Source organism: Carcharodon carcharias, chromosome 1 (assembly GCF_017639515.1).
Source record: "Carcharodon carcharias isolate sCarCar2 chromosome 1, sCarCar2.pri, whole genome shotgun sequence".
In the NCBI taxonomy this organism is placed as follows: Eukaryota; Metazoa; Chordata; class Chondrichthyes; order Lamniformes; family Lamnidae; genus Carcharodon; species Carcharodon carcharias.
This window is the reverse complement of record NC_054467.1, coordinates 214,487,228-214,719,997: the sequence shown is the minus strand read 5'-3', so window position 1 is coordinate 214,719,997 and position 232,770 is coordinate 214,487,228. Positions and strand designations below refer to the sequence as shown.

At 41.6% G+C, this 232,770-nt stretch overlaps 1 protein-coding gene across 4 annotated transcripts; it reads right to left on the bottom strand.

Moving 5' to 3' along the window:
- Nucleotides 1-12,953: 12,953 nt before the first annotated feature.
- Nucleotides 12,954-175,761, bottom strand: atp8b1 (ATPase phospholipid transporting 8B1). Of its 4 annotated transcripts, none has more exons than XM_041212843.1 (28): nucleotides 175,514-175,761; nucleotides 96,814-97,008; nucleotides 88,331-88,422; nucleotides 88,034-88,147; nucleotides 87,202-87,300; nucleotides 75,557-75,618; nucleotides 74,361-74,433; nucleotides 74,200-74,270; nucleotides 72,691-72,773; nucleotides 69,819-69,977; nucleotides 67,699-67,787; nucleotides 67,403-67,599; nucleotides 66,624-66,832; nucleotides 64,548-64,591; nucleotides 54,961-55,117; nucleotides 52,850-53,038; nucleotides 49,367-49,479; nucleotides 46,513-46,677; nucleotides 45,287-45,398; nucleotides 43,334-43,409; nucleotides 36,200-36,323; nucleotides 34,502-34,784; nucleotides 31,310-31,533; nucleotides 28,191-28,274; nucleotides 25,501-25,746; nucleotides 23,697-23,835; nucleotides 21,612-21,742; nucleotides 12,954-14,459 (listed from the first exon to the last, which is right to left on the bottom strand). In XM_041212843.1, exons 1-28 carry the CDS (start codon nucleotides 175,701-175,703, stop codon nucleotides 14,232-14,234), a joined length of 3,948 nt encoding a protein of 1,315 aa, XP_041068777.1. In that variant the 5' UTR covers nucleotides 175,704-175,761; the 3' UTR covers nucleotides 12,954-14,231. The 4 variants fall into 4 exon arrangements, with proteins under 4 accessions (XP_041068777.1, XP_041070313.1, XP_041071177.1 ...); XM_041214379.1 differs by lacking the exon at nucleotides 175,514-175,761 and adding an exon at nucleotides 172,275-172,335; XM_041215243.1 differs by lacking the exon at nucleotides 175,514-175,761 and adding an exon at nucleotides 144,894-144,945.
- Between the last annotated feature and the right edge of the window lie 57,009 nt (nucleotides 175,762-232,770).

The window sequence follows — 232,770 nt, the reverse complement described above, 5'->3', positions numbered from 1 at the left end:
AAGCAAGCCCAGTCTGACCAACCTTTCCTCATAAAACAACCCACTCATTCCAGGTATCAATCTAATATACCTCCATTGAACCACCTCTAATGCATTTACATCCTTCCTTAAATAAGGAAACCAAAACTGCACACAATATTCAAGGTCTTGTCTCACCAATGCCCTGTATAACTGACGAATAACATCCTTATTTTTATGTTGAATCCCTCTCGTGATAAAGGGCAGCATTTCATTAGCCTTCTCAACTACATGCTGTACCTGCATTCTAACATTTTGTGACTCATGTACTAGATCACCTAAATCCCTTGCACCTCAAAATTATGCAGCCATTCTCCATTTAAGTAATACTCTGCTTTTTGTTCTTCCTACCAAAGTGAACAACTTGACATTTTCACACATTAAACTTCATTTGCCAGATCTTTGCCCATTCACTCAACCTATTTAGATTCCTTTTACAACCACCTTGTGTCCTCTTTGCGTGTTTGTCCTAGATCAAACTGGCATCCAGGAGCTCCCACGTGTTGCAGCTGTGATATATCACCTGTCCTGACATCCTTAATTAGCTATTTAATTATTTTATTCAATTATATATTTTACTTGTGTTTTTATATATTTTATTAACCTTACCACCAGTTGCTAGACTATTTTGAACCTTAGGAATAGAATAAACCTTAGTCACTTACCAGATACTCACCAAATAACTGGCTTCTTCTCCTGTAGCAAAGTATGACCACTTCCTGAAGGCTGAGAAAGTTAAGAAAGCAGAAAGCAAAAGAGCACCTCTTTCCCTTCCTTCCCTAACTCCATTAATTACCCAACTTCCAGCACTATTCTAAGTCACACTTCCTCCAGTAAATCTTACCTAAAGCTCCTCCTTCTCCCTAGGCACCAAATTCCCACATTAAGCCCAATTCCTAAATACACTCACTCATCTCTGTCTCACTGAGTCCGCAGTCTCCCCTCACTGATCACGTGCCTCTTACATTTGTGATAGTTAGATTGGTGAGAGCAATGTCAAGCAGGTTTTTTCCTCTTGTTGGTTCTCTCACCACCTGCCACAGGCCCAGTCTGGCAGATATGTCCTTCAGGACTCAGACAGTTTGGTCAGTAATGTTACTGAGCCACTTTTCTTGATGGGCATTAACACTACAGTCATTCACAAACTGTAGATCGTGTATATCCATAGAGGTCAATTTAGTTTTGGCACGGATGCAACTGAGGTTAAAGAATTTTCTATCTAGACAGATGGAAACACCAAAAGGCAGCTGATCTTTGGTGCAGTTAATAGCCACTGTCAGGTGGATTGTAAATAGCCTGGGGGCTGTCACACAGACTTGTTTGACCCCAGTCCGGGGTTATGAAGGAGTCTTTTTCAGATCTCTCACTGAACACAGTTGCATTCATAACATTACAAAGCAACTGGAGGATTGTGATGAAGTTCCTTGGGCATCCAAAATCACACAGACTTGCGATTTACTGAATAAAATGCTCTTGGTCAGGTCAAAGACTTCCTGGTGTTATTCTTGACATTTTTATTGGATAAGTCTGGCAACAAAGACCATGTTTGAAGTTCCTGTGGAAGGTCTAAAGCCACACTGCATCTCTGGGAGGATTTCCTCAGTCAAAGTAAGTGGGCAAGTCAGGAGAATGCTGTTAGCATTTCCCCTGCTGTAGACAAGCAGGAGATTCCTCAAAAGTTTCCACAGCATGATTTATTTTACTTCATGAATATAGTTATAATTCAATTCAGTTCATTTTCACTTTACTATCCATTCAGAAACACATTTCAGGCAACATTGCTCGTTTGTTAAAAAAAAATGTATAAATGAGTAACAACAAAAGAAAATTACCCCATCACAGAGATATAACTTTAATTAAGTATGTATTAAAAAAACTTTTCCAATGCATTAAAATAATCAGTGTTCTATCCTAAGTGCATATCTTTGCCAAGACATCAAACCCCTGTTAAATGTTCATACAGAGAAGGGCACAAACAAATTCAGCAACTGATTTGTCCTGCATCTGAAGGATTGTTGCCTTTTCCCTGTACGCCAACAGAGTAAGACTGAGAAAAAATGTGATTCTCATTGTTCTTGACACTTTTTACTTTCTTCAAAATTCTTAAGAGAGCAGCTGTCATCAAGAAAGATCTGCTCATCAAATACCGTTCCTGCCTAGTTCAGTAATCTCTGTCTCCTTAAAGAGTCTGCTTTCTTAAGCCAACCATGCCAGATGAGACATTCAAAAAGGATAGCAGCACTCACCACTACAGCTGTATAGAAACGTTCCATGATTGCAGAACTTATTTGAAAAGATTTCAATTGTTCAAGGTAGTATAATTGTGTATATCCATAATTATAACACTCCTGAGGTCAAGGGTGGGGTCAGGGGCACAGGGTTTGGTGGGAGTTATTTTTCCTCCCAAATCTGTATGATGAATGCATGGAGTATTGAGGTGCCAACTTTGATGACCTTAGCCAGAATACCATTTTGGCCACAGGCTTTGCTGTTTTCATCTGTTTGTTGCTTGTTGCAGGCCCCCCATCGATGGTGGTTCACCCAGGTATTCTATCACAGGATACTGAGTGATAGCCTGTGCAGGATTAGCTGCTGCTACAGATTCATTTTTGCTCAAAGTGTTGTTACCAACATTGACGTATGGTATTGTCATCCTGAAGAGGAGAAACACCACCTTATGGAAGAAGGGGATTTTTTTCGAAACATGGCCCGGTGGCTTCAAAAGAGCTTTGTATGTTATGATGATTAACATATTGTTGGATCCCTCGGGCCTTTTTCTCCCGCATGTCCTTCATCATCAGGATTTGTGATTGGGCATAGGCCTTGAGCTGTTGGGATGCCACCTTCTTGAGTTACGACTTTGGGTTGTTCTGACAGGCAATAAAAGCTGTTTGTTTTTATCCCAGAAGGTCACATCTTTGAGCACCATTTTTCTTGAATTAGTTCCAGTGACAATGGTGCTCGAACCCAAAGGTCCAGCACAGGAGTCTGGTACAGCTGAATTTATTTATTCTCACTGTTCTGGAATGGAGTTGAATGCATGAAGATTTTCCAGATTTGTTGCGAGCTGCACTTGGAATTCCTCTCTGCAGTCGGGCTGCTTTCAGGCTGAGACTTTGATCTTCTTCCTCTTGGACTTTTGGGCCTTAGTGTGTGGTGGATATTCATCACCAATCAAACAAGTCAATAATCTGTCCAGCAGGCATCAGTCCCCTACATGGATCAAGTGATACAGACATCACTTAGATCTTTTACCTTAACTATGATCCAGGAGATGTTGAAGTTCTGATCTTACAAGTGGGTTTTTATTTTCCCTTCTGGTGGAAGAGCAACTCCATCCTGACTATATACCACTATGCTGTCTCCTTGGCATCTGGGCGATGCGCTATATTATGAGTACAACTATGCCAGACTGTTACTTGACTTGTCTGTTAGACAGGTCTTCAAATTTTGTCACAAGCCTCCAGATGTGAGCAAGCAGGACTTTGCAGTTGTCATTTCCAGTTCCAGGTTGTCTGCCTAGTTTTATCCCTCTTGGACTTTTCTGTCACGGTTTATACAACAGAGTGGCTTGCTTGGCCATGTCAAAGGGAGGTTAAGAGTCAGTCACATTGACATGAGTCTCAAGGCACGTGTAGACTGGACCCAGTAAGGACAGCTGATTTCCTTCCCTAGAGGACATTCTTGAACTGGCTCAAAGGGCAGAGTGGCCTGCTCCTGCTCCTAATTTGTATGCTTGAACGAGATGTGTTTTTACAATGACGATCATCATTGGAGACTAGCTCTTTAATCCAGAGTTATTAATTAATTGAATTTAAATTCTACCATCTGCTGTGATGGGATCGGAATTTGGGTCTCCAAAGTATGAGCCTGTGCCTCTGGATTATTAATCCAGTATCATTAGCAATATGCCACCATTTCCTTAATGCCCTGCAATGTATATCTATGAAGTGGTGGATGAAAACAATGTAACGCAAGCATTCTGGAATGGAAAGGAGCACAACTAGCCCTCAGGCGGGGATGCCACCCTCTGCACCACAAGGTTTCCTGTCAGCTACCTTATTATCCAAAAATCTGTTGATCTCTGTCTATAATGTACTCAACAGCTTAGCATCTACAACTCTCCCAAAAGATTTGTGGATGCTTACCCCATATGGAAATTAAGAGAACTTGAATGTTCCACAGAAAACTGCATGTTTAAACTTCATAAGAACATAAGAGATAGGAGCAGGGGTAGGCCATTTGGCTCCTCAAGCCTGCCCTGCCATTCAATAAGATCATGGCTGATCTGCCCCAGGCCTTAACTGTTCTTTTGTGCCAGCTCCTCATAACCCTCAACTCCCCGATATTTTAAAAATCTAGCTATATCCTCTTTAAATACTTTCACTGATCCAGCCTCCACAACTCTCTGAGATAGAGAATTCCAGACATTCACTACCCTCTGAGAGAAGAAATTCCTTCACATCTCAGTTTTAAATGAGTGCCTCCTTATTCTGTAACTATGTCCCCTAGTCCATGATTCCCCCATTAGTGGAAACATCTTCTTAACATCTCCCCTGTCAAGCCCCCTCAGAATCTAATAAAGTCCTAACCTGTTTAGCTGTTCTTGATAAGTCAATCCCTTCATCCTAGGAATTAGCCCAGTGAATTTTTTTTGAAATGCCTCCAACGCCAGTATATCCTTTCTTAAATACAGGGACCAAAACGGTTCATGGTACTCCAGGTGCGGACTCACCATCACCCTGTACAGTTGTAACATGACTTCCCTATTTTTAAACTCCAACCCACTTGTAATACAGGCCAAAATTCCATTTGCCTTCTTAATTACTTGCTGCACCTGCATGCTAACATTTTGTGTTTCATGCAAAAGAACACCCAGATCCCTCGGTGCTGCATTTTTTTGGAGTCTCTCTTCATTAAAATAATAGTTTGTCTTTTGATTTTTCCTACCAAAGTGCATGAGCTCACACTTTACTACATTAAACTCCATCTGCCAAATTCTTGCCCGCTCACTCAGCCTGTCTATATCGCCTTGCAGATTCCTTAAGTCCTCAAAACATGCCCTCCCACCTATTTTTGTATCGTCAGCAAATTACATTCTGCCCCCTCCTCCAAGTCATTAATATAGATAGTAAATAATTGAGGCACTAGGACTGATCCTTGTGGCACTTCACTAGTTATGTCTGTCCAACCTGAAAAAGACCCATTAATCCCAATTCTGTCTTCTGTGTGTTAACCAATCCCCAACCCATGCTAATACATTACCCCCAATACCGTGAGCTCCTATCTTGTGCAATAATTGTTTGTGTGGCACCTTATTGAATGCCTTCTGGAAATCTAAATACACTACATCTACTGGTTCCCCTTTATCAATCCTGCTTGTTATAGCCTCAAAGAACACTAGCAAATTTGTCAAACATGATTTCCCTTTCACAAAGCCATGTTGACACTGTTTGATTGCATTAAGCTTTTCTAAATGTCCTACTATTTCTTCCTCAATAATGGACTCTAGCATATTCCCAATGACACGTGTTAGGCTGACTGGCCTACGGCTTCCTGCTTTTTGTCTCCCTCCCTTCTTGAATAGGGGTGTCACATTAGCAGTTTTCCAATCTGCTGGGACCCTTCTGGAATCCAGTGAGTTCTGGGAATATTTTGACCAATGCCTCCACTACATCTGCAGCCACTTCCTTTAAACCCTTGAATGCAGACCATCAGATCCTGGCGACTTGTCTGCCTTTAATCCCATTAGTTTCTCAAATACTTTGTCCCTTGTGATCGAGACTGTTACAAGATCTTTCCTTCCATTAGCTCCTTGCTTATCTGATATCTTTGAAATATTTATAGTGTCATCCACCATGAAGACCGATGTAAAATATTGGTTTAAAATATCTGCCATTTCCCTGTTCCCTATTATCAATTCTCCAGTCGCATCCTCCAAGGGTCCCACTCCCACTTTAGCCACTCTCTTTCTTTTCATATGCCTGTAGAAGCTCTTGCTGTTTGTTTTTATATTTTTTGCCAATTTACTTTCATAATCAATTTTCTCCCCTTTTATTAACTTTTTAGTCATCCACTGCTGGTTCTTAAAAAATTCCCAATCCTCTGGCCCACCACTAGTTTTCGCAGCTTTGTATAACTTAGATTTTGAGTGGATACTCTCCGTGACCATCTTTGTTAACCACAGGTGGGTCATCCTTTTCATCGAGTCCTTCTTTTTGACCAGGATAAATTTTTGCTGAGCATTATGAAATATCTGCTTAAATGTCTGCCACTGCTCATCCACTGACCATCCCCTTGGTCTATTTTCCAAGCCTGCTTTAGACAACTCTTTCTTCATACCTCTGTAACTGCCCTTATTTAAGTTGAGGACACTGGTTTGAGATCAGAGTTGCTCGTCCTCAAATTGAATTTGAAATTCTACTATGCTGTGATCGCTACCTCCAAGAAGATCCTTAACTATGAGATCTATTAATCCTATCTCATTACACATTACTGGATCTAAAATAGCCTGTTCCTGGATAGGTTCTGCAACGTATTGCTCTAAGAAACAATCCCCGATGCACTGTACAAATTTGTCTTCTATGTTACCCCTGCCAATCTGATTTGTCCAGTTAATATGCAGATTAAAAACACCCATGACAATTGTAGCGCCCTTTTTACATGCCTCCATTATTTCCTGATTTATACTTTGTCCTACAATGAGGCAACTCTTTGGGGGCCAATAGACAACTCCCACCTGTGACTTCTTCCCCTTGCTATTCCTTATTTCCACCCAAACTGATTCCACATCATAATCTATTTCACCCATATCACTAATCACCACCGTACTGATAGCTTCCTTTATTAACAAAGCTACCCCACCTTTTTGCCTATTTTTCTGGAATGTTGAATACCCTCGGATATTGAGTTCCGAGTCTTGGTCACCCTGCAATCAAGTCTCTGTAAGCCTTAAAAGAACAGTATTTCAATTTTACTACAGAGTACTGGTTCATAGTAAGGGGAAGAATCATTTTAGGATAGTGTTAGAAAGGTGAGTAAGCAAAGCATCATACACTGGAAATACCCAAATGGAAAAGACTGCATTCAGTGTGGTCTAAGTGCTTTGATGTAGAAGGGTGGCAACAAGAGTCCACTTGATTTTTATGAATGACCCAAACATGATTGAAGTAGAATTAACTAAACTGAAAATATTTTGCAATCTAGCCTGAGTTACAACATAAATAGGGTGAAGTAAGTGGTACTTGGTCAAGTACATAAGCCAGTGTAAAAAGACCATAAGACGTAGGAGCAGAAGTAGGCCATTCAGCCCATCGAGTCTGCTCTACCATTCAATGAGATCATAGCTGATCTGATAATCCTCAATTCCACTTTGCTACCTTTTCCCCATAACCCTTGATTCCCTTACTGATTAAAAACCTATCTGTCTATCTCAGCCCTGAATATACTTAATGACCCAGCCTCTACAGCCCTCTGCAGTATAGAATACCACAGATTCACGACCCTGAGAGAATTAACTTGTCATCTCTGTCTTAAATGGGCGACCCCTTACTCTGAGATTATGCCCCCTGGTCCTAAAGTCTCCCACAAGGGGAAACAACCTCTCAGCATCTACCCTGTCAAGCAGATCAACCTCATGAACTTTCTCTGGACTGCCTCCAATGCCGGTATATCTTTCCTTAAATAATGGGACCAAAACTGTTCACAGTATTCTAGGTGTGGTCTAACTAGTGCCTTGTATGGTTTTAGCAATACTTCCCTGTTGTTATACTCCATTCCCTTTGAAATAATTGCCAACATTTCGTTTGCCTTACCTATTACCTGATGAACTTGTATGCTAGCTTTTTGAGATTCATGCATGAGGACCCCCAAATCTCTGTGCTGCAACTTTCTGCAGTCTTTCAACATTTAAATAATATTCAGTTCCACTATTCTTCCTGCCAAAGTGCATAACGTCACATTTTCCCACATTATATTCCATCTGCCAAGTTTTGGTCCATTCACTTAACCTGTCTATATCCCTCTGTAGACACCTTGTGTCATCCTCACCACTTCACTATTTATATTATAAAATAAGGTGCTACATAATTACATCTATATTTCTCTCCTTTTTTACCCCAGTAGTTGTTTCTTAGTATATGCAATGGGTGATTGAACTACACAATAAAATTTAGTAAGATGCATAATATTTATCCTTTTTATAGTTTAAAAAGAAATTTGAGATGTATGCTGCAGGAGCCAAACTCATTGCGGCAGCCAAAAGTGGCTCCGGCCTATACACTCTAGGGGTCATTGGCTAATTTTGCACTCTCAACAGGAACGCTGACTCAGCAGTTCATATTAGAAATTCTCTTCTGTGCTGCACATTATTTTCTGCCATTCTTTTTACGTGATAAGAAAACAGTGCACCTCCTTCCTCAAATATTGATAGAAATGGTACAATTTAACTGCCCACAGCCACCCAACATATATTACAAATTGAACAAGCAATGCAAGGTTGGAGGGTATGGGGAGAAATCGGGAGCAGGCTATTGAATTGGATGATCAGCTGTGATCATAATGAATGGTGGAGCAGGCTCAAAGGGCCGAATGGCCTACTCCTGCTCCTAGTTTCTATGAATCTATGAATCTTGCCTTCCCATATTTGTGTCTTCCGCAAACTTGGCAATAGTACATTCACTTCCCTCATCCAAGTCATTAATATATATTGTAAACAATTGTGGCCCTAGCACTGATGCCTGTGGCAATCCACTAGTTAAAGGTTGCCATCCTTATCCCAACTCTCTGTCTTCTATTAGTTAGCCAATGCGCTATCCATGCTAAGATACGACCCCCAACACCATGGGCTCTTATCTTATGAAGTAGTCTTATGTGCAGTACATTATTGAATGCCTTTTGGAAATCCAAATATATTACATCTGCTGGTTCCCCTTTGTCCATCCTGCTTGTTACCTCCTCAAAGAATTCTAATCAATTTGTAAGGCATGATTGCCCCTTCATGAATCTATGCTGACTCTGCTTGATTATATTATGTATTTCTAAATGCTCTGCTAATACATCCTTCAGAATAGACTTTAACATTTTTCCACTGACAGATGTTAAGCTAACTAGCCAATAGTTACTGGTTTTTTGTCTCCCTTCCTTTTTGAATAAGGGTGTTACATTGGCAGCTTTCAATCCTCTGGGACTTTTCCAGAATTGGAGGAAAATTAGCAGGGCATCCACTCTCTCTGTAGCTACTTGCTTTAATATCCTGTGATGCAACCCATTAGGTCCAGAGGATTTATCGGCCTTTAGCTCTATTAGTTTCCTTAGTACCTTTTCTCCAGTGATATTTATTATATTTATTTCATCCCCTACTTTTACCCTTTGATTTAGTATTTTTGGAATGCTATTAAGTGTCTTCTACTGTGAAGACTGATACAAAGTATTTTTTCAACTCCTCTGTCATTTCCTGGTTCCCTATTATTATTTCCACAGCCTCATTCTCTAAGGGGCCTATGTTTACATTGGCCTTTCTCTTTCTATTTATATATTTAATGAAGCTCTTACTCTCCGTTTTTATTTTACTTGCTAGTTTATCCACAAAAGTTTATTTTCTCCCTCTTAATTATTTTTTGGTCATCTTTTGTTGGTTTTTCCCAATCCTCTGGCTTCCCACTAATGTTTGCCACATTGTATGTTTTTTCTTTCAACTTGACACTATCCTCAACTTCCTTGGTTAACCATGGTTGGTTTAACCCCTTCCTAGAATCCTTCTTCCTCACTGGGATATATCTTGTGAATCATGAACTATTTTCTTAAACATCTGCCATCGTTCATCAACCGTCTTTTCTGCCAAACTCCTTTCCCAGTCCACTCCAGCCAATTCTGTCCTCATTCCTTTGTAATTACCTTTATTTAAGTTTAACACAGTTGTTTCCAACCCAAGTTTCTCACTCTCAAAATGAATACTAAATTCTATCATGCTATGATCACTGTTTCCTCAGGGGTCTTTTACTCTGAGATCATTTATTAAATCTGCCTCACTACACATTACAAGATCCAAAATAGCCTGATCCCTGGTTGGATCCACAAGATATTCTTCTCGGAAACTGTCCCAAATACACAATGAATTCTTGCTCATGGCTACATCTGCCAATTTAACCTTCTAGTAGATTGGGAAAATCAAAGTATCCCATGATTTACATGACCTCGTTATCTTGTTTTATTCTCTACCCTACAGCATAGTGACTGTTAGGGGGGGCCTAGAGACTACTCCCACCCGTGTTGTCTTCCCCTTGTTATTTCTCACCTCCACCCTATGGATTCTACATCTTCCAATCCAAGATCATTTCTTGCTATCGTACTTATTTCATCTGGTACTAACAAAGCTACCCCACCACCCTTTCCTTCCTGCTTGCCCTTTCGAAGTCACTTGCCCCTGAATATTTAGCTCCCAGTTTTAATCTCCTTGGAACCATGTCTCCGTAATGGCTAAGATCATACCCACTAATCTCTATTTGCTCTAAATCATTTATTTTGTTCGAATATTACATGCATTTAAGTAAGGAGCTATTAATTTTGCCTTTTTACCATTTTCCCCTCTTTGACCCTATTTGCTGCTTTTTTTATTGTTTGTACATTATCCCTTCCTATCACCCTCTGGATATCAACACCTAAATAGATGCCCTACAATGCTGACATACTCTTTGGCTTCGTAAGCCTACGTATCCCTTCTCCAGAACCCTCCACCCCCTCTATTTAGTTTAAAGCCCTCTCTGCAGCCCTAGTTATTAAATTCACCAGGACACTGGTCCCAGCATGGTTCAAGTGAAGCCCATCCCACCAGGGCAGCTCCCTTCTACCCAAGTACTGATGTCAGTGCCCTGTGAACTGAAACCCATTCCTCCCACACCAATCTTTGAGCCTCATATTTAACTCTAACTTTTTTTACCCATGGCTCAAGTAGTAATCCTGAAATTATTACTTTGGAGGTTCTGCTTTTTAATTTAGCTCCTAACTGTTCAAATTCTTTCAGGTGAACCTCCTTTCTAGTCCTAGCAATGTCGTTGGTTCCAATGTGAACGACAACAACTAGATCCCTCCCCTCCCACGACAAGTTCCTCTCCAGCTCTGAGGAGATGTCCTTAATCCTGGCACCGGGCAGGCAACACAGCCTATGCTCATAGCTGCAGAGAACAGGATCTACCCCCCTAATTATACAGTCCCCTACCACTACTACATTCCTATTTCCTCCCCCAACTTGAATGACTCCCTGTACAATGGAACCATGGTCAGTTCGCTCATCCTCCCTGTGTTCCCACCGTCGTCCACAGCTTGTAAGAACCTGGTAGCTGTTAGGCAATTATAGGGGAAATTATCCAACAACTGCATGCACTCAGTCCTAGGTTAAACTGAGTTTCCTTATATGCTCCTAACACAAAAGGCCTAGCTGAGTCACTTAGTGAGGACCCAGTTTCAGCTGCTCCTTAATTAAGCTGCTCTTACACTGGAACCCTTGATAAAACCTTACTTAAGGCTGGCGACTACAGAAATTAAATTGTAGATTTCAGTTTAATGCCAACTACAAACTAAATTAGGTTTGTACAAGATAAAAATTTAGACTTTCTTACCCAACAACTGCATGCACTCTGTCCTAGCACTAAAGAACTAATAAAATTCTTTCAGCTTTCTTTTTTTGATCTGCTCATGGCTATTTTCTATTTACACCATCCGCTAACACCATAACATTACTGGAAAAGAAGAACATAAGAAATAAGAGTAACTCAAGCTTATTGGAGCCTGCTCTTCCATTCAGTAACATGGCTGACCTTCGACCTCAACTCCACCTTCCGCACCTAACCCCATAATCCCTCAGGTTCCTCCTCCTTCTTAAATCTCTGCCCGAAGGCAGGTCTGACCCATAGCTCCATGGTCCCCACCATGGGTAGGGCAAGGAAGCAGGTCCTCAAAGCACCTTAGCTGGAATGGGGATTGAACCCTGTGCCATTAGCACCAATCTGATCCAGACCAATCATCTAGCTACCTGGACCCTCAGGGAATCCTACTTGGTATGGTAACATACACTTTTAAATGGCTGTTGTAACCTGGAGCTATGGATAGTGATGGAATTTTTCCTGCTCTTACTGCCTGACACTGCCGTATATTGGAACAATTTACAATTTGATACTCAACCTGTTTAGACATGTTGTGAACGCACCTTCCTTGGGCTTCAAGTTCTGAAGTGCAACTTGAAGCCAGACCTCTGGCTCTCAGACAGGGGCACCATCCATTGTGCCACAAGATTTTCTGTTGAGTTCCTTATTATCCAAAAATCTGTTGATCTCTGTCTTTAATATACTCAACAACTTAGCATCCACAACTCTCCCAAAAGATTTGCAACCCTTGGAGTGAGGAAATTTCTCCTCATTCCAATCCTAAGTGGCTGACCCCTTATTCCCGGACCATAAGCCCTAGTACTGGACTCTCCATCCAAGGGAAACATCCTTCAATTGTCTACCTTATTAAGTCCCTAAATAATTTTATATATGTTTTAATAAGAGCGTCTCTCATTCTTCTAAACTCTGAGGAGTATATATCTGGTCCACTCAGTCTCTCCTCATAGAACAGTGGAAAACTCATATGCTTTAAATGGGGTTCCAATGAATTTATGATGCTGGAGTTAGAAGGAGCTCCAAGAAAACATAGGATATACAGCATTCGACCCAACTAGTCCATGCGAGCGTTTATGTTCCACTCTAGCCTCCTCCAATCTTTTCCTATCCAAATCTCCCATCATAACCATCTATTCTCTCATAGGCTTGTCGATTTTCACCTTAAATGCATCTATTCTATTCATTGCAACTGCTTCCTATGGTAGCAAGTTCCATATTCTTACCACTGAGTGAAGAGTTGGTGAAAACACCTGACTTTTGGAAAGAAAAACAACACTGAATTCTTAAAGGCTTTATTTTAGGTCATTCATTAATTTGTATTAATGTACTACAATTTTGCTGTTCTATTATGAGTGCCTCTGAAAAATAGAGGCAGTACATGTGATATAAACAGCTGTTATCACAAGAGATATCTTGCTAAAACTGTGCATTGCCTGACTTACCTCAGGTTACCCCACATCTGGTGGAAGAGATTCCTATAACCTTTTTGAGTCCCAGAGACTTACAAAAGACAACAAGGTGGAGAAGGCATGAGTTTCTAAAATCCAAGCATTAGACAGCACCAGTGTACTTTCCACTTGGTCTCATGACCCTGCAATTTCCCTGGATGTGAAAATCTCTAACAGCAGCAGTATGTTCAAGCCTTGTGGCACACGTTTGCTTTTCATGGATTGAGCTGACATTACAAAAGATTTACACTGCTGGAATAATTAGCCAGAAATCCATAAATTTTATTATTTTATAATCATCCTCATTTAGCACAGAAAAAATTCCTAAAATATATATATATATCTATCTATATACACATATTCCTTAATTTATGACGAGGCAGCAATAATAATCTGGTTAAAAAGTTAGAGGAAAATTTAGACTAAATTTCTAACGACTTTTGAAAAAATATATTTAAGAACTTCAGATCTGAACATAAAAATGGCAGTGCAGATTTTCAATGTTGCTTTTTGGAATGTATATTAGAGTGTCATGGTACGATCGTGGGGATAAAATGGAATTCATGCTTTCACATTTTGTAAAACACCAAATAAAGGGTGAAAGGTTTAATATTTGCAAATGGTAATAAAATTTATGTAAATCTGCATCTATGTAAACATTAAAAACACATCATCTGCTCACGTACTCACTGCAAGTCAATAAAACAAAATTCAATTTTTTTATTGCTGTTCTGTGTGGGTGGGGGCAGGTGGGTGGTGGTGGGGGCAGGGGGGAACCTCCTCAATGCAGATCCTTAAAATGGTGCCCATATTGCAGCATAGCAACTGATGAGCAGTGCTGGGACAGCAGGTCATCCCAACTTCAGGTTTAAATATACTTGTGTCTGGCCCCTGCAAATCAGATGGTCTTTGTCTTAGTTATGTGCAAATTGGAAGGATTCCAAATCTCGCAGTGTACAGATGTGAAAGTCTAACGTTAAACACGTTGCAATCTTCCTCCAAGATATCCTGAGAATTATATATTTTTTAAAAAATCAATACTTTCCCATCTGTACAGTTGTTGTTGAATACAAAAAAAGTCTTTGCAGGCAACAGTACATTGATGATTTCAGCTTGCATTTGCACCTGCTGTTTCATATGTTCTACTGCTGACACCTGGTTCAGAGTGTGGGCCTTTCTTTCGGATGCTACGGCCCGAAGAAATTAGGTCAGCATAGCCTTGTTGATGTGAGAATGCATAGCCTGATCGACGGTTAGATGCATTCCGCTGGAAAGACCTAGATCTACTTGGTTTGGGCAAAAGTTCGATCTCATATTTTTTGCGGTTCATTTGAATCTGTCATTAAAAACAAAAGAAAATTTGTTTAATGCATTGCAACCCATTAATTGAAGGGCTTGCTAAAACATTCAGGTCTAACAAAGCTAAGACGACCTACATCAAACATTTGCAAAAGCTCATTGCTGTTTATGTTGCACTTGGTGCAGAGGCAAAGTTTGTTTCATTGCTGGTTTGTCCTTTAACTGAGGTTTACACCAAAAGCTTATATTTATATAGACCCTAAGTATAATAAAACATCCCAAAGAGCTTCAGAGGAGCATTATAAAACAAGACACCAAGCCATGTAGGATCACTGAATCGTTACAGCACAGAAGGAGGCCATTTGGCCCATTGTGTCTGTGCTGGCTCTCCGAAAGGCAATTTACCTAGTGCCACTCCCCAGCCTTCACCCCATAGACCTGCCATTCTTCCTTTTCAGACAATAATCCAATTTCCTCTTAAAACCACCACACTCTCAGGCAGTCCAACCTAGATTCCAACCATTTGTTGCATGAAAAAGTTTTTCCTCTTGTCATAATTGCTTCTTCTACCAATTACCCTAAAACCTGTGTCCTTTTGTTCTCATTCCTCCAGCAATGGGAATGGTTTCTCCCTATCTACTCTGTGATTTTGAATATCTCTATCAAATCTCCTCTCAACCTTATTCATGAAGAAAAGTCCCATCTTCTCCAATCTATCTTCATAACTCAAGTTCCTAATCAGTGGAGCCATTCTTGTGAATCTTTCCTGCACTCTCTTTAATGCCTTCACATCTTTCTTAAGTGTGGGGCCCAGAACTGAACACAATACTCCAGTTGAGGCTGAACCAATGTTTCAAACAAGTTTAACATAACTTCCTGGATCTATACTCCTATTAATGAAACCTAGGATGCTGTGTGCTTTATTAACCACTCTCTCAGCCTGTCTTGCACATTCAACAACTTAAGCACATATACACCCAGTTCTCTCTGCTCTTGTACCCACCTTAGAATTATATCCTTCATTTTAATTGTCTCTCAGTGTTCTTCCTAATAAAATGAATCACTTCACTGCATTAAATTTCTTCTGATACTTGTCCACCTATTCCAGCAACCTATGCCCTACACAAGAACGCAGGAACATAAGAAATACAAGGAATAGCCATTTGGCTGCTCGAGATAATGGTTGATCTGATTGTAGCCTTAACTTCACTTTCCTGCCTGTCCCCTATAACCCTCAAATCCCTTGTCACTAAAAAAATCTGTCCAACTCAGCCTTGAATATATTCAATGACCCAGCCGCCACTGCTCGCTGGGGGAGGGAATTCCAAACAGTAACAAACCTCAAAAGAAATTCCTCCTCATCTCTATCTTAAATGGGAAGCCCTTATTTTAAAACTGTGCCTCCTAGTTTTAGATTCCCCACAAGGGGAAACATCTTTTCAGCATCGACCTTGTCAAGTCCCCTCATGATCTTGTGTCAATAAGATCACCTTTAACTTGTCTAATCTCCAACAAGCCCAACATGCTCAACCTTGTCTCAGAAGGTAACTCCTTTATCCCAGTAATCAGCCTGGTGAATCTTCTTTGAACTGCCTCCAATGCAAGTACATCTGTCCTTAAATTAAGCAACCAAAACTGTACACAGTTCTCTTGGTGTGGTCTTACCAATGCCCTGTACAGTTGTAGCAAGACTTCCCCACTTTTATACCCCATCCCCCTAGCAAAAGGCAGCCAACATTCTGTTTGCTTTCTTAATTACTTGCTGTATCTGTAATTCATGTACAAGGACACCCAGGTCCCTCTGTACTGTAGCAATTTGCAGTGTCTGGAGAGACAGGGGATATTAGGCCAGATGACCAAAAGCTTGGTCAAAGAGATAAGGTTTATGGAGCATCTCAAAAGGAGGAAAGCCAGGTAGGGAGGTATAGGGAGGGTATTGCAGAGCTGAAGTCCTAGGCAACAGAAGGACATGGGTACTAATGGTGGACCAATTAAAATCATGGATGCAAAAGAAGTGAGAGTATAGATATCTGAACGTTGTAGAGTTGTAGGAGATTACAGAGATAGCGAGGGGCATGGAGGGATCTGAAAACAAGAATGAGAGTTTTAATGATGTTGTTTGGGCAGGAACCAAAGTAGGTCAGTGATAACAAGGGGTGATAAGGGAATGGGACCTGGTGAGAGTTGAGACAAAGGCAGAAGAGTTTTGGATAAACTCAAATTTACAGAGGATAGAATGTGGGAGGACCAGCCAGGAGAGTATTTCAATAGTCAAGTCTAGATGTAGCAAGGCCATGAATTAGGATTTCAACTGCAGTAGAACTGGGAAAGGAGTGAAGTTAGGCAATGTTACAAAGGTAGAAATAGGTGGTCTTATGAGACATGAATATGGGGTTGGAGGCACATCTCTGGGTCAACTGCGATACCAAGGTTGCCATCAGACTGACAATCTCAGACTGTTCCCAGGGTGAGGGATGGAGTCAGTAGCTAGGGAATGGAATTTGGACTGGGGACCAAAAACAATGGCTTTAGTCTGGGGGAAATTTCTGCTTATCCATGACCAGACATCAGATTAGGAGTCTGATTTGGGGATGCAAGAGGGATGGTGAAGAGGTAGAGCTGGGTCATATCAGTGTACATGTGGAAATTAATGCTATGCTTCAGGATGATGTCATTGAGGGGCAGCAAGCAGATGAGAATTAGGAGGGGGCGGGCCCAAGAATAAATCCTTGGCGGGTACCAGGAGTAACATTGTAGGAGCAGGAAGAGAAGCAATTACAGATGATTCTCTGGCTATGATGATTCGATAGATAAAAATGGAACCCGGTGAGAGCAGTCCCATCCAGCTGGACAGCAGTGGAGAGGCAATGGAAGAGGATGATGTGGCCAATTATTTCAAAGGCTGCAGGCAGACAGAGAAGGACGAGGATCCAAAGTTTAGTTTTGTCACAGTCACACAGGATGTCATTTATGACTTTGTTAAGAGTCATTTTGGTACTGTGACAGGTGCAGAAACCTAACTGGAGGGTTTCAAACATAGAGTTCAAGGAAAGATGGAAAGAGATTTGGGAGGTGGCAACACATTCAAGGACTTTGAAGAGGAAGAGGAAATGGAGGTTGGAGATGGGACAGTAGTTTTCAAGAATAGTAGGGTCAAAGGATGGTTTTTTTGAAGAGAGGTATGATGAAGGCAGGTTTAAAGGAGAGAGGGATCAACAAGTGGAGAGACAGAACTGTTTACAATGTCAGCGAACATGGGGACTAGGATGGGAAATTGGGTAATCAGCTGTTAAGTAGGAATAGGATCGAGGGAACAGGAGGTGGAGCTCAAGGACAAGATGAGCTCAGAGGGGACATGATGCAAGATAGGAGAAAAACTAGAGAAGGATGCAATTTCATGACTCAGGCTGTGGGGACGGATGTTTGGCAGGTGGCCTCATAGAAGGAGGGGCGAGGCTCAGTCAGCTGATCGGATGTACTCTTAGTGACAAAGTAGTCCATGAGCTCCTTGTGCTTCTTGTTGGATAGTGGAGGGGACAGGGGAGAAGGGTTTAAGAATACAGTTTGCAGTCGAGAAAATGAATTAGGAGTTATCTTTATCATTACCAGGATCATCTTGGAATACAAGTGGCCCAGCCAGGTCTGGCAGTGGATGACTAAATCAGCTCTCCACTATATCCTTTCAAGTCTGCATCCTTTTGACTTAAGGGAGAGGAAATGAAGGCCGTACCAGGGGATCAGCCAGAGTGAGAGAGAGAGAGAGTGAGAGAGAGAGAGAGAGAGAGAGAGAGAGAGAGAGAGAGAGTGAGAGAGAGAGAGAGAGAGAGAGAGTGAGAGAGAGGGGGAAGTGTCTTATTGGAGACAAGGACAAATGTGGAAGTGAGTGTACATTTGAGCAAATCAATAGCTGCAGAAAAGTTGTGGCAAATGGAGGGCTAAATGCTGGACAGAGGCTTTGAAAATGCATTTCTAAGTGAAACAGGGAATAGCTTTTTCCAGGAATGGATATAGGAAGAGGTAGGGATGGGAAAGGAAGAGGGGTGTGGGTGGAGGGTGATGCAAGGAAGTGATCAGAGATGGCCTTATCTGTAATTGATATGCTAAGACTAGCAAGACCACTTGATATTGGGACATCATAATATTCAATGCTATGGCCAAGTGCTGGTAAATGGATTAGGTAGGTAGGTCAGGTGCTTCTCACTTGTCAGTGCAGACTCGATGGGCCGAAGGGTGATATGCCCAAGGTCAAAGGGGTGGCCGTTGCAGTGTACTGAAAATTGCATTGTGCATTTTGTCCACTTAAGGTTACCATACCCAAATAGCTGCGGAAGGATTCTAGGACTTGAATAAAGAGATCCATGTTTTAACACCATGTGAGGTTCTGATTCTGAATGCTTTTGACTGAATCTTACTGCTTCTTATCAAAAACTTCACAGGCGTGAAGATGGGTTGGTGAGTTTGCATGGAGGATACTTGAGGACAAGAAGGCAGTGAAATCAAAGGAGAGGACACACAATCAGTTGAGATGGAGGCTGAGAAGTTGTTTGGTGCAGAGGCTGAAGGAAGAAAGCAGTGAAGATATCTTGGCAATCTTGATTATGTCAAAATACTGTTTAAATTTGTCCTTTGCTTGTGCAGAGGCAATCAATAGAGCAGTTGTCTTTCAATTAGCTGTGCTAACATTTTCATCATAAAATCTGGAGGACCATAGTTAAGAAAAAAGGATTCACCAAGCGGTGCACATTTTAAATCTGGTTATCCTTTTTTTCCATCATCAAAAAAAAAGACAGCTTCTTCAGCACCAGAATATTTGTCACACCCTCACTCCTCAACTTCTGGAAATTCAGGCAACATTCTTCATATTTCAACCTCTTCAGTTTTAGTCAGTTTTCATCCTTCCCTCTCCTCCTTAGCTCAATAATTCCCCCTTAACCTCACTTTTCATTGACACTCCATCCTTCCTTCCATGTCCTAGTATCTTGATCACTAACCACATTTGTTTTTATTACTCTCACTGTGGCAAATGCCTGCCTTATTAAAAGAGGTAGAATTGATCCTATAGAGTGAGGACATAATTAAACAGAATTTGACAGAATTCAGATTAGATAGTTTTTTTGATTTCCTGCCTTTGGTCCATCTGAAAGTAGTCCATATTAACTAACGTTAGAAATAATGGATAGTTCACATTTCCAATGTACTCTGCCAACAGGTAAGGTTCCTAGCTAGGAGCACAGACTCATTAATTTATCTTTACAGCATTTTTATCTAAACTGAATGGTAGGCCTGCATATTCCTTTAGCATAGGTAATGTATGCAGAGGAAATGGGATAGAGAAGACAGAAAATAGCCCAGGAAATTTTGCTTTTCCTCCTCTCCCACCCATCCTGTTATCAACAATCTCAGCTATCAATCCTTTAGCAACAAGTTAACAGGGGTAGGTCATTCAGCCTCTCAAGTCTGTTCTAATATTCAATTAGATCATGGCTGATTTGTTATCATTTATGCACCTTGGCTTCATATCCCTCAATATCCTTGATGAGCATAAATCTAAATCTTTGAATTTTTCAGTTGACCAAGCAATCACATTGTTTTTGGGGAACAGCGTTTCAAACTTTCACAACTCTCTGTGTAGGAGTGCTTCCTGATATCATTACAGAACTGTCTAGTTTGGTTATGTTGCCTTGTTCTGCATTCCCCATCAGCAGCAACTGTTTCCATCTACTTACAGTATCAAATGCTTCAATCATCTTAAATGCTCCAATTACATCATCCCTTAATCTTTACTCAAGGGAATACAATCCTAGTCTATGTATGCTGTTATCATGATTAATCATTTAGTCCCCTTGTGAACATGTATTGAATCTCTTCTAAGGCCAGTACCTCCTTCTGGCAATACTCCAGATATGGTCTAACCAGAACTTCATAAAACTGTAGCATAACTCCAACCCCTTTGTTCTCCTGCTTGCTCGAGAGAAAGACCAACATTGACTGTTCTATTGCCTTTAAACGATGGCAGGGACCAGGACACTGTGCCTTTCTCAGTACCGCTGACCGAAGACAAGAACAGATGAGTGGTATTACTGATTGTGCCGTAAGCGCAAGGTAGTGCATGGAGAAGTCCTAACTACCTCTTGGAAATACTCAAGTAGGTAGCCTCTAGTTGAACTCTTCCCAAATCATTTAAGGCAGAGGCATCTTCAGGGTTTCAACCTCCTTTATATTCAGTCATTCCCTGCTCTGGCTCTGCTGAACTGCCACTTAATAAGCAACTCGTCTTGTATTTTTAAATGAAGCCCAACCTAGGAAAATGTGACAGGCTTGTGGAAATCCTGAACAAATCACCTCCAGTCAAAAGCCACCCTGGAGAAAATTCCAGCTCTTCAATTAGGCTCAAGGAACTAAATCGCCTCCTTGTATTCTTATGCTGCTGATGGGGAATGCAGAAAAAGGCAACATAACCAAACTAGACAGTTCTGTAATGATGTCAGGAAGCACTCCTACACACAGGGTTGTGAAAGTTCGAAACTCTGTTCCCCAAAAACAATGTGATTGCTTGGTCAACTGAAAAATTCAAAGATTTAGATTTATGCTCGTCAAGGATATTGAGGGATATGAAGCCAAGGCGCATAAATGATAACAAATCAGCCATGATCTAATTGAATATTAGAACAGACCTTTTCTGAAGACAAATGGCATTAAAATTATGAGGGGCCGAGATGGGTTTAGACAGGAAAGACCCGTTTCCTCTAGCTAAGGGGTCAATTACAAGAGGGCATTGATTTAAGGTGGTTGGTAGAAGGATTAGAGGGGTCTTGAAGAAAGACTTTTTCACCCAGAGGGTGGTGGGCATCTAGAATTCACTGCCTAAGCTGCTGGTTGAGGCTGAAACGTCCAACTCATTTAAAAAGGTACCGGGATCTGTATCTGAAATGCTGTAACTTGCTAGGCTACGGACCAGATGCTGGAAAGTGGGATTAAAAATGAGCGGCTAGTTTCTATTTTACTCTTTCTTTTGGCCGGCGCAGACCTGATAGGCTGAATGGCCTCTTCCTGCACTGTAATCTTTCTATAGTTCTGGAAAAAAAACTGAACAACCAAAATGTTACTTTCTGAAAATGGATTGAAACAGTTTTTTCTGAAATTGAGTGATGGTAAATGTAAAAATTTTGACAACCAGTTTGTTACTTACTTTGTCAGTCTCCGATGGGCTGATTACCTGAATCAGGAAACGGACTGCAACAACAGGGAGGAGACTGATTGCCACAGTTAATATGATGGTCAGCCATAGGTATGGCTGTCGAAGAGTATTGGGAGCAGCACCTACGTGAAGAATACAATTGAGATTACTACAGAGTTAAAGTCTAAAGCTAAAGTTGAATTTAAAATCACATTTCTCAGGCTCATTGCATCAAATGTCAATGAGTTAGGTGTAAAAATCTTTATACCTCACCAATTAATGCAATATATTATGGAAGAGGAGGCATGCTGCCCAAAGAGCCCATCTTCATCACATACAATCTACCATGGACTATGACTGATGATCCTCTACCCTTAAATTTGGCATCAGCCTCAACTTATAAGTGACCTAGCACCTCTGAGTCAAAAGATGGTGGGTCAGGCTGGCCCACCTGCTCTCTCCAGCAGGGGTAAAAAGACCTCAATCTATTTGAAGAGGAGAATTTTTCTTGGTTTCCTGGCCAATATTCATTCAACAATCAAAACTAGTAAAACAGGTTATCTGGTTACTTATCTCATTAAATTTGTAGGGCCTTGTTGTACATCATTTGGCTTCCACATTTCCCTCCATTCCACAGTGATTTCACTTCAAAAGTGATTTGGGATATAATTGTGAAAAGTGCTATGTAACTTCAAGTTCTTTCTTTTCTTCTCATAACATTGTAGAACATGGGACAGCACCACAACTTAGGCAATAATCACGGCTCATGAGGAAGATGGCACATTACTGCAGATGCCAATTGTACTGTACCATCAGTACCAATCCAAAATGCTACCCATTACACATATACAGGCATACATACTGTACTTTACAATGGCACAGTTCAACTATTTTTAGATTTTCATGTACCCCTGACCTTTGCAATGACAAACCTATTAGCATCCTTGCATACTGAATTAAAAATACTTCTTGCCAATTATTTTTGCCACAAGATCCTAACAGAAACTGCCTTTTAAAACAGTTTAAGGCAGTTACTGAGATATGATAGTTAGCTTCAGTGCTCCTGAGCTAGGGATGATGGTGGTAGGTGTGAAATCCTCCAAGGATCCTATTCTCAATTGCTGCATTCATTTTGACAGGGTAGATTTTGGCTATTATGGCATTAGAAGGCAAAAATCTCGAGTACATTGAATGTTACGGCAAACAGCAATAATGATAATTTCAGCAAAGACACTAGCACCAAAAAAGCCATAGGGAGTAGGGTGTACTCAACAAGGACCATATGAGAAAACATTTTCAGGAGAGGAAAGGGAAAATATAAAACAAACACTCATCTACAGAGAAAATATATTTCAATTCTCACTTGGCTTTCTCGGTAGGCAGATGTGCAAAGCAGAATAATCGGGGTGGGGAGGTGGGACAGTGCCATGGGTCAGTACCTGCTTGGCCCTACGTGAACAAATTTCTCCCCACAATGTCTTGTTGGGAATTTATGTACAGTAGAATTATTGTGTCAAACAATTTAAATTTTGGTGGATTTAATGTACAGCAATACCACGGATGTCAGTGCTGTGGAATGGGTGCATTACCATATCCACCAATTGTCAGCATCAGGGAACGGACTAATTACTGAATAAAACAAACTTCAACTGATCCACAGTGCATTTTATCTACATTTTCATAAAAAGCATCCACACTTCTGCATTCAGCATGACTCTCATTTTCCATGCTAATTACCCACATCACTGGTCTTGGCATTAATAGGCAAAAATTGACAAAAAGTGCAAAGTGATAGGCTGAGCCTTAGAAGTCATTTAAAACTGAATTGAGACGATCCAAACTAATTTCTTCTCACCATCTCTGATGTTAATTTAAGAAGAGACTTTTTTGGATGATAAATGAAAGAACTGTGCTTTAATTTATTGAATCTCACTAACTCCTGTAGATATTGGTTTTTAAACATTCCAGCTCAAGCAACAAATTTAAATGATGAATTTTTTTCTTTAAACAAGGAGGTGCTTGGGAGTATAAGTAACATGGACTACTGGACCAAATAGCCTATTTTCTGTGCTGTAAATGCTTTGTAACGTGACTGACCAGTAAAGGTAAAAACCGATGGAAATAAGATATGGATTCCTGCACTGTGAAGGTCGAACGTGATGGCAAAATATAAAACGATACTTCCGAAGACTGAAAAGGCATTGATAAATGTCCAGTAAGAGGTGTCCAGAGCAATCTGCAAGAAACAAATTAAAATTTGTGAGCAAATATGATTTATAAATACGTTTATATCACGTTCCTGCAACATGTAAAATGTAGCGAATGCTCAGCTTTACATTATGTAATTATGTCATTTATACATTTTGTTTTGTGGATGTTACAAATGAAAACAATACATCACTGAAGAGATGAACATTTGACAGTGACATTGCCCAATCACTCTGCAATTTATGCACCGATTTAGATTCTAGTTAATTTTGCATCAACTGAATGTAATATTGCTTACCGTGCAGAAAACAATGACCTGAAATTTGAGGTAGAGTAATGATGAGGTTATCAGCAATTGCTGTTATTAAAGAGTAAATTGGACAGCAACCCCCCTGGCTGCTGCACGTGCGCAATTTAACATGGCAATCAAGAGGTTGCTGTTTGAGTTGCCCTGCTCAGCCCGAGGCTGCGCTACACTGGTATCTTGCCCCAAGAAATGCTGGGAATGGTGTAATGTTGCAGTTCTCTTCAGACTGGAGGGCGAGTGGATTCCCAGCGGTTATAGTACTAGGACCACTCCTTTTGTTTATCTATATTAATGACTTTGACTTGGGTTACAAAGCACATTTTCAAAAATTGCAGATGACACAAAACTTGAAGTATTGTGAATCGGGAGTAAGATAATGATAGAATTCAAGAGTGTCAGCCTTGATTTTTGTACTAAAGACCTGGAGTGCGACTTGAACCTGGAATGCATGAGTCATGGGCGAAAGTGCTACCAGCTTAGCCACAGCTCACACTCCAGGACAATTTACAAGAATGGATCCAGGAATAAGGGACTTCCAGTTACCTGGACAGAGTTAAGAAGAGAAGGTGGAAAGGAGATTTGATAGAGGTTTTCAAAATCATGAATGGTTCAGACAGTAGATAGAAATTGTTCCCATTGGCAGAAAAGTTGAGAACCAGAAGGTATCAAATAGAGGTGAATGGCAAAGTAACCAATGCAGGATTATGGATAAGGGCAGGTGAGTGGGGCTAGCCAAGTTGCTCCTGCAGAAAGCCAATATAGACACATTGGGCTGAATGGCCTCCTTCTGTGCCGTAACCATTGTAAGATTCTATTATCCATTAAAAATTAGAGCTTGTCCATTCAATTGTAACAGTGTAATAAGTCTTAAGTATTGCCAACCCAGTTCTCCTAAACTGACAAATTTAGCATTTACAAATCTAGATTCTAATTTGTTCGGATTTTAATTAGTGTTGGAGATTTTTAATTTAAATGAATCTTGTAAACTTTGTTGGAATTTGAAATGGAGGGGAAAATGGGATTGAACAGGATAAAATATTTCCCCATTATATTTTATGCCTTGGGTATAAAGGAAAGTATCTCATATGCCTTCTCACCCACCTATCCTGTTACTTTCAGGAATCTGTGGACATGCACTGTAAGGCCCCTGTGTTCTGCTATGCTTCCCAGTATTCTGCCATTTATTGTGCATTTGTATACCTAGATTGCCCTACCCAGATGCATTACCTCTCACTCTCTGGATGTCACCAGACTCCAATACACTGTTGACAAGAATAGCCAACTTGTTCGTTGTAGTGGAGGGCAGTTGCATATGTGAAATCTGAATGAGGAGTCCCCATCTTTGGGGGAGGAGAAAAAGGAGTAATCCACAAAACTTCTACTTACCTGGAAATTGACAGTTATGATGAGAGATGAGGCTGTTGTGACTGCAAATGACTGGTAATCTGTTGGTGCCTCACCATCCTGACCCATTGTTTGAAGGAATGCTCCATAAGGTATGAAGAAAATGATCATGGACACAATAATGCCATGAAACAAGCTGAGAAAGAACTTCTTGAAATTGAAGTAAGAATCTTTCTGCCCAGGTGTATAAAGCGCTGGAAACCTAAGACTCAACTTGTCGGTGACATCCTAAGGATGAGGGGAAGGGAGAAAGAAATTGAAAAAAAAGGGTAAACTGTGTAACATTACAAGAACATGACAGATGTGGTCCATTTTAATCACACATATTTGGCTTGGATGGGATTTGAGTTTAATTTGTATAATGCTTTGCTTCATAGAACTAATGTCTACATCAGCACAATAAATAAAACAATTTATATTTATATAGCACCTTTAACATAATGAAGTATCCCAAGGTACTTCACAGGAGCACTATAAGACAAAATATGACACCAAGCCACATAAGGAGATATCAGGTCAGATGACCAAAAGCTTGGTCATAGAGGTAGGTTCTAAGGTGCCTCTTAAAGGAAGAAAGTGAGGTAGAGAGTCAGAGGTGCAGGGTAATTCCAGAGCTTAGAGCCTAGGCAACCGAAGGCAAAACCACCAAAGGAGGAGTGATTAAAATCTGGGATACACAGGAGGCTAGAATTAGAGGAACACAGGTATCTCAGAGGGTTAGAGTCAGTCATTATGGCGCAGGAGACCATTCAGCCCATCAAGTCCATGCCCATTCTCTGCAGAGTCAGTTTCATTCCCCTGCTCTATCCTGTAACCTTGCAAGTTCATTTCCCTCATCTAATTTCCTTAGAAATCATTGATCATTTCCACTTCCACCACCATTGTAGGCAGTAAGTTCCAGGTCACTACCACTTACTGTGTCAAAAATTTCTTCCTTTTTCCCCCTGTATCTTTTGCCCAAAATCTTAAATCTTTGAACCTTTGTCCTTGTAACATCAGGAAATGGGAACAGTTTTTCTTTGTCTATTTTATCTAAGTCTGTCATAATCTTGTACACCTCTATCAAATTTCTCCGCAAATTCCTCGCCCCAAGGAGAACAACTCCAGCTTCACTGACTTAAGGAGATATTTGCCATAGAGGGAGTGCAACAAAGGTTCACCAGCCTAATCCCCAGCTGAGATGGTGGGATTGTTTTATGGAGGAGAGATTGAGGAAACTGGGCCTGTATGGTCTAGAGTTTCGAAAAATGATCTAATTGAAACTTACAAAATTCTTACAGGGCGTGACAGGGTGGATGTAGAGAGGATGTTTCCCCTGGCTGGTGAGTCTAGAACCGGGGATGTAATCTCAGAATAAGGGGTAGGCCATTTAAGGCTGAGATGAGAAGGAATTTCTTCGCTTTTTGGGTGACGAATCTCTGGAATTCTCAAGAGGGCTGTGGAAAGTCATTCATTGAGCATGTTCAAGACAGAAATCGGTAGATCCTGGATACTTATGACATGAAGGGAAATGGGGATAACGGGGAAAAATGGCATAGAGGTAGATGATCAGGCATGATCTGTTTGAATGGTGGAACAGGCCTGATGGCCAAATGACCTACTCCTGCGATAAAAACAAAAAACTGCGGATGCTGGAAATCCAAAACAAAAACAGAATTACCTGGAAAAACTCAGCAGGTCTGGTAGCATCGATGGAGAAGAAAAGAATTGACGTTTCGAGTCCTCATGACCCTTCCACAGAACTGTTCTGTGGAAGGGTCATGAGGACTCAAAACGTCAACTGTTTTCTTCTCCACCGATGCTACCAGACCTGCTGGGTTTTTCCAGGTAATTCTGGTTTTGTTTTGGACCTACTCCTGCTCCTATTTCCAATGTTCCTATGACCTAAATTTTAGCTGGAACTGCTTATCCCTGGAGCCATTCTGGTTAGCTTCCTCTGCACCCTCTCAAGGGCCCTTATGTCCTCCTCAAGTGCAGTCAAACAGGACAAAATTTCTCATGTTTTGTTGTGGGGCTGGAGAAGATTATAGAGATAGGGAGGGCAAGCCCATGGGGGGATTTGAAAATAAGGATGAGAACTTTAATGTCAAGACATTGGCTCCCAGTCAATGTAGGTCAGCAAGCACAGGGGTGACAGGAGAAAGGGACTTACTGCGAATTAAGACATGGGCAGCAGAGTTTTGGATGAATTCAAGTTTTTGGACAATCGAGTGCGAGACACCAGCCAGGAGTACATTGGAAAGAGATAACAAAGGCATGCATAAGGGTTTCTGCAGCAGATGAGCTGAGACAAGGGCAAAGTTACAAAGATGGAAGTAAGCATTCTAATTTATGGCATGATTATGAGGTCAGAAGCTCATCTTGGATTCAAATGTGACACAAAGGTTCAGACAGACTAGCTTAATCTCGAACTGCTGCCAGGAAGAGAGATGGAGTCAGCGGCAAAGGAATGGAGCTTGGAACAAGTACTGAAATCAATGGTTTCAGTCTTTCCAATATTTAATTGTAGGAAATTTTTGCTCACCCAGGACTGGACTTTAGATAAGCAGTCTGATCATTTTGCAACAGTGGAGGAGGTAAGAGAAATGATGGCGAGGTCAAACTGGGTATCATCAGCACACACACAAATACACACAAAGTATACTGACGTTGAATGTATGAATGGAATATACCTGATCAAGCACCCCAACAACCAATACTGGGAGACTACTGTACAGAACATTGTACAGTGTAATAAACCAATTCTCAAATGCAGTCTGTGCACAAGGAGAAACAGAAAACATTAGATTTCTATAACTCTCCAAATCATAATTATTCCTGAAACATTGGAATGCATATTTATCAGTGTAAAAACAAACTTATTTAAATCACAAAAATGAGTGCTACTCAACACTAATGCAATAAACGTTGAAAAAATTGAAATGTGATTAAAAAGGTAGACAAGAATAGTAATCCTACCAAACATGACCTTAAGCTAGACCCTGATTACCATGCCCTTTGAACTATTAACTTTAACTCAATTATTAACAATTAACTCAATGCTTGAATATGTCTTAGCTCCTCCTCAATTCGCCACACCTCCATCACTCACCTCCTATGGGCTCTCTTAATCAGGACCCTTGCATGTGTTCCATCACACCCTCAAGCACTTAGCACTGCTGCATGCCTCACACCCAAGTCTCTCAGATTGCACACACTGTCAGCTATTCAACCTTGACAGTCATATTAGCCAGGCAGATTGCACAACACTCACTGACACATTTTCCTCCCTTCCAGGGTGGGAAATGCTCATAACCAGTGACAACAGGAGCTAATTGGACAGGGACAGATGCACCTTTATGTCCTGGCACTTGCAGAGGAAATGCTGTTGGCCATTATTGAGATGACTATTGCTGAAGCTATGGCCGACAGAGGGTTTAAGTCATTACAGAGGATATTCTCATACTTAAATAGCTTCACATCCCCTCCCCCACGTCACACCATCTGCAGCTTGTAAGGAGTGTAAGTATGAACCTCTTACTTGCTAACCCGTCTCCTCCCCTCACCGCATTACCCTTGGTGCCTTTTTCTTTCCAGGTACTCAATAAGTCCAACTTCGCAAGCAGCAGAGAACAGTGCAAAGGGGACGACGATGAAGACGCATCATCACTCAATTTCACATGTGCAGCCACCAGATCAGATACTGACGTTGCATGTAATTTAGAGGTTGGATTTACAGATGAAGGTATGATGGAACACATGCAAGACTCCTTATTAAGAAAGACCTTAGGAGATGAATGATGGAGGTGTGGTGAATTGAGCAGGGGCTGAGGCTTGTGCAAAATATAGCATTTAAAGATGTATTTACTGTCCTTGATCACTCTTGTGAAGACCAGGGAATTTCTTGTGACACTATATCTAGCTCCACAGGCTTGACTGCTGGCATTGACATCTATGGTTATCCAAGCATATCCGGAGGGCCTTCTCCAGACACAGGGTCATCTCCCCTACTTTCCAACTCCTTTACCAAGACCTCCAGTGCAACAACTGCAAACAGGAAACAGTGCAACCTTCACTGCCTTCAAACCTAAGCCGAAAATCACTCATGCTCACATTTCTGCTCTCAGCCTGCTGCAATGTTCCAGTGAAACCCAGTGGGAGGAACAGCACCTCACATTCCCATTAGGCATTTTACAGCCTTCTGGACTCAACATTGAGTTCAACAACTTCAGATCATGAACTCTGTTCTCCATATTGATATTTTTTCCCCTAACCCCCCCACCACCGCAGGGCTAGTCCATAACTTGTTCTTCTGTTTCCCTTTCAGAAAGCACTGACCTATGTTCTGTTATTAACACATTCTGCTATCTGACCTATCTGCCACTATTAACACCTGCCTTAGTCTTTAACACTATTACCACTCTCTTTGTCCTATGTCCATGACATCTTTGTCAAATCTCTCCTGAGCTCCCACCTATCCCTGACCTTCTATTTTGCTCCACCTGCTCCTCTCCAACAGTATAAAACCCATCACCTTTCTACCTGTCTTCAGCTCTGAAGAAGAGTTGGACTCGAAACGTCAACTCTGTTTATCTCTCCACAAACATTGCCAGATCTGAGCTTTTCCAGCATTTTAAAAATTCATTTATGGGATGTAGGCATAACTGGCTAGGCTGGCATTTATTGCCCATCCCTAATTGCCCTTGAGAAAGTGGTGGAGAGTTGCTTTCTTGAACTGCTGCAGTCCACGTGGTGTAGGTACATTCAGAGTGCTGTTAGGGAGGGAACTCCAAGATTTTGACTCAGCAACAGTGAAGGAGCAGCGATATATTTCCAAGTCAGGATGCTGGGTAGCTTGGAGGAGAACTTCCAAGCAGTGGTGTTCCAATGTATCTGCTGCCCTTGTCCTTCTAGATGGTAGCGGTCCTGGGTTTGGAAGGTGCTGCCTAAGGAGGCTTGGTGAATTTCTGTTTTTATTTCAGATTTGCAGCATCCATAGTGTTTTGCTTTTATTACCTTTTAAAAAGGTGCCGACTAGCTTTAAGCACTGCAGTTTAGATTTAACTGGTGTTAGCCATTCATGATATTGGCTCTGTGCTCAGGCGTCCAGCCAATCTACAGGGCTGTTAGTGCTGGTTGGATGTTAAAATAAATTTACAACAGCAGGTAGCAAGAAGTTGGGGTGCTGAATTTGTTGCAATCAGTTGGCATGGTTCAATCATGATTCGCAATCTCCTGGCTGTTTTCAGAGGCCACTACATTTAGCCCCCTCCTTAATGATCAAGATATCTTCCCCACAAGTACGGTACGACAAAAATGTACAGTGACTTTACACAATATGCATATGTAAAACTTGAAAATTCAGTTTAAAATTAGAAAATGCAAAATGGAATTGCAGAATAGTTTAGACATATGAAAACAAAGAATCACTTGAGCCCCTGGAAAAAATGTAGCCATGTCTTACAGAATAGTAATAGTAACTTCAACTGGAATCCTCTCCCTTACTATTAATGGCATGCAAATAATTAGCCAATTAAGGTAGTAACAAAGATAATTGAAGGAGTAAATAAAGACGAAGACCCTGATACCATTCCTTCCATCTGTAGCCATGATGGAATTATTTTCCTACTTTCAAGAGCTTACGCAAGTTTTTCTCCTCTATCATACTTTTTTCCACCCATTCCATCCTTTCTCTCTTTCCCAATTGGTGAACTGTGATTGTTTTTCCACACTCTAAAGCAATGTGCTAGAGGTTGTTGCTGCCATTAATCATTTTACTCATAACTGTGGCAGATTAAATAATTGCTTTTACCTGTGCAGAATATCCATTGAAAAAGGAGTACCAAAAGTGAACTAGTGTAAAGGCAAAGTTTTTGTAGAAAAAGTAGGTTAAAAACTTGCACATCCGGATGTACGACCATCTCCCATGGACCAGGATCAGTCGCTTCAAAAACCGAAACTGCCCAAAAGCATAGTCACTCGACATGACAGCCTGCATGCCTTCCTGGCCGCTGATCCCTACGCCAATATGCGCAGCTGTAGCATGGGACAAAAAACATCAACACCTTCAAATAAGTTAAACACTGCATTTCTCCAAAACAGATCAAGGAACCCAACTATCACATGTTACAGTCTTTTAATAGTGTATTGATAGCTGTAGGACCTAGTCCAGTTACATATTGTTTTAAATTGAGAAACCTAGCTGAAAAGGCCAAGGTCTCCAGAAATTAACATTGAAGAGGGAAGCAGTTTAAATTAGATAAAGTTGATTTTGTGCTGATGGGAACTGAGCTGATTTCAAAGTCTTCTTAAATTTATTAGAACTACAACTTTCATACAATTCTCAGCAATTTAGAAGCATACTTTGGTGTTGTTCTGCAGTAAAGCCCTGACCCAATGTTTTTCAGTTAAGAAAAAAGCAAACCAACCTACTTTCTCCTGAAGTATTTAAACAGATCATATTAAGAGTAGTACCAATAATTATCATCATGCACTACACAATATGTAAAGCAACTGGGATATCATGTTTTTAAACCAAACTCATGCTATTTTAAAACAGTTATAAAAGAAAGCATTAGGTAGCCTGTTCCTTATCATTCCTTAATCATTCCTTAAATGGAGTTTGTACCAAGTCGATTAAAGTACTGCGCAGCCAAAATTAAGAGAGCAAGTGAGTCTGAAAGGCATAGAAATTATAGGCCAGTTAAGGGACAAGGGAGTTTGGCAAGGTTGGATGGTATTTATTTTAATGCCAGGAGTCTGACGAATAAGGCAGATGAGTTGAGGACACATATTAAAATATGGAAGTATGATGTCATTGCTGTCACAGAGACATGGTTGAGAGAGGGGCAGGATTGGCAGCTCAATATTCCATTGATCAAGGAATCAATTACAGTAGTAACGAGGGATGAGATCGGAGAAAACTCCTCAAATGAAGCCATATGGGTAGAACTTAAAAACAAAAAAGGAGCAATCACATTGCTAGGAGTGTACTATAGGCTTCCAAGCAGTCAGAGAAAAATAGAAGAGCAGGTATGTAGGCAAATTTCAGTGAAGTGTAAAAATAATAGATTTGTAAAAGTGGGGGATTTCAACTTCCCTAACATTAACTGGGTTAATCATAATGTGATAGGTTTAGAGGGAGTGGAATTCTTAAAATGCATCCAAGAGAGCTTTTTAAGCCAATACATAGAAGGTCCTACAAGAGAGGGGGCGTTCCTGGACTTAATTTTAGAGAATGAAGCCGGGCAAGTGGTAGAGGTATCAGTGGGGGAGCATTTTGCAGGTAGTGATCATAACTCCGTTAGATTCAAGGTTGTTATGGTAAAGGACAAGGAAGGGCCAGAAATCAGAGTTCTAAATTGGGGGAAGGCAAATTTTAATAAGATCAGATATGATTTGGCCAGAGTGGACTGGGAGCAGCTACTTTTAGGCAAATGTGCATCAGAGCACTGCGACTCATTCAAGAAGGAAATAGGGAGAGTACAGGGCCAACATATTCCAGTAAAGATAAAGGGTGGGACCAACAAATCCAGGGAACCCTGGATGTGGAGGGATATACAGGATTAGATAAAGAGAAAAAGGGAGGCATATGGCAGATAGCGAGGGCTCAAAACTGCAGAAGCCCTAGGTGAGTATAGAATGTGATGGGGGGAAACTTAAAATGGAAATTAGGAGAGCAAAAAGGGGGCATGAAAAAACATTGGCAGGTAAAATAATGGAAAATCCAAAGTTATTTAACAAGTACATCGAGAGTAAGAGGATAACTAGGGAAAGAGTAGGGCCCATTAAGGACCATAGTGGTAATGTGTGTATGTAGAGCTGGAAGAGGTAGGTAGGGCTCTAAATGAATACTCTGTCAGTCTTCACGATTTAGACTTGAATGTAGGAGGGTTGATCAGTAAGTTTGCAGCTGACACAAAAATTGGTGGGGTGGTAAATAGTGAGGAGGATAGCCTTAGATTACAGGAAGATATAGGCGGGCTGGTCAGATGACCTGATCAGTAGCAAATGGAATTTAATCTGGATAAGTGTGAGGTGATGCACTTGTTCAAGACAAACAAAGCAGGGAATACACAATGAATGGTAGGACCCTGGGAAGTACCGAGGATCAGAGGAACCTTGGTGTGCATTTCCATCGGTCCCTTAAGATAGCGGGACAGGTAGATAAGGTGGTTAAGAAGGCATATGGGATACTTGCCTTTATTAGCCAAGACATAGAATATAAGAGGAGAGAAGTTATGCTGGAGCTGTATAAAACACTGGTTAGGCCACAGCTAGAGTATCGCATGCAGTTCTGGAATCCGCATTTTAGGAAGGATGTGATTGCACTAGAGAGAGTGCAGAGGAGATTTACCAGGACATTTCCTGGACTGGAGAGTTTTAGTTATGAGGAGAGATTGGATAGACTGGGGTTATGTTTCTTGGAGCAGAGGAGATTGAGGGGGGACACCATTGAGGTGTATAAAATTATGAGGGGCATAGATAGGGTATTCAGGAAGGAACTTTTCCCTTTGGTGGAGGGATCAATTACCAGGGGGCATAGATTTAAGGGAAGGGGAAGGAGGTTTGGAAGGGATATGAGGAAGAATTTTTTCACCCAGAGGGTGGTGGGAATCTGGAACTCACTGCCTGAAAGGGTGGTAGAGGCAGAAACCCTCAACATTTAAGAAGTATTTGGACATGCACTTGCGATGCCATGCCATACAAGACTATGGGCCTAGTGCTGGAAAACGGGATTAGAATAGTTAGGTACTTGTTTGACCTGCACAGACTTGATGGGCCGTAGGGCCTTTTTCTGTTCTGTAGACCTCTATGACTATGACCCTATTGGCTCAAAATTGAATCAATAGCATACAGGCTCCACTTTAGTTCTCCCCTTGCTAAAATTCCACGTAACACGAGGGATGGGCCCTGCTTTCTTGTTTAGGACCTTTCAAATTGAAACCAAAAGGAAAACAGCCCTGCAAGAGATATTCAAACTACCAGCCCTCGCTCCACTTACTTTTAATCATGTTAACATCATTAGCGCCATCTCCAATTGCCAGGGTAATAGCTTTCTTGTATTTTTTCACCAGGCTCACTACCATGGCTTTCTGTTTGGGAGTGACACGACAGCAGACTACGGCAGTGCACTGGCAGGCTAAATCCACAAAGTCTTTCTGTCGCTTTTCTTTAGCGGCTTCATCTTTCTGATCCTTTTCCATTTGCATCCTCTTCTCATCCTCTGTTTTTGGCCGCCTGAACCATTTTTTTTTCCTTCTTTTCTTCTCTCTGAGTATTTCATTCTAGAAAACAAGTGTACCATGGGATCATAAGGAATGGAATGGGCCCCTCAAGGAGGTCATGGCTGATCTGTGGCCAAACTCCACAATCCAACTTTGCCTCTTTTATTATATCTTAGGTTAACAAAAATTGACTAATCTCAATTGACCATCATCAATTGCAGTTTGCAGAAGAGACTTCTGAAAGTTCCGAGAAGTGTTTCCTAACTTGACTCTCAAAAGGCTTGATTCAATCCTTTGGGTTAAGTCCCCAAGTGCTGGACTCCTCAAGTCCCCAAGTGCTGGACTCCTCAATCAGTGAAAATAGCTTCTCTCGAGCTACCTTGGCCACTCTACTTAATAGCTTAAAACTTCAATCAAATTATCCTATAACCTTCTGAATTCCAGTAACTAAAACCCTAGTTTGTGTGATCCCACTTCATAATTTAATCTTTTTGCTAAGTCTGCACTGCAATCCCTCCAAGGCCAACATATCCCCAAGCAGTGGTGCTCAGAACTGCTCACAGAATGCCAAGTGTAGTCTAGCCAGTGTTTTGTGAAGCTGTAGCACAATTTCCAGACCCTTGTAGTCTAATCTTCCATTTATAAAGCCCAAGAAAATGAATACTGTGCTTAGAGATTTTGATAAAAGGGAATTGAGGCTTTGCTGAAAAAGAGGCTAAGGGCTGCATTTGTCCTTCCTTATCCTTGACACAATGGATGATTATGGTCAGAGGAATAGAAATTGGATTGTAAGGGTAGGAGTCACCAATATATTTCCAACATGAGATGTGGTATCTTCGGAAACATAAATCTACAGAAACTGGTGCTTCATGTGGAGACGGTTTTATTCTTTCACGGCACAGGAGCTGAGGTGTCAAGATAGTCTGTTAGACGAAAGAGACAACCTTTTTGAAATTAGTTCAGGGCCAATCCCACCTGCCAGCATCAAGTCACCTAAGGAAAATATGCTGGGTAAATTTACCAAGCTGGATCTAAAAACCAACACCTCTCAGACTCCATTAATGATTTAATTTAGTTTGCTCCAGGGAAGAAAGTGGTGTTACAAGGGAAGAGTTGGTGTTTTCCTGGAAAACCCCTCACATGTTTGGTGGTAACACAACGGGTATAATTTTAACAGAATGTGCTGAGTGGGAAACTGATGGGATCATTTTGAATGCTGGGTTTACACCCTCTTTATATTATTCTCTCTTGATTTCAATTGAAAATAAAATTAGATAGGGTATAAAACAGAATTGCACCTGATCTAATGAGCTCCCTGATCGGTGGGTTGTTAGCATTGCACCACCCTTTCCCCCCGACCCCTACTACGCCTGCCTGGATTGGAATTCAGCTCAGATTTACACTGCCTACTGTTTACTGTTGTAGATTGTTAATATTTCATACATCTTCAAACCGAGACGATGTTTATTACATACCAGCCAGGAACCGGTGATGACCATTGCGGGTTTTTCATCACTATTGAAGATATTGTTTTTGGAAGTGTTAGCTTTTCCTGCTGCCATGTTTGTCCTGTTACTTTGCATGGTGTTTAGTATGCCACTGAAAGATCAATTTAACAAATCTTACTGAATTGGACAATTCTGATATTAATAGTGTCATGAATACTGAACTTTACAAGACAGTTATGTTTTGAAATGTACCTTTAACTCAAAGTGAAACAGATAATTCTGGACAAACATCTGCTCAGAGTCATGCCCATGTGTGATGACTGCCATGGGAATAAACTCAAACAAACAGAAACCCATTGAACTATTGGGTGCTGGTTTTAACACCTTCACAAAGTATCGCACAAAAGGACAGCTGCTGTTTTGAGAGGGGGAGACAACGAAGCTATTGCAGTAGGGAAGCAGATGGATTGTTTTTCTGTTACTGACCAAGCAGGATGCTGGTGTGAGTTTGGTTTCTGTCAGAATGAAACGGAACAGAACAGATGTGGCTCTCAGAGATTTAAGTAATGGAAAGTCACCAAGGTGTGCCTTGTTGGGGATAATCGGATCCGCAAAACTCAAACAGTGAGTGGAAAAATTGTCGAAGGGCACTAAAAGTTTCGACTTGGTGTGGCTGGAAGAAGAGAATCTGCCGAAGAACTGGGAGTAACTGTGGGACAGTTCCTGTAATAATACATATCTTCCTGAAGTACGGCACATAGCGAAAGGGTTTCATAAGACGTTTTGGTTGCGTAAGTTAGCTAATGCAAAACTTAGCTTTTTCGTTAGTTTGATGTATTAATTGTCTGTCAATTAACATTCAATTTATGTTGATTTTAGTTTGTTTGTTACAGTAAAAGTCTTTAAAAAAAATGGAAATCTTGTCCCTCTGTTCTTTCCATTGGTTGCTGGTAAATTCATCCCTTTTCAGAAGAGATAACAAATTGGGGGTTCTTGGGCAATCAAACCCGGAGGCTGTAAAGTGGGTTCACTGGAATTTTCCAGAGGTTAAACAAACATGATTTCACATAAATTTTTGCTGTATTCAGTGAAAAGTCAACATGACTACTTTCAATGCTCAGGCATTTTGCTAGGAGAAAATGTGTCTATTAATGCCTCAGAACAGTTAATAAAGTTTAATTTGAAGGCTGCGGCAGAGGAATTATGGGTCAACTTGAAATCCTGTGTTAAAAAAGCAGAGTTTGTTGAGTGCTCAGCACTTGAACCTCAAAGAGGAAATGGGTGATCTCGATAGCACTAAAGTTGAGTTAGCTATACTTCAATAACAAATGAAACAGCTTGAATTCGAGAAAGAGAAAAGAAACAACTTGAATTAGAATTCCAAAGAGCAAGAGAAAGAGATAAGTTAGAAAGAGAAAGGGAAAAAGAAAAAAAAATTGATTTTAAAGAGAAATGAGAAAATTTGAACTAGACATAGAAAGGCTTAGGTTACGGGAACATGGGGTGGTGGAGTTATCCTCAAGTTTTAACTCCTTACCAAATCCAAACCAGGGGTGTTTGTTTAATGCTTAAATTCAGTGAGGAAGGAGTTGAAATGTATTTTGTGTCATTTGAGAGAATTGCCACAAAAGCGCAGTGGCCAAAAGTAAATTGGGTTATTTTAATGCAAAGTGTATCTGCACGGAAAGCTTTGGAGGTGTATTCATCTCTTTCAGATGAACGGTCTGGTGACTATGATACAGCAAAAACTGTTGCTCTCGACACTTGGGTTAGTGCCAGAGGCTTACAGACAGAAATTTAGAGAAGAAACATTTCTAGTCAGACTTTTGTGGAATTTGCTTGAGAAAAGGAGGTGGTGTTTGATCGGTGGTATCATTTGATAAAGGTCGAACAAGACTTTGAAAATCTTACAGAGATGATTCTGATGGTGCTCCGAAAGGAATGGGGTCTCACCTGGAAGTCCCTAATATTTCTAAGATAAGGATGGCTGTAGTAATGGCAGACGACTGACAAGCTGTCTCGCAAGCATAGTAGTGACAGACCATTGTTTGGAAGCTCGAGAGAAATGGGAGAGCAAAGAAATCTGATTATAGTGGGGAAATTGGCCCAAGCGAAGAAACAGTCATGCCTCAGGAGTAGTAAGAGAGAATCTGGAAGATAAATTTGATTCAGGAGAATTGAAATGTTGTCCTATTTGTAAAAAAGGTTGAATGTTAGAAATTAAAAAGCAAGACTGTAGCATTTCTAAGATGCCACAGTGCTCCTCCAGAAAATACCGTCCCAGTGAATAAAACTTCTAACAAGTCAACTAAATTGGATCAGGATGCAGGAAATAATGGAAGTTTTCTGTTTAAATGTGAAGTGTTCTCATTCTTGGAAAAACTCAGCAGGTCTGGCAGCATCGGCGGAGAAGAAAAGAGTTGACGTTTCGAGTCCTCATGACCCTTCGACAGAACTTGCGTTCGAGTCCAAGAAAGAGTTGACATATTCATATTTCAACTCTTTCTTGGACTCGAACGCAAGTTCTGTTGAAGGGGTCATGAGGACTCGAAACGTCAACTCTTTTCTTCTCCGCCGATGCTGCCAGACCTGCTGAGTTTTTCCAGGTAATTCTGTTTTTTTTTTGGATTTCCAGCATCCGCAGTTTTTTTGTTTTTGTTCTCATTCTTGTCTGGTGAAACAAGATATATCCATTCTCTTATATGGAGTTAACTTAAAATGTGGCTTAATTACTGGTCCTGTAATTGTGGGTGTTAGTGTTAGAGTTAGTGCCAGTTGGAAACAAGTTAAAGCCATTTGAATTAAAAATGCAAGAAACGCATGAGCAAGGTGTGACAATGCAGAAAGAAACAGTACTCAAAATTCATGACAAAATAAAGGAAAGGAATGCTTTGGAGAGTAGGAAAAGCCAAATCCAGTGCTGACACGATAGAGCTGTGAGGAAGGACACATGTTCTTGATAGAAAATTGAAACTTCAAAATGATGAAGCAATTGCTTTTGCTAGTGAGCAATTAGACTAAGCACAAAAACAGTGGAAGGGTGTAAAGCAAAAAAAAATTAAGAAAACAAAAAAAAGTATCAAGTTTTCTTAGCTGAACATCAAAACACCATTAAAAGTTTTTAAAGCAGCTAAAGAGGACTTCACTTGACAGAAATTGAACTGTTTGCACAAAAGGAGGTAGTATTATCCTGCATCTTCTGAAAAGGAAAACTGAAAGGTTAGATCATGAACTTCAGTGTTAAGGTGATCCTGAATTTAAACAGGTAGAAGTGAATTCAATTGTTATGAACGACAAATTGGATATCTGCTTGATTGAAACTTTTTCCCAAGACTTGGACATTAAAAAACAAGCAGATACAGAAGAAAATGGAGGTCAAGAGTCAAAAACCGATTAGAGTGGTTCAGAGTCTGTTTTAGAAAGTGAACACAATCCAGTACAGATTTTAAAAAAGCAACAAGAATGCAAAACCTTTGGATAATCTTTTAATCAAAGAAAGGGAAAAGCCATACAGACTACTCAAAATGAAAATGGAGATCTTTTGTGGTGATTGACAGAAAATGAATCAACCAGTAGTAAAATAAACTTGCATTGACAAGTTCGGACCCTTAGGACTTTAAATCTTAATTGTCACATGTGATTGGCTGTTATGGGTTAAGTCTTATGATGTTGGCAAGATGGAATGTTTAATGATGAAATGTGAAGAGAGGGAAAATGTACTGTGTACAATAAGTTAAGTTGTTAAAGTGCTTAAAATGTTGAAATTTGTTGCATTTTATTAGTGTCCTGGGGGGAAAAAATTACCACAGTAATGTTTTTCCATTTTTTGGTGGGGGGTGGGGGCAGGGTGCAGGTGTCATTCTGTGGCGAAGAACTCATCTCCTGACTTGCCAAAGCCTGTCCATCATCTAGAAGACACAAGTCAGGGGTCAGATGGGATACTCTCCACTTGCCTGGATGTGTGCAGCTCCAATAACACCAAATAAGCTAAACACTATCCAGGATAAAGTAGCACACTTGATTGGTACCCCATCCACAACATTAAACATGCACACCCTTCACCACTGTGTGCCAGTAGCAGCAGTGTTCATCATCTACAAGATGTACTGCAGCAACTCACCAAGGGTCCTTCACCAACACCTTCCATCTAAAAGAACTAGGGCAGTAGACACATGGGAACACCACCACCTGCAAATTCCCCTCCAACTCACGTAACATCCTGACTTGGAATTATATTGTTGGTGGGTCAAAATGTTGGAGCTCCCTCTCTAAAGGACATAGTTGCTAGACTAGGTCTGCGGCAGGTGGCGAGGGAACCAACAAGAGGGAAAAACATACTTGACCTCATTCTCACCAACCTGCCTGCCTCAGATACATCCCTCCATGACAGTATCGGTAGCAGTGATCGCTGCACAGTCATTGTGGGGACAAAGTCCTGCCTCCACATTGAGGATATCTTCCATTGTGTTGTGTGGCACTACAACCACGATAAATGGGATAGATTTTGAACAGATCTAGCAACTCAAAACTGGGCATCAATGAAATACTTTGGGCCATCACCAGCAGGAGAAATGTACTCGAACACAATCTGTAAACTCATGGCCCAGAATATCCCCCACTCTACCATGAACATCAAGCCAGGGGGTTAACCCTGGTTCAATGAAGAGTGCAGGAGGGCATGCCATGAGTTAGGCCAGGCATAGTTATTGAGGTGTCAACCTGGTGACACTATAACAAAGGACTACTTGCATGCCAAACAGCATAAGCAGCAAGTGATAGACAGAGCTTAGTGATCCTACAACCAATGGATCAGACCTAAGCTCTGCAGTTCTGCCACATTCAGTCATGAATGATGTTGGACAATTAAACAATTCACTGGAGGAAGAGGCTCCACAAATATACCCATCCTCAATGATGGAGGGGCCCAGCACATCAGTGCAAAAGATAAGGCTGAAGCATTTGCAACAATCTTCAGCCTGAACAGCCAAGCGGATGAGCCATCTTGGCCTCCTCCGGTGGTCCCTAGCCTCACAGATGCCAGTCTTCAGCCAATTCGATTCACTCCACATGACATCAAGAAATGGCTGAAGGCACTTGATACTGCAAAGGCTATGGGCCCTGATAACATTCTGGCAATAGTACTGAGGACTTGTGCTCCAGAACTTGCTGTGCCCTTAGCCAAGCTGTTCCAATACAGTTACAACACTGGCATCTACCCGGCTATGTGGAAAATTGCTCAGGTATGTCCTGTACACAAAAAGAGGGAAAAGTCCAACCTGGCCAACTGCTGTCTCATCAGCCTACTCTCGATCACCAGTGAAGTAATGGAAGGTGTCATCAACAGTGCTATCAAGTGGCACTTGCTTAGAAATATCCTGCTCATTGATGCCCAGTTTGGGTTCTGCCAGGGCCACATGGCTCCTGACCTCATTATAACCCTGGTTCAAACATGAGTCTGAACTCCTGAGGTGAGGAGAGAGTGACTGCCATGACATCAAATCTGCATTTGACCGAGTGTGGCATCAAGGAGCGCTAGAAAAAATTGAGTCACTGGGAATCAGGGGAAAAAAATCTCCACTGGTTGGAGTCATACCTAGCATAAAGGAAGGTGGTTGTGGTTGTTGGAGGTCAGTCATCTCAGCTCTAGAACATCACTGCAGGAGTTCCTCAGGGTAGTGTCCTCTGCCCAACCATCTTCAGCTGCTTCGTCAATGACCTTCCTTCCATCATAAGGTCAGAAGTGGGGATGTTTGCTGATGATTGCTCAATGTTCAACACCATTTGCGATTCATCAGATACTGAAGCAGTCCATGTCCAAAAGCAGTAAGATCTGGAAAATATCCAGGCTTGGGCTGACCAGGGGCAAGTAACATTCCTGCCAGACAAATGCCAGGCAATGACCATCTCCAACAAGAGAGAGTCTAACCATTGTCCATTGACGTTCAATGGGATTACCATCACTGAATCCCCCACAATCAACATCCTGGGGATTACCATTGACCAGAAACTGAACTGGACTAATATGGTGGCTACAAGAGCAGGTCAGAAGCTAGAGATCCTGTGACGAGTAACTCACCTCCTGACTCCCAAAGCCTGTCCACCACCTACAAGACCCAAGTTAGGAGCGTGATGGAATACTTCCCACTTGCCTGGATGAGTGCAGCTCCCAAAACACTCAAGAAGCTTGACACCATTCAGGACAAAACAGCCTGCTTGATTGGCACCACATCCACAACTATTCACTCCCTCCACCACTGAAGCACAGGAGTAGCAGTGTTTACCATCTACAAAATGCACTGCAGGAATTCACCAAGGCTCCTTAGACAGCACCTTTCAAACCCATGACCACTAGCATCTAGAAGGACAATGGCAGCAGATAGATGGGTATACTGATACCTAGAAGCCCCCTCCAAATCAGTGACCATCCTGACTTGGAAATATATCACTGTTCCTTCACTGTTGCTGGGTCAAAATCCTGGAACTCTCGTCCTAACAGCACTGCAGGTGTACCTACACCACATGGACTGCAGCAGTTCAAGAAGGCAGCTCACCATCACCTAGGGTGGGCAATAAATGCTGGCCCAGCCAGCAAAGCTAACAAGCCATGAATGAATGAAAAATAGAAAAATTCAGATTCTCTTGGCTTCAATGTAACAAGGTATAGAAATAATATTTTCCATATCTTTAATATATAAAAACTAAGGTGCCAGCTCTTTGGCCACTCATAAGAAAATTACAGGTTAATGCCCCATTCCAGTCAATTGAACAAGTAACCTAGGTTGAGAACTCCGTGCGGCACTGAAGGAGTGCAGCATTAATGCCTCCTCCCCTGTGCCCCCAAAAAGAGAGACATAAATCAAGGCTCCTTCAACTTTTGAGGGTGAATGCAAAAATCTGATGGAATGATTAGAAGAATATTATGACTAATATTTATTCCTTAAGCAACACTTTCTTTACAAAATAAAAATGATAGTCATTTATCTTATTATGTTTAGTGGAACCTTGCTTTGTGCAAATTGGTTTCTGCGTTTTCGACATTATAACTGTGTTTACGCTTCAAATGTACTTTATTGGCTGTAAAACGCTTTGGGGATCCTGAGATAGTTGAAGATGCACTAGAGCTGCAAGTTTATTGTGTAATAAAGAATTAAAAATACTCACTTGATTTGCTCTCCATCATAAATAGTCATTTCATTAGTTAGTAAATTGCAGGAAAACCCAATGTTTTCAGCAGTTTCTAGTTGAAGAGAAAACACCTTTTATTAGATTAAAAATGTATATAAACATGAACATTAGAAGAAATTTTTTTTTTAGGGATGCTCATCAAGGAGAACAATGACAACTTATGCAACATGGAACAATTCCTATATTTGCTGTCTGTTGTCGCTTGCAAATTTTGAATGCAGATTCAAAATTAATGCAGATCAGAGGAGAGCAACCATTCCCCAGTAAAAACAGAAAATGTTGGAAAAACTCAGCAGAGTTAATGCTTCACGTTGTGAAACTCTAAAGGAGAGTCATACAGACTCGAAACATTAACTTGGTTTCTGTCTCCACAGATGCTGTCAGACCTTCTGAGTTTTTCCAGCATTTTCTGCTTTTATTTCAGATTTCCAGCATCCACAGTATTTTGCTTCTGACCATTCCCCAATCCTGCCCTCAAAAGGTACATTTTAAAAATCCCAATCATGAAGAATCATTACAGCCCATTAGATCACTGCAAAGGTTATTACTTTAGCTGCCTTTGGACCCTTTGCCAGCCAGACTAAAACATTTTTAATTAAGAGCCCAAAGAAAGCCAACAGACAAAAACAAGTTTTTGGTGCTTTCAGTCAATGTTGAATTTAGCTCAGAGTCCAGAGAGAGGTTGAAAGGAATGTTCATCCCACTATACAATTCCCAGAAATAGGCAAGAAGTTCATGATTTGATTGACCAAAAATCATAATTCATAAACCTTTAAAACATTAGCACAGATTAGGAAGACCATTCACTTACTTTTGTTCACCAATCCATATCAACACTAAAACCGGCCCATTATAGTTTCTAATAATTGCAACACCTAATTGGTTCTTAAACTATTCACAGCATTACATGTTTGCCATAGTTTAGGCCTCTCATTTAATAAATCAGAAGCTTTTTCTGAAAGGCCTTTTTTGGTTCACAATGAAAAATCTCATCTGGCAAGAATTCAGGATGTAAATTGCTGAATCTTGGTAATTTGATACCAGCAACTGTCCTAAATTTAGTAATAATGCTGGCTCCTAGCTAGTCAGGCATAAACAAACCACCTTGCATGCCTGTTACCCTTGGGTACAAATCATCACTCCATCGTTTTACTTGGGAACTGATTAAAAACTTCGCTGCATCAATGCAGTAATGAAGATTACTTCTCATTCACAAACATTTGTTTAAGTAAAATTTATGAAAAGATTTTTGGTCTCAGGGAATCAAGGGACCTGGGGAGAGGGCAGCAAACTGGAGTTGAACCCAAGATTGGCCATGATCGTATTGAATGGCAGAGCAGGCTCAATGGGTCATAAGGTCTACTCCTGCTCCTTTTTCTTGTGTTTTTATGTTTTCAACTGGCTTGTAGAAATCCGTCAATTTTTTGGTAGAAGAATATATTTTAGAACATTACCTGTTCTCAAATTGACTATTTCAACTAACTACTGTTAGCATCAAGGACTCCCATGTTACATCTGACGTAAAGTAAAACTTTCTTTACTCAACTTTGACTAGATGCCTCAGCCCACCTCATAAGAACATCTATTTAGCATAGTGATTAATTTCCATTACCCAGCAATCCTGTGACCTCTCTGAATGGGAATTGCCAGCCTGGTGTTAATTATTGCCAAGATACTATGGAACTGGGACGAAACTGGCCAAAAAAGAAAAATCAAACCTTCCAAGTCAGCAGAGGGAGAATATTTGTATTCACTCAATCTTGGCGAATTTGAACCCAGGTCCCAAAGGTTAAACTTTACATCTAAGTCACTTCATCACCAAATCCCCTCCAAACTCTTAAATTTTAAGAACTGATCTTGAGGGTTCCAATGAATGGTTGTTGAAATCACAGTTATCTATATAAAAATGTATTTTTAATGATTAGTTACCTTTTTTGTCCCCTGTTAAAACCCAGATTTTAATATCTCCTCTTTTAAGGGTTTCAATTGTATCTGAAACACCATCCTGCAGTTTATCCTCTATAGCAGTTGCTCCTAGAAGCTGGAATAGATTGCAAGTATGAATGTCATATTGGAAAAGTAGTAAGCAAAAAAAGATAAAGACCCTTAAATTGTACAACCAGGTAACAGCATACAAGTGCTTCAGATATAGTATGACATAGTTAACAGTCCATTTGACTGAAATGGTCTGCACCTGTCTTCAATCTCCATGAGGTCCCTCCCATGCTACTTTATCACACTCTATGAGCATACGCTTCTATTCCTTTCTCTCTCATGTACCTATGCTAGTTGCTTCAAGTACAACTTCCACACTCTATCCACACTCTGCGTTAAGAAGCTTCTCCTGATTTTATTGGATTTATTAGTGACCATCTCATGATTGATGTACTTAAAAAAATTCTAAGCACTTCCCTTTCAATTGACGTGTTCATCCACAAGAAACAAGGAGGATAACAAATGGCTTGCAAGCGAGTAAACACACCACGAAAGGAGGAAATTGAAATTCATAGGGTGTAAAAAGGAAGCTGTTTAACCCTCCACCCCTCATTTCCTGAATGAAGAAACTCAAACAGAGATAAAAGTACTGACAGCACACCACTGCCACTGAGATCTGCTGACTGATGATATGAATGAGAAATTAACCCACAATCTACTGACCTCATCCTTTCGAGTCAGGGAGAGTATGTTCTACACAAAGCTACATTTTTGAACCTGAGCAGCAGGATGCCATCTACTTTTCTCATCGGCAGTGCCTTATATACATCATTCTTAGGGCCAATATGATCAAAAAAACCCAAAACTAAAATATTTGATCCAACCCCATAACAGCTATAAATAAACATTTGTAAAGTTTGACCAAAACAATATGAAAGTGCAAAAATTCTTTATCACACTTAAGATTATAGGTTAATTCCACAAAATATTCTCTGTAGCCTATTTCAACTTAAAGAATTTTAAGTACTGAATACTTCAAGAGCACGAGAATAAAGTTTAAAAAGAAAGACTTGATGCAGCAAAGCTGACCTCCTATAGAACTATGAAACATACCAAGCCAGATAGAATAATCAGTTTGAATGACAGGACAATCAAAGCTTTACAGACCAAAGGCTGTTGAATAGATAAAAGGATGATTTTTTTTTAAAAACTGTACATACCAACAAATTCTTTTCAATTTCTTCACTGACAGCACTAACTGCTTCCTCACGGTTGCTTGTGGCAATGTTGGCTGCTTTATATTTTTTATTCCACTCTGCAAACTCTGCTTCATTAATGTCCTTGTGTGACAGACACAAAGTTCTGAGCGTTTCATCTGCAAATTCCTGTGAAATACAAATAGGTCTTCATTTCTTGTCCATACTGTTTTATTTTAAACTCCAGTGCTCCTTTCTTCAAGTGGAACAAAAGGGCAAGAAAATTCATGAACTTCCACAAAATTGTTTCGATATGAGCAGATAGGAGACAGGCTGTCCCTTTCCAAGTATGCTTTGGTCTCAAGATTGAGTGTCTGCTTTAACCCAGTACTAGCTCACCCGTCTGGGTCAGGAGAATGCTTTCACTACCCACAGTCTAGGCATGCAAAAGCATAACTCAAGGGATGTAACAATGTAAAAGATTCTGCTAAATCAATTGGATATCATTATACATGCGTTGTCTGGAAGGCAAACTGATGAACACTTTAGTTAAGGCAAGACCACCTAAATCCTGAAGCTGCTTCATCTTGGTGTATGTACATTGTAGCAAATCTCACTGTAATGAAAGTTACGTATCTCTTAACAAATAATAAAACTATGCACACTGGCTTTTTTAAGTGGGCTGAGAAATATTGATCTTTCTTGAACAGTCATTTTGTCTATAACCTGACCAGCTATCCATATTCTTCTTCCTAATCCTCACAGCAAGTGGATGGTTCAACCGCCAACAGAATAGAATGGCAGTTAACAAAAAATAGCTGGAGTAGAGATAGCAGAAAAAACTTGTCATAATCTTCCAATCTTCCCTAGATATGGGGGGGATGCCAGAGAATTGGTGAGTGGCAAATACGATAACCTTATTCAAGAAAGAGTCTGAGGTAATACTTAGTAATACAGCCTGGTCAGGTTTAACATCACTGGTGGGCAAGGTTTTAGAAACAATAATCAGGGGAAACAAAAAAAAATCAACAGACACTTGGAAACTTTTGAATTAATTATAGCGAGCCAGCACAGATTTGGAAAAGGCAGATCGTGCTTGGCTAATCTAATTGATTTTTTGTGTTGAAGCAACAGAGAAGGTTGATGAAGAATATGCAATGGATGTTGTCAAATGCTTTTATAAAATCCATAAAGACAAAGTATCACAGAAGAGGCCAGTTAACAAAATTGAGGATCATGGAACAGGAAGGTCAGTGTCAGCTTGGATAAAATATTAACTTAAGAACAGAAAACAGTGAATTGTGGTAAATGGTTGTTTTTCAGACTGCAGGGTGATAGACAGTATGTTCCCAAATTGTCAGTTCTGGGCCCACTGCTTTTTTTTTGATTCAGTACAAATGGCTTGGATATTGGAATACATTGCAAAATTTCAAAATTTACCCGTGATACCAAACTTGAGTGTGGATGATATTACTTGACTGCAACACGACACATATAGACTAGCAGAATGGGTATACAAGTGGCAGATGGAATTTAATACAGGAAGCGTGAGATGATGCATTTCGAAAGAAGAGGTAAGGGAGAGGGAATATAGATTTAATGCCACAGTTGTAAAGAGTGTGCAGGATCATAGGGACCTGGGGGTTCATGTGCATATACCTTTAAAGCTTGCCACCTGGCATGTTGAGAGAGAATAATTAGCAAAGCATATGGGACCTTGGGCTTCCTAAATAGAGGTATTGAGTACAAGAGCCGGGAAGTTATGCTGAACCTTTTTTAAAATTCTGGTAAGGCTCCAATTGGAGTATTGCATCCAGTTCTGGTCACCCAACTTTAGGAAGGATGCAAAGGTCCTTGCGAAGGTGCACAGATTATTTACCAGAATGGTTCCAGGATTTGAGCTGCAATATTAGATTAGAGAAGCTGGGGCAAAAAAGATCGAGGTGAGATTTTATAGAGGTGTACCAAATTATGACAAGTGTAGATACAATAGACAAAGAAAAATTGCTTCTTTTAGCTCCTAATGGCTCAAGGACAAGGGGACTCATGTATAAGGTTTTGCACAAGAAATAGTCAGGGAGGGGGAGATGAGAAATTATGAGAAATTACTTATCTTTTTAAACGCATTGCATGGTAATAATCATTTGCCACCTGCAAGGGTGGTGGAAATGGAAACAATGATTTTGAAAGGAAATTGGATGATCACTTGAAGGAAATAAACTTGCAGGGCTATAAGTATAGAGCGGGAGGAATGGGCCTGATCAGATTGCTATGTCGACAGGCCGTATTGGCTCAGTGGGCCACATGGCCTCTTGCACCCTAATGACGCTGAGCTCCTTTGTCTTGGGAGGAATCGGTCGGCAGAGCTGCTAATTCATGCTCCCATGTCAGTGGAGGGATCACAATGTCTGAACAGTACCATTCAAGCGTGACTTTAGTTCTGTCTAAGTTCAAGTCAGAATGCCTACTCTATGCATTTGAAAGGGGGTGCTGAATCCTCTATGATCCAATCTTATCAGTGACAGGTTCAATGACTGTTCATTAACCCTTTGGGTGAAGTAATAAACAGACTCATCACCTTTTTGTCTCGACAGCTCCAGCGTGCAACCGTAAGACTGATTTTAAAACCATTGTGAAATTACAAACCAAAAGTATGCTGCAAAATACACTATATCCAGACCCCTTCCATTGAAAAAAATCAAAAATCCTAAAACAATGAAAAACAATCACTATCATTTCAAAAATTATGAGACAGCCTTGGAACTTCAAGCTAATAACAGTTCATCAGGAAGAAAAAAATCAGGGCTGTATTAATGATCAATAGAATAGAAATACATACAACAAAAAGAATAGGAACAGTGGCAAGTGTCTCCCTCACCTTTAAAGCTTCTTCAGTAGACTCGCGATTTGGACTATTGGGATCTAGTCTCTCATATATCACTGTATCAGCACCTTTACAATAGAGTTTGATTTTACCCTCTGGTGTTCTCACTGAAAACACATGAAAATAATGGTAACAGTTTGTAACTCTTTCATAAGCAAAGCCACAATTTGACCAAGCGTTTAAGTTACAATGCTGTTATACAACCAATTGAACATAATTGACCAACTTTTCAATATGAAAAGGTATACCTATGGCTTACTTGTGCTTTCTATCTGAAAGAGGTGTTAGATATCCCATTTTTGCTTTTCTCTCCATTTACAAGTATTGAAAAACTTGTGTAGAACTCACTTCTTGCAGATGTACACTTCTTGTAATACTTTCCCCAATCATACTTTGTTAATACACTTCACTGTATAAAAAAACATGCACATCCCCCAAACTACAATGAGCAAAAAAGCAGTTCTGCCAGTAGAATATTAAAATACCTGCACATAGTATGCATTTACTACAAGTATCATATTTACATTTATCATATCACATTTCAGATGTCACAGTTTAGAATACCTAACTGATTGGAAACATTACTACAGCAGATCTGCTAGTATGATTTAAAAAGTTGAGAGAAAAACAGTCCATCACTCTTGAAATCCTTCTGCTTCATAGAAGAAAATATGGCTTCTTATTGGAAGACTTCCTCAGTACACTAAATGCTGCAAAAAAACTGTTCTTCCCGAATAGGTTTTCGATTGTTACACACCAGAGATGGGGGCAGGATTTAATGCCCCTCTGCCACCCCTTCCCCTGGTGGCGAGTTTCGAGGTGGGGATATTTCATTGGTCAGGAGGGTGCAGGATGGGGGCCCCATCACCACCCAGTTAAGTCCAGGGAGAGAAGGCTTGTGGACTACCTTCATTCCCAGACACTAACTAATGCCCATTTAAGGACCTCATACTGCTGTCGTGGGTGAGAGAGTCGCTCATTCAAAGGCACACAGTGCCTGATTGAGGGACCCGGCATCTAGCCAGTGAACCCCACCCTGCAACCCCCATCCCACCTTCACTCATTTGTGTGGCCTCAGTATAGGTAAGTCCTTGTTGAATAATTTTAATTTATTATGTTCAATTATCAAGCAATCTGAGTGTAATAATCAATTAACTCAATATGGTATCATGCTATATGAGTCCCTCTCTTTAGGTGCATTCATACTTGACACGTGATGTAGTGCCATATTGCCAACGGTCAAAGTAGGGTTACCTTTTATGGTTTTATCACAGGACAAATGTTGAAGAGAATCATTGTTATATTTTATGTCTTGATTAGAGGATACATGTGAAGTCTCTTGTCATTTAATTGTGAAAGCAAATGCTGCAGAAATTAGGATTTAGGAAGGGGTTTGACATTTTTGCTGCATTCCTCTCAAAAGTAAAATAGCTTTAGGTCTCAAACTACAGATTTATGTCTTAAACTGTATTCGCTTTTTAACTTAAAGTGCCTTAAAGAGAAAGTCGCTTTCCTTCTATGTATAAAGCAGATTTTGTGCATTACTCTGGTTTTTATTATCAGTTTCTATAATAGTATTGTAGTTCTGTAGCTTTTGTGACTTTTATTTCTTATGAACATGTAATGTATTAATAGAACATGGTAATTGTAATGTGTCTATTTCTTCCTGAACTTTAGCATACTATTCATCTTTATGTATTGACTTTATATGTACTATAGTAATTTTGAAATTGCTGTATTAGTTGCACCTTGTACTTTTAATTATTTGCCTTTAAGTAACTTGCTTCAGGTGTCAGCAGTCAGTAAGAAGTTACATATAGGCATTTTGAACACTTAAGATGTATCAGTTAGGTCTTTTGGGACATGAGCCCTAAAGGAAATCAATCATAAGTGACACTACACATCCTCATCTAAAATAAATACCTTATGTTGCCTTGTTATCTTATTGGAAACACTATAAACTTAATAAAATAACAGGGAAAAGCTATAAAAAGATGTTCCTACATTTGACATTTTCAGAACTAGTTAAGAGTTGATGGAAAGTGACATCAGGAAGATGATCATCACCCTTAAGTGACCAATCAACTTTCCTAACTCATTCTGACAATTGTAATTGACTTGAATATTACAATTGAGATAAGTGTGAATCCCAGATCTTACATCAGTCCCTTGTTGATCTTGGGCCTCTGGTGGGTGCATTGCCAGCAGTTGCCACCACTCCTGGTGGTGCTGATGGGCAATGGTGAGCTGCCAGCCTCTGGTTGGCTGACAGCTCTGGGGATTTCCCCACTGGGGTCCAAAACCCAGGGAAGGCCTGAAGCTGGCCAGTTGTGCCTGATGGGCAGGCTTTCTGCATAAGAAAGGCTGGGGCTCCTGCTGGTTTTCCAGTTGGCAGGTGAGACCCCCTTCGCCAACATGAAATTCCACCCAGTTTTTTCCACTAGATTGACCAATTTTCAGGAAACATTTCAGGATCAAATAAGAAAAGCTACTGGGCAACCCACAGAACCAAACAATATTCAAAACATTTTTAAAGTCCTTCCATGGTTCTTTCCTCAGTCAGCCAATGTCTCTGCAGCTTGTTGCTCAAGCTCCTTCTGATGCATCCTTTATCCACCAACTTGATTTTATCAACTCCCTCAGGTGACTCCACCTGAACACTGGAGTTCTCAGCCTTAATGCTCCATATCTCACCCACCTTCCTGCAAGTGCCCAGTTTCAACTCGCACTCTGCCAACCTGTCTCCAATATTGATAAAGAGGATATATTAGAAAGACTGCCTTTAGGTAAAAGTTGATAAGTCACCAGGTGATGAGATGCATCCAAGGATACGGAGAGGAGGAAGGAAGGAAATTATCAAGGCACTGGACATAATCTTCCACCCCTTCTTAAATATGGGGGTTACAGTGACAGATGACTGGAGAACTGCAAATATTACACCGTTGTTCAAAACAAAAATACATGAATAAACCAAGAAACTATACAGCAATTAGTTTAACCTGGGTGGTGGGAAAATTTTTAGAACCAAAAATCCAAGAAAAAATTAACAAGTTACTTGGACCAAGGTAGATTAATTCAGAGAAAACCAGCACAGACTTGTTAAAGACAAACCACATTTAATCTTGTTGATTGAATTTTCTGAAGAGGTAGGGAGGGTTGATATGGTGTACACAAACAGCAAGAGTAAACAGCTGAATATTGCTGAAAAGAGTTGTTTGCAGAGAACAAGTCGCTGTGTGTGAATGCATGTCACCTTTAACAAGTATAAATGAGCCATATTATGAGCTTGACTGGTTATCTTAAATCGGTTGTCAGTGTCACTATTAGCACACTCAGGATTGTTCAGTCAATGCTATTGTGAGATCTGGTGATAGGACATGTTGTTTGAAGCAGAATTTGTAGCTGAACACAGTTTTCACATCAAGGACATAGGTGAACAGACTACGTAGCTTGAAAATGGCAAATGTTCTTACTTACAAATGATGGACATTCGTTTCCTGTCGCTGTTGAAGTCTAACATGGCAAGCACTTCATATGTCCTTTTTACGGCAAGTTCACTTATTGTAATGGCATTTTGCGTACGTGAAAGAAAGACAAACCCAAAATTTCTGGCTGCAGTAACGAGGGCCCCTTCATCTGGAGAGGCTGCTTGATATACAATTTGCCCTGTTCACAGGTGCAAAAGAAAATGTGATCCAAGTGCAGTACAAAGTTTGCAACAGCAAGTTTAAAAATCAATTTCCTCCGAGTTCTCCACTGAAGATCAAAAGTAAGCAATGTTTGTTAAAGTTGCCATCACTGCTCCAATAGCTGACAGGAAACCTAACCAAAAGCTGGATAGGTCCGAATGCTAATCTTCTTTCCCACGATGTTTCCATGAGGTATCTTTACCCATCAACATCATAAAATTGAACATCGTGTTGAGAAAACCTAAAGAAGATAAGGTACTATCTCTGACACTCCTCGCTCCAGTCACTCCCAAATTATCTGAAATTTACTTGTTCTCAAATGTGAAATTTCGCTTAATATTAATGGATCTTAATATAGTTTTGCTGGTTACTATAACACATGGATCAGATATTTTGGAGGCCCAGGATACTTCTTGTGAGGGCTTAATATGACAACATAGAACATCAAAAATATCTTCAGAATCCCATTTACAATGATATATTTCATAGGTCTTTCAATACAGTGCTGCAGACCCCTTCTCCCCACCCACTAATTGAAAAGCTGACTGTTAGAGATTACAGGTCAAATCTTGAATTGTATCTGGAGATCTGTCATAGGCTCCAAAATTCTGTAAGGGTCAATGAGAAACTCTGTGAACCCAATGAGGTGTGTTCCCCTCACCACCAACACCCCCCACCTAAGGATGATATTTAGTAGTTGGCAGGTCCTTTGGGGGAACCTAATATGCTCTACTGTCCCAGCATTTTAGTACCAAAATTTAGTAGCAGCATTACAGAAAACTCCAAATTGCTGGAAAATGCTTAAAAAATTCAACGACAGAAGGAAAAAAAAAGACATTTCAGGGACCATAATCATACCAGGAAACACATTTGGTACCAGAAATTGCACCGTCTTGAGAAATTTCTAAAATCTCCAATGCAAAAACGTACTTGTGTGTACTTCAGGTTTTCCCACCCCCACCACCATAATAACATTGGCACAATTGTGCAGATGAACTTATAATAAGCATATAGCTTAATGTACTACCATTGTGCCTACTCCTGATCATATGTCAGAGGTGAGGCCAGTGGATTTGTTTCCACAGATGTCAACTGAATTGATGCTAGCATATTAACATAAATCCTGAAATTCAATTTAATAAACTTACTGACTTGCATTATTATTCAAAGGCAGTTTTTCCAGTTATATAGATTCTTCACTATTTTGAAATGGTTTGCAATTGGCATTGAATGATTCATGAAACTAAGGCCCCAGCTTGCCTGTTCTGGTGCTTGGAGAAGATGTTTAAGAAGCTGTGGCATGAATTAAAAATCAGGAAACCCTTTTTCCCGTCTAGTTCTGGCCAACATTCATCCCTCAAGCAAAACCAATCATCTTAAACATTTTAACTGGCGATGGCTATTTGTTTGATCTTACTTTGGTGTAATGAAATGTGGCAGCTTGCACAGTCACCACATTTCAAAGTAATTTATTTTGTATGAAGCACTTTGAAGCATTAGGAGAAAAAATAAGACTCTATAGGGGTCAATGTATGATTTGACCAGCGCCACTCCAAAGCAGGATGTCACACTCAGGTACCACAGGTCAAAGCATTGGGTTCACAAAGTTGTAACTCCATCTTCAGCCTACCAGCATGGAATCATGGCTTCCCCAATGTCAGTCTGGATTATGGAATCCCTAGTTACATCTTTCTTCCAAGAGCATAAGCATGGCAATATAACAGTTAAACAGGGGTAGCTGCAATTATCTTAATTCAGCAACAAGGACCCAGTGATGAAAAGATCAGCCACAACAATCAAAAGATACTATCAGTGCTTGTTGTCACAGTACCATGTGTTTGTACAACACTAACTTTGTAACATCATTCAAAATGCGGCACATCATTGTTCTTGACTTACCATCATTATCTTCCACCATCACAGTGTGACAGAGTGCAAGAAGTTTAAAGAATTCCTCTGCTACTGGATCTTTTCCTGAACGGATGATTTGAGGCAAGTAATGATCATAAAATTTGAGGTTTCCATCAGCATAGTTGTTCCAGCTGAAGTCCACAAGCTGCAGAATAAAACATATTTGCTATATGAAATTTTACAAACTTTTAAATTTTCAAGAATAAGCTGCAGACAATGGTTATTGCAATGCCTAAGTGGTGAAGATTACAGCTCATCGAGGACTGGATGTCGCTCAAGCTGTGTGACAAAACAGAAATGGTAGAGGGGCTATTAGAGATGTTGGAGAGTTAGAACTTGCATATTACAAAGGATTTATGGTACAGAAATATGCCATTCAGCCCAACCATTTCATGCCAGTGTTTATGCTCCATTTGAGCCTTCTACCATCTTTCCTCATTTAAATCTACCATCATAACCGTGAATTCCTTTCTCCCATAATGCTTCTCCAGCTTCCCCTTAAATGCATCTATACTATTCGCTTCAACCACTCCTCGTGCTAGTGAGTTCCACATTCTCACCACTCTGTGGGTACAGAAACTTCTTCTGAATTCCCCATTTGATTTCTTCTTGATTATCTTTTATTGATGGTCTCTAGTTATGCTTTTCCCCAGAAGAGGAAACATTCTCTCTATATCCACTCAATCAAAACCTTTCATAATTGTAAAGACTTCTAATTGGTCAACACTCAGCTTCAAGAGAAAAGAGACCCAAGTCTGTCAATCCTTTCCAGATACATATACCAACACATTTCTGATATTTTTGTAAATCTCCTCTGTGCCCTCCCCAGTGCCTCTATATCCTTTTCATAATATAGTAACCAGAACTGCATGGAGTAGCCCAAGTGTGGTTTAACCAAGGTTCAATACAAGTTTAGCATAAGTTCCCTATTGTTCACATCTTTCCCCCTAGATAGAAATAAAATCTACTACTTGGTTTGCTTTTTTTATGGCCTTGCTAATCTGTCGCACGTTTAGTGATGGAGGTATTTGTACTCAGATTCCTTTATTCCTCTGGACTTGCATCTTCCAAGTAATAAGTGACTTCTCTATTCTTCCTACTTAAAATGTACTACTTCACATTTATCTGTTGAGCATTATCTGCCAATTAACCATTCTGCAATGTTCTTCTGTAATTTGTTGCAGCCCTCCTCAGTTTTGATTATCCTCTCCCCAGTTTGGTGTCATCTGCAAATTTAGAAATTGTGTTTTGATGCCAAGGTTCAAATCATTTATGTAAATTGTGAGCAGCAGTGATCTCAGCATTGACACTTGTGGAACATCACTCCCCACCTTTTGTCACTCTGAACAACTACCCTTTAGTCCCACTCTCTGCTTTCTGCCTTGAAGCCAGCTAGGAAACCATTCTGCCCCTTGTCCCTGGCTCCACATTCTCTGACCTTATTCATTTGTTTATTATGGGGCATCTTATTGAAGGCCTTTTGAAAATCCAGATAAAACGCATCTACTGCATCACCATCATCAACTCTTACCTCCTCAAAAAATTTAGTAAGGCTGGTCAAGTAGGGATTTCCTTTTTGAAATCCATGCTGATCATTCATTATTAAAACTCTCATTTCTAGATGTTCTTCTTCAGTAAGAATTCCATTACTTTTCCTACCACTGACATTAAGCTGACTGGTCTATAATTCCCTAGATATTTTGTCACCTTTCTTAAAATATAGGAATTACATTAGCTAAACTTTCTATTTTGATTTATGTGCCTATCAATGTTTCATTATTTTGTTTTATGTTCCTTAATAATTTAATTTCATAGTTCCTATTTGCCTTCCTGATTGTACTACTTTAAAACTTTTCTCCCAATCTCTTCGTACTCTTTATCATGCACTCTTCTTGCTGTCTATGTAGTAGGGGGTCAGTATGTGGAACCTATGAACATAATGAACAAAGAGGAGTAGGTCATTTGGCCCCCTCCAGCCTGCTCCACCATTTAATAAGATCATGGCTGATCTGACAGTAACCTCAAATCTGCATCCTGCCTACCCCTGATAATCTATCACCCCTGTTGCTTACCAAGAATCTATCCAACTCTGCCTTAAAAATATTCAAAGACTCTGCTTCCACCACCTTTTCAGGAAGAGAATTCCAAAGACTCATGACCCTCTGACTGAGAACATTTCACCTCATCACTGTTTTAAATGGGCAACCCCTTATTTTTGAACAGTGACCCCCAGTCCTAGATTCTCCCACAAGGGGAAACATCCTCTCGACATCCATCATGTCAAGACCCCTCAGTCTCTTAAATGTTTCAATCAAGTCGTCTCTTACTCTTTTAAACTCCAGCGGATACAAGCCTAGCATGTCCAACCTTTCTTCACAAGAAAATCCACCCATTCCAGGTATTAGTCAGGTATATCTTCTGTGAACTGCTTCCAATGCATTTACATCCTTCCTTAGATAAGGTGACCAATACTGTACACAGTACTCCAGATGTCATCTTACTGCTCTGTATAACTCAAGCATAACCTCCCTAACTTCTGTATTCAGTTCCCCTCGCAATAAATGATACCATTCTATTAAGCTTTCCTAATTACTTGCTGTACTTGCATCTAGCTTTTTGCGATTCATCCACTAAGATACTCAGATCCCTCTGCATCTCAGAGCTCAGCAATCTCTCAACATTTAGGTAATATATTTTGCTTTTATTCTTCCTGCCAAAATAAATAATTTCACATTTTCCCACATTGTACTCAATTTGCTAGACCTTTGCCCACTCACTTAACCTATCTATATCTTTTTGTAGCCTCCTTATGTCCTCTTCACAAATTACTTTTCTACCTATCTTTGTATCATCAGCAAATTTGACAACAGCCATCCATCCCTTCATCCAAGTCATTTACATAAAATGGTAAACAGTGGAGGTCCCAGCACTGATCCCTGTGGCACAAAGGCTGAAGCACTTGCTACAATCTTCAGCCAGATGTGCTGGGTGGATGATCCATCTTGGCCTCCTCTGGAGGCCCCCAGCATCACAGATGCCAGTCTTCAGCCAATTTGATCCACCCCACGTGATATTAAGAAATGGCTGAAGGCACTGGATACTGAAAAGGCAATGGGCCCTGACAATATTCTGGCAATAGTACTGAAGACTTGTGCTCAAAAACTTGCTGTACCCCTAGCTAAGCTGTTCCAATACAGTTACAACACTGGCATCTGCCCAGCTTTATGGAAAATTGCCCAGGTATGTCCTGTACACAAAAGGCAGGACAAATCCAACCCGACCAATTAGCGCCCATCAGTCCACTCCCCATCATCAGTGAAGTAATGGAAGGGGTCATCAACAGTGCTATCAAGCGGCACATGCTTAGCAATAGCCTGCTCACTGACGCCCAGTTTGGGTTTTGCCAGGGCCACCCAGCTCCTAATCTCATTACAGCCTTGCTTCAAACATGGACAAAAGAGCTGAACACCAAAGATGAAGTAAAAGTGACTGCCCTTGACATCAAGGAAGCATTTGACAGAGTGTGGCATCAAGGAGCCATAAACTGGAGTCAATGGGAATCAGGGGGAAAAATCTCCGCTGGTTGCAGTCATACCTAGCACAAAGGAAGATGGTTGTGGTTGTTGGAAGTCAGTCATCTCAGCTCCAGGACATCACCGCATGAGTTCCTCGGGGTAGTATCCTTGGCCCAACCATCTTCAGCTGCTTCATCAACGACCTTCCTTCCATCATAAAGTTAGAAGTGGAGATATTCGCTGATGATTGCACAATGTTCAGCACCATTTGCAACTCCTCAGATACTGAAGCAGTCCATGTCCAATTGCAGCAAGATCTGGACAATATCCAGGCTTGGGCTGACAAGTGGCAAATAACATTCGCTCCACACAACAGCCAGGCAATGATCATCTCCAACAAGAGAGAATCCAACCATCACCCCTTAATGTTCAATGGCATTACCATTACTGAATCCCCAACAATCAACATCCTGGGGATTACCATGGACCAGAAACTGAACTGGATTAGCCATATAAATCCTGACTCCCCAAAGCCTGTCCACCATCTCCAAGGCACAAGTCAGGAGTGTGATGGAATACTCCCCACTTGACTGGATGAGTGCAGCTCCTACAACACTCAAGAAGCTTGATTCCATTCAGGACAAAGCAGCCTGCTTGATTGGCACATCCACAAACACTCCCTCCACCACCAATGCACAGTAGCAGCAGTGTGTACCATCTACAAGCTGCACTGCAGGGATTCACCAAGGCTCCTGAGACAACACCTTCCAAACCCACAACCACTACCATCTAGAAGGACAAGGGTAGCAGATAGATGGGAACACTACCACCTGGAAATTCTCCTCCAAGTCACTCACCACCCTGACTTGGAAATATATTGCCGTTCCTTCACTGTTGCTGGGTCAAAATCCTGCAAATCCCTTCCTAATGGCACTGTGGGTGTACCTGCACCACATGGACTGCAGCTGTTTAAGAAGGCAGTTCACCATCACCTTCTCAAAGGCAACTAGGGAGGGGCAATAAATATTGGCCCAGCTAGCAAAGCCCACATCCCATGAATGAATAATGAAAAAGACACTATTTGTCACATCTTGCCAACCTGAAGATGACCCATTTATGTCTACTCTCTGCTTCCTGTTAGCCAGCCAATCTTCTATCCATGCCAATATGTTACCTCCTATATCATGAGCTTTTATTTTCCGCAGTAACCTTGATTTGGCACCTTATCATATGCATTCTGAAAATCTAAGTACAGTATATTTACTGGTTTCCCTTTATCCGCAGCACATGTTACTTCCTCAAAGAACTCTAATAAGTTGGTTAAACATGATCTCCCTTTCTCAAAACCCTGTTGACTGTGCCTGATTATGTTTTTTTTTTTAAAAAGTGCCCTGCTATAACATCTTTAATAATAGCTTCTAACATTTTCCCTATGACAGATGTCAAGCTAACTGACCTGTAGTTTCCTGCTTTCTTCCTTCTTGAATAATGGAGTTATATTTGCTATCTTCCAATCTAATGAGAACTTCCCTGAGTCTAGGGAATTTCAGAATATTAAAACCAAAGCATCAACTATCCGACTAGCCACTTCTTTTAAGACCTTAGGATGAAGTCCATCAGGACCCGGGCTTTTGTCAACCTACAGCTCCAACAATTTACTCAGTACCACTTCTCTGGTGATTGTAATTTTCCTGAGTTTGTCCCTCCCTTCCATTTCTTGATTTATAGCTGCTTCCGGCATATTACTTGTATCCTCTATAGTGAAGACTGAGCAAAATACCTATTCAATTCATCTGTCATTTCCTTGTTTTCCAGTATCAATTGTCCAAGACTATATTTTAGTCATCCTTTGCTGTTCCTTATATTCTGTACAATCTTCTGGCCTTCCACCTACCTTTACACAATTATATGCTTTTTCTTTAAGTGTGATACTATCTTTAACCTTCTTAGTTAACCATGGATGGTGTATCCATTCCTTGGACTTTTTCTTACTCATTGGAATCTATCTATCTATCCAGTGAATTCTGAAATATCCTGTTAAATGTTTGCCACTTCATCTCTATTGACCTATCTCTTAACCTAATTTTCCAATTCACTTAAGCCAGATCTGCTTACATGCCCTCATAATTGCGCTTACTTAAAGTTTAAAAACACAGTCTTAGACCCACTCCTCTCTCCTTCAAACGGAATGTAAAATTCAATCATTTATGGTTCATGGTACCTAGGGACGCCTTCACAATGAGATCATTAATTAATCCCATCAATGCCAAGACTGGTATATCCTGCTCTCTGGTAGGCTCCAGAACATGCTGTTCTAAGAAACTGTCCTGATCTTCTGAACTCCTCATCTAAGGCTACCTTTGCCCACCTGACTTTTCCAGTCTATGTGTAGATTAAAATCTCTGATGATTATCTCTGTGCCTTTCTGACAAGCTCCGATTATTTTTTTCCTTTATGCTTAACCCTACCACGTGGTTACTATTATGATGCCAATGTATTTAATTAACATGACCAATGGACACCATGCAATGAAAAGAGGAAGGAACTAAGATTAGACCCTTAGAGAATTCCAAAGGTAACAACACACAGGCATTACTGAAGATGTCCTGACTACAAATGGTTAAGTAAGAGTGAAACTAAGTGAGGCAAGTTTCACTGAGCTGGACAATGCAGCTAAACATTGGAGCAGAGGTTTTTGGAGGTAAATGGGTGTGTTCAACTATATCAAAGGTTGTAGGGAGGGAAAGGAGGGATATAGTGTACCATGTCACTAAGGGTATCAAAGTGGCTTCAATTAAGGCTATGGGCAGTGGTAGATAACCGATAGGACATGATCAATGGAACTGCAGCAAAGATGAGCAAGAATTAGAAAACCACACATTCAAGAACATTGGAGAGGAACGGAGAGTGAGGCCACCTTGATGGAAAAGACAAGAATAATTGACACTGTGTACTCGAAACAGGAAAGTCTTACATTGCCCTATTTCTGATAAGCAGAAAAATTCAGGTGATAAATCTGCTTTACTAAGGAAACTCAACTCTTGTCCCTTGTCCCTGACCCAACTCCCTGAATAATCATCGCCTTTCATTCTAGCCATGAGGAAACAAAAGGACTTCGAAAATCAAGGGATAATAAATCATAACTCTTCTCCACCAGAAGAAGAAAACATGCATCCAACAAAGCATGTGTAATATCTGAACTGTTTCACCATAAAGTATGTTGGCACATCCACATTCATGGAACTAAAAAATACAAATTAATCTGATTCTGAAATCCCATAGAAGAGCAAGTCCTGATTTAAGATGCCCCATTTTAAGTCATTCTGTTTTAATGTAATTCAGGTAATAGTGCTCATATTCGCAGTTACCATCAGGACTTTTGTTTTAGCGCTGTTTCATGATGAGTCTCACATATGGTCTTGTGACGTGATTGGCACCATTTTGGAGCAGCCACTCCCACTCACTGATCCTCCTGCCAAATCACTTGGTTGTTGCCAACCTTCCCTCTCGCCACCTCTCCAGTTTGCGGCTTACCTCTGCATTCCGAAGCTGCTATTCCTGTCTCTCCCTGCTCATCTAGCGAGCCCTTGCACAAAGCAGGGGAGAGGGAAGTATTGAACAGGAGGGTTGGCGATAGGAAGTGGCAGCGAGCACAACTAACGGTGAGCTGGAGGGTGGGGGAGCAGGAGGGGCAGTGAGCCAGAGGCAAGTGGAAAGAGGCAGCTTATTTCTTTCCTATTTTAAAACTTATCTTATTTTAAAAGCTATTTCATTTATGAATAAAGGAATGCAGCAAAGTATTCAAACTTACTAAGTATAATGTTTTAATTCCTTTCTGATGCGAAAGATCCTACAGAACCTAACAACAGCTTTTACATTGGTTATAATCAGAAAATATGATATGCTTAATATTGTTTCATTTAAAGTTGAACTTTTATGGAACAAATTTAAAACTTTAAGCAAGAGCTTATCTGTAAATCTTTTACCAGGTTCTCCCTAACAAAGAACAAACCCTAAAGCCAAAAGTATAGGCTCCTTGACCACCAACACTTCCAATTTGAAATTCTGATCCCACTGTCAAAATCCCTCTATGACATACCCGCTTTGTATCACTGAAAGGTCCTCCAGTCAGACAACTGTCTGAAAACACTGCATTCCTATAACTCAGGCCTTTTGCACATCCCCCACTGCCTTCATTTCACCATTGGTGGCTATGCCCAAACTCTGGGAACTCTCCTTCTAAAATCTCTTCAACCTTCTGTTTGTCTCTACTTGTGGAGAAAGAAAGGGTCAGGTTTATGATCCTAGAGATCATAACAATCAACTGCTGATACAAGTCTCTCACACTGAACCTCAGTTTACACTCAATGCTTAGCTATTTAATTTGACGAAGGGATCATGCTTGGATAAATTCCCCTACATTTGATGTGCTAAATCGGAATTATATGAGGCACAAAAGATTGCTCACCCACAATTCATTCCATCCCCATTTTATAACCTCCATTTCTCTCACATCAGATGGTGGGCGGAGCAGAGGAAGATCTTACATTTTATCCACCCTCCCTCTGGTAAGAATTGCAAGGCCAATGCCTGGTGCACTCATGTTCCTCCTCCACTCCCTTACATACATTATGCTATAGCCTACTTGTCTACAAATCCATTAATAGGTGCATCTATATAGCACCTTCAATACAGAAATAGGCACGGTGGATTGTGGCAAGGTCAGGGGTGGGGAGGTGTTGGGTGGTGTCGGTGGAAGGAAACCATCTAATTTTTCTATAATTTAGAGATAAATAAGTTCAATGAATATTCTTTTTATCCTGGTCCTACAAAGCAGTCCCTTGTATCAATGCATCCTAAAACATATTAAACTTGTTAAGCAGAGGTAGGATGAATGGGCTGCTCTCAACTTATGGATCATGTCCAAGGTAGAAATTCACCTACATGATATTTGAGTATCGCAGAGTGTTATGACAGATGCAGTTGGTAGTGGAATTATTTAAAAATCCCAGAGGGAAAGTTTAAACAACTGTCATAACCTATAATTTTAAATGTTTGAGATGCGACTCTAAATTCAGGAATCAGACCACCATTTCTTGAGGCTTTACATTAAACTAATTGAAACAGTTTATTAATTTACACAGGTTAAAATATATGGCTGCAAATTATCATAACTTTTAACAAATTCCCAAACTAATCTCCATTAAGGCAACAGCAGCCCATAGACCAAACCAAACACCAGGCAAAGCATTTTCACCTTACAAATTCAAAAATGAGGTTCTTTTCACTGTGGAGCCAGTTGGAGGCTTACAGCTGCCTTTTGATCTGACACTGACACCCAACAATTACCGAAGTTACACCTACCACCACTGATTGAATTCAAATTCTCATTATCTCAGCAGTCTCTTTGAACTTTACCTTTTAATAATGAAACCCCATTCATTGGACCAATTTTATTAGTAATAAACATATTGCTTGGTAGCTGCTAGAAAGGTGCTAAGTTTTCACCCCACTTCTTGAATGCTCTATTCAAAAAAATGCTAATGCACACTACCTCCCTTACATATCAAAACTAGTACATGTCAAAGCATCCAGACTAGCTGGCTTTAATCTAATTAAGACACACCAGCAGACTAAACCTCTATTTTAAAAGAAAAATATTTTCCAAAATATTATATACATTAATAGCTTCATGACACTGAGAAAAAAAAAACATGTTGTTGAAGCTTTTCATCTTGCGTTTAAGAATTTTTACTTATTTACATGATACTTATAATGAAGTTATGAATCTATTCAAAATGCTTTACCATTGCAAAAAATGACAAATATTTCATGAGTACATTAATTATTAACAAAGTTCAGTGGGATATTTCTGGTCTACAGCTGCTTGCTATTATCTAACATCTTGCAGAATTACATGCCATCCCAAAAACTGAAAACAAATTTCAATGCAGAATGCAGCAGCAGAACTCTGCATGCTTCAAATGTTTGTAGCATGATTTCAGCATCTTCACCGTCAAGTAACCGACTTATTAAAATTAAGCAACCAGTTAGTTTTACCTCTACTTTGTCAGTCTTGTCTCCAGCAACATTGCACAATTCACCTGGAGAAGAAACAGAAATTTATACTGAGAACCTGGGAGGAACTATCAGTGGCAGTCTGTACACTGTTACTAGTTACTGGACTGGTAATCTAGAGGCCTAGGGCTAATGTCCTGGAGACATTTCCAACATTTTACTTTTATCCAATGTTCTGGGGACACTGGTTCAAATCCCACCACAGCAGCTGGTGGAATTTAAATTCAATTAATTAATAAATCCGTGATTGAAATCTAGTCTCTGTAATGGTTACCATGAAATCATCGATAGTTTGTAAAAACTCATCTGATTCACTAATTTCCTATAGAGAAGGAAATCTGCCATCCTTACCTGGATGACATAAAGATTGGCCAGGTGGTTAACAGTGAGGTTGAGTGTCTTGGGCTACAGGAAGATATAGATGGGATGGTCAAATGGGCAGATAAGTGGCAGATGGAATTTAACACTGAAAAGTGTGACTTTGGAAGCACTTTGGAAGGAGTAATTTGACAAGTAAGTATTCCGTGAACAGCATGACAATAAGAAGCTCTGATGAACAAAGGGACCTTGGCATGTGTGTCCATAGATCTCTGAAGGCGGAGGGGCATGTTAGTGGGGTGGTGAAAAAGGCATATAGGACACTTGCCTTTATCAATCAAGGCATAGATTACATAAGTAGGGAGGTCATCTTGGAGTTGTATAGAACCTTGGTGAGGCCACAGCTGGAGTACTGTGTGCAGTTCTGGTCGCCACATTATAGGAAGGATGTGATTGCACTGGAGAGGGTGCAGAGGAGATTCACCAGGATGTTGCCTGGGATGAAATATTTAAGTTATGAAGAGAGGTTGGATAGACTTGGGTTGTTTCCATTGGAGCAGAGAAGACTGAGGGGCAACCTGATCAAGGTGTACAAGATTATGAGGGGCACGGACAGGGTGGATAGGGAGCAGTTGTTCCCCTTAGTTGAAGGGTCAGTCAGTGTGTTGTCAGACCCTTGCAGACAACAGTTCCCAAATATTTGTCTTTGTGGACTCTGCATACCAGGGAGCCTCAAGGGTCATGAGTAAGCTTTCAAGCAATTGGGCAGCAAGCTAGCTTGAGGCATGTCCATACAGCGTACTTGGTAAACTGGAGTTACTGAGAGTTACCCCATTTACTGCTTGGATCGACTTCTTGGGTCATCTTTTTAAAAACAAAGGTACATCAGTCATCTTGGAATTATAAAAAAACATTATTTAAACTTTCATTTTTACTGTGACAACACCCTTGGTTCAGTGTTCCTTAACAGAGTTTCTATTTGCACTTCCACTTTTCTACTACCAACACACTAGAACCACAGAAATTGCATTATGCATCAATTACATTACACAACTGGTATAACATGGCTCGAAAGCTTACTCATGACCCATGAGGCTCCCTGGTATGCACAGCCCACAAAGACAAATATTTGAGAACTGTTCTCTGCAAGGGTTTGACAACACACTGTTCATCGTTCACTTGGAATATTGTGTTCAGTTTAGAACATGGTGAGAAACTAACTCAAGTTAACTGAGCCACTTCATTTTTATCACAGTATTAAATCGCATGATGTCCATCCCCTGCAGTCGTGCTGCAATATAAATGCAATAATAGCCCAAGAGAAAAACAGTAGCATTTTAAAAATATTTATCCATTTATGGATATCACTGGAAACACCAGCAATTATTGCCCATCCTGAATTACTCATCTCTAACTGCCCTCGAGAAGGTGGTGAGAATCCCTCTTGAATGACTGTGGTCCATGTGGTATAGGTACACACACACTGCTTTTGTTTTGGGAGTTTCAGGATTTTGACCTAGTGATGAAGGAACAATGACACATTTCCAATGCAGGATGGTGTGTGACTTGGAAGAGCAACTTACAGGTGGCAATGTTCCCATGCATCTGCTGCTCTTGTTCTTTTAGGCTGTAGAGGTTGCAGGTTTGGAAAGTGCAGTTGGAGAAGTCTTGGTATATTTAGGGAGATTAGAAGTGAACAGGTTTATAATCTATTTTTATATCACAAGGAATGAAGCATACCATATGTAGTGCCACTGATACTACACTTCTTAAATGCCATGATGTTCTGTGTAAGAGTTCCTGTCTTATCAGAGAAGATGTACTCTATCTGCCCAAGCTGCTCAGTCAGTGTAGTTGTCCGTGCTTTGGCTGGAGTATCCTTTTCAGCGTAATACATCTGGAGATCCCAGTTAATGAAGTAGCTTTGACCCATGCGAATCACTTCAACACTAAGGAAGAGATTACAAACAATTTTATTGTTTACTTACACATTCATAAACAGCACAAGCAGCAGGTGAGGCCTGTTATGGCTTCACATGTAATCCACTCATTCTTTTTCCATAAATTAAAATGTATTCTAAGTTTGATCATTTTTTTTTCCTTTTCAACACACCAGGTTTCTACAAGCTGTTCGCAGAAAGGGAGTTGACAATTCAAACTTAGGTCCCCTTGGAATTATTAATAACAACAGAAGAGGCACAGTGGGACTTGAACTCCCGTCAGTCGATCATTCGTCTGGGCTTTTGGATTCCTAGCCCAGTAACATAACCATTATACTACCATTCCCAATTTGTTACTGCCAGGGAATAAGGAGAAAATGGCCACTGAAATAACCTAGCTAGCCACTCACTTAAGGGCAATTAAGGACGGGCAATAAATGCTGGCCTTGCCAGCAACACCCACATCCCCCACATGATTTAAAAAAAACAAGTTCATGCGCTCAACTTGGTGCATTACAGGGGATGTTTTCCTTTCGTGCAGGCACACAAATTCAAGATAATAGAATGAGGCACATTTACCTTACATAAAGTGAAATAGGTACCAGGGTGTTCATAACAATGATATAACCCCAGAAGGTGATAAAACCTCTGTATGAAGGAGACGTGTCCTCGCCATCATAAAGATACCAGGACCGGGTGGCATTGCCAATTTCACTTTCCCAGAATGTGTGTCCAATAGCAAGGCCAGTTGACAGAAGAATGAGGAACAGAAAGATCTGGAAAGTAGTAAAACTGCATATGTAGATCACTTATTCTACTAAAACAAGCAAAGTGTTACTGCATAATTGCACATTAGGAGAAGGTTTCTGTTTTACCAAATAAACTATGTAATTCATCAGCTGGTCAATTTTGGTCCTTTTGAAGTTAGTTTTTCCTCCATTCCTCATGATTTTGGTATCAGCTCCTGTAAGACAGAATATATAGTGCAACAGGGTTACATTTATTTTGGAGGAGGCTATTATTCTAATGGTTCTTTCTACCTAAGCAACTTTACTAATCATGTTATCTGAGACTGTAATTCTGTAAGTTAGTTTTTTGGTATTTAAGATGGTACTTTCCTTGCACATCAGGGCATAATGAAGGAATAGGCTCAAATAGTGTAGCAAACAACTGCTTTTTAAGACTTCAAATCCTAGGTGACACATTTTCAGGTTGCCAATTGCCAAATTAAAAAATAGGTATTTCTGAAAAGTTTACCCTTTTCTTAAGCTCATGAAATATTTATGAAACAGTTTTTTAAAAACCCAGACACGGTCAGAAGAAGTGGAATAATATCAATCCTTATCAGGCTACCTTCTGTCATAAAAAGCTGATTATAGCCACAAATTACTTACAGGCATATTGAACTTTTTAAGAAAGAGACCTGTGTGTTTTTAAAGAAATATAAGCAAGAACACTGAGCAAAAGATGACTGATAATGTAAAGTGACCACTTCCTGGAAAAATTCATAAGTGAATTAGACTGACAGGCCTCTATAGAGAACATCGAATGTCATACCTGAAAAGGTGTCATGGCTTTCAAGCAGAGATATTTAAAAGGGTCATAGGAAAGATGCAAAAGACTGAACTTAAATCTCCTGTAATTGCAGAGACAAGACTGATTACCACATCCCTGTAGTCACCTAAAATTCATCTCCTGTTAATTCATATCTCAGGATGTGTAAAATGGTCAGAGATCAAAGAAAATAAACTCTGGGCACAAGACATGGCTTTTTCCCCTTACAGGAATACACAGGGGGAAATGGGTTAAAAAGCTAACTGCAGAGCAGTGCACACTGTGTGCTCGTGTGCTAATATGTGGTGTACGTGACAGCAAGACCAACCACACACCCCTGCAGTTGCAGGCGAAGTCTCTCTCTCTCTCTGTGCTGGAGGCAAGGCTCAGGGGAAGCCACAATCAAAAAGGAGATAGGACTGCTTCTTCAGCTATCCAAACCCATTGCCCGCGTCAGCTCTACTGGAATCACCCAACTTAACGGCCGCAACATTTTATCATCTCGGCCTCACGCCAAAGACTGATTCGCCCTCAAGGAGGGATGTAGTTGGATTGGAGTTGGTTCAGAGGAGGTTCACTAGATTGATTCCAGAGATGCGGGGCTCGTCTTATGAGGAGAGATTGAGCAGTTTAGGCCTGTACTCGCTAGAGTTTAGATGGATGAGAGGAGATCTGAGGTATATAAGATGCTAAAGGGGATAGACAAAGTAGATGTGGCGTGGATGTTTCCCCTTGTGGGACATTCTAGAAAGAGAGGCCATAGTTTTAGGCTAAGGGGTGGTGGATTTAAATGAGAGATGAGGAGGAATTACTTTTCGCAAAGGGTCGTGAATCTGTGGAATTCACTACCTCAGAGTGTAGTGGATGCTGGGACGCTGAATAATTTTGAGGAAACAGACAGATTTTTAATTAGTAACGGGTTGAAAGGTTACAGGGAGAGGGTGGGAAATCGGAGTTGAGGCTGAAATAATATCAGCCATGATCGTATTGAATGGCGGGGCAGGCTCGAGGGGCTGAAATGCCTAGTCCTGCTCCTAGTTCTTATGTATATCTTTTTAACTTTTATTTAGACTTAGCTTCTCATTTTTGATTGTGTCTATTTGTGTTATTATTTTTCTTTGGGTTTTTACTAAGTATTAAACTTATTCTTTCTTGGATTCGAGAAAGCCTGGTTAAATTGGCTCTTCCTTAAAAGGAAAATAAATAATTTGGACTGGGAAAAGGTATCCATGGGAAAGGGGATCCCTTTTAAATTAACCTTGTTGCAACCAACCGAGGGGGTTGAATAAAGAAGGGGAGCCAGATCATTCCTCCTCACCTGGGAGCATAACAAAATTGGGGTCCCATTCAGGAAGTAAACAAATTGGGGGACCTCGCCCAGGGACTTTTCAAATCATCGTGGTAATCCCCAGGATGTGGAGTAATAAACATGGTTAAATACCTGCAAATATCACGATTCCATGCGTTGTCTCCGTGTTACGGACTGTGCAACCACGCAGTAAGATCGAGTTCGCATCTAGAGGATAACTCTGGTTCCTCCAGTATAAGGTTCCTGTAAATTTGTCCAGTCGATTGTTTGGCTCTTCACAGCCTATTAAACCTAGAGCAAATAAAGTTGCTTGTCTTTGGTCTAATGGAGTACTAAGTATCCTCCAAAAAAATACACTGACAAAAATTACTTACTTTACAAAACGTGTAACACTAGTTAAAAAACTATGCAAGCATGGAATCACAGCTGCTCAGATGGTGAATCACGTTGGAGAGCAGATACATTCTGTCATTACAGAAGGCTAAGTAGAAGTCAGCACTGCCGAAACACCATGGCTGATCTGAATGGGTGAGCCGCGATCTCAATTTGTTGCCAAAACTAAAGAGCAATGCTGATGTCATGGGCATTAGTGGCCTGAGTTTATGTTTGCTTGCAAAGTTGGTCTCCAGGGGCCCTTTCAGAAACACATCTCATAATACACAACTAGGTGACTCCTCTGCAAGACATTGCTAACTTTGAAGGCAAGGTTACATTCACATTGATCTTACTGCAGTATCTGGGCCAATGGCGAAGCTATCAGCACTCTTATTATTGAACAAATCGGACAGCAAATGCTGGCGTCTGCACGTGCATAGTTAATCATGAAAATCTGGAAGCAGAGTTGCCTTGCCGTTACATAAGCTGCAGTACATTGCGACCTCACCTATAGAATATAAAAATATAGGGATGAGGTTTCGCCAAAAGTGTAAAGGCTGCTTGGCCTTTTTCGCCTGCCGCCAACCAATGGTTGGATGGGCAGTGAAAAATTCCAAACAATTAATTGATTAAGGACCTTAATAGGCCGCTTAATGCTCGAGGGGCCTGCTGCTGACTCCTGTGTGTGCCCACCAACCGAAATATGACGTGAATGCGTGATGACGTCAGGACGCTCACCCGACATCATCACACGTTACTTTATGCTCGAGCGTGATGGGCGCATGCCTGCAAGTCAAGTGCAAAATTCTGGCCATAGGTTCTTTCATGGGATGTGGGTGTCGCTGGCAAGTTATTGCCCCTCCCTATTTGCCCTTGGGAAAGTAATGAGGAACCACCTTCTTAAACTGCTACAGTCTATCTGCTGCTGGGAGGGGAGTGCTAGGATTTTGATTCTGCGACAGTGAAGGAACAGTGATATAGTTCCAAGTCTTAGTAGTGTGTGGCTCAGAGGGGAAGTTGCAGCTAAAGATGTTTCTATGCATTTCTTGCCCTTGCCCTCCTAGGTGTTAAAGGTCACTGGTTTGGAAGGCACTGTCAAAGTTCCGTGAGGTGCTGCAGTTCATCTTGCAGATGGTACACACTGCTGCCACTGTGCATCGATGGAGGGAGCATGTGCTTATGGTGGTGGATGAGCGCTGATCAAGCAGGCTGTTTTGTTCTGGACAGTGTCAAGCTTCTCGAGTGTTGTTGGAGCTGCACTCATCCAGGCAAGTGGAGAGTATTCCATCACACTCCTGACTTGTGCCTTGTGGACAGGCTTTGGGGAGACAGGAGGTGAGTTGCTTGCCGCAGGATTCTTAGCCTCTGACCTTGTAGTGTTTATATGGCTAGTCCAGCTCAGTTTCTGGTCAATGGTAATCCCCAGGATGTTGATTGTGGGGGATTCCGTGATGGTAAAGCCATTGAATATCAAGGGGAGATGGCTGGACTCTCTTTTGCTGGAGATGGTCAGTGCTGGCACTTGTGTGGTGCGAATGTTACTTTCCATTTATCATCCAAAGCTTGAATGCTGTCCAAGTCTTGCTACACATTGGCACAGGCTGCTCCAGTATATGAGGAGCTGTGAATGGCACTGAATACTGTGCGATTGCACAGCAAATATTCCGACTCCTGATCTTATAATGGAGGGGGCATCATTGATGAAGCAGCTGAAGAAGATGGGGCCTGAGGAACTCCCACAGCACTGTCCTGGGACTGAGCTGATTGGTTTCCAACCACCTCAACCATCTTTGTGCTGGGTATGACTCTAACCAATTGAGACTTTTCCCTCTGATTCCCCTTGATTCCAATTTTGTCAAGGATCCTTGATGTCACACTCGGTCAAATGCTGCCTTGATGTCAAGGGCAGTGGGTCCCACCTCCCCATGAGTTCAGCTCCTTTGTCCATGTTTGAACCAAGGCTGTAAACCAAGGCTGTAATGAGGTCAGGAGCTGAATGGTCCTGGCAGAACCCAAACTGAGCATCATCTGAAAAGAATGTGAAGCTATAGTACTTCCCACTGAACATGCCAGAAAAAAAAATTACAGCTGGTACATTCAGGTGTAAGTGAATTTTCAAAAGTGCGAAAACTGTCAAGCAACCTCCCAGACAGTAAAAATGCTCTTTTTAAAAGTAGAAGTCTCATTGCTGAAGAAATTATGGCTGGAAATTTTAAAAAACTACTTCATCTTTGCCTTTTACTTTTCCCTTAATCACACCTTTCTTTCTCTCACTTCATTTCAGTTTCTGTACATGAATTAAATATTCTAAATGATGCTTCCTGGTTTAAATTCTGTGTGTCTCATTGAGAATTTTTCAATTTTGCTTGGCGAAACTTACTGTTGTTTGTCCTGTTCACACATGCCATATATCCCGTGGAGAGTGCTGTGTTGAATTAGTTCTCTAGCAACTACAAGTTGCCACTCAAAAGTCTGTGGGCAGTTGTAAGCATAATGAATGGGGAGCACCATTCTTTTCCACTGACTGCAAAACCTGGGTCATTGCTTGAAAATGGATTTGTTGACAGGAACACTAAATTTTGAACTGTGCGTTCAACCACTGTGACTACATTCATGTGTACACACTCACCATCAAAAGATTCTAGATTCTTTTCTTTCTTAAGCAGTCTGTCTGTAACTTCCAATGACATTTTAAACTTCAGGTTAGTTTCACTGAAAGCATAATGAAATAAGATCCATTAACAGAACAGAGTCATTGTAAATAATTAAATCGTGTGTTAATTTTCTATTTTGCTAGAATAGAAAAGCAATATTAAATTGGCAATCTATCACAGTAAGGATGTCCTTCTCAGGTAAATGTAAAATGTTTATCTGTGGCCTGATTAATATTTATTTTTAAAAAGCACACACTGATTAACAGCTGCATTTGTATAAAAGCAGATGCCTTCTTGGATCATTCTGCAAGTATCCAACATACATGGAGTGACAACCCCAAGGACTAGCTTAAGAAAATTCAACAAGATGCCAGGTAGCTTTCAGGAGCAGTAGAGTCCCTCATCTCATGGGTAGGAACCATACCTACAGTCTGGATCACTGAAAGCATACACAAGCTAAAGAGAATCAAAAAAAAGCTTCAAAATGTATACATAGTCTCTACTGATTGCAACCAAATTCAATTTAGCCAATCTAATTGCTAAGTTGAAGGTTACTACTTGTAAGAATATATTTAAGATTGCAACAAAATTTGATTTGTCCTCTCACTAGAGACAGGTCATCTGTTTCTGTAATCCAGATGCAAAAGTCAAAAATAATGGTTGAAACTACAGAAATTTTTAATTCACTCAGTCTGCTGCTTTCTGCCAGATAATATATTGGCCAGCATGGGACTCACATGTACAGACATTTGGATCCCCTGCAAGAAATGTCAGCTTTCCACCTGTGCACAAAATGCTCCAATTCTTTCCATGCGCACTAATACACAAATTCAAGGCATCTGCATTAACATTGAGGGGACATCTGGAGTTACTTGAGAAAGGTGTTACAGGAAGTGATCATTTCTATCAGCAAACATCGTCAGGACTCGGGGAAACACAGACTGTAAGTTTGTATGAAACAAAGGCCCTGCCTACATGTGCAAAAGGAATGGTAAAGACTACATGGCACTATTGAGAAGGGAAACAGGGAAATCTTCGGGATTCTTGACTAATAGCCCTTGCTCAACCAACTTCATTCATCTCACTGCTGTTTCTGGATCTTGTTTTTTTTTTTAAAATGTCTCTCTTATCGTGGCCATTTCAGAGAGAACTATATTAAGAAAGATTTTTAAAAAATAAACCTGCAATTACAGTAGAACCTCAATCCACTGAAACCAGTTATGGCTTTATGGCTGAAAAGCATTTATTAATCGAAAAAAATGGCGATTGGCAAAAAAAAGTGAAATGAGCAGCCCAAGTCAGCATCAAAAAGTAAAAATTAGACAATTATGGTACCTATGAAGCACTATATTCAATATGCCACTCATTGATTGCATTATGAGCTAACTACAATGCGGTGCGTACAGGAGAAGAAGATGCCTAGACTTTACCAAGAGGATTATCCACCACTGAATTAAAGGCTGGTTGCAAATCTAAGTTCTTACCCATCAAGTTCAGCCGTTTCCACATAACAAAGACTGTTTGGCTCTGAACTGGACAGCAGTAGTATATCAGCCTAAATAATTAGAAAAAAAAATATATATATATATAATCCAACATGACAGAAGCATTCCTAACATTATTTTGTCCAAAAGATGAAACTTACTGGAATAAAATCATCTCTCTGCAAGCGTACAATATCTCCAACTTCTATGTTTCTCCATTTTTCTGGTTTAAACCTATTAAATGTAGAAATATCTCTCATTTACTGTTTTGGTAATCCAGTAACAGATATAATTGACTGCTAAAACAGTGAACTAAAATAAGTTCCAACTCTAAATTTGTTTTACAGAAAGTACCCATGGGTTGGCTTGTTCCAGGTGCCAACTTTTAAGAGAAGATCTACAACTCTGCATTGCCGTAAACTGAAAAGTTGATTGCTCTTTTTTGTATTCATTTTGCAGCATGAAAATCTTTACATTTTTGCTATAGTGATGTTCTTTTTTGGCAGTTGCTGTTCTATTCCAGGAGCCAGTTGGTGATGGGTAGAACTGGAGCCAATCTTTGCATAATTATATGTATTTACAGGAGCTACACATTACAGGCATACACCCCTAACCCCATACATCTGGGACTCCAGTGAATGCCAAGTCAATGCTCATCACCCATGTACAATTAAAGACAATTAATAGTCAATTAATTGTTGCTATTCCAATTTTAAAGAATTTTCTCAGGCACAGACATATGAGCACTCTAAGGTGAATGTAATCCAGGCACACATTCTATCCTAGAAGTGCATTCCTCAATTAGTTTTTGCAGTATTTCTTGGGTTATAAAATGCATGCATTGTCAGGAGTTTCTTCAGAATGGAATTTTGATTGGACATTAAACGAAGTTCCTGTTCAAACGTCTAAATGTAAAGTTTTCTGCAAGGCTGTGAAATATCCCTGCATAATCAAAGCCAAATTGAAGGCCAAGAAAGATCAGGTTTATTTCTTTCAAAAAAACTATTGGAAATAAAGTAACAAATATAAACTTTATTTTAACAGCAGCTTTCAGTTTCCTGCCAGAGGCAAAAGGCAACACAAGTGGAAGGCTTACAGCTCCCACTCCGACAGCAGAGGGCAGCAAATTAATTTAATCATTTTCAGATTTGGTAAAAATTCAAAGGAGAATATCTGGACCATAGGGTGAAGCTTGCCTTATCGTCTGTAATAAGCGCAAAGAAAATTTCTGCCCATGTTAGACTCCAACAGTCTAATTTCTTGGAATGTTTCAAACTCACATATTTGAGAAAGGGCAAGAACAGGATACAGCTTACATTTAGAACACAACAAATAGGTTTTAAAAAATCCAAGATACCTGCCACCCTGCAGAACTTCACATTTCCGATTATTGACAATTCTGTCCATCTTGTGTCTTGCCTATGATACACAAGGCGAATAAACAAAATTATTCAGTGTAGTGTGTAGCACCTTTTTCAATCACAAATTTCTTGTGTCCTTTGTACTCTAGGAAGTGTATACTTCTGTACTATTTATACATGGTGCTATGCATTCTTGTTATGTTAATGGTTAATTCAACATGTATGCTTTGGACATATGGCCTCTGTGTCTTTGGTCACATCAAAGTCACACTGCAACATGAAGGACTTTTGGCCTGTGTGACTCGAGTCAAATCTAAGTTGCACTATAGCAGGAAGTGATGGTTTTGTGACGAGCAAAAGGCAGGGAAGGATAGATATCCAAACTTTGTTACCAGCTGTGATCAAAGGATATGCTTTAAAATATATGGATCAATGGACTTTGGAGCTATAACTAAATGGGTGTAAGGGTTACTAAGTCTGGTAAATGGTTATACCAGGAAAAAGTTAACGATGGACTGTTTAGGTTTTGAGCATACCCTATTCACAGGTCCATGACTATTGACAAATGGAATAGTAAGATCAAAAATACAACAGCAATATTAGAATGCAGCACAAGCCCTGGCTGCAGGAGATAAATACGGACAGCAGAAACAGGATCAGTGTGCAGATTTGAAGACATAGGGAGAGAAAGAGGAAGAAGTCACAAGCCATCTGTTGCCACTAGAGTCAGTGAAAACCAGAACAATCTGAACTAGATATCAATTGCCTTCTTTTAAGTATAACTTCTGTTGCTCAATGAATGACCCTGATGTCTCTGCATTATGTTTCCTCATCCAAAATTTATTTTAAGAACATAAGAAATAGGAACAGGAGTAGACCATTTGGCCCCTCGAGCCTGCTCCGCCATTCGATTAGATCATGGTTGATCTTCTTGCATTTCGGTTTCCACATTCCCATCTAACCCCGATGACCTTTGATTCCCTTGCCTAACAAAAATCTATCCACCTCTGCCTTAGAAATATTCAATGACCCCGTCTCCACCACCTTCTGAGGCAGAGAGTTCCAAAGTCGCAAAACCCTCTGAGAGAGAAAATTCTCTTCATCTCTGTCCTAAAAGGGCAACCCCTAATTTTAAAACAGTGCCCCCCAGTTCTGGATTCACCCATGAGAGGAAACATCCTTTCAACATCCAACTTGTCAAGGCCATCCAGGATCTTGAATACTTCAATCAGATCACCCTGCACTCTGCTAAACTCCAGTGGAAAGAAGCCCAGTCTGTCCAACCTTTTCTCGTAAGACAACCCACTCATATGAACTGCCTCCAATGCATTTACTTCCTTCCTTAAATAAGGAAGGATTTTCTGTTCACCTCTTCTGTTCAACCTCTTAAAGTACCCGGCAATAGAAATGCCTCACAGTAAGTTTGGCAACAGCAGTAAGTAAGGCACTGCCTGGCATCAAATTGATCAGGGGTTTGATTACTGGTTCGTCTTAAATTAGAAAGGCAGACAAAGGGCACTACAACTAGCCCAGGAAGCCTTGGCCACTTTCTCAACCTGCCCTGGCACCTTCAGTGATTTGTGCACATACAGCCTCAGTTCCTCTGCTCCTGTGCCCCTTTTAGTATTGTACTCTTTGTCACCTCTCCTCATTTTTCCCACCAAAATTAATCACTTCACACTTCTCAGCACTAAATTTCATTTGCCACTAGTCTGCCCATTCCACCAGCCTGTTGATGTCCTTTTGAAGCTTATCACCATCCTTCTCACAGTTCACATTACTTCCAAGTTTGTTTCATGTGCAACTTTTTGAATGGTGTCCTGCACACCCAATAGTGATGAAATATATTAAAGTCCATTTAGGATAATATTGTACAATTATGTTCATTTTACCCTGAAATCTACAAAGAACTGGCTTTAATCATAGGACTATTTCATTTAGAGCAATCTCTCCAAGGGATCTTTGACCGTGATCTCACCCATCTTCCTCATTTCCAACTCAAACTTAACCCAACTGTGCACAAAATGCAAAATGTTCTGATCTAGGCCAAACTTAGCCTCAAGCCTGAAGTTGCCAAAATCTGGTTGAAGGTATTCCTCAGTTTCAGCACGTGATCCTCAAACTGTCCTGCTCTTTTACTACCTCCAACATTTTTCTTTACAGCTAAAGAAGCAGTTCAAAAAAATGTAAAAAAAAAATTTTCAGAATGCTTAATGATTTTTCTCCTGAATTAGTTGCAGGAATATTCAGATCAATTTTTAATTCCTGGAGATTTCAGAACATCCTGGAGGGTTAGCAGCCTTATCGAAACACACATTCATTCCATCAACAAGACCTACTTTCATCTCCACTACATTTCCCATTTCCTTCTCCATCTCAACCTTATCTTCACTCACAATGAAACTCATAATCAATGACCTCATTTTGCAGGTTCTATTTTCTCCCCACCCCAACAACTTATTTGCTGACTTTCGAAGTTCTATCCTCAAACTCCAGTTCATCCAGAACTCTATGGCTTGTACTCTACCACAAGGTCTATTCACTTCTTTGCTTGCCAGCTCATAGACTTCCACTTTTCCCTTCCTCACCAGGGGCAACAAACTCAAATCCTCATCCACTTCTTTAAATCTCTCAATAATCTCACTTTTATTTGAAGGTGGGAATCACTAATTCTACTTAAGGATCCTTTGGGATTGGCCAGAGTCCAAGGAACTCTGGATATCCACAAGACAATCCGCAAGCTCATTCCTTTAAAACCCTGGGTTCTAAGTTGCCGAAGCCATGAGACTTACCCATTACCCACCTTAAGCTTCAAAAAAAACCACAATATTCCAGATTTGGAAATTGAAAACTTGTTTTTTTTTTTTTACAGTCAACGTTCACTTTCAAATTGTTCTCACAAATTTACCATTTGCTCTTCCTCTCATCTCTACTTAAACCATAGATCACAGACCCCAATTCTCATGTTCATGTAAATTACAAACAATGTATTAGCAACACCAGAACACATTTAATGGAGTTATTTAGATGGAAACATCAGGTTCCAAATGTATCGATGATACCCAACTCTAACTCAGCAGCACCTTTCTCCAAAGCTTCATTTTCTGTGATTGACCACAGTGTTTGTCAGCCATTTTGGTTGGGTCTTCCCAATATTTATTATGTATTGGGAAGAATGAAGCTATTGTCTTTGGTTCCTGTTACAAACACAGTTTCCTATCCACCAACTAGCCCTCTTTCTGGCAAATGCCCGAGACTGAACCAACCCATTCAAAACTTTGGTGTCATATTTGATCCTGAGATGAGCTTCCGACCAGATCATGTACCTCCATCTCCATAGCATCAGCTGACTCCTAGCCTGCCCGAGCTCATGTAATGCTGAAATCCTCATTCATGCCCATGTTACATTTAGACTTGACTATTTCATTGGTCTCCTGGCCAGCCTCTGATATGCCGTCCTACAAAATTTAAGATTAAACTCAACTGCCTGCACCTTAACCCACGCCAAATTCCATTCATCCATCACCCTCCTCTTCTGGACCAACACTGGTTTGCAGTCTGGTAATGCCACAGTTTTAAAATTCTCATCCACATTTTCAAATCCCTCCATGGTCTCATGCCTCCCTAGTTCTGTCACATCACATTATATGATGAGAGGTATAAATAAGATAGAAGCAATCCAAAGACTTCTTGTCTTTGAAGGCAATTCTGCACAAAATACACCAGTGTCACATCCTGGATTGAGGATTTGGAATGGGAATCACGACAGCAAAGGAGTGGGAAAAAAAGATCCGACTGACCATGTTCTATAAAATATCGAGTGGATTGGTGGGAATTGACAGAAATAAATAACTGCCTCCTTCCAGCAATGACAAAACACAAGACAGCCATCCACACAAACTATAAAGATCATTTGGTTCCAAGACAGCGTATCAATAGTCTTTCTTCCCAAGGACAACGGAACAAGCTGACAAAAGAAACAGTCACAGTCCCATCACTTGAAATCTTCAAGACCCATCATTAGATTATTTCCATGTATAAATTTTCATTATTGGATGATGATCTCGGCAGCTCATGCCTGGTTTAGCTAGTGCCACCCATATAAATGTTGGCGGAATATGGATGTGTGTGTGATGCCGACACAAATAAAGCAGAAGCAGGAGGAGGAGGAGGATCAGCATTTCCAGGCAAGCTTTACCATGATCATGTTATTCAATGGGGAAGGTAGCATAGTGGTATTGCCACTGGACTAGTAAACGAGCGACCCAGGATAATGCTCTGGGGATTCTGATTTGAATCCCACAGAGCAGAAGGCTGAATTTGAATTCAATAAAAATCTAGAATTAAAAGTCCAATGATGACCACGAAATCATTGTAGACTGTTGTAAAAACCCATCTGGTCCACTAGTGCCCTTTAGGGAAGGAAATCTGCCATCCTTACCTGACCTGGCCTACATGCCACTCCAGACCCACAGCAATGTGGTTGATATTTAAATGCCTTCTGAAAAGGCCTAGCAAACGACTCAGTTGTATCAAACCTCTGCAAAGTCTAAAAGGAATGAAACCGGACAGACCACCTGGCATTGACGTAGGCACCAGAAATGACAATGGCAAACTCAACCCTGACGACCCTGCAAAGTCCTTTGGGGACTTGTGCCAAAATTGGGAAAGCTGTCTCACAAACTGGTCAAGCAATAGTCTTATATGGTCATCCTCACAGAATCATACCTTACAGATAATGTCCCAGACACCACTATCACCATTCCTAGGACAGGCCCAGCAAAGGTGGTGACAGAGTCAAGAGGGAGTTGCCCTGGGAATCCTCAACATTGATTCCAAACCCAATGAAGCCTCATGGCATCAAGTCAAACATGGGCAAGGAAACCTCCTGCTGATTACCATTTACCTCCTCTCTCTCAACTAAGGAATCAGTGCTCCTCCATGTTGAACACCACTTGGAGGAAGCACTGAGGGTGGCAAGGGTGCAGAAGGTACTCTGGGCAGGAGCCTTCAATGCCCATCATGAAGAATGGGTCAGTAATTCCAATAAAGACCGAGCTGACCAAGTCCTAAAGGACATAGCTGCCATACTGAGTCTGCAGCAGATGGTGAGGGAACAAAACATACTTGCCCTCATCCTCACCAACCTGCCTGCTGCAGATGCATCTGTCCATGACAGTATTGGTAGGAGCAATCACTGCACAGTCCTTGTGGAGACAAAGCCCTGTTGGTGCAGGCTCGATGGGCTGAAGAGTGTCTTCTACACTCTGAGATTCTGTAATTTCATTTTCATACTGATGATACTCTCCATCACACTGTGTGTGTGTGTGTGTGTGTGTGTGTATGTGTGGGGGGTTTGTGGGGGGGGGGCACTATCACATACTAAATGGTAGCAACTCCTCAAAACTGGGCATCCATGAAGCATTGTGCCCCATCCACAGCAACAGAATTGTACTCAACCACAATCTGTAACCTCATGGCCCAGCATATCCCCTGATCTATCATTACCACCAAGTCAGGCAATCAACACTGGCTCAATGAAGAGTGCAGGAGGGCATGCCAGGAGCAGCACCATACACATGTAAAAATGTTGTCAACCTGGTGAAGTGACAACACAGCAGTATTTGCGTGCCAAACAGCACAATCAGTAAGTGATAGACAGGGCTAAGCAATCCCACAACCAACAGCAACATGGTTGACTCTTAAAATGCCCTCTGAACAAGGGCAGTTAGGGATAGGCAATAAGTGCTGGCCGAGCCAGAGATGCCCACATCTCATAAACAAATTTTAAAAATACTCACTGGAGGAGGTGGCTCCACAAATATCCCCATCCTCAATGATGGGGGAGCCCAGCACATCAGTGCAAAAGATAAGGCTGAAGCATTTGCTATAACCTTCAGACAGAAGTGCCAAGTGGATGATCCATCTTGGCCTCCTCCTAGGGTCCACAGAGTCACAGGTGCCAGCCTTCAGCCAGTTTGATTCACTCCACGTGATATCAAGAAATGGCTGAAAGCATTGGATAGCACAAAGGCTATGGGCCCTGACAATATTCCAGCAAAAATACCAATGACTTGTACTACAGAACATAGCACACCCCCAGACAAGATGTTCCAGTACAGCGACAACGTTGACATATACCTGGCAATGCGGTGAATTGCCCAGGTATGCCCTGTACACAAAAAGCAGGATAAATTCAACCCGGCCAATTACCATCGCAGCAGTCTACTCTGGATGATCATTAAGTGATGGGAGGTATTATCAACAGTGTTATCAAGCTGCATTTGCTCAGCAATAACATTACAGCCTTGGTTCAAACATGGACAAAAGAGCTGAACTCCAGAGGTGAGACGAACAGTCCCTTGACGTTAAGGCAGCATTTGACCAAGTGTGGCATCAAGGAGACCTAGCAAAACTGGAGTCAATGGGAATCAGAGGAAAACTCTCCACTGGTTGGAGTCATTCCTAGCACAAAGGAAGATTTTTGTGGTTGTTATAGGTCAATTACCTCAGTCTCAGGACATCACTGCAGAGGTTCATCAGGATAGTGTCCTAGGCCCAATCATCTTCAGATGCTTCATAAATGACCTCCCTTCCATCATATGGTCAGAAGTGGAGATGTTAGCTCTTGATCACACAATGTTCAGCACCATTCGCAACTCCTCAGATACTGAAGCAGTCCATGTCCAAATGCAGCAAGACCTGGACAATATCCAGACTTGGGCTGACAAGTGGCAACTAACATTCGTGCCACACAAGTATTAGGCAATGACCATCTGCAACTAGAGAGAATCAAAACCATCGCCCCTTGATGTTCAATGGCATTACCATCACTGAATCCCCACTAACATCCCGGGGGCTACCATTGACCAGAAACTGAACTGGACTAAAAACAAAAAACTGCGGTTGCTGGAAATACAAAACAAAAACAGAATTACCTGGAAAAACTCAGCAGGTCTGGCAGCATCGGTGGACAAGAAAAGAATTGACGTTTCAAGTCCTCATGACCCTTCACCAGAACTAGGTGAATCCAAGGAAGGGGTGAAATATAAGCTGGTTTAAGGTGTGTGTGTGCGTGTGCGTGTGCGTGTGCGTGGTGGGGGGAGAGAAGTGGAGGGGGGGTTGTGGTTGTAAAGACAAGCAAGCAGTGATAGAAGCAGATCATCAAAAGATGTCACAGACAACAGAACAAAAGAACACATTAGGTGTTGAAGTTGGTGATATTATCTAAACAAATGTGTTAATTAAGAATGGATGGTAGGGCACTCAAGGTACAGCTCTAGTGGGGGTGGGGGGAGCATAAAAGATTTAAAAATATTTTAAAATAATGGAAATAGGTGAGAAAAGAAAAATCTATATAATTTATTGGAAAAAACAAAAGGAAGGGGGAAGAAACAGAAAGGGGGTGGGGATGGAGGAGGGAGCTCAAGACCTAAAGTTGTTGAATTCAATATTCAGTCCGGAAGGCTGTAAAGTGCCTAGTCGGAAGATGAGGTATTGTTCCTCCAGTTTGCGTTGGGCTTCACTGGAACAATGCAGCAAGTCAAGGACAGACATGTGGGCAACAGAGCAGGGTGGAGTGTTGAAATGGCAAGCGACAGGGAGGTTTGGGTCATTCTTGCGGACAGACCGCAGGTGTTTTGCAAAGCGGTCGCCCAGTTTATATTTGGTCTCTCCAATGTAGAGGAGACTACATTGGGAGCAACGAATGCAGTAGACTAAGTTGGGGGAAATGCAAGTGAAATGCTGCTTCACTTGAAAAGAGTGTTTGGGCCCTTGGACGGTGAGGAGAGAGGAAGTGAAGAGGCAGGTGTTACATCTTTTGCGTGGGCATGGGGTGGTGGCATAGGTGGGGGTTGAGGAGTAGGGGGTGATGGAGGAGTGGACCAGGGTGTCTCGGAGGGAACGATCCCTACCGAATGCTGATGGGGGTGGGGGGGGGGGTGAAGGGAAGATGTGTTTGGTGGTGGCATCATGTTGGAGTTGGCAGAAATGGCGGAGGATGATCTTTTGAATGCGGAGGCTGGTGGGGTGATAAGTGAGGACAAGGGGGACCCTATCATGTTTCTGGGAGGGAGGAGAAGGCGTGAGGGTGAATGCACGGGAGATGGGCCGGACACGGTTGAGGGCCCTGTCAACGACCGTGGGTGGAAAACCTCGGTTAAGGAAGAAGGAGGACATGTCAGAGGAACCGTTTTTGAAGGTAGCATCATCAGGACAGATGCGACGGAGGCGAAGGAACTGAGAGAATGGGATGGAGTCCTTACAGGAAGCGGGGTGTGGGGAGCTGTAGTCGAGGTAGCTGTGGGAGTCGGTAGGCTTGTAATGGATATCGGTGGACAGTCTATCACCAGAGATTGAGACAGAGAGGTCAAGGAAGGGAAGGGAAGTGTCAGAGATGGACCATGTGAAAATGATGGAGGGGTGGAGTTTGGAAACAAAATTAATAAATTTTTCGAAGTCCCGATGAGAGCATGAAGCAGCACCGAATTAATCATCGATGTACCGGAGAAAGATTTGTGGAAGGGGGCCGGAGTAGGACTGGAACAAGGAATGTTCCACATACCCCATAAAGATACAGGCATAGCTGGGGCCCATGTGGGTACCCATAGCCACACCTTTTATTTGGAAGAAGTGAGAGGAGTTGAAGGAGAAATTGTTCAGTGTGAGAACAAGTTCAGCCAGACGGAGGAGAGTAGTGGTGGATGGGGATTGTTCGAGCCTCTGTTCAAGGAAGAAGCTGAGGGCTCTCAGACCATCCTGGTGGGCGATGGAGGTGTAGAGGGATTGGACGTCCTTGGTGAAGAGGAAGCGGTTGGGGCCAGGGAACTGGAAATTGTTGATGTGACGTAAGGTGTCAGAGGAATCACATATGTAGGTGGGAAGGGACTGGCCAAGGGGAGAAGGGAGTCAAGATAATGAGAAATGAGTTCTGTGGGGCAGGAGCAAGCTGACACGATCGGTCTACCAGGACAGTTCTGTTTGTGGATTTTGGGTAGGAGGTAGAAGCGGGCCGTCCGAGGCTGGGCGACTATCAGGTTGGAAGCTGTGGGAGGAAGATCCCCAGAGGAGATGAGGTCAGTGACAGTCCTGGAAACAATGGCTTGATGTTCAGTGGTGGGGTCATGATCCAGGGGGAGGTAGGAGGAAGTGTCTGTGAGTTGACGCTCAGCCTCCGCGAGATAGAGGTCAGTGCGCCAGACAACAACAGCACCATCCTTGTCAGTGGGTTTGATGACAATGTCAGGGTTGGACCTGAGAGAATGGAGTGCAGTAAGTTCAGAGAGAGAGAGATTAGAATGGGTGAGAGGAGCAGAGAAATTGAGACGACTAATGTCGCGCCGACAGTTCTCAATGAAAAGATCAAGAGAAGGTAAGAATCCAGAGGGAGGGGTCCAGGTGGAGGGAGAATATTGGAGGTGGGTGAAAGGATCTGTTCAACAGGGAGAGGACTCCTGCCCAAAGAAGTGAGCCCGGAGACGAAGACGGCGGAAGAAGAGTTCAGCATCACGCCGAGCCCGAAATTCATTGAGGTGAGGGCGTAAGTCTTTTGCTGAGCGCTGAACGTTCAGCATCGGAGAAGGGAAGGTCAGGGGCTATAGTGAATACACGGCTGGGGCTGGGATTGGAAGATGGGGTGGGGATGGAGGGACAGGCAGGGGTGGAGGGTCCTAGATGGGTGTTGGTGTTGATGAGTTGTTGGAGCTTGCGTTCCTTAGCACTTAAGAGAAAGAGAAAAAGTTTCTTGTTGAGGCGTCGGATGAGACAAAGAATAAAATGAAACTGGGGGCACGCGCAGCTTTGAAAAAGGGTACGGCGGTGCTGCTGGAGGGAGAGGTCGAGTGTGTTCATATGGCGGTGCATGGCACTGAGTGTGGATCTCAGAATGTGACGGGAACAGCAGTCCGAGAAACGTTTTATGTCCCGGAGATACCTGTAATCCTGGGTGGGTTCGAAACATGAGGGGTGGAATTTCAGTTGAAATCCATGTGGGGTATTTCGGAGACGGAGACAGTTACTGAGAAAGGAGATATGGCTGTGAAAGCGGGTTTTAGTAAACACCTTGTCAAATACCAGGAGAGAAATGGAAAGCAATGAAGGTGAGCAAGGCAAAAGAGAGATACGGAAATCTTGTCGCAGAGACGAACAGAACTTCTTCAAGGAAGGCATTTCTTGAAGAGCAGTGGCAGTCAATTAAACACAGAGATAAAAACAAAAAACTGCAGATGCTGGAAATACAAAACAAAAACAGAATTACCTGGAAAAACTCAGCAGGTCTGGCAGCATCGGCAGAGAAGAAAAGAGTTGATGTTTCAAGTCCTCATGACCCTTCAACAGAATTAGGTGAATCCAAGGAAGGGGTGAAATATAAGCTGGTTTAAGGGGTGTGTGTGTGTGTGTGTGTGTGTGTGTGTGTGTGTGTGTGTGTGTGTGTGTGGGGGGGGGGGTTGGGTGGTGGGGTGGAGAGAATTGGAGGGGGTTAGTGTGGTTGTAGGGACAAGCAAGTAGTGATAGAAGCAGATCATCAAAAGATGTCACAGACAACAGAACAAAAGAACACATAGGTGTTGACGTTGGTGATATTATCTGAACTGAACTGGACTAGCCATACAAATACTGTGGCTACAAGAGCAGGTCAGAGGCTAAGAACCCTGAAGTGAGTAACTCACCTCCTGACTCCCCAAAGCCTGTCCACAATGCACAAGTCACAAAGTGTGATGGAATACTCCCCACTTGCCTAGATGAGTGCAGCTCCCACAACACTCAAGAAGCTTGACACCATCCAGGACAAAGCAACCCACTTGATTGGCACCACATCCACAAACGTTCACACCCTCCATCACCTACGTACAGTTGCAGCTGCGTGTACCACCTACAAGATGCACTGCAGGAATTCACCAAGGTTCCTTCGACAGCACCTTCCAAACCCACAGCCATGACCATCTAGAAGGACAAGGGCAGCAGGTATATGGGAACACCACCACCTGGAAGTTCCCCTCCAAGTCACTTACTTGGAAATATATCACCGTTCCCTCACTGTCGCTGAGTCAAAATGCTAGAACTCCCTTCCTAACAGCACTGTCGGTGTACCTACTCCACATGGACTACAACAGTTCAAGGAGGCAGCTCACCACCACCATCTCATGGGCAATAAGTGCTGGCCCAACCAGTGATGCCAATATCCCATGAATGAATGAAAACAAGTCCCATGCAGTTACTCTGGAATTAGGAACTGTTGATCAATAACAGAATTTGATGCAAAATGCAGTAGTTGTGTTCATAGCCAGTTAATTTTTATCACTTGGAATTGTTAAAAAAATTGATGCAAATTCACTTCTGCTTTGCCGCAGTTGTTAAAATTACCACACGCATACATTATAGATGATGCATGGTTGAAACCCATGACTATTTAATTGATGCCAAGGCACTGCTGCTGTATGGTCACCTATAACAAACTTTGACAGGCAGATGGCGCCAGTTCTCTATTCACCTTTCATCGAAAATCTTTCACTCCTCCCAATTTGAATAGCCTCTCCAACTTGCAGAACATGCAGAGATAGTTTTGCTGTTCAAGCAGTAAGCAGGAGGTTCAACGTTATTAGAATGTGTGGTTAGATAAAGAAACAAAATAAATGCTTACAATATCGTCAATAAGGTCCTTCACTGCTGTTATTCCCAGCACCACCACCAAAGGCACCAATGTGGTGTACCAAGACAAGGTTGAGATCTGAGGAATGGCCTAAAGAGAAAACGAAAAAAAAATTCTTATGGAAGCTTAAACCTCATTATCAGATGATAAAATCATTAAGATTCAAGGCGTTCTTTGATTTTTTTTTATCATTGTTATATCACACAGGTGCATACACACATGGCTGCTAAATTTTCCACTTGTGCATCACTGGACCAATATGCCTTTAAAACAACCCAAGTCAGATTTCTCTTCCCCCAGATCAAAATACTCAACCTCAAGGAAGCAATCAAATGAGCTATGTGCAGTTTCCAACAAGTCCAAAGGAAAGTAAAACTGCAAACACTGGGAACCTGAAATATCAAAAAACAAATTCCTGAAAATAAACAGCACCTCAATTCAGTGCCTATGAATTTCGCTTTCGCTTTCAGATACTTGCGGACATGCTTGCTTATATATATTTTTATTTCAGAATAATTAAATTTATTGACCGCAACAATTTCTGGAGCAGTTGAGAATATTTCACCATCAGGTAAAAAAAAGTCCACATTGTTGGAAATGCCTTTCCACAAAGCAGAAGGAAATGTGGAATGAAAAAAATTTAAGCATTGTCAGTCTTGGCCAGTGAACAGAAAATTAATCTTTAAATGAAGCAGTGATTTTTGTATAGTGATAAATGCAATAAATTTAGTTTATATTTTAAAAAGATAGCACTGAGAGGAGAAGAGGTCATGTAGAAAATTTAGGTTTACAACACTGAGTATATATTTTTTAAACCACCTACTTGAAGAATGAGAAGGATCAAAAAGTAAGCGTTGGCTGCCCTTTTAAATTGCTCCATCAGGTTACGTGGCAAAAAGGTTAAAACGTTGTATTTGTACGTCCGGATAGCATTCCCCTGAGAATAAAATTGAAACATTGTTATAAATCGGAAAATGCTTCAATGCAACCAGGCCTTAAATTCCGTGCTCAGACATCGCTATCATTGTGCATTCTGTCAACTAAGATTTTGAGATTTAAGGTGTTGCAAAAGTTGTTAGGCAGACGATTTACAAAAGCTACCCATGATGAGTCTACTTACAGAGTATTTGCGTGTTTTAAAGCAACTATACTTCGTGACAGTGAACTGATTGTTAAAGTTTCTGTCATTTGCTTTGACCTTCCATGTGAATTCTGAAATATAAAGCACAGTGAAGAGAGTTCAAAAATGTTCAAAGTTAAGAGTGAAAACAAAGACATTGAATTAAGACTGCTGTCAACCTTTCTTTAAAAAAATAAACCCTTTGGTTATTCAGAGACACCAGTTTGCAGTTTAATTTTCTTCTTGGGAGAAAATTTTTACTTTTGCAGAGGCAAGATCTTCTAGGATAGTAACTCTCCAAAACGGTGTTGTCTCCCAACTTTAGCCTCTTGTGCATACTGAGGCAATCTGTGGTTTCAAGAGCGTTTGTTTTTTGAGACAGGCCCTAACTGAAATAGAAGCTCAAGGTCCCAGGTTTCTGGAAGAGGGTGGTAATTGGATTTCTTGGCTATGACATCAGACTTCTGGCCAAGGTTGCGACGGAAACCGAAGCTAATTGGGAAGAATAAAAAGGAAAGAGGTCAGGTTTCAGCCTGTGGCTGGAACAGAGACAGGTACTCTTTGTGATCAGTGTTTCTCCCAGGGCTCAGAATAAGGTGGAAGCTCTGAAAAGTTGAGTGGGCAGTCCAGGCATGGTGAGGTATTGGTTTTTACCAGGGCTGACCATATCAAGTACCGGGGTGGTATTGGGTGGTCAGAAAAGGTCTCTGAGAAGCTACGCCTTCAGGATTGTCGTAAACTGAGTGAAGGAGGTTTGGCAGAAGTGCACCCTTTTGGTGATCATCTTTTCGGTGGAACCTGGATGGAGTAGAGCTATTGCGAGAGGCTACCTGATGATGAAATCCTGTGTGACAAAGAGTAGTGGATCTCTCCTGCAGGAAAATAGGGTTGTGAAAGAATTTAGAACCGCACGTGGTGTCACTTATACGCTAAGAATGCAAGCTGAGAAATCCGAAAGATTCATCTATCTTGTTAAAAAGTATAATTTATGGTTTCCATTGAATATGAGTTGCCATTAGATCACAATGGAGAGAGATGACCTTAGCTCTGGAGATCAAGGTGTAGAATTGGTTCAGGTAGAGATGAGAAATAGTAAAGGTAAGAAGTCACTTGTGGGAATGCTTTATTGTCCCCTAACTGCACTGCAGGATGGGCATACATGAAGAAATAACAGGCTCTTATGAGAAAGTTACAGCGATAATCATGGGTGATTTTCATCTACATATAGATTTGACTAATCAGATTGGCAAAGGTAGCCTGGATGATGAGTTCATAGTATTTTTGGGACATTTTCTTGGAGCAGCATTTTTGAGCACCATCCAAAGAGCAGGCTATACTAGATCTGGCAATGTATAATGAGACAGGATTAATTAATAACCTTTCATTTAAGGCATCCCCTAGCTAGCAGTGATCATATCATCATTGAATTTCACATTCAGTTTGAGGGAGAGAACAGTGGATCTTCAACAAGTGTTTTAAACTTTAATAAGGGCAATTATGAGGGCATGAAGTGAGCAAGGAAATTAGATTAAGGGATTGGTCAGTAAAGATGCAGTGGTAGACATTTAAGGAGATATTTCAGAATACTCCGTGAAGATACATTCCAGTGAGAAAGAAAGACTCTGAGGGGAGGACGCACATCTCCGGCTAACTAAGGAAGTTAAAGATAGTATCAAATTGAAAGAAAAGGCGTATAATTCCACAAAGAGGAATGACAGGTCAGAAGATCGGACAGAATGTAAACAGCAGCAAAAAATGACTGAAAGATTAATAAGGGGAGGGAAATTAGAGCACAAAAGTAACCTAGCTAGGAATATAAAAAAAAATATTAAAAGTTTCTACAGGTATTTAAAAAGAAAGCAGTAAAGTGAATGTTGGTCCTTTAGTGAGAGAGAATGGGAAATTAATAATGGAAAATAAGGAAATGGTGGATGAACTGAACAGATATTTTGCATCTGTCTTCATTGTACAGGGTACGAATAACATCCCAGAAGTAACTGTAAATCAGGTGGTGAAAGTGAGAGATGATCTTAAGGCAATCACAATTACCAGCGAAAAGGTACTAAGATAATTATTAGAACTAAAAGCTGACAAGTCCCCAGGCCCTGGTGGACTTCATCCTGCTGTTAAAATAATCGGCTGCTGTGATAGAAGATGCTTTGGCCTTAATTTGCCAAAATTCCCTAGATTCTGTGACGACTCAAGACTCAGACGTCTCTGACAGCACAGAAGGAGGCCACTCGGCCTATCGTCTCCATGCCTGTCAACAAAGATCTGACTACACTAATCCCATTTCCAGCTCTGGAGCTTTGGCAATGCAAGTGAATATCTAAATACTTGAATGCTACGAGAGTTTCTGACTCAAGCACCCTTTCAGGCAGTGAGTTCCAAACTCCCACCACCCTCTGGCTGAAAACTTTTCTCCTCAACTCCCCTCTTAGCTTTCGGCCTCTTACCTTAAATCTATGCCCCCTGGTTATTGACCCCTCTACTAATGGAAAAAGTGCCTTCCTATCCATCTTATCTATGCCCTTCATAATCTTATACACCTCTATCAGGTCCCCTCTCAACCTTTGCTGCTCCAAGGAAAACAACACCAGCCTATCCAATCTTTCCTCATAGCTCAGACCCTCCAGCCCAGGCAACATCCTGGTAAATCTCCTCTGCACCCTCTCCAATGCAATCACGTCCTTCTTATAATGCGGTTACTAGAATTGCATGTAGTCCTCCAGTTGTGGCCTAACCAATGTTTTATACAGTTCCAGCATAACCTTGCTGTTTTTGTTTTCTATGCCTTGGCCAATAAAGGCTAGTATCCCATATGCCTTCTTAACTGCCTTATCTACCTGCCGTGCTACCTTCAGGGATCTATGATCCCATCAGGGATTTTTGATCCCATCAGATTGGAAAATAGTGAATGCGACTCCACTGTTCAAGAAAGGAGGGAGACAGAAGCAGGAAACTACAGACCACTGAGCTTAACATCAGTCAGAGGGAAAATGCTGGAATCTACAAACGTACAAATCTATTATTGAGGAGGTTATAGCAGGGCACTTAGAAAATGTCAATACAATCTGGTAGGGAGACAGTAACTTGGTTTTGTGAAAGGGAAACCTTGTTAGACTAACTTATTGGAGTTCTTTCACAGGATCTTAATGGCACAGGAGGCCATTCGGCCCATTATGTCTACACCGGCTCTCAAAATGAGCATTATGACCTCGTGCCACTGCCCTGTCTTTTCCCGGTACCCCTGCACATTGTTTCTATTCAAATAATCATCTAATGCCCTCTTGAATGCCTGGATTGAAACTGCCTCCACCACACTTCCAGGCAGTGCATTCCAGACCTGAACCACTCATATGAAAATGTTTTTTCTCACGTCACATTTGCTTCTTTTGCAAATCACTTTAAATCTGTGCCCCCTCATTCTTGATCCTTTTATGAGTGGGAACAGCTTCTCCCTATCTACTCTGTCCAGCCCCCTCATGATTTTGAACATCTCTTTCAAATCTCCTCTTATCCTTCTTCTCTCAAAGGAGACCAGTCCCAACCTCTCCAATCTATTTTCGTAACTGAAGTTTCTCATCCCTGGAACTTGAAGAAAATACAAGCAACGTGGATAAAGAGGAACCTGTGGATATGCTGCACTTAGTGCCATCAAAGGTTACTATGCAAAATAAGAGCTCCTAGGGTAGGGGGTAACATATTAGCATGGATAGAGGATTGATTAGCTAATGGGCATAAATGGGTCTTTTTCAGGTTTTGAGTCTGCAAAGGGGTATGGATAGGATAAAGGATTGGGCAAAATAATTGGCAGATGGAGTATAATGTGGCAATATGTGAACTTGTCCACTTTGACAGGAAGAATAGAAAAGCAATATATTATTTAAATGGAGAGAGATTGCAGGACTCAGAGGTACAGAGGGATTTGGGTGTCCTGGTACATGAATCAGGAAACTTTAGGATGCAGATGCAGCAAGTGATTCGAAAGCAAATGGGGTGTTGTTGTTTATTGCAATGGAAATGGAACGTACAAGTAGGGAAGTTTTGCTACCATTGTAGAGGGCATTGCTGAGACCACATCTAGAGTACTGTGTGCAGTTTTGGTGTCCTTATTTAAGAAAGAATATAATTGCATTAGAAGCAGTTCAGAGAAGGTTCACTTAACTGATATCTGGGATAGGAAAGGTTATCTTATGAGGAAAGGTTGAACAGGCTAGGTTTAGAAGAATAAGAGGTGATTTTATTGAAATATATTAAGATCCTGAGGGGACTTAACAGGGTGGATGCTGAAAGGATGTTTCACCTGTGGGAAAGACTAGAACCAGGGAATACAGATTAAAAACAAGGGGTCTTCCATTTAAGGCTGAGGTGAGAAGAAATTTTCTCTGAGGGTCATGAATCTTTGGATCTCTCTTCCCCAGACAGCGGTGCAGGCAGGGTCATTCAATATTTTTAAGGCAGAGGTAGATTCAGGGTTGGTAGAATAAAGTTATGGCCACAATCAGATCAGCCATGATCTTACTGAATGGTGGAGCAGGCTTGAGGAGCTGAATGGCCTATTCCTGCTCTTAATTTGTGAGCTCATAAGAAGATGAGCTTCAAGAGGATGTGTGACATCTAAAAAGGACAGGAAGCTAGGAAAAGGTGGAGATGTTGCTCTGTTAATTAATGATGGTATTAGTGCATTAGAGAGGGATGACCTAGGTTCAGTAAATTAGGATGCTAAAGCAGTTTGGGTTGAGATGAGAAATGATAAAGGCAAAAAGATACTTGTGGGAATGGTGTCCAGGCCCCCTAATTGTAACTACACAGTAGGACAGAGTATAAAGGAAGACATAATGGGAGCTGGTCAGAAAGGTACAGCTATAATAATGGGAGATTTTAATCCACAGAAAGACTGGAAAAATCAGAAGGATAAAAGGTAGTGTAGATGAGGAGTTCACAGAATGTTTTTGGGGTAGGTTCTTGGAACAGCACCTTCTGGAGCCAACCAGAGAGCAGGCTATACTTGACCTGGTACTGTGCAACTAGATGGGATTAATTGCTAACCTCAGTGAAGGCACCCCTAGGCAGATAACATCCCAGAAATAGCTGCAAATCAGGAAATGGAAGGAAGGAAAATTACAATCACAAGGGAAGTGGTATTGACCAAATTGTAGGAGCTGCGGGCTGACAAAACTCCAGGTCTGGATGGACTTCATCTGAAGATTTTGAAAGAAGTGGCTAGTGAGATAGTTGATGCATTTGTTTTAGTTTTCCAAAATTCCCGAGATTTAAGCAAGGTTCTATTAGATTTGAAATAGCAAATATCACTCCTTATTCCAAAAATAGCAGGACAGAGAAAGTAAGAAACTACAGGTCAGTAAGCTTAACATTTGACAAAGAGAAAATGGTGTTATAACAGGGTACTTAAAAATTTAAGGCAATTAAGCAGAATCAACATGGTGTTGTGAAAGGGAAATCATGTTTAATCAAGTTATTGGAGCCCTTTGAAAGAGTCGCATGTACTGTATTTAGAATTCCAGAAGGCATTAGTAAGTGCCACATCATAGGTTATTGCGGAAAATAAGATAAAATTAGGTGGTAACATATTGGCATGGATAGAAGATTGGCTGGTTAACAGGAAACACAGAGAGTAGCCATAAATGGGTCTTTTTCTTATTGGCAGGATGTGGCAAGTGATGTGCCACAGGGATCAGTGCTGGACCTCAATTTTTTACAATTTATATAAATGATTTGGATGAAGGGCCCGAAGGTATGGTTGCTAAATTTGATGATGACACTGAGATAAGTAGGAAAGTAAGTTGCGAAGAGGATGTAAGGAGGCTACAAAGTGGCATTGATAGGTTAAGAGAGTGGGCAAAGATCTGGCAAATGGAATATATTAGGGGCAAATGTGAAATTGTCCATTTTGGCAAGAAGAATAAAAAAGAAACGTTATCTAAATGGTGAGAGATTGCAGAGCTCAGATTCAGAAGGACCTAGGTGTCTTTGTGCATGAATTGCAAAAGGCTAGTATGCAGGTACAGCAAGTAATTAGAAAAGCTAACAGAATGTTATCGTTTACTGTGAGGGGAATTGAATATAAAAATAGCTTCAGTTGTACAGGACACTGTTGAGACCACATCTGAAGTACTGTGTAACAGTCCTGGCCTTCTTATTTAAGGCAAGGTGTAAATGATTAGAAGCAGTTTAGGAGAAGGTTTACTATACTAATACCAGGAATTGGCTGGTTGTCTCTTGAGGAAAGGTTGGATAGGTTAGGCTTGTATTCACTGGATTTTAGAAGAGTAAGGTGACTTGAACGAAACCTTTAAAAATCCTGAGGGGTTTTGACTGAATGGTTGTGCAGAAAATGTGGGAGAATCTACAACTAAGGTCATGGCTTGGAAAATAAGGGGTCACTCATTTGAGAGAGGGGAGGAGAATTTTTTTCTCTTAGGGTCATGAGTCTTGGAACACTCTTCCTCAAAAGGCAGTGGAAACAGGTGTTATGGCACAGTCAATAGTAAATGCTGAGTTGCTCAAATCCCAAAGGGAAACTTGAAACAACTGCCACAACTTTTTGCAATTTGTATATATTTCGAGATACAGCCTTTGAATTCAGTAGTAAAAAGACCAAGTCTTATAGGTTTCCTACAAAACTAAATTAAACCTTTATTAATAGAAGAAATGATTTTAAGTACCTACATAGATATACAAATTACCATTATGATAACTTCTAAATCCCCTAGTTAATCTAATCCCCAGTTACACTTTCGTGTAATGTATGGCAACAGTTAAGATGCCTAGATTTCAAAAGACCCAAGCAAAGTAACACAGAATATCCTGAAACACTCAAATTCAAAGTAAGTTTTCTTAATTTCAGTTCTTTGTAGACTGCAGCTTGAGGCTTAGATGCTTAGAATACATACCCTTACACACAGCCTTCTCTCCTTTATACATATTTTATCCTTTGAATGCAAATTCCCATTGTTTCACTGTCTTTGGACTTTACTTCTCTAATAATAAAAATCTCTCATAGTACCAATTTTATCAGTAATCTTTGAGAAACAATAAACACACAGTTTCTTAACTTCTCCTGGCTATGTAAAACATTTTACCCCTCCTTTGAATTCAAGCTAGTCTGATTTATTTAAAAATGCAAATGTTCCCTTTACACCTATGTTTACCTACTTAATATTTCAAACCTAGCTTATCTTGTGCTACATCAGAGCCTTCAGACCAGCTGCCTTTAATTCAATTAAGTCATATACACACATCATTATTATTCTATTTTTCAATAAATTCCAATAACATTACGAAAATTATAATATCTTCCTTACAAAGGGCCTTTGAATGTTTTAAGGCAGAGCTTTAGGCAGGGAATGCCAGAGCTTAGCCAGAAGTTTGTTCCAAATACTGTGTAGTTCCAAGCTTATGGGGGCGGGCAGGGGGAGTAAGTGCCCGGGAAGGACACTCTGGACATTTTAAAAGCAATAGGCTTCAAGCTGCTTTTATCCCATTTTCTATAGTTGAACTTTAATTTTAGGCATTAAAGTTATGTTCGAAAAACATGAAGCATGAACTAGATATTCCCAGTTTTCAGATTTTCAGTGTTTACAATATCTCCCCTTATCAGTTTATTTGTGATGCAGACTGCTTTTAAGCTTTTGTCTGCCTGTGGAAATTGATTGAAAGTTCTTTCGAAAGTTTGGTACAATACATTATAGAATCTTTGATGTCAACTTAAGATGTTATTTACTGAAAATGTTATCGTAGTTGGATGGGCAAGATGTCCCTTCCAGAAATTCATGCTGGCTGCCATTTACTGGATTACTTTGAATAAATTTGCCCTTTATTTCTTCCTGATGATCAGTTCTAATACATTGCAAGACTAATGGGGTTGTAATTACCACCATTTGCAGTTCTAATTTCATTTTTTAGAAAATCAATACCACATTGGCTCATTTCCAATTTGGTGGGGAATGTCCTGTGTTCAGCAGTTTCTTCATAATGACCCTCTGCAATTTTATGAGCTTCATCCCTTTTGTAACCATGCAACCCCAAGCTACATGCTTCTTGTCCTGAGATTCAGTGTTTGTTAGCCCTTTCAGCCAGAGGGATCTTTACACTACGTACTTCTAGCCAGCCTCGTTCATTGGAAGGCTCATTATTGCACCAACGAGACTACAATTTACTTCCTGGTAACTTCTGTAGATATTCAATTTTTTGCTTTCTAGCCTTGCCACCCGTAATATTAACATTTCCAAGTGCCTAAACAGCCTCAAGTTGCCATTTCTACTGCTTCCAGCTTTCATATTTATGCAGCTTCATAGTCTTAAAACATGGATTTTATCTTTCAATCCTTTATTCACTTGATCCATCTTGTACAGATACAAATAATCTTATTCCTTGTTAGTCTCCCTTCCTTATTTTTCCTTTGTACAAAACATGTCAATTTAATTCATAGTCTAAAATAACTGATAATTGAGCTTTACCACTTTTTGGTTGCCATCCCTCCTCCATCTGTTGGTTGATGCGGTTTTGCTCTGCATCTTCCAATCTTTCAGTAGAACTATCCAATTCGTTATCAGTCTCGTCATCACTATATGGCACCACATCGTCACATCCTCTGCCATCATCATCATCACCAAGGCTGGAGACTCTGTCAGTACTCATCACCTTAGCTGTCCCTGAAAGAGAGAGAAAGGGGCTGAAGTCAAAATCAGAGGAACCGAGCAACAATTTCTAACAGGAGGTGATAAAAGAAATTTTTTTAAAAATCACAAAATCATTGAGATACCGTTGACCTCCTGTAAAGAATCAGCTGTTTTCCATTTTTGAAGTTAATATATTTCCTTTGCCCTCTCCTCTGACTTCATGGACCTCCTGTCCTCCTTCCTGTAATGTGGTGACCAGAACTGTACACAAAATTCCAGTTGTGGCCTAACCAGTATTTTATACAGTTCCATCATGCTTTTGTATGCTATACCTCGCCCAATAAAGGAAAGCATTCCCTATGCTTTCTTTACCACTTTATTCACTTGTTCTGCCACCTTCAGGGACCTGTGGAGATGCACTCCAAGGTCTCTCACTTCCTCAACTCCTCTCAAAATCCTCCCATTTATTGAGTATTCCATTGCTTTGTTTGCCCTCCCCAATTGCATTACCTCACACTTAGCTGGCTTGAATTCTATTTGCCACTTGTCCACCCACTCAACCAAACTATTGATATCATTATGGAGACAACAGCTATCCTCTTCACAAATTAACTACACAGCCAATTTTTATGTCATTTGCAAATTTCTCAATCACAGGCCTCCCACATTTAAGTCTAAATCATTAATATATACAACAACAGCAAAGGCTCCAACAGTGAGCCCTGTGGAACACCACTGAAAACAGTTTACCATTCGCAGTAACATCCATCGACCATTATCCTTTGTTTCCTTTCACTGAGCAAATTTGGATCCAACCTGCCATCTTCCACCGTATCCCACGGAATCTCACTTTTCTGACCAGCCTGCCATGGGGAACCTTGTCAAATGCCTTACTAAAATCCATGTAGACGACATCTGCTGTGTTACCCTCATCAATCCTCCTTGTTACTTCCTCAAAAAAAATGCTATTTAAGACACGTCTTCCCCTAACAAAACCATGCTGATTATCAGTCCGTGCCTTTCTTAGTGATGTTTTATCCGGTCTCAGAATTGATTCTAATAATTTTCCCACCACCAAAGTCAGACTGATGGCCTACAATTATTTGGCCTATCCTTCGCACCCTTTTAAATATTGATACAAAGGTCACAGATCTTCAATCCTCTGGTACCTCGCTTGTATCTAGTAGGATTGAAAAATGATCCTCAAAGCATCCGTTATTTCCTCCCTGGCTTCCTTTAGCAACCTGGGATACAATCCATCTGGCTGTGGTGATTTATCCACCTTCAAGGATGTCAGTTCCTCCAGTACTACATCTCTCATTATGCTTATTGTATCGAATATTACACACTCTTCCTCTTTAACTAGAATGCTGCATCATCCCTCCCCTTAGTGAAGGCAAAGTACTCATTGAGAACCCTTTTTTTGTATCCTCTTTGCTTTCCTAATTTCCTTTTTATTTCACCCCTGTACTTTTTATACTCCTCTAGGCTTCCTACAGTATTAAGCTTTTTGTGACTATCATAAGCTTTTTTTTTCCTGCTTTATCCTTTTGCTTTCCCTTATGCTTCTAGATAACCAGGAGACGCTAGGTTTGGCAGTACCGCCCTTTTTCTTTGTGGGGACATGTCTACACTGTGTCACTTTCGAATGCCTTTCGCTAACTTGGCACCGTTCTCCCTTGTAGTAGCTGCATCCAGCCCAATTTCGCGAGCTCACTTCTCAACTTTGTAAATTTGTCTTCCCCGCAATTTAGAACTTTTACCCCTGTTCCGCCTTCGTCCTTTTCCATAATGATGCTAACTTTATGGACACTGTCTCCAAAATAGGCACCCACTGCTACTTCATCCACTTGCCCAGCTTCATTTCCTGAGACTAAATTGTGACCCTCTCATTGGGTTTATTACATGCTGGTTAAAAATGTTCTCTTGAACGCAGTTTAACAAGTTTGTGCCCTCTAAGCCTTTCACACTGTTCGTATCCCAATTAATATTAGGCTAATTGAAATCCCCAACCATTGTTGCCCTATTGTTTTTGCACTCCGAAATTTGCCTACATACTTGCTCTTCTAACTCTCTTGCACCATTTGGGGGTCTACAATACACTCCTTGCAATGTGAATGCCCCTTTTTAAATTTCTGAGCTCAACCCATATAGTTTAATTTGATGCTTCATTTAGTATACCATCGCTCCTCACAGCTTTAATTGATTTTTTAACCAATAATGCTACACCACCCACCGTTTTTATCCCCGTCTCTATCCGGCCTGAAAACTCTGTATCCAGAGATGTTGAGCTGCCATTTTTGCCCCTCTTTAAGCCAAGTTCTGTTAAAGCGATGATATCATGCTGCCATGTCTTTATCTGTGCCTTTAGTTCAATGGCTTTATTTACTATACTCCTTGTATTTACATACACTCCTTTTAACACTGCCAAATTCCTTTTAACAGTACACTTTTTAACCTGTGCTTCTGTCTTTCAGTCACTAATTTTCCACCTTCCTTTCCCTGCTCTGAATTTGCCCTCAGGTTCCCAGTCCCCTTGTGGTCTCTCTACATAAATACATTCCATCACTGACAAAATCCATCTCCAAATACTTCCTTATATCACCCAAAACCTCCTGATCACTCAAACACCAACCCCACCCCCATAATCCCACAAAACCCAGCTCCTTCTGTACTCATCAGTGGAAAAAACCTCTTCCCAAGTCACTCAAAATGTAGTTGAAATCCCAACTACCTCACCTTGGGCCACTTATCACTGCAACTACATGTGCAGCTATCCACATGGTTAACCGTTGCTCACAGTTGCCTTGGAGGATGCCCTAATCTTCAGCAAAACCATCGTTCTCTCCAGATAAAAGCAAAATACTGCAGATTCTGGAAATCTGAAACAAAACCAGAAAATGCTGCAAACGCTTAGCAGGTTTGACAGCATCTGTGGAGACAGAAACAGAGTTAATGTTTCAAGTCTGTATGAAGAAGAGTCATATAGACTCGAAACGTTAAACTCTGTTTCTCTCTCCACAGATGCTGTCAGACCTGCTGAGTTTTTCCAGCATTTTCTGGTTTTGTTTCATTTTTCTCTTCAGTTCTGATCAATCCATTTGTTTATGATCCGCTTCTGCACCCCAGTTAGAGTCACAGACTCAAGCATACAGATACAATTGATATAGATATCTGTCATCAGACTGCCAGCGCCACACAAGTGCTTTCGGGTCTTGTGGTATTCTGACTGAACTGCCCAATATTCCAGAATAATGCTGGAGAGCACATGCAACCCTTCAGCTTTGTTTCTCCACTGAAACTCTTTTCCCTGCTCTCTCCACCATCACTCACAGCAGGTTTGAAGAGCTCACAGACTGCTTTATCACTACGAATGAGACCATGCATGTATCTGCCTCCAATTCCCATTTCTATCAAACCAGAGACACCTCCTCAACTAATATTAAATTAGGAGCAGAGGAGTAGGCCATTCACCCCACTGAGCCTGCTCCGCCATTCAATATGATCATGGCTTTGTTATCTAGTTTCCCTCATAACTCTCAACATGGCTTCTCCCATCTCCTGTATTCAGAAACCCACCTTCTTCCCCATGTTCACATCCTATCCTGCTTATTCATCACCCCTGTTGCTGATGGCTTACAATCTCTCTACTCATTAAATTTAAAATTTCTTTCATGGCCTTACCCCTGCCCATCTGTGCCTCCTCCTGCAACCCTCTGAAAATCTGCATTTCTCCAACTTTGGTATGCAGTACACTCCAACTTCCCTTCACCATATCAGCAGCTAAGCCTTCAATACGTATGCCCCTCGGTCTGGAATTTGCTCCCTAAATCTCTGCCTCTCCATCTTGCTCTTCTATTTCAGAGAATCTCCTTGAAACCCACCGCTTTCACAAAACTGTTCATTATGCTTAATATTTCTTTTAACATGACATACATTTATGTCTGATTAAGCTTTTATGTCAATGGAGGTTGCTTTTGCTTCTGCAATGTCTCACCATCACAACACCAATAGTGACTACTCCTAAAAAGCAATTCACGTGTCTGGGAATGCCCAGACAACAAGGTAGATATCAAAGCAATCTCTAATATTCCTTTTATAAGCCCCTCAGGACTCAGTGAATAACCCCGCAGAGCTACAGCATCCAGAAATCCAGCTGCATACCCAAGGACGTCAATAAAAAGAATATTGAAATCATTAAAATTGACTTCATGGAGGGAAAAAGAAAAAAATTGAGGCTCTTACTGAAAGCACAGGAATGCTTAGAGATTGAAGTCATTAATTCTTAGAAACATGCAAGAATTAATAATACATGTACAGTTGGAAGTAATTGAATACTCGATTACTTGGCCCTTGTACAGCAAAGGTCAAAAAAGCTATGACAGTCTTCCCTGTGTGAAACTAATTTGTGTTTCTGGAGGACTTAAACCAGGTAACCAACATATAATATAGCTTTAAGTAGATTAGGGGAGCCAAAAGCAGTGATCAGAGCACCTGGCATTATGGCACAGATGATATTTGAGTATCAGACTAGTAACTAAGGTGTGACGGTCTGGCACATTCACTGTCTCTATTTAGCAGGGTAAAGAACCCTGCAAAATCAAAGAGTACAACGTAAAGTACTGGGCACTACTGATTTAAATGGGCCAGGCCACAAGAGTGAATTGTACTATTGGTATCTGTTATGAGATGTGTCGGACATGCTTCTTAGATAGACTGTAGACATACTCTGGTCTCTGCTGAACATTTGTTTATTGCTAATAGTTCTAAACAGGTAATGAAGCAAGCATGTAGCTCTTAGGTATTATTCCATTCTCTCTCTCTCTCTCTCGAGTCTAACACATGACTGGATAGTGTTAGTGGTGCATCATCTATGGCATACATGAGCATATCCCATCTGTTAACTCTTTATACTACACCTCCAAGTATGCTATCTAATTTTTAACAATAATATGAAAATATGTCTTCAACTATTTACATCGCATTTCTGTAACTCCCTTTTTACAACTACATATTCTAGTCAGTTCCAACTCTTCCTCTCCTCAAGTTGCACTGCTGGTGGATTCAATCTCCCATGTTATTCTCAGCCCTTAAGGAAGACACCTTAGAGACATGAGAGCTTTCTTCTGCATCCGGTAGGATATTATCTGCAGAATAGGACAATACTTCAACAGCATAGCTGTCATTGTTTCTGGGATGCAAAGAGTAAGCTGCAGGATGACTGAACTGCAAGGACAACAGAGACTTTTCAATGAAAGACTGCTGCAAAAGAGAAGACTGAGGAGAATCAGCCTTTGGATTCTCTGGGTTTAGAAGAGAACTCAGGACACTGACGAACTTGTTGCTCCCTTGAAGGGCTCTGGGAAGAAGCTCCAGAAGGGGAACGATCTTCAACTTCAGGAAAGACTGTCACAGCTATATTGTGCACTGCTGTATCAAAGATTGAAAAGGGATTGAAGATCTAAGATTGCAACGAACTTAGGCGATGAAGAAAAAAATGACCAACTTCCTTTAAGACTGTCAGGAAAAGAGATGATTTCCCAGTGATATTTCAGGAGGACTGTCTACTTTCTGTAGGTAATTAAAGAGACCCACACTTCTCTCTGTATGAGGTTGCTCCACTATGGGCAAAGGGACAACTTGCGAAGAACACAGAGACAAGACAGCCTCATCTTTCCTATGGAGACAAATTTCTTGTCAACAGGCACTTCAGGGATAAGATTGCTGTGCAGGATTCTGCAGCCTTAAAAGTGGTAATGATTCTGCCATAGCTTCCATGCTGACTTCTAGCTCTGAATAGAAGATGACTTTCAGCTGGTACTGGTGTATGGGTGGCAACTGACTCACACTTGCAAGGTACCACGATCCTCCGTGGATTCTGACCTGGGCTCAGGCAAAGCATCCTCTGTGGACTATTCTTCATGAGCAGCAGGTGAAAAAGTAGACAGTGCCTCCGTAGATGCAGTGGAACGGAGATCTGAATATTGCTCAAATTGAAAGCAAAGTTGACTCTTTGAAAAGAGCAACAGAGACTTCATATGGTGCATCCATCAGTAGGAAAGATGAATTATTCTCTAGGACCTCAACATCCATGAGATCACTCAGTACTGAAAGGAAACAAGATGTTCAGCTTCCCAAAGTGGAATACTGGCTAAAAAAAAAAAACCTCATGGCCTGATGCTGCAATTCTCCATACAGACAGGATGTCTTGGGTTTGTATACACTTTGTTGGTCTCGGCCACAGTGATTTACTTTGGTTGGATGTGTTATCGGGGTTGGTGGGCGGGGAGGTGGAGGCGTGCATGTGCAGTGGTGGTAATGGTCATTACTACTCTGGACCTGAAAAAATAGAAGCCAGAATTCCCATACTGAATTGCTGTTCAGTGGCTTGTGTCGGAAAGTTTACCAGTGGTAACCAGTTTTGGCTCAGCCATGTTGCCAGACACATGAGAGAAGAAATGTCACTTAGCCAAAAGAATATCCATATCCATGATATTATTCTACAGTCACTGACAATGCCAGGATCGAGTTTGGTGGGGGGGGGGGGGTGGTAAAAACAACTTTGAAAACTAGACTATGATGTTAAAAACAATACTGACAAGAATGGTGAAACTTTAAAAAAAAATTATGCTGGGTTTACATCATATGAGTTAAGTGATTGTCATTCCACAAATAGTTCGACCAGTTGTGTTTTCATCTACAACAAGCATACAGCATCTAACCCATTATGTCAATTGATCCTTGCAGCTGTAATATGAGTTGATGACTATTTACTTAGTCGGCGCTTAATTTGATTATGTCTATGAATTATAATTGCTTTAAGTGGATTGCCTTAATAATTAGCTTTTGAAGTGGCTAATTAAACATGAGCCTCAAGTATGACAGTTATTTGCTTTGTATATTGGAATGGATTCTAGGACTAGAAATAGAAAATGGCATCAATTATTTACACTAATGTTCAGCACCTATATATTAAAACACAATTGAAACATGTTTCTATTTGGCATGTGTCGATGACAATATGATACTAAAGTATAAAGTTACAATTGTTGAAGTACTTGGGAAGGACTAATGAAGGGCTTCTTGCAATACCAGAACTTACAATGCCATGATCATTCTTAGTGCAAATGCAGTGCACTGAACATGGAGAACTAAGTCAGGAAGGTTCATGTCCAAGTGCTCAGCTATTAAATCTTTTATAATGGACTCTAGGATTTTCCCCAATACTGACGTCAGGCTGACTGGTCTATAATTCCCTGTTTTCTCTCTACTTACCTTTTTAAATAGTGGGGTTACATTAGCTACCCTTCAATCTGTAGGAACTGTTCCAGAGTCTATAGAATCTCGGAAGATACCACCAATGCATCCACTATTTCTAGGACCACTTCCTTAAGTACTCTAGGATGTAGATTATCAGACCCTGGGGGTTTATCAGCCTTCAATCCCATCAGTTTCCCCAACACCATTTCCCTACTAATACTGATTTCTTTCAGTTCCTCCCTCTCACTAAACCCTGTGTTCCCCAACATTTCTGGTATGCTATTTGTGTCCTCCTTTATGAAGGCAGAACCAAAGTATGTATTTAGTTGGTCAGCCATTTCTTTGTTCCCCATATATAAATTCCCCCATTTCTGACTGTAAGGGGCCTAACATTTGTTTTCACCAATCCTTTTCTCTTCACATACGTATAGAAACTTTTCCTAATTCCTACTCTCACCAAATTCCCATTGTTAAGTCTTCACTCAATTTTGTATCTTATTCAGCCAGTTATGCAAGTTTATTCACCTAGTTTATGGTCAATCAAAAGTCAACAGGTAACTTTTCAATTCATTTTGAAGTGAGAGAACTAGAGGAGGACAGGCTTGCAAAGGTTAATTACCCTGTAGCAACTTCATGACCACATGCAAAGAAGCCTCCACATCAATACAAAATTTGGAACAGTCTGCACACCAACCAAATGATAATCTTTCCCATCCAGGATACTGAGGGTGTTAACTGTGGGACTATACAAAACGATGTGCAAACCATCAGTGGTACCCAAGGTCACGGGAAAACCAAAGAACCCTTTAATCCTGGATGGCCTGAATTTGCTGTTGTCTTTTACTGATGCCAAATTGTGTGAATTGCTCCAGCTATGTGACAATGCATGCCATGGACCACTGGGTAGTATTACAAAGGTCACCAATGACGGCTGTAACTACATTTCAGGCAAAGTTAAATGCATCCAGGCAGATGATTTTGGGTACAGGTCTTCATGTAGCACCTGCCAGAGCATCCCTATTATGACTTTGGTGAAGTCCACACTTTAACACCAAGATCCTCACTAAGGCCTGTAAATATTTTTTGGGTTGGGGGAATAGTGGGAAGTAATATCTTGTTGAGCAATGCCTCCTCCAAAGTCACTTGACTTTACTTCATCAGATCTTGCTGCTCTGCCTTCATTGTAAGACAACAACAAAAACTTGCATAAGATAAAAACAAAATACTGCATATGCTGGAAATCTGAGACAAGAACAGAAAATGCTGGAAAATCTCAGCAGGTCTGGCAGCATCTGTGAAGAAGAAGCAGGGTTAACGTTTCAAGACTGTGTGGCTCTTCAGAGCTGCATTTTGTAGAACAATGTCTCGAGGCACTTCACAGAAGTGTTATTAAAAGAAACAAATCATCATTGACGAAAATAAAGTCAAATTTCTTCATTTAGTAGTAAATTTCAGTTTGGGAGTTTTCCAGCTGATCTTTCTCAGGTTCCATCAAACCTCTCCTCCTCCTTGCACTCCACCCAGGGAAGCAGTAGCACCTTGCAGCACACTCATCAGTGATTTCCAATCGTAGTTCAATGGTTTCTGGCTTCCCAAAAAGCATTACTCCATGAAGTTTCTTTTTGATATCGTTCAGCTTGAACACATACTTGAGATTGGACCAACAAAACTATCCTCCAACTGAAATTCTTGCATAGTTTGTGCCTTCCTTGCACATGTGATACTTCATGTTTTTCACAATTTAATTTTCTGGCCCTATTGCTTTTAGCTAACTGACTTGGCATATTTCTCATACTAAATTTATGCTAAATAATTGATACATATATCTAAATTTCTTACAGCTGGTGGTGATGCGTCAGTATACTGCACTGGAACAAAGGTTTTCAGGCTGATTGGGATAACATGGGCAGCATTTGTCCAGCTTGCATCATTGAAAGTCTCAATGCATCTGGCAGCATCTCCTCCTGCTGCAGCAAGATTTCAAAGTGCTTTTTCTTTATCTAGGTTATCTAGGGAGTGAACCAGAAAAATTTTCGAAATTGAAGTTTCATATTTAAATAGGCACCCCCAGTTAAATGTATGTATTGAGAGTGGAAGATAAAGGAATGATTTCAAAGCTAGAATTTTTTTTTTTTTGCTTATTCACCGTTTATAATACCACAGAGCCTCCTCCCAATTTGCAGTATCCGCAATGGTGCTAAACCTCAGGACCTACCTCTCCAGTGGTGTTAAGTGGCAGTAAATAGTTTGATATATCTTACATACCAGCTTGCTGGAACAGCTTGGCTAGGGGCGCGGCAAGTTCTGGAGCACAAGTCTTCAGTACTCTTGCCGGAAAATTGTCAGGGCCTTTGCATTATCCAGTGCCTTCAGCCCTTTCTTGATATCACATGGAGTGAATCGAATTGGCTGAAGACTGGCAGCTGTGATGCTAGGGACCTCCGGAGGAGGCTGAGATGGATCATTCACTCAGCACTTCTGGCTGAAGATTGTAGCAAATGGTTTAGCCTTATCTTTTGCACTGATGTACTGGGTTCCCCCTACCAGAGGATGGGGATATTTGTGGAGCCTCCTCCTCCAGTGAGTTGTTTAGTTGTCCACCACCATTCACGACTGGATGAGGCAGGACTGCAGAGCTTATAACTGATCTATTGGTTGTGGGATCACTTAGCTCTGCCTATCATTTGCTGCTTATGCTGTTTGGCACGCAAGTACTCCTGTGTTATAGCTTCACCATGCTGATACTTCATTTTTTGTTATAGCTTCACCATGCTGATACTTCATTTTTAGGTATGCCTGGTGCTGCTCATGGCATGCCCTCCTACACTCTTCATTGTACCAGGGTTGATCCCTGGCTTGATGGTAATGGTAGAGTGGGGCATATGCCAGGCCATGAGGTTGCAGATTGTGTTCAAGTACAATTCTGCCTCTGATGGCCCACAGTGCCTCATGGATACCCAGTCTTGAATTGCTAGATCTGTTCAAAATCTATCCCATTTAGCACGGTAGTAGTGCCACACAACATGATGGAGGGTATCCTCAATGTGAAGGCAGGACCTTGTCTCCAGAATGACTATGTAGTGGTCACAGATGCATCTGTGACAGGTAGGTTGGTGAGGATGAGGTCAAGTACGTTTTTTTCCTCATGTTGGTTCCCTCACAACTTGCCGCAGATCCAGTCTAGCAGCTATGTCCTTTAGGACTCAGCCACCTCGGTCAATACTGGTGCTACTGAGCCACTCTTGATGATGGACATTGAAGTCCTGCACCCAGAGTACATTCTGCACCCTTATCACCCTCAGTGCTTCCTCCAAGTGGTGTTCAACATGGAGGAGCACTGATTCTTCAGCTGAGGGAGGGCGGTACATGGTAATCAGCAGGACATTTCCTTGCCCATGTTTGACCTGATGCTATGAGACTTCATGGGGTCCGGAATAGATGTTGAGGACTCCCAGGGCAATTCCCTTCCAACTGTATACAACTGTGCTGCCACCTCTGCTGGGTTTGTCCTGCTAAAGGGACAGGGTATACCCAGGGATAGTGAGGGTGGTGTCTGGGACATTATCTGCAAGAGGATGACTATGTCAGGCTGTTGCTTGGCTAGTCTGTGAGACAGCTCTATCAATTTTAGCATTAATCCCCAGAGGACTTTGTAGGGTAGACAGGGCTGTGATTGCCGTTGTCGTTTCCGGTGCCTAGGTTTATGGTGGGTGGTCTGTCCGGTTTCATTCCTTTTTTGAGACTTTGTAGCAGTTTGATACTACCAGGCCATTTCAGGGAACATTTAAGTAGTCAACCTCATTGCTGTGGGTTTGGAGTCACTTGTAGGCCAGACCAGGTAAGGACAGCAGATTTCCTTCCCTAAGGGAAATTAGTGAACCAGATTAATTTTAAGATTAAGATTAATATAAGGATATTAGTGAACCAGATGGGTTTTATCAACAATTGACAATGGTTTCATGGTCATCATTAGACTTTATTTTTAAATTCCAGATTTTTATTGAATTCAAAGTCCACCATCTGCCATGATAAGATTTGAACCCGGGTTTTATCCTGGTTGCCCTGCAGAGCATTACCCTGGGTCCCTGGATTACTAGTCCAGCGACAACACCACTATGCCACTGCGGGGATATAGTTCAAAGGCAACATGATGTGCCACTTACAGGGGAACTTACAGGAGGCAGTGCTCCTATACATCTGCTGCCCTTGATCTTTGAGGTGGTGGAGGTTGCAAGTTTGGAAGGTGTTATTGAAGGAGCCTTGGTTAGTTGCAGTGCAGCTTGTAGTAGACACTGCTGGCAAAAGTACACCTGTGCTGAAGGAAGCGAATGTTTAAGGTGGTAGATGGGTGATCATTTATTTTCTTGAATGTTGTTGGAGTTGCACTCATCCAGGCTTGTATGGAGTATTGCTTCACACTCCTGACTTGTGCCTTGTAAATAGAATACATGCTTTCGGGAGGCAGAAATCGAGTTACTCTGACTGACTTTTGTAATCACAGTATTTATATGATTGGTCCAGTTCAGTTTCTAGTCAATAGTAACCTACCAGGTTGTTGATGGTAGGGGATTCAGCAATTGAAGTTGGTCATTGCCTGGCACTTGTGTGGCACACATTACTTGCTACTTATCAGCCAGGCCTAAATATCATCCAGGTCTTGCTGCTCGTGGACACAGACTGTTTCAGTATCAGAGGAGTCGTAAATGTGCTGAACATTGTGCAATCATCTGCAAACACCCCAGTTTTGACCTTATGATGAAGGGAAGGTCATTGATGAAGTTGCTGAAAATGATAGGCCTAGTGTACTATCCTGAGGAACTCCTGCAGTGGTGTCCCAGGACTGAGGTGACTGACCTCCAACAACCACAGCCATCTTGGGAAGAAAACTCTCCACTGGTTGGAGTCATACCTAGCACAAACAACCACAACCATCTTTGTGTTAGGTATGACTCCAACTAATGGAGAGTTTTCTTCCCGATTCCCACTGACTCCAGTTTTATTAGGGCTCCTTTATGCCGCACTCAGTCAAAAGTTGCCTTGGTGTCAAAGGCAGTCACTCTCACCTCACCTTTGGAATTAAGCTCTTTTGTCAACAATTAGACCAAGGTTGTAATGAGCTTGGAATCCTATACTCCAGTACTGTACTGAAGGAGTGCTGCAGTTTCAGAGATGCCATCTTTGAATGAGGCCTTAAATCAAGGTTAAGGTCTGTTCTCTTGGAGGGTGTAAAAAATCTTACCCAAATATGGCTGGGGGTTCTCCCCTGTGTCCTAGCCAATATTTATCCCTCAAACAACATCACCAGAACAGATGAAGTTGTCATTGTCTCATTGTTGTTTCTGGGTGCTTGTGTGCAAATTGGCTGCTGTGTTTCCAACATTACAATCGCAACAACACTTCAGTGGTTCTAAAGTACATTGGGATATTAAGTCATGAAAGGTGCTACATTATTGCAAGTTATTTCCTTCCCTGGTTTGAACATGAGGCAACAAGATGGCACCAGTATGTTGTTTTTATTTTCTGCATGACAAAACCTAACCTGAAATGCTGGAATAATAGCCAATTCTTTCAGTGCTCAATTACTGCTGTCCTTTAGAATCTGGGTCAAACTGGCTGAATCAATCCCAATGAGCAAGGTTTTTCACTCTGCCTCGGAACAGGCTAGTCATGCAGTTAGAATTAAGAGGACTTGCATGTATTGAAAAATAAGAACAAAATCAATTATTGAACCACAAGCACTATTGTTCTTTTGAAGTTCCAATTCAAAGTCTTGCCACCTGGTTCAGTGTGGCAGAATGCCAAATGTGAAGCCCTTAGAATTCCAGTTCCAGGGCACTTACTCTTATGAAGCGATTATTTAACCTCCCATTTATTTTGCCTCAAAAAGTGATCTCAGGATCCAGTCCTCATGTCAGATTGGAATGGACAAATTAATTTTATGCATCAATTTAACAACTGAAACCAAATGGAAAAAGGGTCACCTTACTTGCCCAAGCTTTTTGATGACCCTGAGTTTGCTCTTTCTGGTGGATATGTGGGTGTTGCCAAAAAGAGAATAAGCACACATGATCTTCAGAAACTTTGGTAAAGTTATCGTGGTGTGTTGTACCTATTTGTTTTACAGTAACATGGGGCTGGGTTATACATTAAGGAAAGGCTCCCGGCACCGCACCGCAATTCTCAGGGGCGAGCCTGCATCAGCTTGGCCGGCTAACCCCATTTTTTTGGCTGACAGTCCTTTATTTATTAAAGGCAAGGCCTCCACTGCTCTCTAGGAGGAAGTCCTGCCTCAGAGCTGCCAGCCAATTGGAATCTGGCAACTTTGCAGCACTGGCAGCACCACTGGGAATGATAGCAATGCCAGTATTACAGGAAACCCAAAACCCAGGTAACTCTGGGATCTCACCAGAGCTGGCTGCCAGACTCCACCCAGGGGGGTGTAAGGGGCATGCTGTACAGGGTGTGGGTGGAAGGGAAAATTGTGTGTTTGGAGTGGGGGAGATGGTGCTATCTCCAATTGGCACTGGGCACCCAGAAAGGAGATATTCCCCCCACCACCATTTTGCTGGCCAGCGACCCGCAGTGCTCAAGTTATAGGGCTGCACATTTGGTAAAGACCTCTCACCTCCTGTTAAATCTAAGCAGCAGTGAATTGAGGCTCCTAACTGGGCATGGATTGCCCCTTAAGGGCCTCAATCAGGCCATGGGCAAGCAGCTTATCTGACGCTTTCCTCACCGCTTGTAAAATTGCAATGGGCAGAGGTAGGCAGGGGGCAGTTATGCTGCAAATGGCAAGGCACACTATTTTTCTGGGTTTTTTTCTCTCCACAGATGCTGTTAGACCTGCTGAGTTTTTCCCAGCATTTTGTTTTTGTTTCAGACTTCCAGAAACCGCAGTATTTTGCTTTTATCTACACTATTTTGCGGGTCCACCTACCTGCTTTCCTGCTTGAGTGTGGTCCGTAAAATCCAGCACATAGTTAGAAGTGCTGTAAGCAGGTAGACAAATTTCTCCATTTTCAGAGCTACAGCTGTGTAAATCTCTAGTTAGACTGCACCCAAAGAACTGTGGTTATTTCAAGACACTGCACCTCAGGAAGGATATACTGGCCTTTAAGGGGTTGTAGTGCAGATTCATCAGAATAATGCTAGAGCTAAAAGGAGTTAAATTATGAGAAAAGATTGCATAGACTAAGCCAGGGTTCCCTTGAATATAGAATATTGTGATCTAATTAAGGCATTTAAGGTGACTAAAAAACATTTGATAGACAAAGTGGAGAGGAAGGTGAACAATGTAGTGCGAAGCTAACTGAAAACCTCTTCCTCATCTTAAAGCAATTGACATCAATAGAACAGCAATTGTTAGAAGTTTTCATTGTATCCACCCAAAAATGTGGAAAATTTCCCAAGAGTATTCTGCCCAATCCAAAAGCAGGACAAATCCAATCCAGCCAATAATAGCCCCTCCAGCCTGTTCTCAATCTTCAGCAAAGTAATGGAAAATTCACTGGCAGTGCTATCAAGCAACACTTACTCAGCAGTAACCTGCTCATTTTTGCTCAGCTTGGATTCTGACAAGATTACTCAGCACCTGACCTCAGTGAAGCCTGTGCAGAATTAGAGGCGAGATGAGAGTGATTGTCCCAACATCAAGACAGCATCTGACCAGCTGTGACAACTAGGAACCTTTGTAAAATTTAAGTGAATGGGGATCAGATAGAAACCTCTCCACTGGCAGGAACCATACTTAGCACAAAGGAAGATGGTTGCATTTGTTGGAAGCCAATCTCCTCAGCCCCACGCTATCGTTGCAGAGTTCCTCATAATAGTATCCTAGGCCCAACTATCTTCAACTGCTTCGTCAATATCTTTCCCTCCATAACACGATTGCTATGTTCAGTTCCATTCATAAATCCTCCTACAATGAAACAATCATACGCACATGCAGCGAAAACTGGACAACACTCAAGCTTGGGCTGATAAATGTTATGTGAGAACACAATTGCCGATAGCGCTAACTTCAACAAGGGAAAGTCTAATCATCTCCCCTTAACATTCAATGGCTTTACTATGGCTGATTTTCCCATCAAAAACATCTGGGGTTGGTGCTAGGTGGGGCAGGGTGGGATGGAGGGCATGGGGGTCATCATTGGCTACAAACTGAACTGGACAAGCCAAATAAATACAGTGGCTGCAAAAGCAGGTCAGAGGCTAGGAATCCTGTGGTGAGTAATTCACCTCCTGACTCCCCAAAGTCTGCTGTCTACAAGGCACAAGTCAGGAATAGAATGCTCTCCACTTGCCTGGATCAATGTGGCTCCAACAACACAAGAAGATCAACACCATCTGGGATGAAAGGAGCCTGCTTGATCAGCACCCCATCCACCACCTTAAATATTCACTCCTGCCGCCACCATCGTACAATGGCAGCAGTATGCATCACGTACAAGATTCACTGCAGCAACTCACCAAGGCTCCTTAGATGGAGCCTTGCTAACCTGTGCCCTCTACCATATAGAAGGAAGAGGGCAGCAGATGCCAACATCACCACCTGCAGGTTCACCTCCAAGTCACACACCATCCTGATTTGGAACTATATTGCCTTTCCTTCATTGTCACTGGGTCAAAATACTGGAGCACCCTTCCTAATAGCAATGAGTGTACCTACACCACATGGACTGCAATGGATCAAGGCAGCAATTAGAGATGGGCAATAAATGCTGGCCTTGCCAGTGACACCCACATCCCATGAATGAAAATAAGGCATGTAATGAAATGCTAACAGCATGATTGGAAAGCTTTCTCGTTGCAATCCCGCCTCACCAATATAACTCACTTTGGGTATGAAATTTAGCCAAATGAAAAAGATGAAAGCAATGACTGAATCTGGATTTAATACACAACTCACACTTGCTTTCATACATAACTGTATCGACAAAAAGTACAGAGATAAAAACAAAAAAACTGCAGATGCTGGAAATCCAAAACAAAAACAGAATTACCTGGAAAAACTCAGCTTTTTCCCAATAAATTATATAGATTTTTCTTTTCCCACCTATTTCCATTATTTTTAAATACTTTAAAATCTTTTATGCTCTCCCCATTCCCCACTAGAGCTATACCTTGGGTGCCCTACCATCCATTCTTAATTAGCACATTCGTTTAGATAATATCACCAACTTTAACACCTATGTGTTCTTTTGTTCTATTGTTTGTGACATCTTTTGATGATCTGCTTCTATCACTGCTTGTTTGTCCCTACAACCACACCAATCCCCTCCACTTTCTCTCTCTCGCTTTCTCTCTCTCCCCCCACCCCTTAAACCAGCTTATATTTCAACTCTTTCTTGGACTCGAACTCAAGTTCTGTCGAAGGGTCATGAGGACTCAAAACGTCAACTCTTTTCTTCTCTGCTGATGCTGCCAGACCTGCTGAGTTTTTCCAGGTAATTCTGTTTTTGTTTCGACAAAAAGTACACTGGCTGTCGGTTGCCTTGGGGCACCCAAAAGTAAATGTAACTTCTTTTCTTTCTATAAGGCACAAAATAAGCACAAGATCAACATCCTTTGCCTTAAGGATGCATGAAAATCATTCACCCAAATTTGAATGCCCACTAGGGGGAAAGTGAACTTGGAGATATGACCATCAGTCTTTTGCAGGATCCTGCCAAAGTTGTCGAGAATCAATATGCGAGAACCTGAACGCATGCCGAACTGGAGAAACTGTCAGCGGCTTCAAAAAAAGTTTTAAAAAATGACTGATAAGCCCTAAAATTCTGGGGACTCAATTCCTACCCTAAATGCAGGTCCTGTGACATGAAGAAACAAGTTGAATGTTTAGTTAGATTGAAAGGGCATTGACATAGAAGTTCATTGTAAATTAAACTGTAGTCATATCAACATTTGATCACAGGTATATAGGAAAATAAAAATAAAGGCAGATATATTCTTGTCCGGGATGGTGAAAGAGAAGAATGGGTCCTGGGCGTGTCAGACAAGTAGAAAATTCTCCATGAAGGATCGAAAAATGATGAACTCGCATAATCCATCAACAGTGTTGAAATAGTTAAGGATAGGATTTTAAGAAACCATATGTATGAGAAGGCTCAACACTCAATATATATAACTACTGAATTGCAAAACCAGTAAAATATGCAACTAAATAGTCAAAAACAGTTGAATTCAAGTGAAAGGAATTCATGACCAAAATGGTCAGAGCATGCCTTATGTATAGCAGCTTATTCTTATCAAGATGCTAGACATTTGAGCAGTGAAACCAGTGCCAAAAGAGCGAGCCAAAAAATGCAGATCTTTACTGCTGGCTAATTTGAAAAAATACTGGAGAAACATCTTTTCAGCTGTGAAAGGAATGCAAGAGATGGTCTTAGAGGTACATAAGATAGTTAACTTATGCAAGTGAATTCACAGTGCAAAAATCTTGCCACAGACCACACATCCATATGGTACACAGTTCTATGCTCTGAAAAAGATGAACACTTGATAGTTTAATGCCATTTCCTTTTTAATTTATATGCTAACTATATCCAAATCATCTCCATTTATAACATAATCCAGTCATTAGCAGGAAACAAGCTCTAAAAACACATTTTAAAATGTTCAAATAATTATGTTTTGAGTGCTCTTGGAAGTTTGCCAAGTGCCATTTTAGAAAGGGATAATGATCCTGTTGCAAATATCTAGCTCATAATTCATATATTTTAGAACAAAAGAGTTTGGGGAATTAAACTTTTCACTGTAGAAAAATGGGGTCATTTTTTGAAAACTGATACCTTGAAGTAAATGCAGTTCAAACAAGCTTGGAGTTTATTACTTTTAAAAGGCAGCTTGGGCTTTTGTCTTGCAAGGTCAGAATTAACATTGAAGAACACTTGAACAATGAATGATCATCTCCAAGTTGTAACAGAGCCAGGGAGTCTGGAGAGGGCAATACATCCATTAGAAATCTACATTTTCTATTATTATATTCATGGAAATGTGGGCATCGTTGGCTAGGCCAGCAATTATTGTCCATCCCTAATGGGATCCCTAAGGTGGTGGTGAGCTGCATTCTTGAACTGCTGCACTCCATGTGGTGTAGGTACACCCATAGAATTGTTCAGGAGGGAGTTCCAGGATTTTGACCAAGCAACAATGAAGGAACAGCGATATATTTCCAAGGCAGGATAGTGAGTGGCTTTGAGGGGAACTTTCAGGTGGTGGTGCTCCCACGTGACTGCTGCCCTTGTCCTTCTGGATGGTAGTGGTCATGGGTTTGAAAGGTGCTTTCTAAGGAGCCTTGGCGAGTTCCTGCAATGCATCTTGTAGATGGTACACACTGCTGCCACTGTGCATCAGTGATGGAGTGAGTGCAAGCTTGTGGATGGGGTGCTTTGTCCTGGATGGTGTCAAAGTTCTTGAGTGTTCTGGGAGCTGTACTCATCCAGATAAGTAGAGTATTCCATCATATCCCTGACTTGTGCCTTGTAGATGGTGGACAGGCTTTGAGGAGATGGGTCACTCGCCACACGATACCTAGCCTCTGACTTGCTCTTGTGGCCACTGTATTTATTTGGCTAGTCCAGTTTAGTTTCTGGTCAATGGTGACCTCAGGGTGTTGATAGTGGGGGAATTCAGTAATGGTAATGCTATTAAATGTCAGGGGGAGAAGGTCAGAGTCTCTCTTGTTGGAGATAGTCATTACCTGGCACTTGTGCAGCATGAATGTTACTTACCACGTGTCAGCTTAAACTTAGATATTGTCCAGGTCTTGCTGCATTTGGACATGGACTGCTTCAGTATCCGAGGGGTCACGAATGGTACTGAGCACTACGCAATCAGCTGTGAACATCCCAATTTCTGACCTTATGATGGAGATAAGGTCATTGATGAAGCAGCTGAAGATGGTTGGGCCTAGGACACTACCCTGAGGAACTCACAAATTGATGTCCTGGGATTGAAATGATTCACTCCCAACAAACACAACTGTCTTCCTGTGTGTTAGGTATGACTTCAACCACCTGGGAGGTTTCCCCTGATTCCCATTGACTTGTTTTGCTTGGGCTCCTTGAAGCCCCATCGGCCTAACGCTGCCTTTATTGTCAAGGGCTGTCATTCTCACCTCACCTTTTGAGTTCAGCTCTTTTGTCCATGTTTGGCTGAAATGATGTCAGGAGCTAAGTGGGCCCTGGCAGAGCCCAAACTGAGCATCAATGAGCAGGTCATTGCTGATTAAGTGCCGCTTGACCGCACCATTGGTGACACCTTCCATCAAAAAAAAATCAAAAATCAGTGGATGAAAGATCCAGGCTCTCACAAATAAAGGATTTGTTGAAGTGTGAATGAATTCCGGGGATTATTGTAGCAGATTCTATAGCACAGGTTACTTCAAGAACTAAGCCTTCCAGTGAACTCTCTGGTTGTCGACAGCACTGTTTAAAAATTCAGGAATCGAAAACAATCCCTATAACAAGCATTGTGCTTTCGAAGGACCTAAAAATATTGAGAACAGGGACTTTAAATCAAACTCAGGAGTGCTGCAACATTAAATTTTTACATATAAGGCAGCTATAAAGATTGTGCCCCAAGACAAAGTTTGTATGTTAAGTTTTCAAGTTATTTTCACAATTCCCATGGATTTGTCAACATTTGAGATGAACACTATACTACACTACTTTCTTCAAACACATCCATGCGACAATTAAACATCAAAATGACCTGCATAAAAGTTTTCCACAAAAAGATGTTCAAGTCACCTTAAGCAGCTCGCCATTACAGTCAGTCTTTGAGGCTCATACCTTTAACTTTTAGTTAGCTGACTTCTTGCAGCCGAAAGCCTATGAAGCCTTATAAAACTTGTGTCTACCTTAAATGGCATACGATGCCACAGGACTAACAACAGTCCTCTGCTTACAGTGGAAGACAAAAAATGTCAAAACTCATGCATTTGTTCCAAGCTTTAAATAATAGCCAAATGGATTAGGAAGACTATTCACGTTATCAGGAGTACATACTGAAAGGTCTACAAATTGACAATAGGTTTACACCATGTGCAAACTGAAACTGATGCAATTTCCATCGCCCCACCCCCCCCACCCTCTGCAAGTAGCCCATTATGTGATACCAGGGAAATAGTTGATCAGAGCCACTCTTCAACTTGTTTACTGATATAAGCAGTGCAAAACAGAAAAGCATAGATAGTTCAAACATTATGATGGAAGGCCTACCTTTCAGTCACCCAGCAGGCCATTTGCTGCTGCTAGCTTTTGGCCATTCAAATCACATTTTGTCCAGTTCTTACATATCTTAATGCTTACAATTAATACCTGGACTCCAGCTTGTATCACAATCAAATTCTCTGAGCTAGATACACTGTGGCCAGCAGACAGCAGGGGCTGGATGTTCAATTGCCCACAGGAGTATGGCCGGATGCAGACACATTTCCAAATTAGTGTGCTCAGATGGCATGTCAGTCTTGATGTAATGTTTAGTGCCATTTGTAAACTCTTCAGATAATGAAGCAGCCTGTGCTCTCATGCAGCAAGATTTGGAAAACATTCAGACTTGGTTTGATAAGTGGCATGTAGAACTCACCCCGCTGAAATGCCAGATAATGACTAGCACATGTACACAGATACTGATGTATCTCCTCTACCTCCCAGCTGAATGCTGGTGAAATCTGTATTCATCTCGGAAAGCAAAGACTGCCTCATCAATTCTCCCAAATTGCAAGTAACAAGTGTGACAAAAGCAGAGTTTTTAAATCCTCGGAAACAATTCTACAGTTACCATATAAAATATAAGTAACTAATATAAGATGGCAGTTGACTTCCTTTGATCAAACTCCAAAATGGGAGATCGATCTCAAGGGCTGGGGTTTCAATCCAGGGTCAGGAAGCCAATACCCAGATCCTGACCCTGTGCCACATCAGCATCACTGACACAACACTATTTTGCAATGCAAAAGACTAATTGGGCCAGAGGCAAGTTTACTGCCCAATTACTTGGGCTGGGGGCACAGCCTAAAAGTGAAACTGGCTCTGAATGTGTGGATCTCCTGTAATTTTCAATGCCAAGGGATCACAGAAGTGTTCAGAGGTGACCCCATTTGAGTTTTTTGTCATAACAGATTTTGACGGATTAAAGACAGAGAAAAACTATTCCCTCTGGTGGGTGGGTCAATAACCATAAATCTTTGATTTAAAACCATTGATGCACGATTTAGAGGCGAGATAAGGAGAATCTTTTCCCACTCAGCTGCCAGGGTTTGAAGCACGAACTAAGAAAAGATAGTATAAAAACAGAAAATGCTGGAAAAGTTCAGCAGGTCTGGCAGCATCTGCGGAAAGAGGAACAGAATTAACGTTTCAAGTCCGTATGACTCTTCTTCATAGAAAAGGTGGTGTAAGCCCATTCCAAGAATAATTTTAAAATGGATAGTTAGACAGATACTTGAAGATTATGAGCTTTAGGGGTTATGGACAAAAAGCTGGAGTATTCACAAGCATGATGGGTTAAATAGCTTCCTTCTGTGCTGTAATGTTCTGATGCTAAATATTTTGCATTGCAACATTTACAGTACAAAAGAATTCTTTGCAGAGACATTGGAAAATACATTTTATAACTCAAGTTCTGGGAAAAAGAAATGTCTGGTTTGTGTAAAACTAGTTGAAAATGTCCTATTGCAGTTTATGACATGCATTTTTAAAAGATGTTGATCATCCAACTAAAGTCATGAATGTGGTTATGATAAATTCATTGTTTTAACCAAGTACTGTTTCCTTGGTGATATTTTAGAATGTTATTTATGATCTCAATTTTTGAAAAGGCTAAAAAGGTTTTGAGAAGTGTGTGCAGAGTTTTCCAAGCAGCTCTGCAAAAGCTGAGTATGTATCTTTTTTTCTAATTCTTTCACAGGGCGTTGCTGGCTAAGCCAGCATTTGTTGCCCATCCCTAATTGCCCTGGTGGTGAGCTGCCTTCTTAAACCGCTGCAGTCCATGTGGTATAGGCACATCCACAGCACGATTAGGAATGGAATTCCAGGATTTTGACCCAGTGACAGTAAAGGAACTGCAATATATTTCCAAGTCAGGATGGTGAGTGACTTGGAGGAGGAGAACTTGCAGGTTCTGGCGTTCCCAAGAAAATGTTTCCCTCGTCCTAGAGGTTGCAGGTTTGGAAGGTGCTGTTGAAGACGATTCAGTGAGTTGCCGCAGTGCATCTTATAGATGGCACACACTGAGTGGCCCTGCGCAGGAATAAATATTTAAAAGGTGGTGGATGGGGTGCCAATCAAGCAGGCTGCTTTGTCCTGGATGGTGGTGTTAAGCTTCTTGAAACACTGGTGGAGCTGCATTCATCCGGGCAAGTGGACAATATTCCTTGTAGCCACAGTATTTGTACAGCATGTCCAGTTCACTTTTTGGTGAATGGTAAGCCCCAAGATGTTAATAGTGGGGGATTCAATGAAGGTAATGCTATTGAGTGCAAGGGCCTGGGTTAGATTCTCTCTTGTTGTAAATGGTCATTGCCTGGCACTTGTGGCATGAATCTTACTTGCCACCTATCAGCCCAAGCCTGGATATTGTTCAAGTCTTGCTACATTCACACCTGGACTGCTCCAGCACTGTATAAATGCTGGTTAACAGTGCAAAACCCTCATGCCCGGCATTTGCAGGTTGCAGGAGCGAAGATCTTAAGTTACAAGGCGTGAACAATCATTTTACCGTCTCACTAAATCAAAACCCAAATTGCCAGATTAAGAAATCCAATAAGTTAATGAAGGTTTCCCAGTAGTTCCCAATCTGCACCAAGACCCACATTTCAGAAATTGTTATGAACAGCTTACATCAGAAGAATTTTCAACTCATTCTTTTATGTTCTTGGCACAATGACAACAATATGGCTTCAAATCAAAGTAAAAAAAAATAATAATTCAGAGGCCCAGCCAAAGGAACAAGATCACATGGATCAGCAAATACTCTGCTGTACTTAGAGATAGAAAGACAGAAATTACAAATGCTGAAAACCAGGCATTAAAATAATAAATGCTGGACGTGTGCAGCTGATCAAAAACTCTGAAAGAAGACAGGCAAGGAGATATTTCTCAGGGACAGTCTGATCTTTTGTCTTTTCAGGTGCTGACAGCTGTGTATTTCTAGCATTTTCCTTTTGTATTTCTCTATCCAGCCTGACCGTAGTTCTCAGTTCAACCCACACTTATTGTCCTGCAGTGAATGGAAGCCAATCATTCATCACCATTGTCAAGGCTAAGGACTCTATTACTTATAATAATGAATACTATTTGAATTGTTGGCGTGCAAGAAGATGGCTGTGCAGTATTGCCAATAGCATAATGAATCTGGAAAACAGTGCTGCATAAAGCGGACACTCCATGGACGTCACCTTTTCTGTACCAGATGAAAACATACAAATAAACCAGAACTCTCAAGGGTGCTAAGCTAATATCCAGCATCCTTGTGCATCTCGATGCCCGCTTCGTACCCCTGCCACAGATCGTTGATGAAAAAATATGACTTTCATATGAAATTCAGTTATATGTAACAAACAAACAGATGGCAGCAAAAGAAAAAACCCTCCATTCCATCATGCTCCAAAGCCAGCTAAATTAACTCAAACTCCCAGGAGACCTCCCGCATGTTAGGGAGTCCAGATTAAATGGAAGATGGAAAATAAATATCCAGAACTCAATCAGAAAGTTGCAGGTTTAAACCCAACTCGAGATATGAACACACAACATTTGCAGTCATTGCACTGTAACATCTGGATCTCCAAAGATCTATCCTTGACCATTTTTGTATTTCTCATCCACATGCTACCCCTTAGAAATCAACCAAGGAGAAGACATCAGGTTCTATTTGTCCACTGATGATGCCCAACTCTATCTCTCCAACATCTCTTTTAACCCGTTTCTGCATCTGAGATTACAAAGAAAGAGAGGGGCATTCCAAATTTCCTCCCTTTGTCATCGCCTCCATCACTATGCTCCAAGAAGTCCGCCTCTAGCACCTAGTGCATCCTCCACACCATTTACTGTACCACTTGCTGCCATGCCTTCAGCCCTAAGCTCATAGTTTAGAAATTTGCACCAGGAAACTATTCACATCTCTCTCCTTTAAGACATGCTGTTAAAACACTTCTAATGACCCCTGCCCCACACCTCCATCCCCAAGTTTGGCATCAACTTTTATCTACTTACAATTCAGTGAAATGCATGGAAATATTTTTCTACAAGTTATGTAAATGCAAATAGTTGTTGCTCAGCTTATCTGTATGTTACACCTACAGCCTATTGGAGCAGTCTGATGGAAATACCCTTTGAAATCAAGCTGACATTTTGTTTGACACAGCCGAAGTACATTTTTAAAACCGTGGTTTGCATATTTCTTCATATATTTAAAAATGCCATCAGTACAGAGCACAGTAAAGATCTTCAGAATTTTTTCAAAATATTGAGACAGCTAGATGAGGTCTCAAGATCCACAGTATGTAACATGGCCAAATTAGAAAAGAGCAAGCGTGAACACAAGATAATACCACTTCTAATCATTCAGTAAAGCCTGGCCTGTAAAAATACAGATTAAAAAAGATTAATTTATAAATTGCTCTGTAAGGAAATCAAATTGACACGAAATAGGTCTCCAGGAGGGCTGTTGCACTGTAGGGCATTTGTTTTTTTTGGAGGTGTACCTTATGATAACTGGTGACTGCCCATCATAAGCCACTTCAATGTTGCTGGGTCAAAATCCTGGAACTCCCTTCCCAACAGCACTGTGGATGTACCTACACCACATGGACTGCAGCTGTTCAAGAAGGCAGTTCACCACCACCTTCTCAAGGGCAACTAGGAATGGGCAATAAATGCTGGCCCAGCCAGCAAAGCCCACATCTCGTGAATGAATAAAAAAAAACTTTAGGCGGCACCATAAACATCACTTAAGGCAACTCAAAAAAAAACAGCTTTGAGGTCTGGGGTAGAATGAAGTAGAATAGGGAATCATTTATTGAATTTCTTTCTACACATGCACAGATTCAGAGATACCTTCCCTCCAAGTTTTGCATAACAAATTCAAATAACATTAAGTTTAATTCTAATAGCCGACTTATATTCAGCCATGTTAGGCTATCAAATTCAACAGGAAGCAGGAGCATAAAGTGGTAACTCATTGCTAACAATTCAAAGAGTAGAATCCCAACATGTCTCTCAAATGCTAAACTTTTGTTACTCTAGCATTCTCTCAAGGGAGACGATGAACCTCTACTGTATTTATAATGTGCTTAGATTTGAAAGATCACAACAAACAAAATTAACTATTGATAAATGAAATAACTAAGCAATAAAAAAGTTACATGATTGAATTTGTAATTCAGGGGAGAGCAAACGTTGTTAGCTTTAAACAATATTGATTTAGCCACACTGATTACAAAATGAAACAAGCAGCTTAGCCTTTCTCTAAAGCAGCGGAATAAATTGCAAGCAATTGAAGATTGCACTAGTTTGCTGCAAAACCATTTCCCATCCATACGTAGTGAGAGACATTAGCAGACCTCAATCTAAAACTTAATTTAGTTAAATCATTCCACTTCTTCTACCATCCCTCAAGAGAAAACACATCTTCGTACCTTCAAAAAGAAACTGCACTCAGCCTTGTATTTATCATAACTCTCAGTCCTATATTTCTTTGATGTTGGCAGCTGTAATAACCAGAGCTATTAATCATTTGGTAGGCACAATTACATGCTGTCTGATGGAAAGGCTCCTCTGGCTACAATTCCTGGTAGGCCTCAGGTAAGGCAACATGTTATTCATTTAATGTGGCTCCAGTGCCCAGCCTCTAGTTAAACGGACAAATGGAGATAGCACTGCCCACCTTCAGCAATTTGGACCAAACCAGGCCTGATTCAAACTCCAGCCAACGACAGATGTCAACTATCAGCATTTCAGCCCGTGTGCTCTTGGAGATATTTCTGCCAAATGGTGAAAATGGGTGCAGTACTACTAAGACCAACTTGTTTGCACATTTTAATCCTGCTTGCCAAATACAAGAATTTGAACTTGCCCGGAGATATGGACCACGAACCTGAATATTTAGCATTCAAATGCTGAATAGATGCAATTTTCATAGCAATACACGTATTCTAGAAAAAAAATCCATATTTGGGGTTTTACTTTAATATGTTGCTGCAATATCTGGGGCAGAACCTTGACCAATTTGTCAATCAGTTAGTTGCACATGATTATTTTCATTAAAAGCTGGGTTGGTTTCAGTTTGATTTAAGCAAAGGTGACTTGTTTACCACACAATAACAACTTGTGAAGAACGACATTAAACGTCAAAAAGTAAAATCAAGTCGCGAGCCTAACCTGAAGATTGTCAGCACACCCCACAGCACAAAGTTCAGCTCTTGTCTACAAACTGTGCTCATGCGCACTTAAAGAAAAAGATATAGAGTGCACACTGGTTTCTATTTTGCAGTACAACACAATAAACTTCACAAACTGAAAACAACAATGTCTGCTTGAAATTACAGTTGGCAAAAAAAGACAAATGCTTAACATAGGGTAAACACTCCTCTATCCACCAACTGAACCTCAGCATTAAATGTTTATTTTAAATGGGTTAATGCCTTCATCAGTGCAATGTCCATGGGATCACTTTAAGAACTGGCCTGCTGTTTTCACCAACAGGGTTTAACCCTGTATTTTAGAAGTTTTGAAAACCACAACTTGAAACACAGCAACTTAATCAGTATCTAAACGATCAAAAGTTTCAGCAGGAAATTTCATTCATACTGAGCTTATTTCAAAAATGCTGACTCACCCTGATTACTTTAAAAGGAACTTGGAAAGGTAAAAACTGGCAATTACAGGGTGCAGAGTGGATTTTGCATCAACGGCCACTCCCATAACTAAACCTTGTACCCCTATAATAAACTTCACTGCTCAATATCCAATTAAACACTTCCACGGCACACAAAAGAGGACAAGAAGCCTTGTTCAGCAGTATTGGGACGATTATTTTCTCAGGGTGGTGAGGAGGGTTGGACGTTGTTTGGATACAAGTTTAGATAAATGAGAAAGGTCATTAAACAGTCTTTTGTTCCAAATGGGAAATTCACATGGCTGCTTACTTCTATTAACTTAAATTCAAATAAAGCAAATGAGAAAAAAAAAACAAACAGTCCTGTGGAACAAAATCTCCAAAGCTCAAAAAGCTCAACAACCACTTATGGTTTCAATGAAGCCCAAGGAACAGTATCTTTCAAATCAGACATTTAACAGCCTTCTGGACTCACCACACTGTATTTTACTATGGGTCACGAGACCCCAATGTTGGGACCAAATGGGGATCCCAAGTCCGCACTTGCTGGCAGTGCGACCGGCTCTGCAATTTTGCCTATGGGCAGGTTGCCATTGCTGTTGGCCCAGAGGGTGGATGCTGCTGCTGAGGCAAGTCAAGGCTCCAGAGGGCATCTCACAAAGAACTCGCCCTTGGGACAGCTAAATATAATTGAAATTTCAGGATGGCTGAGGGAGGAAGACTCCACCCAGAGGGGAAAGCTCTCCAGGAGAAGAGTTGGGTCTGTAGGAGCTGCCTTTCCTGCCCACAGCCTGCCATGCAGCATTGAGCCTCTGACTTTGAAGATGCCCTGGGCTACCACAAGGAGGCTGCCAACATGGCAGCCACTTAATGGCCCCTAGCAGAATCATTAATTATGAAAATTAGCTTCCTGCCTCCATTCAGCAAGCAACCAATCCATATCCTGGCCCACTCAATTCCACCACTGGAATCTACCTGATAATGGGACTGCACCAGGGAGCAGTCCCAACATGCGAGGCTCCTGCTATTTTGCCAGCCAATCTCCACCTCTATTCACACCACTTGGGAGTTGGTAAAATTTGAGTTCGACAATTTCAGATGACCTCTGCCCTGCATTTTTGGAAGGCAGCTGCTGGTGATTATTCTGCTATTCCCATTTACACCTCCCACATTTTCTTTACTTGACCCATTACCATTTTTGGTCTTGCACCATCATTTTTGTCATTTAATCTCTCCTGCCTTGAACAGAACTTCTCTTTTTCTCTGCCCCCTCTTTTCCCTTCCTCTGACTTGCTTAAAACCCAACACATTCCTAACTTTTCCCTGTTCTGATGAAAGGCCACTGACCAGCATTAAGTGTTTCTTCCTCTCTACAGATAGTGCCTGACCTGAGTCTTTCCAGCATTTTGTCGTCATTTCAGAGTTCTAGCATTTTGCTTTTCATCTGCTTAGATGCTGCCAGTTTATCAATAACTTGACTGCTATTCACTGCAGTTTGCTACTCAACATTTAGAAGTACAAACCAAACTAATTAGTTTTCACTGGGAAAACTGCAGAACTGGCTTCCTCTGGGAAAACATCACATGTTTCCATGTTCTGCCAATTGATATAAGGCACATGCTTCCCAGAGTGATCCAACACAGAAAGATAACGGGACACACAGCTGTGTTCATCAACGCCTTCGACTCTGCTGCAATTTCACACGTCCTCCTCTCCACAGCACAGTATGAAAAGGTCCATAAAAAGATAAGGCCAATCATGAATGAACATCTTACATGAAACAGTCATGAACAGAAAGCAGTCTCCCAGTGAAATGCATTGCTTCCTTTTTGCTCCTTGCATGTTTTGTTTGTATGTTCATACCATAGAAACAAGAAAATATCCTAATAGGCTAAATTCACTTAACAAATTAACACACCTGAATATATTCGCTTTAACTTGCTGTTTTATAGTTCATTGGTAGTCATATAGTTATTAAATTTCAAATGTATTGTTGATTGACGTTACTCCAGGTGAAATGTTGTAAACCAACATGATGCACCTGGACTTCGACCATTAGCATCAGTTGGCAAAATAAACATACAGTCATAAAGGAACACAGTTATTGTGCTATTTGTGAATTGAAGAGGAAAGAAGGTGAGACTGGAGAATTCTACGATTCCATGAAATTTGGAAAACATGGAAGTTAGATTGCACACAAGTCAGGCAGCATTAGCTCTGAAATGTTAATTGACTGTTTCTCCAGAGTTGCTGCCTGATCTGCTGAGTAATTCCAATTTTTTCTGTGTACATTCTAAGATTTCTTTTTCACAGAGGATTGTTAGAACATGAAATACCTCATCAAAAGTAGCTATGCAGGCTATAATATCCAAGAGGGAACTGGAGTTATTTGAATAACTATAATATAAAATTATATGGACTGCGGGGGTGGGGTGCAACAAAATAGGATTCAAGTAGTTGGCTTTACTTGAAGTGCTGGCACCAGTACAAGAACAATGACCTGTAGGGCTCTTTCTGTGATGTAATTTCCATGATTTATACATAATTGATGGAGAGGGGAAAAGAAAGAAGACACTGCATACTGTCTGCCACAGTTTTCTAGAGGGGACCTAACCAAGATCTTAACTCCACATTTACTTATATTAAATGTAATTTGCCAAATACAGGCCCATTCCCCATGAAGCACATTGGATTGTTACTATTTCTGTGTTTTGGATTATCTCAGATTTATGAGCCACCCTCAAACTTTTGGATATTAATCCTTCATCCAGGTTGTTAACATAGGTTGTGAAAAGCAACCCCCAAGGAACTCGGCTAGTGACCAATCTCTATGTAGAATTGCTACCATTAATGATGACTATCATTTCTGAGGATGAAACAGATTTGCTGTCCAGCCCAGGGTTGGCCCTCCACTTCCACAGGACTTGATGTTGGTACAGGAACCTATTATGTGACACTTGGTCAGAAACTTGTCAGGGGGAAAGGAAAAAAACACAAACCACACCATCTCATCCAAGCTACTAACCCATTAAAATATAGTAGCCTGATGAAGACTTCAACCAGAATGCAATGATATAACCTTTTCCAGAAGCTACATTACACGTCTCTCATAACATTTCCACAGCCAATGTAGCCACACAGTGAATCCCAAATGATCCATTCCAACAACTTTCCTCTAACTGACATCATGTTTATGGGCTGATAATTTTCCATTTTTGACTTACTGCCCTTGAAAATTGGCATGATATAAGCCTCCCATCCGTTCATGTTTACTTTTGTTCAGTTTGAATTTCAACGCCTATCACCAAAACTAGGCACAAAGTAAAAGTCAACACATTTGCTCCTTACTTAGAATTTTTGATCTGCTTATGATTCATCATTTTTTAAAAGTTAGTTTTTCTGCCAACATATTCATTTAAAAGGCACGTAAAGAAATTGTACTGGAGAAAGCTGTGAGGAAGATACAAACAGATAGACAGGTAATCAAGAAGTTGGTAAATGACATGGAGAAGTGTGGACTCATTTATTTTGATGGGAAAATTGAAAAAGTGAACCTTGTAAGAGACAGGGAAATGTTGGCATTCAAAGGGATCTGGGTATCCTTGTCCACAAAGTCAAAGTTAGCAAGCATTTAGGAAAACAAAATGGCATATTGGCCTTTTTAAAAGGGGATTGGAATATAGGAGTGAAGAAGTCTTACTACAATTGTATAGAGCCTTGGCAAGACCACACCTGGGCCTGAATTTTTGGATGGCTGGGTCTTGCTTCCCGCTATCTGAAGAGTTGGCAGAGATCACCGCCCTACAGCCAGTTTAAACTCCGATGAGCATCATTTAGGTGGAACTTGCACCTCTTACTCGGGATGAGGCCCCGCCTTAGAGAGCTGCTGGCCAATCTGATTGGCCGGCAGCTCTCCAGTCTGACTCACCAGTCTCCTGTCCATTGCAGCAAGAGCGCTATTCAAGAAGATGTCGGAGACTAAGTCCGGGAACCGGAGGCCCAGTTAACTTCAGGGGGTCCAGGACAGGGAGGATAGGAAAGGCCTAAGGATGACTGGGGTCTTGGGGGATAGGCCGAGGAGGGAGGGTGATCCAGAGAACACCGGACCTTAAGGGTGGAGGGGGAGGCATCCAACTTCATAAGGGGGCTTCTGATGGAGGCGCCCCCATGCCCCCCATCCCCTTCCCAACCTGAATGTAACTTTGTGTTGTAATTCAGGCTTGTTCAATCTGTCTGCCAGCCTAAAAATTGAGGCTGGGTGGGAAACATAAGGACCTCAGCTGGGGCAACGGTGGGCTTCCCATCCAAGGCCTTGACTGCCATGGCATAAAATTGCTGTGTGGTCATGGTGGACAGGAACCTGGAGGGAATCACCTCCCCACACCTCCCCCAATCTAAAAACCCACTGGTGGGGGAGCCTAAAATTCTGGTCCTGGAGCAGCACTGTGTACTGTTTTGATCTCATTACCCAAGGAAGAATATACTTGCCTTAGTGAGGAGTGCAATAATGGGCTCACTAGACTAATTCCTGCAATCATCCTCCAAGGGGAGATTGGGCAGAATCGACCTGTATTATCTAGAGTTGTGAACAATAAGAGGTGAAACGTTCCTTAAGGGACTTGACAGGATAGATGCTTAAATGATGTTGATTAAATTTGCCTCCACCATATACTCAGGCAGTGTATTCCATATACTAACCACTCGCTGCATTAAAAGGTTTTTCCTTGTGTCTCCATTCCCTCTTTTGCCAATCACCTTAAATCAGTGCTCTTGATTCTTCCACCTCCCACCAATGGGAAGTGTTTCTCCCCATCAGCTCTGTCTCGCCCTCTCAACATTTTGAACACCTCTATCAAAGCTCCTCTCAACCTTCTCTTCTCCAAGGAAAGCAATCCAAATTTCTCCAATGTATCCAAGCAACTGAAGTTCCTCATCCCTGAAACCATTCTCGTGAATCTTTTCTACACCCTGTCTAATGCTTTCACATCGTTCCCAACGTGTGGTGCCCAGGATTGGACGTAATACTCCAGTTGAGGCTGAAAGATTTTTTATACAAGTTTAACATAGCTTCCTTGCTTTTGTACTCAATGCTCTTATTAATTAAACATAGGATCCTGTATGCCATTTTTGGCTGCATTCTCAATTTGCCCTGCCACCAATAGTGGGAGTCTTGAGCTAGGCATCAGTCTCAGCATAATAATAGGACAGCCAATTAGGATTGAGATAGAGAGCAATTTCCTCATTCTCTACCACGTTGAATACATCCAGGACAGATAACTGGATATTTGGCAGCAAGAGAATCAAATGATATGGTGATAGGTAAAGAAAGTTAAGTAGGAGTTAAGGTAAAAAATCGCTGATCATCATATTAAATAGCAGAGCAGGTTCAAAAGGCCATATGGCATTTTCCAACTCAGTGGCTCAGTGGGTAGTACTCATGCCAATGACTCAAGGTTTTGGGTCCAAGTCCCATTCCAGGACTTAAGCACAGAAACCAAGGCTGACCATTCAGTGACGCACTGAAGGAACACCACACCATCAAAGTGCAGTCTTTCAGATGAGAGGTTAAAACAACCAAGGCCCCAAATACCTTCTCAAGTGGGCATAAAAGTGCCCACAGCACTCTTTCAAGGAGGAGCAGTGTCCTGGCAAATATTAATTATCCCTCGGTCAACATCACACAAGTAGATTATCTGGTCATTATCACGTCATTCTTATGGAAACCTGTTATATGTAAATTGGTTGCTGTGTTTCCTACATTTGTTACGACCCTGGATCAGGCCCCCCAGTTTTTGGTAAGATCTGGTTAGGGACCATTGTTTTATTTAAAGCAGACAAAGTCTGAGATTCAAGACACTTGCTAAGAGAATATAGCCACAAGATTCCACGGTTTCTGAGCAAGCAAAAGAAGGTCAAAAAGATAAAACAACATATATCTATCTATACTCTAACATTCAGGGTTAATATGAGGCGCATTTGAATTAACAAGCGAAGTGTGGTCGAACACACCATGTCGAACAATAAATAGCAAATGCGACCAAGACAGATCCTGCTGATTTCTCAGCTACCAACCCAGACATCAATAAACACTGAGTCAACCAATCTCTTTGAAATGCTGCCTCCCTCATGAGGAACTTTTCACTTCGAAGATCCAAGTATCTGAGGCAGTCCAAGTTAAAGCAGCTTTAAGGGAATTCGCTCACTGCACACTAGGATTTCAATCCCATATCTTGAGACTCCGCTCCCCTGGATTTCTAAATCTGCACTGCAGCCTCGATTTACTGGCACAATTTCAGCTCTTCAATAGTGGGCTTGCTTTATTGAGCTGGCACTCATCTGGATTTCATCAAGCTCCCATCTCCCCAGCTACACCAAACTATAAATGGCTGAGGGGGGCTGTTTCTGAGTCCTAACCCTTTCCAGCACAGAGCCAGTGACCTTCTGCCACCTTCTCAGAACCCCAGGACTTCCTGAGCCTTAACTACACAGAGCTATTGAATGGCTCCGGGGACTTAAAAAATTACCTCTAAAATATTACTATAAACCATGAACTAGGTACTTATAACACATTACAAAAGTAACTAGGCTTCAAGTGCACTTCATTAGCCATAAAGAACTTTGAGATGTCCTGTGGTCAGGAAAAGAGCTATGTAAATGCAAGTTTTAAAAAATAATTTCTTATGCACAACAATTTGGCTGCTTCCATTTTGCTTGCGGTGACTAAACGATTGTGTCACCTAACACAAAATGGGAAAGGATGACCTAATGTGTACGAGGAAGGCAATTTCAGCTTGGGCCTCTCCTGGTGATGGTGTGCAAATCAGACAGAGCAGAAACAGCAATGGTGACAGAGACATTAATTTCCAATTCCTGTGGGGAGGTGTGGGGTATGCTAATGTGGTGCAAACCTCTTCTCATTATTTTCATTCAGAAGACTTGCATAGAAAACACGAGGGCCAATATAGTTAAAAAAATGTCTCTGATACTATTTACAGGAAAATATTTTATTACAACTTGTATTCATATACCTGGGGTGTTGCTTTGGGCTGCATTAAAGTGCTTCATTTGGAGTTTGGTGAGAGGGGGATTCTTAAGGGTTACTTTCTATCTAAAGTCTAATCTTGCTTTACTTTAGCAACTAACTAAAAGTTGCTCTTTGGGTTGGGAGAAGGTAAGTTTTAGTCCAGCTTTAAAATATAGGTTATGCAGGTTCTGCTTGTAGCTGCAGCTAGTAAATTGGTTAACTGGCTTAAACAGGTTTTCAGAAGATAATTTCAGGATTACTCCTAGTGCCACATGCTCGCAAGATCAGGAATAGGAGAATAGGCTGGGCAAATGCATAATTAGATAGGTGGTGTAGGAGGAAAGGATTTAATTTCCTGAGGCATTGGCACCAATTCTGGCGAAGATGGGACCTGTACAAGCTGGGACGGGTTGCAACCCAGCAGGACTGGGACCAATATCCTCACAGGGGTATTCGCGAGTACTGTGAGGGAGAGTTTAAACTAGATTTGCAGGGGTCAAGAACTTGAGCAGGGGGTCACAAGAGAGGGAAACAAAGACAGGAATGAAAGACAGAAAAGTAGAAAGCAAAAGTGGAAGGCAGAGGAAACAAGGACTAGCAGTAAATAGGGCCATAATACAAAAAATGTGTAAAACTGTTAAAAATACAAGTCTAAAGACATTGTATCTGAATGCACAGAGCATCCTTAATAAGGTGGACGAATTAACAGTGCAAACGGTTGTAAACAGGTATAATATGATTGCGATTACAGAGACATGGCTGCAGGGTGACCAAGGATGGGAATTGAATATCCAAGTGTACTTGATATTTAGGACAAACAATCAAAAAGGTGTGATGTGGCCTTGTTAATTAAGAATGAAAAAAGTGCAATAGTGAGAGAGGATATCAGCTCAGAAAATCTAGATGTAGTAACAGGTCTGGATGGAGCTAAGAAGCAACAAGGGGTGGAAAACATTAGTGGGAGTTGTTTGTCTGTGGGCCTCCAAACAGTAGTAGTAAGGTAGGGGATGGCAAGAAACAGGAAAATAGAGATGCAGGTAACAAGTGTGCTACAGTAATTATGGGTGACTTTAATCTACACTGGGCAAACCAAATTAGCAATAATACTGTGGTGACTGAATTCCTAGAGAACATACAAGTTGTTTTTTTAGACCATTATATCGAAGAACTGACTAGGGAACAGGCTTTCCTGGATTTGGTATTGTGCAATGAGAAGGGTTTAATTAATAATCTTATTGTGTGGGATCCTTTAGAGAACAGTGACCATAACATGAGAGAATTCTTCATTAGGGTGGAAAGTAAAGTAGTCTGGTCTGAAACTAGGGTCCTAAAGCTTAAAGGAAACTGCGAAATTATGAGGTGTGAGTTGGCTAAGATAGATTGAGGAACATCATTAAAAGGCATGATGGTGGATAGGCAATGGCTAATATTTAAGGAACAAGTGTATGCATTGCAACAGTTACACATTCCTTTCTGGCGCAAAAACAACAGGAAAAGCGGCCCTACCATGGCTAACAAATATATTAAGGATAGTATTAGATCCAAAGAGGAATCAGATAAAGTTGCTAGAAAAAGTAGCAAGCCTGAGGATTGGGAGCAGTTTAGGATTCAGAGAAGCAAAAGACTGATTATGAGGAGAAAAATCGATTATGAGAGTAAACCTGCAAGGAACATAGGAGCTTTTACAGTCTGCTTTTATAACTATGTAAAAAAAGGATTAGTGAAGATAAATGTAGGTCCCTTACATTCGGAAACAAGGGAATTTATAATAGAAAACAAGGGAATGGCAGAGCAATTAAACAACTACTTTAGTTCTGCCTTTATGGAGGAAGACACAAATAACTTCCCAGAAATACTAGGGAACCATGCATCTAGTGAGAAGGAGGAATTGAATGAAATTAGTATTACTAAAACAGTAGTTCTGGAGAAATTGACGCAACTGAAATTCCCAGGGCCTGATAATCTACATCCCAGGGTACTACAGGAGGTAGTAGTGGATGGGTTGGTTGTCATCTTCCAACATTCTGTAGATACTGGAACAGTCCCGGCAGATTGGAGGGTGGCAAATGTAACCCCACTATTTCAAAAAGGGAGGGAGGGAGAAAACTGAATTGCAGACCAGTTAGCCTAACATTAGTAGGGAAAATGCTAGAGACTAAAGAATATGATAACAGGACACTTAGAAACAATCAACAGGATTAGACAAAGTCAGCATGGATTTATGAAAGGGAAATCATGTTTGACAAACCTATTGGAGTTTTTTTTTAGGACATAACCAGCAGAATAGATAAGGGAGAATCAGTGGATGTGATATATTTAGATTTTCCGAAAGCTTTTGATAGAACCCCACATAATAAGTTAATGTGTAAAATTAAAGCACATGGGATTGGGGGTAAGATATCGGCATGGATTGAGAATTGGTTGGCAGACAGAAAACAGATAGGAGGAGTAAATGGGTCTTATTTAGAGTGGCAGGTGGTGCTTAATGAGATACCACAGAGATCAGTGCTTGGGTCCCGCTATTCACAATATACATCAATTATTTGGATGAGGGAACCGAACATAATATTTCCAAGTTTGCTGATGACATGAAACTTGGTGGAAATGTGAGCGATGAGGGGGGTGTTAAGAGGCTTCAAGGTGATTTAGACAAGTTGAGTCAGTGGGTAAATACATGGCAGATGCAGTATAACGTGGATAAGTGTGAAGTTATCTGCTTTGGTAGGAAAAACAGAATGGCAGAGTATTATTTAAATGGTGATAGGTTGGGAAATGTTGGTGTGCAAAGGGACCTGGGTGTCCTTGTACACCAATCACTGAAAGCAAGTATGCAGGTGCAGCAAGCAGTTAAGGCGGCAAACGGTATGTTGGCCTTCATTGTGAGAGGACTCGGGTACAGGAGCAAAGGTGCCTTACTGCAGCTGTACAGGGCCTTTGTGGGACCACACCTAGAGTACTGTGTACAGTTTTGGTCTCCTTACCCAAGAAATAATATACTTGCCATAGAGGGAGGACAGTGAAGATTCACCAGACTAATTCCTGGGTTGGCAAGATTGTCATATGAGGAGAGATTGGGCCGACTAGGCCTGTATTCACTGGAGTTTAGAAGAATGAGACGGGATCTCATTGAAACATATAAAATTCTGACAAGGATGGACAGATTGGATACAGGGATGACATTTCCTTTGGCTGGAGGGCCTAGAACAAGGGGTCACAGTCTCAGGATATGGGATAGGCCATTTGGGACTGAGATAAGGAGAAACGTTTTCATTCAGAAGGTGGCGAACTTATGAAATTCTCTACCACAGAGGCTGTGGAGGCCAAGTTACTGAGTATATTTAAGAAGGAAATAAATAGATTTCTGGACTCTCAATGCATCAAGAGGTATGGGGAAAGCACAGGAGAACAACATTGAGATAGAGGATCAGCCATGATCATATTGAATGGCGGAGCAGGCTCGAAGGGCCGAATGACCTACTCCTGCTTTCTTTGTTTCTATGTTAATGTAATGAAACATCCCAAGGTACATCACAGGAGCATCATAAAACAGAATATGACATACAAAAACATAAGAGAAACCGAATAGTAAAAAAGTAATATGGGTCAATTAAAGCTGAATGCAGCATAATAAAGAAATGGCAGGTTCTTTTTTTTAAATTAAATGTGACTCTGTCCACTGTGGAAGCTGATACCAAGGATTAGATCAGTTGCCACAGTGGTTAATGGACCGAATACCAGCCACAAGTATAAAAATAGGCCAACAGAACTTTGTGAATTTCATGAAGGGAAACAAAATAATGGGACTCAAGATAGATTAAATGTCCAGAACCTGCTCTGTTTCCACCCCAGAGGGAGTATTAGAAGAAATAAGTGAGGAAATTACAGTTATGTTTATAATTCCCCAAGAGCTCTCTGGAATTTTGCCTTTGGATTTAAGAATTTCAATTGTAACTCTGTTCTTTAAGAAGGGGGTAGGGGTCGGAAGCAAACTACGACCCGATATTTTAAACATTAATTGTGGGGGAAGTTTCTAAAATGCAGAGACAAATTTTCTGAGCATTGGAGCAAGCATTAGCTGATCAAAGAAAGCATACCTTTCTGAATAGATCTGAAACAGATCTGAATAGTCTCAGCAAATTGAGGTGTGTGGGCCAGGGAGTATCCATGTATACCTGTCTATATGAGCTTCCAGACGGCAAAACAAAGTTCTGCATGAGATTAACAGAAATGAAAGTGCACAGAATTGGAAGTAACCCTGTGACATGGTTTGGTAATTGGAGTTTGTTCTCTTATTTGCAGGATGTGACAACTGAAGCTCCCAAGGAATCTGTGTTGGGACCTCGAGATCAAAAGGGTGCAGAGGACACCATTAGACAGGAGTTAGAAGTTATAAGTGATAACTATCAACATACTGGGGGTTACCATTGACCAGAAACTGAACTGGACTAGCCATATAAATACTATGGCTACAAGAGCAGGTCAGAGGCTAGGAATCATATGATGAGTAACTCACCTCCTGACTCTCCAAAGCCTGTCCACCATCTACAAGACACAAGTCAGGAGTGTGATGGAATACTCTGCACTTGTCTGAATGAATGCAGCTCCTACAACTCTGAAGAAGCTGGACACCATCCAGGACAAAGCAGCCCACTTGATTGGCACCACATCCACAAACGTTCACTCCCTCCACCACCGACACACAGTAGCAGCAGCGTGTACCATCTACAAGGTACACTGCAGGAATTCACCAAGACAGTACCTTCCAAACCTTGACCACTACCACCTAGAAGGACAAGGGCAGCAGATGGATGGGAACACCACCTGGAAGTTCCCCTCCAAGTCACTCACCACCCTGCCTTGGAAATGTATTGCTGTTCCTTCACTGTCGCTGGGTCAAAATCCTGGAACTCCCTTCCTAACAGCACTGTGGGTATACCTACACCACATGAACTGTAGTGGTTCAAGAAGGCAGCTCACCACCACCTTCTCAAGGGCAACTAGGGATGGGCAATAAATGCTGGCCCAGCAGCAAAGCCCACATCCCGTGAATGAGTAAAAATAAAGGGAACATAGACTAAATGAATGGGTGAAATGTAAGTGAAACTGTGGGAAATGGAGTTCAATGTGGGGAAGTTCGAGGCCGTGCATTTTGAATCTACCATCCAAAAGAAATGCCAACAGAAAATACAAATCTGGAAGCAGAGAAAATAGTGGGAGGAAAATGTTGCAGCACTGAGAATTCCTGCAGTCCTTGTTGAGGTTAACAGCTAAATTTTGTGTTAGTAAATATTGTACAGCGGGAATTAATGAGTTGTGAAGAATTGCCCAAAATAGCCAACATGTCTCATAGGCTGTAAACAACAGCTTTTAATTAACTCCTATGGTTATGGTAAATGGTTAACATTATTTGCCCAATGAAGGCAGCTGCCCATAGTGGTACAAGTGGTGGGGACTATACTTAACTTTAATTTGAACTGCAGGCATTGGACACAACACAAAGGCTGATCATTCACGACAAGAAGAATTCATTCAGCTGCCTTTGCAGCTATTGCATCACCTGATCAGTATGAAACCTAACAAGTCTGGACACAGTGAGCAACCAAGCAGTAATTGCTAAGTTTATTAGTGGACAAGCTCAGTGTCTGAGTATTGAGTCACAATGAGCAAATTGATTAAGATATTAAAGCTACCAACTATTATTCTCCAGATTTTTCCTTGCACATGGCTTGCAGCTATCCAGCTTTCCTAACTAGATGAGTCAATCTCCATCTGTTACACCAGAAACTATGAAGTTCTCTACTGATTGGTCAGTGCAGAGTTAGTCAATCTTAACTAGTCACGGTTGGTGTGTTGCAATTGGTTTCAGCATCCCAGGCCAGAGGTCAGGAACCTGCGGCTTCAGAGCCGTGCACAGCTCGCTCAGAACTCATGCAGTTCCTGGCCATTATTAATTGAACCCATTTTCATGGTAATTCAATGGACTATTTTTTTTAACTTTCGTTAATATTGTACTTGTGAGAAAGTTTCAATTTACAACTTTTCTGCAAAACAACCTTTAAAATGCTGTTGAAAAACAAGACAAAGGCACATTTCATTATTGCCATTTGAGTAACAGCATTGCGGTTCCTAAAATACTGCATTTTTGACTAAGTTTTAAAAAAAAATTTCTTAAGGTGGCCCCTGTTCCAGACTTTAGAGGAAAAGTCAGGGTGTCGCTTCCACATACTACCCAACAACTGACTAGGTACATTTGGAGTTTAGTTATGACACCCAACAAGAAAAATTAGCCTCATACCACTAGCCATTTGGAGCAACACATTAAGGATAGCTATTTCAATGAACTACCACATAGAACTCCATCCAGAAAATACACAGCATGTTCTGGAAGCCAGAGACAATTGAGGCAAAAAAATCCAATTCCAATACAATGAGCTTTATTTTCCACTTAAGTCAGTTGAATTTAATATTGTGCTATGTGCTTTGAGTGAGGCTATTAATACATCGCCTCAAATCCAACAAAATGCCAGCATCAGTAATAACACAGCAACCACCAACGGTTTCACCTTATTCTGTTTAATTTAAAATATTGTCTTCAGGTGTAAAACATTGATTATTATACCTATCCTCAATTGTCAAAGTTGAAGCACATGTAAACAACGTTGCACACTTACCCCACTTTCACAAACCAAATTTTTTATGACCTAGCATTAGCCTAGTTGACCCAAGAGATTTTCTTTATTCTTTCATGGCATGTGGGTGTCGTGAGCAAAGTCAGCATTTGTTGCCCATCCCTAATTTCCCTTGAACCGAATGGTTTGCTAGGCCATTACAGAGGGCAGTTGAGAGTCAACCACATTGCTATGAGTCTGGAGTCACATGTAGGCCAGGCCAAGTAAGGACAGCAGATTTCCTTCCTTGATGGGCACGAGTGAACCAGATAGATTTTTATAATAAATCGAAAATAGTTTCACAGTCACCATTACTGAGACTAGCTTTCAAATCCAGATTTATTACCTGCCGTGGTGGGATTTGAACCTGTGTCCCCAGCACATTAATCAGGGCCTTTGGATTACTAGTCCAGTGACATTATTATTACGCTACCATCTTACCCAAGCAGGTCACTTGGTGAGGAACAAAAAGATGGTTTCACGAATATACTCCCAGCTCCCATAATCACACTCGTAGACGCCGGAGTCAACCTCCTTAAGGAAGCATTCAATCCCCTCAAGGGTGTTGCTGACATCACTGGAACCAATTAGATATCTGTAGCAGACCTGAATTCTTCATATCCACCTACATGCCCTTACCATATTTTAAATCCCGTTTCGCTAAATATGTAACTTGTTTCCTATTTCTAGTATTTACTTTGATTACCTCCTCTAGTTTCTCATTCCAGAATATTACATCCCATTTTAAGCTGGTATCCCCTATGCAGCAGGTAACAAATATGGTAGTTTTCCTATTCCAATTGTATTGATTGCTTTACTTGGGGTTAAATCACATTGATATCTGTTGTCCAAGGGCTCCAGTTTCTCTATAAATTATTTTTCCTGTTATTAACAATTAATACCTCAGTGTTACTTATATTTTCACTTCAACCACACACTTATTTTTAGAATATTCTATGCTTCTTGTTCTGCCCAGATACTAATGCTGTTTTTTTGGTCATTACAGGGGTACAAATACTACAAAGTTTTATTTTGGCCCAATGATACCATCAACTAGTCTGTATCCCAAGATTCTTTAAGTAACAATGTGGTTTGTCTTTTATGACTTGCTCAATTATAAATCAACTTCTACATAACAAAAAAGTGCAGATAGTTAGAACTTAATCCATCCTTCATCTGTCTCAGCTCTGGGATTTGCTCATTAAACATCTGTGCCCCATCGCCTCCTTTTCATTGTACTGGAACATCCTTAATATTCTTTGACCAAGTTTTTTGTGACCCCTCCCAATATTTCCTTGCCGCAATGCTGTCAGATTTAATCCTGGGATTCGCCTTAGGATATTTTTCTTTGTTAAAAAGATGTCATATTAATGCATTGTTGTTGTTGAACTGCTGCTTTCAATATTTGCAGCATGCAACATGGTGTTGATACTGATATGAAAACAGAGTATCAATCTCAGTTTGCTACTTTTTGAATTTCTATTCTGCCCAGATGCTGGTTAGAATGTGGAACTTGCTACCACATGGAAAAGCTGAAGTTAAGAGCAAAGAACCATTTAAAAGGGACAGCTGGCAAAGTACATGAATCGAAAAAGGAACAGAAGATAATGCTGATGATAGCCAAATTAATTGAATCAGGAGTAAGGTTGTGTGAAGCATAAATGTTGGCATAGACCAGTTGGGCCAAATGGCCTTTCTGAGCTATAAATTTGATGTAATATCGTGACCCGCTGAATATTTCTGGGGTCCAGATGAACAGGCATTATTTGCTTTTACTATTACCAATACTTAATGTATCTACTTAATAAGCTCATCATTTTGCCAATAGCCTCTCTTTCCTATTCATTTTGTCCGACTACACACTTTCCAGTTAACTTGTACCAATAGGTGCCTTCAGCTCACTAACATTTTTAATAAATCTCATTTCTAGCACGCTGACATGGCAAATGATGTGTGCCAGGTGGACCAAATCCATGAGAGAAACTTGGTTACGCCATCACGATGGTTTTGTAATTTGTATTTATTACGAGATGTGTGCACTGAATTCAGAAGTATTAAGTCCAAGACCTTTAGAGATTTTAAAAAAGTTAAATATTTATTAACAAAATAAAAGGTGTCAAGCACATACATAAGACTACAGTTATTATAATAACTCCTAAAATTCCTAATTAACATGACCCCTAGTTACACTCCCTTTAAGGCAATGTTCAAAAATAGATTTTAGATTTAAAACAAACTTAGCAAGTTAACACAATACCCTGGACAGTGGAATTTCAAATGGCTTTTCCCCAACTTAAGGTTCGTCATAAGTGCTGGAGGTTTCATTAAGGCAATTTCACACACTCCTGTTAAATTTTACGTGCCTTCTGACACATAAGCCTTTCATTCTCCTTTACATATTTTTCTCTCTTTTTAAATATGTAAATTCTATTGTTCCATATGTCTTTGAAACTGTATCTTCCGATAAAATAAAAACTTTCACGTTGCCATTATATATTGCCAGCAACCTTTGGGAAAAATGAACACATTCTTTAGCCTTGCTTATCTGGCTAGTTGTAAACAGATGAAGATTGCTTTGAAATCCAAATCTCCCTTCACTTATCTAAAAATGCAAATTACCTTCAAACTTTACATGCTAAGCCAGTGTCAATGTTTACTCATTAGCAAGTTTTGCACCTAGCTTCTTTTGATGATTTAAAGCTTGCAGTCTACTGTAATTAAATCACACACAGACCAAACTTTACTTAACCCCATAAACCTACTGCACAACAAACCAGAACAATATTATGAAAATTATTATACTTTTGTCACACTCTTCGTAATAGATTTTTAATCAGTGGGACACTACCTACAGCATAATAATATGGTTGTGGCAGCACAACTTTTCAGTAGACTAATACCATCATACCTCTTTGCAGGACAATGATTACAAACACCAATGAGACTTGGCAAATTTATCCAGAAATTACTTGAGCTACTGACTAACAAGTCCCCATCTTTCATTTGCAGTCAGTGCTGAGTGAGCTCCCAGGTGGACTGGTGTTAGGATGGTAAAATTGTCAATACATTAAAAGGAAAAACAGTTTGGCCATTACTCTTGCTGGCTATTCCTAGCCACTACTTCCCAGAATAAAAACTATCATCCTGGAAATCGGCTCTACCTTGTTTGGGCTGCCCCTGAAATAGTCAGAAAGTTGCAAGTTCAAACCCGAAGCACAATCCACGATTACGAGTGCAATGCACAAGGAATGCAGCATTGCCACATGTACGAGCTTCTGCATTATTTTAAGAGGTCAGAGAGTTCTCTATATCCTAACATTCCTGCATCAGCCACCATCAACCACAAATGAAGTGGTACTTTTTTTCAAAAAGTATGAGCTCTTTGTGGAACCTGTAAAGACTGCAAAGAGTACCTCTGCACGCCCTTCATCAGGCCCAAGTCATTGTATTTGTTTCTTGGTGTAGATGTTGAAGGACAATCAACCCAAGTAGATGTATATCAAGGAAGGGATCAATACTTTCAGTAGAAAACAAAAATTTGAAAATAAGAACTAAATAACAGCAAAACATTTCTACACTTGTGAACAAATGAGTCAGACATGCCTGCCTGCTATCATATTGTGAGAAACACAATAATGACACTTGCCTTGCAGGTGCACGAGTTTTGGCAAGACGCAAGCATCACAATATTATTATTAATTAATACATTATCCGCTTCCTCCTTTTTTTAGAACTTAACTTTGCAGCATGCCATCAGATATAATGTTCCAGAATTTAAGAACAGCCCTCAATTCTATTGTGATCAGGTATCATTAGCACATGAAAACAAGTTTCTTTTTTGATATTTAAATCCCTGCAACAAAAACAAATAGTTGGACTCATTTGAGTTTAAACTACAACATAAGAAAGCCTAAGGGCAATGCATAAACATCTACAAATCTTGAGGTATAAAGGAATAATTTATGCAGTTAGAGAGCTGTAAATTGCCAATACCACACACTGAACCATAAAAACCATAAAGCCACAAAGGTTATGGTGCAGAAAGAGGCCATTCAACCCATTGTGCCTATGCAGGCTGAAGAGAGGAAAAAAAACTAACCACTTATTTTAATCCCACGTCCCAGCACCTGGTCTGTAGCCTTGCAGGTTACAACACTTCAGATGCAGATCCAGGTACCTTGTAAATGAATTCAGTGTTTTAGCCTCAACCACCAGCTTAGGCAGTGAATTCCAAAAGCCCAACACCCTCTGGGTGAAAAGATTTTTCCTCATGTCCCTTATAATCATTCTGCCAATGATCTTAAATCTATGGCCCCTGGTAACTGACCCCTCAGCTAGGGAAAAACAAGTCATAAAAACAAAAAAACTGCGGATGCTGGAAATCCAAAACAAAAACAGAATTACCTGGAAAAACTCAGCAGGTCTGGCAGCATCGGCGGAGAAGAAAAGAGTTGACGTTTCGAGTCCTCATGACCCTTCGACAGAACTTGAGTTCGAGTCCAAGAAAGAGTTGAAATATAAGCTGGTTTAAGGTGTGTGTGTGGGGGACGGAGAGATAGAGAGACAGAGAGGTGGAGGGGGGGTGTGGTTGTAGGGACAAACAAGCAGTGATAGAAGCAGATCATCAAAAGATGTCAACGATAATAGTACAATAGAACACATAGGTGTTAAAGTTAAAGTTGGTGATATTATCTAAACGAATGTGCTATTTAAGAATGGATGGTAGGGCACTCAAGGTATAGCTCTAGTGGGGTTTTTTTTTATATAATGGAAATAGGTGGGAAAAGGAAAATCTTTATAATTTATTGGAAAAAAAAAGGAAGGGGGAAACAGAAAGGGGGTGGGGATGGAGCTCACGACCTAAAGTTGTTGAATTCAATATTCAGTCTGGAAGGCTGTAAAGTCCCTAGTCGGAAGATGAGGTGTTGTTCCTCCAGTTTGCGTTGGGCTTCACTGGAACAATGCAGCAAGCCAAGGACAGACATGTGGGCAAGAGAGCAGGGTGGAGTGTTAAAATGGCAAGCGACAGGGAGGTTTGGGTCATTCTTGCGGACAGACCGCAGGTGTTCTGCAAAGCGGTCGCCCAGTTTACGTTTGGTCTCTCCAATGTAGAGGAGACCACATTGGGAGCAACGAATGCAGTAGACTAAGTTGGGGGAAATGCAAGTGAAATGCTGCTTCACTTGAAAGGAGTGTTTGGGTCCTTGGACGGTGAGGAGAGAGGAAGTGAAGGGGCAGGTGTTGCATCTTTTGCGTGGGCATGGGGTGGTGCCATAGGAGGGGGTTGAGGAGTAGGGGGTGATGGAGGAGTGGACCAGGGTGTCTCGGAGGGAGCGATCCCTACGGAATGCCGATAAGGGGGGTGAAGGGAAGATGTGTTTGGTGGTGGCATCATGCTGGAGTTGGCGGAAATGGCGGAGGATGATCCTTTGAATGCGGAGGCTGGTGGGGTGATAAGTGAGGACAAGGGGGACCCTATCATGTTTCTGGGAGGGAGGAGAAGGCGTGAGGGCGATGCGCGGGAGATGGGCCGGACACGGCTGAGGGCCCTGTCAACGACCGTGGGTGGAAAAACAAGTCATTCCTGTCTACCCTATCTAGGCCTCTCAATTTTGTTCACCTCAATTAGGTCACTTCTCCGCCCATTCAGCCAAACCATTGATCTCATTCTGGAATTGACAGCTATTCTCTTCACATCAACTACATGGCCAATTTTTAGTGTCACCTGCAAATTTCCCAATCATGCCTCTCACATTTAAGTCTAAATCATTAAGATATACAACAAACAGCAAGGGCCCCAACACTAAGCCCTGTGGAACACCACTGGAAACCCTTTTCCATTTGCAGGAAGATCCATGAACAGCTTAGAAAGCAAATAAGAAAACAAAGTGTTTAGACTTGGATTAATGACCAGCAGATAAGCAGAGTTTACAACATTACAAGTAGCAGCGTTTATATCTTGAAGAAGGCATTCCAAAGTTCTAAAATAAATAACAAAGTGATACATGGAGACTGAGCATGGAGGAAAAAGAAAAAAAAGAGATGGATATACAAGGAATTGGAACAGGAAATACAGCTGGAGGTGATTTTATTGAGGTTTTTTGAAAGGAGAACAAAATGTGGAAAGGTGAAAAGAACACAGTAACTCCATTAAAAATCTCTCATTGATTGAGCACTTTCGGACAACTAGAGGTTGTGAAAGATGCTGCAGAAACACAAGTCTTTCTTTTCCTTCAGAATCCAGAAGTATTGTAGAATGATTATCCATTAATGGCAGAGCAGGGGCAGAGGTGTGTAGAGTACACACTGTAATGTAAGTCAGGAGGTAATCACTAAGGTAAGGCAGGGTCAAGATCAATGGATCAACTTGAAAGCATGGGCATGAAATTTATTTTAACACAATATTGCTGTGACAAGGACATAAAGGGAGAGGTGGGATTCAATAGTTTAGTAGAAGTGTAACGAAGTGCAGGTGATGAGGGCTGGTTTGTTGGGAAGCGATGGGCATATGTAGAAAGAGCAGGCAGAAAAACGGTAATGGAAGGAAAAGGGAAAAAGGGTATTAAGCAGAGTGGATGGTCTTGGAAGAAATTGTTTAGAAGGAAGAGTGAGAGGCTGTCCAAATGTCACCAAGGGGAAAAAATATGCTTTAGCAATGGCACAGTGCACAAGGTTGTAGAGTGTTCAGAAACGTTTTAACCCTGGCACAGCAGGATTTACAGAAATAAAACTTAAGTGGAACAAGAGGGAAAACAAAAATCAAAATACATCTCATTACATTTTCAACACACTTGGTCAATAGTTTTCACAAATCAGCAAGTTCATCTCATTTACTCAGTTTCCAATACACCATGACCAAATGATCTGTGGATTTAACAGGCTCCATGTGCTAAATACAATTTTCTTGCTCGAAAGTTCATGTAATTATAAAACAGCGCCTGAAAGTAAATGTTAAATTAAACTCTCAGGGAGAATTTAATTACACTTAAATGTAAATTAGGATAATCTCTCTGTTCTTGCAGCTGATTCAAGTTATTTCATAAAAACTGTCCCCAAGGGGACAGAGACAGAGAAGCATGAACTATCTTTGCAAAAGCAGTTCAATAGCTCCTTCTTAAATGCTTTACCTTAAATGACTTCAAGGGGCTTATGGTGTCAATGGCAGCTTGGTTCAGATGTGACATTTCTTCCTTCAAGTCAAATTTTCAAGCTTCACTCTCCAACTTCAACACAAAATCTGGACCTGTAGTGTGATACCAAGGTTATTTTCAGGGGTGCTAAGATCCTATTTGTTGAGGTGGATATTAAAGATTCATGGCATTTCTTTGATAGAAGAGCAAGGTGCTCTCCTGGTCAACAGTCCTTCCTTCAAGATGGTCATTAATCTTATTTTCCTGGCGGGATCTTGCTGCACTAGATACTGGCTGCACTATTTGCCTACATAACAACTGAGATGCATTTCAAAAATAAGTCTTTGGCTGTGAGGTATAGAGACACATTCCAGCATGTGAAAGATGTGACGAATGAAGGATCTTGCTTTCCTAATGTCTTAGATAAGCTGGCATAAGAATCCTTTCGGGAGAAACTTTGAGCAGCTCTACTAATAACCAGATGCAATCTGGTCTGAATAGTGCCACTATATTAGTTGCTGACAGTTAAGAAATACCCTTTGTGGTTTAGAGTTTGGCAGTACAACTTAAAACTGTGCTCCTTGAATCTTTTCTCCATTAAACCATCCCTCCCGAAGAGGGTGATTTCTGCTGTATACATTTCGAAAGACACAATCAGCCTTTGAGCAGCTTATGGAAATGGATATTCAAAGGGCTGTCCAACATTAAGGCAGCGTGCAAGAAGACAGGTTGTTCATTGAAGCAAAGCCCAATCTTGAGGGGAGACAATGGTGCAGTGTTAATGTCACTGGATTGATAATGGAGACCCAGGCTAATCCGCTGGGGACATGGGTTCAAATCCCAGCATGGCAGCTGGTGAAATTAATAAATCTGGAATATAAAGCTAATCTCAGTAATGGTGACTGTGACAACTGTCATAAAAACCCATCTGGTTCACTAACTCCTTTTAGGGAAGGAAATCTACTGTCCTTACCTGGTTTGGCCTATATGTGATTCCAGACCCACAGCATTTTGGTTGACTCTTAACTGCCCTCTGAAATGGCTGAGCAAGCCACTTAGTTCAAGGGCAATCAGGGACAGGCAACAAACGAACTTGCCAGCGATGCCCATATCCCACGAAAGAAGAAAAGTGTGGCCCTGAAACATGCACTGTCCAGTGGGATTCAATGAGCAACAAGTAACAGTTGCTGGTCTTTCTTTTGCCCAGAGATTTAGGTCAGTTGACTTATCTGAACTTTTACACGCATCTGATTACCACCACGCAAATCCAGTTTTTGAAAGGGGTTAATAATTAAAAAAATTAAAATTAAGCTAATAGTGCAAGTTGAAGATCGCTGCCATCAGATGGTGAGAGGGGGAATCTAAAAATTTCCTCCAAAGAGCAAGTGTGAATTTCTGATTAGGTCAATTCACCTCAGTTTTTTTCCTTACACCCCTTTATTTCTTTAGGATGCTGCAACAAGTTGTCCCAAAGAGTGAAGGAGCAAGTCTACGCATAGCACTGAAGGCTTCTATTAGGTAGATATAAAATACTTTCTCAAAAGAAAATATATATTTAAAGGGGAAGCTAGGTAAGCTCCAAAGGGGAATGGAATAGAAGGATATGCCAACAGGGTGAATTGAAGAGGGATGGGTAGAGGCTTACGCAGAGTATGATTACCAGCTTGGAGCTGTAGGGCCCAATAACCTATTTCTGTGCTGCAAACTCTTATTAGGAAAAACAACTGTGGAACTACTATTTCAGTAGAACCATTTTATTTGCACTGGGGAACTTAGGAGAACACTATCAATACATATCGTCCCATGTGCTGTGACTACCTATCCATAGCCAAGCAAGTAAAGGATGAATGGGGTGAAAAGAGGTGTACTATAAGTAGCCCTAAGCGACATTATGAATATGAAAGCAAAATATTGCGGATGCTAGAAATCTGAAATAAAAACAGAAAAAATGCAGGTCTGGCAGCATCTGTGAAGAGAGAAGCACAGTTAATATTGAGTCTGTATGACACTTCTGAGCTAAAGAGAACCTTTAGAGCCTCTGAAGAAGGGTCATATGGACTCAAAACGTCGACTCTGGTTTCTCCCTCCACAGATGCTGCCAGACTTGCTCAGTTTTACCAGCATTTTCTGTTTTATTATGTATATGAATATAGTGACCAGATATTTCCCTGCAATGAAAACTTTGTACCCCATTATTGGCTGTTTTCTGTGCTATAATATTCTATGAAGTCAGCCTCTAAACTTGTGATTGAGTTCTCATTGGTGTTGTGCAGCAGTATAACACCAACAAACAAGATCACTTCTGATCGGTTTCTAAAGGTCAGCAATTGGGTGATGCTGCACTCCCACCATCTGTGTCACAGCCTCCCCTTTTATTCTTAATGTAATTCAGGCCGCATCCATGGAACATTTTCCTGAATATTGCAAAACACTTTAAAGAGGTGTTATTTAAAACAAGTCATCATAATGAAACAGAGCACTGTCAGTAAGGAGAGCAGATTGGCCTGGGAAATAGCGATGCTGTATCTAAACAAAGGAATGACAAAGAGGGAGACAGGGGTGTGTGAAGGGAGAAAGATAGGAGAGGTGGAATTGTAATCAAGGTATCTTACTTATGCTATTTGAACGAAGCTGAGAACAAGATTTTTTTTAAAAAAAACTCATTCTTTTAAGCCGTGTGTGAAGATGGATTTTTAAAATATTTCTGGGAACATGGTGGTATTCTGTAAAGAAGTGTGTGTGCGTGTGCGCATGATTAATTAAATTGGGGGAAGTTAGTAAACATGCATTTGTAATGAGAGGCTCTGGTGAAGTCGATTTACAAGTAAATAGGGTTTGAAATTTATATTTTAAGATATGTAAGGACTTGACCTTTCAGCTGTTAAATTTCTAAGTGGAGTTTAGAAGTGACAAGGGACTTTCACAAGTTTCATAAGTAAACAAGGTAAGCTCATGAAATGTTATTTTTTTATTCATTCATTGGATGTGGGATTCGCTGGCTAGGCCAGCATTTATTACCCATTACTAGTTGCCCTTGGGATGGGCAATAAAGGCTGGTCCAGCCAATGAAGCCCACATCCCGTGAGTGAAAGGTGACACCTTCATCTACCTTCAACCCCTCCCTTTAATGCAACTGAACTAATTTTTGCAGCAGTCATTCTGCTCCATTCCAATTAAATGAACAAAATATATGCTTCATTTATATAACAGTTTAGAATGATACAGAGCACCATGTACACTCAACAGGTCAACAATGCCTGCTTCTCATCAGAGTCATTCTTTGGTTCTGCCCACTCATCTGCTCATAACATTCAGCACATGATTTTCATTTCAATGGCCTGCACTGAACCTTGTACAAACATCAGGAACACTCTGGCCAGGAGCCTCGCAGAGCAGGAATAACTGGGCATTTATAAATTCTTGTACTTGCTCATCTGCAGCCACACAATGTCTTGCAAAGTACTCTCCCGGTGGAAGTGGAGTCAAGAGCTGGAAACCTCACTGATTTCATTACCATTTCCCCTCCGCAAACTCCATTTCAATCTGGGACACTCAGCACACATGCTCCCAATTGCCGCCACAACCAAGATCAGTTAACACAGCAAATTAGGAGCTTTCTGATCAGAACTACAATAACTCACTAGCTACAGAGAGAGTGGATGCACGGGTAGTAATCTTCCAACAATCCTTAGATTCCAGAGCATTCCCAGAAGATTGGAAAGCTGCCAATATAACACCCTTATTCAAAAAGGGAGGGAGGCAAAAAGAATAAGTAACTATAGGCCAGTTAGCTTTACATCCATCATTAGGAAAATGTTGGAGTCTATTACAAAAGATGTATAATTAGCAGAGCATTTAGATATACATAATATAATCAAGCAGAGTCGGCATGGCTTCATGTAGGGTAAATCATGCCTGACAAATTTATTAGAATTCTTTGGAGGAGGCAACAAGCAGGATAGATGAGGGGAACCAGCAGATGTAATATATTTGGATTTCCAAAAGGTGTTTGATAAGGTACTGCACATAAGGCTACTTAATAAAATAAGAGCCCATGGTGCTGGGGGTAGCATATTAGCATGAATACAGGCTAGCTAATAGAAGATAGAGTTGGGATAAGGGGGACATTTTGAGGATGACAGCCTGTAACTAATGGATTGCCATGGGGATCAGCGCTGGGGCCACAATTATCTACAATATATATTAATGACTTGGATGAGGGAAATGAATGTACTGTCGCCAAGTTTGCAGATGACACAAAAATAGGTGGGAAAGCAAGTGGTGAGGGTTGACACAGAGACTGCAGAGGGATATAGACAGGTTAAGTGAGTGGGCAAAAACTTGGCAGATCAAATATAATGACAGTGTGTGCACTTTGACAGGAAGAATTGTGGAGCTGAATATTTCTTAAATGGAGAGACTGCAAAAATCTGCAGCACAGTGGGATTTAGGGGTCTTCGTGCATGAATCGCAAAAAGCTATCATACAAGTTCAACAGGTAATAGGGAAGGCAAATGGAATGCTGGCCTTTATTTCAAAGGGAATGGAGTATAAAAATAGGGAAGTCTTGCTAAAACTATTCAAAGTAGTTAGACCACACCTCGAATACTGTGAACAGCTCTGGTCCCCTTATCTAAGGAAATATGTACTGATATTGGAGGCAGTCCAGAGAAGGTTCACTAGATTGATCCCAGGTATGTAGGAATTTTCTTATGAGGAGAGGTTGAGTAGGTTGGGCCTGTACTCATTGGAGTTTAGAAGAATGAGAGATGACCTTATTGAAACATACAAGATTCTTCAGGGGCTTGACAGGGTAGATGCTGAGAGGTTTCCCTTTGTGGGAGAGTCTAGGACCAGAGGACATAATCTCAGACTAAGGTGAGGAACAATTCCATCTCTCAGAGGGTAGTTAATCTGTGGAATCCTTTATCACAGAGGGCTGTAGAAGCTGAGTTGTTAAGTATATTCAAGGCTGAGATAGATAGATTTTTAATCAGTAAGGGACTCAAGGGTTATGGGGGAAAAGACAGGAGAGTATAGTTGAGGATTAGCAGATCAGCCATGATTTCATTGAATGGTGGGCGGAGCAGGCTCGATGGACCAAATGGCGTACTTCTGCTCCTATGTCTTATGATCTTATGGAATCAACAGGATAGCCTAAAAAATGGAGACGAGAAAGGTACACACAATGTTGGGAGATGGTAGTATAGGGGTAATATCACTGAACTAGCAATTCAGAGACCCAGGCTAATGCTTTGGGACATGGTTCAAATCCCACCTTGACAGCTGGTGGAAATTCAGTTAATAATACCTGGAATTGAACGCTAGTCTCCATAATGGTGACCATATCATCAATTGTTTTAAAACCTTATCTGGGTCACTAATGTCCCTTTGGGGAAGGAAATCTGCCATCCTTACCTGATCTGCCATAAATTCAACTCAGATCCTCAGTAAGGTTATTGATTTGTAAATGCCTTCTGAAATGGCCTAGCAGCAAGTCATTCAGTTCAAGGGCAATTAGGAATGGGCAACAAATTCTGGCTTTGTCAGTGTGCCCACTTCCCATGAGAAGGATGAATTTAAAAAATGTAATGGTGTATTTGAAACTCTTTCAAGGTTCAACCAATCTTGTGGTAAATAATCAACAAATGCTGATGCAAGTTCACCAACTAATTTCAGCGCCCAATTCAATTGTTTTAAGCTGTAATTGTTTATAGCACTAAGAGGTTTAAAATCAGTATATCAGCTTAAAGAGATGAGTTTATCCAGAGCTGTGTGAATTTAAAAACAACCCACTAAAGGTATACAAAATAATTAAAGGGCTGGGTTACGTGCCTGTTGTCATTCAGAGAGAAAGAGAGAGAACCATTTCCAGCAGGTTTGATCAGAAGTATTTGCCAACAAGCTAAACAAAGAAAAGGGAGTCTGCAGGATATTCACCACCTATACTCTATTAAAATGTTTCCATATTCAAATATTTATCTACTTTATTTTTCACATTTTATCACTTTATGCTTTATTACTTCTATGAAAAGAACCATGAAATAGTTCTTTGTTACAGACAGGGGGAAGAAATAATTTAAACAGCCCTGAATACTCCTCTCACTACCCACTCATAAAAAGAAAGGTGTTTTGATTTTGATTTCCCCCTTTATAAGCAATGGCATATTTCCCAACCCCTCAGTTCTGGCATGATCCAATCTCTATTAATAGCCCCACAGCAAACTCATGATAGAATGAACTCAAAGCAGTAGTTAATTTCCACACACAATGTTGAGGGTGGGGGTGGGGGCACGGGGTGTTGTTACATAGCTCCCTGTGCATTCATACAGTAAAGAAGGATAGATAAAGGCAAAGACCACAGATAAGAGAATTATTATTTCACATGAGTCCAGAATCCAGGATTAAAGTCCAATAAGGTATTCCTTCAAAGGGGTCAGCAGGTTGAAAACTGCTACTGTATAATTCACTTTTCCAGTAGAGTTGACTTCCATGATGAGATGAACACGCAGAGATGAATCAATCAGTCTTGTAGGCGATGGTATAGAGGTTCTTGTAGAAACAGTATAGATGGGGAGACGTATTTAAACCTGGGTAGGACCTCTTTTCTGTGCTGCTGCTTGTAGATGATAAATTGGCAGACTGAACTTTACAGTACAGCAAGGCAATGTAACTGGTTTCACCAGCTAGGGGGTCATGTCACATGACTCCCACCTCTGTCCTGGCTTTGACAAAGGGTTTGTGTCCATTTGTCCGTGTCCCCGAGATTGTTAAATGTTCGAACCATTAAGACTTGAAAAGGAAGGTTATGGGATCCTTTGTCCTAGCAGACAATAGGTTGCAGCTGGTCAGGTCTTGTTTATGGAATACAGCTCCAGATACCAGTGTAAAGGTAGTGGGCTGGATTCTGTGCAAATGTGCTTAGGGAATTAAATACATTTGGGTGGAGCATGGACACAACACAGGACATCTGTTACATTTCAAATATAATGAAGTAGAAATAACAATGTTTTGCATTTGAAAATGGAAAACGCCTTTTTCCCTTGCCAGAACAAAATAGTTTGGCTGCACTGTTATTGCAATGTCAAAAAATTGTGTTGTAAGATAATTGGGAACAAGGAACAGAGGAATAAAAGGTTTCATCACCAGTTGAAATGAAGCACAAAGTATCTTAGCATTAGATCATAGCCTATGAAATTTGAGTTTCTAGATACTTCATAGAGCAACCCAGCACTTTGAAGCATAATGGAAAAAAACATATTTAGTCAACAGCATTTTTGATATCTTCAGGCTAGGTGCACAGATCTGGTTTCTTCAGCTTTTTTTTTGGAGTTATACTCTACTCATGCATTCCTTGGTATCACATCTTCATTTAACAAATTAGTACCCTTTAAAAGCTTAGTCGGGAACACAGCAGAATCAATATGCTATATTATATTGCACAATTTATATAATATTTAAAATAGAAAACAAACATCAGGAAAATAAATTGAAGAGAACAAAAAACATTCTGTCACTTCAATTCTCTCTTCCCTTGGAAATTGATTTATGTTTGGACCTCTTTTTCAACATCTGAAGTCCTTTAACATCTGAATGGACTTTAAGGGAAAAAGACAAACTTGAATTTATATAGTGCCTTTCAAACCCACAGGATATTCCAAAGCACTTTATAGCCAGTTAAATTAATTACTTCTTTGATAAATTCTGCAGTGAAAAGATAAGACAATGAATGTTGACAAGTTAACCGAATGTGGGAATTCCACACTTGAAATTGAGCCTCCCACCCAAGAGCCACACACAAATCCACTAGAAGAAACGTCATCATCATAATTAAGCATCCTGGGTAATTTCCCTCTTCCTCCTTAGCCCCAACACTGCGCAAAACAATAGCATTATTGTCTTGTTGAACATAACACCTTCCTGGCTAGTCTGTTGCAAAATACAGTGCATTTGTCAACCCAAGCACCAAGAAATATGCAAATTCTAAACTAACCGTAACTTGACAAGTTACAGGTACCATATCAGTGCAAGATGTCCCATGGTTCACAGGAGGCATAAGAAAAATAGCCAAAAGCAGAACCAGTTCCGTTACTTCAGATTCATGTTGTGTAAAATATTCAAAGACTAATAATTTCTGCGTATAGTTATCATAACTTCCCATTTACATCGCTTCCTACTCAATGAAGCCCAAGAACATAATCCCAATTGCTAAAAGGGAGAGAATCCTGTTCTAAGCTCTCAACTGCAGGGAAAAATCACAAACATGCAAACCCCATGAATCTGTCACACAGTCAGACCTCCAGAAAATCAGCCATTTTCAGTCAAAATCCTGGAACACCCTCCCTAAAAGCACATGAACTGCAGCAGTTTTTTTTTTAAACTCATTCATGGGATGTGGGCATCACTGGCTGGGCCAAAATTTATTGCCCATCCCTAATTACTCTTCAGAACTGAGTGGCTTGCTGAGCCATTTTAGAGGGCATGCAATCAAACACATTTCTTGTGGGTCTGGAGTCACATAAAGGCCAGATCAGGTACGGATAACAGATTTTCTTTCCTAAAGGACATTAGTGAACCAGGTGGCTTGTTATGACAATCGGCAATGCTTTCATGGTCATCATTAGACTTTTAATTCCAGATTTAAAAAAAAACTGAATCCAGGACCCCAGAACATGACCCTGCATCTCTGGATTACCAGTGCAGTGACAATACCACGATGCCACCATCTCCACACCAGTACCTTCTCCAGAGCAGTTAGAGATGGGCAATAAATGCTGGCCAAGCTATTGATGCCCACATCCCACGAATGAATTAAAAATTATATGGAACAGTACTGTCAACAGTAGAATTACCACAGATCTACTGTCAAGTTACTCAATGTTAAGAGAATGAGGATGAAGTTATTGATTGGGGAGAGAGACCGCGAGGTTCTTGAGCAAATTTATATAGGGAGTGACAAGGTACTGGAGGTGTTGGCAGGCTTAAAAGTGGACAAATATCCAGGTCCGGATGAGCTGTGTCCCAGACTGCTGAGGGAGGCAAGGGAGGAGGTCGCAGGGGCTCTGACCCAAATTTTTAATTCCTCTCTGGCCACAGGGGAGGTGCCAGAGGACTGGAGAACAGCTAATGTGGTTCCACAATTTAAGAAGAGTTGTAGAGAGAAGCCAGGAAACTTAAAGGCCAGTGAGTCTCACGTCAGTGGTAGGGAAACACTTGGAGAAATTTCTGATGGAGAGAATCTATCTCCACATGGAGAGGCAAGGCTTGATCAGGGATAGCCAGCATGGCTTTGTCAGAGGGAGGTCATACCTAACAAATTGGATTGAATTTCTTGAGGAGGTGACCAGGTATGTAGATGAGGGTAGTGCAGTTGATGTAGTTTATATGGATTTCAGCAAAGCCTTTGACAAAGTCCAACACGGGAGACTTACAAAGAAAGCAAATGCACATGGAATAGAGGTTAATTTGATAAGGTGGATTCAAAATTGACTTAGTTGTAGGAGACAGAGGGTGATGACAGAAGGATGCTTTAGTGATTGGAAGCCAGTGTCCAGTGGCGTACCACAGGGATCTGTGCTGGGTCCCCTATTATTCGTCATTTATATTAACAACATAGATGACTATGTGGGGGGTAGGATTAGTAAGTTTGAGGATGACACAAAGATGGCTGGGTGGCTAACAGTGAGGTTGAGTGTCTTGGGCTACAGGAAGATATAGACAGGATGGTCAAATGGGCAGATAAGTGGCAGATGGAATTTAACCCTGAAAAGTGTGAGGTGAACTTTGGAAGGAGTAATTTGACAAGGAAGTATTCAATGAATGACATGGCACTAGGAAGTTCTGAGGAACAAAGGATTAGGTAGGTAGGTCAGGTGTTTGTCACATGTCAGTGCAGATTTGATGGGCTGAAGGTCCTCTTCTGCACTGTGAGATTCTGTGATAATTGCAAAAAAGTCCTCCTCTAAATTTAATTTCCTGCCATCTGAAACACTTTCAAGTCTCATTCCAAAGACATGAGCACATAATCAAGGCTGGCAATCCACTGCAGTACCGAGGGAGTACTCAAGTATCAGTGATGATATCTTTCCAATAAGATGCAAATCTGAGGCTTTGTCTGCCCTCTTGAGTGAACAGCTGAGATCCTATGAGACTATTCGAAGAGAGAGAAAGGAGTTTCTCCCAGGATCCTGGCCAGCATTTATCCCTCAACCAACTACCCAAGATAGATGATCATTTATTTTCATGTTGTTTGTGGTGCCCCTCTGTGCTTTGGGGTGTCCAGAGGTAAAAAAAAAGCATTTATTTTTTGTTGCGGTGAGGAACAGAGCAGAGACTAGGTGCCTCAAAGCTGCAGAACTGGGGAGGAATGCTGTCCTTAGGCTGCTCAAAAGTCAAGTTAGTGGGGGCCTGGAAGGAACTGATCCATCAGATCACTCCTGGCCACACAATGTGGGTACATGGCTAGTAGAAAATGCAGAGAAATTCATACCCTCCAGTTGTCAGCATGCTCACGGAACAGCTAGCTTTCAGAATGTAGCAGAAAGTTAGTTTTTACTTCTAGCTCTGGCCAAGGGATTCTCCACACCAAGTGTTTGATCCGCTTAACTGAAAAAGCAACTTATTAGAATACTAATGGAGCAAAGCAATTTTGGCCCTTCTGGGACTTTCAGTCTCTCATCATACAATTCAAAACTGAAAAAGATGCTGTAAGAAAAAGGCTTGCATTTATATAGTGCTTTTCATGATTTCGGGGCATTCTAAAGAATTTTACAGATAATTTTCAAGTGTTCTCTCTGTTGCAATACGGGAATCATGGCTGCCACTTGTTCCCATAAACAACAATGAAATAAATAACCAGATCACCCATTTCAGTACTATTTGTTGAGGGATAAATATTGGCCAGCACACTGGGGAGGACATCCCTGCTCTTCAAAAAGCTCCATGGAACCTTTTGCATCAACCTCAGTCTCACCTGAAGAACGGCATCTCTGACAGTGCAGCAGCCTCAGTACTGCAATACAGTGCCAGCCTACAGTCAGTAGGCAAGTCTACTCAAGTGGAATATGAAGCCATGGGCCTTGTGACTAAGAGGCAAGAGTGCCACACACTGAACTAAAGATAACACAACACTAGCATTGCTTTGGGCAACTACATTTAAATTTAATGCGATTAAGCTTGTGTTCTGAAGAGCCATACGGATTCAAAACGTTAACTCTTGTTTCTCTCTCCATAAACACTGCCAGACCTGCTGAGTTTTTCCAACATTTTCTGGTTTTTTTTTTCAGATTTCCAGAATTAACAGTATTTCACTTTTATCCAGTAAATGAATACTTTGTTTTGCCTCACCTTGGTACCTGCTCAATGTCCTGTCAGATGGGCTACTTATTACATAATGAACACCCATGCTGATGATAACAACTCAGATCCAACCAACAGCTTAACATAGCTCACAGATATCAGCAGGGATTAATTGCAGTGATCTAGTCTGGTAAAATCAGTAATAGTGCTTCACTCATCACAGGTGAAGGTACACTGGTCCCATTTAAGGGGTGGTTAACAGAAACACTCATTCCTGTAAATTGATTAGACAGACGTACAGCAGACAATTGGCTGTACTTCTTTTGTTGCATGAGATCAGATAAACACAACATCACTTCCAATAGATATAAACCACATTTTACAGTTATGCCCAAAGGTTAGCTGATACAGGTAGTTAGTTATTACAAGATTAGAACTGGGGATGTTTTCTGACCATAAAAAATGATCATGCTAAGGAGGAATAGGAATCTCTGGAGATATCTCCTAAAGATAAAACACTGTAATATTTACCCAAGCCAATCCTGATAAACTGCCTCAGACCTTAGGTTTAGGTAGATTCTAGTTATTCTTAGCCCACCCAATACGAACTCAGTGAGTATCCAGAGGTTAGCAAAAAATAAATCAGTGCCTTGTTTCAAAATGATTTGAATAGACGAATGAATCTCTGCATACTTTTCCCACATTTAACTAATCAGTGTTTGAATTTATTCCCTCCGCCTGGCAAAGTGAACTTTGGATTCCATAACAAAAAAAAAGGCAATCACTAGCTGGTACAAGAAGTTCACCAGACAATAATGGGCTGGATAGTCCAAATGGCCATTTCGTCATTGTAGACTTCATGTTAGTGTTGTTGCTACAATTAGCATTTATACAATACCTGTAACATAATAAAATTTCCTAAGGGACTTCACAGGAGCATAATCAAACTTGACATTGAGCCATGTATATGGACACAAGAAGTAAGTTTTAAGCAGTGTCATTAAGGATGGGAGAGGGGTCAAGAGATTTTGGAAAGAATTCCAGAGCTTGGGAGTTAGTCAGCTGAAGACACTGCCAGAGTGCAGCAGTTAAAATTACGGATGACCAAAGGTCCAGAATTGGAGAAATGTAGAGATCTTCAAGGGTGGTAGGTCTGGAAAAGGTTAGACAGATAGGGATTAGGCCATGGAGAGACTTAAAAGATACGGATGAGAACATTTGTAAAATAATCAAGGCATGAGGGTCTCTGAACATTTTTAAAATATATAACAGTATAAAAAAGTGACTTATAATACAGTGGTCAATTCCAGGATACACGGGCCCAGAAATTTGAGCATGCTCAGTTTTTTGTACATGTGGAGTGCAAGGTACAGTCTCTGCACCCAGATAGTGAGATCAAAAGGGACCCGTTATTGGGCCTTAGGTCTCATTTCCCCACAGCTGGTGACAAGCAGAGAGCAAGAGGCAGCTTGCCAGGTGAAACATGGTTAAAACAAAAAACAAAAAAACTGCGGATGCTGGAAATCCAAAACAAAAACAGAATTACCTGGAAAAACTCAGCAGGTCTGGCAGCATCGGCAGAGAAGAAAAGAGTTGACATTTCGAGTCCTCATGACCCTTCGACAGAACTGTTATAGTTCAGGCTGCTGAGTTACTAACAGTGCCGTCAGGCACATGAGGAAGGGAACAACCAGGGATCAGAATGAAGAGGGTAGGGGAAAAAATGGCTTTCATTATCTTGAAAAAAAGGTTGAGAGGGGCACTCCAGTTCCTGCCAGCTCCACATTCAGTTCATCTTCTAAAGAATTACTCCATTAAGCAAGGGTCTGTACACGGCACCTGGAATTGTAAGGACATACAGGGATTGAAGGAAGTACACAAATGGATAATTAATGCAATATCTATCTCAAGGCATTTGGGCTATGAAAGAAGTTAAACAAGCCTGAGATTCAAGTTGGGGAATAGAAAGATATAGATTTCTTATAAGTTCGGTACTTCAACGATTGTAATGTCCATTGGTTGTCCCTTTAGTTTCACATTCATCAATCCGAATCGCATTTCACTGGACTCAATAGACAGCTTCCTTGTTTAGCATTACTGTGGAACAAACATGGAACAAACAGCAACAGAGAGAGTAGCCAAAGGGGGAGTTGTAACAACGAGTAATTGGAAGAGGAGTTTGACAAGGGTACTGTTTATTCCTGTTCTCTTCAATGTCTATGCAGAAAACACGATCAAAGAAGGGTTTAAAGGCAGAGAATTTGGTGTCAAGATTTGGTGGGTGGGTGAGGGCGATGTGGGGCATGGAAAATGAATGACATCAGTTAGATTTGCAGATGACGAAGCACTTGTAAGCAAGCACAGAAGAAGGATGACAAAAATTAATCGATAGGCTAGTATCAGCACGCATGAACTTCTGGATGAAAGTGATGCATATCTCAAAATTACTAATATTCATGTATTCATAGAAGAAAAAATTCAAGTATTTAGACAGCATAATATCTGCAAGATGGAAGATGCAGCAAAGAAATAAGAACAAGGATAGTGATGGGAAAGGCCATATTTGGCAAGAAGAGATGATCACTAACCAGAAAGCTGAATAAGCAACTCAAAAAGTGATTTGTAAAGAGCTTGCTTTGGAGATGTGAGATGTGGACCTTTCACAAAGAGGAAACCAATTTGCTAATTAGCTTTCAAATGTGGGTTTGGAGGAGAATGGAAAGGATCTGCTGGACAGAAAAAATAAATGATGAAACGTGGAAAGTGAATGAATGAATAAAGAAATTTGTTGAACATGAGGAAAATGTAGAGAAACTGGGTTGGACACATTTTAAAGGGGAGATAGACTTGTAGGAGATGTTATGGAGGGAATATTTCAAGGAAAGGGAAGAAGAGGAAAGAAAATATTAATGTTGGATGGCTTGAAAATAGAAGGTAGTTATTGGCAAATGAAAAGAGGACTAGATAGGATAGAGAGCTATGGAGGACTACAATGAACCAAAGAACTGCTTTTGGATAAAGCACACAATAATGATGATGAATAAGTAGATAAATTTAATCACAGTAACCAATTTGAGCACGCCACAAGTTCTAGAACTGTGGCATTCAGTAAACCTTTTGTTGAGCAAACAAAATGTTGGAAATACTCAGCAGGTCAGGCATCAGAGAAAGAGAGTTAATATTTCAGTACTGAAAAATCATAGACCTGAAATGTTAGTGGTGTTACTCTCTCCATAGATGCTGCCAGCCTGCTGAGTATTCCCAGTTTCAGCACCCACAGTATTTAACTCGTATTAAACAACTTCAAGTTCAGGGTGGTGAACACATACAACAGATTGTCCAGGAAGATGAGGTAGTGTTGAAAGTTAAGGGAACATTAGACACAATTCAGGGAAATTATATGTGAGAGGTAATCAACTGTTCTGGATTCAGCCAGGTAGATTACAGAATCTTTCCAGGACCTCTATCAGTCCCACCAGGAAATCAGTTTCTGTGCTGTAAACAACATGAAACAGAATTGCTGATTATTCAACTCATCACTGTTTGAGGGAAGTTTCTGGCACAGAACAGCTACCAAGCTTGTCTATGTACCATACTAATTCATTATGCAAAGCACTGGAAGGTGCTTCAATGCTATGACAAAGACACTATATGAAAAAGGTACAAATTATTTTAATTGCTTGATTTTGATGCTTGTACAACTGAGACTTTTCTTCTATTGGCCTTGGGCATAGAGTAGACCTGCCAGTTAGATCCGATTATCAATATAATCAAGACTATGCAAGGCACTATCTCATCCTAAATCACTTTTACACTGAATCAGTTGCGTCAACAATACACCGAGCAGCAGTACGTGAAGATGAAGGGAGGTAACCGAAGGTGTGATAGCAGAGTTAAATTGAGATGACTGAAAATGAGCAGAATTAGTTAATGCAACAGAGGGATTTAGGGACCGTTCTCGAGCACAGGAGCAAGATGGCTAAGAAAATGAAACAACTTCCAGAGTTTTCTTAACCTACGCAATCATTTCATTTAGACATACAGTATGTGGGGTAATGTAATACCAAAGGCTCTCCTAGTGAGCGCATATGCTACACTTGAAACTGCTGTATGGAGTGTTTTACAGTGCTGCAATTATCAAGCAGTTAAAAATCATTCAACAAAGTATCTGTGGACAAAGTTAGCTATTCAACAATTTAACAAAGAAACTGTCAAGTTTAATTTTTAAACCATTTACTTGGCAGGCATTAGATTTCGCCACACACTTTACATTACCTGCATCATTGTCAAAGGTCTTACATTATCCTTCATTAAAGATGTAGAATGATCCCAATGGACTGTAACAGGAGAGCCATGGCCAACACTGCCAATTGAATTTGTTTAAATTTACTTGGATCTTAACTGGTCAAGCACTAACAATCTGTAAATGCACAATTTACCTCACCCAAGATCTTGGAATCAGAATTGCAATAAAAAAGGTATTTCTGGCAGCCAAATAGATTATTGCATCAGTGAGCCATATAGACATGCTTTGGTCAGGGCTGTGTAGTGGGTAACCATACACAGTATTCTAGGCTAAATCCAGGCTAGAAAAGGAGAGAAGAGTTTGCCAGATTCCCTACGCAATTCTTGCCATCCACTGGCCTCTGACAAAAAAGTATGTGCGGACATTAGAGGAGGGAAAATCAGATTTTGCTCTGATACACTTTGATCAAATGCCCTGCTGATATTCACCATCCGACTTAAGAACTTGGATGAGGTACTGTAGCAAGGCCAACAATGGTACTGTGCCCACTCAATGAACAATCAATGGCTCCTGAGAGGGAGGAAAAGGGCAAAAAAAAAATTAACTGAACTTAGATTTGTCCCACTGCTACCTTTTCTGTCCGATATTAACCATGGCAAGGCCCATGCAATTGAGATATTGTGATTCAAAAATCACATGTGATTTTTATGCTCATTAGAGCAGTGCAGGAGATTGGAATGAGCTCCATGGTGCTTTTGTTTTCTTGACTCAACAGGAGGTGTTGAACTTTACAACAAGTTTGGACATTGTCGTGGGTGTAAAATGAAATCAGTGCTCTGCATGTTGGGTATTTGTTTATGTGTGTGTCCTGACAGAAGGTGAACTGTGAGTTTGCTGCCAGCTATTGAAATATAATGTATTGCCATGTGAAGTCTTCTCTCTTTAGGAAAAGCAAACTAATTAAGCTCCTCCTGAGGCATCGAGCAATGTTCAGTTTATTCAAATAAAATATCCATTACATTCATTGGTTCAAAAACAATTGCACTATTTGTTAAGGCAGAAGACTGCCTAGAAGGAGGCTTCAGCCTAACGTAGTCACGGTCACAGAATTATACCATTGGCAATAACCCGACACTTCTCTACTACTACATCCCTGGGTATCTCCTGTCCCATTGGTAGGACAGACCCACCAGAGGTGGCAACACAGTAGTACGCTGTTGGGAGTGAACTTGGGAGTTCCCAACATTGACCCCGTGAAGTCTCATGGCATCAAGTCAAACATGGGCAGGGAAACCTTCTACTGATTACCACTTAACGAAGCAGTGTTCATCCTTCCTTTTGTTTTTTTTTCAATAAATTATAGATTTTTCTTTTTCCCTCCTATTTCCATTATTTTTAAATATTTTTAAATCTTTTATGCTCTCCCACCCCCATTAGAGCTATACCTTGAGTGCCCTACCATCCATTCTTAATTAGCACCTATTAGGTAATATCACCACATTCGACACCTATGTGTTCTTTTGTTCTGCCGTCTGTGACATCTTTTGATGATCTGCTTCTATCACTGCTTTTGCCTACAACCACACCACCCCCCTCCATTTCTCTCCCTCTCCCCCCACCCCACCTTAAACCAGCTTATATTTCAACCCTTCCTGGGATTCACCTAGTTCTGTTGAAGGGTCATGAGGACTCGAAACATCAACTCATTTCTTCTCCGCCGATGCTGCCAGACCTGCTGAGTTTTTCCAGGTAATTTTGTTTTTGCACTGTTCATCCATGTTGAGCATCCCTTGGAAGAATCCCGAGGAAGCAAGGCAGACTTTAACTTCCATCACAATGACTGCCTCAGTGTCCAAGCCCTGAAAGGCATAACTGGGCTTGCGGCAGGTGGTAAGAAAACCAACACAAGGTAAGAACCTGCTTGACCTTGCATGAGGTGCATTTCCCTCTCTTTTACCATTATCAAGTCAGGGATTAACCCTGGTCAATGAGGAGTTTAGAAGATCATGCCAGGAGCAGCAGCATGCATATGTAAAATGCTGGTGAAGCTGCAACACAGGACTGCATGCATGCTAAGTGTAGGAGTTAGGACTTTAGTGTAGTTGTAATAATACAGAATCAAGGCATCCAGGTGTATTTTTTGTATTAGGTTTAACTTCTTAATGAGTGATTAGTTTTGGAACTATACAATCCCTTTTGACTTTTATCACTCATGACTGTACCAACTGAAGGTGTGAGAATATTTTACCAAGCCCACCTTGTAAATACTGATGATTGCTATCCACTTATGTTACACACACTTTGTATAGGTTTTTAAGTGTTGCTCACTAATACTCTGTATTACAAAAACAGAATTACCTGGAAAAACTCAGCAGGTCTGGCAGCATCAGTGGAGAAGAAAAGAGTTGATGTTTCGAGTCCTCATGACCCTTCGACAGAACTAGGTGAATCCCAGGAAGGGTTGAAATATAAGCTGGTTTAAGGTTGGGGGGGCAGGGGTGGAGAAGTGGAGGGGGGTGGTGTGGTTGTAGGCAAAAGCAGTGATAGAAGCAGATCATCAAAAGATGATGATGATCTGCTTCTATCACTGCTTTTGCCTACAACCTCACCACCCCCCTCCACTTCTCTCCCCTCACCACCCCCCCCACCTTAAACCAACTTATATTTCAACCCTTCCTGGGATTCACCTAGTTCTGTCGAAGGGTCATGAGGACTCGAAGCGTCAACTCTTTTCTTCTCTGCCGATGCTACCAGACCTGCTGAGTTTTTCCAGGTAATTCTGTTTGTGTTTTGGATTTCCAGCATCCGCAGTTTTTTGTTTTTATTTTAATACTCTGTATTAGTTCGATATTGCTTTGCTTAAAGTTAAAAATAACTTTGCAATGTTTTTAAAGTAAAATAGCCATTCCAAATACAACAGCCACAATGAAACATATCACCCAGGGGGCCTCCAAAAAGCAGACAGTCATTTAAAAGCGACTGATCTAATCAACAACACACACAGATGCAGTAAGTGTATGATTTAATTAGGAATTGTCATGAAGCTATTAATGTATATATTATTGGAAAACATTTTTCTTTTAAAATAGAGGTTTAGTCTATGGGTATGTCTTAAATGGATTAAAGCCAGCTAGTCTGGATGCTTTGATATGTACTAGTTTTGATATGTAAGAGAGATAGAGTGTAAGAGAGATAGAGTGCATTTGCATTTTTTGAATAGAACATTCAAGAAGTGGGGTGAAAACTGACACCTAGCTAGCAGATACCAAGTAATATGTTTATATTCCTAATAAAATTGGCATTATGAAAGGTGTTTAATTGTTGGAGAGATTTAGTTCAGAGGTTGGTGATACAATGAGAATTTACATTCAATGGGCTGTGCTAGGAATAACTTCAGTGTGGTGTGTGTAGAGCAGAGGCAATGTGAGGTCAAAAGCAGCTGTAAGCCTCCAACTGTTTCCACGGAAACCAAAGTGAAAACAACCTCATTTTGAATTTGTAAGGTGAAAATGATTTGCCTGGTGTTTGGTTAAATCTATGGGTTGCTGTTGGCTTAATGGAGATTAGTTTGGGAATTTGTTAAAAGTTATGATCGTAGCATTGTGGCCATGTGTATATATTTAACATGTGTAAATTAATAAAATGTTTTATTTAGCTTAATACAAAACCTCTCGAGAACTGATGATTCCCGAATTTACAGTTGCATCTCAACCATCACACTTAAAATACAGATTATGACAGCTACTTAAAATTTCCTCTTGGGATTTTTAAACAACTCAGCTTTACCAACTGCTTGGTCATAGCAGAATTCACACTAAATAAGCAAAGTCTGAGACAATGAGCTAATCATGCTTCCTACCCAGGAACAATAGACATCAGGAGGTGACCATGACAAAAACAGAATTACCTGGAAAAACTCAGCAGGTCTGGCAGCATCGGCGGAGAAGAAAAGAGTTGACGTTTCGAGTTCTCATGACCCTTCGACAGAACTTGTGTTCGAGTCCAAGAAAGAGTTGAAATATAAGCTGGTTTAAGGTGTGTGTGTGGGGGGCGGAGAGATAGAGAGACAAAGAGGTGGAGGGGGGGGGGGTGTGGTTGTAGGGACAAACAAGCAGTGATAGAAGCAGATCATCAAAAGATGTCAACGACAATAGTACAATAGAACACATAGGTGTTAAAATTAAAGTTGGTGATATTATCTAAACGAATGTGCTAATTAAGAATGGATGGTAGGGCACTCAAGGTATAGCTCTAGTGGGGGTTTTTTTTATATAATGGAAATAGGTGGGAAAAGGAAAATCTTTATAATTTATTGGAAAAAAAAGGGAAGGGGGAAACAGAAAGGGGGTGGGGATGGGGGAGGGAGCTTACGACCTAAAGTTGTTGAATTCAATATTCAGTCCGGAAGGCTGTAAAGTCCCTAGTCGGAAGATGAGGTGTTGTTCCTCCAGTTTGCGTTGGGCTTCACTGGAACATGGAGGTGACCATGCACTGTCATGCCTCAGCGAGCCAATCAGAATCTAATCATGCACTGCCTGGACCAGAGTTCAGGGATACCATTGGTCAGGTTGTGGTTGTGATGTGGACAGAGTTAATAAGGCCTGTTTTTCAGTGCTACAGTGTGCAGAAAGCCAGAAAGACAGAAGAATTTTGGAAGAGACAGCAATCCAGCCAACTGAAGACCAGTTGGTGAATCAACTGAGTCCACTGCCTTGTTAAGTGTCACTTCTGTTGTGCTTGTTTTGATAACTTAATGAATTTCTGAACCTTGTCTATACACACACTCGTACCTGGAGTGGTTTCATTTTTGGTCAGAACTTGGGTCTTAAATTAATGTTAAACTGGATTTCAGAATCCTGTAAATCTAAGCATTTCCACAAACAACAGGTCAGATCAAAATGATTTCCTGTCATGTCCAGTCACAAATGTTGATGGACAAATAAATGAGCAAAGGGAGTGGGGAGGCCCCATCCTGAATTTTGGCAAAGCCCAGCTCATCAACACATTAGATCACATCAGTGCAAAAAACAAGGTTGAAGCATTTGCAACCATCATCTACAAGACACTTCTGGCTGAAGATGCATCTTGGCCTCCTCCTAAGGTCCCCAGCATCACAGATGCTTCAGCCAATTTGATTCACTCCACATGATTTCAGGAAACAGCTGAAGGCACTGGAAACTGCAAAGGCTATGGGCCCTGACAATATCTTGGCAATAGTACTGGAAACGTGTGCTCCAGAACTAGCTGTGCCCTTAGCCCAGCTGTTCCAGTACAGCTAGAACACTGTCATCTACTTGGCAATGTGGAAAATTGCCCAGGTATGCCCTGTACAGAAAAAGCAGAACAAATCCAACCCAGCCAATTACCAGCTGTCTACTCTTGATCAGCACAGTGCTGGAAGGTGTCATCAACAGTGCTAGCAAGCTGCACTTGAGCAATAACCTGCTCACTGATGCTCAGTTTGGGTTCCGCCAGGGCCACTCAGCTCCTGACCTCATGACAGTCTTGGTTCAAACATGGTCAAAAAAGCTGAACTCCCAAGATGAGGTGAGAGTGACTGCCCTTGACATCTAGGCTGTATTTGACCAAAGTGTGGTATCAAGGAGCCCTAGCAAAACTGGAGTCAATGGGAATCAGGGGGAAAACTCTCCACTGGTTGGCGTCATACCTAGCACGAAGGAAGATGACTGTGGTTATTGGAGGTCAATCAACTCAATCCCAATACATCACTGCAGGAGTTTTCATGGTAGGTGTCCTAGGCCCAACCATCTTCAGCTGCTTCACTGACTTTCCCTCCATCATAAGGTCAGAAGTTCACTGATGATCACACAATGTTCAGCACCATTTGTGACTCCTCAGATACTGAAGCAGACCATGCCCATATGCAACAAGACCTGGACGACATTCAGCCTTGAACTGATAGGTAGCAAGTAACGTTGTGAGATAAGTGTCAGGCAATGACCATCTCAGCCGTCAGCTGTTTATCCATGGGAATGTGGAATTCGAAACACAATCAGATCAGCCATGATCTTACTGAATGGTGGAGCAGGCCTGAAGAGCCAAATGGTCAATTTCTGGTTTTATTTTGTATGTTCTTAAAAGGGGGAAAGAGAGGTAATGAGACAAAAGAGGTCTAGGGAGGGAATTCCAGAGCTGCGGGTCTTGACATGGTCACCAATGGTGGAGCGATCTAATATAAAAAAAGAATCAGTGGCAGAGTTGGAAAACTGATTAGAAGAATTGAAATGTGGTATTCTGGGAAAGATGAGTACTGGCTGATCTCCAAACTTTCAGCCACCAGTGCTCATCCAAAACTCAGCTGCCCATATTCTAACTTGCAGCAAGTCTTCATCCAAACAGTGCTAACTGACTTACTTGGTTCAAAGCACTGTCTACAAATTAAAATCGTCATCCTGGTTTTCCATTTATGTTATGTATGCAAGTTGCTCCATTACATTCTGTATCTCTGCAATTTGCTCCAACTCTATGACTCTCCAAGATATCTGCATTTCTCCAATTCTGGCCTCTTGCACCTCTCCAATTTTCATCTCCCCAATTTTGGTGGCCAGACCTTCAGCTGAGTCCCTAATGTCCGAAACTCCCTCCCGAAACTTCTCACCTCTCTTTCCTCCTTTAAGATGCTTTTTCATCAAGCTTTTAATTAATTATCTCTCATCAAATTTTGCTTGACAACATTCCTGTGAAGAATCTTGGAATATTTCACTATTTTAAAGTGAAATAATAATGCAAATTGTTGTCAAGCTGAGAACAGTTACTATTTCCAGCCTTTTCTGCTTGTACTTCGGATTGGTCACTCAGGTTATGGCATTCATGATTATCAGGTTCCATTTTCCCATTTTTAACATTCTTAAAGGCATAGACTTCAATCTCACTCTAGATAACAAAGCCATCACTACCAGAAGAAAAAGGGGAGGAAAGGGAAAGTAAACAATCCTTGGTCAATATTAGCTTATCAAATTCCTCCTAGAATTTTATTGCCATCCTTCCATCCCAAGTCAGGAATGTTATCTTCCAGACACGTATGCCATTAATGAACTTATACTTAACATGCAGCCAAAAATGTATTAGCTGTACGTTTTTGTTTTGGTTCAATCAACATGTGAACAACACAAGGAAGAGAACAAAATTTGCCTGCGATATACAAATTGCTGGATAAGACTTGGGTGAGTGTCTTAATTAGGTGACTTGGTGCTCTTCAGTTACCTGAATCAAAAAGAGTCACTAATTTCTGGATCACTAATATTTCATCAGACAATAGTTTTACTGTGGCATGGCCTAACCCAAACAGACAGAGTCAAAATGTTTCATTCTATTTCGTCAAGACCTACGATAAAAAAGTTTGAACAATCCTTGTTTTGTGTGATCTGATAGCAGGGACAAAAAAATTGGCTTCAGTTGTGGAAATTAGCCAGGCTTTCAGCTTGTGATAAATGATACAGGGAAGAACACGGAGACCACTGAACAAAGACAGAGTAGATTCAGAGAAACTAGGAGCAGGAGTAGGCCATTCGGCCCTTTGAGCCTGCTCCACCATTCATTATGATCACGGCTGATCATCCAACTCAATAGCCTGCTCCTGCTTTCTCCCCATACCCTCCAACCTTGCATTGCTTGTGTATTTTGTAATATATGTTGGGTGGCTGTGGGCAGTTAAATTGTACCATTTGTATCAATATTTGAGGAAGGAGGTGGGCCTGTTTTGAAATAAATTTACCTGTGAGAAAATTTCTGATTAGGCCCCTAAGCAAATTAGCTTGCCTGCTGAACACATATTACTTGATAAAGTATCTCTCGTGCACTGTTTTCTTATCACTTAAAAAAAATGGCAGAAAATAATGTGCAGCACACAAGAGAATTTCTAATATGAACTGCTGAGTCAGCGTTCCTGTTGAGAGTGCAAAATTAGCCAATGACCCTAGAGTGTATAGGCTGGAGCCACTTTTGGCTGCCGCAATGAGTTTGGCTCCTGCAGCACAAATCTCAAATTTCTTTTTAAACTATAAAAAGGATAAATATTATGCATTTTACTAAATTTTATTGTGTAGTTCAATCACCCATTGCATGTACTAAAAAACAACTATTGGGGTAAAAAATAGATGTAATTATGTAGCACCTTATTTTATAATATAAATAGTGCCTTACATTCAATTGATTAATTTGAAATGCAATGCACATTTTTCAGGTAAATGCAGCAGCAATTTTGCACATATTATAAATGCACAAAGCAATCAATGACCAGTTACAACTAAACTGTTAACTCACCTATCCTCTCCACTGAGCTGCTTTTATTTTGAGATTATATCAGTTGAGAAACTAATTTTGACCACAACAGTGGAAAACAGTCGGCTCTTTCTTTTGCAAAAAAATAATGCAACAAGATCTCTCAAGTTCTTAGAATTAAGTCATGGTCTCAGTTCACTATTTATTCTGAGAGATGGCACCTCCAACAAAACAGCACTCATTTGGAATTGCACTCAGGGCTCTGGGTGTGTCATGTAATCAAAACCTGGAAGTGGGGCTTGAACACACAAATTTCTGACTTGGGCAAGAGTGCTGCCAAAATGAAGCTGACATCAAGTCTACCTTTTAAACTGCAGGGTGTGCTGCATGTTCCAGTTCGAGCAAATGCATAAGCTGTCAATTTGAACCCCAACTAGACTCTCGGTCTCTGACGCTGGAGTTCTATTGATTTTGATCAAATTCTACCTAACACACTTGAAGGTTGCAACATTATTAAAACCAAAGCCAATTCAAATATAATCAGTTCAAGATATCCAAAAAGAGACGTTGTCTAGATACTACTGTGGATTCTGCAAAAAGGGAGAAACCTATTCATTTTATTAGCAGTCAGGCCATCCTATACAGGTAAACCATCAGCCACATGCACACACACACACACACACAGAGTCAGGCAATTTCTAACTTGTTATTTAGACACTTATTGCCTCCCATTTACTACTTTGAACTTATCTAGATGCAATTAGAAGATTATAAATGATTTTAATGAATCTTTGCCAACAGCAAACAAGAATTCAAATTATGATCCTAACCCAATATGGTTTTGTTCTGCCAGTCTGAAAACAAAGCAGCTCACACAAGCCAACTTACAAAAACACAAGTTGATATTAAAACTGACACTGCCCTACTTAAGCCTTGCATACAAAGCTTATACCATCCAAAGGCAAAAACTTTACAGCGTGTTAGCAGGCTGGTCACAAATTAAGCTGCTCACAGAACTAAGCCCCACCATTTCATTGCAAAAGGAAAAACAATAAATAAAAACCACAGTACTTGGCAAGGATGGATTTAGAAGCATGAAACAAATGTTAAAAGAATTTTCAAAAAGTTATTTTCTAGAGGGACATGGGGCATATATTGCTCCCTCTTTCCAAGTAAAATTCAGACAACTTGCATTGATATTTTGAGGACTTTGTATCTCTCAAGTACACATCTATGGCGTTTCTTTCATCAGTATACTCTAATTTCCTCAACGGACAGGGTTAAATTTTTCTGGCATAACTTGCCTTGTTGCAAATTGCTGTTGGCTATTCTTAACTAAGCCATGCACTTCCAAGCAGATTATTAATTTTAGCCACAAACTACCTATTGATCTTGGGCTGACTTGTCTATAGCCACCAGGCTTATTCCTTTCTGAACAGTGATGTTACAGTGGCAATCCTTCAGGCACCTGGCACAACCTCTACATTCCAAGGATCTTTCATAGGTTTTCTAGAGCCTCTGCCATTTCCTCATCAACTCCCTCAGTAATCTAGGATGTATGCTGTGAAGGTCTGCTGGCCTTTCACCTTTGGGAATTCCTACATTTTTTTCAGAGTTACTTCCTTATAAATATCTAATTGTTCCACCTCCTCCTCCTCTTCCATTGCCACTGCCATGAATGCAAAGCCGGAGTAATCATTTAGAATTTCCACAACTCAATCATAAGATTTTTTTTTTACATCTCCAATCAAATCTACCCTTTCATTAGCTATCCTTTTTGGTTTATAAAATGCTTTACACTATGCGTTTATATTACCCAGTCTGTCTGTTTTCATTCACTCTCGGCCTTTCTAGTCTTCTGCTTCGCCTACATATTATCTATTGTGTGTTTGATTTCCTTGTGTTACTGAACCTTGATTTCAAATATGCCTGATTTTTTAAAAGTTTGATTTTATTTGATTTTTTCAACTCAGAGGAATTCTACATTTGTTCTATTGATAGATCTAGTTTGCATCCTAAACATTCCCTGTTAGCACATTCCCAACTATCGTGGACAGTTTTATCTGTCAATTTTTCTTTCCAATTTCTTTGCACGAGTTCCCTTATATCGGTTGTGAGCCATGGCTCAGTGGTAGCACCCTTCCCAATCACAACGTCATGGGTTCAGACCCCACTCGAAATACTTCAGCACATAACCCAGTCTAACAATTCAGTGCAGCATGCCCTCAGTACTGCACTGTCAGATTGTAGATGAGATTGTAAAGCAAGGTCATCTCTAATGAGATCATAATAGATCCCAGGGACACTGGGCCCAGTGTTCTCACTGATATTTATCCCTCGTGCATAAAAATTAAACCTAAAAACAGATCACCTAGTCATTGTCTCATGGCTCTTTGTAGGATTTTGCTGTGCATAAATTGGTTGCCATGTTTCTTACATTACAATAATGACCATGATTCTGAAGTGTAGCCTTTGGCTGTAAAGCACATTGAGATGTTCAGAGATTTGGAAAGACAAAATAAAGCAAGCCTTTCTTTATTGAAACTTGTTTTCAATCAATTTATCTTGGCTCTGCTCTGGATTTTCACATGATGAATCAGCTCATCTGATTTAGCAGCACTAATGATTATATCTAACCAGAATTGGCATCCCTATCCTTGCCAAATATTTTGTAACCAGACCTGCCCTACCCTAAGCCATGACATAGTTAATGCTAAGCCACATCATAGTTAATGTTAAGTAATCAGTCAGTTGTGCCTTTAGCTCACCGATATTCTGAATATTTTGTGAATTTACAAATGTATAATTAAATTACCATAGCAGAACAAACCAGGTGAAGCAAGTTTTGAGGAATGTGGATATTTAAAGGTTGTTATCCTCCTCTTCTGCCCTTAATAGCTTATTGAAGTCTGGGATTGTTCAGACTGGACGAAGGCTCATGTTACACCGATATTCAAAATGGGCAACAAGTGAGAACAAGAAAATTATAGGCCCGTAGGCTTGACAATTATACGAAAATTTGCGGCTCCCAAATGATCCAGCAAGGGGACTAACTTGAATTGAAAAGTTCAAATAAAAATGAAACTTTAAAAAAAAGTGTGGCATATTGAAATCTAGGTTTTGTAATATAAAGGAAATTAAGTGCACAAAGATAATATAGAGGGGAAGCAAAAGATTAGAAAGGCTAAGAGCAAAAGAATGCAGACAGGCTGGCAACATAAAGGTAAATTATTAGCATGGTTTGCTATTGACTCTGTATGACCACTTAGAGCAAGTTATTAGACACATTCTCAAAAAGGGGTCATGTCTTACTAAGATGGTTGAAATTTTCAAAAGGTTTGGCGATACCATATTCATGGCCATCCCCTGGATCTTACCATCTCATGTGGCCACTATTTCTATTGTCCAGAACCAACTTCACAAGGCAAGACCTATTGTTGCCATAAAAACAGAAAAAGCTGGAAAAACTCAGCAGGTTCTAACACCATCTGTGGAGATGCTGTTGGACCTGCTGAGTTTTCCCAGCATTTTCTGGGTTTTTTTCAGATTTCCAGCATCTGCAGTATTTTGCTTTTATCCTATCATTGGCATACCTGACACCAGACTCCCAAAGAAAGTGCTCTACTCAGAAAATGGTCATGGCAGGAAAACTCCTGGGAGGAAAACGAAAATATTTTAGGCATGTCCTCAAAGCATCTCTGAAAATGTCAAACATCCCAGCCAACTTATGGGTGTCCCTGGCTTGTGACTGACCAAAACAGAGAGGGTTCATTTGGGAAGGCACCAAACACATTGAGAAGCATCATTGGGGTCACACAGAGGTGAAAACGACACAGTGGGGAGAGCACACAAAGCAACCCCCTCCCCTCCCAACCAGCTACTCATATTCCCAATCCCCTCCAGGCACCACCTGCCTCACATGTGGCAGAGTCTGCACATCGCTCATTGGACTTAGCAGCCATGTCAGAACCCCTCGAAACTGAGTGGAAGCAGGTCATCCTCAATCCCAGGGAACTGCTGGGAAGATTATCTAGATCACAGGTAAGGCAATCTTTGACAACTTCCCGCTGCTTCAAGTATTGATAATGCCGTTCAGAATGCAACATTCCCTCAGTTTACAGTAAAGGCATTTATAATGTTACTTTACACACAAATTTCTAAATAAAGGGCCATGCAGTTTCACCAAATTGGGCTGAACTAACACTCGAGTTTTCAGGGCAGTGTGTTTTTACTACTTGCTAGAAACACACCTAGAATTGATACTTAAAGAGTTGTAGAAAATGCTCAAGCGTATATTGGAAACAGATAAACAACTTCATGTGCTCAAGCTAGCACTAAAAGATTTCTTTCCAAGTCACAATTTCAAGCTACTAAAAGCCAGAAAAATCTTACTCAAGATATGTAAGTGAAAAAACATCTTGTTGACCTGCTTAGAAGGGAAGTTATGCTCAGTTTGTCAGTGGAAAATAATTGAAGCTCGGTTAGATTGCTCTTTTGCTTCTGGATAAAGAGTTATAGATTCAAGCTAGGCAGCAATCCGCTTCAATGGCCTGTTGCTCAACATGTTAGCAAACCAGAAAACAGGACGGCCTCCAATGGCAATTTATAAATTAACAGTGCATCACCAAGACAGATGGCTTCTGGAGATGAGCAGCACCACCATATTTACCATGCCAGGTTCCCATAGCAGCAGCAGCAGCACAGTTAAGTGTACAAATTATTAAATTAAGGCTGAGTGTCAAATTGAAAGTGCCTGAAGATATGGATTTTGAGAAGTATATTTTGAAAACAAATTGAAGGGCAAAGATCAGGCAAGGAATAGGATCAAGCATCTGAAATCTATCACAAAATTTGCTTGGATATTGGGTATTAAAGGCAGTGAGTAAACTGTTAAATTAGAGAGAAATTCTTTTATAATCATTTATGGGATGAATATTAGGCCAGCATTTATTGCCCATCCCTAATTGCCCTCGAGAAGGTAGTGGTGAGCTGCCGTCTTGAACTGCTGCAGTCCATGTGGTATATAGTGATTGGCCAAAAGCAAGAAAGTTGGCAATTTAAACAAGAAGTTTTATAGGAGACACAGGGAAGGGTGGGTGGTTGCACAAGGGGGATTTAATGTGGATTGGGTGGGGGTGAGAAAGTGGATGGAAAGTGATGGCCAAGCATATGAGTTGGAAATTTCTATGAATAGAAAGACAACAGAAGGCCTTAAGCAAGGGTGGCTATGGGAGATGAATTTTATACTGAGATGACATACAGGGCTAAAGGAAAGAATGGAGGATGTTAGAATGAAAATCAACATGAGGGGCAAAATGGCAAAGAACAAGAATTTTACTGACGGGTTTGTGGAATGGAGGAGGGTAACGTGCTTAAAACAGCTGATGCCAGCAGAGTGAGAGTAAAGACGAGGCCTGATTTCAAGTTCATGTATGTGCTGTTGCTGTGAATCTCATTGCTAGAACACCAAGTCTTCCTTGACCCTCCATGACATTTGGCAGTGTCAGCCAAGTCTTCCTCCCCGATTCTTTGTTGGACCAACATTGCACGTTTTACCTGTCCCAAAGTAGTGAATACATCTTTAACAAGTTTTTCCTCCTAACTTCACACTTGACCTCTGGAGTTCACCCAAGGATCCATTTTGGCCAAATCGCCCACAGACACACACAGCCAGCTTCCAAAGAATTGCTGGAGAATTTAACACTGGCTTCAACATTATACATAGCAGCTTGTAGAACTCCACAATATCAAATTTTCTAAAATACACAGCTCAAATCATGTCCGTATTAACTGTTTTTGTCCATCACCCTCTACTCCAGTGACCTGCAGCAGCTCACTATACCTTCATGTATAAAGTTTTAAAATAATCTTCATCTATGAATCTCTCTGTAGCCTGCATCCCACTGCACCTCATAACACTTATCTTCTCCTCTTTGCCAGTATGACCCTAGTTATCCTCACATTTTTCTTACTCCATCTGTTCAATTGTTGGTAGGAGCGATTTCAGCCTCACACTCTGGAATTACAACTCATCTTTAAAAGCCTCCCAAAAGCCAAGGTTCTGATGTCTTGTCATCCCAAAATACATAATGAATTTTACATCCAATGCACTTTACAAATGCAAGGAATCTGCCCCTGAACATGTTTTCTGTTAGTCCAAATTCATTGAGCAAGAATGTGATTATGAAGTTGGACCTAACTGGTGGTAAAGAAACCAATGAGAAAGTAAAAATATTTAACACCGTCAAGTTGTAGTGCAAAACTTCAACATACTTTGGAATTGTGGAAGCTGCAGTCTCGACAGAGACCAGCTTTAGACTCATGTACAAACTCACAGATGACAGAAGTAACTCTACCACGTTAAAATCCATAAATGTACTTCAAATACAGAATCAAATTGATAAACTTACAGGTAAAAGCCAATCACTCAAACGAAACACCCCATCACAGGCAAAGCATGCAAGGTCTGATCTCAGCCACATGACACGTCATTCAAACTCTTGCATTCTCAGAGGCAATCTTTTAATTTGTTAATCATAAGAACATTAATTCAGAAATAGAAGCCATTTACCAAAAAAAACATAAAACCCACAAGTCGCAGATATTCTCATTATATCTACTTCACATCATACTTATTTTAACACTTCTAAAGCAGAATGTAATACAGGCACAGGAAATAATTAGTTTCTAAAACTCGTAATTAGATGAAATTTAGCCGTTGAAGTACCCTAAAGTCGGGCACGTAAACAACAGATTTTACTTAAATCTTAAAAATCACAAACTAACACATTTACTCACTTTCACCTAGCAGTTTACACTCTATCAAACTCACCTTTTACAAAATCAGTCAATGAAAGTACCGTGCCAGAGCCCCTCCAAGTTAAATGCGTCCTCTCACTTTGTGTTCTCCACCTGAAAGATTTGCTTTCAGTACAATGGCCTCTGTTAATGCAAGCACCTTGACAAACTAGTTCTTCAACTTTTTTTTCTCCCCTCTCTTCCCCCAGTACAAAAGCAAACATTTATGACATTTTGTTGATCTAGGAAACAGAACACTTCCTTCTCCTTTAAGGCTGGGATGGAACTGAAGTCACGTGACTCCAGGTACCGTCAGAAACATTAACCACTTTGTTCTCACTGTACTCCATTTCTGAAACTTCATTTGTATGTTCTCGGGTTACACTGGGAATTAATTAGGGGACTCTGTTACAAGGTAATAGTGGTAAAGCTTTAAACTTCAGTTTCAAAGATTTATAATTTAAGTTTCTTGATTGTTGGGGAGAAATGTAGAAATTAAATTATGATCGTTTAACAAAAATAAAAGGTGGAACAGTAGCTACGCCCTCTGAATACCTGAAGGCAGTTAGTCTGAGGCAAAGTTGCTCAATAAAGTAGAAATGATATCAAGTCGGATGAGAAAGTGGGCTGAGATTCGATGGATGTATACAAATGGCTTTTTTTTCTTTTGTGATGTTACCTTATCCCAGTTTTATCTGAGAGCTTGGCAAAAAAGGTGTCAGGCATTGTTACTAGGTAACAAATGGCCCCTTTTTGTAAATTTAAGACAGCTGGTTTCAGCTAGTTTGTATGAAGAAAGAAAGGAAATTGTTGATGAGGTTTGGAACCAGAGAAGATAGTAATTACCAAGAAAACTGCAAATAAAGGGGTTTTTATTTAAATTAGGGAAACGGTTAAGAAAACTTTCACCTCTTTTTCCATTAATTAAAACAAACCCTCATTTTTTTCTTTACTCTTGTTGAGACAACACAAAAACCTTTAATGCAATGAATGTGTCAAGGTGTCTCAAAGGAGCATTATGAAACAAAGTATAACACTGGCATACATAAGGAGATATTAGTTCAGACGACCAAAATCTTGGTCAAAGATAGGTTTTAAGAAGTGTCTTAACGGAAGTAAGCAAAGAGAGACAGAATGCAGGGAGCATATTCCAGTGATAGGGGCCTCGGTAATAGAAGGTTATCAATGGTGGAGCAATTATACTTGGTAATGCAGGAAGGCAGAACTAGAAGCATGCAGATTTCTTGGAGGGTTGTGGGTTTGGAGGTGATTATAGAGATAGGGAGCGACAAGGCCACGGAAGGATTTGAAAACAAGGATGAGAATTTCAAAATCAAGATGTTGCTTGATCAGGAGTCAATGTTGGTCAGTGAGCACAGGGGTGATAAGAGAAAGGGACTTGCTGTGAATTAAGAAATGAATAGTAGAGTTTTGGATGACCTTAAGCATACGAAGGGTAGAATGTGGGAGATGGGCCAGGAGTGCGCTGGAATAGTCAAGTCCATAGGACTTGATAGGGTTTCAGCAATAGATGCGCTTAGACAAGGTGCAGTTGGGCAATGTTGCAGGGGTGGAAATAGGAGGTCTTAGCAAAATTGAGGTTGGAAGTCCATCTCAGGATCAAATGTGATACCAATATTGACTTAATCCAGACAGTTGTCAGGGAGAGGGATGCTGTCTGTAGCTAGGGAAGGAAAGAATAACCATCAGCTCCTTTTCTGTACTGCAGACCATCTTCTTAAACCCCTCTCTACTGTCCCCTCCACCCTCAATCCACAAGAAGTGTGAGGAGCTCATGGCTTTTATTGACACTAAGATTGTGACAATCTGATTAGCTGTCTCTGCTGAGTTCCTCCCTTCCACTAGCCTACCTGGCCAAGCTTCCTTTAATGCTCCTCCCTGCCCAGGCCTTGAACATACATCTTTCTCTGCTTTTTCCCCTAACTCCCCTCATGCCATTTCTGAGCTCATCTTGTCCATGAGACCTACCTTCTTCGAGCCTATTCCCACTAAACTGCTGATCACCACACATCCCCTCCTGGCCCCCATGTTAGCTGATATTATAAATGGTTCTCTCTCTTCAGGAGTTGTCTCTCTCCTTTAAATCTGCCATCATCATACCTTTCCTCAAAAAAAGCCCTTGACCCCTCCGTCCTTGCAAACTACCGTCCTGTCTCCAACCTCCCATTCCTCTCCAAAGTCTTTAAACATTTGTCACCTCCAAAGTGAATTGGGGGATAGGTTTATTCCCAGGGACGGATACAGAAGGAGGTAGGGATGGAGTGTGGAAGGGGGGTTGGGTGACGAATGATCCTAGGAAGTGATCAGGGATGGCCTTATCTGTGATTGAAGCAATGGGAGTAACAAGATTATGTGATATGGCAAGGTTAAAGGGAGTGACTGTGAATATGAGTTGGAAAGAATACATGGAGGGGGAGATTCAGGGAGGATAAGAGGGCAGTGAATTCAGAGGAGAGAGAATGTGCTGAGTTGAGATGGAGTTTGAAATTATTGAGGATGAAAAGTCATTCAGTGCAGAGGCTGAGGGAAGAAAGCAATGAAGAAATCTTAGTGATAAAACTTTTTTATACCTGTGATAGTGAATGATGATTTTGAAAGAGTTGAGAAGGTGGAATGGGGTGAGATGCTCAAAGGAGGAGAAAATGTCAGAGGAGTAGGGGATCAGACCAATGTGTGATCTTGTGAGAAGTGTCACACTGTCACTGCGATGGTCTTAGTGGAGTGAGTGGTGAAAAATGTCGCCTGGCAGGGAGGCTTCATTAAGGGGAAAAGTGTCATCATTCCTCACCCAGATCAGACATTAAGGGTCTATATTTGTTAGCCCCCCCAAAAATGTAGGGATTGCGATGCATGATTAACCCTATGCCCATTGATTTCATGTTATCTGTTCATTTAGTGATTTCTACAGTCACCACTAACTGTACTGTCATTGGTTAGACACATCAGCAGGGGGCCAATATGGTAAGTGGTTATCTCTCACCATTTAAAGCTAGCCTGCTTTGCTCAAAGCAAGTCTGTACCTCTTAAATGGGAGGCGAATTGTGCAGAAGCAAGAACAGCATGTTATAGTTGAAGAGAATCTGATGTGGAAAAGAGTGAAGAAAGACACAGCATTGGAGAACATGGTCTCCAGGGTTGAGAGATGCTGCATTGGTGGTTCTGGTGGAGGGTGTGGAAAGGAGAAGGGATACCTATACAGAGCAGGGAAGGAGGCTTTCAAACACACAGTGAAAAGACATTGGGAATAGACAGCCATGGCAGTTCAACAGAATTACTATTGATGAATGCGCCCCCTGTCCTGCACCCTCGACATTCTCAGGGTTACCATTGACCAGAAACTGAACTGTACTAGCCATATAAATGCTGTGGCTACAAGAGCAGCTCAGAGGCTAGGAATCCTGCGGTGAGTAACTCACCTCCTAACGCCCCAAAGCATGCGCACCATCCAAAAGGCACAAGTCAGGAGTTTGATGGAATACTCTCCCCTTGCCTAGATAAGTGCAGTGGAGGTTTCAGCGATGGTATTGCTATTGAAAGTCAAGGGTGATGATTAGTTTCTCTCTTATTGGAGGTGGTCATTACCTGGCACTTGTGTGGTATGAATGTTATTTGCCAATTGTTGGCTCACTGCCTCTGGAGTGGCCACCTGGAATTTACAATCCAGGAAACATTCATCCTCCTTGAAGCTCTGCAGTGACTCCAGCTGCCCCATAAGTTCAGAAATCCTGAGCTCGAGCTCAAGCAGCTGGAGACAATTTTACACATGTGGTTTTCCTAAGGCAGCTGTGATGCCGTGAAGCTCCAGCATGTTGCAGAAATTGCAAGCAACAGGCCTAAAATGCCCACCCATGATCTAAGATAATCTCAATTCCCTCTTGGGCTGAGAAAATAAGCATACGAGAGTAGCGGAGTGATTGTGACAGTGGCAGCGCATTTAAATTGCACGTGTTTAAGGTTATAGTGCCTATGTTAAGAATATTGTGCAGCTGGGTTGTCTGAGTTGGTAACAATGGCATATCAGAAATTCAGGGCTGGATTTCACCAGCCCTCTGGAGACAGGCTGGAAGATGGGAAGGCTGTTGAAATGGTGGAAGACATCAGGAGGAAGCTTGATTTTTTCCTGCTGCCACAGGACATTCCCAATTGGATGCATGTAGCCAATTAATTCAATTAAATTTCTGCACTTTTTGGCATTTTACCAGGGTCATACGAACATATGAACAAGGAGCAAGAGTAGGCCATTCAGCCCCTCTAGCTTGCTCCACCATTTACTAAGATCATGATAGTAACCTCAAATCTGCATCCCGCCTCCCGCCGATAACCTATCACCCTTTTGCTTACCAAGAATCTATCTACCTCTGCCTTAAAAGTATTCAGTAGTTAGCACCTTTACTGGTCTTGCTGCCCAGCTGCAAGCCTTCTGACTGGGCTGCAGCTCTAGGAGGCAGTCCGCTGTCCTTAATTGGGCAGCAATCCCAACAGTGGAACTTCCTGGACTCACCTAAAACTCCATCTCTGTGTCCATTTTCCCACCTAATTGTTCCTGCCTGAAAAGCAATGACAATTAATTTCAGGAAATAATGTCACAGGTGGCAAGAAGACTTACCCAAGTTATTAGTCCCCATGTGTGTGTTTGAACAGAGTGCCATCAGGGTATTCAACTGTTAAAAGGGAATTTGAATATTTGAAGAAAATATAAGCATAATTCATATGCCACGGCCTCATTACATGTGCTGTTGTTTGAAACTCAGTTCATTGGTTGTCTTCCAGTGACACAAGGTAATCGCATATAGAATGCTTGATTTTCCTCCGGGGCACCTGACAACATTCTCCTTCTGTGTGGAGGAGAGCTCATGATGTGGGCACGTCTAATTATGGTAGAATAAAATGAAACAGCTGCAAAGAAATCAGAAAGTAAAACAGATCTGTCAGTATTTGTGGAGCGAACGGGCAAAGATGTTCTAAGCAAAGCCCTTCTTCAGGGCTGCAGTCTTATTGAACAAGTTTCAAAGGTTTGAGTCTCTGTACTCTGACCTTTGCTAAACTGATAGAAGAAAGATTTCATCGGATAACCATTCACAACAGAGGAACTCTGGAACTGAGTTGTTGACAAATGAATACGTCATTTTACGATGTTAATTGTATTTAAAAGATTAAAAAAGGCGGTTATTAAAATAAGGCAACAATGAATCAGGTAAGGAAATTACAGGTGACTCATCACACATTGCAATCCCCATGTCTGTTTTCAGGCCTTATCATGAAGCAGTGTCAAATTTCCACCCGAACAGTTTTCAGTGGCTGATTAATCAAAGGGCACAGATTTAAGGAGATTAACCTGATGCAACATGAAGAAAAACTTTCTCACGCAGTGACCACCAGATTGTGAGCCCGAGCCTGTTCTAGATCTAGGTCCCACCGAGATGTGTGTCTCTGCACTGGTGGAGGGTGTGGGTAAGCACTGTGACTGGTCTTCCAGGCTGCTTATATCCAGCTCTTCAATGGACGAGGTGTCCTCTTGACTGGAGGTGAGGATCTGAATGCAGCTGAGAGACTGGCTGGCTGAGGGCATCAGTCGCTTGGCAGAGTTCCCTGTGAACAAAAGTGGAGATAATTAGTGCATGGCAGGAGAGTCAAAAGCAGGAGAGAGAACACTCGCAGTTGCATTGAGAGAGGGATGATGTGGTGCAGGATCCTCACGTGGGTATTCAATGCCGACCTCATCGTCGTGGCAAGTGCAGTCATGTCCTCACCAGTCAGTGCGATAGCACACTCCTTAAAATGAAGGGCCTAATGAGGGATACTGCACCACCAGTCTGGGACCTCTCTCTGCTGTTGTGAGCAGGCTTCTGCTGCATGAAAACAGATGGAGAGAGTGTTAACAGGACACATGGCACTTGGTGGAATGTTTGTGTGGTGAGCAGAGCCATGGATGGGATGGGGATTTTTAAGAAAAATTCATTGAAGAGGTATGGGCTTTGCTGGCTGATCCAGCATTTATTGCCCATCCCTAGTTGCCCTTGAGAAGTTGGTGGTGTGCTGTCTTCCTGAATTGCTGCAGTCCATGTGGTGTAGGTAACACCCAGGATGTTGATAGTGGGAGATGCAAGCTCCAGAGGATATGAGTCTGATGGAGATGTGAGGGTGTGTGTGAGAGTTAATAGTGCTGTTCCTTGAGGTATGAGATCCCTGTGGTTATATGATGGGTTTGTGAGTGAGTGAGTTGAGAGTGATGAGGTGGTTGACTTACCCTGGCGGAACGGACGAGAGCATTCTTCCTCTTCCTGCACTGGATGGCTGACCTCCTCTGTGCTCTGGTGGCACTGACTACCGCTGCCACCACCCCCCAGGCCAAATTAGTGAATCTGGTGGACCTCCTATGGCCATAGCGAGGATAGAGGACATCGCAGCATCCTCTGACTATGTCAGCAAGTGCCCCAGAGAGGCATCACTAAATTTGGGGCTGCCATCTTCTTTGCTTTCAGGGCCATTTGTTGCCTGGAGCAGTCCTGGTCTGAAGACATGAAGTAGGCTGCGCTCTGGTGCACTTTAAATATGGCGCCCAGAGTGAGGAAGCACTGAAGCAGATCTGAGCCTGCCCATGAATGATTTGGAGTGGTTCCCGTGAATGCATTATTAATGAGGCAGAACGCACCGGGAATGGGACAATATGGTGCAAAAATCTGCCATTGCAGCTGTTGGATAAAACTACTTTTTTCTTTGCCCGCTCCCGCATTTAGCGTAAATCTGGGATGATTCCGCCCATTATCTTCTGTCTTCCTAATGTTTAATTGGAGGAATTTTCAGCTTATCCAGGATATTTAGCCAGCAGTCTAACAACACAGAGGCAAAGGACAAGAGAAGTAGGAGTGAGACAGAGCTGGATATTGTCTTGTCTTTGGATGATGTTTCTGAGGGGTAGTATGGGAATGAATGGTGGTGGGGCAAGGGTGTTACTTTGGGGCTCAGGAAATGATGGTTTGGGGGCAGAAAGATGCTGGAGGTTCTCTGGCTGTGACTAGTATCAGGCAAGGGTAGTCTCACTCAGCTGGACAATGGAGGAGATTTATTGCAGGATAATGGTGTTGTCAACCATGTCAAAAGCTGCAAATTAGTTGAGAAGGATGTGGGGCGATGTTGCACCTTGGTCACATTTACAAAGGATGTTATTTGTGTCTTTGATTGTGGCCAGTTCATTACTGAGACAGAGGTAGAAAACTGATTGAGAGGTTCAAAAATAGAGTTGTGAGAAAAATAGGCATAAATTTAGGAGGTGACAACATGTTCAATGACTTTGAAGATGAAAGGGAGAACATAAGAACATAAGAAATAGAAGCAGGAGAAAACCTGCTCCGCCACTCAAACACGATCATGGCTGATTTTCTGCCTCAAGTCCACTTTCCCACCCATTCCCTATGTCCCTTGATTCCATGAGAGACCAAAGATCTAACCATCTCAGCCTTAAATATGGTCAACGATGGCGCATCCACATCCCTTTGGACTAGAGAATTCTAATGGTTCATAACCCTTTGAGTAAAGCAGTTAGAAACATACAAAACAGGAGCAGAAGTAGGCCATTTGGCCCCCCAAGCCCGCTCTGTCATTCAATAAGATCATGGCTAATCTGTTTGTGTTTCGAATTCCACATTCCCATCTACCCCCGATAACCTTTGATTCTCTTGCCTACCAAGAATTTAGCTACCTCTTCCTCATCTCATTCTGAAATGTTTGACCCCTTAATCTGAAACTGTGCACCTGTTTTCTAGATTCTCAGGGGAAACAAGCTCTCTGTGTGAAGCCCCTTCAGGATCTTGTATGTTTCAATTAGATTACTTCTCGTTCTTCTAAGCTCCGGAAAATGTAGACCCAATTTACTCAGTGTCTCTTTAGAGGGCAGCACTCTGATCTATCTAGTGAACATTCACTGTACCACCTCCAATGCAAATATATCCTTCCTTAGATATGGAGACCAAAACCGTGCACAACACTCCAGGTGCCACCATGTTGTCTAATCACTTAGTCTGTCTACTTCTCTTTACAAGCTCTTTCTATCCACCTAACTGTAATATCTCAGTCTTTTTGTTTAAGTTATAGGAGGTTGGAGTTAGGGTATTAGCTTGCAAGGCAAGGGGAGCCAAGGGTGGGTTTTTTGAGGAGAGGTGTGATGATGGTTTTTACAGAAGCAGGAATCTCAGCCAAATATGAGATAGGTAAGAAATAGACTGAAGAAGAGTAAAGAGTAGTTCTCGTTAGGGGAATTATGCCAAGCTGGAACAAATATTGAGTGTAGTAGACCAGAGATCAGTGCTAGGCGCTTTCTATCTCTGATCTATGTTGACATGAATATAGAAACAGCATGCAAGTTGTTCAAATTCATTGATCAAAGAAGTTGGAGGACAGTTAAGTCTTAGAAAGCTACTTCGGTAGCAGAGAAGGACAAGTGCTAAAATGATAGAAAATGAAATTCAGTGCATGTAAGTATCGGGTATTATTCATTGGAAGAAAAATGGGGCACATATTCACTCAATTAATTGTGCTGAAGCAGCTAGGGTAGATGCTGAAAGAGATCAAGGTGCAGTAATAGACTCAGTCATTATCACATCTTGTCATTGCAGAGCAACAGTTGACAAACGGAGCCATATAGTTAGTGATCTGGTCAGGCGGCAGTTTTACTCAAAACAAAAACAGAATTACCTGGAAAAACTCAGCAGGTCTGGCAGCATCGGCGGAGAAGAAAAGAGTTGACGTTTCGAGTCCTCATGACCCTTCGACAGAACTTGAGTTCGAGTCCAGGAAAGAGCTGAAATATAAGCTGGTTTAAGGTGTGTGTGTGGGGGGAAATCTTGTCGCAGAGAGGAACAGAACTTCTTCAAGGAGGTAGGCATTTCTTGAAGAGCAGTGGCAGTCAATTAAACACAGAGATAAAAACAAAAAAACTGCGGATGCTGGAAGTCCAAAACAAAAACAGAATTACCTGGAAAAACTCAGCAGGTCTGGCAGCATCGGCGGAGAAGAAAAGAGTTGACGTTTCGAGTCCTCATGACCCTTCGACAGAACTTGAGTTCGAGTCCAGGGAAGAGCTGAAATATAAGCTGGTTTAAGGTGTGTATGTGGGGGGAAATCTTTTACTCACTTCAGCTCATCAAAGCACAAGTTCTTTTTTTATTCATTCATGGTATGTGGCTGTTGTTGCCTAGGCCAGCATTTATTGCCTATCCCTAATTGCTCTTGATAATGTGGTGGTGAGCTGCTTTCGTGAACCGCTGCAGTCCATGCATCTAAACATAGGAATCTTTACAAAGAGTGGCTGCAATGACTGAACTATGAGCAATGGTTATTAAAACATGAACTGTTCAGCTTTGGAATGAAGCAAATGAGATGGTAGTCACATAAATATATACTTAAGTGAAGTAGGAAATGTTAATTTGGAGCACCATTTCAAGCTAAACCATCGTTGCATGTCAAGCAGATATCAGCAAAATACTGCAATTGCTGGAAATCTGAAATAAAAGCAGAAAATGGTGGAAATATTCGGCAAGTCAGGCAACACATGTGGCGAGAAACAGTGTTAACATTTTAGCTCTAAACTAAAAGTGCAATACTGTGGATACTGGAAATCTGAAATAAAAACAGAAAATGCTGGAAAAACTCTGCAGGTCTGGCAAGATCTGTGAAGAGAGAAACAGAGTAAATGTTTCAGCCCGTTGACCTTCTGTCATAACAGTTGATGTTGTGTTGTGATTATTAAACCAAGTTTGTTCTTTCAGTAATAATAATTGTTTTAACATTGACCATACAAGTTCAGTGTAATAAAAATCTTACTGCCAATGGTGCTCTCAAAAGTCCGGATGCCAGTCCAAAATACATCAGTGACCCTAACCATGGGTGTGGAAGAGGGCCAAAGGTGCAAGGGGCAGCCTGCTCCAACCTGCCCCAGTACACAAGTTTGACTCTCAATCTATAGTTCCATAATGCAGTGTATTATTCATGTAACTGAGCTTCCTCTATGATGGAGGACCCAAAAGAAATTAATTGAAACACAAGAGAAAATAGAATCTGTAAATTCCCTTCTGGATACTTAAAAAAATAAATTTCACCTAGTTTGAATAGAATTGTTGAGTAAGTTATTAAATAATTTGTGTTGAGCAGCTATAGAATCTAATGATTTTGATTCAGCTTGAAGTGTAATGCTTATGAAAAAGTTAGTTTTTTTTAACTTCACAGAATTCATTATACTCAGCAGCTTTCATATTCTCAGGTTAGACTACTTTTTTGAAAAAAACATGGGCAAAGCCAGAATTACAAAGTAGGTCAGTCAACTGAATTGTTTATTAGCGTGTTATCATCAGGAAAGTAAAGAAAAGCATCATATTGGACTGATGAAAACCAAGAGAACAACAAGTAGAGGTCAAGAGTCAGAAATGCGAACTACTTTCAAGAAGAGGTAACTAATGGGTTTCAATTTTTAAAATGCATTGTTTCATTTCATATGAGGTTTCCAAATGCTTATTTTCTTAAGATCAGATCACTTTTATATGGTCTTCACGTAACATTCGATTCCTTCCAATTATTATGTCCAAAATTACCTTCCTTGGCAGTCTCATGGGAAATTATTTGTCAGAAAGTCACAGAACCATGAAATATATTCTGTAATAAGTACACCAGGACCATATCTCTCTCACAGACATGAGGAAGATGGTCTTGAAAGACCAACAAGCAGTTTATTCTCTTGTCAGTTACATGTATGATTGTGGTTAGCAGATCACATGTGAGAATAGGGTTAAAAACAAAAAACTACAGATGCTGGAAATCCAAAACAAAAACAGAATTACCTGGAAAAACTCAGCAGGTCTGGCAGCATCGGCGGAGAAGAAAAGAGTTGACGTTTCGAGTCCTCATGACCCTTCGACAGAACTAAGTGAATCCCAGGAAGGGTTGAAATATAATCTGGTTTAAGGTTGTGGTTTGTGGGGGGCGGGGGGGGTGGTGTTGGGTTGGGGGAGAGAAGTGGAGGGGGGTGGTGTGGTTGTAGGCAAAAGCAGTGATAGAAGCAGATCATCAAAAGATGTCACAGACGGCAGAACAAAAGAACACATAGGTGTTGAAGTTGGTGATATTATCTAAACGAATGTGCTTATTAAGAATGGATGGTAGGGCACTCAAGGTATAGCTCTAGTGGGGGTGGGGGGAGCATAAAAGATTTAAAAATATTTAAAAATAATGGAAGTAGGAGGGAAAAAGAAAAATCTATATAATTTATTGGAAATAAACAAAAGGAAGGGGGAAGAAACAGAAGTGGGGTGGGGATGGAGGAGGGAGGAGAATAGGGTTGTTTACTCACACTGAGAAAATATGATCTTCAGGTGATCTGATAATTATCATTTAGCAGCAACAAATTTGCCCAGAATAAATTTAACAATGGTGATAAAGTACTGATGTGACTGTATACCCAGAAAGAAATTCACAATCTAGATTTAACAAAATGTCCCAGTGATGATACCCATGGAGTTGAACATGCAGTCGAAGTCTTCATCACAAGCAAATGCTGGAATTTCTACTTCATATTTAACTATGGCAACATGTTGTACAGATATAGCACCTTTAATATAGTAAAACATCCCAAGACACATTACAGAAAAAGTGATCATCAAACACATTTGACACTGAGTCACCTAAGGAGAAGTTAGGACATGTGTGCAAATGTTTGGTTAAGCAAGGTAGGTTTTAAAGAGCATCTTAAAGGAGTAAAGAGAGATAGATAGGCAGAGAAGTTTAGGGAGTGGAGCATAAAATAGAAAATCTCAGATGATATTCTGCCTCATTTGGAACACTTGTAAGCAACAGATGGTAGTTGGCAGGATTTAAATTAAATTAATAAAATCTGAAATGAAGTGCAATTCAAAGGCAATTTGGAATGGGCAACAAATGCTGACCTTGCCAGCGACACCCACATCTCATGAAGGAATAAAAAAAATTCACCCCTGATATTCTATGTGGCAGTCTGCACTGCTGCCATCTGTGGGATACTTGTACCTGCCTCAGACAGTGTGAGCAAGGTGGGCTAAAAATAGAAAACAAAAACAGAATTACCTGGAAAAACTCAGCAGGTCTGGCAGCAGAAGAAAAGAGTTGACGTTTCGAGTCCTCATGACCCTTCAACAGACTCGAAACGTCAACTCTTTTCTTCTCTGCCGATGCTGCCAGACCTGCTGAGTTTTTCCAGGTAATTCTGTTTTTGTTTTGGATTTCCAGCATCCGCAGTTTTTTGTTTTTATCTCTTTGGCTAAAAATAGAGATAGTTGGAAATATTCAGCAGGTCTCTCAGCCTCTGTGGAGAGAAAAACAAAGGCAATGCTTCAGATCGCTTACCTTTCATGAGAAATGAATAGAAAGCAATGAATATGACATTTTAAAAATGAGCGAGGAGAGTGTGGAAACTTCATGTAAAATAAAAATGAGTAGGGAGAGTATGGAGACTTCATTTAAAATAATGAGCAGGAAGAGTGTGGAGACTTCATTTTAAAAATGGGCTGCGAGAGTTTGGAGATTTCATTGTAAAAATGGGTGGGGAGAATGTGGAGACTTCATTTTTAAAAAAATGAGCATGGAGAGTGGAGATTTCATTTTAAAAATGGGTGGGGAGAACGTGGAGACTTCATTTTTTAAAAAAATGAGCAGGGAGAGTGTGGAGATTTCATTTTAAAAATGGGTGGGAAGAGTGTGGAGATTTCACTTTAAAAATGGGTGGGGAGAACGTGGAGATTTCATTTTAAAAATGGGCAGGGAGAGTGTGGCGACTTCATTTTAAAAATGGTTGGGGAGAGTGTGGAGATTTAATTTTAAAAATGGGTGGGAAGAATGTGGAGACTTCATTTTTTTTAAAAAAATGGGCAGGGAGAGTGGAGATTTCATTTTAAAAATGGGCATGGAGAGTTGGAGATTTCATTTTAAAAATGGGTGGGAAGAGTGTGGAGGCTTCATTTTAAAAATGGGTGGGGAGAACGTGGAGATTTCATTTTTTAAAAAATGAGCAGGGAGAGTGTGGAGATTTTTTAAAAATGGGTGGGAAGATTGTGGAGATTTCATTTTAAAAATGGGTGGGGAGAACGTGGAGATTTCATTTTTAAAATGAGCAGGGAGAGTGTGGCGACTTCATTTTAAACATGGTTGGGGAGAGTGTGGAGATTTAATTTTAAAAATGGGTGGGAAGAATGTGGAGACTTCATTTTAAAAATGGTTGGGCAGAGTGTGGAGATTTAATTTTAAAAATGGGTGGGGAGATTGTGGAGACTTCATTTTTAAAAAAAATGAGCAGGGAGTGTGTGGAGATTTCATTTTAAAAATGGGTGGGGAGAGCGTAGAGATTTCATTTTTTTAAAAAATGAGCAGGGAGAGCATGGAGTCTTCATTTTATAAGTGGGTGGGGAGAGTATGGAGATTTCATTAAAAAAAATGAGCAGGGAGAATGTGGATATTTCATTTCTTTATTTAAAAAAAGAGCGGGGAGAGCATCTGATTGGTGAGTAGAATTGGTGAGTATTTCTAGTCTTTAAAGTAAAATTAAGGTCTTTAGTTTGTGTTTAGGTCTCTAATCTTTATTTTCTCTTTCTTAATAATAGCTTGTAAAGTGTAAGATCGATACTGGTGTGCAAAAAAAATGAGTTACAATAAAGCATAAAGAGCGGGGCAATTTTTAAGTGGAAAGAGCAGGGATACTAGAGTAACTAATTAATAAATTACATTAAATACGATAGTGATGACAGGATGGATGATGTGTTGCTGCTGTGGTATGTGGGAGCTACTGGACACCAAGGTGATCCAGAGCGAACACACCTGTAGTAAGTGTTTGCAGCTCAAGGAATTTCGGATCCAAGTTGAAGAGCTGGAGTTATCTTGACACTTTGCTCCAGGAGGTGATCACACCCCTCAGATTATTTCATTCAAATTTGGTCAGTGATCAGGGACAGGAGGGTGTGACTGCATGTGAGGCAGGTATGGGGAGGTAGCCTTCGAGGAGCCTCAGCCCCTGCAATTGTCCAACAGTTACGATGTTCTTGCAAGCTGTGTGGACGAGAGTGGGGACTGCAGGGAGGATGAGCAAACTGACCATGACGCCGTGGTACAGGGAGCCATTCAAGTGGCCGGAGGAAATGGGAGCATAGTTGTTCTAGGGGATAATATAATTAGGGGGATAGATACTGTTCTCTGCAACTGTGAGCATGAGTCCCATAGGCTATGTTGCCTGCCCAGTGCCAGGATTAAGGACATCTCCTCAGGGCTGGAGAGGAACTTGGGGTGGGAGGGGAGGGATCCAGTTGTCGTTGTCCACGTTGGTACCAATGACATTAACAGGACTAGAAAGGACGTTCTGCTGAAAGAATTTGAACAGTTAAGAGCTAAATTAAAAAACAGAACCTCCAAGGTAATAATCTTGAGATTACTACCAGAGCCACGAGCAAACTGGCATAGGGTAAATACAGTCAAGGAGTTAAATGCGTGGCTCAAAGATTGGTGTGGGAAGGATGGGTTTCAGTTCATGGGGCACTGGCACCAGTACTGGTGTAGAAGGGAGCTGTTCCGGTGGGACGGGATTCACTTTAACCATGCTGGGACTAGTGTCCTGGCAAATCAAACAACCAGGGGTGTAGAGAGTGGGGGTGACGTAGGCTTACAAAGCAAAAGGATATGGCAGCATTGCAGGGCAGCTATTTAGGTAATGATACCCAGAATGTGACAGGAAGGGACAGGATGTACAAACATAAAAAAATGGCAGCAAATAGGTTTAAAGGGGGAAAAAATGGTAAAAAGGCAAAATTAATGACTCTACTTAAATGCATGTAGTAGTCGGAACAAAATAAATGAATTAATGGCACAAATGGAGGTTAATGTGTATGATCTTATAGCCGTTACGGGGACATGGTTACAAGGAGATCAAAGCTGGGAACTAAATATTCATGGATATGTGACTTTTCAAAAAGACAGGCAGGATACAAAGGGTGGTGGAGTAGCCTTGTTAGTACGAAATGGAATAAGTATGATAGCAAGAAAAGATCTTGGATCGGAATTTACAGAATCCATATGGGTGGAGGTAAGAAATAACAAGGGAAAAAAGACATTCGTGGGAGTAAGGAAGAGAGGGGCCAAAGTGAACATTGGCCCCGAAGAGAATGAGGCTGAGGAAATAATAATGGGGAACCAAGAAATGGCATAGGAATTGAATAAATACTTTGCATCAGTCTTCATGGTAGAAGATACGAATAGCATTCTGAAAATATGAAATAATCAAGGGGCAAAGGGGGGAAGGAAATAAATACAATAACTATCACTAGAGAAAATAGCACTAGGGAAACTAATGGGCCTAAAGGCTGATAAGTCCCTGGAACTAATGGGTTGCATCCTAGGATATTAAAGGAAGTAGCTACAGAGGCAGTGGATGTGCTGGTCGTAATCTTCCAAAAATCCTTTGATTCTGGAAAAATTCCAGAGGATTGGAGAACTGCCAATGTAACACCCTTATTCAAAATGGTTAACTATAGGCCAGTTAAGTTAACATCTGTAATTGGGAAAATGTTAGAGTCTATTATAAAGGATGTAATAGCAGAGCATTTAGAAATGCATAATATAATCAAGCAGAGTCAGCATGGTTTCATGAAGGTGAAATCATGCCTGACAAATTTATTAGAATGCTTTGAGGAGGCAACAAATAGGATAGAAAAAAGGGGAACTAGTAGGTGTAATATATTTGGATTTCCAAAAGGCATTTGATAAGGTACCACACATAAGGTTACTTAATAAGGTAAGAACCCATGGTGTTGGGGGTCGTGTATTAGCATGGATAGAGGATTAGCTAACAAAAAGTAGACAGAGAGTTGGGATAAGGGGGACATTTTCAGGATGGCAACCTTTGGAGTACCACAGGGATCAGTGGTGGAGCCACAATTATTTACAATATATATTAATGACTTGGATGAGGGAAGCGAATGAACTGTTGCCATATTTGCGGATGGCATAAAAATAGGTGAGAAGGCAAGTGGTGAGGATGACATGAAGAGTCTACAGAGGGATATAGGCAGGTTAAGTGAATGGGCAAAAACTTGGCAGATGGAATATAATGTGGGAAACTGTGAGGTTATGCATTTTGGCAGGAAGTAAAGAAGAGATGAATATTATTTAAATGGATAAAGACTGCAGAAGGCTGCAGCACAGAGGGATTTGGGGGTCCTCGTGCATGAATCACAAATAGCTAACATCCAAGTTCAGCAGGTAATACGGAAGGCAAATGAAATGTTGAACTTTTTCAAAGGGAATGGAGTATAAAAATAGGGAAGTGTTGCTAAAACTATACAAGGCACTCGTTAGACCACACCTAGAATACTGTGAACAGTTTTGGCCCCCTTATCTAAGGAAAGATATACTGGCATTGGAGGTAGTCCAGAGAAGGTTCACTAAGTTGATCCTAGGCATGGAGGGATTTTCTTATGAGGAGACGTTGAGTGGGTTGAGTCTGTACTCATTGGAGTTTAGAAGAGTGAGAGGTGACCTTATTGAAACATATAAGATTCTTAAGGGACTTGACAGGGTCGATGCTGAGAGGTTGTTTCCCCTTGTGGAAGAGTCTAGGACCAGAGGGCATAATCTCAGAGTAAGGGGTGCCCATTTAGGACTGAGATGAGGAGGAATTTCTTCTCTCAGAGCGAAGTGAATCTTTGGAATTCTTTACCACAGAGGGCTGTAGAGGTTGGGTCGTTAAGTGTATTCAAGGCTGAGATAGACAGATTTTTAATCAGTGAGGAAATCAAGGATTATGGGGGAAAGGCAGGAAAGTGAAGTTGAGCATTATCAGATCATTGAATGGTGGAGCAGACTCGATGGGCTGAATGGCCCATTTCTGCTCCTACGTCTTATGGTCTTATAGAAGAGACAAATGGAAATCCCATTAGAGAGAAGAGCAGAATTTTTTCAAAACAAAAATAAAAATACCTGGAAAAACTCAGCAGGTCTGGCAGCATCTGTGGAGAGGAACACAGTAAACGTTTCGAGTCCATATGGCTCTTCAACAGAACTAAGTAAATGGTTATACTGGGAGAGAAGTGACAAAGCTAAATATTAGCCAGAGGCACTGTTCTTGGTCCCCTTCTATTTCTCATTTGCATTTTGTCACTTGGCAGCATCATCCGAAAACAGTGCCAGATTCTACATATTCACTCATGACACCCAGGGCCATCCCTCTTAATGGCTGCAATGCCTACGCTCTGTCATGCTGCTTGTCTAACACCGGACGAGCAGAAATTTTCTCCAGTGAAATACTTGGAAGACCAAAACAATTGTTTTCAGTCCCGGCCACAAACTCCACCTCCCCCCCATTCCCCCCCATAGGCCGCTGATCTAGGCTTACTGTAATATTTGATCCTGAGCTTATAATTCCATATTCACACCATTACCCAAATCACCCACTTCCATCTCCATGAGAACACCCATCTCTGCCCCTGCCTCAGGCCATTTGTTGAAACTGTCATCCATGCCGCTGTTATCTCCAAACTTTGATTATTCCAATACAAGAGTAAAATAATGCAGATGCTGGGAATCTGAAATAAAAAATAGAAATGCTGAAAATGCTCAGTAGTAATGTTCTAGCAGCATCTGTGGATAGATAAGAAGAGTTAACACTCATGCTGATCAATCAGAGGACACTGTCTGTTCCTATTGTAACTCCAGGGTAGTTATGTTTTGCTACTATAACAACAATAACTTGTACTGATGCAGTGCCTTTAACACAGAATAATGGTCCATGACAAACTGTCATTATGCATTGAATGTCACCTCAGCTATTGTATCATTAAAATAGTCTTACTGTATGTTATTGTAGTAATTGTAAGTTAAATCAATTTTTACTGTTATGGGGATCATGTGACTATACAGATGAATCAGCCCTAAGTGTGGTGAATTTAGGGGTGGAACTTTTTAGCCTTGGAACAAGGATTTAGCCTCACCAGGAGTCTGTAAATAAAGTTCACTGTTTTTTACAAGAAACCAACCCTGCATTCCAAGTTTATTATAATTGGCAACGAGGATAAATAGTGCCAATGCAGCACCTCGCCTCGCAGCTGTGAGTATTCAATATTTTAGAGGAAAGAAAGACAAGAAATATAGTCACCAGCAATGCCTCACTTTGGCAGAATTGACCCAAATGACTCATCCATCAAGGATTGGAGTCATACATAGAGCAACTAGGCTTCTACTTTGTGGCTAACGAAATAACGGCGGAGGAGAAACAGAAGACAATTCTCCTCAGTGTCTGTGGGAGCAAAACCTGTAACTTCATCTGTAGCTAAACAGCTCCAAACATGCCAAATTCCTGATCTTTCACTGAACTAGTCGACCTCGTGAAGAGACATTTTCAACCTAAACCCTCGGTGATCATGAAAAGATTCAAGTTTAACTCTCGGGTAAAGGCCCCAGTGAGTCAATTGCAACATACATCATGAACAGAGCACTGCGATCTCGGTGATACTTTAAACAGCATATTGCAAGATTGTTTGGTTTGTGGCATAAATGACAACGCCATTCAGTACCATTGTTTGCAGTGATTGATATACACCTGAAGCGTGTCATGGAGATAACACAAGCAATGGAGAGTGCTGAGAGGGACTTGCAGGCTCTGCAGAGTGTGCAACATGCAGTTAGGGCAGGAACCTACTACCAGGCATGCCATGAAGATCAGGGAGGCTACCGCAAAGCAGGACTCGGTCCCTACTGCTAGAAAAACAAAAAGAGATACTGGAAGCAGCTCACCAGTAATCCAGAAGTTGAAGTGTTACCATTGTGGGGTAAGTCATACACCCGAAGCCTGTAGATCTGAAGAGCCAGAATGCCACTGTTGTCACAAAAAGGACATGTTGTTAAACAGTGCAGAATTCAATCAAGACAGGCGTTCAGACAGCAAGTCAAATTAAATGAAGTGCACAATATAGATGAGCCAGAAACTACTGAAGCTGACATTTATTCCCTACACAATCTGAAGGCCAGGAAAACTGAACCAAACACTGTTACACTTAAAGTAAATGGAAAGCCTCTGCTGATGGAGGTTGACACAGGTGCATCGACCACAGTAATGGAAGAACACATCTTTAACACCTCAGAGAAGGTACCCAGCCATTGAGTTTGGAGAAAACCACTGACCAGTTAAAAATATATACAAGAGGAGCAATACAGATAAAAGGCATCACTTCTGTACCTGAATCCTACAGGCAACAGACAGCTCAGCTACCAATAATTGTTGTAACAGAAGGACCTAGCCTTCTGGACCATGATTGGTTCAAAGAAATCAAACTAAACTGGTCAGAAAATTTTTCAGATCAGGACAGGAGGAATTCCAGGGTTGCTGAAAAAGTATGACAGCGTATTCTGAGATGAATTAGAGAAAATCAAAGGTCTACAAGCTAAAATGTACATGGACTCTGAAATAACAACCCAGTTTTTTAAGACAAGATCTGTGCTTTACACCCTAGACGAAACAGTAGATGTGGAATTATGTAGTCTGGAGAAGTTAGGATTAATACAGCCAGTCCAATTTTCAGAATGGTCAGCACCTATAGTACCTGTGATGAAACCAGGCCAAACCATTCGCATCAGGAGAGATTATAAATTAATGGTGAAGAAGGCTGTGAAATTAGACAAATACCCAATCCCAAAGATTGAAGATCTGAATGCTAAACCTGTAGGAGGAAGATCTTACACTAAATTGTATCAAGAGCTAAAGTTGGACAACACTTCAAGAAGTTGAGTCACCATAAACACGCATAAAGTCCTGTACCAATATACACATCTACCCTTCGTTGTGTCATCCGCCTGTGCAATTTTCCAAAGAAACATGGAAAGCCTACTACAAGGACTTCCCCGAGTTATAGTGTATCTGTACAACATCCTAATTATAGGATCAGCAGAAGCAGAACATGTGGCAAACCTGGAAGAGGTTCTGTAGAGATTTTTAGAGGCTGGCGTTCGTTTAAAAAAGGTGCACCTTCCAAACAAAGGAAGTTACGTTTCTGGGTCATTAAGTGGATGCCCAAGGGTTGCATCCATTAGAGGAGAAAGTCAGGGTAATCAAGGAAGTGCCCTCTCCAACCAAAGTCATGGAGATCAAGTCTTTTTTGGGCCTGGTAAACTATTACGGTCAATTCTTGCCTAATCTATCTACGGTGTTAGCCCCCTTTACACTTATTATTGAAGAAGAACCACAGATGTTCCTGGAAGGCACAGCAAGAGGAAGCCTTCACAAGAGTCAAGAAGTTTTACACTCGTGCCTGCTAGAGCACTATGACCCGACTAAGGAATTGATGCAATTTGTGATGCAGTTACCCAAGGAGTGGGAGCAGTATTGTCACACAAGATGGAGGATAGATCTGAAAGACCAATAGGATATGCATCCAGAACCCTTTCTGCATCTAAGAAAGGTTGCTCACAAATTGAAAAAGAGGGCTTATCTATTGTATTTGGAATAAAGAAGTCCCATCAGTATTTGCAACGTCGACACTTCACCATAGCGTCAGATTACAAACCACTGTTAGGGTTGTTTAGTGAAGATAAGGCAACCCCACCGATAGCCTCTGCTAGAATTCAAAGATGGGCTTTAATTTTGTTGGCATACGAGTACACTTATATGCATAGTCTGGGTGTGCATGTAACAAATGCAGATGCCCACAGTCGTCTCCCTTTGCCAGATAGTATTACACATGAACCAATACGTCAAGAGGTAGTACTTGCGTTGAATTTCCTGGACTCCTCACCAGTTTGCGTGAGACAGATAAAGAATTGCACAAATTGGGATCCAATTTTAGCAAGAGTCCATGAACAGGTATTACAAGGATGGCCAAGCTTGGCCTAAATAGCCAAGTGGTTATGGTACTGGGTTTGTAACCCCTAGATCAAGAGTTCAAATCCCACAATGGCAAAACTATGAAACAATGTAACTTCATCTGAATAGGAACAGATGGAAATGTGTTTGTACTCGAAAGAGTTACAAGGATGGCCAAATGCAAAAGTCCCAGAAGAATTAAAACTTTTCTTTGGACGTAGATCTAGACTGAATTGTCAAGACAGTATCTTGTTATCGAGAGCAAGAGCCGTTATCCCTGTGCAAGGAAGAGAACCATTATTGGAAGAACTTCATAGTGCGTATCCTGGTATTTTGAAAATGAAGATACTTGCATGAAGTTATATCTGGTGGTCAGGTATAGACAGTGATAAAGAAAATATGGTGAAACATTGGGCAGAATTTTGCCCTTGGTGGGCATGTGGGCCCCACCAGCTCGGCGGCGGGCGGATAGCTGACCCCCACCACCGAAACTGGGCCCGCCGCCATTTTGAGTGAGCAGGCCAATTAAGGCCCACCCAGTGGCTTGGCCGACAGGAAGCGCTATGCGCTTCCTGTGCAGGGGGGGAAGGGAATCCCCATCCGTCAAAGTGCGCTCTTTTGTGCATGCACGCGAAAGAGCACACTGCTCCCTGAGACAAAGTGCTGTCTCAGAGAAATTAGTGACAGTGCCCAAAAGTTAAAAAATAGAGAAATAAAAAAATTATTAACATGTCCCCCTCATGTGACAACGTCACACAGGATGGGACATGTTAATAGATATCACATTACATTTATTAAAGTTTTTAAAAAGTAACATGAAACTTCATCCTGCCAGTGGATGAGGTTTCATGTATTATCAGAAGCCCGGTGGGGCTCCTGGCCTGCCCACCAACCTTAAGGTTGGACAGGCAGGGTCTTTAATTACTTTAATGACCCTGTCAATGGCCTTAATTGGCCATTGACAGGTCGGCGGGCGGACAGCTGATTTCGCTATCCGCCCACCTTCCTGAAAATTTAAAGGGACCGGGATGACGTTGGGGGCTCCTCCCGACATCATCCTGCATCATTTTCCCGTCAGGGAGCGGGCCCCATCCCCAAATTGCTGATAGAAAATTCCTGGCCACTGTCTCCAGTGTCATCAACAGCAGAAGTTGCCCATTTTAGCTATATTGCATCTGTGAGAATGGCTTGGTCGACCCTGGGATAGACTATATATAGACTATGTAGGTCCATTTCTAGGTACCATGTTTCTTGTGATCATCAATGCACATTCAAAGTGGATGGATGTGTTTGATGTTAGATCACTTACCTTTCCTGCAACCATTGAAAAGCTGCACCAGAGTTTCAGTGTTCATGGTTTACATGAAGTTATTGTGTCAGATAATGGTACTACTTTCACTAGTACTGAATTCCAAAGATTTGTGAGCCTTAATGGGACTAAACACATTAGAATAGCACCATACCATCCCTCATCCAATGGGTAGGCAGAAAGAGCTGTACAAACCTTTAAAACAAGCACAAAGAAACTATCAGAGGAAACATTAGAAATACAAATTTCAAGATTCCTGTACAGCTATCGTACAACTCCTCATGTGACCATTGGTTTAGCACCTTCAGAATCGTTAATGAAGTGCTGACTTCGTACAAGATGAGTCTAACATTCCCTAATTTAGAGGGGAACATGGAGAGAAACTAGGGTAGTCAAAAAGTGAATTATGATGTTCAGGGTAAAGATCGAGAGTTTACTGTGGGAGAGACACTTTTTGTACAAAATTTTGCAACTGGACCGAGATGGTTCCCTGGTACAATCGTCTCTGAAACTGGACCTTTATCTTATCATGTAGAAGTGGAAAACAGGATTGGTAGGAAACACATGGATCATCTCAGGAATCAAGAAACCCTCCAACAACCAGTTAATCTACCTGAAATCAAAGTCGAAACTTCGACCCCTGAGGTGTCAGATCGACAAAGAATATACATACCTGATGTCTCTGTTGAAGTAAATAATTCTGAACTGCCATTGTCTAAGAATGTCCCTAATGCTGCAGTTCTTATTCAAACCAATCCAATGGAAGAACATCTAGCTGTGGATAAAAGCAAAATGCTGCGGATGCTGGAAATCTGAAATAAAAACAGAAAATGCTGGAAAAACTCAGCAGGTTTAACAGCACCTGTGGAGAGAAACACAGAGTTAATGTTTTGAGTCTGTATGACTCTTCTTCAGAGCTGTAGCATTGTGTTCCTTGACTTGAATCCGAAAACCTTCTCAAAGATTAAACTTATAATGGCATGAACTGTATATAATTGTATGTAATATGGGTTAAGATGTAAATAAGAGGGTAAAACATAATTAAAGGGGGTGGAATGTAGTAATTGTAAGCTAACCCATTTCTTACTGTTATGGGGATCATGTGACTGTACAGACGAATCAGCCCCAAGCGCAGGGAATCTTAGGGTGGAGCTTTTTAACTTGGTCTTGGAGCAAACATGTAGCCTCAGCAGCAGTCTGTAAATAAAGCTTACTGTCCCTTACAAGAAACCAACTTGGACTCCAAGCTTATTATAGTTATCTACATATTACGGTATCTTGGCAGGATCTACAGCCTCAGCATGACTAATGCCCTGTATTACTTATTGATTAATCAGGGTGACATTGCTATTTTCCTCTTTCTAAATTTACCACTCCCAGTGCAGCTTCTTTATGTTTCATTGAATGCCAGATTCCTCTGTGAAGCACAGAATTGTTCCACATACTGCTTGCACTGCCAGTCACATGGACAAGCATAGGAGGCAGTTGGGGGAGGTGGTGGCATAGTGGTATTATCACTGGATTGGTATTCTCTGGGGACCTGTGTTTGAATCCCACCACGACAGATGGTGAAATTTGAATCCAGTAAAAATCTGGAATTAAAAGTCTGATGATGACCATGAAACCATTGCTGATTGTCATAAAAACCCATCTGGTTCACGAATGTCCTTGGCCTTCGTCCTATAGGGAAGGAAACCTGCCATCCTTACCTGGTCTGGCTCCAGACCCACAATAATGCAGTTTACTCTTAAACAAAACTACCCTCTGAGTGTGGGCAATTAGGGATGGGCAATAAATGCTGGCCTAGCCATGATTTCAACATCCCATGAATTCATTATTGTACTGCCAGAGATGTGGCAGGGCAAGAACTCCATCTTAACGCAGCCCTGTATCAAAACCTATGGTGCTCACACCATGAATAGCACTATTGGGTGCCCATGTCAGGGACTAAGTGGGATGGTAGTGTAATACATTTCCACTCCATTTACGAGAGATTGCACATCATTCTGGGCCAAGTATTTCCAGGCCTCATTTCCCTAGTTCACTGTTCCCTTAATGCAGATGGCAATTGATTTTTCATGGATTGATCGCCATTTTGGGGCTCCACATAAACCCCTGTACAGCGAGTACATTTGCAAACTTCTGTTCATCTAGAGAGGCTTTTTGAGTACTTCCTTTTAAACAGAAAAGCAATTTTTGTAAGTCCAATATCTGTTTATAATCTGCTCTTGAGAGAGCTTGGATCCTTCCACCCTTAGCTCTAGAAGTAATGTCAGGACGGAGGGCTTTGGGTGGAATCTGCTTACTTATTTAAATGATACTTAGTGGAAACCAAGCTATTCCCCTGTTTGAATGTAGTCTTTACATAAATTGCTCATAATTTGAAGTCTGTCATTGTTAAGATTGCTTTTAACTTTCCTGCTTGCTTAATAACTATATATTAGTTACAACATTGCTTTGAGGTAGAATGAAGCAACATGTGAACTAACATAACTAATTCTTGTCCAACTCTATAACATGCTCTCCTGCATTATTGAGAAGGGTGTTGCATCAAGTCCAACTCCAGAGATGAACTGACACTCCAATCCAATAATAAAGGAGTGCTACACTTTCAAAGGTGCAGTCTTTTGTGTAAGACATTCAACCAAAGCACCACCTGCTCTATCAGGCGAATGTAAAAGATCACATGGCTCCATTCTGAGAAAGAGCAAGGGAATTACCCCTGGTATCCAGGTCAATATTTATCCCTCTATCAACATCACAAACACAGATTGTTTGGTTGCTGTTTGTGGAATATTGCTGTGTTCAAATTTCTTACAGCATTTCCTACATTACAACACTGACACGACTTAAAAAATAATTGGCTGTAAATGCCCTAGACCTGGGCTTCCTAGATAATGGAAATAGTTTCTCCATGTCTATATTATCTTGAAAACTTTGACCAAATCATTACTTAACTTTCTAAATTATAGACAATATGACTCCAGTTTGCTTAACCTCTCCTCACTGCGTAGGCTTTGGTGTTCAGGTTCCTCAGAAAGGTGTGGTAATCTGATATGCAGTGTATCTTAAAGAAGAGTGTTATAATGGAAGATCACGTGATCTGAGTATACAATAGCAGAGTAGTGTGGGCTACCTCTGTAGTTAGTAGCCTGTAGCATTAAGACACAGCAGTTGGTAATTGCTGAGTTATTTAAAATCCCAAAGGGAAATTTTTAAATAACTGTCATAACATATTTTTAATTGGTATCCAGCATCCGCAGTATTTTGCTTTTATTTTTTCAATAGGTATGTTTGAGATGCAGCCTTGAATTCAGGAATAAAACCAACAGGCCTCGAGAGGTTTTTTTTTAATATAAACTTATTAATTTAACAAAGTATTAAACACATACACATGTCTACAAATTACTACCATGATAACTATTAAAAAAATACCCAAATTAATCAGTCCCTGGTCCCAAGGCAACAGTTAACCCATAAATTTAAACAGACACCAGGCAAAGCACACTTTATCTTATGAATTCAAAATGAGGTTCCTTTCAGTTTGGTTCCTTTACACCATGGTAGGCTTACAGGCGGCTTAGATCTTACATGCCTCTGACTTCCACACACAAAGCTCTTTTCTGTACATACCTAGCCTTCCCTTTGAATGCAATTTCTCATTGTATCACCAGGCACTTTGAACTCCAACTCTCCTAACAATAAAACCCCAGTCATAGTACTTATTTTATTAGTAATATAAACCTATGGCTTGGTGTCTCCTGGCTAGGTGCAAGATTTCACCCCCATCCTTTGAATGGTTTATTCAATAAAATGCAAATGTACCCTGTACCTTACTGTTTAACATCTCAAAACTACTAAACATCAAAGCACCTAGACTAGCTGGCTTTAATCCAATTAAGACACACACACTCGCACCCACAGACACAGATCCTACCTCAAGTCCAATTTAAAGTAATTTCCAATAACGCTGGGCAGAATTTAGCCCTTGGCGGGCGGGCCCCACCGGCTCGGTTGTGGGCTGGCAGCCAAACCCCGCCACCAAAATGGGGCCCACCGCCATTTGGAGTGGGCGGGCCAATTAAGGCCCACCCAACGGCCTGCCCAACACAAAGCGCTATGCCCTTCCTGTTCCGGGGTGGGGGGGGGGGGGCGGGGGGGGGGGGTGGGGGTGGAGGTGGGAGAATCCCCAACTGTCAAAGATGGAGGGCTTTGGGTGGAAACTGCTTACTTATTTAAATGATACTCAGTGGAAACCAAGCAATTCATTGTACAATATTCCCCTGTTTGAATGTAATCTCTACATAAATTACTCATATTTTGAAGTCTGTCATTGTTAAGATTGCCTTTAACTTTCCTGCTTGCATAATATCTCTATATTAGTAACAACATTGCTTTGCCTACTCTATAACATGCTCCCCTGCATTATTCAGAAGGGTACATCAAGTCCAACTCCAGAGATGAACTGACACTCCAGTCCAATATTAAAGGAGTGCTGTCCTTTGGTTAAGACATTCAATCAAGGCCCCACCTGCTCTATCAGGCAAATGTAAAAGATCCCATGGCCCTATTTTGAGAAAGAGCAGGGGAATTATCCCTCGTATCCAGGTCAATATTTATTCCTCTGTCAACATCACAAACACAGATTGTTTGGTTGTTATCACATTGCTGTTTGTGGAACATTGCTGTGTTCAAATTTCCTACAGCGTTTCCTATATTACAACAGTGACTCGACTGAAAAAAAATAATCGGCTGTAAAGCTTTTTGGAATGCCCTGAGGTCAGCCAACATTTCTTTCCTATTTTCTTTCACATCTAGCAGTTGCTCCATTTTCATATCTGTAAAATGGGATTTACAAATACCCTGCTCAGTGATCCTGCCTGCTGCAAATTTCTGCAGGATACTGCTGATTGTATGGCCTGGGCTGGTGCAGGACTTGCACCTACCACTTACACTTTACTGTTCCCCATCAGCTCCGGTGTGCAAATTGCATGCCTTCTCTCAACTGGGGAATGAAGTGCACTGCAAGGAGACCAAAAATATAGGAAAGAAAATAAATTAAGAACAGCAGGAGGGCATAAAATGTATATCATTTGGAACTGGATCTCAGCCAACTCTCCATGTAGGTTACAATAATGAAACCTAGCATATGTAAAGCACAATTCCTGACTTCCAGATCATATATACATATCTTCCTGAAATTCCATGATGTGTTAATGAAAACACAGAAAGATCATGTAGAGCCTCAGGTGTTTAGCTATCAGCCTATAAATATTGTGCCCACATGTTTGTTCATTATCCTTGTATTTTTCCGGTCCCTCACTGCCATGTTCCTGCACGGTCTGTTTTCTTCCACATTACAACACTAGGTTTCAATGTCAGATAGCTAGGCTATAATGCAGAACAGCATTATATGTTTGCACAGAGGTTTAATACTGTTTGATAAAAACAAAAAACTGCAGATGCTGGAAATCCAAAACAAAAACAGAATTACCTGGAAAAACTCAGCAGGTCTGGCAGCATCAGCGGAGAAGAAAAGAGTTGACATTTCGAGTCCCCATGACCCTTCAGCAGAACTGGGTGAATCCAAGGAGAGGGGTGAAATATAACCTGGTTTAAGGTGGGGGTGATGGGGGGGTTTGGGTTGGGGGAGAGAAGTGGAGGAGGGGTGGTGTGGTTGTAGGGACAAGCAAGTAGTGATAGGAGCAGATAATCAAAAGATGTCACAGACAAAAGAACAAAAGAATACAGAGGTGTTGAAGTTGGTGATATTATCTAAACGAATGTGCTAATTAAGAATGGATGGTAGGGCACTCAAGGTATAGTTGTAGTGGGGGTGGGGGGTCACAAAAGATTTAAAAATAATGGAAATAGGTGGGAAAAGAAAAATCTATATGAATTATTGGAAAAAACGAAAGGAAGGAGAAAGAAACAGAAAGGGGGTGGAGGTGGGGATGGAGGAGGGAGTTCAAGATCTAAAGTTGTTGAATTCAATATTCAGTCCGGAAGGCTGTAAAGTACCTAGTCGAGAGATGAGGTGCTGTTCCTCCAGTCTGCGTTGGGCTTCACTGGAACAATGCAGCAAGCCAAGGACAGACATGTGGGCAAGAGAGCAGCGTGTAGTGTTGAAATGGCAAGCGACAGGGAGGTTTGGGTCATTCTTGCAGAACGTTCTGCAAAGCGGTCGTCCAGTTTACGTTTGGTCTTCTAATTAGCACATTCTTTTAGATAATAACACCACCTTCAACACCTCTTTGTTCTTTTGTCTGTGACATCTTTTGATTATCTGCTCCTATCACTGCTTGCTTGTCCCTACAACCACACCACCGCCCCCACCCCACCCCCACTTCTCTCCCCCCCCGCCTCCACTTTAAACCAGCTTATATTTCACCCATCTCCTTATATTCACTCAGTTCTGTGGAAGGGTCATGAGGACTCGAAATGTCAACTCTTTTCTTCTCCGCTGATGCTGCCAGACCTGCTGAGTTTTTCCAGGTAATTCTGTTTTTGCTTTTAGTACTGTTTGGCCTGCTTTGTACCTGCCATTTATGACTAGAACCTGAGCCCATGATGTCTAATCGGTTATGTATACAATTACAACAGTCATTAAACAGCATTCTCATTTCTCTATACCGTACTTCTGTTCATCTAGAGAGGCTTTTTGAGTACTTTTTTTTTAAACAGAAAAGCAATTTTTGTAAGTCTAGTATCTGTTTATAATATGTCTCGATTAATATCTGATGTGTACCTTTGCATATTGTGACAATTTCATAATCACTAATGGGGACACACCTACGAGAGACAAAAATTGCAGGAGGCAGACTTTACTTTCACAAAAAAATGAGGGTGGTGGGGAAATAGAAATTGACAAATATAAATTGATATGATAATCAAACTTGTTTTGAAATTTACAAGTAATTTGCACCTTCACCAGCATATAAATTTCAGATACTGTATATTTTTTTGCCAGTTCTTTCCCTCCACCCCAATCCTCTCCTGAAGGCTCCAGCGTGATTCTGAAGCTGGCTTATATCTGATCATTCTCTATGTGCCAGCCAAAGCAGGTAGACTATAATCACGGATCAGATTACAACCTGTTCTCTTTCTGTGTTCACATGTAACATATTTTCTGGCAGCGATCACAGATAAATATCTGATTTTTTCACTGGTTCTGGCTTGTTGGAGCCGCCCCATTAGAAATCCATGACATACATGAACTATGGCAAACTAGCTTTGGCTAGCTGTATTTAGACAAACTCCTATGATAAGGTTATCAAGAAACAAGAACCGTCATACACGTGAGCTTTGCTGAAGATTGAATAAAGGCATCACCCGTGGTGCCCCCTGGTCATATGGATGAGAACTGCCCCAGGTTTGATCCAAGTGTCTGCCTAGTTAGCTAACCTCAGCTGGGGTTAGGGAAGAGAGTACCAGCCGTTTATTACCCTTTGTGTGAAGAAGAGTTTCCTAATTTCACCCCTGAAAGGTCAGTCTCTGATTTTTAGAGCATGCCCCTAGACCTAGTTTTCCCAGATAGTGGAAATAGTTTCTCCATATCTATATTATCTTGAAAACTTAGATCAAATCATTACTTAACCATCTAAATTACAGAGAATGTGACCCTGGTTTGCTCAACCTCTCCTCACAGCGCTGCCCTTGGAGTTTGGGTTCCTGAGACAGGTGTGGTAATCTGATGTGTATTATACCTTTAAGAAGAATGTTATATTTGAGGATCACATGATCTGAGTATCCAATAGCAGAGTAGCGCAGGCTACCTCTGAAGTTAGTAGTCTGTAGTTAGTAGTTAGCAGAGTGTAGAGATAGTGTTTGAAGTGTTAGCACAGGTTAATTTGCTATTGAGCACCATTGAAAAATAAGCCCAGAGTTTCTACCTATGAAGTGTCTGCTCCTCAACTCTTTCGTTAGTACCAAATCAGCCACGCCTTACAACAAACATGCGAACAGGAACCAATAAACTGATGACTAGGATCTAATAAAAGGAGTCTAGGCACCTTCTAAACCCTTGTCTGCTACCATCTAGAAGGACAAGGGCAGCAGACATATGGGAACACCACTACCTGGAAGTTCCCCTCCAAGCCACTCTACATCTTGACTTGGAAATATATCGCCATTCCTTCATTGTCTTTGGGCCAAAATCCTGGAACTCCCTCCCTAACAGCACTGTGGATGTACCTACACCACATGGACTGAAGTAGCTCAAGAAGGCAGCTTACCACCACCTTATCAAGGGCAATTAGGAATAGGCAATAAACTGTGGCCGAGTCAACAATGCCCACATCCCACGAATAAATATAAAAGGATACCATTCCAGTAACTTTATGCTGCACTCCCTCCAAGGCCAATATACCCTTCCTAAGGTATGGCACCCAGAGCTACTCACAGTACTCAAGATATGGCCTAGCCAGGCCTTTGTATAGCTGAAGTGTGACCTCCACCTCCTTGTATTCTACTCCTTTAAGTATAAAGGCCAGCATTTCATTAGCCTTTTTAATTGTTTTCCATACCTGCGCATGACATTTTAATGATCTATGCACCTGGCCCCCAACTCTCTTAGAATTCCCACTGTATCTAGCCCACAATATATATTAATGATTTAGATGAGGGAACTAAATGTAATATCTCCAAATTTGCAGATGAGACAGCTGGGTGGGAGGGTGAGCTGTGAGCAGGATGCAGAGATGCTTCAGTGTGATATGGACAAGCTGAGTGAGTGGGCAAATGCATGGCAGATGCAGTATAATGTGGATAAATGTGAGGTTATCCACTTTGGTAGCAAAAACAGGAAGGCAGATTATTACCTGAATGGCTATAACTTGAAAGAGGGGAATGTGTAACGAGACCTGGGTGTCCTCGTACATCAGTTGCTGAAGGTAAGCATGTAGGTACAGCAGGCGGTAAAGAAAGCAATTGATATGTTGGCCTTCATAGTGAGAGGATTCGAGTACAGGAGCAGGGATGTCTTGTTGCAGTTGTGCAGGGCCCTGGTGAGACCACACCTGGAATATTGTGAGCAGTTTTGGTCTCCTTATCTGAGGAAGGATGTTCTTGCCATAGAGGGAGTGTAGCGAAGGTTTACCAGACTGATTCCTGGGTTGACGGGAATGACATATGAGGAGAAATTGAGTCAGTTAGGATTATATTCGCTGGAGTTCAGAAGAATGAGGGAGAATCTCATAGAAACCTTAAAATTCTAACAGGACTAGACAGGGTAGATGCAGGAAGGATGTTCCCGATGGTGGGGGATCCAGAACCAGGGGTCACAGTCTGAAGATACGGGGTAGGCTATTTAGGACTGAGATGAGGAGAAATTCCTTCACCCAGAGAGTGGTGAGTCTGTGGAATTTGCTCCCACAGAAAGTAGTTGAGGCCAAAGCATTGTATGTTTTCAAGAAGGTATAATATAGCTCTTGGGACAAAAGGGATCAAAGGGTATGGGGAGAAAGCGGAAGCAGGCTATTGAGTTGGATGATCAGCCATGATCATAATGAATGGCAGAGCAGGCTCGAAGGGCTGAATGGCCTACTCCTGCTCCTATTTTCAATGTTTCTATGTGTCTATGTTTTCACCATTTATAAAGTACCATATTCTATCCTTTCTCGGTCCAAAGTGAATGACCTCATATTTGATTACATTGAAATCCATTTGCCACAGTTTTGTCCATTCATTTAATCTATCAGTATCTCTTTGTAATTGTATACTTGCATCTACACTACTGGAAAACCGCCTATCTTTGTGTCATCTAATGACTCTAGTAATGTACCAACAACAACACCTGTTAGGTTTCTCTCTCTCATCCTTCATAAATAGCAAAGTGACATATGCAAGTTTTCAATCTAAAGTATTCTTAAATATAAATAATGATCTCTGAGGTGAGGTACTGTAGAACAATAGCACTACATAACTTTACAGTACAGCAGGAAGCCATTCATTTCTCTGTACACTAGAGGTGCAATTGTCCCAGATTTACGCTAAGTGCAGTCGCGGGTAGAAACAGGATGTTTTACCCACCGGCCGCATTGGCAGAATTTCATGCCATATCATTCCAATCCTACCTCAATAATTATGCATTCTTGGGAAGCACGGCATTTCGATGGCGGGCGGGCTCTCATTTGCCTGCCACACCGTCACCTCGCTGGTTCATCATGCTGGGTGCCATATTTAAAGTGCAGCCATGCGCAAACTCTCAGCATTCCCAGACCATGACTGCTGCAAGGGAAACATGGCCCCAAAAGGTAAGAAGACTGCAGCCCCCCTGTTTAATGATGTGTTCTTCAGGTGACTTTTGGTGAAGGCCCGCCATGATGTCCTCTACCCCCTCTCAGGCAGCCGGAGAGGCAGCAACATCCCAAATCCAGCATGGGAGGCGGTGGCAGCGGTGGTCAGCACCAATGCCCTGCTAAAGAGACCAGCCACCCAATGCCACAACAGGATCAATGGCCTCATCTAATCTGCTGGGGTAAGTCACTTTCCTCATCACTCTGAACTCACACACTCACAAACCCATCACACATCCACAGGGATCTCACACCTCAAAGGACAACACCACTAACTCTCACACACACACACCCTCACATCTCCATCAGGCTCATATCGGCTTGAGCTCATGTCCTAATGCCGTCCATGTCTCTTCTCACCACACAAACATGCCAAGCAGTGCTATGTGTCCTGCTCACACTCCCTCCATCTGTTTTCATGCAGAGGAAGCCTGCTCACAAGAGCAGGGAGAGGTCCCAGACCGGGGATGGAGTGGCCCCCGTTAGGCCCCTCACTCACTTTAAGGAGTGTGCCATCGCGCTGAACTGATGAGGATGGGACCGTGCCTGTGACAGTGGTGAGGTCGGCGGCAAAGACCCTCATAAGGATTTTGTACCACGTCATCCCTCTCTCAATGCAAATTTGAGTGCTCTCTCTCCTGCTTTTGACTCTGCTGCCATGCACTAATTATCTCTACTTTGGTTCACAGGGAGCTCTGCCAAGCGACCCCCCTACATGTTTCCTTTGCAGCAGTCGTGGTCTGAGAATGCTGAGAGTTTGCGCATGGCTGCACTTTAAATATGGCTCCCGGTATGATGAATCAGCGAGGTGACGGTGTGGCAGGCAAATGAGAGCCCGCCCACCATAGAAATGCCGTGCTTCCCAGAAATGCATAATTAGTGAGGCAGGATTGGGACGATATGGCATGAAATGATATCATTGCGGCCGACGGATAAAACATCCTGTTTCCTGCCCATGACCACATTTAATGTAAATCTGGGACAATTGAGCCTCTAGTGTACACAGAGCTGAATGGCTTCCTGCTGTACTGTAAAGTTATGTAGTTCTATTGTTCTACAGTACCTCGCCATTCTGCACCCTCAGCCAGGCAGTCCCTCAGCTCCACCCACATCCTCACTTCCAACCAAGAGGACTCCTCCTCCATTGAAGACCTGAAAATAAGTAGCCTGAAAGACCCGTCACAGTGCTTACCCACACTATCACCAGCGCAGATCTGTGAGACCTAGATCCAGAGCAGGCTTGGGCTCACAATCTGGTGGCTACCGCATGGACACGTGTTCGCAGCAGGAGGAGGCAGGTTCAATGAGTTCCCTGGCACTCAGAGAACTGCAGGGGAAGAGGCATCTGTGAGGTCCGAAGGTTAAGAAATTCTGATCACAGTTGGTTGCACATGTGAACACATTTACAATCAGGAAATCTATTCACTTTCACTGAATAATGTGTGTCTGTCAGCCTCGTGAGTCCTCTCACTGCATTCCAGCACCACCCCCCCCCCCCCACCACCCACAAGGACCGCACTAGCAGTTCAGCTGCCATGCAGCTGGCAATGAGAGATTCTGGAGGGAGGCATGTGTGTGTGTGTGTGTGTCAGGATCTTTCAGAGCCTCATGCAAGCACTCTTGCACACTTATAGATTCTTCACCTTTCACACATCTCAATGTCCTGAGCATTTTCAGTGCTGGCTGCTGGGGTTCTCTTTCAGTTGTCCAACTGAGCTGATCTGCATCTCCACCCACCCACTTGTCACACTCCCATGCAGCACCTGATCTCCCCCACCATAACTCTCATTTCACTTTCTATTTAGCCATCATATTAGTGCTGCAGTTTTTCTTGCTCTCACCCATTCTTTCCTCTCCCCCAATCACCCATGTTCTTTCCCCTGGCATCAGCTTCCACCACCACTCCATGACCTACCAGTCACAACCCTTTTCATTCATGGATATCCATGCACATTCCCCTCCATCTCAAATATCCCACCCCCATTCACATTCACCTTCCCAAACTCCTCCTTCTCACCCCTAGTATATATGTCTGCCTCCAAGTCCCCACCAACCACCCTCGCCATCCCTTCCACTGATACTGTCGCTCTCGCACCCTCACCCTTCCACCCTACTGCCTCACTCTGGCCTCGGTCATTCTCAACATTTCCTCATACCACACCCACCCTCAGTTCGCTCCCCAGGAGGCAGTCATGGACTCATCAGAACCTCCCTTGCACGTTCATCTGGACATCCCCCCGCCACTCCACCAATCCTCTCCAGACACCTTCCCCCCTTGGAACTCTTTTCACTCTTGGAACTCCTTCCCCAATCACCCGCAGAACTCTCCCCACCCACCGAACCCCACACCCCCTTTTAGTCCTTCTGTACCCCAGTCTCCCCATCCGGACTCTCTCCACATTTAGTCCTTCCCTCTTCCTGACTCCTTCCTTAACCCTTACTTCTTTCTCCACCCTTTCTCCTTCCTCCCCCTCAACTCCTTCCCATCTCCACGCACCTTTCTCCCCCCAGAATCCTTCCTTCCCCTGCACTCCTTCCCCTTTCCGCACTCCTTCATCTCCCTGGGCTCCTTCCCCTCTCCGCACTCCTTTCTTCCTCCAGGCTCCTTCTTCCCACCGAACTCCTTCCCTTGCAATTTCCACCCCCCAATACACCTACATCCCTCATTACCTGCTCTTCCCCTGTAGTCCCTCTCTCCTCCAAAACCTACCCCCATACCTTTGTTCCCTCAACCTAATGTCACCACTAACCCCTTTGTTTCCAACCTCCCAACCTTACCTCCACAACACCTTTGTTCCCCCCTCCCAACATCACCTCCCTCCCAACATTTGTGTTCCTCCCCTCCCTACCTCGCCCCCCACCCCATCACCTCTTCCTTTCCCCGAGCTCTCCTAGATGTTCCTCCCCACTCCCCACCCCCCTCTGCCGGTACATCTTCATCTCCAAACACAGCTGAACCTTCCTCTCCACCCCCATGCTCCCTTGACCATCATCTGTTGTGAGCAGACCCTCAACGGTGACTTTCCAACTTCTGTGAGCTGTTTCACGGCACAGCCGCGTCCATGAGAGTCCACCCAGCATGCTATGGATGCTTCCCCAGGGTCCAGTAACTGTCGGGCTCCAGCATCTTCTCCTCAGAGGTCCACGATGTGGGCAAGGCCCTGGCAGTAAGTCTCGACTTCTGCACGTCACACTTGTCAAGACGTGTTCTACACAGGCATGTTTTCCCAGCACTGCAGGTGGATGATCAAGCGTGGGGGATGATTCCGATGGGCTGGCCTTCTAATGATATGTAGATGTATTATAACGAGGTTCCCAATGTCTGACGGCAGGAAACATGGCCCGCCATTGATGGGCAGAGCGGCGATTGCAAACTGGTTTCACAACACCGTGAAACCGATTTTTGGCCTTCACACCATGTTGTCCATTCACGTCACCGAACACGCAGGCATCGAAAATTTCGCCCGAGGTCTTTGCGAAAGAAATTCAAAAATGATCTCACTGTCAGATATTTTCCAGATTATCTGCTAGTTTCTTCTATTTATCCAGTTTTCATTTAAAGGATACAATGGTCTCTGCCTCAACCACTGCCGGTAAGACTTGCATCCTTCTCCAACCCTCACTTCTGTCCTCACTAACAGTGTTTCTGGAACCATATGGGCCTGTGACTCAATGCGTGGAATTTTATGGCCCTGTTCACAGCGGGTGGATGGGGTCGTAAAATACGGCAAGCCGTTCAAAATTCCATTGACTCAGTCCTGCCGGTGGGAGGGGTGGTAAAATTCCACCCAATATCTTCAGTGAAGGAGTGGAGAATACTAGAGGAAAAGTAAATTGTGAATGTTCATAGCTAGGTTGGAAACAGTCATCGCGTTGCACTTCTACTTTACAGATAAAAAATAATGAAGATGGGTTCAAGTAGTGTTGATAGTTTAACAAACATTGGCACAGTTAATTATTAAAATTGTGAACCAAACTCATCTGTTGATGAGATCAGGTCAATTCTAGTGATTGTTTATGGACCACACTTTAACCTTTCAAGAATTATGGAGTTTGGGATTCCTGGTGTAGAAGCTAGATTTGCACGGCTACCAGCACCTCGTGAAATGCCTGTGGTCTTCAGTGATTGAATTGAGGCTCTGACACTGTTTCACAGCCAATAGGGAACAAATTGAGTATCATGCTCTCTGAGACATAAGCCATTACTTAGCTTTACGGGAGCTGATGGGGATGGCCCACCCTGTCGGCTTGACGTTCCATTGCCTTTAGCTGTGCACATAATTGGTTGCCTTGGAGGTGAGATGCAGTATAGGAGAGTTAATTTCTTCATTCAGCAAGTAATAAAGAAATTGTAAGTGGCTGTCACAAAACTTAGTGAATTAAGGAACTTTCCCACACCCTCTGCTTCTCACTGCAGCCTTAGCAGTGGTCACCTCTATCAGTACTGACGAGGCTGCAGAGCTGCATGTGCATGGATTGGGCTGGGAGTTTGGAGAGGTAGGCCGCCATCCTTAATTGGATGGTTGTCCCAGTTATGGTGTTATGGCAGCTTTACATTTTCACATTCTTTGGGACCAATGTGGCTGTGCAGAGATGAAAAACAATGTGAAAACCCAGTTCAGGTGACTGAAGGTAGAGCGCCATGGAGAAAAATGTCCCAGGCAAGAGGAGAGGGAGAATCTTTCCCTCCCACCATGTGTTACGCAGAGGGATGAGATAGGGGTAGTGAATCGAGCGGGGCGGGATTTTAAGAGCAATTGTATGCTTCCCGCCACATTAGTTATACATGCGCATGTTCCCTGTTGAGTCATGGTGGGGCCGGCAGGAAGTCAGGTGCCATATTTAAAAGGGATCCAGACAGCCCTTCACTAACGGGAAGAAGAAAAGGATGAGAAGGAGAAGACAGCAAGCTGTGGCTCCCTGCTTCAGTGATGCATCCCTGCAGACGCCATGGAGAGTCTGCTCCAGCAGAACGCTGGAGATGCATTCGGACATGCACTCCATCGCTCTAGCCATGGGTGAGCTTTCGCAGTGGCCATGCGAGCGGGGATGGGGCACCTCAACCTTCCTCCAGGTGCCCCTTCTCCTCAAGGAGTCAAGGAGGGGCCCTCAGACACCAATTGGGAGAAGGAATGTCAGGTCAACATCCTGGGGCCATCCACCCAGGAATCACCAACTGCGTCCAGGCATTCCCAATCCCCTCTGCCTGTGACTTCACCAGTTCCAGCTGCTCAGGTTAAGGAGTGTGCTCCTGCCCCTGAGCATGAGACCCAAAGCAGGCTGGGACCCCCAGGCCTCAGCCCTCCAGAGGACGCCCGCCGAAGTTATCACAGACAACAGGGCATGGTGGTCATTGTGCTGTGGATGTCAGGGCAACACCTAGACATAGCGGTATAGTCAGGAAAATTAAAAAAAATATTGAATGAGAACTGTTGGCATGGGTGTTCAATGATTGTAAATAGTTTCTGCGCTCCCAAATATAGGTTATTTTGCACTGTTTGGAGACTCCTTGGTTCATTCTTGCTGCTTGTAGTTTAAATGGTTACACACGTTCCAACCTTTCCAGGCTAGGTCAGAATTTATTGCCCATCACTAATTTCCCTTCCGAAGGTGGTGGTGAGCTGCCTTCTTGAACCGCTGCAGTCCATGTGGTATAGGTACACCCTCAGTGCTGTTAGGGAGGAAGTTCCAGTATTGTGAACCAGTGACAGTGATGGAACAGTGATTTATTTCCAAGTCAAGATGGTGAGTGGCTTGGAGGGAAACTTCCAGGTGGTGGCATTCCCACCAATCTGCTGCCCTTGTCCTTCTAGATGATAGTATTTGTGGGTTGGGAGGTGCTGTCTAAGGAGCCTTGTAGATGGTGCACATTGCTGCTAATGTGCATCGGTGGTGGAGAGAGTTTGTGGATGGGGAGCCAATCAAGCGGGTTGCTCTGTCCTGGGCAGTGTCAAACTCTCCCTTTCCCTAACAAATGGCTGCATATAGATTCATCAATCTTTGACAATGGTGATAATTGCCATGTGCAAGCAGCCAGCCATTCACACAATTCCACTTGCATCCACTGCCCTCGAGACTCTTTGGACAGACCATGTCACAATAGAAAGAGTAACCGTCATAGTCGGCGGCGGTCACTCAGAATCAAGGATGACATCACTCAGGATTGGTGAGACTGCATATGACATGAGGAGCTCAATTCTGGATCCACATGTTTTTCCGCAGTGGGGGCACATTGTTGTGCAGGGGACTGGAACTCGCAGCTGGTTGGCTTCCTTCGCCTCCCTCTGCCGCCGCTGTTCTGCCTCTCTGTCAAGCCACTGAGCCTCAAAGTAACTTGCGCCTCGATGGACCAGGTAGTGCCATGCCGAGCAATCGGCAGCATTCTCCTCCCAGTCAGTGGTGTTAATGCCTTTGTGCTTTAGGGCGACCATGAGCATATCCTTATACCTTTTCCTTTAGTCACCCTTTGAGCGTTGGCCAACGGAGAGAAGCGAACCTGCCGAACATGCATTGGCCTGTCCATCAGAGTTGGTTTCACAGGAGCAGGACTTCATTGCTGGTAGATGCAGCTTCATGCAGGATGCTCACGTTAGTCTGGTGGCCCTCCCATTTGATCACCACGATTCAATGCAAGCACCACTGATGGAAGCTCTCAAGGACCTTAAATGTGCCATCAGTGGACAGTCCATGATTCACTGCAGTAGAGGAGAGTGGTCAATACAATGGCCTTGTAAACTAGAACCTTTGTTGACTTGCAAATGTCCCTGTTGTCAAAGACACATTGGCGCAGCTTCAAAAAGTTTGCGCTGGCACAGTTGGACACCCTCATCGATGGTAGTCCCTTGGAAGAGGTGGCTGCCCAGATAAGGGAAAATGCTGCACATACTCCAGAGCCACCCCATCTAAATGGATGGTGCAGGGGATGCTAAACTGGCCTGGGGAAGGTTGGTGAAGGACTTTCGTCTTGGCGATGTTTAAAAACAGGCCAAGACTCTTATATGAGATGTTGAAGAGGCTTGGCCTCAATGAAAAGTGCAGGAGAGCATGCAAGGAGCAGCACCAGGCATACCTAAAAATGAGGTGTCAACCTGGTGAAGTTATAACACAAGACTACTTGCTTGTCAAACTGCACAAGCAGCAAGTGATAAACAGGGCTAAGCAATCCCACAACCGACGGATCAGATCTAAGATCTGCAGTCCTGCCAGATCCAGTTGTGAATGGTGGTGGACAGTTAAAGAACTCACTGGAGGAGGAAGCTCCACAAATATCCCCATCCTCAATGATGGAGGAGCCCAGCACAGTAGTGCAAGAGATAAGGCCAAAGGATTTGCTACAATCTTCAGCCAGAAGTGCCAAGTGGATGATCCACCTCAGCCTCCTCCAGAGGTCCCCAGCATCACAGGTGCCAGTCTTCAGCAACTCAATTCACTCCACGTGATATCAAGAAACGGCTTAAAGCACTGAATACTGCAAAGGCTATGGGCCCTGACAATATTCCGGCAATAGTACTAAAGACTTGTGCTCCAGAACTTGCTGCACCCCGAGCCAAACTGTTCCAGTACAGTTACAACACTGGCATCTTACCCAGCAATGTGGAAAATGACCCAGCTAAGTCCTGTACACAAAAAGCAGGACAAGTCTAACCCAGCCAATTGCCACCCCATCAGACTACTACTCGATCATCAGTAAAGTAATGGAAGGGGTCATCAACAGTGCTATCAAGCGGCATTTGCTTAGCAATAAACTGCTGACTGATGCTGAGTTTATGTTCTGCCAGGGCCACTTAGCTCCTGACCTCATTACAGTCTTGGTTCAAGCATGGACAAAAGAGCTGAACTCCCAAGCTGAGGCATGAGTGACTGGCCTTGACATCAAGGCTGCATTTGACCGAGTGTGGCATCAAGGAGCTGTAGCAAAACCTGAGTCAATGGGAATCAGTTGGAAAACTCTCCACTGGTTGGAGTCATACCTAGCACAAAGGAAGGTGGTTGTGGTTATTGGAGGTCAGTCATCTCAGTTCCAGGACATCACTGCAGGAGTTCCTCAGGGAAGTGTCCTCGGCCCAACCATCTTCAGCTGCTTCATCAATGACCTTCCTTCCATCATAAGGTCAGAAGTGGGGATATTTGCTGATGATTGCACAATGTTCAGCACCATTCGTGACTCCTCAGATACTGAAGCAATCCATGTCCAAATGCAGCAAGACCTGGACAATATCCAGGCTTGGGCTGACAAACAGCAAGTAACATTTACACTACACAAGTGTCAGGCCATTTCCAACAAGAGAGAATCCAAACATTACAATCATTAAATCCCCCACTATCAACATCCTGGGGGTTAGCATTGACCAGAAACTGAACCGGACCAATCAAATAAATACCACGGCTACAAGAACAGGTCAGGAGCTTGGAGTCATGTGATGTGTAACTCAACTCCTGACTCCCCAAAGCCTGGCCACTATCTACAAGGCACAAGTCAGGAATGTGATGGAATATTGTCCACTTGCCTGGATGAGTGCAGCTCCCATAACACTCAGGAAGCTTGACACCATCCAGGAAAAAGCAGCCCACTTGATTGGCAGCACATCCACAAACATTCACTCCCTCTGCCACCAATGCACAGTAGCAGCAGTGTGTACCATCTGCAAGATGCATTGCAAGAATTTACCAAGGCTCCTTAGACAGCACCTTCCAAACCCATGACCACTACCATCTAGAAGGACAAGAGCAGCACATAGATGGCAACACCACCGCCTGGAAGTTCCTCTCCAAGTCACTCACCAGCCTGACTTGGAAATATATCGTCATTCATTCACTGTCGCTGGGCCAAAATCCTGAACTCCCTTCCTAACAGCACTGTGGGTATACCTGCACCACATGGACTGCAGCAGGTCAAGAAGGCAGCTCACCACCAACTCAATGGCAATTAGGGATGGGCAATAAATGTTGGCCCAGCCAGTGAAGCCCACATCCTGTGAATGAATAAAAAAAAGTCGTGTCCTTTACATGTCCTGTACAGAGTGATGTTATGGCGCAGTAGATGATGTGTGCCAGGTGGATCAAATCCACAAGAGAAAATTGATCAATAGTTTTGAACTTTGTATTTATTTTGAGTTCCGTGCATTGAATTCAGAAGTAATAAGGCCCCCAAGACTTCAGAGATTTTTTTAGAAAACTAAATTAAACATTTACTAACAAAAGAAAAGATTTAAAGCACATACATAGGTCTACAAATTACTACCATAATAACACCTAAAACCCCTAATTAATCTGATTTCTAGTTACATCCCCATTAAGTGAACAGTAAAAAAAAAGATTTTAAACTGATCCAGGCAAGTCCACACAATAACTTGGACAGTCAAATTCAAAGTGCCTTTTCCCAGCTTCAGTTTCTGTAGACAGCAAGCTTAATGCACAAATACTGGAGGGTTCTCACACTTCTGTTAGATCTTACAATGCTTTCCCTGACACATAGCCTCATTCTCCTTTATACATGTTTCTGTCTTTTAATGTAAATTCCATTGTTCCCATATGTCTTTGGAACTTTACCTTTCTCATAATATAAATCTTTTCATGGTGATAATATTGTCAGTAACCTTTGGGAAAAATAAAAACACCGCTAAGCCTAGCTTGTCTGGCTAGGTGGAACATCCTACCATTTCTTTGAAATTCAAACTGCCCTGATTTATCTAAAAATGCAAATTCTCCTCACCTTACATTCTAAACCTTCAGCCATGCTATGTATTTGAATTTCAAACCTAGCTTCTTTTGATAAATCAAAGCCTCCAGACCAGCTGTCTCCAATTCAATTAAATCCCACACATACACAGAGAAACTATCTAAAACCCCACTATTAACCTACTTTTACAATAAACCACAAGAATATTATGAAAAAGTTTATACTTTTGTGACAGTGAGCCATCACGCAGCAGTCATTCGCAAACTTAAAGTCATGGATGTCCGTGGTGGTGAGTTTGTATTTGCCCAAAAGTGACCAAGGTTGAAGAACTTCCCATCCAGATGATGCTGAACGCTGATACCAGGTGCTAGATCATTTTAGATGAAGTGGATAATGATCATCAGATAAATGGTGCACGAGGTGGGGGCGATCACACAAACTTGTTTGACCCCGGTCCAGATGTGAAAGCTATCAGTTTCAGATCGTCCACGCAGGATGGTGGCAGCCACGTTGTCATACAGGAGTCTGATATGAACTTACGAACAAGGAGCAGGAGTAGGTCATTCAGCCTCTCAAGCCTGCTCTGCCATTTAATAAGGTCATGACTGATCTGATAGTAACCTGAAATCTGCACCCCACCTACCACATATAACCTAATACCCTCTTGCTTACCAAGAATCTATCCACCTCTGCCTTAAAAATATTCTAAGTCTCTGCTCCACCTCCTTTTCAGGAAGAGAGCTCCAAAGACTCATAACATTCTGAGTGAAAAATTTCACCTCATCTCTGTTTGAAATGAGTGGCCCTTTATTTTTATTTTTTATTTTTATTTTTAAAGGAAACTATTCTAAAGGGTGTGCAGGAGTAGAGAGACCTGGGCGTATACGTACATAAGTCAGTAAAAGTAGCAGGACAGGTAGAGAGAGCTGTTTCTAAAGCATGCAATATTTTAGGCTTCATTAATTGGGGCATAGAGTACAAGAGCAGAGGGGTTATGATGAGCTTAAGTATTGTGTACAGTTCTGGGTGCCGCACTATAGGAAGGATGTGAACGCATTGGAGAGAGTTCAGAAGAGGTTTACGAGAATGGTTCCAGGGATGAGACACTTCAGTTATGAGGAAAGATTGGAGAAGATTGGGACTGTTTTCCTTGGAGAGGAGAAGGTTAAAAGGAGACTTGATAGAAGTTTTCAAAATCATGAGGGATCTGGACAGACTAGATAGGGAGAAAACAGATTGAGAACCAGAGGGCACAGTTTTAAAGTGTTTTGCAAATGTGAGGTGAGAAAAAGCTTTTTCAAAAAGCTAGTAGTTAGGGTTTGGGATGCACTGCCTGGAAGTGTGGTGGAGGCAGGTTCAACTGAGGCATTCAAGAGGACATTGGATGATTATTTAAATAGAAAGAATGCGGAGGGTTACAAGGAAAAGACAGATGGTTGGCATTAAGTTAAAATGCTCAGAGAGCGGGTGCAAACATGATGGGCTGAATGGCCTCCTTCTGTACTGCAACAATTCAGTGATTCTGTAAAGAGTGACCCCTAATTCTAGACTGATTCACAAGAGGAAACATCCTCTCCACATCCACCCTGTCAAGATCCCTCAGGATCTTATATGTTTCCATCAAGTCGCCTCTTAGTCTCCTAACTTCCAGCGGATACAAGCCTAGTCTGTCCAATCTTTCCTCATAAGAAAACTCACCCATTCCAGGTATTAGTTTGGTCTCAGGGGTCTCAAGATGGTGACAAACCTCAACATGCAACTAAAGCGTTGGAAGACAATCCATAGAGCTTCATAATTTAAAGAATCAAACGCCTTGGTCAGGTTGATGAAGGCAAGGAGCAATTCTTGATTTTGCTCCCGTCGTTTTTCCTGGATCTGTCTTGCCACAAAGACCATGTCCGCAGTACCCCGGGATGATTGGAAGCCACACTGGGTTTCCAGGGGGATCTCTTCAGTGACCAGATGATGGTGATTCAGGAGGATGTGGGCCAGAATCTTACCTGTGATGGACAGGAGGGAAATTGCCCTGCAGTTTTCACACTCAGATTCATTCCCCTTCTTGTGGATAGTAATGATGGCTGTGTCCTTGAGATCCCCGGGGCTGTCCTCTTCATCCCAGTTGCAGAGGATGAACTGGTGGAGTGGTGATGTGAGCTGATAGCTGCCAGCATGGTGGACCTCTGCGGGTATACTGTCTGATGGATGGCCCATTTAAGCTCGCTGATGGTGGGTGGATCGCTAAGGGATGTTGAGGGATCCAGGTGTGTTGTGGGATGGGTTGGAGGTTCTTCTTCGATACGGTGGAGTCCTGATTGAGGAGCAGTTTGAAGTGCTCCTTCAGACGCTGACGGATGGTTTCATCATCCTTGAGGAGCCAGGAGCTGCCTTGTGATTGGAGAGTGTTTTGTCCAGTCAAGCAGGGTCCATCGATTGTCTTGGAAGCCTGGAAGAAGTTGCACATGTCATCTTGGTCAGCGCAGGCCTGAATCTCATGCCACATGAGCCCTTGTCAAGCAGGTCCTCACAGGAAGATTCAGGTTTGCAATCCAACTTGGCTGCCATTTACCTGTATGCCCCCTGTAGGCATCTCTTACCTCCCTCCCCCACTTCTTCCCTAACTCTGCCTTGAACTGATTGCTAATGGCTCAGAGCAAACGGCAGCTCTACACCTTGCTGGGATTTCATTGTCATGAGAACCCTCTGGGCCAGACCTGCTGCCATGTGCCCTTCACCAAATACTGAGGAATAGCAAATGAGAAAGCCCTCATACACCCTCCACATGATTATCAGGATTTCCCTTTAGTTGTCCAGTTGTGCTGACTTTCAACTCCACCCACCTGAGCAGACCCAACTCCCCCCCCACCCCCAACCACCCCACCTTGATGCGCTTGGACATCGAGTGCATTGCCTTGGTTTGGGGTTGGGTCTATCTCAGGATGGTTTGTGCTTCTTTTCAAACTGTCTGCACCACATTTTACCCTCCCTATGTCACCTACCAACACCCCCCATCAACCCCCTGATGGCACCTTCACTCTCCCCTCGGTTTCTCTTGAGCCTCCCCCATCACTCTTCAACCTATAACTGTTAATCTGCACAGGGCTTACCTCCCTGCTGGGCCCACCCTGTCACTGTTTCTATGCCCACCCTGATCCTCCCCACTCCTGTGATCCACGTCACCATCCTTGTCCCCCTTAATGACCCCCCTGGGTAAGAACTATATGTGCCATTCACAGACCCTGACCCTCCCACCTGACCACGTCCCACTCCCCCACCTCACAGTCACCATCACCTCCTATTGCCAGCAGCCCCAGTTCTCCCCCGAGGATCCCAACGTCGACTCGGTTGATCCCTCGCTCTGAAGTACACTGGCCCTAACCCAGCTCGCCTACCCCTCCCCTTCCCTTCATTCCTTCCTTCCACCTCACTCCATCCAGGCCCCTCCCCACCTTGTTCTCATCCAGACCCCCCCCTTATTTCCATCTGGACCCTCGCTTCTTCTCCTCTGCTGCCTTCCTACTTCTCTTCCTGACTCACCCTAACCCCTCACTTCGTGTCATGCATCCACCACCCCCCTCATGTCTTCCACCCCCAATACCCCCGTTTTATGTATCGCACTCACCACCACCCCCTCCCCCTTCATGTTTTCCACACGCACCATACCTGTGGCCAGCTCCAGGAGTGCAGCCAGCTTCGACCTCAAGTAAGCACTTTAAAATTCTTCCTCACCAGGTGCACGGCGCAAATGTCCAGCCAGGTTACAGAATGACGCAAGTTGCCGCTGGTGGGCCAGAAGATTTGACGTGGGTGCATGATTCTGGTCTGTTTGGGTTTTAATGAGCGTGCACGAGATGCAAAGTGGGTACCTGCTGAGCTTCAGCGGGAAACCCGACCTGGCTTCCTGACATCAGGAAACTGATTTTTCGCTCCCCGCCAAATCTTCCATCTCCACCCACCACAAGTCCCGCTGATGGCAGGGTTGGCAGGTGGGATGATTCCACTCCTGGTCTCGAGCCATAGTTGACCAGGGAATTCACCAATCAACTCCATTCTGGCTGTTACCCCCAGCACTCTAAACAAAGACTTGTTCCAGAATAAATGATCCAAACATTATTTAGGCAGCCGGGGAAGGCAGAGATTTAAAAACTAATAAATTGGGAATGTAAAGAGTTAACTCTAAAAAAGCGACTGGAAAGTTACTGCATGCTAATCCGCTGCACAGGCATCTTTATTTGATACTTCAATAGGAGAGTGGCTTTATAGAAGTTGTGGGTGTGATGAATCAGTTGAAGAATTCTGCTGGAATCATAATGTCATATTCTGTTTGAAAGATGGCTCAGTAAGGTTGTGATATATACAGTTCTATTATAAGCTAATTAGGACCAGAAAGGTATGAATCATTTTTGCATTTAGCTTTTGCTCCAGGTACCATAGCTGTGAGATGACTGTGAATGATTCTCACAATAGGTGCTTGGTATGCTGCAAGTTCAGTCCACCGTGACCAATCTTGTCTCTGTTCAGATTTAAATGGAGAAGGCTGCAGAATTGACTTACTGCAGAGCACCACGAGAAAGGCCTGAGATCTAAACTGAGCACCACAAAAAAACACTGAGGGAATCTAAGAAAATTATGTCACACAGAGGAGTACATCACATTACAAGGGGGAGCAGCAAGGATAAGTTACAGATAAACATATAATTTAACCTACTTATAACTTAAACAAGATCAAGTAATTAAGCCTTAAGTTTATTTCTGGTAAGTTTAACTACTTGTCTAATAAATAGAAGCATGGCAGGGCTATAGGATACAAATTCTGGGCCATGAAGGAACTGCAGGATGCTTTTTGCATCCTGGACAAGTGCATGTGCATGAGGTGTGATCAATCTGAGGAGCTCAAGCTCCGGATTTTGGAGTTTGAGTAGTAACTGGAACAACTGCAGTGCATTGGCAATAGCACATTTCAGGTGGTGGTCACCCTGCAGCTTAAGGATGTTCTGGCAGAGAGGGTGACAGCCAGACAGACAAGGAGGACCAGGCAGGATTGTACCTCACTCTCTGAATGGGATATTAGTTCTGAATATTAGTGAGGATGATGCTTCTGGTGGTGATTGCAGCCAGACCCAAGTCCTCGGCACCATTGGTACAGAAAGCATAAGCAATAGAAGAACAAGTAGGTCATTTGGCCCCTTGAACCTGCTCTGCCATTCATTAAGAACATGAGTGATCTGATTTGGGTTTTAATTCCACTTTTTGTCTGCCGCCCATAACCTTTGATTCCCTTGTAGTTCAAAAATCAATCTAACGCAGCCCTGAATGATGTAACCTCCACTGCTCTCTGGGGAAGAGAATTCCAAAGATTAATGATCCTCTGAGAGAAGAAATTCCTCCTCATCTCCATCTTAACTGGGAAACCTATTATTTTGTTCCAGTACAGCTACAATAATGGTATCTCCCTGGCGATGTGGAAAACTACCCAGGTATGTCCTTCCACAAATGCCAGCCAATTACCACCCCATCAGTCCACTTTTGATCTTCACCAAAGTGATGGAAGTGGTCATTGACACTGCTACCAAGCGACATTTACTCAGCAATAGCATGCTCACTGATGCTCAGTTTGGGTCCCACCAAGGCCACTCAGTTCCTGATTTAATTATAACTTGATCCAAACATGGACAAAAGAGCAGAATTCCAGAGGTGAGGTGAGAGTGACTGCCCTTGACATCAAGGCAGCATTTGACTGAATGTGACATCAGGAGTCCTAGCAAATCAAAGTCAATGGGAATAAGAATGAAAACAGTCCAGGGTTGGAATTCTACCGAACATTCCTTGTTCCAGTCCTACACAGGCCTCCACCCACAAACGTTTTTCGGTACATTAATGACTGTTTTGGGGTCACTTCATGCTCTTGCCTGGACCTGGAAAAATTTATCAATTTTGCTTCCAATTTCCATCCCTCTATCACCTTCACATGGTCCATCTCCAACACTTCCCTTCCTTGGCCTCTCTGACTCCATTTCTGGTGATAGACTGTCCACCAATATTCATTACAAGCCCACCAACTCCCACAGCTACCTCGACAGCGGTTCCTCACACCCTGCTTCCTATGAGGATTCCATCCCATTCTCTCAGTTCCTTCACCTCCGTCGCATCTGTTCCAATGATACCACTTTACAAAATGGTGCTTCTGACATGTCTTCCTTCTTCCTTAACCAAGGTTTCCTACTGTGGTTGACAGGGCCCTCAGCCGTCTCCAGCCCATCTCCCACGCCTCTGCCCTCACATCTTCCCCTCCCTCCCAGAACCATGATCGGGTCCCCTGTGTCCTCACTTTTCACCCCACCAGCCTCCGCGTTCAAAGGATAATTCTCCGCCATTTCCACCAACTCCAGCATGATGCCACCACCAAACACATCATCCCCTCACACCCTGCCGTCAGTATTCCGTCGGGACCATTCCCTCCGGGACAACCTGGTCCACTCCATCACCACCAACAACTTTTTCCCTTCCCACAGTACTTTCCCATGCAACCACAGAAGGTGCAACCCCTGTCACTTTACCTCCTCCCTCCTCACCGTCCAAGGGCCCAAACACTCCTTTCAGGTGAAGCAGCACTGCAGTTGCACCTCCTTCCATATGATCTACAGCATCTGCTGCTCCCAATGCTGTCTCCTCTATATCGGGGAGACCAAACGCTTTGCGGAACACGTCCGGTCTGTCTGCAGGTATGACCCAGACCTTCCAGTTGCTTACCATTTCAACACACCACCCTGCTCTCATGTCCACTTGTCCGCCCTTGGCCTGCTGCAATGTTCTAGTGAATCCTAACGCAAACTGGGGGAACAGCACCTCATCTTCCAATTAAGCACTTTACCGCCTTGGGGACTTAACATTGAGTTCAACAACTTCAGACCATGAACCCTTTTCTCCATCCTCACCCCTTTTATCAATCCCCTTTTTTCTACATTCATTTTTATTTTTTATCCAATTATATTTATTTTATTCATTTATCCATGGTTTTATACCCTTTTATATTCCCCCTTCTATCCCATTTTCTATTTTTTTTCCCTAGCACCACCCCTTCCCCTACAGGGCCGTCTGTTACTTGTTCTATGATGTTCTTTCACACAATCCTACCCTTCTTTTGCTATTATCACATTCTGCTTTCTTACCTTTATGCCACTATCAGCACCTTTTTAGCATGAAATTCTACCGTTAACACTCTCTTTATCCTTTAGTTCATGACATCTTTGTCAATCCCTCCTTTGTTCTCATCTATCGCTGGCCTTCTATCCAGCTCCAACTGCCCCACCCCCCCCTTAAACAGTACAAATGTCATCACATTTCCACTTGTCTTCAGCTCTGAAAAGAGGTCATACTGACTCAAAACATTAACTGTTTCTCTCTCCACAGATGCTGCTAGAGCTGCTGAATTTTTGCAGCTATTTCTGCTTTCATTTCAGATTTCCATCGTCTGCGGTATTTTGCTTTTATTTTGCTTTCCTACCTTCTTGTTGGAAATGGTGGCTGAGTTGGTACTATAGATAGAGTTGATCAGCGGACACTTCAGAACATAAGAAAAAGGAACAGGAATAGACCATTTGGCCCCTAGAGCCTGCTTCATCATTCAATAAGATCATGGCTGATCTTCTTGCGTTTCGATTTCCACATTCCCATCTGACCCTGATAATCTTTGATTCCCTTGTCTAACAAGAATCTATCTACCTCTGCCTTAAAAATATTCAATGACCCTGCCTCCACCAACTTCTGAGGCAGAGTTCCAAAGTCGCACAATCCTCTGAGAGAGAAAATTTCTCCTCATCCCTGTCCTAAAAGGGCGACTCCTAATTTTAAAACAGTGCCCCCTAGTTCTGGACTCACCCACAAGAGGAAACATCATTTCAATGTCCACCTTGTCAAGGCCATTCAGGATCTTGTATACTTCAATCAAATCATCTCTCATTCTTCTAAACTCCAGTCAGTCCAACCCTACCTCATAAGACAACCCACTCATTCCAGGTATCAATCTAGTAAACCTCCTTTGAACCACCTCCAATGCATTTACATCCTTCCTTAAATAAGGAGACCAAAACTGCACACAGTCTTCAAGGTGCGGTCTTACCAATGCCGTGTAGAACTGAAGCATAACATCCTTCCTTTTATGTTCAATCCCTCTCGTAATAAAGGAAAGCATTCCATTAGCCTCCTTAATTACTTACTCTGCCTGCATACTAACTTTTTGTGACTCATATACTAGAACACCTAGATTCCTCTGCACCTCAGAATTATGCAGGTGTTCTCCATTTAAGTAATACTCTGCTTTTCTGTTCTTTTGCAAATTTAACTAGTATGAATTCACTCCACTCATCTAAATCATTGATGTAAATCATAAAAAGTTGAGGCCCCAGAGGGAATCCACTCATCACATCCTGCCAATCAGAAGACCCATTCATGTGTACTCTCTGCTTTCTGCTAGACAGCCAATCTCCTATCCATGCTAATATGTTACCCCCTACACCATGCGCTTTTATTTTCATAATAACCTTTGATGTGGCACCTTATCAAATGCCTTCTGGAAATCCAAGTACAGTACATCTACAGGGTCCCCTTTATCCACTGCACATGTTACTCCTTCAAAAAACTCCAATAAATTGGTTAAACATGATTTTCCTTTCACAAAACAATGCTGACTCTTTCTGATTGCCTTGAGCTCTTCTAAGTGCCCAGCTATAACCTCCCTAATGATCCATTCTAACAACTTCCCCATGACAGACATCAAGCTAATTGGACAAGCTGTTTTCTGCCTCCCTCCCTTCTTGAATAGAGGGGTTCTATTTGCTACTTTCCAGTTGCAAATATAAATAGCAAATATTTCCTCTTGGGTGGAAATTTTACGTTTATTAACAAGCAGCACTACATATTTGCTCTCAACTCAAACTCTATCTCTGCACAACTAACTACTAACTACAGTCTACTAACTACTGACCACTGAGGTAGCCCACGCTACTCTCATGTTGGGTATTAAAGATCATGTGGTCTTCCTTAACAAGCACTATTCTTAAAGGTATATTATACACTAATTAAAACCATAATTACCACATCCCTCCCCCTTTACTAAAATATACGTTTTATATTTACAAGTACAAATTTCTCAAAACAGCAAAATATTTACAAAAATTAACAAATTCAGTCTATCTGCTGGTTTCCTTATGCATTTGGAACACCTCGGCTCTACAACTTCAGATGCTTTGTCAGGGACCTCCCTTTCTGGAGTTGCCTGAACATCAGGTGCTTTGGTGGGCATCTGCAGTTCTGTATCCTCAACTCTTACAGGAACATCAAATGCGTCTATACTAGATTGAGTTCTCTCAACAGAAAACGCTGACCCGGTCGTGAACACTGTTGGAATCAATTCTTGGTGAACTGTTTCTCTCTTCCTTAAATGATCCACATGTCTCCCTATGCCTTCCACCTCCACGTAGTAAGATAGAGGTCCAGTCACTGTGCATATTTCACCCGGTAACCACTTTGGTCCTTCTCCAAAGTCCTTCACATATACCGTCTCTGCCACAGTAAACTTCCTCTTACAACTATATCAGTCGTGCCTAGTTTTCTGGCTTCCCTGACTCTTTTCTTCCTTCCCCACTAAATTCAGCATTATTAACTCAAACTCATCCTGAGACGGTGTTTCAACAATAACTCCGCAGGCGTGACACCTGTTGTTTTATGAGGGCTGGTCCTATAACGGAAAGGAAAGCGTGCTAGATTGGTTGTTAAGGAATCTTCAGTTAGCTTCTTCATGCCTGCCTTGAATTTTGAACTGCCCTTTCGGCCAGTCTGTTTGAGGAAGGGTGGTATGGTGAAGTTTTTACATGAGTGATACCATTGAGGCTGGTAAACTGTTGAACCTCAGCGCTGGTGAGTTCCATGCCGTTATAAGAAACGGCTACTTCTGGTAGTCCGTTGATGGCAAAACTTTGATGTAGCTTCTAAATTGTAGCAGTCGACATTGGTGACTTCACCTCATAAATGTCCATCCATTTTGAGTGGGCATCAAGAATGAGCAGAAAGATTGTTTCCATGTAAGGTCCCACATAGTCAATGTGTAACTGCACCCATGGTCTTCCTAGCCACTCCCAAAGGTGTAACAGAGCTGTTGATGGTAACTTTTGCAGTTGCTGACATTGCACATAATTTTTCACTAAACTCTCTATTCCGCCACCCATCCCAGGCCACCATAGATAGCTGCGTGCTATGGTCTTCATTCAGGATATTACTGGATGTGCTCTGTGTAGTTCAGTTAACAGCGGCTGCCTTCCCTTTGGATGTACTATCAGTCTTGTTCCCCACAATAAGATGCCTTCATGGCTGGTTATTTCATGTCATCTGTTGAAGGATGGTTTTATTTCATCAGATACACGCTTTTGTGACCAACCATGAAGCATTTGGTCTCATACTTGAGATAGGGCTGGGTCCTGACTTGTCTAGTCTCTGATCTGTGGAGCACATACCGGCGAGGAATCTAAGAAAACAAAACAAGTTCCTGTGGAACTGGGATGTCCTCATCATTTTCTCATAAAGGCAAACAACTAAGTTCACTGGCGTTTGTGATTCGATTACCAGACCTATGTACGAAAGTGTGCTCATGTGCTGCCTCGATTAAAGCCCATATTAGTACTTCTGTGTCATCTTTCTACGTGCCTTCTTCTTTCTTATGCAGATTTTAATCTCGGCCTTCTTTTTGACTTCACTATTGGCCAGACCTCTCCCAGATGCAAACTCAACTTGTCTGAATTCAACGGCTGCATCTCCCAAAATGTCTTTATCTGTCTGCTACTTAAAAAATTCAGCGACTTTCACTTTCAAAGTCTCTTTTGTTTCCTGTAGCTGATTCTTCAGCTCTTCCATCTCTTTTTTGTATTTGTTTGCTGCCTCATGGAAAATTGAACATTGTTGTGGCTTCTCTGCCAACTCATCCTCCAGCTTGTTCAGAGAGGTGCTGAATTATTTTCATTTCTCTTTGTGCTTTTCCAGTGGTACAAACTTTGACCTCAGAAAATCTTGTAGTATGTGAAGGTCTTCCAGCAGGTTTTCTTTATCCTTTATCACTCCAGGAGCCTTTGCCCCTCGCCTGCTACTACCATCAAGGGTAGCTCTGCCAATTGGCTTCCATAATGAACAGTTACTGTACTAATGCCTTTGACCTGAGTGTCTTCAACCATGTATTCTTTTAATCGGGTGGTTATTTCTTCTAAATTTAATTGATGTTCACCATTATTCAGATATCTGAAGGTATATTCCGCAATTACTGTAGTGGAAGCTCCTGTGTCCACTTCCATTCTAACAGGTTTGCCATTTACCTTCACTGTTACAAATATTGGTTCTGCCTTTCCAACTCTCAGATTAAACAATGAGTAAATATCTGAATTTGTTGTTTCAGGCTCTTATACATTGTAAATCTCACTGTTTTTTTTCTTTTGTTGAAAAGCCTGTTTGAATCTTTTCTTGCACTGTGTCGTTATGTGTCCCATTCTGTGACAAAAGAACATTCAATTTTTTTTAAACTGCCACTTGTTAAAAGACTGCTTGTTTCCACCTCTGTGGAAATTATTCTTTCTTTTTGCTGCTGAGTCATATTTCCTCATTTTGCAGCTAACTGTTTCCTGCTTCTCGGCAGTGTCTTGCATTTTCGAGCCCTTTTTTGGCAGGGGCTTCCCACCCGATGTGGGGGATGGCGCCATTTTATGTGCCCTGCATGGCTTTTGAATCTCTTACTGTGCTTTCCATGGTCAGTGCTATCTCCAGCGCCTTCTTAAAATCCAAATTCATTTCAGATAATAATCTGTCCTGAATTGTGACCTCATTCACACTACACACTAAACGATCTCTGAGCATATTTGTTCAGAGAAGTACCAAACTCACTGTCATGAAGTTATTAATGTATATAATATTTTGGAAAATATTTTTCTTATGAAATAGAGGTTTGTCTTAATTGGATTAAAGCCAGCTTGTCTGTGTGCTTTGATGTGTGCTAGTTTTGATATGTAAGGGAGATAGCGTGTATTTGCATTTTATGAATAGAGCATTGAAGAAGGCGGGGGGGTGGGGTGGGGGGTGAAAACTGACGCCTTTGTAGTGGCTACCAAGCACTATGTTTATATTACTAATAAAATGTATACAATGAAAGGGGTTTCATTGTTAAAAATGAAGTTCAAAGAGGCTGTTGAGACAATGAGAATTTGAATTCAATCAGTGGTGGTAGGTATAACCTCAGCAGTTTTTGGTGTGCAGAGCAGAGGTAATGTGAGATCAAAAAGCAGCTGCAAGCCTCCAATTGGCTCCAGAGTGAAAGGACCTCACCTTTGAATTCATAAGGTGGAAATGCTTTGCCTGGTGTCTGTTTAAGTCTATGGGTTGCTGTTGCCTTAATGGAGATTAGTTCAGGAATTTGTTAAAAGTTATGATATTAGTAATTTTTGGCATGTGCATATATATTTTAACCTGTGTAACTTAATAAAATGTTTCATTTAGTTTAATGTAAAACCTCGAAAACTGGTGGTCTGATTCCTGAATTTAGAGTCGCATCTCAAACATATCACTTAAAATTATAGGTTATGACTGTTGTTTAAAGTTTCCCTCTGGGGTTTTTAAATAACTCCACTTTACCAACTGCATCGGTCATAACACTCACAATGTTCTATTAACTGCTTCAAACTTGCCACATAGCATGCAACAGTCTCATTCTTGAATTAAACTTGAACCTATGCATCATTACTGAGGGCTTTGGTTGATAAAAGTCCTCCACGAGGTCCATCAATTCATCAAAACTTTTTGGATCTGGGGCACTGGGTGCCGTCAAACTTTGAATCAAGCCATAAATTTTATTCCCACATGTACTTAAGAAGATTACCTGCTGCCTCTTCTCTTCCCACGTGATCTCGTTTGCTTTGAAAAAGAACGTGAGATGTTCAATGTAATCAGACCAATCGTCCAAGGCTGGATTGAAAGGATCAATTCTTCTGTATTGCGGCATTTTGAGAGGGAATTACTTTGTCGATTTGAACAAAACTTCTACTTACGCTCACTGGGCAAGGTTACTGCCAATTTCTTTTCACTTGATTTCTTCCGTTAAACTTGTTTTATCCTCGTCGTCAATTTGTTGCAAGTGATGGCCGAGTTGGTACTATAGATAGAGTTGATCAGCAGACACTTCTTGGGTAGCAACTACATATGTGCTTTCAACTCAAACTCTATCTCTACACAACCAACTACTAACTACAGTCTATTGACGACTGACTACTGAGGTAGCCCGCACTACTCTCCTATTGGGTATTAAAGACCATGTGACCTTACTTAACAAGAAATATTCTTAAATTAAATCTAATTAAAACCCTAATTACCACACCTCTTTTCATTAATTCATGGGATGTGGGCCAACACTTATTGCCCATCCCTTGTTGTCCTTGAGAAGGTGGTGGTAGGCTGCTTTCTTGAACTGCTGCAGTCCATGTGTTGTAGGTACACCCACAGTGGTTTTGGACTGCATTGTCTCCACATAGGTGGCAACAGGCTGTGCTGCCTGGCTGGCAGGCAGCAGCAAGGATGCTGGCAGAGTGGCAGTGGTAGGAGGGTGAATGTTGTTACTCTATCATCCTCTACTATATCCCAAGGCAGGCACTTCAAAATTCAAAGTAATCGACTGGAGAACAGATCTTTGGACAGTTGTGACACCTGACAAACTCCTTTGAACACTGGTATCCAAAGCCAAGATGGCAGCAACCTGAGCTTTCCTGACAACAAACTAAACTTGCATAGCAGCAGTCTGAGCTTCCTTGACAGCAAGCTGAACTTGCATTACAAAAGTTTGAGATCCCACTGCAGACGTTTGATGGTTTCTGCCTGTCACAATGGAAGCTGAGACATTGACCATCAGATGTTGCTTCATTGTTCAGTTTCTAAATGTCCTAAAGGAGTTGTCAACCATTTCCATGGTGGCAAGAATGGACTCCAAACTTTTCCCAAGCTTTGTGCTAACTTGGTTCCAGCCTCCTCCATGTGGTTTGACATTGCAAGTAGGCTTTCTGGCAGGCTGCCAATGCACCAAGCATTACATTGTGCACATTCATCAGCCTTCCCTATAGCCCACCATGTCAAAGTGCTCATCGGAATCTTCAGCAGTAGAACTTATACGTAAATTCAACCTCTGTAGTTAACAAAGGCAGTCAAGGAGAGTATCCAGTCAGAAACTAAGGCACACTAAGTGGCGAAAACTAGTGGTAGGCCAGAGGACTGGGAATATTTTAGGAACCAGCAGCGGATGACTAAAAATCTAATAAAGAGGGAGAAAATTGATTAGGAAAGTAAATTGGCAAGAAATATAAAATCAAACAGCAAGAGCTTCTACGGGTATTTAAAAAGAAAGAGAGTAGCTAAAGTGAGTATGGGACTGTTGGAGGATGCGACTGGAGAATTGATAATGGGGAACAGGGAAATGACAGATAATTTAAACCAATATTTTACATTGGTCTTCACGGTGGAGGACACTATAAACATTCCAAAGATATCAGATAAGCAAGGAGCTAATCGGAAGAAAGATCTTGCAATAGGCTTTATCATGAGGGACAAAGAATTTGAGAAACTAATGGGACTAAAGGCAGACAAGTTGCCAGGACCTTATGGCCTGCATCTAAGGGTTTTAAAGGAAGTGGCTGCACTGACAGTGGAGGCATTGATCAAAATATTCCAGAACTCACTGGATTCTGGGAGGGACCCAGCAGATTGGAAAATCGTTAATGCAATACCCCTGTTCAAGGAGGGAGGAAGACAAAAAGCAGGAAACTAAAGGCCAGACAGCTTAACATCTGTTGTTGGGAAAATGCTAGAGTCGATTATTAAGGAAGAAGTAGCAGGACATTTAGAAAAGCTTAACACAATCAAACAGAGTCAACACGGTTTGAGAAAGGGAGATCATGTTTGACAGACTCCCGCAATAATCTTTGATGTGGCATTTTATCAAATGCCTTCTGGAAATTTATGTTCAGTACACCCCCTTTATCCATAGCACATGTTACTTCCTCAATTAACTCTAGTAAGTTGGCTAAACATGATTTCCCTTTCACAAAACCATGTTGACTCTGCCTGA

Bases quoted from the DNA above. Each gene is read 5' to 3' on its own strand.
- atp8b1 (XM_041212843.1), bottom strand. From the start codon at position 175,703: ATGTTTGCTTTTGTACTGGGGGAAGAGAGGGGAGAAAAAAAAGTTGAA. The intron at 75,619-87,201 runs GTAAGCATTTAT...TGTGTATCATAG, and splicing joins AGGACCTTATTGACGATATT to GCAAGACACAAGATGGACAG. The intron at 55,118-64,547 runs GTAAAACTAACT...TTTATTCTGCAG, and splicing joins ACAAGACTGACAAAGTAGAG to CTTGTGGACTTCAGCTGGAA.